The following is a 263,965-nucleotide window of genomic DNA, read 5'->3' as shown; positions in this document are numbered from 1 at the left end:
ACGAAGGAGTCCCAGGCGCTGTTGATGGAGCACGAAGCAGCCGCTGCAGAGCCGTCCAGTCTGGACCAGGCCACGGGGAGCAGCGTCTCAGAGCCGCCCATCAGCTGACGGCCCCTCCCGAGAGGACGGGAGCAGGGGCCGCGCTCGGGGTAACGTCCAGCCAGTCCGAGCCCTTGGGAGGACGTGCCTTGGCTGCCATCCGAGCCAGTCAGTCGCCTCCCACCTCCTGCGAGGCTCCGGGTTCTGTGAGCGCCGCAGTTTCAGACGCGGAGTGTTAGGTGCTTAATAAGGAACAACTGGACTCGACACCCCTGGATTGGAAGAACCACCAAAGCAGGATGTCCAGGCCGTGCCTGGCAGGATGTGGTCCCTACTTTGGCCTCCTAGGAACTTGATTTTAGCCCTTGACCCGGGAGTGAGTGGGCCCACGGCACTGGCTAGCCAGAATCAGAACCGCGAGTTGCGGCGGACTGATGGCCCCAAACCCACTTTACCAGTTCACCCGAGCAGCACTGTTCCTGGGACCCGGGACCCAGGGCACGTGTGTCAGCACCTGCCCTCCTCCTGGGGGCCCTTCCTCTCCAGGAAGCCAGGTCACCCGCAGACGGTGGCTGGTGAGTCTGTTCAAGCGGGGACGTGAGTGACCTCGAAGGACCGAGTGCCAGCAGTGGTGGGAGTGTGAGGCCCCGTCTCCACCTTGGGGGCCTGAATCCTCCCATCCAAGGATCGACGAGTCCTTTTCTCTGGGTGAGAGATGGCTCCTCTTTGGTCACCACGAGTCCCAGGACATGGTGCTGAGAAGCTATGATGCCTGTGAGCATTCGGTCGGTGGGATCCCTCAGACCCTAGTGAGCACTTCCGTTCATCCTTACTGGTTGTGGGTTCATAGGGGATCGTTGTGCATCCCTGCTTAGCCTGGAGCAAATCCCCCCAGCTCTCTCCCTCTGAGTGGTGCCCACGGGGGGCCTTGGTCTACCAGTCTCATCCCAAAGGTGGCGGCTGCCAGCCACCTGACACTACGCCCTCCCCTCAGGCCAGGGAGCTGTAGGGACAGCGCTGACTGTGGGCTTTTCGCGGCGCTCAGGTTCGTGGGTAGCCCTGGCATCACAGAGGGGCTTAGGGTGTGGGATGGAGAGAGGGAAGGACTGGGAAAGGAGGGGGTGAGGGGCGAGCCGGGCTGGGAGCGCCCGGCCGTCCCCCAGAGCTTGTCCCGCGGGTGCGGGGCGGCTGGTGTGGCCCACGGCGAGCATTTATTGAGCACAGACTGTGCCAGGCATGGCTCTGGGTGTGAGCATGGCAGGTGGGACCAGGGGGGTGCAGAGGTCTTCGCTCTCACGGAATTTCCGTTCTGGTCCGCGAGACTGATGAACGGTAAAGCAACAAGAAAACGTAAGTGAGCAGGAAGCAGCGCTTTGATGAAGGGAGAACAGGAGGATGTCTTAGAACAGGGTTTGGCCGTATCTGGCCCGCCGTCTGCTTTTGTAGAGTCTGGGAGCTAAGAATGGTTTTTATGTTTTTGAATGGTTGAAAAAAGAATCCAAAGGAGACTAGCACTGTGACCTGTGACAGTGGTCTGCGGTTCCAGTCCCAGTGTCGGTAAATCGAGTGTCATTGGAACAGGTCATGGTCACTGTGACCCAGGGTCCGTGGCAGCTTTCGAGCTACGATGCAGGGCTGGGAGGTGGCGGCAGAGACCATACTTGGCTCATGGTGGCCCTTTCCAGGAAAAGCTCCCGGACTCCTGAGTCAGGGAGTGACGGGGCGGGGGGCGGTGGGGCTTCCTCGGAGCGGGTGGCCATCGAAGGCCTCTCCGAGGTGACAGCAAGAGTAGCCACGAGACGACCCAGGGAAGCGAGCCTTCACTCTGAGGGCGCTGAGGTGGGAATAGGGGCAGGAGGGACCGGGGTGCAGCTGGGGTAACGTCCCATCCCTATCTCCTGGGCCACATCTTCATTGCTCGACCTGTGGGTGGCAGTGGTTTCAGGGACGTGGTCCTCCTCCCAGCCTGATCTGTTTCCTCTGGGTCTGTTTTGGCCTTTGTCGTTTGCGCCAGAGCCTTTGCTCAGAAGGTCACCGTCGGTCGTCCGTCTCTACTTAAGACTGGCACTGACGCTCATGGGAGACTCAGAGCGGGTGGGCAGGTTTGGGAGGCCGGCTGCATCCATGGCCACCTGGCAGGGCTCTCGTGTTAGAATGCAGATTTCTTTAGGGCAGGGCTTCCTGGCCGGGTCAGATTCCATGGAAAGGGCTCCCCCAGTTTCTTGCTGTGGAGAACAATCCGGCCACCAGCATCCTGGGAACCAAGTGGGAGAAAAGTGCCGCCCCCCCACCCCCAGTGTTCAGTACGGAACCCCTGTTCTGCACGGGGCTCTTGTGTTCCACTGGACCTGGTGTCCCCCACCCTGGGGACACTGTATCGTCCTCTCCAAGGGAAAGAACTCTCAGCTTCTGCCTGAGTAGGGAGGGACACCCCCCAGCTGCATGTGGAGTCAGGAGAGGATTTGGAGCGTCACCTCTTCTGGAGCCGCCCTCCCGTCCCCACCTCCGCTTCCAGAGACGCCCGGTGCTGTCAGCTCTTGACTCCTGGCGAGTTCGTTGGTAGAAACCATGTTTCTTTCTGGCTGTCTCTGGGGTAAGGTTCAGCTCTCTTGGTGTGCTAAGTCAGCTGGCACCCATCCTTCTGTTTTCCGAATTTTTGTTCCTATCCTCCTGTTCTCTTTGTCCTTTAGGATTTATAGCTTTAAAAAAAATCCTTATGTGGTCATCTTAGAAGGGTTTCAAGAGGGATCAAAATAGATGTATGTGTTGAATCCACCACCTTTGTCCTGACTCACTTATTTGAAATGTCGCTCTGGCTGTGATGGAAAAGAGGAGGGGCAGGGGTGAGTGGCAGCAGGGAGACCCAGTTAGGAGGTCACTGCAGAGTCAAGGAGGGAGGCGACGTGCCCTGGACACGGGTTGGTGATGGAGAGGAAAGGAAGCCAGTGACCTTGAGATATGTTTTGAAGATTGTCACTATGACTTCCTGAGGCTTTTGGGTGCAGGGAGGGCAGGAAGGTGGGGAAGCAAGATTAACTCCATGTTTCCTGGCTCAAGTCACACGTCTACTGTGGTGGGAGATGCTTGGGGAGGAGCAAGTATGTGGGTGGAGATCAGAGCTGAGTTGAGATCCCTGTTAGACCTCTGAGTGGAGGCTTCCATAGCAGCTGCCTGTGTGATTCTGGAATGAAGGGGAGAGGTCAGGGCTCGGTCTAGGATTCACTGGCGCCTGGATTGGTATTTTAAGTCCTTGAGACTAGATGAGATCACTTAGGAGGAGAGGAGGTGTCCCCAGGACTGCCCTGAGTCCTTCCAACGTTGAAGGGGAGAGGAGAGGAGAGGAGAGGGGAAACCAGGAGAGAGTGGTTTTCTTCTCAGTAGTGGAGAAGAAAGCATTTCCAGGGCAGCGGTGAAATGCTACTGGTGCGTAGATTAAGGTGAAGACAGAGAAATTACCATTTGTGACAGATACGCCCTGGTTTCCCCTTCTTCCTGAGTAATAGGATCCCCCATTTTTAGCTGGGCACATGGTCACTCAGAATAAAAGCCATATTTCCTAGTCTCCCTTGCAGCTAGACGTGGCTTTGTGACTGAGTTTGACCAATGGAGATAAACAGAGCTGCAGTTTCCAGAAGTGTCCTAATAGGGAGAGGGCAGGCTCTTCTTCACCTCTCCTTCTTTTCAGTTGACTGGGGTGTGATGTGATGGCTGGATTTCCTGCAGCCATTTTGGACTCTGAGATGACCTTAAGAATGGAAGTTACCCGTGGTAAGGCAACGAGATAAAAGGCTCTTGGGTCTTTGATTCCACAGACCACCATTACAGCTCTGGACAGATTTTATATGAGAGAGAAATAAACTATCTTCTCTAAGTCACTTGTATTTTGTGGGGTTTTTTTTGTAATGCACAGCCAAACTTACTTCTCATCGATACATCATGGGATCTGGTGATAAACACAGAGGCAGAGTGTCTGAAGCATGAACAGCTGTAACAATCCCACCCCTGACTCTTGATAGCACTGTTCAGTTTCCAGAGCACCTTCAAACCCACTGTCTTGCTTGACGTTTGCAGCTGCTCTGTGATGCTGTAGACATTTTCTTCCTAGATGAAGGAACTGAGGTGCAGAGGAGTCACTCATGTCGCCTGGTTAACCTACGTCGCAGATCGTGTACTTCGACCTGGATTCTCTGGCCCCTCGTCGGTGCTGGTGACCATAGGTGGACAGTGGGTTGTGAATGTGTAGGAGGTTCTGCCCCAGAGCTTGCCTGGTGCTGGGCAGAGAGCTGGGAGCTGGCCCCGAAGGCCCCGGGAGACACTGGCCTTCAAGGGCAGCAATGAAAGCTTTCTCACTTCTCGGGGAAAATGTGTCTATTTCCACAGGGGTGGAGACTGCTGGATAATTAGAGAAGTAAAGATCAGACAGCCACCAACACTGGAGGGAAATGTGTTTGCCAGCTGGCAGGCGAGCAATCCCATTTTGGAAGTACTTGGGTAGCAGTCAGACGTTCAGAGCAAGGGTCTGCGGAGCGTCCTCTGACTGTGGAAATGTTTGCTCGGTATCAAAGGGGATCTGCTTCTCTTTGCAGCCTCCCTTCCAGAGGCCGAGCCCAGCACTTTTGAAGTTGGGCACGTTTCTCTCCTGCTTTTCCTCTTCGGTCATTACTTTGCTGACTTCTTTCCAATTTCTCTCTCTAAATCCCCACTGATCCTGATGTAGACCCTTTGTGGCGGGTGTATGCCTCTGATCGCTTGGCGATTGTTGGGGAGATACAGACTTTAAGCTGATGGTGGGTTGCACCTTCCTAAGGGTTTGCGAAGTTGAGATGACTGAGTGACTTGCTCGAGGTTATGTAGGGAAGTGCAAGCTGGAACTTGAAGCCAGCCTGGGGACTTGTAAGACCACACGCTGCCTCCTAGAAAACCAAGAGCCCCCGGGAAATGCCGTTCTGTCCATCCCACACAGGGCCCCCTTTAATCTTTTTTTTTTTTAATTTATTTATTTTACTTATTGAATTTTCTGGCTGCGTCGGGTCTTGGTTGCTACACATGGGCTTTCTCTAGTTGCGGCGAGTGGGGGCTACTCTTCATTGCGGTGTGCGGGCTTCTCGTTGCAGTGGCTTCTCTTGTTGCGGAGCACAGGCTCTAGGCGCGCGGGCTTCAGTAGTTGTGGCGCGTGGGCTCAGTAGTTGTGGCTCGTGGGCTCTAGAGCGCAGGCCCAGTAGTTGTGGCGCACGGGCTTAGCTGCTCCGCGGCATGTGGGATCTCCCCAGACCAGGGCTCGAACCCGTGTCCCCTGCATTGGCAGGTGGATTCTTAACCACTGTGCCACCAGGGAAGTCCCTGACCCTCCCCAGCCCCACTGCTGGAGGCACATTAAAGCGAGCCTCACATGCCTGCTCCAGGGAACGGCCCGGCCCCTCCCCACGTACCACAGGCCCACTTGCCCTTCCCCTTCGTCTCACTGAGTCTTGGATTCCTGGCCGTTGTCCCTGGCTTTGATATTTGCTGCTGCTGCCTCAGACTTGGCAACTCATCACATTCCCCTTGTAGCTTTTTGGGCCTCGGGTTTTCTCGTTCACCCTGTGCTCTGTTCCTGCCTCTGGTCTGTGTCCTCTCTTGGTCTTGAGTGAGGAGCGCCCTGCCCCTGGCCTGGGCCGGAGATGGAAGCAGCCTTCAGATAGCACTGTGGCCAGGGGCCTAAGAAGACCCAAATCCTTCTCTCGGTCACAGTTCTTCCCCCTCGAGGGAGAGAGATGCCTGCAAGAGGCTCAGCCAGGCACGTACCGCTGTCTTTATCAGGTGAGACTTGGACCCCAATGTCGAATTCTAGAAGGATTGGCCTGAGCGCCTACTACCCAAACAGGCCTCATTTATCCCATAAATAATTTCTGAGCACCTAGGATGTGTCTGGCACGGTTCTGGCTCCTGGGGATGCAGCAGTGAATAGAATCAAAGTCCAGGTCCTGGGAAAGCTTACACAGTAGTGGGGGAATCACACGACAAATAAACAAAATTGCACCAGGCCTCCTGTTCTGTTTATCCCCTCTCCCACCACAGCCGTACCCAGACAGTCTAGGGTACGATCTCTGTGAATCGGGGAGTGCAAGAGTCAAGGGCAACGGAGGGCATTTGCCTCCATGTCTCCTCAGAGGAGACACTGGCTCCCCTCTCCCGCTACCGTATGACAGCAAGAGCGCTTGTCCCACCCACAGAGAGATAGACGTGGCCGAGCCGGCTGAGGGAGGAGCGTTGGCCTTTGGTAACTGGGACCCCGGAAAAGAGCCATGTCCACATGTGCTCACGTGGAGAAAGCATGCCCTTCTGGCTCAAAGCGTGGTTCCCTTGCATCCCCGGAACCCAGGGGCTCTTAGCCCACACACCTGTCCTACTGGAGTCAAAATCTGCAGGTGATTCCTATGCACAGCAAAGTGGGAGAGGCAACAGGCTAGGCTTTTTGACGAGGTGCGGAGAAAAGCTGCGCCCCCAAACTGGGACCGATCTGTGATCATTCCTCCTTCTTGGAGGTGGAGCAGGTGATGGGCTTCCTCCCCTGGCAAAGGTATGCGTTTGAGCAGCACACTCATCCTTGTTTGATTTAGTTACTATAAATAAAATAATATCAATAAAAATAGAACTTAAAAATTCACTTCAAAAAAGGGTGCTTCCTTTTCATTTGACGTAATATTTTCAACTGTCAAAATTTCAACAAATAAATATGATTCTATACCTTTGTATTAGTTTATAAACTACTAAGTCACTATCAATGGAGTTTTTAATGTCTGAGGGGAACTTTTATGCATGGAAAAGAATACTTCATGTTATTTGTGTAAGTTTTTTTTAATTGATTAAAGTTGTAAAATTTAAAGCCTGATCTTATTAAGTTCAACTTGTAAATCTTGCCGTTTGGTTCAGAAGGCTAGTCATTTTTTTGTTAAATATCTTTTTCTTTCATTAATGTTCGGTTACCTTACAAATTCTCTAAACATTTACTCTCACAAACTGGATTAATTAAATTAGCTTAGACTATTTAAACTATAATTAAGCGCTTCAAATATCTAACAAGGCAGACTTATAAATCTAACAAAATCTTAGACACTAAGCACTTAACACTAAGAACTTAAACACTATTCACGAAATGTAATGTTTCAACTTACAGATCTAATCAGATTTATTTAGGTGTTTAACCTTCACACTTAATCCACCTCAGTATTAAACCAGCACCACAAGTCGGATATATCACATACGTCTATACTTTTCCAACACCGTAAACACCAGGTAAAAATCGTTCACTTTAAAATGGTTAATGGTTAATCTCATGTTATGTGAATTTTTAAAAAGAATTTGAATTTTAAATTATATTTTTAGGGAATTCCCTGGTGCTCCGGTGGTTAAGGCTCCACGCTTTCACTGCCGAGGGCGTGGGTTCAGCCCCCGGCTGGGGAACTAAGATCCCACAAGCTGCACGGCACAGCCAACCAACCGCAACAAAAAATAAATTATATTTTTCAACTTACTCTCCAAACCCAGATAAAATATAAATTAAATTACCCTAATGGTTACAGTAATTAACTGTTACACACATCCTTAAACCTATCACAAAAGTTTTAATATATATTTGTGTCGTTTATATTTAATTTCAAGCCTCTATCTAAACAAGACAAGTAGAATCAGCCTCACAGGTGTGCTGAGGTGACTACAGTGAAGGTTTAGGACTTGGATACACTTTACACTTTGGGGATATAAGCTCCGTATTTGGAGCTGCCATACTGTTACAGATATGGAGACTCGCCCACCTGGAGACTGGGTGAGGCTGGGAGAGGGGTCTGGACGTCACCCAGCCTGGCAATTGTCTGTGGGAGTGGCTTCTTGCAGTCAAATTTTGCCTGCCACAATAACAGAATTCCTAAAACCCTCACCTCAAAAAAAAAAAAAAAAGACACCCTAGTGCCTCCTTCATCCCTGGGTGTCTCACTGCCTGGATAACAGCACAAGAAATTCACAGCTTAATTATTAACCAGCACTTGACTATGGTGTGCACATTGCTGGAATAGTTGACATTTTTGGGAACTCACATACACCTTTTTTTAGTGCAATCTGTATTCAGTATCATTAGGGACTCGGGCTTTTTGTAAGTTTTGATTCCTTTCTGATACTCAGATCGTCGGCTTTGCCTTGTTTTGCTGTGTCCCTTTTCCTTTTCACACTACCTCACGTGTCCTTTGAAATGCTGTGCTCTGGCCTCATCTGGCAGACTTAGGCCTGCTTTGACCTTTCTGCCCCGAGGCGTGGAACCCGCTCCTCTCCGGGGAGGCCCGGTTTCTTTAAGTGGTGAATGTTACAATATCTGGGCACTCGCGGCGCAGATCACGTTATCCGTGTGAGAACAGAGGGAGGACTCTCCATTCCCAGTCCACTCCAGTGAGAGAGCCGGAAAGTGAGTTCACATGGATGTGTCTAATAACCTCCAACCTTGCTCTGTCCTTTAGGAAATGTACTTTAAATGTAAGAGCTTCTCGTTTGATCCCCCCCTTTTAATTACCAGCTTTCAGCGACCAGCTGCTGCTTCTTCTTTAATGTCATGCTATACATATTTTAATTATAATATAATGAATTTTTTCATGTCACATATGGATGTGCATCAGCTTGGATCCTGGACGTCCTGGCTAGGGCTGCAGGTGCACCCCCCTTCACTTTTACAATCCTCCTGTCTTATCAGCCGCCGTCCTCTGGGCATTTTATTGACAGTCACACAATTTCATCTCTTGCAATCTTATGGAATTCTCTAGGCTGGGTTCCAATTTCAAAGCATCAGCTGGGACGCTCTCCTTTCTCCTTTGCCTTCTGGCTCTCCTCGGCCTTTTATGCTGGAGATGGGCTGTCATGTTCTTTCTCCCTGTTATCTTCAAGACTCCTCTCTCAGGTTGTGTGTGCGCCTCGACCATCTGCTTTTTAAGGAGGTCAGCCTTTGGGAGGAAATAAAAATCAATACATACTTAACAAAGTTAACCCGTTTGACACAACATATTTTTGTAGGTAAGCAGATTTCTTCTTCATAGTGCGTATGATGGAAGAAGGCAGAGAACACAATTTCCGTCAAAGTCTGAGCCCCTCTCCCCAATACCCCATCCATCCCCAGCCAGACCCTTGCCCTCCAGTGCTCGCCACTTTGCCTTCACCCAGCTGCCACCTCCATCCAGCACACTGCGTCGCAGTGCCCAGCCAACGCCCCGAATCCCCTTCCCTTCTGGGAGGACAGACCCCAAGGTGTCCCCCAATCCCTGACTCCTGGCGTTTATGCCTCCCCTTGAGCGCACGCGCCTGTGACTTGCTTCTAATGAAGAGACCAAGTTTCTGTACTTCACTTCTATAATTCCTTCCCTCCTTCTATGGAAACATCTACTAGTTGTGGTCTCTTGTCTTTCCCATAGATTCAAGTTCTTTGTCTCAACTGGATCCCCCCCGTAAGCTTTTTTTAAAAACTTATAAATTTATTTATCTATTTATTTATTTTTGGCTGAGTTGGGTCTTTTGTTGCTGCGCGCGGGCTTTTCTCTAGTTGCGGTGAGCGGGGGCTACTCTTCATTGCGGTGCACGGGCTTCTCCCTGCGGTGGCTTCTCTTGTTGGCGGAGCATGGGCTCTAGGCGCATGGGCTTCAGTAGTTGTGGCTCGCGGGCTCTAGAGTGCAGGCTCAGTAGTTGTGGCGCACAGGCTTTGTTGCTCTGCGGCATGTGGGATCTTCCCAGAGCTGGGCTCGAACCTGTGTCCCCTGCATTGTCAGACAGATTCTTAACCACTGCGCCACCAGGGAAGCCCACCTCCATACGCTTTAAAATATATATGTATATGTATTTTCTGTCCCATTTTCCCTTTCTTCTCCTGCGGGGACTCCAATTACCCATATATTAGACATTTTGATATTATCCCACAGATTCCTGTCACTCTATCATCTTTTTTCTTTCTGATTTTTTCCCCTTTCTTTCAGATTCATTACTTTCTATTGATCTATCTTCAAGTTCCTGTTCTCTTTCCCCTGGATCTTCATTTAGCCATTAAGCCCACGCAGTGAATTATTTTTATTCCAGGTATTTAGTTCTAAAATTTCCGTTTGGTTCCCTTTTATATTTTCTACTTTGGTTTTCTGCTGTGGTTTCCTATCTGTTCTTTTATTATAAATGCATTTTTCTTTATACCCTTGAACACAGTTATAATAGCTACTTTAAAATCCTTGTCTAATAATTCCAGCATCTGAGTTATCTTGGGATTGGCCTCTGTTTGTTTTTCCCTTGAGAATGGGTTACATTTCCCTGGTTCTTTGTATGCCGAGAATTTTGGGTTATATTTTGAAGGTTATTTTGAGGAGGCCCTGGATTCTGTTTTATCCCTTAGAAAAGCATTGCTGTTTTCCTTTGACAGGTAATTAACTTGGGTATAGTCAAACTACAAACATTGTCTTCCTTGTAGCAGGCAACTGCTCAAGTCTCAGTTTGGTCCTCTTATCTTTGCCGGGATTCCTTTCGTTTTTCCTGCTCAGATGTGGTTCAGGCATGAGTCGGGAGACTCGGGCAGAGTTTGTTATACAGGGAATTCTGGGTTCCTCTTCTCTGGCTCTCTCCTTCCCAGGACTCACCCCTCACTCTTCAGCAACCTTAATTGCTCTGGGCTCCATCCTCTGGTTCCTCCTGCCAGAAAGACAGTGGGTTTTCTGTTGCAACTTTATCCATCTTATGCTGCAGAGTGCCTGTGCCTAGACCACTGCTAAAGCCTCTTGCTCCCCTCCAGCCAGAGGGAAAGTCTCGAAATGCAAATCTGACCCTGTCTGAAAGGCTCCAATGATGACTTACTTATCTTCGGACATACCTGCACGTCAAAATCCTTCGCGTAACCCAGCATAGTCGGCTGCCTGTGTGATGCTTTGCCCTAACCCTGCACTGTGACCTCCACAACTCCCTTGTCCCAGACATTACATTTCCTGTGCTGTGGCCAATTCACGTTTGGGTTTAATGCTTTTAACTGGACAGTCCTTTCACATGTGATTGTGGTCTGCAGGGCAGAATTTCAAGTGTGGTTTTAAATCGTGGAATTGTCCTTGGAAAGCATACAGAACTATTCGAAGAGCATTAAGAAAGTTGATACAAATGCGGCCATACAAATGTATGGCTATTACTGTTACATTTGTTGATTCCAACAAACCAGCAAATTCCTCAGGCGCTCCTCACACTGTTCAGATAGCTGGTGTCCATGTGGCACGCGCACGCACACGCGCACACACATGCGCACACACGTACACACACGCGCGCACGCACACGCGCACACACACACGCACACACGCGCGCACACACACGCGCGCACACGCGCGCACACTGGCGGACAGTTACCATGTGCTTCTCAGTACGCCACATCAGGTGGGCAAACGCAAAGAGCTTTAGCTCACCTGAAGGCCTTCCGCAGGGGTGATCTGCTTTTCTTGGCCTCTGTACCTTCTGTCTGATTTCACAGTGTTGCCTGTGCCTTTCTGTCTTTACAGAGTGCGTGCTGACCACCAGGAATTCCAGCAGAGAAGCTGCACTTCTTCACACAGGGGCTGACCGAGACTTTGTAGAACCTAGGCAGCTCCAGACCAACCCTGCTCTAGAAGTGCATGCTTTCCGCGGGCACTGACCCACCTTGGGTCACACATGGCTGTGTGCACACCCACGCCGAGTTACGTGTCTATTTTACGCTGGTGATTTTGGTCAGTCGCTTTCAGTTTTTCATGCCTGAGAACTCGGATACAAGCCACTCTCGCCCCTACAACACATCTGAAGATAGCCGGGAGTCTGAAGGCCCTAATTTGGTCCAAGGGTTGGCAAACTATGGCCTGATGCCTGTTTTTGTAAATAAAGCTTTAGTGGGACACTGAATGCTCGCTCACTCTGTGTTGTCTACGGCTGAGTTTCGTACTACAGTGGAAGAGTTGGGTACTTGCAGCAGAGACCGTATGGCCTGCAAAGCCTAAAATATTTAGTATCTGGCCCTTTACAGAAGAAGTTCGCAGACCTCTGACTGTCTATGTTTTCTAACTGTTTCAGCAACCATCAATAACAAAGTAGAGTTGCCAGATTCAGCCGTTAAAAATACAGGACACTCAGATAAACAACGAAATTTCAGATAAGTGATGAATATTTCATTTAGAATAAGCATGTCCCAAATATCACCTGGCAACCTTCTAACAAAGGCTTGTACAAGACGCCTGTGGTCTAAGGCTCCCTCAGCCCTGCCACCCCTGCCTCACTTTAGCTTTGGAAGAGAAAGAAGTTTGAAGGAAGGAGGTGCCCTGGGGATGATCTGCATCCTTTACAAGAGAGAGCATGGAAAGGAAGCAGAAGAAAGTCGTTGGTCACTTCTTCCTTCCCCACTGTAAGAACTTTGGGAGGTTTGGGTTTGGGTCCTCTGGGGGCAGCTGGCAGGCTGCAGTGACCAGTAACCACTCTTCACATCTCATGAGCAAATGTTGTTGAAGGGGATGGGGAGGGATGGAGCTGTTTCATTTTTCATGCTGGAAAGTGTTTCTTTAAATGAGCAGCTCCATTGTGCATTTAATGGATGGTTTATACATTTTCTTGTTGTCCGGTTTAATGCCCTGATTTTAATCCCTGGTAGATGCAGAAACTACCACTCTTTCCTGGTAGATGTGGAAATAGACCTCCTGGTACACTCTGCCTCTTTTTTTTTTTTTTTTAAAGTCTTTATTGAATTTTTTACAATGTTGCTTCTGTTTTATGTTTTGGTTTTTTGGCCTCGAGGCATGTGGGATCTTAGCTCCCTGACCAGGGATCGAACCCGCACCCCCTGCATTGGAAGGCGAAGTCTTAACCACTGACTGCCAGGGAAATCCCTACACTCTGCCTCTTACTGTCCCTTTGTATCATCTCCATGTCAGAGGGGTGGTTGAAGTCATCTTAGATGGGAGATGCCTCTGAATTAGCATGTAGCTGATGGAAACTGGATGGGGAGACAGTCCTGTGCCCATTTCCTAGCTAAATGACCTGGAAGCCTTCTGAGCCTCACTTTCCTCCTCTGTAAAGTGGAAGGACGACGGCAGCTCCCACATCATGGAGCTGTTATGAGGATTCAACGAATCAGAACACGTGAAGGACTTACAACCGTGTCCAGCACACAGCACTTGGCGAATGTTAGCTGTTGTTCTTTGCTTTACCAGCTGACTTGAAGAGACCAAGGGCCAAACATGGAGTGTCCCCCAAACCCAGCCAGCAGCAGTGTGAAGTATTCCCACTAGGGGTCGTAATTCAGCAGGTCCTGCCTGTCCCTTAGCTTGACTTTTTGCTTATTATCATTTTTGATTTGATTTGGTGATTTCAAGGGGATATAAACTAACACACTATCTCTTGAAGTATCTGGGGATCCAGAAATTCCAGAAGAATTGCTGATGTCCAGGGCTGGAAGAAGCTCTTTGGAGTGCTGCCCTTGTCCAGAGTTAATGTGACACGTAATTTATTGTCCAAACCAAGGTATTTTGAGAGTGAAAGGGGGGCCATTAATAACGGTGCCAGGACAAGAGGAGTACATGGGATGTACTTCAAGATCCTGGACATGGACACCCCATCTATGGGGGGTTTTCCTCATCATTTTCAGAATCCTCAGGACAGAAACTCCTAAGGAGCCCAGTACAGTAAACTGTGACATTGTGCTTAGGGGAGTGTCTTAACTCCCACAGGTGTCTTTCTGCCCTAAGAGTGTCCTGCCTCCTTGTCAGGTCATTTGTTTGAGTTTGTCCTCGGTGGACACAGTGGGAGCGTGTCTGCCCCACAGACCTCGAGGCACCTTGCCCTCCTCTATGTTGAATATTTCCTTATCCTCTATGGCTTTTCTCCCAGCTGTAAACCCCTTCAGAGGCACAAGCCCTCCAGCTCTGGATGTGTCGAAGGAGGGTGAGCTGTGTGGCCACTTTCTGGGTTATTGCTGAGGGGATTCTTTTCTTTTTTAAAAATTTTCTTGAAATATAGTTGATGTACAGTGTTGTGTTAGTTTCAGTTCTACAGCAAAGTGATTCAGTTATACATTTACATATATCCACTCTTTTTTAGATTCTGTTCCCATATAGGTCATTACAGAGTACTGAGTAGAGTTCCCTGTGCTATCCAGTAGGTCCTTGTTGATTATCTATTTTATATATAGTAGTGTGTATATGTCAATCCCAATCTCCCAATTTATCCCTCTCCCCCCACCTTTTCCCCTGGTAACCATAAGTTTGTTTTCTACATCTGTGACTCTATTGAGGGGATTCTTTTAAGGTTTCTTCCAACCCTAAGGCTCCATTGTCCTATTATTTCAGATTTGCTTATCTCCCATTAAAGGGCAGAGAGAGGCTAATGTTTGCACCCACCATGCATCAAATGTTGTGCTTTTGCCTCAGTCATCTTGGCCATCCCATCAACCCTGTGGGATTGGTATTATGAAACCCCATTTCACAGGTGAGGAAACTGAGGCCTAGAGAGGTCACAGCCCATAAGAGGCAGAGCCAGAGTTCAGTCCCAGGTCTGGCTGGCTCCAAAGCCCTGTCCTACCACGTGAGGCTGCCTCCCAGTGTTTTTACAGTAAGATGACTCCCACAGTGGACATCACAGGCAAATCCCTTCGCCTCTCTGGGTCTCACTTTCCTCTTCTGGAAGCTGGGCAGGGTTAGTTGCATGTGGTAATGGCTCCACAGTGACTGGAGAGAATGGGGCTTAGGGGTCAGCCTGGGAAGACTTTATGGGGGGCATTGAACAAGGGTTGGAAGGAAAGAAAGAGGAGTCGGGGGGGGTGGATTATTGGGTTAAGTCTAATAGACAAAACCAAGATTGTGTGTGTATGAGAGGAGGGGGCCCAAGAGATAAGCAGAAACCGCCATCCAGCTAGGAAAGGCCAAGGGGCCCCTGGTGATCAGTCAGGTTAAAAACCTTTGTCTCAAATCATACTTAGTGCAGGATGGTGCAGGTGGGAAGCACAGAACACATTTGCATGACAGTAATGAAGCAGAGGAGAGGTGGCTGTGCAGTGGTCACTTTGGAAGGGAGTCCAGGCCCAGAAAGGAAGGCCCATAGGAAGCCCTGGGCGGGAGACGCGTAACCTGAGTTTGTCCCACGGCAGTTCAGGTCCTCCGGACGCACGGTGCCCTTTACCAGCACTTGGAGGCTGTTACTCCTGGGGAGGTGGACAGCGGGTCCTCCAATAGCCTCTCCGGGGAGGCGGTCCCTAATACACAGCCAGGGAAGGCCTGCCTAGGTGTGCGGGCAGGCGGGAGGCCACAGAGGCAAGGCTGCGACCCTGGCCGGGACCGGACGGCTTTGGGCCGGTGTCTGGTCGCCGAGAGCAGAGGCGCGAACTCCCAGGCCCTGACCACCCCAGACACTCTAGTCCTGCTGCGGCTCTAGCCCCTGGGGCAGGGGCAGGGGTCGTACCAGCGCCCGGGAGGAGCGGCCGATCCAGGCGGCGGGGAGGGAGGAAGGCTCCCGGAGGGCAGCCACATCTGGCCCGGGACGCCCGCGCCCAGCACGGCCCTGTCCTGCCCGTGGGTCCCTCCGGCTCCAACGCTGGGGATCCGGCCAGGGGGTGCTGGAGGCCCCCGGCCCCAGTCCCCGTGCTCAGCCTCGCACACCCCTTCCGTACCCGCTGTCCCGCCCGCAGTGCCCACGCCAGCTCCCGGCTTTAGTCCCCGCCCCCACCCCTCGCGCGGCGGATCGGGCCCCCACGGCCTTCCAGTTCCCGGGACGGCCCCGCCCCCTCGTCCGGCCCCGCCCCCTCGTCCGGCCCCGCCCCCTCGTCCGGCCCCGCCCCGCGGCCTCGCCCCGCCCCGCGGCCTCGCGGTCCAGGGTAGGCCCCGCCCCCTGTTTCCGCTGGCTGCTGCTGTGGCGGCGGCGGCGCGCGAGCGCGAGAGAGCTGGACCCCACATTCCTGGGAGCTCGGTGAGTGCGGCCCGGGGCGGGTGGGGCGGCGGGCCGCGAGCCGGAGGCTCGGGAGCGTGCCGGGTTACGGGCCCCGGCCGGCTGGAGGCGGGCCCACAAGCCCCCGACCCGGTCCCCGGAGGGGCGAGCGGCCCGGGGCGCCCCTGGGAGGGGTGTCGGGGGGCGGCAGTGGGCGAGCTGAGGGAGGGGTGGGGTCAGCGCCCTGTGAGGGGGCGGGAGGCCCGAAGGGGACGGTGTGCGCGGCTCCCGGTAGCTAGGCGAAGAGGAGTCTGCAAGGGGAGAGGTTTCGAGGAAGACCTTTTGGAAATGCGGCTGCGGGAGTGGACGGCGGAATCCCAGGCGAAGGGATGGGGGTCTGTAGGATGCAGCAGAAAGGGGGATCCCCGGAGCTGTCAAGGGTTTCTGACTGTGTGACCCAGTGGACCGGCTGGGGGAGGTCCATACAGCGCCCCCAGGCAGGGCCGGGGGCTCGGGCAGGGCTGGGATACTAACTGCAGCCCCCCGGCACCCCGACCACTCCTTGCGCCACCGCTGGCAGATCGGTACTCAGAGTGACAGGGCTTTGGCACGCCCCGAGGTCCGAGATGTAGTCCATCTGTGCATCCAAGTTTGGGACTTTAAAAAACTTTGTTGTGGTTAAAAAAAAAAGAAAAAGTCCAAACAAGAAACTGGCTTCTTACTGAGAGCAGTATTTGTACTCGTGTATTTCAGAACTGGAGTCTTGGATCGCCTGTTTTTGAAAAAGATACTGGTCCCTTCTCAACCTCTTTCCCCAATGCCTGTAGTGCTGGCGAGGTTTGAAGCACTGGGGTAGTGTGGGATCCCCCGGGCTGGGTAGATCTTTTCTCTCCATCCCCCAAACAAGGATAAGACTGCAGCAGTTCACCGTTCTTTGGTTCCGAGAACCAAACTCACTATGTGAGGATGCCCTTCTGACAGGCAGCTGTCCCCTTCCCTGGGGTGACTCAGGTATCCTCCTCCAGGAAGCTCTCCTGGACTAGTGGAGAAAACTGAGGACTCATGCTCTGATCCCTGTATACCAGCCAGCTTCCCTCTCTTTACTGAAAATAGCCATAGAGAATGTTTTGTATGTATGTTCTGCTATAAGGATGTGCAGTCAGCTTGTCACCCTAAGTAGTGGGAAGGGGAGGAGAGGTATTATGGACAATTTCAAATGATGGACTGGACAAATCATTTATATTTAGCTAAGGAATGCAGCCAGGGAGGCAGAGGTTCACACTGGCTTCCTACCCTCTGCCTGGTCCTGGCAGGGCTGTTGCAGCTGAGCTGTGGCTTGTGGGGTGAGGGAAGGAAGAGGGTTGAGGTGGGTAAAACTTGAAGGGTGATTCAGTCCTACACTCACTCATTGAAGACTTGCTGTGTGCAAGGCCTGGAACGGCTGAGAGTGGACCAGAATGGAGAGGGAGTTTTTTTTGGTCTGACTTATTCAGATTTTAATCTTTCAATCTATAGAGTGATAGTTAATATGAATAACAGTAACTAGTGTTTATAAAGTAATTTGTAGGGGATTTCCCGGTGGTCCAGTGGTTATGACTCCGTGCTTTCATTGCTGAGGGCACGGGTTGGATCCCTGGAGGGGGAACTAAGGTCCCACAAGCTGTGCTCTGCAGCCAAAGAGAATAAGTAAATAAAGTAATTTGTAGGTGGCCAGGTGCTTTCTCTGCACATTAGCTGTATATAATTTTCTTTGATTCGCACATAATGTTGTAAAGCGTGTTATTTTTAATCGTCTCCGTATAGTTTAGGAAAGTGAGGCTAAGAAAGAATAAATGACTTCTCTGAGGTCACAGAACTCATAAGTGGAAGAAGCAGAACTTGGGCTTCTCTGGTGGCGCAGTGGTTGAGAGTCCGGCCTGCCGATGCAGGGGACACGGGTTCGTGCCCCGGTCTGAAAGGATCCCACATGCTGTGGAGCGGCTGGGCCCGTGAGCCATGGCCACTGAGCCTGCGCCTCTGGAGCCTGTGCTCCACGACGGGAGAGGCCACAACAGTGAGAGGCCCGCGTACCACAAAAAAAAGAAGCAGAACTTGAACCCATGGCTTCTGGCCTCTTATGCTGTGTTTTCTACTACGCCCAGCTGCCTCTGCCATTCTTTACTGCTGAGCCTGGGAGACCTAGGCTCCGAACTTAGTCCTAACATCACCTAACCCTGGGCAAGTTACCTCCCCTCACCAGCTCTCTGTTTTGGAGGGTTATCGGGTTAAAATATTTCTAGGGGCTTCCCTGGTGGCACAGTGGTTGAGAGTCCGCCTGCCGATGCAGGGGACGCGGGTTCGTGCCCTGGTCTGGGAAGATCCCACATGCCGCGGAGCGGCTGGGCCCGTGAGCCATGGCCGCTGAGCCTGCGTGTCCGGAGCCTGTGCTCCACAGCGGGAGAGGCCACAACAGTGAGAGGCCTGCATACTGCAAAAAAAAAAAAAAAAAATTTCTAGAGTCTCTTTCAGCATTGGCTATCTTAACAGTGTACAATGCTATCAGCAGCCAATCAGTCAGTTAATAAGTGTGCTTTATTTATGTGTTATTTTTTAAAAATAAATTTATCTATTTATTTATTTTTTGCTGCATTAGGTCTTTGTTGCTGTGCGTGGGCTTTCTCTAGTTGCGGCGGGCGGGGGCTACTCTTCATTGTGGGGCGCGGGCTTCTCACTGTGGTGGCTTCTCTTGTTGCAGAGCATGGACTATAGGTGCACAGGTTTCAGTAGTTGTGGCACGCGGGCTCAGTAGTTGTGGCTCATGGACTCTAGAGCGCAGGCTCAGTAGTTGTGGTGCACGGGCTTAGTTGCTCTGCGGCATGTGGGATCTTCCCGGACCAGGGCTCGAACCCGTGTCCCCTGCATTGGCAAGTGGATTCTTAACCACTGCGCCACAGGGAATTCCTATTTGTTATTTTTAATTGTGGCAAAGAAACACATGACACAAATGACCATCGTAACCATTTTTAAATGTATAGTTCCGTTGCATGAAGTATATTCACATCGTTCTGCAACAGATCTCCAGAATTTTTTCGTCTGCAAAACTGAAGCTGTACACCCATTAAACAACTCCCCATTTCCCCCTCCCCTCAGCCCCTGGCAACCTCCATTCTACTTAGTGTGCTTTATTAAGCTCCTACTATGTCCTTAATTAATGTTGTCCTTGAGGAGTGAGTAAGGCGAGTCTGGGTAGCTGACCAGAGTGCCAGTCGTCATCTCTGTGAATGTAACTCCGGCACGGGCCCTCTAGCACCGGCCGTATTGTTCAGTAAAAGAGTGAGCAGGTGAGACTAGGCAGTGGTCATGAGTTGCAAACAGCAGGATGCTTTCCTTTAGATTCTGATCTCACCATTTATTAGACGCTGGCTTTGGTTAAGTTACTTCTCTACATCTCAATTTCCCAAACTGTAAAATGTACATATTGTGGTACATACTTTATAGAGAGATAAGGATTAAATTGGTTCGTATATGCAAGAAACTAACCATGGATTTTAGAAGATAATAAATGCTAATTAAAGTTTTTATTACTTAAAAAAAAAAAAAGAGTGAGCAGCTGAGGCCTGGGCAAGGGCCTTCACCTCTTTGAGCTTTCGCTTCCTGCTTGCAAAACAAGGATAACAATACTGAGCTCTCAAGGCTGTTGGAAGGAGCAGTGAGATAATGTATGTGAAGCACGTAGCTTAGGGCCTCAGGCACAGCAGGTGTTCAGTCAACGGTGCCTGTTATTTATAACCTAGCTGAGGAGGCTAGACTAACAAGAGAGGATTGGACTTCTTCTACCATTAAGGCCCAGGCTTGCTGCGGTGGGCATCCCATGGACTGAGAGAATGGATCTCATCCAGGTGCCTTAGCCTGGCACTGCACATCCTCCCTACCCATCCCGGCCGGCCTGTCTAGCCTTACCTTCCACTACCTTTCCTCCAGGGACCCCCGGTGCCAGCCAGACTCATCTCCGAGCATGCTTCGTTCGTTCCTTCCTTGTCCCGTAGTTCATACTGTTCCACCGTCCTGAAATGCTCCTCCCCACTCCCTCCTTCCCCTCTTTTGAAGATCCTACTCATGTCTGAGCTCCTTCATGGAGCCTTCCCTGGCCACCCATCCCCAAAGAACCTCCTTTTCCTTGGAACCCCTTTGGCATTTTATGTCTTCATCTCTCCTGGCTTTTCTACACTGCCTGGGGTCCAGATCCTTTCGTATGTATATCTTAGTACAAGAGTCTGCGCTGAGTTCTGATGATGCAAAAATGAAAATGGTAAATGTCCTTGTCTTCATGGGGCATAAAACGCAGTAAAGGGTTAAGAAAGGGCTTCAAAAAATGACAATTCAGGGACTTCCCTGGCGGTCCACTGGTTAAGAATCTGCGCTTCCACTGCAAGGCACACGGGTTTGATCCCTGGTCAGGGAACTAAGATCCCGCATGCCACGTGGTGTGGCCCCCCCCCCCAAAAAAAAAGACAATTAAAAATATAAGGTGAATAGCTTATGAGAGTAGAATGTAGTTTCAAACAGGGGGATCAATCACCCTGATGCTAGAGGACCACCTCGTGCAGCAGGTGGTGTTGGATGCAAACTTTGAAGTGTGGCTTGCATTTCTACAGAAGGGAAGAAAGGTCAGCCTGAGGAATGGCATTAAGAAAGTGCTGGGGTTTGGAATAATAGCTCAGTCGGGCCAATGAGTGGGTTGTATGGGAGGAACCAGAGAGACAAAAGGCTGGACAGGTAGACAGTGACCGTATTATGGGTGGCTTCAAATGTCCAGCCAAGGAATTTCCTCCGTCCATGCATGGAAATTAAGTGTCTCCCATGCGCTGCCTGCTGGTGCTGGGGGGGCTGCAGTTAACCTTGGGGGGCCTGGGAACCTTGCCGGTTTTTGAGTAGGGGTCGCAGAAGCAGGGCTAGGCCTGTGGAGGGCGAGTATGGGGTCTGTGAAGAGAGGAAATCATGGTGGGGAGAGTGGCTGGGCAGCTGTGAGGAACAAACCTGAGACATTTTGGAAGTAGGATTGAGACCATCAATGGATTGACAGGATGGGGTGGAGAGGAAACGATGCAGGGGGACTGGAGGGGATTCTGGGCTGGGTGATGGTGAGGATGCAGGGCCATTTGCTCTTTTCAGGGCGGCATCATCGCTCCTCCAACTAGATTGGAAGCCCCTCAGGGCATAGATTCTCTTTGCCCCTGTGTTCTCCTCGGCCCCTCACTCACCTCCGAGGGGCACAGAATAGGCTCAGCGTGGACCCGGATGTTCTCAAGAAACGCATCTTTTTTTTTTTTTTTTTAATTGACAATTTATTTTATTTTAAAAATTTATTTTATTTATTTATTTATCTTTGGCTGTGTTGGGTCTTTGTTGCTGCACAGGCTTCTCATTGCGGTGGCTTCTCTTGTTGTGGAGCACGGGCTCTAGGCGCGCGGGCTTCAGTAGTTGTGGCACGTGAGCTCAGTAGTTGTGGCTCGTGGGCTCTAGAGTGCAGGCTCAGTAGCTGCGGTGCACGGGCTTAGTTGCTCCACAGCATGTGGGATCTTCCTGGACCAGGGCTCGAGCCTGTGTCCCCTGCATTGGCAGGCGGATTCTCAACCACTGCGCCACCAGGGAAGCCCGCGAGAAACGCATCTTGTCATGGGGACGTAACATGCAGCGTGGTGACTGGAGTTAACAATCAGACTGTGTTATAAATTGAAAGTTGCTGAGGCCTTCCCTGGTGGCGCAGTGGTTAAGAATCTACCTGCCAATGCAGGGGACACGGGTTCGAGCCCTGGTCCGGGAAGATCCTGCATGCAGTGGAACAACTAAGCCCGCGAGCCACAACTACTGACCCTGCGCTCTAGAGCCCGCGAGCCACAACTACTGAAGCCTGCGTGCCTAGAGCCTGTGCTCTGCAACAAGAGAAGACACCGCAATGAGAAGCCGGCGCACTGCGATGAAGAGCAGCCCCCGCTCGTTGCAACTAGAGGAAGCCCGTGCACAGCAACAGAGACCCAATGCAGCCAAAAATAAATATATTAAAAAAAAAGTTGCTGAGATAGTCAGATTGTAAAAGTTCTCATCACAAGAAAGACATTTTGTAACTGTGTGGTGATGGATGTTAACTAGACTTGTTGTGATCATTTTGCAATATGTACAAATATCCAATCCTTATGTTGAAACTAATATGTGATATGCCAGTTATATCACAATTTAAAAAGTGCCCATTTGCCCCCCCCCCAAAAAAAAAAAAACACAACTGAATCTTGCACCTTCTAGAATCCCAAGTTTGCATCCACGGCAGTATTTGTACACTGGCCTGGCTGTCTCTGGAGTCATGTTTCCGCAGAGAGCCAAATGTTTCCTGTATATATCTTCACACCCCAAATTAACTACCCTTTCAACTTCTGCTACAATTTTATCTCTCACTTGATGGCCATTTCCCACCAAGTTTTTATTGTTCCTCAAGAGTAACTTTAGATGTGGCAGAGATGGAAACAAGAAAGTTGTCTATTCCTTTACCTCAGCCTCAGTTGTCTATTCCTTTGATTTGTATGAATCAAACTCACATCTCAGTAGAGTTACACACTTTTCAATATCTTGAAACTTTGTCTCACTTGTGAGTGGTCAAAATTACAAATATTAAATCCCTGGATGCCAAGGGTCTACCCCAGAGATGGCAAATACCTGGCACGGATACTCTTACTGTTAGAATGACCCGTAGCAGACATCACTAGTCGATCATGGCTGTCTTTCCCATCGAGCCAGGGCTTGGTCTCTGTCATCATGCTTTAGCACCCACCACCAGCTGAGTGGACTGGCACAGCAGCTGGAATCCGTTTGCCCTTTCTGGCCTTCTCCAGCTGTTGAATGATTGGGTTCTCGATGGGAGACTGCAGCCCAAAGAGTGGCCATTGCTGGACAGAATTCACCCTGGAGTGGCTTCACAGCGAAATGATGACCTAATGTTTCATTTATTTTCCTGCAGGAATATCCTGGGATCTTCTCTGATCTGTCAGCAGCCAAGGTGTTCGCAGGAAATTCAAGGAACACAGGTCAGTGCTGGTCTGGGTCCTCTGTGTGCTGGGACCTCTGAAAGTCTACGTGTTCTAAACTGTCTAAAAGCCAGAGTCTCTCTTGCCCTTTCACTGTGGCTTGGGGAGGGAGGATAGAGTGGGATGTTGACATTTTCTAGCTGTCTCTCTGCCCCAGCTCTCGACGTTGAATTGATGAGCTCCTTAAATGGGGCTTTGGGAGCCGGGAGAGATTTCCCTCCTCCCCACTGTTTCTGAATGGTGGCCGGCAGTATTGTTAATTTCTTTCTTGACCACCCTTATTGTAGGGAGGGAGCCTAGGGAAGCAGCAGAGGCCTGTAACTTCCTGCTTCCTGTCTCCTCCCACCAGCCGGCCAGAAAAGAATCTGTGGGAATCAGACCAATCCCACCTGTGTCTGTTCCTCTATCCTGGCTGCTGCAGGAATGCCCCTGGCCCTCCGGTGGTGGGCACCCTCTGCCAGGATGCTCACTGGGGGTCCTCGTCTCTGCTCCTGCAGGCTCCAGGGGTCTTGCTGGTAGCTTCATCGTTCCTAGCACCGTGCGTCGAGGCCCCTGCGGAGCTGGAGCTGGGCAGGAGCTACCCTGGTGTGGGTGGTGCTGATTCGGGTTCCGGGGGTGCTGCGTACAGACCTGGGTCTTTTTAAATTTATTTATTTATTTTTGGCTGTGTTGGGTCTTCGTTTCTGTGCGAGGGCTTTCTCCAGTTGCGGCGAGCAGGGGCCACTCTTCATCGCGGTGCGCGGACCTCTCACTGTCACGGCCTCTCCCGTTGTGGAGCACAGGCTCTAGAGCACAGGCTCAGTAGTTGTGGCTCATGGGCCCAGTTGCTCCGCGGCAAGTGGGATCTTCCCAGACCAGGGCTCGAACCCCTGTCCCCTGCATTGGCAGGCGGATTCTTAACCACTGCGCCACCAGAGAAGCCCAGACCTGGGTCTTTTAATGTTTTAATTGATGTGTGTTTTATCCTGTGGCTTCCTCCTGGGGGGTGATCTGTAAACCTCTTACCTTCCAAGAACCCAGCTGCGTGGTGGTGGGGTGGTGTGGTGAGAAGGAGGGTGCTGGCTGGTAGCTTTTCTTGCCAAAAGATTCCCTCCTCTTTGAGTCCCAGCAGAGATTAACTGGAGTCCCGGGAGTGGCCGCGGACCTGTGGCCGGCCTGCCCGTGCTTTGCACGTGATACCCAGATGCCGGCATTCATATTTGTCATTGTCATCATCGGCCACAGTTTCAGACTCTTTACATATGTCCACAACTAATTTAATTTAAATTGTATTAAATCTTAATTTAACTCTCATTTAGTTTTCACGAGAGTCCTGTGAGGTGGCTATCATTTTCCCCCGTTTCACAGTGGCAGCGGCTGAGGTGGAGTGCAGGTCAGAGACTTGCCTAAGACCACGTCTTTAGTGCCAGGAGGGCAGCGGCTCACACCCAGGCCGTCTGATCCCCACGGCCCCTGCCCTTCGCAGCAGACCTGCGGCAAGGAATCTGCTTCCCATCCCTCCTGGAGTCTGCTGCAGCTGGGATGCAGGGCTCCCATTTTAAGTCTTCCCCCCTCCTGCCGGGGCCTAGGGGGTGTCTGCTTTCAATCTTGCTGCCCTGGGATTTGGGGCACCGCCTACGGGAGGACTGGCTGTGCAGCCAGGCGCGAGGCCAGGACGAGGGAAACCAGTCTGCTGAGAATCAGGTGGCAGGGAGGAGGGACTTGAGGACAAGTGGGTGAGGGTCCTCGCGGCTCATGGCACATCCCACCCCGCCACAGAGGCCCACGGGGCCCGCCCTGGGGGGCCTCAAGGGAGGAGACAGGTGGACCTGCGTCACCAGCCCTTTCTAGCCAGACGACTGTCCTGTGCATTTGTTTGAAGGCAAAGTGAGGGAGACCCGCGTGAAGGCCTCTCCGGACAGGGCGTTATCCTCTCCGAAGGCCTTGGCCTTCACAGCCTTTGGTTTGGCCGTTTCTTGTTCTGCGCTTGCGCCTGTGGGATGGTGACCAGCTCCCGGTGGAGCTTCTCGTCCCACCTCTCCTGGTTAGGTCCCCTGTGACGGGCTGGTTGGTTCTTCAGGCCCGTCTCCTCCCCGCCATCGCTCAGATGCCTTCTCGCGCTGGTGAACGTGGTTTCTGAGTGGACGAAGGCCTGCCTGGGTCTCCGCTTCCAGTCTGGGGGCCTCCCCACCGCCCTCCTCTCACAAGAACCTCCTCTGCCCCTGGCCTCGAGGTGCACGGAGGAGGGAGGGGTGAGGTTCATGAGTGAACAGGTGATCTGGGTCCTGATGGAAGCCGGGCGGGGGGGTGGAGATTGTCCACAGAGACGCGCACCGGTCTGGTTAGCGGCAGGGTCTCTGCCGCCCCTTTCATTTTGCCTGCCTCCTGCCCCAGCCCCACGCACTTGGGAGTGAGAGGCCCCATCGCTGGACCCGAGCCCAACGAGTTCATAATTTCAGCTTCCGTCAGAGCCCCAGCCTGGTGAAATGAGAATATCTGCCTGGTGGAGGCCAGCTTCCACCCGCCCTCCCCTCGAACCAAAAAACACAGCCCAAACTCAGCCCGCAGTGGCCGGGCTCCCGGAAGGGGCGGCTGGAAGGAACATGTCTGGAGGGGCTCACCGGTCAGCACGGCACTGTGGGCCCCACTCGGCAGCCACGTGTAGATGGTTTTTGAGTGTCTGTTGTTTAATACTACCTGTGCTTTTGAGTTTGCCACCCGCTCCCCGCTCTGCCTTCTTCCCCACTCCCCTTCCAGCGCCTGGAAATTTATGGCACTTTGAATACTTGCTTACTTTCCAAGAGCCTCGTGATCATTTCTACACCCAGCGTCAGCATTTGTTAAAATATCTGACCTTGTGCTGGAAACAGGAAAGGATGGGGGTGGAGGACCATCCAGGGCGCCTGGAGAGTCAGGCAGCTCAGCCAGTCTCCTGGAACCTCCCCCTTGTTGGGGAGGCTTGGCTGTCACTGCAGGAAGGCCGAGGGTCCCGCAGCCTCCTGTGTAGGATCTTGGCGTGTTCCTGGCCTTGGCCTTGGCAGCTCAGGGCCACTGCCAACCCTCACAGCACCTTTGTGCGGAGTCCAAAAATGCCCTTCCTCAGGTGAACAAGAAAAATTAGAGCGAGCAAATTATTGTAAAGCCTGAACAACGTCCCACTCCGCCTGGGCCGGCCTTCTAGAGCCCTGGCGGGCGGCGGCCCAGTACCTGTGCTGCATCCCAGCACATCCTGTGCTCCTCTCACCCCCAGGGAGGAAAGGGTGTCAGGTTCAGAGTCAGGGAGAGGGCCAGGGGTAGGAACGGGCCTCTGAGAACAGTGGACAGACAGATGAGGGGAGCGGTCTTGGGGATGCTCAGAGCAAGGTTGGAACAGGGTGTGGCCATGCACTAGTGCGTGTGTGTGGCGGTGAGTATGTGTGTGCTTGTCCTAGCAAGTTTGTGTAGGGGGGAGTTCTCCCACATTGTTCTCTCAGCTAAGAGGCCCACCTGAGCCCTTTCAACGGGTCAGTATATACCTGTGTCGTGAATGCCCCCTCCTTGGAGGGGAGTGTGAAACGAACACAGAACCTGGCCGCCAGCCCCAGTGCGGAGGCTGAGGCTTCGGCCCGATGCTCTCCAGCAAGCCCCGGGGGCGTGCGGGGCAGAGAGGGTACATCCTGCCCCAGCGAGTCCCCACCCTGTAGAAGGGCTCAGAGGAGCAGCGTGCCGGGCTGGGTGGGAATGGGGGGATGGGCACACGTAGAATGACACATGTTGCTTTAGAGAAAGTGAGGTAGAGGTCTGGGCTTGCAATTTTCTACTCGTCCCATCCTGGAAGATTCTAAACAGCTTTGTTTACAATCCAGACACGCAGATTGCAGAGTCCTGTGTGAGGAAGAGCGTTGGGTCCCCCAGGAAGGCAGGTAGGTTTGAAGCCAGAGTTCAGCTCTGGATGCAGCACGTGGGACCAGAGCGGGGGGAGGGGAATCTCTCGGAGCATCCCCAGGCCAGAGTCACTCTGCATTAGCAGCCATGGCAAAGGGGCTCCCACTTGCTTGCCGCTGAGATGGGCCGGGTGGGGAGGAAGTGCCAGTCCAGGGCCACCCCCCACCATGCAGGCTGTGGACAGCAGAGAGGGAGTCGGGGTGGAACCACCGTCTGGGCTCTGCCCCTCGCCTACTGCAGACTGAGAAGCTGGAGCTGGTGGTGGCTGGCTGGCCTGTGTCCGTGAATGTCTTCTATGAGGGGCAGTCATTCCCCACAGTGCAGGGAGACTAATACAGGACACTGGCCCATCAAGGACAGGATTGGGTGGACCGCTCTCTGAGGACCGGTGGAGGAACGCAGGGGAGATGGGGCTGGGCCTTGAGGGACGGGGATGCAGGGGTGGATGGCAAGCTGGGCGTGGCCCGGTGATTGGGCTGGAAGGGGGAGGAGCAAGCTGTCAAGGCGGGGCCTCTTCACTCTGGGGTACCTGAAATGTCCCCTAGATGAGACTGACCTCAGCAGACTAGCAGTGGGGAGCTGGTGTTGGTCCCCGGACAGGGGAATGACAGGATGAAAACGGATTTTTCGGAAAAATAAGCTTGTCACGGAATCCAATTTTTTTGTGTGTGTGTGTGTTACGCGGGCCTCTCACTGTTGTGGCTTCTCCCGTTGCGGAGCACAGACTCCGGACGCGCAGGCTCAGCGGCCATGGCTCACGGGCCCAGCCGCTCTGCGGCATGTGGGATCTTCCCGGACTGGGGCACGAACCCGTGTCCCCTGCGTCGGCAGGCGGACTCTCAACCACTGTACCACCAGGGAAGCCCCAAGGTGAATTTTTTTAAAGTACTTTTTTTTTGTTGTTGTTGCAAAAATAATACAAACTCCTTATAACCGTCAAGTGTTCCAGAACTCATAGAAAAGGAGAGCCTCCTGTAATCCTGCCCCTCAGTGACAATCGCTGTTAGTACTTTGACTTATATTCCTTGTAGGTATTTTAATGATAGACTAGTATCCAACTGTCTACCTATTATCTTATCAATTTCCCTAATTAGCATTGTGTTACACTAACTGGAAACTTCTTTAGCCATCCTCCCACAGCGGTGCCCATAGCACTGGGCGGGGCTCAGCTGGTCCCATCACCTGAGCTTGTGAACGCGGTGGCAGCCACCTGGTGGCTCTGCAGGGCCTGGATGGTCCAGGAGCCCCTTGGGCACGTGTTGGGCTGGTGTTGGCCCTTGGCTGGGCCTCTCTTCCCCACATGATTTCTCACTCTCAAGGGAACTGGCCTTTTAAGTGAAAACAGAATCTCCAAGACCCCTTGAGATGCAGGCTCTGAGGTCTCACAATGTATATCCACCTGCCGCTTGGTCAGAGCAAGTCACCGCACCCACTGGAACTCCAGGGCTGGGGCAGAGACGCAGCCTCTTGATGGGAGGACTGGCAAAGGCACGTCAAGGGCAAGTGTGTGCAGCGGTGGGAGGGCAGGGGTGTGCAGCCCCTGCACGGGCCCAGAAGCAGGAGGATTAGAATGTTGGGGGCTAGACGCCGCAGACCTTTGGAAGACAGCCCAGGCTCGGTCCCTTCTCAGCCCCCTCTGACCGGATGGGTCACCCAGGGAAACTGGCAAGGCGGGATGCTTCATCCTCCTGCTGGCTTAGAGGTGTCGTTCCAGGTGGATTCTGTGTGGATGTGTGTGAGGGGCTTGTCTGGCCGGAGGTGAGGGTGAGCTAGAGTACGGGCCTCATAATGGACGGCTTCTCCGGCCCGCGGGCTGTGGAAGCAGAGCGGGAGCCTGCCTGCCCTCTGGAAGCTGCTGGCAGCTCCGCTGCTCGGTACCTGCTGCTAACTTTCATGGCATCTCCGAAGAATGTGCATCAGTGAGTGAAGCCAGCCAGTCACTCGACTCAGGCCTCTGCTGGGAACCCATTCATTCATTTGCCCAGCAAACAGGGCACCTCCTGTGCTCCAGCCTTTCTCCCCATCCCCTCCTACCCTCAGAGGTGGAGTGAGAAGACCCAGCCTGCAGGATCAGACTTCACTTCCCAGACAACTCACAATGGACTTAACATTCTGACTCCCTGTGACGTATTCGTTTGTATCGTTTTCTCATCACCTGCCATGCGTGGTAGCTCTTCTTTCCTGGGAAATGCCTCAAATGACAGAGACAGGAGGAAACACTGGGGCGGGGAGAGCCAGCTCCGGGTCATTAAGGAGTGCCACTTCCAGTTTCAAGGAGGATGCTTCCACGGAGCCGCTGGGGGAGAAGTCCTCCCTGGGACTCACATCCATCAAACTCCCCTCTCCCTGGAGCCCCCAGGCTGGCCTTGATGAACTGCACTTTCCTCACACGCCCGCCCCGTGTTCTTTTGCCTGTCAGCTGCCTGGTGGTTTGTGCATTCATCACACTAGAACAAAGGCTGAGAGGGCTTTCGCATTTGAAAACCCCTTGGTGTTTTATTTTCTCTCTGCCCCTCTTGGAAAAGAAATGTTTTGTGGCCGAAAGGTTCACTGTGAAACAGTCCACGCTGAACAGCTCAGCCTCTTGGCCATTCTCCTCCTTGGCTGTGCTGGGAGAGAATGGACCCGGCTCAGCGATGGGGCTTGGTGGGGACTGGAGGATGGGAGGCAGCCAGCAGCTGCAGCTGCCCTGATGCTTCCCTGGGTGCCGGGGGCGCCGGCGTCATGCTACCGTGGCAGGGTGCATGATATCTGATCAGCTCACGGACTTAATGTATCCCGGTGCTTAGTGTTGAGGAGAACGTGCAGAGCTGACGCTGCAGACCTCGGAGAAATCTGGCATCGCAAGCAAGACAAGAAACCTCAGCCGCTCCTTTTGGCCAAGGAATTGGAAAAACTAAACGGAGGTCCTCAGCCTGTGCCAACTGAGCGTTTGCTGCTTTGAGGCGGATGGTAGGTAAACTGTCCATCAGCGGAGACCCAAGAGGCCTGTCTCTGACTCCTGATTTCCCTGCCCATGCCTCCACCCCCCAGTTCTGGTTCCCTGTGGCTGCGAGGATAATTCTTACTTCCATATCATCAAGAGTTATAATATCACTTCATCAGCAAGTGAATGACCACTTTGTTTTATGTTTAACTCCTTGGGGGAGAAACACAGTCTAGGAAAGGAACAGGAGATTTTTTTTTTTTTTTTTTGGCATGCGGGATCTTAGTTCCTCAACCAGGAATCGAACCCATGCCCCCTGCAGTGGAAGCGCAGAGTCTTTTTTTTTTTATATATATAAATTTATTTATTTTATTTATTATTTTTGGCTGCGTTGGGTCTTCGTTGCTGCACGCGGGCTTTCTCTAGTTGTGGTGAGTGGGGGCTACTCTTCGTTGCGGTGCGCGGGCTTCTCATTGCGGTGGCTTCTCTTTGTTGTGGAGCACGGGCTCTAGGCGTCCGGGCTTCAGTAGTTGTGACACACAGGCTCAGTAGTTGTGGCTCGTGGGCTGTAGAGCTCAGGCTCAGTAGTTGTGGTGCACAGGCATCGTTGCTCCGCGGCATGTGGGATCTTCCCGGACCAGGGCTCGAACTCGCGTCCCCTGCATTGGCAGGCAGATTCTCAACCACTGCGCCACCAGGGAAGCCTGGAAGTGTGGAGTCTTAACCACTGGACCGCCAGGGAAGTCCCACTACTGGCCACTCTGACTCTGCAAGGGTCCGAGGCATCTTTGAGCCCTGGTGCTCTGTGTGGTAAGAGCTTCAGCCAATGTTGGTTTAGGTGAGTCCCACACCTCTTCTGTTCTAAGCTACCAAAGGCCTTCTCGATTTCATCGTGTTCTCCCATTTCCCCCCGAGGTTCGGCCCCGCAGCGTCCATGGCACCCGGGCATGGGCTCTGGAGGCCGAGTAGGAAGGGATGGGATTGCTGTAGCCAGAGCCCTCAATGTAGGGCTTGGAGGAGAAGCCAGCCTGACCAGCTGAAGCCTCATGCCTGACAGTCACACCTAATCTGGAATAAAAAGCGATGTTACCTCTGTTTCATCATCCACTTTCATCACTGCTTATGCAGATGGTTGATGGTGCCGTGCCTGTGAGCGAAGTGGGGGGACCTGACGCTCTGTCTGTGGGCCGGGGTGAGGGAGGATGCTAGGCTGGGGAGGTGAGCCCCACCCTGACTCTGGGGCAAAGGGGAGGTGATTCCTTAGACTGTGGGCCCTTTCTCCTTGGGACTCCCACCAGAGAGTGCTAAATCTTCAGTTTGCCAAAAATTACATTTTCATTGCAGAAAAATCCTCAAGGGCATTCACTGGAGGGATGGTACAGCTTTAAAGAAATACCTAAGAGGGTATATCTATCTTATGATGGTGGTTGTTTTAAACCAAGTCTCTTTAACATTCCTGATTCACGTCAGGAACTAAAGCATTGGGTGCTGCACATCCTAAACCCGGCGGCGCAGGGCCCGGGGCCCGGTCTCCACCGACCCCTGCAGCCTCCCCCTCCGCCAGCCCTGCACCCTGAGCAGTGCAGTGTTCGTGCAGCCAGAGGACTCAGACGACTCAGGAGTTGCGCAGCCTCTGGGCATTGGTGCTCTGCCAGGCAGGGGCACTTCTGACCACTCGCCTCAATCTCTATCTCTACTTCTGCTGAAGAGCAGAGGCCTGGACTTTCCCCTCCACTGATGCTCTGCCTGTTTTCTCATTGTCCAACACTTGGTGGGCACGCCAGTCGTTTTTGAATGCACGAATACTGCATTTGCGACGTGAAAAGAAACGTGTCCTCCATCCTACCCATTTCCCTGGACACTTGGAGCACTTGCCTGATGTAAAACCGCCCCATCTTCACAGTTGCAGGGGTGGGAGATGTCTCTGGGGAGGGCGCAGGACTCTCAAACCAGGAGCTTCTTATTAAGGCGTCTGCAGTTCAGGGAGGGGGCCTTATCGCTGCCTCTCCCGAAGGGGCGGACAGGAAGTCGTGGGCAAGAGGAGGCCGCTGCTTGGAGGTTTCACGACGAGGAAACTGAGGCTGGCTTTCCCAGGAGCTCCAGGCAGTTGAGTGGAGGAGGCTGGAGCCAGCCTTTGCAGATCGTAAGCCTGGATTCTGCCTCTCTTATCCCCCGCCCCTCCCCTCCCCTGCTCCCACCTTCCTCAGCTCCCCCAGGGGTGCCTCAGAGGTAACCTCACAGGGCCAGGGGGGCAGCTTTGTAGGAAAACATGCACCCAAAATGGCCAAATCCCTGAGGACTTGAGAGAGGCACATGTGGGGTTATTTTGGGTTTGGTGGGCCGGGCTCGGATCTCTCTGGCATTCCTGGCCGTTGGCCTCTCAGAATTGACCAGAATGGAAGGATGATAAAAATCGAGGCCCCAGGAATAGCTCAAGAATTTGCTCATTCGTGACCCCTGTAAAGAGGTGCCGCTCAGCCCAGAGCCCACAGCAAGGCTGGGGCTGAAGGAGGTGCTGGAAAGGGGAGGGGAAGAGGAGGAAGGTTTCAGACAGTTTCCTCTTCCGGGCAGGAGCAGGTGGGAGCTCAGGGCTGGTTTGGGGCCAGTCTGATAAGGAGCCAGAGGAGTGTCCCTCCCACACCAGCTCGTCCCTGCCTCTCGGGGGTCGCCTGGTAACACCCACTGGTCAGGTCAGTGCAGCCCTCTCTCTGATCTCTCTGCTCTGTTTCTCTGTCCCCCTCGGACCTAGGCAGCTCGCGGCAGCTCTGGCCTTGCATCGTGGGGAGCCTCCTCTCTCCCTCCCTTCCCCAGAGTCAGGCCCAGAGACCCTTTTGCACAGTGCGCGTGAAGGGGGCGCGTACTGAGCACCCGTCCGGTAGCAGGTCAGGAGTACAGTGATGCCAGGCATCTGCCTCTGCCCTGGAGGAGCCGGCATGGGTGTGTAGAGACCCGTGTAGTTGTGCACTGACCCATGATGCCATCCGGAGCCGTCCGTGGTGCTGGAAGGGCGCTGGGGATCATAGCAGGTGAGTGGTCAGTGGAAAGAGCGGCCCCCGGGGAGTCAGGACACCTGGCTGGCCCTGGATCAGTCACGTCACTTCTCTGGGTTTTTCGTGTGTAAAGTGAGGAGTCTGTGATCCCCAAGTCCCTTCTGGCTTGAGAGTTACCTGGTTCCAGGAGCCGCGGGGAGGAAGACCCTTCTCAGACGGGTGGGATGTTTTTGTTGCCTCCGCTCTTTGTTCCAAAGGGGGGGTCCAAGGGTGAACATCTCAGCTGAGTCATCCCCATGGGGACAGGCTGAGGGCTCAGATGTCACAGCTGGGCCTCAAACCTCTCTTTTGTTCTCTGGACCCTCCTGCTTGTGCAAAGTCAGACTTTAGGTTTAAGAAAATAGTTGCCCTTGTCCAGGTTGAGGTGGTTGCCCCTTGGCCTACAAGATGAGGTCCGAGGGGCTGAGTGAGGCTTGCAGAGTCTGCAGTGACCTGGAGCAGTGTCCAGCCTCACTGCTCCCCACTTGGGGCCACTCTGTCCCGTTTGTCTGTGTAACGCCCTCCACACGGGTTCTCATTTCCCATTGTTCTTGTCATTGTCTGCCTGGCTTGGAACTCCCCTCCTATCCTGCATGGTTTTTTCTCTTATGAGCATTGTTTTACCAAATCTGAAAGCTCAGTCAGCCATGATTTCTTCAAGAATTTTTTTTTTTTTTTGGGCCATGCTGCACGGCTTGCGGGATCTTAGTTCCCCAACCAGGGATCTAACCTGGGCCCCTGGGTGGAAGCCCAGAGTCCTAACCACTGGACTGCCAGGGAATTCCCTCTTCAAGTATTCTTCTGTTCCCCCTTCTCTCTCCTCTCTTTCTAGAACTTCCACTATGTGTACATTAGACTGTTTGATACTGTCCTGTAGGTTGCGGAAGCTCCATTAATTTTTTCCATCTTTTTTCTTTCTGTGCTTCATCTTGGATAGTTTCTAGTGTTAATATCTTCGAGTACAATTATCTTTTCTTCTGCAGTGTCTAATCCAATGTTAATAAGTCCCATCCAGTGTATTTTTCATTTCAGATATGGGATTTTTCATCTCTAGAAGTTCCATTCGAGTCTTTTTTTATATCTTTCATTTCTCTTCACACCAAGCTTATGTTTTCCTCTGCATTCTTGTGCTTATGGGACATACAATTACTGTTTCTTTTCACCCTTGTTTACTGGTTTCATCGTCTGTCATGTTTGCGTCTGTCCTATTTTTTCACCCTTGTTTACTGGTTTCATCATCTGTCATGTTTGCGTCTGTCCTATTTTTTCACCCTTGTTTACTGGTTTCATCTCTGTCATGTTTGTGTCTGTCCTATTAACTGCTTTTCCTCCTGGTTATGGCTCATATTTTTCGACTTCTGTGAATGCCTGCTAAGTTTTGATTGGATGCCAGATGTTGTCAATGGAGCGTTGCTGGATTTTGTTACATTCCTTCAAATAGTATTGGACTTTATTCTGGCATGCATCTTAACTGCTTGGGATTGGTTTAATATGTCCGAGGCTTGCTTGTAAGCTTTGTTAGGGTGCGTTCAGCCTTCAGGCTAGGGCTAATGTAGCTTCACTACTGAGGCACCACCCTCTGAGGACTCTACCCAGTGCCTTGTGTGTCGTGAGCTCTTCTGCTCCCGTTGGTGGGAATGTGGCCCTGAGTGAGCTCCGCAGATTGGCTGGCCCATTGCTTTCTGTTGGTTCTGTTCCCAGGCTTGTGGTGTTTTACCCTACACTTGTGTAGGTCAGCTGGAGATGCCGGGGGACTCTTCTCCAGAGCACCCTCTCTGTGCAGTCCCCTTCTCTCCAAAGTTCTGCCCTAAAAATTCTATCTCTATGAACTCCAATTTCTGTCTCCTCAACTTGGTGGGACCACTGGACCCCGTGTGGCTTCCTTGTCCTCAGCTGCTGTGTGGGTGCTGCCTCCGGGCAGTAAGCTTGGCCATCATGGGACTCCCTCTTGTGTTTCCTTCTCTCACGGATTACAGTCTAGTGCTGCCTGCTGTCCAGTGTCTGAAGCAGCTGTTTCGTGCCTTCTGTCCAGCTTTTTAGTCGTTTAAGGGGCAAGGGTGAAGCCAGTCCCTGTCACTTCACCGTGGCTGTAATCTGAGGCTAGCATTATTGGAATACTCACCTTGGGCATCGTTACCCTCTGGGGCAGGTGTCTCTAGTCAGCCTTCCTACGGGAAAGACCCCATTAGCCGTGTGTTCTTTCCCCCGTGTTTCATCTGGTTTTTTTTTTTTTTTTTATCTCTCCACACAGGCTGTCTCCCTGAGCACAAAGGTGATACGGTATTTCCCTTAACATCCTTTGTACCTAGCCCAGTGCCCGGCACATAGGAAACAGCTCCTGTTTGTGGACCAAATGAATAAACTGGAAGAAACTATAAGCTAATTGTGCCGTGTGGTTGCTAAGAAAAACAATGCTGCCCTGGGTATGAGGTTTACACTTTGTGCTCTGTGGAGCTTATAGCACATCTGCATCTGGGTTTTGTTAATTCTGGTTGGGATACTGGCAACTCTGAGTTCATCCAGAGGAGGGTGACTAAGATGGTGGAAACTACACCACATGGGGACTGGGTGAAGGGTTTGGGAATGTTCGTTTTGTCTGGAAGTTATTTTTATGGAGTGTTATGGGAAGGGAGGGGATGCACAGTAATGGCCTCCTGACGTGGGCAGGATTGATGTGGACAGGAGGGTTTAAACATGTCCTGTGGCTTCAAAGCCTAAATACCCAGGTGCCTAGGACCCATGGGGGAGGGGATTCGGGGAGGTCAGACGTGGGCCCAGTTCCAGGAAGAACTTCCTAACAGCTGGAGCCATCCGGCAGAGGAGGAACGGGCTACCTTGGGAGGTAGTGAGCTCCCCATCACTGCTGGGGTTTAAGCAAAGACTGATAGTGACCCGGGATTTTGTTTGGGATGAAGAGTAGGTACAGTGTTACACGAGATACTCTCTAAGATACTTTTCTACTCAACGAGGTTAAATGTTACTCCTCCTTTTGAGCCGCTGATTCATCCGCCCTCGCCACTCTGCATCCCACGCACACGTACACGCACGCACGTACGCACGTACGCACCTGTGCAAGCGTGTTCAGAAAACACACCTGAAACATGCTCCTCACTACTCTTGTGAAACTCCTTGCAGCCTCCGTCGCCGGGCCTCGTCTGGGGCCCCTGCAGAAGCGGCCTCCCGCTGCCGGTGCTGGGCCCCGTCATCCCCCTTCAGCCTGCCTGGCACCGCATGGATCCGGGCTGGCCCTGTGTCGGCGCCTCGTCCCATTGTCTCCTGTGTCTGGACACACGGTGCCTTTGAGGCAGGATGACTGTGAGCCTCCTGCACAGCGAAGCCTGGCGGCCTTGCTGCAGCCCTACCCGTGCTGGTGAACGTGGCTCTGCACAGGCACCTCCGCTCTTGACTGCTCGCTGGCTTGTTGCTCTGGGTCTTGGGTCTCTTCCTCCGCGGGGCCTCTCCTCCCTGGACTGGAAGTGCCCGGGAGGTTTCACCCCCAGGTTGAAGATGCTGGGGAGGCCTGTTTAACGGTGGTCCTGGCAGATTCTCAAGGGAATCCTCAAGCACCTGCCTTTTCCCCTTTCTAAGGATGCAGCCCAGGAAGGACGGGCGGGGCTGCGGCCCGGTGGCTTTGGGGGAGGGGAGGGGACCTCAGAAGGGGTCCTAAGCCAAGGGCCTGTCTCCTGCTTCCCCGAAGCTGTTGTCCCACCTCTGTATGGAAGGAGCCCGGTCAGGTCGCTTGTAAGCGGTCACAGCTGGGCAGGCTCTGGGGCAAGGGCTTTGCAGAAAGAGAGTTCTTAAAAGAAAGAAAGAGAGATCTTCCTGGCAGCCGAGTGCTGGGCTGTGCCCTGAGTGAGAGGCCTGAGCTCCGGGAGCCTCTCTCCTGGTGCACTGCTCCCTTCCCCCACCGGGCGAACCAGGCACCACCATGGGCATAAGGAGCGCTCTTGAACTGGGGACTTTCTGGCCCTCTTAGCCTTGGCCTCCAGACCAGTTTGACCTGCAGGAGGCTCCATTTCTTACTTTGCGAGATGGGAGGAACAGTGGCTCTCCGGGGAGCTGGAGGATGGCCCGTTTGCAGGACTTTCTTTTGTGTCCGAGGCTGCCGGGTCCCCAGAGCAGCTTTCACCAGCCCGAGCAGTGTGGGTTTGGCCTCTTCCTCAGCCAGTGCTCAGAACCCTTTGTGAATGAGCATCCTGTCTCCCTTAACGGAGAGGGAACGTTCTTTGGAGACCGGTGTACCTGGAGGGCTGGCACCTGCCTGCATTCGGGCTCACAAAGCCCGCGCGCCCTGGAAAAGGGGCCCGGGGAGAGGAGGTGCATCACTCTGTGTGCGTTCTGTCTGTCCAGTGCCCAGATGGTGTCTGGCACAAAGCAGGCACTCAGGAGCCCTTGATGACCGAATGGAGTCGTCCCTTCATCCCCGTGACTGGGCCGCGCTGCAGTCCAGAGGTGCTTCAGCGGGAAGCGGTGCGCCTGGGCCTCTCACTGTTCGATGGGGAACCTGAGTGTTCTGTCTCGTTTCCCGCTTGTTCCATTGGAGGGTGCCAAGACCATAATAAAAGCAATGGTATATAAAAAACAAAAAACAAACAAGCAATGGCATAATCACGGCTAATATCGATGGAGCGCATTCTGTCACGATCTGCAGGATTCTGGCCTAATTCTGGAAATGCACTCACTAGAAAGAAGTTTCCTGAATTTGTTCTCCACTCCCCGTGGCTTTTCGCATCAATTCCTGACTTCTGCCTTGGAACACATTTGCCTCTGCTGTGAAGATAATAAAAATATATTCAGTATTTTTGTCAGTCTTATCTGTGGTAGCTGTTGTCTACGTGCTGCTTTAGGTCAACAGATATTTTACTGAGGATTTTTGTATGGGTGATCTTTCTATTCTCTATGTGGTTATCCATGTGGGACTTTCTCATTTATGCTCTGCCAGGCGTTTACTGGGCACCTGCCGTGTGCAAGGGATTCTGTGGTGAGCAGTACCAGGCGTGCCCGCAGGTCCGAGGGCCTCAGACCGGTCCTTGGAGGCAAGGACTGTCTGTGTAAACCCCTCTCTGTGGTGTCCTGTTAGCACTCAGGGTCCCCACCCCGGGACTGAATAAGTAATTATTCAGTTGGTGCTGGATAAATAATTTTGGGGTCTTCCATTTCTATAGGGCGCCCCACTGTGAAAGCACCAAAGAATATTCCCAGAAATCATCTTACCTGTCGTTTCCTCCTGACAACGACCTTGAGAAGTGGCTAGAACGAGCGTGTTTTTTTTCTAGAGGAGGCCACTAAGCCTTAAAGGACTGGCAACCCCCGAGTGGGGCTGTCCTAAATGTCCTGAGACTCATTCATCCCACAAATGTTTGGGGGCCAGCACTGTTTAGGCTCTGGGGATGCAGGAGTGAAGAAAAATCCACGACCACAAGAGCTTATATTTTGGAGGGGGAGACAAACAAATAACTAAAATCTATAGTGACAAATGTTATGGGTCAGAGTGAGATAGGGAAGGGGGTGGGAGGAAGGGGCAGGGGGCAGGTATTGTGGGTTAAACAGTGTCCTTAGGAAAGGCGTTCCTGAGGAGATGACATTTCATCAGAGAGGGAAGAAGAGGTGGGTGAGTCCTGGAGATATCTGGGGGAGGTGCATCCCAGGGCCGAGAGAACAGGAGGTGCAAAGGCCCTGCGGCAGGAGCGTGTGAGGCTTGTTGGAGCCCAGTACAGCTGAGTGAAGGGAGCAAGGGAAAGGTCACAGGACTCAGACCCTACAGGGGCTTGAGGGCCATTCTGAGGGCTGTCGCTTTTATGGTGGGCAAGGTGGGCGCCTTTGGAGGAATTAGATCAAGGAGACGGACCTGCGTTTCATTTCGGAAGGACCACGGCGGCCGTTGTGTAGCCGGCTCAGTGTGCAGCAGGAGGAACAGCAGTAACTGTTGTCTATCAAGTGCGTGTTGTGTGCTGGGCACCAGGCAGACCCCGGGCGTGCACGTCCCATTGGATCCTTCCGACGACCGACGTTACCTGCATCTTCCTTAGGAGGAAACCAAGAGCCGGCTGCTGGAGCAGCTGCTAGCTGGGGACAGCCTGATTCCAAAGCTTGTGCTCTCGACTGTTGTCCGGTTTTCAGGGGCGAAGGGACAGATTGCTTAGGGTGACGGCACAGGCGTCTGGGGTCAGGGTCAGGCTGCCCTGTGCCTGTTCTCTGGCCGCTCTCAGCTGTTCAGCTGGCCAGCCAGCAGCGGTGTGGGGCAGGCTCTCCCCTTTACCTCAGTGTTTGCTGGAGGGTGGGACAGATTGCTTCTAGATGAGGGAAGGCAGCTTGGGGAGTGGAGTCTGTGCCCCGACTCTAGACAGCAGCCTCTCTGGGCCCGCAAGGACCCCGTGTCTTGTGTTTGGCATGTTAGATAAGCCCTGTGACTTAGAGGCCTGGGCTTTCTGCTACCGATCAGGGCTCAGCCCGAGGCTGGCGGGCGGCCACTGCAGATGGTCCCCCCTCCCTGGAGGCAGACCCTCCCTCTCTTTCTGAGTGAATCTGGGCCAAAATGCCCTGTATTTTATCCATCTCTTGTCTTCTGAGTAGTTCAGGTCACTTTCAGAATGTCACTTCCGTAATCCTCTTATTTATTGCTCCTGAAGGAAGCGAGGGGGATTTTTCCTTGTTTTTTAAAAAAATATGCTGCAGGGTGGAAAATCGGGGTCAGAGTAAAGCTGGTGTGGGAGCAGAAGAGGGAACCTAGAGGCCCAGGCCGGGTGCAGCTGGCCTCGAGGAGGGGCGAGGGCATAGGTGAGCTGGTGGGAAACGGGGGCTTCTGGACTGGGGGAAGGCCGCTCCCTTTGCGTTTACCCTGCACTTCGGTGTCTGAACCTGGGGGAGGGGGGCTGGGGTGGGACGCCCTGCCCTTACCTAGCGGCGCCTCGGGGACTCGGGGCCCGCTCTCTGCACAGGTCCCCGTGCACGCACGTCTCCTGTTCTCACACACTCACTGTCTGCACCCTCCCCCGCATGCACACTCACACGGGGCATGCACGCGCACGCTTGCACATGGCTTACGTGCTGGTTCACACTCGTGCTCTGTACGCGCCTGCATGCCTGCTCACATGCTTGCCCACAGCGCACGTCAGCGGCTGGACCCCAGCTGCAGGTGATCTGGCAGGAGAGTTTGTGACAGCAGCGGGTCCTCACAGCCCCAGCTCTTCGCCTTCTCTACTGGTGCCTCAGGTTCACCTTGGAGAGACAGAGGGGATGCCTCAGCTGGGAGGTGCTGTGTCTGTGATGAGTAACAGGCCCTGTAGAACCAGCCAGGAGGGGACTGGCCGTGGGAAGAGGGGAGCCTCTGGAAGGGGAGGAGACGGCCCCTCCGCCGGGCCCCCTGCATGCACCCCCCAGTCCCCCACCTTGAACGTATGCCTTTGGCAGAGCCAGACCTCGATGGGGCTGGGAGGAGGGCGCCCTGTTCAGCGCCCTTTCGGGGCTGGGGCTGTTTCAGGAAGGAAAGGCTCCTTGTTGGCTGCTCAGATCCCAGCGGGTTACCAGCCTCAGAAGCCAAGCAGGCAGGCCCCTGACTTTATTTCTATTTCAGAGCCACCACTGCTGCAGAGCAGGAAATCGTCAAGGGGCCGTGGGAATCCACTGAGGCTCCAGCGCCTCCTTCGGGGCGGGCATGGGGATGGGGGCCTCTCCCAAAAGCCGCCTGGAGCAGGTGCCAGGCTGCGGCTCCTCCATGGCGGCTTCTTCCCAACTGGAAATCCAGCAAGGGAACATCCTCGTGAGAACCTGTGCTTGGCCAGGCGGGACTGAAGGGGTGGGAGGGGCCTGGAGATGGGGCTTGGATTCCCAGCTGGCTTGGCTGACTAGCCAGGTGGCCGGGCCTCCGTTCCCAGTCTCTGGGCCTGGATCTTTCTGAGCCTCCGAGCTCTGGCTTTCACGGGCAGGGGTGAGGAGAGAGGGCCTCCTTGGCCCAGGGCAGCCCCCAGGCCCAGGTGCCCTCCCTCCGGGGCTTCCGTGTGCTTGTTGTAAGGTCCAGCTTCCCCTTTGTGTTTCAGACACTGGTGTCCTGGTGGCCTGTGCCCTGTGGGGCTGCCAGACTGCTCCAGGGACCCTTAGGTCACACCCGGAGCCAGACTTCTGCCTCACTGTCCCCATTCTTCATGCTCAGATTGGTTGTATCTCATCGACTCATATATCACCTTGTTCCAGAAAAGCTGATTAAAACAAACCCAGATACCTGGTAACATCACCAGCGCTACTTGCGCATGGCTTTGTTCATTCCTGGCTTGAGTTTCACCTGCCAGCTAGAACTCTTGTCTGTGGCCAACAAGTTGATGGGTTGTGACGGGTCCCCAGCCCTGGCTTGTGTTCTTGCTGCCTGGACAGCATGGTGCTGTGGGTCCTTATCCCCGAGGATTCTGTTTAGGGTCACTTCCCTTCGCTAAGTGCCCCCCACCTCCCCCTTTCTTGGGTAACCCCATAACATCTTGTGCTGAGGCTACGAGGAGGAATAAGACACAGCCTCTGGGCTCTAGTCTAGGGGACAGGCCGGTGGAAATCCAGTACCTGCACCGCAAGGGAAATGCATGCGCTGCACAGGTGCTCTGTGAACCTTCGTTGGCCTCACGGATCTGAAAAAACATTCCTTCCACGCTCGCGTGTTACTGATACTGTGGCTTGCTGTAGGGTTCTAGGCTAGGGATCTTTTTTGTGTGCAAAGCATTGCTTAAGTTCCAAGGTTACTGTCTAATGTTCCAGTTTTAATCTTTGGCAGGTAACACAGTTTTTCTCTCTGGAATCTCTAGTGTTCTGCGTGTAAAAGTCTCCGCTTTGGCTGCTGTTCTGAAACTTCAGAAGTAACACGACTCAGTGTGGATATGTTTCCATCCAGGGCTCCCTGGAACCTGTCAGTCTTGAAACACCCATTATTTAGTGCTGAGAAATTTTCTTGAATGACTTCATTGATTTGCTCCTTTCGTTTTCTCTCTTCTTTCCTCTGGAGCTCCTAGAATTTGGATATTGAATCTCCTGGATTAGTCTTACAATTTTATTGTCTTTCTCTTTCTCCTTACGTGCACTCCCCCCAACCCCTGCAAAATCTGGTAGATTGCTTTTTTTGCTTTTTGGCTGCATTGTGTCTTTGTTGCCGTGCGCGGGCTTTCTCTAGTTGCGGCGAGTGGGGGCTGCTCTTCGTTACAAGAGTATGCGTGGGCTTCTCATTGTGGGGCTTCTTTTGCTGCGGAGCATGGGCTCTAGGCATGTGGGCTTCAGTAGCTGTGGCACGTGGGCTCAGTAGTTGTAGCCCATGGGCATGGTTGCTCCATGGCTTGTGGGATCTTCCCAGACCAGGGATCGAACCCGTGTCCCCTGCCTTGGCAGGTGGCTTCTTAACCACTGCACCACCAGGGAAGTCTGGGAGATTTCTTCAGCTTTACCTTCTAGGCTTCGGTTGAGGGTTTCATGTTAATTAGTATATTTTTAATGTCTAAGAGTTCTTATATTTTCTAAATATACATTTTTTGTTTTTATAGCATCTTGTTTTGTTTTCATGGATGCGGCATCGCCTCTTACTTCTCTGAGGCTATTAATGATACTTTTATTCATTAAAACTAAATGGGAGGGCTTCCCTGGTGGTGTAGTGGTTGGGAGTCCACCTGCCGATGCAGGGGACGCGGGTTCGTGCCCCGGTCCGGGAAGATCCCGCATGCCGCGGAGCGGCTGGGCCCGTGAGCCATGGCCGCTGAGCCTGCGCGTCCGGAGCCTGTGCTCCGCAATGGGAGAGGCCACAACAGTGAGAGGCCCGCGTAACGCAAAAAAAAAAAAAAAAAAAAAAAAGACTAAATGGGAGGGTTCTTCCTCACCATTTCTTATAAAGTGTGTGTGTGCTTTTTCTGTCTTTCCTGTGACAGGCTTTCTCCTGAAGTCTGGTGATCCTTGTAGTCTGGTTACATGTGTGGGGGGCATTAAGGTGTGTGTGTGTGTGTATGTGTGTGTATGTATGTGTATGCGTACCTTAATGGGGCATTAAGGTGTGCATGCATACATGTGTATGTGTATCTATGTGTGCACGCATGTGTATGTATGCGTGCATCTGTGTGCGCACGCACGTGTGTGCGTGTATATACGTGTGTATACATGTGTGTCTGTGTGCGTGTATGTGTGTGTGTGTGTGTGTGTGTGTGTGTGTGTGTCTGTGGCAGGAGCATCCTGTGGACTCTGGGCCTCACGTAGGGTGACCTGGTTGGCCTGTTTCATTTAGGAACCCAGTAAGTTAACATCTTTGGTATTTTCTCCTGAGCTGTTAGATCCCCTAGAGGAGAATCTTCTAACCTACCTGGGAACTAATGGAAAGAGGGCAGGGGTCTCGGCCCTCTGTGCTTCAGCTGAACCCCCTGTTTTCAACGTAATGCCTTGTGCTGGGTGTCCCCAGCCCACAGACCTTCTGCCTTTGCCCCTGCAAAGAATACCCCCCCGGGGTGGGGCGGCACGGCCACGGTCACCTGCCAGACGGTGTGGGAGAGGAGATCTGGGCGGGGGGAGCTCTTTCTAAAGCAGACTTTTTTTTTGGCCATTGCACAGCTTGTGGGATCTTAGTTCCCTGACCAGGGATCGAGCCCGTGCCCCCTGCAGTAGAAGCGCAAAGTCCTAACTACTGGACTGCCAGGGAGGTCTCCTAAAGCAGACTTTTAATCAGGCCTCCTGGTTTGTTTGTTTTTTATTTATTTTTTGTTGCATTGGGTCTTCGTTGCTGCGCGTGGGCTTTCTCTAGTTGCGGCAAGCGGGAGCTACTCTTCCTTGCGGTGCGTGGGCTTCTCACTGCGGTGGCTTCTCTTGTTGCAGAGCATGGGCTTTAGACGCGTGGGCTTCAGTAGTTGTGGCTCACGAGCCCAGTAGTTGTGGCACGCAGGCTCAGTAGTCGTGGCTCGCGGGCTCTAGAGCGCAGGCTCAGTAGTTGTGGTGCATGGGCTTAGCTGCTCCGTGGCATGTGGGATCTTCCCAGACCAGGGCTTGAACCCGTGTCCCCCTACATTGGCAGGCGGATTCTTAACCACTGTGCCACCAGGGAAGTCCCGTCCCCACTTGTTTTTAACAAACCAGTGTCTTCAGCCTTCGTGGGGAAGGAATGAAAGATTATTTTATCGTGTAGGTCCATTGCAGAATCCCAGTAACTGGAACTGGGCCGGGTCTGTGTGAGACCCTCAGTAATCGCCGGCTGGGTGAATGAGTGAGCAAATGGACGAACTGCAGACAGACTTGGTAACAGAAATGGAAACAGAAGCACAGTGCACGCAGGTTCCCTTCTGTTCTGAGATGCGAGCTGATTGCTGTGGCCCTGAGCCTGTTGGATGTGAAACTGACATAGCTGTGGCTGGTGGTGGGGACACAGGGAACACTTTTCTTGTTTGGAGTGTTTCTCCGGCTGTAGTGAGCGTGTACTCCTGTGATTTTTGAAGGGAAGGAGACGAGTAGGAATAAGGATGAAGTGTCAGCGTGGGCACAGCTTTCACGGCGTCCCCAACTCACCGCGCCTTTGTTTCTCATTCTGTGAAACAAGCGGTCCGACCAGATGCATCTAAGGTTTCACCCAAGTGCCAGCCCTGTGAGTCCACCATTGTCCTCTCCTGTTTGTATTACGACAGTGGACAGTGTACGCTTCTTGTCGAAAAGAACTGCCCCCACCGCCTTTTCTGTTTTTTCGACCTAGAATGACTTTCACCCACTCTTCTGCTCATGTGCGTCCTTTTAGTCCTTCAGAACAGGGTGCTTCCTTCATGAGGGCTCCCCAGCTGCTCCAGGACATGCCGGCTCCCTTTCCCCAGCCTCCTCGGGCATTTTCACTTTGCAGCTGGGTATAGAGGAAGGGGCATAGCCCTGGAAGCCCAGTGGTGCTAGTTTGAATATTAATTCTGTGGCTTACTGTGTGACCTTGGACCGCTGACCTGGTCTCTTAGAGCTTTAGTTTCCTCATCTGTCCAGAGGGAATTTGTAATAAAAGTTATCTCATGGGGCTTATATGAGAATTAAATGAGATAGGTTTTAAAAACTCCCCCTTTAACATGTGACACGAAATAGACAAGTAACACAAGAGGATGATAATAGCAGTAATAATCAACATTTATGTGTATTACCTTATTTACCGTGAAGTAGATACCTTTATTATTTTTATTTTACAGATCAGGAGACCGAGCCATAAAGAAATAACTTGCCCAAGGTTGCAAATCAAGGACATTTAGCCCTTAAATTTTCTTTAAGTGTTTTGAGTTTGCATTTATTCTGCAAATATTTATATGAGAGCCGACTCTAGGTCAGGTCATGGTGCTGGAAATACAGCAGTGAAAAAAAAACAACAAAGTTCCTGTCCTCGTAAAGCTCGGATCCTAGTGTAAGAACTGGTTGGTGAACAAGCAAACGCATGTGTAGCAGGTAGAGTTAAGTGCCATGGAGAAAGCTAAGCCAGGTAACGGCTTAGGGAATGCCTGGGGCGTGAGGGGGCAAGGAGGGGGAGAAAGGAAGAGGCGCCAGAGGGAGAGAGGGGAGAGGAGGAGCGGGGAGGGGAGAAGGGGCGGGAGGAGATGGACCTCGTGGAGCACAGACTCTGGTGCCGCCTGCAGGCCCTGCCCTCCACTCGGCGCCCAGCCTTAGCGGCCTTCGTCTGGACCCTCAGTGGGCTGCGTGCCCCTGCCCCAGGGCCTTGCACACGCCACTTCTCCTGCTCCTCTTGGTCTCAGAGGCCAGTCCTTCCCAGGAAAGCCTGCCTGCAGCAGGCCTGGTTGGCCCCCTTGTTCTGTGCTCACCGCACACACTCAGTGTGTGGTCCTCAGAGCCCGGCTGTCTGGCTGTTGGGGCCATGGACAAACAAGAACAGAGGCCCTGACCGTGACTGCTCCTCTCTTCTCTCCCCTAAATCTCCAGCATCTAGCGCAGGGGCTGGTAAATATTGTCTGTAAAGGACCTGATTGTAAATATTTTAGGCTCTGCAGACCATCAGGTCTTTGCTGCAGCTGCTCACCTCTGCCCTTTAGCTCTGAAGTGGCCAGAGACTACACGAACACCAGTGAGAGTGGCTGCGTTCTAATAAAATTTATTTACGGACACTTAAATTTGAATTTCATATAATTTCTACCTGTTGGGAAATATTATCTGGCGTTTGATTTTTTTCCAACCTCATAAAAACGCTATAGTTGTTCTTGGTTTGCAGGCTGTACAAAAACAGGCGAAGGCTGGATTCAGCCTGTGGGCTGCAGTTTATTGACCTCACACGTAGCCTGATGCATGGCGTATAGTAGGTTCTCAATAGATGTTTGTTGAATGACTGAATGATAGATGTTTGTTGAATGACTGAATGAAATCTTGGCCATGGGCAAGAGGTAGTGAGATTGCGAGCTGTGGCCTTCCGTCAGTTAACGTCAGGATCTCTACCCCTTATCAGATTCCTTGTAATCTGTTAAAATTAAGGAAGATGGGCAACTGGTTCTTTTTTTTTTAAAAGAACAGCTTTAGGGGCTTCCCTGGTGGTCCAGTGGGTAAGACTCCACGCTCCCAGCGCAGGAGGCTCGGGTCCGATCTCCGGTCAGGGAACTAGATCCCTCACGCCGCAACTAAAAGATCCCACATGCCAGAACTAAAGATCCCGCGTGCCACAACTAAGACCCAGTGCAGCGAAATAAATAAATAAATATTTTAAAACCCTAGCTTTATTGACACATAATTCGCTACCATAAAATTCACCCATTTAAAGTGTACAGTTCAGTGGCTTTCAGCAGATTCTCAATCGTGTGACCATCATCACCATCAATCTTAGAACATTTTAACACCCCCAGAATAAACTCTGTACCCATTAGCATCTCTCCTCTTCCCCCCAGTTTCTGCCCGCTCCCCAGCCCTAGACAATCATTAATGTACTTTTTGTCTCTATAGAGTTGCCTATTCTGGACATTTCATAGAAATGGAATCGTACTCTATGTGGTCTTTTGTAACTAGCTTCTTTCACTTAGTGTGGCATTTTCAAGGTTCATCCGCGTGATGGCACGTATCAGAATTTCATTCCTTTTTGAGGCCGAATCATATTCTGTGCACGGACGTACCACATTTTGATTGTCCTTGTCTGTCATCAGTCGACAGACATTTGGGTTGTTTCCACTTTTGATGGTTATGAATAATGCTGCTATGAACATGCATATACAATTTTGTGTGTGTGTGGACATGTGTTTTCATTTCTCTTGGGAAAACACCTAGGAGTAGAATTGCTGGATCACATGGTGACTGAATGCTGAACGTCTTAAGGAACCACAAGACTGTTTTCCAAAGCAGCTGTACCAATTTACACTCCCACCAGCCATGTACGGGCGTTCCAGTTTCCCCCGTCCTCGCAGACAACTCTTTTATTTGCATTTTTTGAACACTTTTTTAACTTTCTTTTTGACTGGCCAACTAGTTCTTAAATGGACACACCGCCTTTGCTTGTGAGATTGTGGGCTGAACAGGAACATTTTGATAAGTTTTGTTATTTTCTTCTGTAAAAGCAATGCATGCTTATTAGAGCGTATTTGGGAAACAAAGCCTGATGCCTCTTAGTGATGCACTTGTCACATTTGGTCACAGCTACCAACTCTTTAAGGGTCTCTGAGGACCGAGGCGGTGGCCGCAGGGAACAGTGCGGTGACTCAGGATGCAGACCCTGGGGGCTCAGCCAGGCTTCACTGACAGCTCTGCTGCTGCCCGGCTGCTGGACCCTTGACGAGATGCTTGTCCTCTTTAGGCTCCAGTTTTCTCGTTGGGGAAAAGGATTCACTCATGCATCATTCATCAGTAGATATTTACTGGGCACCTACTGTGTGGCAGGCATAGCATCTGCCTTCAGGGTTATGGTGGAGATTAAACAGGGCGACCCACGTGCAGTGCAGAGCATAATCCCAGGCACTTAATAAATGGTAATAATAAAACCCGGGAAACAGAACCTGCCCTTCCTGAGGCCACGCAGCTCCTCAGGGTGCATGGTCGTCGCCAGGTAACCACAGGGATGCTCAGAGGAGGGAGGGTCCTCACATGTCATCCTCCCCACTCACGCCTCGCACTGGGCTCCGGTCTGGTGGATTCCAGCCTCTGCTGGGACAGGGATGAGTACCCCTCATCCCAGCCCACAGCTGGACAGTCTGGTCTTCATCCCTGCCTTTCTGGAGCCGTGCTATGGCCATGCCTCTGCCGGCAGAGCCGAGGACGAGCCTGCCGCCTCGTCCTCGTGGCAACGCGGGAGCATCGGACGACAGCTACCCTCCGTCCCCTCTCCAGTTCTACCAGCCGTCCCGCCGATAACTCCATCCCGAGACCCCACCGCCCCGTGGCCGCCTTTGGCTGCATCCCAGCTGTTTGTTGTTTCCTGGCCTGGCCCGAGCCTTCTCAGTTGGAGATCCACACACTCAGTGCCAGAATGAATTGTAAGCCTAGAGGGTGACAGATCTTCACCTTTCCCAGGAGGACGGTTTTATGGGAGGAAGTGCTTGAGCAGGAAAGATAACTTCATTATAAATTATGGAAAAAATAAAATTCTAGCCAAAGCCTGCCCGGTCTCCCCCTCCCGCTTTCCAAGCTCTGTCCAGGAAGGCAGCCCTGGCCACCTACAGCATCTGGCTCCCTGATGGGTGTCACGGGGCAGCTCGCTCTGCCCAAAGGGTTTGTGATTGGGGAGTTTGAGTTTTACCCACTGTCGCCTCTCCTGTCACCACGTCTGTCCTAACGGGGCAAAGCCATTGATACACTTCTTGGGCTTGGTTTTGTAAGCTGCTGGAGGGAGATGGTGATCAAAGCCCAATGATAAAAGCAGTTCAGCAAAAACAACACGGGAAGGGAGAGGAATCAGCGCTCCATCATTTGTCCGTCTGATTTTTGTATTCTAAGGCGTCTCTCTTCTCTTGGTGGGAGGAATCCACATGTGTCCCTCAGTCCCTCTGCTGCTGCCCGTGGGGGCACAGACCTTGCAGTTCTGTAATCAGGAGCGTCTGGAAACCCACAAGTGGCCCAGCTCTGCCCTGGGCGGCAGCAATGAGGCAGCATTTCCCACTCCCCGGGCCTGGTTGTTTGAAAGCCCATCCCTAACTATGTTCCTGGCTGAATGACATAACTGTATTCTTCTGTGGTTAGTTACTCATTCAGAAATTCCCCCGTCTGTCTTCCCCCGTCTGTGTTCTCCTGGGATTCTGAGTCAGTGGGAACAGAATATCCGGGTAGCATCCTGGCCCCTGGCTTCTCCTGGGTCTCATCCCTGCCTGGAAGCAGAGGCAGCAGGGGAGCCCATGCTGCAGGTATGAGTCCCGGCTCCTGCCGCTGGAGGGAGCAGCCTGGGGGCAGCTGCTGCAGGTACAGGAACCCCGGGGCCTGCGGGCCGGCTGCCAGTGGGGCAGCTCAGGGCTTGGGCGGTTAGTGGGGTGGGCCTGTGTGCTGAGAGGTACCACGGGAGATGGTTAGGGCTGTGTGCATCCTGGTTCACACCCTGGCTGCCCCTCCCCAGTCGTGCAACCTTGGGCAGGCTCTTTAAGACCTCTTCTCTTCTGTAAAATGGGATAATAAAGGACCTGCTTCACCAGGTTTTTATAAACATTAAGTGAGTTAACACAGGTCAAGCGTCTAGAACCTGCCAGGCGGGTGGAAGGCACTGCAGCTGTTAGGGGCGGCGATGAGGGTGCTCGCCGACCTTTCCTATGGTATTACCTGATCTCTCCTTTTTTTTTTTTTTTTCTGATAGAACAGGGCCCATCATCTGTATTTATTGACAAATATGGGAAAACTTTGGCCTCAGCTCAACCCCACCGCGTTTGCCCTCAGGTTCCTTAGTGCCCACTCACTCCCCCGTCCTGCCATCGCGGTGAGAGCCAGCCTTGGTCCGATTGCCAGGCGGCAGCAGACAATCTGGTTTCCTTGCCCCCGTTTCCTCGTCTGTAACCTGTGGGAAGACGTTTACCCCTCCCTTTCCTTGTGCCAACGCCCCCACGGTGTGAACGGTATCAGGGGGCATTTAGTAAGCGAGGCAAGCGGTTAGGAGGACAGAATCTTGGTTGACGGTGTGGGAGGGCTGGGGGCCCAGGGCCGAGCCTCGGGGGTCCGCGTGGTCTGGAAGTGGAGCTGAGCGCCCTCTGTGCGGTGCTGTGAGCAGACTCGGTGGTCTCGTCCACACTGGAGCAGGTGAGACGTTGAGAAAGTTGGTCACGGACGAATGTTCTCAGTGAGCACAAAGGCGCTCATTCTCTGCCCCAGACCGGACCATGCGTTTTGCCCTCAGGATGCTTGCAAAGGGGCGGAGGAGGGTTTGCTGTCAGGAGGAGGGTCACTGCTTTCCCTTCGTGCACCAGGCAGCTGCTGTGTGAAACGAGGAAAACAAGGCTCCGAGGGGCTCATGAGCCTCCCCCACCCCGAGGTCACACAGTGGAATATGCCAGAGAAGGGATTTAAATGCCCATCTGGGGGATTCCAAAGTCTGTGTTCTTTCCAGGTGGGGAAAGCCGGAGGTGGAGTTCCCAAATCTCTCTGACTTTCTGGACCGTCGTTGTGAAATCTCTCAACACGTGATGTTTGTGTGCTCTCTTTTCTGCCGCCCCTCCCACCCCTCACCTCGCTGGCTGGTGTTTAACCACAAGTCCCCTGCCTCCCCGCCCTCTCTCCCTGCCCCCTGAGACTTGGAGAGAAGAGGGAGCCACAGCAGGTGAGAGAGACTGAGCTGCAAGGTGCGGATGACCTTGGGCTTTGTTATGATTTTCCGGGACCCTTGGGGAGGTGAATGTGGGGTTCCCAGCTGGGAAGATGCAGGGAGTCAGGGAGCCTCCAAAGGGCACGGCCTGGTGCTGGCTGCCACGTGAGGCGTCTGTCCCGGGTGGCCCCTCAGCTCCCCTCAGCCCTCCCAGTTCCCCTCTTTGGAACCTCTGTTAGGAAGCCCGGAGCCCAGGCCCCTCCGCTCTCCTTCCCCACTGCCTCTTTAAGGCTAAGGCGTGCTTCTCTGCTGCTGATGGTTGGAAAGCTCCCGTGTGTGCCGTGGAGACGGTCCAGGACCATTCCCCTGGACATCAGGGCCGGGAAGTTTTCAACTTCAGACAGGATACCCCCAGGGCCCGGGGACAGGATGCAGCCCTGGTTCACCTCAGCGAACACAGCAAGTGCTTTGGGACCCGGCTAGTTAAAGCTGGCTGGTTACAAGCTGCCCAGTTAGTGCCCTGGTGTGGCAGAAACCCAGCTGGTCCAGAGCCCAGGCACCCACGCCATCCACTTGTCCTCTCTCCTCCCATTGCCCCGGCCCCAGCTCCGGCCCCGGGCATGCTCCTGGCCTCTGGCTGCCTTCCTCTGTGCTTAGGCCTCACCTGAGCCTCAGCCTTTCTACCTGCTGACGGCACCCCATTCTTTGGTGCCCTCCTCCCTTACCCCCCAGCTCGGGCTGGGGTGGGTCAGGGGCAGCGCCTGGCACGGGGCCAGCCCGCGGAGCCCACTCAGTGTGAGCGGGAGTGCAGGGGAGGGGAAGCAGCATGGCCACCGGTCACCTGGTCGGGTCACAGTGACCGGGCCCCTGACCTGCGTGAGGCTGAGTGCACAGCGTGCTTACCTGGGGGGAGCTGCCCATCACAGTTGGTGAGGCCACACCCGTGAGGGACAGTTATGGAGACACCTGGGACAAACCGAGTGGAGCAGGGAGAGGCTGCTGGGGTCTGTGGGACGTAGGCGAGAGCCCGAGCGTCGGGGGCCAGCCCGGCTCTTGCCGCTGGTGTGTTTGTGGATCTTGGCTCGGCCCCAGGGCCTCTGGAGGTTTCCTCTTTAGGAGACTGAGCAGATTGGGGTGGTTCTTCCTGGAGGCCTTTCCAGCTCTGGCTGCTTGACAACCGCTATTTGTCAGGTGCTTTCTGGGGGTCACGGGGCAGGGGTCAGGCCTAACCCCATCTGGTCCTCCCCACGCCGGGCTCTTGCCTCCACTTCACACACGCTAACGTTGGAGCCAAGGTTACAGTCTGGCGCCTGGGTCACATCCGGGCCGCAGATGTATTTTGTTTGCCCCGTTGATGTTGTTGTTTGTTAGAGCCAACGTTTAAACAGTGAAGAGATTTCACAATCTTAGAGATTTCTGGCTTTTTAGAGATTAGAGGAGGACTAGTTGCCTGGAGCCCACACCAGCCAGTGGGCAACCCCTGGCTGCTTGAGTGTCAGGCATCACCTTTGGGTGGGACCTGTGCATTCCCGAGCCCTCCGTCCCTCCCCCCCCCCCCCACCCCCCAGTCTTGACACAGCAGGGGACGTGCCTGTGTGTCTGGCCAGAGCTGCTCATTTACACGTCCTACCTGCCTCTGCAGGTTTGAGTTTGCAAACCTTGCTTTAAGGACGTGCTGTAACTCACACCTTGGGTCAACAGCTACGCAGTGTGAGGGGCAGGATGTAGGCTTGGCTCTCTGACTGTCAACCCTGAACCACCCAGCTGCTTTTCCCAGCTATTTCCAAACCCGGCAGGGATTCTGGGCTCCTCTGCTGGAGCCTAGAAGCCCCCCGGCCAGGCCTCTAGATGAGGAAGTTGGCAAGAATTCCCCTTTGCTGGGACGTTTGTCTCCAGCCGTGTCCTGGGCTGTGGTAGTGAGCTGGTGTCCGCTCGCTCACATTTCAGTCCGGAGAAAAGCCATCTCCCTGCCACAGGGTGTGTCCTTGTCAGATTCACGTGATTGTTGTTTGTCTACTGCCTGTCTGCCTGCACCTTGCTTTCTGTTTACTGGCAGGTTGAACCTGGGAGACCCACCTCCCCGCTCGCCCCCCCGCCCCCCCCACAAGCGTTGCCAAAATGCCACACAAAGAGCTTGTATTTTGCCCCAGGCAAGGGGGGTGGAAATAGAGATGTCTGCTCAGGCTGTGGGTGCATGAGGATTGGCCAGGGGTCCCTGGGGTGGGGTGGGGGGACAGGCAGGCAGGATGCTGGGCCTCCCAAGCAGGGCGGGGCCCCCGAGGGGAGCCCTGGTGGAGGTGGAGGTTTCCTGCACTTGGTGTCGGTCTGTCCAGCTGTTTCCTCCTGATAGAGCGGTCGGACAATGCTGCGGTGACTCAACTCCCACCGCCCTCAATGGACAATAGTAGATTTGTCAGGGTCAGCTAGGGAGCGGCCCTGTGCCGGTCGCCGGCTTCCAGGCTCCAACTTGGGAGGGAACCGTTGCCCTGCTGGCTCTTGGTGTCCCAGGATCCTGTCCGGCTTGGGGTGGCCTTAGGCTGTTGCTCTTTGGTTTCCCAGTAGCTTGTCCTCCCTTCTTCTTTGTGCACAGCTGGTGCAGAGCTTCTGTGGCTCTGTGCTGACTTTCCAAGTCCAGCTTTGCCAGACCTCCTTCACCCTTGGTTTGAGGTTCTGTGGGTTTGGTGTAGTCCCTGGGGTCCTGAGTCTCTACCCAGGCATCCAGGACCTGGATGAGCTTCAGATGAGAAAGACAGCTGTAGGATTCTTTAATCTCCTCCAGTGGGTAGAGGATTAAGCAAGTTTTTGGTGGGTTTGTTATTGTGTATTACGATTTTTTTTTAAAACAAAAGCTATCGTTTTTTTTGAGTGTTTTTTAGGTTCCTGTCATGCTTGCTTAGTAGCACTTTTCATGACTTATCCAACTTAATCCTTCCAGTGACTCTCTGAGGGAGGTATCATTACCCCCGTTTTGCAAATGAGGCATCCGAGGCACCAGAGGGTAAGGGGCTTGCCCAAGACCTCAGATCCTCCTCAGGTGAAAGTGCTGTGACGTATGACTTCCTAGGGAGGGATGTGAAAGAACAGCCTGAGAACCATTGATAGAACATTTGAAGGGAGCTCTGCAGGGAGGATGCAAAGGTGGTGACACTTCCCTGGCGGTCCAGTGGTTAGGACTTGGCACTTTCACTGCCAAGGGGGTGGGTTCAGCCCCTGGTCGGGGAACTAAGATCCTGCAAGTCGTGAGGTGCGGCCCCCCAAAAAATTCAGAGGTGAGCAGGGCCCCGTTCCTGGAGTTTACAGCAGAGTGGAGGAGCAGACATGTTAGCACCCAGTTCGGATGCGAGACACACAGTGTGATTGGTGCTAACGGTGGGGCTGCCAGAGTGATCTGGAACCACATTTCAGCTGGCATATGAGCAAGTAGCAGATGAGACACTTCAAAACCAAAGTGGGACACTCCTGGCCCATAGGACTGATTCAGCTGTCAGCACGATTGAAACTGGTCCACGTAGAAAACACTGAGATATAAGTGCCATTTATGTCTAGAGTTGCAAAAAGGCAGTGTTGCTTAGAATTATTTTTAGTAGTCATTTGTAAATTGGTATCAGTAGCCTGAGAAATATTCATTCTCTCTGACTCAGTAGTTCTGTTCCTTAGAGTTTTTTTAAATATAAATGTATCTATCTATCTATCTATTTGTTTTTGGCTACGTTGGGTCTTCACTGATGCTAGCGGACTTTCTCCAGTTGCGGCGAGTGGGGACTACTCTTCGTTGCAGTGCACGGGCTTCTCATCGCGGTGGCTTCTCTTGTTGCGGAGCACGGGCTCTAGGCATGTGGGCTTCAGTAGTTGTGGCTCCCGGGCTCTAGAGTGCAGGCTCGGTAGTTGTGGCGCACGGGCTTAGTTGCTCCGCGGCATGTGGGATCTTCCCGGACCAGGGTTCGAACCCATGTCCCCTGCATTGGCAGGTGGATTCTTAACCACTGCGCCACCAGGGAAGTCCGTGTTCCTTAGAAGTTATACTAAGAAACTAGTCATATATATGTATATATGTACAGACATAGATACATATGTGTATATACATATATATCTTCACTGTAACATTACTTACAATAGTTAAAAATTGGAAACATACCAAATGCCCAACAATAGATGATTAGTTATGTAAATTTTGATACGGTTATAGGACAGCAAACTGTATAGCCTTTAAAAAAATCATGTCTTCAAAAATTATATATAATGATTCTAGATCATGTTTATGGAAAAATGTCAAGCAAATACTGTAAGATGTAAAAGTGTATATACTCTAAATTCTAATTTTTTTGCAGTGTGAAGAAAAAAGACAAGAGGAAATATACCCCAAATGCTAATAATGGTAGTGATTATTAGTGATTTTTATTTTCTGTTTTATATTCTTCTGTGATTTCTAAAATTTCTTTAGTGACCAACAGTAACAACAATAAAAAAGTCTTGAGTGTCTGGGGACTGTGGGGTGCGTATTGCATGGATAGGACTCACCTGCCCTGTGACCCAAGATCTCCAGCAGTTTCCCGAGTACAGCGATGGGCCCCGAGGGCGGGGACTCTACCCTGGGTCCCTCTTCCTTCCTTCTCGGTCACACTCTGCCCCTCCAGTTTTCTCCCTTAATTGGCCATAAATTTATAACTGAAGAATGATTTTAAAAATATGTATTATTTTTATCAGTCGCATTTCCTGAGCACCGTGACAAGGAGGCATTTTCTACTACTCCCTCTAAAAGAAAACCCTAATTGAAGTTCCTTTCCACTCACGCGATCTGAATTGATTTTTCTTCTCTGTAGTTTAGATGGGCTTTGTCAGATAGAAGAATTTTCTGCTCCTGCCTTAAGTGGCCTCTGAAAGCCCAATTTAAAATGATGCTGCATTGCCACGGCCTGTTAGGTAGTAGCGGTCCAGCCCCGTTGCACACGGGAGTTGAGAGGGCGACGGTTGCAGTTCTGACAACGTTTTGTGGTGGATGATATGATTGAAGCTGACCCCCACGCGAGCCCAGAGAACACCTGTGACACCTGTGATCCTGACTCAGAGCAACCTTTGTGTTTGTGTTTTGTGGATATTGATCGGGACGTGGCATATCACGTGGCGCTTAAGGCCGCACCCATGTTGTTTGGATAAATACTGGCCTTCACGGCAACATTTGCTCTCAACAATGCGACTTCCTGTGAACTTGTATTCAGGTGTACAAAGAGGATGGTCTCCTGTAGCAGTTAAGAAAGTAGATTTTGGGTCAGAGAGATTCAGATCCTGGCCCACCAGCATGGTGACTTATGTCTATATATGACATATATATTTATTTATTACAAGTAGTTGGTTCACGTGATTATGGGGGCTGAGAGGTCCCACCATCTGCCATCCGCAAGCTGGAGACCCAGGTGGTGAAATTCGGTCCGAGTCCAAAGGCCTGAGAACCAAGGGAGCCGGTGGTGTAAATCCTACTCCAAGGACAGGAGAAGATGAGATGGGATGGCCCAGCTCAAATATTGAGGCAAAAAAAGAGGGGCGAATCCCTCCTTCCTCCGCGTTTTGTCCTATTCAGACCCTCAGTGGGTTGGGTGATGCCCATCCACATCGGGGAGGACCGTTTGCTTTACCAAGTCCACCAGTTCACCTGATAATCTCATTCAAAACACCCTCATGCAGAAATAGGGTTTAATCAGGGCACCTCACGGCCAATCAAGTTGACCCATAAAATTTACCTTCACCGGTGGCATTTAGTACCTCCACATTCTTGTGCAATCTTCACCACTAGCCATTTCTAGAACTTTCTCATCATTCGAAACTGGAGCTCTGTACCCCTTAAACACTAACTCCCCCTCCAGTCCCACTGTGGATTGGAGTCCCAAGGGTCAGAGGGGGAAGCCGTGCAGAACAGGGCAGAGTGGGAGCCCGCTTACTGCTGGTCCCTAACTGTCCCCTGCGTTCGGGAGGTCCCTGGTCTTCTTGGATGCCTTCCCTGCATCCCTCCCCCCAGCCCCTGGTAGCACCTTTCCACTTTCTGTTTCTATGGCTGTGACTCCTCTAGGAACCTCACATAAGTGGAATCATTGTATTTGTCCTTTTGTGACTGGCTTTGTCACTTAGCATCATGTCCTCAAGGTTCATCCTTGTCTTAGTGTGTGTCAGAGCTTCCTTTGCTTTTGTGGCTGAATAATGTATTCTGTTGTCTGGATGGACCACACTTTGTGTATCCAGTTGATCTGCTGATGGACTTTTGGGTTGTTTCCACCTTTTGGTTACTGTGCATCATGTTTTAACATTAAATTCCCGCCATCCCCCTCCCGTCATTCCAGTGGTGCTCCAGCGCATGTGCACGCAGGCTCACACACGCTCACACGCGCACACGCTCACACACGCACACGCTCACACACGCACGCTCACACGCACACATGCATATGCTCACACGCACACGCTCACACACACACGCTCACACACGCACACACACGCACATGCTCTCACACACACGCTCACACACACACGCTCACACACATACGGTCACACACACGCTCACACACGCATACGCTCACACGCACACGCTCACACACACACGCTCACACACACGCACACACACGCACTCACACACGCACATGCTCTCACACACGCTCACACGCACACACGCATACGCTCACACACGCATATGCTCACACGCACACGCTCACACACGCACACGCTCACACACGCATATGCTCACACGCACACACACGCACTCACACGCACATGCTCTCACACACACGCTCACACACACGCTCACACACACACGCTCACACACATACGGTCACACACATGCTCACACACACATGCTCTCACACAACACGCTCACACACACTCACATACGCATACGCTCACACACACACGCTCACACACACACGCTCACACACACACATGCTCACACACACACCTGCTCACACACGCACACATGGTACCGTTGGAATGATGGGTGCACATATAGTCACAGGTCATTTTCCTGTGCATTGGATCCGTTTAGCCTTTTCCCTCGTCAGCCTGGACACGCTCTGCGGCCGGGAACTAGGTTGAATGGGCCTGGGAGTCTGATTGAGGAAGTGGTAGAGGCTCGTGGTTTAGAGTGTGGGCTCTGAGGTCAGACAGCATGGCTGCATCCTGATTCCAGCCTCACTGATATGTCACTTTACCCTTCGGCATGCAGCTTGTCCACGCTGAAGTGGTGACAACGGGGTATCTGCCTCGTAGGGCCGTTAGGAAAGTTAAACGAGATAATCCATGTTGAGGGCTTAGCACCATCTCTGATGCGTTCTAAGCCCTTAAATGTTAGCTTAAGAAAACAGTATGATCTCAACACCCCTTTCAGAATTTGCCTCTTTCGTCTTCAGTTTCCTCGAGAGGTGGCTTTAGGCTGAGATGGATGGGTCCCCCGCTGAGGACCGGCATCCCAAAGGTCGGAGGGGGGAACCGTGCAGAACCAGGTAGAGCGGGAGCCCACTTTCTGCTGGTCCCTAACTGTCTCCCCACACCCGCCTCCTCCTCCACTCAGGTGGTCCCTGGTTGCCTTGGATACCTTCCCCTCAGCCTCTTTCCTGCGGGGCCGCTGGTCCTCGGGGTGGACTCGGACATGACGGGAGGCCTTGGGCACCACACCCACTCTTGGGCTCCTGCAGGATGTGCTGCCGTGGTGGCCGGAGGCTCACTTCCCCAGGCCGCCGAGGAGCACGTCAGCTGTGGGCCTGTGGCCCGCCTGGAAGCCTGAGTCCTGCTGGGCACCCACGGCGGGTGCTGAGCGCTCGGCAGCCACGTGATTCAGCCTGTGTTCTCCTAAAGCTGATGGAGCTGGTGAAAACAGAAGTTCCTCTTTTTATTTTTCCTCTCCTTAACAAAAATGCCTTAAATATTTACAGCCTCCTCTCACAATTTCTTCTTACATCAGCTTCTGGCTTCAGCTTTCTGGCCGTGGGGAGGCGGGGAGAAGGTTCTGGGCTCCTTGCTGATTTTCGACTCTGGAGGACTTCTGCTTGAAAGCAGAGGGCAGGAGCCGGCACGTGGCGTCCAAAGGCGGTCACCCCTCCGGTCAGGTGACGGGCCTCTCTGGCCCGGCTCTCAGGACTGGCCCGTGGCTCGGCGGCACCTGTGTGACCTTGAGCACGCTTCTTGACCCAAGCATCAGCTTCCTCATCAGTGAGACGAGAAGAGCGTCTGCCTGCAGAGGTGTGGGGCCTCAGTGAGATAATCTGCGTGAAACGCTTAGCGTAGCGTCTGGCACACGTGCGGGTGCTCTAAAAGAGTAAGTTACTGCTATTTTTATTGGCAAACTTTATTTTTGCTGTTCCCAGCCATTCGTTTCTCTCCACCTTTTCTTTTTGGGGCAGCCCCGATTCCCCCAAGATCCCTGCGTCCTTGAATTGTCCCCTTCTCTCCTCTGGCGGAGCCCACTCTGGGGAGGATCTCACACTGTAGCCCTGCCAGGGTTCAGGGGTGGAAGCTTCAAGGGCATCTGGGCCCGTCCCCGTCTGATACGTGTCCTGGCTGAGTGGTACCTTTGCTTTTCCTCGCCTCCTCTGACCCGGAGCTCTCTTCCTGCTGACATAGTTCCCTCTATCTTTGTAATTTTTTCCACTTTGGGGGGAAAAAGGAGATCAATTGTATGGAGTCCCCTGTGCCAGGAGCCGACCCTCGGCTTCCTTGACCCAACAGGCTTGGAGCCTGGTGATGGTGTTATGCCAGTTTTCACAGGGCAGGAAACTGAGGCACAGCCAGGCTGAGTAAATGGCCAAAGGTCACACACGAGAAGGGGACAGTGGTGCTTGATTAAGGCTGGACCCTGTGGAGCTACAGTACACTCTCTGCGTTGGTGGCCAACAGCACAGATGCCCCGCTCCCCACTCACTGTGAGGCTGGGGGCCTCAGTTTGTCCACCTGGAAATGGGGATGACGGTAACGTCGGGTGCTGGTGAAGCCGTGGGCCTGGTGTGTGGTGAATGTGCAGGGAATGTGAGCCCCTGTCGGAGGTGGACGTCCTGAGGGGCCTGACTCTGGGAACCCACAGAGCAAGCCTTATGACCACTTCTGCACAGGTCCTTGGTATTTGATATCAGGTATCCTGTCCCTCCCAAAGTCCTCTCCATTTTTTAAACCTTTTTTAAAAAATTGCAGTAAAATTTGTCATTTTAGCCGTTTTGAAGTGTACAGTTCATTGGCATTAAGGACGTTCACATCATCATGCAACCATCACCCCTACCTAGTCCCTCGACTTTTTCATTGCCCTCCAATAGACACCCTGTACCCCTTAGGCATCACCGCCTGTCCCCCCAAAACCCAGCCCCTGGCAACCACTAATCTGATTTCTGTCTATGGATTTGCCCATTCTGGACATTTTGTATAAATAAAATCATATAGTATATGGCCTTTTGTGTCTGGCTTATTTCAGTACTTAGCATAATATTTTCAAGGTTCATCCACGTGGTAGCATGTATCAGTATTTCATTCCTTTTTATGGCTTAAATAATATTCTGTGGTATGTATATACCATATTTTGTTTATCCGTTCATCTGTTGATGGACATTTGGGTTGTTTCTACCTTTTGACTATTGTGAATAGAGCTGCTATGAACATACATGCACAGTTTTTGTTTGGACACCTGCTTTCCATTCCTTTGGGTATATACCTAGGAGTGGAATTGCTGGATCATATGGTAATTCTATGTTTAACATTTTGAGGAACTGCCAAACTCTATTCCATAGAGGCTGCACCATTTTATATCCCCACCAGCAATGTATGAGGGCTCCAATTTCTCCACATCCTTGCCAACACCTGTTATTTTACATTAAAAAAAAAAAAATTCTGACCGTCCTAGTGGACGTGAGGCGGTAGTTCATTGCGCTTTCGATTTGCATTTTCCTGATGACAAGTGACATCGAACTTTCTCCTTTGGTTTTAACAGTCTCACTTTCTCTTGACCCAGTTCTCAGGTCTTCCACCATTCTATTCATGGTTTTCAAACCGTGGCCTCATTTGTCTAGGCCCTGTTCAAAATGCTTATACCCCAGGGCGGGCCTCCAGCTGGGCTGGGACGCACCTGGCGTGGTGAGCCCACTTCACTCTTTCCAGATCTGCTGCTTTCTCTCCCCGGTGTCCTCTGGACGGCGCCATCCTTTGCTCTGGCTCCTGGGGCTCCTCAGATTCTGACCCTTTCCTCCCAGGTGGTCACAGCTGTTTCAGCCTTGTGCTTCCCACTCCTGGCCCGCCGGCTCTCTCTTCCCGCCTGGTCAGGGTGAGGACAGGCGGGCCCAGAAATGCTCCGTCTCACCTGCGGGCAGCGACTAGTCACCTCCAGCCTCAGTGTCCCCGTCTCGTCCGCAGGATTATTCTGAGAGCCTCGTAAGAGAGCCTTGCTTCCTCAAGTCCGGTAACCTCGCTCCCTCCAAGTGTGACTTGAAGGCGCCATTTTGCGTCTCCGGGGTGGGTTTACGGTTTCAGGCCTATTTCTGACCGAGGAATCAAAGACTGCTCCTCAGGGATGGAATTTCAGGCATGAATGAGCAGATGGATAGGGTATTTTGGGGGGCAGAGAGTTCGTCTCTGTGCTCCAGAAACCACTCCAGCATCTGCCTCTGAGTGAGAGACCCCGCCCATCCTGGAAAAAGACTGGGCTCATTTCCTGCTCCCGGGCCCCGGCTCGTGAGACCCGGCCTGCCTCGCCGGGCACTTTCCTTGCAAGGGCAGGGTGTGGTCGTATGCAATGGATCTGTCCGCGTACGGTGTTTACTTTAAAATGATGACTCGATTATTATATGAAAATTAGGTTGCTGCAGAAAATAAAATAACATCAAAGTAATAGAGTAAATGTGAGAGACCCCGCCTCCATACCCCTCCCCTCCCCCAGTGCCCTTCCTGGGGGAAACTGCAGGTAAAACTTGCTATGGGTTCTGGATCCTTCCAGGTCTTTCATCCCGGTGCATTCATTGTTCTCATCTAAGGGCAGCTCCAAAATAAATAACACCATTAGGCTGAGTGTATCAAACAAAATGGGTTTGGATGTTCTCTAGAACGATGCTTCTTTTTTTTTTTTTTTTTTTTTTGTGGTACGCGGGCCTCTCACTGTTGTGGCCTCTCCCGTTGCGGAGCACAGGCTCCGGACGCGCAGGCTCAGCGGCCATGGCTCACGGGCGCAGCCGCTCCGCGGCACGTGGGATCCTCCCGGACCGGGGCACGAACCCGCGTCCCCTGCATCGGCAGGCGGACTCTCAGCCACTGCACCACCAGGGAAGCCCCTAGAATGATGCTTCTTAAGAGGTGGACAGCAGGTGGATTTTTCCTCCCCAGGTGGGACTTGAATGAGGATAAGAGGGAAGGAAAACCTTGCGTGAGGAGGTGGAGGATGTTGGGAGGCAGACACCCTGAAAATAGATGGACCGAGGGCAGGACAGGGACCTGCCACATATGTCGGCCACTGGTGCACAGAGTCAGCCAGACAGCTGCCTGGGGCCAGTCCTGGCTCCACACTTACTGCCTGTGTCCCTTTGGGGGAGTGTAGGTTACTGAACCTCCTTGAGCCCCAGTTTCACCAATTATAAAACAGTCAACTCCTAGCTTGTAGTGAGGGGTGAGTCCTGAAACGGGGACTGCGTAAGGTGCGGTGGGAGGGTTTGGCTGTCGGTCCCTGCTGTGTGTCAGGCTCGGGGACCGCTTTCCTTCCTCCGCTTTGCCTGTGTCAGCTCGGCATCGGCCCTTGACCTCCCTCCTCGGCCTTCCTGCCTGTGGCCAGAGCAGAGCTAAGCAGGTCGCAGAGCTAAAAATAGTGATCCCAGCCCCAGTGCGTGGGCGGCGGTCACGTATGAATGAACGGGTGGCAGGCTGAGGCTTCTGCCTCTCAGGGTGAGGGGCTCGTGGGAACAGTCACAGTTATGGCTGTTACTGGTCATTGACACGTTAGTGTGAATTAGTGTCATAGAGTTTTTTGCCCTGAAAGGGACCCAAGAGCTGATCCTTCATGATACAGATGGGGAAGGAAGAAGCCTGCCAGGAGCGTCATGCAGCCAGTTAGGGGCCAGTTGAGGCTGGAGCCCAGGTCTCCTGATTCTGTCTGGTGCTCTGCCCATCCGACGGGAACACCCAGCCCAGTATGTGGGAGGGCCTGCCCGCCTCTGTTCAGGGTTGCTGCTTCGTGGTGGAGGGTCCCCCGTGGCAGGAGGCTCATGGACAGGCCAGCAGACAGATGGGCCTTTTGGAGGGTTGGAGGGAGATCTAGGGATAGTGGCCCTGGGGCTTGGCCTGGCAGGTTTGGGGCCCTGCATCTTCCAAGAGGGAAGGCGAGAAGCATTTGGGGCTCTGAGATGTGGTTTGGCCAAGCAGCTCTATGGATGCGACCAATAGCTGGATGAGTGAACCCTACTCCTTCCCCAGTCCTTTCTGCTAGGTTCTGCCTCACATAGCTGGTCGCTCACTCTGGTCCAGGCAGGCAAGGCTGACCACTGGTCACCGAGGCCTGCTGGAGGCCTTCTGGCTCGTTGCCTGCTCTTATTTGTGTCGGCCACTAGATGGCAGCAGGAAACTTGTCAATTTCTCTTCCGCGTGGATTTTAGGTCAAGCCCTTTGCTCTGGGCTGGATCAGCGTCGCTTCTTGGATGGCACAGGGACTCTCAAATTCCAGGTCTCACTGGTTCCGGGATGGGTGTGAGGAAAGGCTGGGATGAAGCCTAGCGTCCGACTCTCCCGCAAACGTCCTTGAGAAGTGACTGTATCAGCTTGGACAGTCCTGTGCTTAGAGGTGGCTTTTCAGGAGCCCTCAGTGTGACCCAGACTCTTTCAGCACTGCTCCTGCTACTGAGAAGGTCTTACCCTATGTCCCAGGCTGAGGGTTAGTGCCTTAGAGGGACCAGAAACTGAGACCCAGCGTCCCTTAGGAAGTCCACCTGCTCCTGGCGGAGTTCCTGGCGTGGCACCTGTGCTCACATGGATGGATGCGGTGGAGGTGATGGTGGGGACACAGCACAGGCCAGGACATGTGCTACATGAACAGTGGTCCATACAGAGCGCTCCTGGAGCGGGGATTGCTCCCCTTCTCCCCGCCAGAACCCTTTCCTCACAGGCGGCTGGCAGTGTGCGGGCGTTTGGGCCAGACCGTGACTCCGAGGCTGGCTCTGGTGTGAGTCACACGCCACTGATGGTGGCCGTCCACCTTGCACATTGCTCAACAGTACGCCCTGCAGTTTACAGGTTCTTCTTCTCTCCCAGGGAGTTCTTCGCCCCCCTCGGTCTTCCCAGTGACCCTGTGTTGGGGACGGTCCCCTTTCACAGGCGAGAGGCTGAGGCCCAGAGAAAGGAAGGGTGTGTCCCACACTTCAGGGGCAGAATACTGGCCCCGTACGGTAGCTTCCAAGGCCGGGGGCCTTTTCTGTTTCTGCCCACACCGTGTTGCCTCTCTCTTGAGAGTGAAGCAGTTTGTATGCTGGTGGTGGGGGGAGGTTGGTGGGCTTGGGAGAAGCACTCGCTCCGTCCGGGATCAGGGTGACTGTTAGAACCCCTGTGCTGTAACTTTACAGTACCAGCCGGCACCCCTCTGAGAGGGAAGGGTGTGCAGGTGCCTTGGCAGCCCAGCCTCTAAAGGAACAGGGACCGGAGGAGGGAGAGGGCAGATGAGATGGGGCGGTGGCTGCCTGGCCGCTGTGCCCTGCCCCCTCCTCCCAGCATCCCCCCATCGTGTACCCCGAGCAGGGGGCGGGGTGGAGGGCAGGCTGGTCTGGGACGCTGCCCCAACTCCCACTTTGCACTGTGGAGCTGCCGGAACCTCAACTGGCCGTCGTGCCATGAAGGCCTGGGCCAGGTGGGGGTGTTCTTGCGCTGGAATCAGCTTCCGGTTGGCCTTGCGAGCTATCGGCATTGCTCTGAGCTCATCTGAAGCCGGGGGCCTTGCTGGGAGCCCCCTTCCAGTTGGACCCTCCCTGGTGCAGCACCTGCTGAACTCGGGGCCGCAGTGGGGCTCCTCCTGGGAGCTCCTCCTGGGCTCCTCGTCTTTTCCCGTCTCCAGGTTGGGTCTTCTCGCCATCCTGGTCCTCAGCCTCTCCGGGTGCGGGTGCGGGTGCGGGGCCCGTCATGGCCAGGTCGGCTTTGTCAGAACGGCAGCAGCTGAGTGATGGGCGCGGATGGGGAGATAGGCCCCTGCCCCGGGCTGCCGGGGGCCCCACTGCTCCTCCCGGGAGGACCTGAGGCGCTGTCCCGACTGTCCCTCTCTCCAGAGCTCTGCCTCCCCCCTCCCACCTGGCTTCACACCCAGCGGGTTCTGCCGGGAGACACAGCTCCCTTGATGCCTGAATTTGGGCCCCGAGGGAGCACTGCCTCCCAGATTGCCAGACCAGAGGCTTCTGCTTCCCAGCCAGACGCCCGCCGAGGACCGTGTCTTGGGCTCCAGCCTCCTGCTCGGCATGACCTCTCCGGGCCCCCGGCTCCAGCTGCAGCCTCCCTGTTGTGCTCCTGGCAGCGGCTTGCTGGGGTGGGTGGCGCTCGCCTCTCCACATTATGTCAGCTTCCAGCCAAGTACCCCTGGGGTCTGCTAAGGGAGGGCCTTGTATTAATTTTTTCCAGGGGAAGTAATTCCACCCCCTGTCACACGGATTTCTGCATTCAGTTCTTTAGGGGCTTGATTTGCCCCTTGCTTCCCATCCCACCCCCTTGATGCTCTAGAGACAGGGCCGACTGGTTTCCTTGAACTGGGGCCCAGAGGAAGGCAGTGCTGCGAGTGGGGAGAGCGTGCAGCTGGGCGTCAGGTGTCTGGGGCCTGGCTTCCCCCACTGCTGTGTGACGTGGGCTCGGCCCTCCCCCTCTCTGGGTACACCTGCCATCTGCAGCGGTGCGGGGGGCAGTGCCCGCCCTTCCCCCTCTGGAGTGCAGACTCTGTCCTGAGCGCGCAGGCTTGATAGAGTGAATTTCCCGTACTGCTGCCGCCCCGGGCCACCCCTTCCACCTGGGGCACGTGGGCTGGTGTGGCAGGAGCCTGGGAGGCCGGCACCCCTGTCAGGGTCGAGGAAGACCAGGCCCTGCCCCGGGGCGGAGGTGCAGGGCCGAGAAGGGAAGGCAGCTTTGATCCGTGGCTGGTTCCCACTCAGCGCCTCCTGCAGTCTCGGAGCTTAGAGGCAGGAGCCAGTCTAGGGGTGGATGGGCTGGAAGGCAGAGCCTGCGGCTTCGAGCCTGCACTGCGCTCCCGTGGGCCCCTCCCTGGGCTCGCCCCTCCTGGCTTCTCCTTCGGCTTTGCTCCATCTGCCTCCTTCCCTTTGCTTCGCGTTGCCCTCGGCTGTTGGCCCCGGATCCACCAGCCCTGCAGGCCCTCAGCCCTCCCTGGGCTTCTGAGCCCGTCCCCCACGCACACGTGCATTTGGGCCCCGCCCTCCCCAGGGCCCATCGCCTCCCGCTGCCCCTTGGCATCTGCTCGGGTTTCAGCTCCACGAGTCCCTTTCTTGGGGGCTCAGGGCAGAGGAGGCTCAGCTGGCCCTTCCCTCCCTACGTTGGCAGTGGAGAGACTCTTGGGCCGTGTTGTTGTCAGGGATCCTTCCATCCAAGTCTTGGTTTCTAGCAGGTGGCTGGGCAGGAACCAGTTGTAATTAGATTTCCCTTCTCTGTTCACACCTTCCCTCCTCTGCTCAGCCATCCTGCTGAGGAGGGGCTTCCTCCCCAGGGGCCTGGCTTTGGTAGTGGGACAACCTGGGGACAGTGGGACTCTCTCTGGCCTGCCCCCCTTGACACCCTCGACAGGGTCTGCAGCCTCGGGGGCCCTGGCACAGCCCCAGGTGGATTTGCTCTCCACCTGCAGGGGGTGAATCTCCAGCCTCGCAGCCGACCCGCCGGGGCTCAGACCGTTCTGCCCACATCCCCCAGAAGCAAGGGGACCGTAGCTTCTAGCTGGTCCCGTGGGCATCTGCGCCACCTGCCTCTTGGTTATCCGCACCTGGGGAAGTGACTTGTTGGGCCGTGGAAGGGCATCTCAGGGCAGTCACTGGACAGTCTAAGAGGGTTTAGGCTGGTGCTACTTAAAGTGTGGCCCGTGGGCCAGTGCTCATGATGACGAGGCGCGTACAGAAATGGAAAGTCAGCATTTAGCGATGTTTGCAGTGATTTGACTGGTGGTGACGCCTCAGGGTCAGTGTGGTGTTTCCTAGGGAAGCGCGAGGTGAGTCTTGGATTCTCGTGGCTGGAAGCATGCAAACTCTTTGGGACTTTTAGTTGAAGCTGAAGGACTTGTCTCTTTGAACAGGGTATCGGCCAGTTGGGACGCTGCTCGAATCTCCAGGCAGTTCACCCGGGGTGAAAAGCAGAATTGTCCCCCAGAGCAGGACCACCCGTGGACCCAGGATGGACTGGAAATAAAAGGCCTGGCATTTGCCACCAATTGGCTGAGAAGCGCCGCCCTCGGCATCCCAGCCCACCAAAGAGTCCCGAGAAGGAAACTTCGGGGGTTTCTTGGGAGAAGCTGCAGATTTAGACTTGGTATGGGAAGTTGAGAAAAGTTTGGGGTTTGATGATGAAGACTCAAGGAAAGTTCAGGATTTCTGGGGGGAATTTGAACGAGGAAGGTTGTAGGCATGGGAAGTTAGCGGGTAGTGTGGGGTTTGTACTGGGAGGATGTGGGGATAGTTTGGGGTCGGGGTGGGTGGGAGGGAGGATGACCATCTTGAGGTTTCATGGGTGACGACACAAGGAAATACTGGGTTCCTGGAAAGGATAGAGGGAACAATGGGTTTAGTCGTGTGGGCCTGTGGAAGTTTGGAGGTGCTTCGTGGAAGAGCGGAAGAGAAATTTGGGGTTTTATTCAGGAGACAAGAAGGAAATTTGGATGTGTGTTGGTAAGGACTGAGGGAGTTTCAGGCTGGAGAAGGCCAAAGGGAAGCGCTGGGGAGAGGGCCCTGGGGGGGTCGGGCTTCATAGGAGAGGCCGGGGGGTTTGGGATGCTGTGCGGGAGGCCGAGGGGGGCCATGCGACTCCGTTGATGGGGACCAAGGGGTCCTGGGTCCCTTGCCAAAGGCGACATCTGGGTTTTGTGTTACACGGGATGGCCCAGGCTTCCCCAGGCTCCGGCAGCTCACAAGTATCCTGTGTCATGAGAAAGTTTTGAAACTCTCTTGACGTGTCCCCTGCAAACTTGCTCCTTGGTGCCAAAAGCTTCCCTGGCCCAGCTTCTCCAGCTCTCTCAACGCAAAGGCAGCCGTGCCCACGCTGAGGGGGCTCACAGGGGGGCTTAGCTCAGAGCCCCCGCCCTGGCCCTGTTCAAATGGCTTTCCCAGCCCACCCGGCCCTCCACCACGGCGGTGACGGATGCCCTGCCTGCCCAGGGAGCGTGCTGTGCCTGTTCTGGTGTCTGTGCCAGTCTCCCCTTCTCCTGCCCCGTCTCGACTCCTTGGGGTCCCACACATCTTTCAGGGTCCAGCGGGAGCCCTGCTTCTTCGAGGAAGCCTTTGTGACCTCGCCCTCCCCAGGTGCCCGTGGCGTTTCCTCCGGTCCCCTCTCCTGCCCTTGGCCTGCCCGGCAGATGCTCTGACCTGACGTTCCCGTGTGTACGTGTTTTAGGTGCTTGGGAGACACAGGCCCCCGGTCTGAAGGTGTCTCTCTGAGTCGGGGGCCCACCCTTCACACTCCCCTCTTCCTCTCCAGCCTGGCCCAGGCCTGCTCTGCGGACCTTACAGGGCAGCTCTCGGAGGAACAGCCCCGCACACGAACAAGTCACCTGCCCAGCAGCTCGGACCCAGGGGCCCCGCCCCTGCTGCTCCGCAGGGGCTTGTGACAGTCAGCCACTTGGGGGACTCATGGCCTCTCTCCTTGGGACCAGCGGTTCCCCCCGTATTTCCCACCACGCCTGACGCCCAATTTCTCCATCTGGCCCTTGCTCTGGCCCTGGCCACGTGGCTGGCAGGTGAATAGCAAGATGCGGTGTCAGAGGTCATGCTAAGTGCTTTACGCGGGTGGCTGCTTCCAGGATCCCGTCATAGACGTGCTTCGCGGATGAGGGCGTGCCCGACAGCACACGCGTCCTGGAGGCTGAGGGCTGGTGACCGCTCTGCCCCCTGCCCCTGGGTTGACACTGCTCGGCCGTGTGCCCTTCTCGGGAGCCTGCCACCTGCTGCTCTGTCCCTTGCCCACCCTTTCATGGAGCATCCCACCCACCCTCCCGCCCACACCGTCCTCTCCTCTTAACAGCTGAGTTTCCCTTCTTCTCTGACGGGGGTCCCAACCCCCCGTTTCTTGGAAGCCAGGTGGGGTTCAGGTTGGGCTCCTCTGGGTGGGCTGGCCCCCTCCCCCACTTCTCCCTTCCCCCCTTCCCTGGGCAGGGCTGAGTGGGTCCCCAGGCTGGTCCTTGCCTAGGAGAGGGCTGCAGGGTGAGAGGTGATATCTACGTGTAAGGCGATGATTATTTGTTTGACAGGGACAGCTGCCTGCAGTAAAGAATGTAATCTAGTAATCCTTTTGTGTGAGTCAGACCCCATGCTCAGCAAGGTGCCTCAAACAGCAGGAGCCTGTTTCCCCTCCCTCCCCCTCCCTCCCCTCCCCCACCCCTGCACACTTGCTGGCACTCCTGCACCCGTGTGCCCTGGAGCGCGTACGCGTGTGGCCTACGCACACACCAACACCCTTTTTCTTTTGGTTTTTTTGGGTGGTTGTAAACATCTTACGTAACCATAGTGTACTGTGGAAACTGAGAAATTCAGATTGGTATGGTGTTATTAACTCAGCTGCAGGCTTTCTTTGGATTTTCCCACTAGCGTCCTTTTTCTGTTCCAAGCCCCCACCTTGCATTTAGTTGTCCTGTCTCTTTAGGTTCCTCCAACCTGTGAAGATTCCCTGGTTTTTCTTTGCCTTTTGTGGCCTTGACAGTGCTGAGGAGGACAAATCAGTCACTTTGTAGGATGCCAGCGTTTCTTTGTGATTGGGGTGAAGTTACGCATTTTTGGCAAGGATGCCACAGATATGGCGCTGCGTCCTCGGCGCTTGTGTCACTGGGGTAAGTGGCATCAGTATGTCAGCCTCAGTGCTTGGAGAAGGTGATGCTGGCCGGGTATCTCCTCTATGAAGTTACTCTTTTTCTCTTGGTAATGAATAGATGTCTTGGGGGGGGGTACTCTGAGACTATACAAATATCCTGTTTTCCTTCAAACTTTTTTTTCTTTTTAAAATAAATTTATTTTTTCGGCTGCGTTGGGTCTTCGCTGCTGTGCGCGAGCTTTCTCTAGTTGCGGTGAGCGGGGGCTACTCTTTGTTGCGGTGTACGCGGTGGCTTCTCTTTGTTGCAGAGCACAGGCTCTAGGCGTGCAGGCTGCAGTAGTTGTGGCTCGCGGGCTCAAGAGCGCAGGCTCAGTAGTTGTGGCGCACGGGCTTAGTGGCTCCGCGGCATGTGGGATCTTCCTGGACCAGGGCTCGAACCCGTGTTCCCTGCATTGGCAGGCGGATTCTTAACCACTGCGCCACCAGGGAAGTCCCCCTCAAACATTTACTCACTAATTTTAGAATCCATCAGTGGTTCTTTCCTGCAGTAGTTATTATTGTGGTGTTTGCCTAATGGTCATTTTCTCTTTCCCTCGTTTCCTCTACATTTGTTAATTGGAATTCTCTTGGAAGGAAGAGCTGGCCCTTCTCCTTCCTTCCTTCCTTCCTTTATTTGCTTACTTACTTAGTAACTTTTATTATGAGAGTCACAAATTTTATTTTATAAAATATATAATATATAATAAGTGCGTGGATATGTGTTATATAATAGAGGTCACGGATATGTATTCTATCCTGTGGATTAGAGTCATAATTTGACACCATTGTTTTGTTGCTGAAACTGCTCCTCTGGAAGCTCTTGCAGGTTGGCTCCTGTGCCCTTTTGCGAGGCCCTCATCTTTGTTTTTTGAGCATTTTCTTACTTTCCGGCACCACAAGATACTCCAGACTCATGTTATATTTTTCCTGTCTCAGGCCTGGAATCAGTCACTTGTCTCAGGAGCTCTGGGCCCCTTGCTGGAGAATGGTGTTTAGAGACCAAGATCTAGGCACTGAGTGTGTTTGTTGCTAGTGGAGTATCACTGCTTCTAGGTCCTTAGAGAGAGCGTAGCTGGGAAATCTATGTACATACATAACTAGGTTTATTTGTGTCTGATTTTAAAAATCATGAGTTTGTATGGATTTTCATTTGCTTTTAACTTGGCAGTTTGGGGGCTGGGGAATCACATCCAAATTCTCCCCTCGAGGACAGAGTCTTTGAGAGGGTTGGCATTCCCGCTGAGATGACCTGCCTAGTCAGAGGTGGATTTGGGGTTAGAACTCAAGACTGTTAAGTAATGTCTCCAGGTAATGTCTCTCCACTGCGACAAGCATCTCTGTTGATTAGCGCCTCCCCTCAAATGCGTGTCTACCCTAACCTGTGAACGTGACCTTGTTACGATGAGGTCATATTGGATTAGGGTGAGCCCCAGTCTGATGATGATATCCTTTAAGAAGAAGGATAAGAAGAGGGAAATTTGGATATAGAAATACAGGGAGAGCACCACGCGACAACGGGATGGGAGTGAGGCTGTCCGCAGCCGCCTGGAATCATGCAGGGGCATGGAAGGATGTTCCCCAGAGCCCTCAGAGGGATCACAGCCCTGCTCGTGCCTTGATTCAGACTTCCAGCCTCCAGGACGTGAGTCGATACACATGTGATGTTTGAAGCCACCAGTTTGTGGTACTTGGTGTTGTGCCAGCCTCGGGCACTCGTGCAGTGGATGGCTCCTTGCTTGGTCCTCCTCTCCCACCCCTGGGTGGCCCCTGTCACCCAGGTAAAAAGCGGAGGTTTCATCAGCGCGTCGGCCACAGTCAGGGCGCCCTCTTCAGTGCAGTTTGTGTTTTGGCTACATTAAGACCCAAAGCGTTTGGCTTTTGAAAAATATCTGGTGATGGTACTTGTCCTTTCCCCCTGTACCCAGAGCATTTATGTTACAAGGAGAGTCTGACTGTCAAATTGTGTTTCTTAGCGTCTAATTTGACCTAAAGTCTGTCTTGTCTTCCTTTGCTTCCTCATGTAGCTCAAGGTCACCTCCCGGGAAATGTTCCTCCTTGTTTCCTCACGTCAAGTTCATCCCGAAGGCGCCTTTACTCCCCGTCCCCGGCGTGGGTGCAGTGCACGGCAGTGGCCCTGGGCTGCCGGGGCGGATGGCATGTGTGTTCACTGCGTGGACAGCAAGGACCTGCAGGACGGACCCCGCTCACACTAGGCTCAGCAACTCCTGTCTCTTGCTTGAGGTCACACCCGTCTTTCAGTCGTGCGGTGTCTCCCCTAACTGTGCCCTTGCCCTGGGGCCTTCACCTGGCACTGTCTCATTTGGGAACTTACCTTTTTACGTGAACTTCTTTTGACTCACTGATCTTGATTGAGAGCGAACGCAGCCGGAAGGTGCCCGACTCGGGTTTGTCTTGGATTTTCTCCTTCTTTACATCTGGGGGTAGGGGAACTCCCATCTCAACACATCTTGCTGAGGTTGGGGCTGAAGATTCCCCACTGCTTATGGGGAAACTGAGTCCCAGGAAAAGAGAACCACGCCCACCACCCCACAGCCCCGGGGCACGTGTATAGCGAGATTAGGAAGGGTAGGGACCAGGTGTCTTTAGCTTCCCATCTGTCCTCTCTGCCAAGATCATCCTGTCCTGCTCTTTCCTCATTTTTGTGTCCAGATGGCTGGGGGGAGGCATGGCTGGCACCAGCCAAAGTGATGTATGACCACATGGGGCTCAGAGCAGAGAGGGCTCGGACATTAGGGGTGTCAGGCTGGGCAATCGGAAATTAAAGGCCTGGTGCTACGGCCAGCAACACCTCCCCATGGTGCAATGTTCTGAAGTCACCTGCGGTAGGTGTCATCCACACTGGCACAAGGGGAAGGAAGGCCTCTTGGCAGGCTGGAGAGACAGATGGGCCGCAGGCACCAGGCCTGGCCCCGCAGGCGAGCTGCAGGCCCTCGGGGCTTAGCGTGAGCTTCTGTTATCAAGCTCCTGCTGGCATGGGCATGAGGAACTTTCTCTACTTAGAAGCTGTGCCCCCGGGCAGGACAGTTCCCCTGCTTGGGTCTCAGTCTCTTCATCCGTAACATGATCTTTGAGGTCTCTGCGCCCAGAGAGTGGTGACAGGATTGGGGCTGATGCAGAGGGGCGGACACGGCCCAGGATAGAGGAGGACAGCTCCTCCCCACCCGAAGTCTCAGCCCTCAGAGCTGAGCTGGCCCGGCAGTCAGGAGGACTTCTTGGAGGAAGTGACCTCTGAAAAGGCAGAAAAGAGGACTTTTCTCTCTCTGTAGTCCCTGGACATTCTGTTTATCATTCCATCCACCCATCTGTCTTTCCTGCAGGTACTTATTGAGCACCTACTGTGTGCCAGGCTCTGTGCTAGTGCTGGGAATACAGCTGTGAACAAGGTGAGGCCATTGCTCTCAGGACCTGAGGTCTAACTGAGGAAGATAGTCATTAGACAAACAGTCACAGAAACAGTGACACTGGGAATAATTTCAGATGCCTCTATATGCCCTGCCTCTCTTCCTGACTTTACTTTTCTGTTCCCTCCACTTTCCTCCTTCCCCTTCCTGCTCGATAGCTTTCTTCATCTCTCCAAAGCCAAGACCTTCCAGAGATTCTGGGCTCTCTCAGGCCAGAAACTCAAGAAACCCTAGGTCTTGACCTTCGTGCTTATGTGTCTGGGGACTTCCCTGGGGGAGGAGAGTGGCGGGGCCCCCTCCTCCTGCATCTGTCGTCATGGACCCCATAACCTCTGAAGGGTAGTAGCTCATAGGCTTTGGAGTCAGACATTCTGGGTTTGTGTTCAGACTGTGACCCTTACAAACTCGCATGAGTTGCTTACCTTCTCTGAGCCTCAGCTTCCTCATCTGGAAAATGGGTTTACCAACGATTACCTTGCAGCAGTTTTGGGGGATCAAATGGGAAAATGCAAGTGAAAGTATCTCGGTGGTATCTTGGGTATAGTAGGTGCTTGATTAAAACTAGCTTTTGCCCCTTCCTTCTCCTCCGTTTGGGTTTGCAGCCAGATATTTTTGAGTCTGGGGTGGAAGCAGAGGGGCCCCAGTCCTCTGCAGCCCATTCTTCAGCTGAAGCTGGGCAGCAGGACGATGGCAGGAGGGAGCCTCTGCTCTGGGACAAGGTGCAGATCTTGAGCTAGGAAGGCCAGGGGTCCGCCAGGGCCTGGAGAGAATGACAGGCGTCCCGTGCATCTCCCAAATGAAGCGTGGGTAACAGCTGCCCATTGCCGGGTGCCGGGGCCAGGGAGACCCTTGCCGAGTTGGTGGGTCTGTTGCAACCCCATCCTGGTGGTGTCTCCAACCGAAGCAGTGGGCAACGGCCCCTCTCCCTCTAGGCTTGCCCTCCCTCGCGCTCCCTGTTTCCTTCAGGTTCAGTCTGAGCCACCTGGGGCCTGTTCTGCCCCGGAGGGGAGAACATCTTCTAGCCCAGTGCTTTGCCCAGGGCATACTCACCGGTTACACACGGCTGCTGAGCATTGGAAATGTGGCTGGTGCACCCGAGGAACTGAATTTTTACATTGATTTAGTTTTAAGTAGCTGGAATTTAAATTCAAGTGGCCACATGTTGGACAGGACGGCGCTACACCAACAGTTTCCACTTGCAATGTTGCCACCCCCTGTGGGGTCACCTTTGGTGTGTGAGATGTGCTGTGAGCGGGTGATGTGCTCTTGGTAAGAAGTTCCTGAGCCGTGTGGATGGTTTACATATGTGTGGGGGGCACAGCTTGGCAGATGATGGGTGGCCCTTGGGAGTCTGATGTGCACACCTGTGGAGATTGAGTTGTAGGGTCTGAAGGGCGGCTTGGAGGGGAAACATCTCAAAGGCCCCATTTATCTGGGAGACACAGCAGGACTAGGGAAGGTATTCTGAGCAGCCGTTCTCTTTAGAGGAAAGGGACGAAGGAGATACCTCCCAGGGTTATTGGGCAAAGGGCTGAGTGGGTTTCACAGGAGCTGGAGGAGACCCATAGACCATCAAGTCTAGCTTGCTCCTTTCGCCCATGTGGAAAGTGAGGCCCAGCATATATCAGGTGCCTATCATGGGCCACGATATGGTTCCTTTCCATCTAAGGACTACCCTATAGAGTAGATAGTATCATCCTCATTTTACAGACAGACGACCAGGAATCAGAGTCACGAAGGTTTTTGGTGGAACCGAGATGGACCCCAAGTCTGTCAGGAGTCACATGCTTCGTTTATGACAGAACCCCCGTCCACTGATCGTCAGACCAGCCCTCCGTGCCCCGGGTCATCGTGTCGCCCTCTCGCGTGCTGGGTGGGGTAGGACCCGGGCGTCTTCCTGCGGCACGGTGGCCTGTGGGGTAGCCAGTGGAGGTGGGGCCTCATGTCCCACGCGGGTGGGGCGTGCGGTAGGTTTGTAGGGAGCACGGCTGGGGCAGCGTGGGCCGCCTGACCCAGGGCCCTGGGTGTGCGACCCCACTGCTGAGCACCTCTGCTCCTGGGGGATCTGGGGACAGCTACCCACCTGGATGGTGGGGGAAGGGTTCACGGTGGGAGGGGGCCGAAGGCCTCGTTCTGCTCCTGGACGAGGCCCGTCTCTCTCCTCTCTCTCCAGCTCCGGCTGGACTCGGCCCAGGCGGGGAGGAGGGCCCTCCCTCTGTCCAGCTGCTGTTCCCCCCTGCCCCCCGCACTGCTGCAGCTGCTTCAGCTCCATCAATCTCATCCAGGGCTGGGGGAAGAGGGGGCCTCTTGGGCGTGTCCGGCCGAGGCGACTGCCCCTGCCTCTGAGCAGTGTCTCCAGCTGCTGAGGGAGGGACGGAGGGACCTGGGAGGGTATCCCCCCCCCCGCCCACTCCACTCCTGGGTAAGCTGCGGGCTGTGGGTGGCTCAGCTCTCACCCCTCCGGCAGGGCCACTCTTTAACTGAAAAGAACAGGGAAAGTTAATTCTTGCTTCATGCCCATGGGGACTCGAGCCTTCCTAACTCTCCTGCTGTACTCAGCACTTCTTACTTTGCTGTCATTTTCATGAATGAATCAGTGAATGACCCCCATCACCTCCAGGACGGGGAGATGGGTGCACGCCTGAGATGAAGGGGGCAGGTCTCCTTCCTTCTGGCCTGATGGTTTGACGTTGGTGGGACTCTGTGTTTGGGGTGTGTGAGCCGTCAAGAAACAAGTGTGCTTTGTCCTCCACGTGTGGGCAGGAGGAGGAGAGGTGTCATTCCTGACGTCAGCACCTCCTGCAGCAGCCAAACATGTGCCTGGCCTTGGTCTCTCTTTTTTTTTTTTTTTTTTTTTTGCGGTTCGCGGGCCTCTCACCGCTGTGGCCTCTCCCGTTGCGGAGCACGGGCTCCGGACGCGCAGGCTCAGCGGCCATGGCTCACGGGCCCAGCCGCTCCGCGGCATGTGGGATCTTCCCGGACCGGGGCACGAACCCGCGTCCCCTGCATCGGCAGGCGGACTCTCAACCGGTGCGCCACCAGGGAAGCCCTACCTTTTTTATGAAATTTAGCTGAGTCCCTAATACCCTAATATAGGTCTAATACCCTGCCTTCTTCAGGAGCTAAAGGCAGCGGTGAAAAGCAGAATTAGTACTCTTTCTTGGGCAGACCTCAGTTTGCCAACCTACAGAATGGGGAGAAGAATTGCCACCCTGTTTCATTCCAACAGGTAACAGCATCTTGGCATAAAACGATTTGAGCTCTTTGGAAAAACGGCTCTAGGAGAGAGTCACTTATTTTGTTTTGATTTCTTACCTTCATCTGGTCCCAGCACAGGACCGAATGGGTGTTAGCCAAGTAATATACGTCAGTGATTCTAGACCTGGCCTTGAGTTAGAGACATCTGGGGACCTTTTGAATAATTCAGACTCCTGGGCCCCCAGCCCAGAGCTTCTGGGTCTGACACTCGTCAGTGGGGCAGGAATCTGTATTTTGACAAGCTTTCCAGATGATCTCAGTGCAAAGTGAGGTTTGGGAAGGTCCAACTCTTCCGCCTTTGGGGAGAAGTCTGGTGAACAGATATTCCCAGTGCTTCCTTCCGAAGCGGGCCTGACTTTCAGGACACTTCTTCATGCGTCCATTCACGGAGCCATCCACTCGGCCCGCCGACACTGCCCCAGTGTCTGCTGTGTGCCAGAGGCTCTGGGCAGAGAGATGCAGCAGAATTCGATGGAGCTCCCTTAGTCTGGTTGGGTTCTTGGCCAGAGTTAGGGGCTTACCCACCCTTCCTGCACCTATTGAACAGGAAGGGACCTTGGTCGCCCCTGTTCTGAGGCCCCCAGGGACCAAGGGGCTTGACTGAGGCCGCCCAGTGAACTCGCCTACACGCTGGTTGTTGAAGGTGGTGTCTGGAGTGGGCCAGGTTTCCTTTAGGAGAAACTGCATCGTGCAGCCCCAGGTGGACTGTGGTCTCTCTGGACCCTGGAGATGCATGCAGACGAGGCGTCGGGCTTGGTTCCAGCCATGCGCCGAGGGTCCATCTCCAGGACTCCCAGGTTCTTGCCTGTAGTATGAGAATGACGTACCCACCTACTGCAGGTTCTTAGACCTAGAGGGGCCGTGTGCTTGGTCCATGCCAGGGGCTCAGGAGATGCTGGGGTTTCTTCTCCACCATTTTATTTGGTCTCTTGAGTGAGGACACTGTATTTTTTTGGCCTCAGTTTTCTGAGCCCTCCTTCCAGCGGGGGTGGGGTGGCCTGGAGCAAGTTCCCACTGCAGGGCGGGGTTCAGGGTGCCAAGTTCAGGCACTGCAGGGGAGCACCTGCCACCCCTTCCTCGCCCTGGGCCTGGCCCTGCCCAGGGGAGTCCAGCCCCCGGCCCCGGGCCTTTGAACCCAATACTCCCTGCACAGCCCCGTGCAAATTGCTGGAGCGCTCGGTGCCTCGTTTCCCAGGAAGGCTCCTCCATCCAAGCCTTTGTCCTTCCGCTCACATTAAACTCGGTCAACATTTTTTCCCAATGAAGTTCTTCCTGCCTGTGCACAGTCTCAGTCTCCAGTCGGCTCCTCTGGCCAGGGACACAGTTGGATTGCAATTGCTAGCATTTCCTGGAGCTCAGGTCCCCGAGGAGCTATAAGCGTCCAGGAGTGTTTCTGGCCCCTCTCGGCGTGGCCCGCGTTTCCCTCCGGGACGCCCTCAGCTGGCGTTGCCTATGTCCCTGGTCTCTGCTGCCAGTTGGAGTTTCTGAAACGGATTTGCTGATTACAGGCGCTGGGGGCCCCCTCTGTAAGTCATGGGCGCAGAGCCAAGGAGGGTGGATTTGGGTAACGGCTGGGCTGCATTCCTCCCATTCTTTTCTCACAGGAAAAAGTGCCTGGAAATAACCCCATGGGGGATTGCTTACAGAAGGGGCCGGCCGCCTGCCACCAGCCTCGCATTTGGTCCTCCGGGCCTCTCCAGTCCATCCTCACCACCTCCCCTCCGGGCAGATGCCACCAGCTGGGCAGGCACCAGGGTTGCCAGTGCCCGTCCGTGGGCTCAATGACCTGACCAGCTGGCTGCCCTTTTCCCACCCTCGCTTGTCGGGACTGTGGCCCCATCCCTGGGGACTTGCCCCGCCAACCCCAGGTGCTGGACAGAATAGGGCGGCAGTGAGGGAAGTCTCCTTCCGCCCCTCTCTCCTCCCCTCCCTCCTCCCTTCCTTCCTTCTTTCCTTTCCTTTTTTTTTTTCATTCTTCTTTTTTTAAATTTAAATGAAGCCAGTCTCAGGAATTGAGAAGTAAAAGCCCGGCAATCGAGTTTCAGTGAATTTCCCTGCACATGGGACGCCCTGCTGGATGTGGGGTGTGATTTGGGGCCCGGCTCAGCTGGGGAGGCTTTTTTCTTCTCCGGCTCTCAGTCCCATGGGGAATTCGGAGCAGGATATCTCTCCCTGGGGAGTGTGATCGTTTGGACCGTGCACGTAAGGAAATGTCTCTGTTTTCCGAGGCCCCGGCTCTCTGTCACAGTTAACAAACAATGAAGCAGCTGCCACTCCAGCCCTCAGCACCCGCCCCCCGGGCCACTGTGGGGTCAGCTCTTCTGGTGTCCACGCGGCTGGACTCTCAGCCCTGCCCTCGCCTGGCGGCTCCCCGGGGTGTCTGGCCTGTTGCCATGTTAGCCCCACCTTCTAGAAGGTGCTTGGGTGTCTCCCGTCCTCAGACAAGCAGCCCCCTCCCTAGACCTGGTTCCTGAGTCTCCAGAGAGGGACACGATGAAATGTGTATTGGAAAGAAAAGAGCGACTGACGGACAGGTCGCTGGCGTGGCCACGTCCTGCCTGGAGGCCCCAGGGCTTCTCCTTTCCTCATGTGGCATCAGAGACAGACCCTGAAGCCACTGACCAGATGGCAGAGCAGCAGAGGGCCAGCCACACAAAGGGCGGGCCCCGAGGGGTCTGCTGGGCCAGGAGAGCTGAACTCCCCTTTACCGTGCGTAGGGGCGGTCGGGGGGAGCCTCCTTTGAAGCCCCCAGCTATGCGCACCTGGACCCGGTACCTGACCCTCCCCAGAGGGACTCGCGGGCAAAGGAGCCGTGCCTGCCTGACCTCATCGCTGTCTGGTTGGGTTGCATGCACTTAATCTGGGGACAGGACCGGGCTGGGTATTAAAAAAATACTTACGGAAATACTGCTGTGCAGGAAGAAAGAGTATGAATCAAAGGAATAGCGAAAAGAAGGGCCTCACAGACCCGCCACCACGACAAATCAACTTTCCATTTTCCGCGATGCCCTCAGTCTGTACTTCCTTGCAAACATAATTTTTACGTGGTTATAGTCATAATGCAGGTAGACTTTTTTTTTTTTTCTTTTTTTTTTTTGCGGTATGCGGGCCTCTCACTGTTGTGGCCTCTCCCGTTGCGGAGCACAGGCTCCGGACGCGCAGGCTCAGCGGCCATGGCTCACGGGCCCAGCCGCCCCGCGGCATGTGGGATCTTCCCGGACCGGGGCACGAACCCGCGTCACCTGCATCGGCAGGCGGACTCTCAACCACTGCGCCACCAGGGCAGCCCCTGCAGGTAGACTTTTGCATTCTGTTTGCTTTAATATTCTCCCACAAGCTACATAATCACCACAGTTAGACTTTTAAATGGCTACACAGTAGTCATTGAGTTTTTATCAATTTTTCCATTGTTGGAAATTTAGTTTGTTCCGGTTTTAACAGATCTAAATAATAATGCATTAATACTACTTCTAAATAAAACTGCATTAATATGCATAGGTATATTAATATTGTATGTGTGTCTATGTGTGTGTGTGTCTGTGTGTGTCCTTCCTTCCTTTCTCTCTTTCTTTCTTCTCTCTGTCTCTCCTTTCCTTCTCCCTTTCTTTCTCCCCCTTTTGTATTATTTTCTCAGGATGAGTCACGCAGCCAGGCACTCTTTCCTAGAGTAATGGGAGAGCTCGTTCTGGGTTGTGAAGTGCCAACCCGAAGTCAGGTGCCCGAGGGCAGCCACAGGACTCAGATCTTCGTCTAAGTGTGTGGCCTTGGGCGGTGAGTTAGGAGGCAGAGTCCCTGTTTTAAAGGCCTGTTGTTGGAGCCACTGGCCAGGGTGCATAGGTTTCCACTGTGTGTGTTTAACTGTTTGAGTGATCCGTAAGGGCACTGCCTCACCTGACCCCATTCACAGCAAGAGAAGTAGATCCAGGGCTCACCCTCAGGGAGCTCATGGTCGAAGCGAGCACAGTGCACCTTCGATTGCGTCAACCGAGCTGGACACAGAGCTGCAGGCTCAGGTGCCTGAGACAGGCCACGCCCCGTTTGAGGATGCACCTGCTGTTCAGGGCCTGCCGACTGCTGCCACAGCAGAAATAGCCTGGTATTGCTAGAGCCTCCATTCTCCAAGGGAAGCTCGAACCCCTGATTTGGGGGTAAAACCTCCTGAGTTTTATCTGTTGGCAACTAGTTTCAAATATTTAAAACATGACGCAGACGGAACGGAATGTATCTGTGGTTAGCGTGCTGGTTTGTGGCCCCTGCTTTCTGTGTTGTGTCTGGGCCATTTGTTACACTGGGCACCTAGCAGGGGTACCAGGAGCATAAAGCTATAACATGACCACAAATCATGGGGAGGGCAGCAACTTGCACACAGAACACAACACAGGAAGCATCTTGTGATTGGTGACACGCGTGAGACAGAGACACGCCGTTCTGAAAGTGCCCGGCGGGGACGACAGTCCTGTCCTGAGGGGGTAGGCGGTCGTCCTGAGGAGGCCGCTCCTGGGGTTAGAACTAACCGAGCTGTCTTGAAGGACGTATTCTCTGTACACTGTCTGGTGTGTGATGAGACGGAGATGTCTGTCTGTCTGTCTGTCTTGAGCAAGAGACCACATCTTCACTTCCAGGCCCCTGGTCGGCCGCAGAGTGGGCACTGGGGATCGGACCAGGTGGATTCTGGGTGACCCCCGCCCCTGCATTTCCCAGCTGGGCAGGGAGGACTTGTCAGCGGGCGTTCTCTGCAGGCAGATTGCTGGCCCCAGCCCCGCTGAGAGCCTCAGGGACCACAGAGGGGGTTCTGCGTGAGGTGCTTTGAACTCCTCAGGAAGGAGAAGGGCTTGAAGACGCCGCATCGTCCCTGCTTTCCCAGATGACAGCCCTGACGTACGAGCCTAGTGATACTTAAGAAATACGACTTGCTGAGGAAATAAACACCCTGTGTTATTCATCATTTATTGAAAAAACAAAGCTTCCCTCAGCTGGGAGGTTTCAGATCACCGACAGTGTCAGGTCCAGTTTTCCTGTATTAATAGCAGGTCGGTGTCCTTCCCACTGTGTCGGGAGCTCTCGATGTGTCTGGGTGCTCCTCTGTCGGGGGTGACCCCCAGGAGGACGAGAGTCAGGCTGTGGAGTTGGTGGCTGGGCCCAGAGCCTGCTGTGGACCCAGTGCTTGGCACTGTGCCGGGACTCTGCACCCTCTCACCTGATGCCCCCCAGGATGGGGTCGGGGACAGTAGTCAGGAGTGGGTGCTGATGGAGATGCCCGCCATCTCCGGAGAGGACAGACTCCTAGAGTTTGGAATCGGGCTGAGATGGGCTTTGCTTCTAAGAGTCCCGTGGAATCCAGGGACCAAGAGCATGACGAGGACGTGACCATGGGTCAGCAGTGGAGTGAGGGCTGGACCAGCTGGGAGAGCTTTCTGGAGCCTCAGTTGAGGGGGGCTGTAGCTGATTGATGGGTTCCAGGGGATGGGTTCCAGGACCCCCAGAGATACCAAAATCTGCAGATGCTCGAGTCCCTTATACAAAATGGCGTAGTATTTGCACATAACCTATGCACATCTTCCCGTATACTTTTTTCCCCACATACTTTAAATCAGCTCTAGGTTACTTGTAACGCTTGATACAATGTCAATGTTATGTAAATCATTGCCGGCAAATTCAAGTTTTGCTTTTTGGAACTTTCTGGAGTTCTTTCTTGAATATTTTTGGCTCGCAGTTGACTGAATCCTGCAGATACTGAAGGCTGATGGTGTTGATAAAGGCTATACGCTGCAGTATTGGTGTGAGTTCTCCCCACTGAGCCTCACAGCAAGCGGGTGAGGGAGGGGAGAGCGGGGTTATTTCCACTCAATTCACATTAGTGTGGTATAGTTTAAGAATGTGGGTTTTGAAGCTGGTCGACTAGTTTTCTGACCTTGATTAACGATTTAACCTCTGGACCTCTGTTTCTCCGTCTGTGAAATGAGGAGACTAATACTTCCCTCATAGGGTGTTTTGTAGAGGCTAAACACCTAAACTCGCTCCTGGCACAGAGTAGACTCTGAATAACTAATAGTAGTTGCAGATGTCATTGGTGTGGACCAAGAAGTGGAGGCCTGGAGAGGTCTTGTCTTCTCAAGGTTGCAGAGCTGGTGAGGGAGCAGCCAGGACTTGAACCAAGGTCTTCCGACCTCTTACGCTGTGTCCTCCGGTTCTCTGAGTCCCCGGCCCTTCCTTCCCCATCCCTGATGAGATGGAGGCTTGGTAGACGTCGGCAGGCAGGCCCCGTGCCGTCCAGGCTGCCTTGATGCTGAATTGTAAGTTACGGGCTGTGTCCCTGCCTTGGCTCTGATTATAGGGTGCTGACAGAGCAGCGCACCCGGATGAAAACGATGAACAGAAACGTACCGGGGCTTTTGTTCACCAAGCAACTCCATTGTGTCTCTCTCCCCTTCCCCTCCCCTCCCTTTACCTCCTAAAAAAATAAAAGAAATGGAAAAGATGAAGGGCTGTCAGCACCGGATCACAACACAGGCTCCAGGAGTTGGCGGCTTTTCAGTGCCCGCAGAGAGTCCCCTCAACTTCTTGCTTTCCTGAGTTTAATTAAGATAAATCTGAGAGCGCCCCTAGAAGCAGGAGCGTCCCAGTTCTGGCTCCCCTTGGGTCTTTCCTTCGGCTCTCTTCGAACCCTCCTCCCCCATCCTGTGAATGCCTCATGCAAGGGCTAGTGAGGCGGGCCCCAGCCGTCCTCTGGCCGTGGGTGAGCCCCCTTCCCCTAGCCCGGCTCAGGTGATGTCCCACCCCTGCCCCAGAACCTTCCACAGCTCTGTCACCAGCTCAGGTCTGTGCTTCTGAGCATAGCGTGCAGGGCTGTCCGGAAGCTGACCTCAACATACCTTTGCTGGGTGTCCCCGCTGCTCCTGGTACAAAGCACACGCTTCCACCGCTCTGGCCAGTTGGCTGTTTCCTGAGCAGGTCTGGAAATTACCTGCCTTTGGTCACGCAGTTCCTTTGGCTGGTAAAGCCCTCAGCCCCATGGAATCAGGGCCATGTTTCAAGGATTAGCTGAAGTGCCAACTCTTCTGGAAACGACCTCTTTCTCAGGAACGTGCCCCTGTTTCACCTGGCACACAACAGACGTGGAATGAATGTCGAACTCACTCGTGGACTGTGCAGGTCTCTTCCAGGGCCTCCTCGGAGCTTTGCTGTGTGTCCCCTTTTCCCACAGCCGTGGAGCGTGTTCACTCCTTGACAGCACATGATCTAACTTCTTGGGCATTTTTCTTTTTAAGTTTAAAGTTTTCATACTTTCCCCATCGTTCAATTTACGAGTCCCGGAGGCTAGGACGGCAGGAGGGTTTGGTGGAACGAGCCCTAGACTTGGGGCAGGAGCCGTGTGTTCTGTTGCCCACTCGACCTCTGACCAGCTGGGATTCAGGGCAAGTAGCTCCCCGTCTCTGGGACCCAGTTCCCCATTTGTAAAACAAGGGGTTGGATTAGCTGGTCTCTAGGCTTTGTGGTGGGATTTTTAAAGATACTTGTATTGAGATACCATTCACGTACCATAAAATTCTCCCATTGTTTTGGACTGTGCTGTGGCCCTTCCAAGTTCATATGTCAAAGTCCTAACCTCTTGGACCGCAAAATGTGACCGTATTTGGAAATAGGATCTTTAAAGAGGTAACTAAGTTTAAGGAGGTCATGAGCCAGTACTGCTGGCGTCCTTTGAAAGGCGATCGGGACACAGACACACACAGAGGAAGGACCATGTGAAGACAGGGAGAAGACGGCCATCTACAAGCCAAGGACAGGGGCCTCAGAACGAACCCGAACCTGCCACCACCTTGGTCTTGGATTTCTAGGCTCCAGAATCAGGAGAAAATACATTTCTGTTGTTTAAGCCACCCGGCCTGTAGTACTTGGTTACAGCTGCACGAACAAAGTAATCCAACCGTTTCATGTACAGCTCAGTGGTTTAGTATGTCCACAGTTGTTTAACCATGACCACTATCTATCTTTGAGCATTTCATCACCCCCTAAAGAGAGCCCGTACCCATCATCATCCTCATTTCTCCCACCCCCAGCCCTGGGTGACCACTAATCGATGTTCTATCTCTATGGACTTGTCTATTCTGGACATTTCTCGTAAGTGGGGTCTTTGTGACTGGCTTCTTTTGCGTAGCATGATGGTCCAGGGTTCACCCACGTTGCAGCGTGCACCAGTGCTCCATTCCTCTTTATTGTTCAACAAAGCTTCATCGTACGGTATGCCGGGTATGCCCCATTTCGTCTATCCATTCATCACTTGATGGATGTTTGGGCCGTTCCATTTCTTTGGCTGTTATGAATAATGCCACAGTGAACATTTGTGTGCAAGCTCCCGTGAGGACATGTTATCATTTCTCGTGGTTATATACCTTGGAGAGGAATTGCTGGGTCATGTGGTAACTCCAGGTCTCACTTTTTTGCGGAACCACCATACTGTTATCCACAGTGGCTGCACCATTTTACATTCCCACCAGCAGTGCACAGAGGATTCTAGTTTCTCCACACTGTTGTCAACACTTGTTGTTGTCTTTTTGTAGCCCTCCTAGTGGGTGTGAAATGGTATCTCCTTGTGGTTTTGGTTTGCACTTCTCTGAGGACTAATAATGTTGAGCATCTGTTCATGTACTTATCTGCCATTCGTATAGAAATATCTATTAACATACTGTCTATTTTTAAAATGAGTTGTCTTTTAATTACTGAGTTGTAGGAGTCCTTTATATAGATCCCCTTATCAGATATATGATCTGCAAATATTTTCTCATGTTCTAAGGGTTGTCTTTTCATTTTCATTTTCTTGGTGGCGTCATCGGCATCATAAAAGTTTATAACATCGATGAAGCCCAGGTTATCTAATTGTTCTTGTATTACTTTTGCTTTTGGTGTCATATCTAAGAAACCATTGCCTAACCCAAGGTTTACTCCTATGTTTTCTTCTAAGAGTTTTATGGTTTTAGCTCCTCCGTGTATAGCCACGATGCCTCTTGAGTTAGCTTTTGTATGTGGTGTGACTGGGGAGTGTGGAGACAGGCCCAGGGAAAATGCTCTGGGCACCAGCACCCACATGCAGCCTCCAGCCCCTGCTGGACAATCTTTTTTTTTTTTTTTTTTGGCTGTGCCGCGTGGCACGCAGGATCCTAGTTCCCCGACCAGGGATTGAACCCGCGCCCCCTGCATTGGAAGCACAGAGTCTTAACCACTGGACTGCCGGGGAAGTCCTGGACCGTCTTTTGTGTTGAGGTTTTATCATTCTGTGTGTGTTTAACTTGCTCTTAACAACTTCCAGAATACTGTTGTGCACAGCTGGGTGCTAAATCATTGATTCTGTGATGGTGGAGGCTGGGGGCTGCCATCATAGCAAGGTTGTCCTTGCCTCATGAGACCCACTGGATCCAACAGCAGAGGAGTCATCAGCTTGCTTCTACCGGAGTCCAGGTGATGGGACCCTGGCAGGCCTGTCCTCAAGCTGGGGAGGAGATGACAGTGACAGCTGAGACCAGAGGTGATGGATGTTTGGTGAAAAAAAGAAAGAGGGCATTTTCAGCTCTTTGGCTCCTTTAATCCAACTCTGCATTCAGGCCAGGCAAGGACCATTTTCTTCTCCCTCAACACTTTTTTCAGCAGCTCTAATAGGTCCCCCGGGTGGATTTAAGGGGAGTTAGTGAGACAAGTTATGGTTATGCCGGACTCTAGGCTATGTGTCCCCCTTTTCTCCCCAGGCCTCCTGGGCCAAGGCTCAAAGCTCCATCTCCCCCACCGTGAGAGCTGGGCCAGACGGCCAGGTACTGGGCAGCCTGCTGGGTGGAGGGCATTGGGGCCCTCAGAGGGCTCAGGGCTTCTCCTTCCTCCCACTGTTGACAGACTGGGACGGGGAGGCGAATCTCTCCAGCAGACCCCCAACTCTCTTTCCCAGGCTCTTCCCATCCTCTTCCATGGTCCCTGCTGGGGTCACGCAGACCCCTCCCGGGCTCGTTTGTCCTGCTCACCTCGCGTCTGCGGCACGGCGAGCTGCCTGGTGCTACAGACAGTTGTTGGATGAGCAGATGGGTGAACGCGTGCTTTAACACCTGGATCGCAAGCTATCCTCTCCCTCCTTCCCCATCGTCCTTTGGCGTCTCTGTTCAGGGTCCGGGTTAAAGATCTTGTCCATAAAGCCCTGCCACCCCTTCTTGCCCCCTTGTTGAATATGATGATCTCTTCACTTCTGAGCCTTCCCTTCTTTATGTTTCTACCTCTGTTTTGCCACTTGCCGCACTCTGTCCTGTGGTAAAATATTTGCGTGTACGTCTTCACCCCGGAAGTGGAACACAGGGCGTGGCGTGGGGGCCGTGCTCTCTCATTCTGTATTTTCCCGCGTGTCCGCTCGTTCCCTTTCCGCCACACCCAGCGCGGGGTTTTGCAGACTTTGCCACTCAACAGTCTGCTCAAGCCACAGTGCCTGGGCCTCGGGTTACTGGGGCTGGGCCTTGCCCCCCAGGCTCCTGTCCTGCCTGTGGATTCATGCTGCCCCGAGGATTTTCCCGGGCCTCACATCCTGGAGGAGGAAGGATTTGCGGGAGACAGACGGCGGCATGCGTGCGTGCGTGCGTGCGTTGCGCCGTCCACTGTGTGTAATTTACATATCTCTGTGTGGAGACCATCCGGGGGCCGCATTACTGAGGTATTATACTTGACTCCTGGCAGGAAGAATTGGAGCAGATAACACATCAGTGATAATCCTTGCTCTGCCCTGGAGGATACAGAAAACCTCCGAGTGAGCTGCTGCCTTGGATGTTAGGAACTTACCTGCTGCTGCAGGCCTCCTCCCTCCCGTCGATGGGGCTGCCCTCTCTGTTCTCTCCTCTTTGTGGGAACCCCGCCTCCCCCCACAGTCCTCACCTGGAAGGTGGGGTGAGTGGGGCAAGAGGCCGCAGCAGGGATGGAGAAGCCCCTTGGGGCGCTGAGCTGAGGAGGGCCTTAGGGACGCCGGGCTGGATGGGCACCTTGTCCCTAAGAGAGAAAAGGGAGGGAGGGAGCAATCTGACCGTCGGTGCTGACGGGCTTTCTGTTTCCTAAGGGACATCCTTTCACGTGGATTTCCAGGTTTGAGTCTCACAACAATCCTGGGAGCTGTTTTTAGCTCTGTCTTCAGGCCCAGGTCTGCAGAGAGAAGGGGTAGTGGCAGGGTCAGGCGGGCTCCCATGCCTGGGATGTCGGTTGGGTAGGAAGCCACACCGTTCCTTGCACACAGTGGGTGTTTCATGCACGTTTGTCCCATAAACAAATAGCGGGCACTCGGTAATGAGGAGTCGATTTGACACACAAGCAGAGTTTTTTGGATTTGGAACACAGCGATGCCTCAGGTCCCTGAAACGCTAGTATTCCGCGGTTCCCTTACCTGGGGAGGGGGCCCTCGTCACCACGCGGCCTGGCCGTGGAGGGGTCGGATTAACCTCCGGGGTCAGCAGGCTTGCAGAGCTCAGGAAATGCCTCTCTGTGATCCGAATTTGGTCCAGAGACAGGTGGTGGAGCCCAGAGGAGGGGGAGTTTGCCGGCCGCTCCAGGGCCGGGGGAAGGGAGCCCCAGCCCAGCTGCCCTTCCTTCTGATGGACTGAAGGTCTTCAGGCCGGGTCCTCAGTGTGGTTAGATCTTGGCAGAGGAGCTGAACCCCGTGAGTTAAGTACTCGGCCCCCATCCCGTGGTTCAGCCTCGGCTGGTGGGGAAGGAGAGCTGACCGTGGTGCATTGGCTGGGGGTCCAGGCCCACCCGCCCTCTGTTCAGCGGACTTCCTCCAGGTGTAATTCCCTGGGCAGACCGGCCCTCTGAGTCTCATCGTGGCCCCAGGAAGTGACTTCCTTTGAGCTGTGTTCCCCCTGCTCCCTTGGGTGCTGAGGGAGCCCAGAAACATTGCAAGCGCATCAGTTCCTGTGTCTGCAAAGCAGGGCGAGGGGCACAGAGCGGGTGTCCCCCGTCGTGCGGAGGGCGACACCGAGGTCCTGGGGGGAGGGACCTGCAATGCTGTGGTTGTGCAGACGGTGGAGGTGGGGAGGAGCCTCGGGCGGAAGCTCTCGAGGCTGCGGACCTTCGTGGATCTGTTCGTGTACTTGCGAGGTGCCCGGGAGATTGGCCACCGTGCAGAGGTTTTATTTATGAGGACGCCTCGAATCCCCGTCCTGCTGCCTGCGTGAATCTGTGACCATCACTGGTGCTGTCCAGCTCCCGGGGGCGTCTTAAGTCTCCCAAGTAATCCGTGTTTGAAGGCAGCCTGATGCGGAGGACGGTCCTCAAGGAGGGGGTCAGCTCGGGGCTCAGACCGGGCTTGGCTTCTCCCAGGTGCGGGAGGGTCTCACGCCAGGAAGTGAAGGGCCGGGCTCGGGAGTCAGTGATGTCTGCACCTGTGTTACCCTCAGGACGCTCTGATTTGGTCACTTGTCTTACAGCAGATGCAGTCATTTGGCATTCATGCCTCCTCTCGATTAAAATGGTTGAAATAAGGATCTCACGTGAGCAAGACACAGAATTTTAATAATATTCAAGTAGTGTTAAGTCTAACGTATATTGCCATTTTTTTCATTAACTTCAATTTAGTGGACATTTTAATTTGTAATATGCTTAGTTCTTGAAAGCCGTCACCCTGTCGTCTTTAAACAAATGTTGCATATTTTTTACTTTTCATTAATTTGAGAATGATTTCTTATTACTGATTAATGAGGTTTTTTTTTACTAAGAATAGGATCAAAGCATCATACTGTCTAGAGCTGGAGGGTTCCTTAGAGATCATCTCACAGCCTTCATTTCGGAGATGGAAAAACACTAGGTTATTACATGTGGTCGCACACGATCAGCGATTCCTTTTCCATGAGCAGCTTTGTCCTTCCAATATGAAAGGGCTGCAGGCCTCATAAGTGGAGAGAAATGGGAAAATTCCTAACTTCTTATTGAAGTATAACTTACATATACAAAGAGGTAGCATTCAGAGGACCTTTATAAAGTGACCAGAGCCCAGATCAAGAAACCGAACATTACTAGCCCTCCCGAGCCCCCTTTCTGCCCCTCCAGCCACTACCCTGGTCAGTGTAACCGCTCTCCTGACATCTGATAGCACAGAATAGTTTTGAACTTGGCATCGCTGGGATCGTACAGTATGTGCTCCTTTGTGTCTGACTCCTTTTCGTCAACATTTTCCCTCCGGATTTTGGTTATTTTTAAGTCGTACTTCTATGCATCTTCTTTTCACTGAAACCCATTTCTATTGGTTTATAGCAAAGGTTGGAACTGCTGGGACGTGGAATATGGGTAAATTCCAATTCTGTAGACGTGACCACTTTTCCAAAGTGGTGGTTTCGACCTTTGCTCGCAGCAGCGGCGTGTGAGGGTTCTGGAGGGCCCGTGTCTGTGCCAGCGTGTGTTGTTCTCTGTTGTTTCTGTTTTAGCCTTCTGGTGGGTGTGTAGTGGTATCTCACTGAGGCTTTTATTTGATTTCTCTGATGACCGGTGACACTGAGCCCTAGAAATGGGGTTTTGAGCACAAACTGGGGTTTTTAGCTCTTCCATCATCAAGGAAGTTACCCTCTGCCAGCCAAGGAGGACCCAGAGAGAAGAATACGTATTTCAGGGATGATAAGTAAACATAGAGCTCCAAGTTTAGAATAGAAACGGCTGCAAGTGCCTTGAGGCCAGGGCTGTGGCTTGTGTCCTTTGGCACCTGCCTCCCCTTTGGTGGTGAGGATAATGCTCGGTGAAGACGGGGGACGGCATAGACTCAAGGTTCAGCTGGAGGGGCACGATGGGGGGGGTGCTGCGGGGGTGTGGGTTACGGAGCCCAGGTTGGGCTGGATTCAAGGTGTGTGCAGGCCTCTCAGATGCGGCTCTTGCTCTGCCAGCTGCTGGCTAAGCGCTGTGAGCACAGCCCCCCGTGGTCCCTCTGCAAGCTTGGGATGGCAGGAGCTGGGAGCTGTGGGCGACAGATGTGGACCTTCACCTGGAATGCAGGGGCCAAGGCGGTGGGTCTCCTCCAGGGTCCTTGGCCGGCACAGGGGCTGGGAATACCTTACGCTGGACCTGCAGGGTCCCTGTCTGGGGCAGTGTGCTTGCTGGGCCCATCCTCTGGCTCCTTTGGGAGCTCTAGGCCTGATTCTGCAGGGTCAGGCTGTGGGCAGATGCCCTGGGAGGGAGTAAAGTCGGCATCGGCTGCAGGTCTTTGTTGATGGAGGCGCGGCCGGGGTGATTCCCCGTGTAGGGCCCTGGGCAGCCCCCAGGCTACAGGGGAAGAGCAGCCCCGGGGCAGCCATCTGTCAGAAATAATGCACCAAAACTTACTGTAGAAGCTCAGATGCCACACACCTTTTAGCTCAGCTCCCTGCGAGGGGCCCTGCAACTGTCCTCAGCAAAAACTGTCCTCTCTTCTTTATCATCAGAAAAATCTCGTCTCTCTCTGCTACACCAACTCCTTCCACATGCTTCAAACCTTCTGGTTGATAAGGCCTTCGTGAACTTGCCTCTCTGGCCCCTCTTCTTTATGCCCCCTTCACTTCAAAACCAAGAGGGGGGGGCAGCACGCGTGCATCCCCAGTGCATGCGCGCCAGGTGCTCTGGGGGCGCCAAGTGCTCGGGGGCGCTGGGTGGGCAAACCCCCGACCCCCCCGAAGTTGCCCAGCGTGTAGCATGAAGAGCAGGGTGTGTGGACACTAGTAATGCGTGCGAGACCAGGTGTGAGAGTAACGAGAAAGGGGGGGGGGTGGTCCCGGCAGAGGCGTGTACTCACTTCCTGCCTCTTCCCCACCCCCGCCCATCCCCGTGCCTCCCGGTTTCTTTCCGTCTGGGAAGCATTATTACTCACTCATGACGCGTGCATCCCGTCTCTCTGCGGACAGATGTCTCCAGAGAGGTTGGAGGGATCGGGGAAGAACAGGGTGTGGGTGGGGAGGATTGGGTGAATCTCAGCTCCCCTCCCGGGCCCCCCATCCCTCGGGAAGCCAAGGCAACCTCCCCCCACCGCCCCCGCCATCAGCAAAGCGCCCGAGGAGCAAATGACTGGATGGGAGGTGGTGCGTGGCCACCCGCCCGCCCCCTCTCTGGCTGGCACCGGACTGGCGTGCGGATGTATAAGCTCAGGTTTGGACCTGACTCAGGAGGAAGGTAGGAGAAATTCAAGGGGGTGATCTCATGTGGCATTAAATGGAGCCAGGAACACGAGGGGTGGGTACCTGCGTCTTCCGTCATTCCGTCCTCGGCCCAGATCCGGTGACAGTACTCTGCACGGAGGCTAGTCAGCGGACGCTGGCTGCCCTGTCACCCACTCATGGGTCTCATGCCTGTTGGAGCATCGGACAGGGGCGCAGGCCCTTCACCCGCGCTGCGTTCTCTCTGTAAAGCGCTCTGCCCTCCCCATAGGGAGCAGAAGGCGCTCCGTCTGTTCCGGGGGTTTGGGATGGTCTGTCGGGAAGGCTTATTGGCCCTGGGGCTCTCTGAGGACATGGTGGAGGCACGGGGAGGACTCAACTCCAGGGCGTCGGGGCAGAGAGAGGGAGTGCGTAGGGTCTGGCCTCGAAATGAGCAGCTCTGATTTCTAGATCTGGTTCAGATATTAATTAGTTTGGTGTCCTTGGAAAGGTCCCCTGGCCCCTACGTTTTAGTTTCCGCACACGTCAAATGATGATATGCATGCCTGCCCTCCTACCACCCAGGGTCGTGAGAAGGACCATGTGTGTCAGCCATGTGACAGCCTGGGAGAAGTGCAGTGCAGAAGCCCTGTGACGTCACTGCTGATAACAAGTGCTGTTGTCGTTACACTCAGGCAGTGGGTATCTAGGTATTGATGGGGTCGTGAGCAGTTGCAGCTGGAAGGGCTGTGGATCCTCAGGCCGAGGTCAGGCAGTTCAGAGCTGGGTGTTGGTGAGGTCCTCCCAAGTCCCCGAGCTCATTGGAGGGGCTGGAGCACGGCGGTGAGCCTGGAGCCCTTGACAAAGGGGCAGCTTTGAACAGTATTTGGAGGAGGGAAGAAGACTGTGTCAGGCATCACGGTGGCAGAAGTAACGATCCTGCAAGATGCCACCTGGGGGTGGAGGGGGTGAAGAATGCAGGGAGCCCAGACCCCAGCTCCCCGAGTCAGACGGAGCCATCCCCTTGGGCCTGCGCGGGGGGCCCTTCTGCCCTCCTTTTGGGGAGCTGTGTAGCAGTGGGAGGGCTCTGATTTAGGAGAGTGTCATGGGGGGTGGTGGTGAGGCGTCCCGAATCCCCCGTCTGTCATTTTCTGGCTGCTGTGACCTTGAGCCTGTCCCTTACCTGTCTACGTTCAGCTTCCTTCATCTGGGAATCATCATACCTGTCTTACAGGGTCGCTGTGAGGATTGAGTGAAGCCATAGAACAGCCTGGAAATAGAAGGTGCTCAATAAATGTCACTTAAATCTGAATTTCTCTCCCATGCATCTCGTCTGTGGCATTTGCTGAGAATATTCCAGAGCCTTTTGACACAGGCACACCGGTCCAGGCCAGGGCCCAGTATTTTCCTTCCTTTCTGTGGAGACAGACATTGCAATTGTGCTAATTTCATACCAATAACCTATATTCTTGTGTCAGACCTGCCTGTCTGTGTCCAGTTCGCCTCCAGATATCAGGGAGCGTGGATTTTGCATGTAATATATGTTCGTAGGAAAGAAATCAGAATTCAAAAGCAACTTTATGAGAAAACTTCTAGAAGCAGAGGTCTTTCCCTTGTCATCAAAGTCACATACCTGGAAACAGAATCTAGTTTGTGGACGTGGGCGGCATAGAGAAGGGCTCACCCAGGCGGCCTCTGCTGCTGGCGGGGGTGGCCTCGGCCCCATCACTTGGCTCTACCAGCCTCAGAGTAGCTCACCTGTAGAATGAGGCGGGTGCAGAGACCAGGCCTCTCCGGTGAGCCAAGTAGCAATGCTGGGGATGCTGACATGGACCCCAGAGTGGAGCACAGGGGCCAGCATGGCCACGGCCCCTGCTGGGAGGGCTGCAGGGGAGGCTTCCTGGGCCACCAGCACGTCACTACCTGTTGGGCGAGGACTCTCAGATTGTCCTCTGTGAAGTGTCTCCTGTTTCTAAAGTTCTCTGGCTCGTAAAGTTGTGGTTTCACCTCTCTGCTTAGGTGACTGATAGACATCTTAATGTGTTGACAGCCCCCTTGGCTTCCCTACCCTATTTCCTCCTTACAGCACCAGGATCCAGCTTTCCTTACTCCCTCCACTGCTATGGCCCTGATCTGAGCCAACATCCATCATCTCTTGCTTGGATTTTGATAAAACTTCCCAAGGTGTCTCCCTACTGCTGCCCTTGCTCAAAGGTACCACGGAGACCTTCCCTGATCATTATTTAAAATAGCTGCCCACTCCGCACCCCGTATATTCATGGTCTCCCCCATCCCTCTTTATTTTCTACTTAGCTTATCAGAAACGTATTTTTTAGTTCTTTCTTAATTGTCTTTCTTTGTCACCCCTTTGCCCTCAAATCAGAATATAAGCCATATGAGGGCAGGGATTTCTTGGTGTTTTTTTCCTTCTGGTTTTGTGCGATGCCATAAACCTAGTAACTAGATTGCATGACTAATCTGTGATCTTTAGAAACTGCTGTCAGTTTGGAAATTACTGTCCACCCTCTTGTCATGTTTTCCTTGATGCCAGCGCCAATCCCTGAGGGTCCCTCGCCCTGGACATTTGGCCTCCCTGCTGTCCTGTCCCCTCCCCCTGGCAGACGCCTGTCTTTCCTGAATGGTTACTTATCCGGCCCTGTGTCCTGTATGGGTAGATCTGGTAGGTAAGATGATTGAGGACCTGGTCTTATACCCCAGCCCCTTTGCCCAACACAGCCCTAGTGTGTAATAGAAGATGCTCAATAAATTCATTCCTTTTTTTAAAAAAGAAATTATTTATTTTTGACTGCATTGGGTCTTTGCCGCTGCATGCGGGCTTTCTCTAGTCGTGGCAAGCGGGTGCGTGGGCTTCTCATTGCAGTGGCCTCTCCTGCCGCGGAGCACGGACTCCAGGTGCGCGGGCTTCAGTAGTTGTGGCTTGTGGGCTCCAGAGCGCAGGCTCAGTAGCTGTGATGCATGGGCTTAGTTGCTCTGTGGCATGTGGGATCTCCCCAGACCAGGGCTCGAACCCATGTCCCCTGCATTGGCAGGAGGATTCCCAACCACTGCGCCACCAGGGAAGCCCCCATTTTTCATTCCTTTACTGGCAAATGTTTTAATGAATTGCTGTTGACAGATGATTAAAATTCAACCCTGGAAATGATCTGGGCTTTTAGAAGGTGTGCCTTACGGGCTGGACAAGGGGCAGTGGCAGAGGGTGGTCTGCACTGGTTGGTGGGATGTGGAGGGGCGTGGATGGTGCAGCGCTTGGAGAGGTGGCTGAGGGACGGGGCTCCTGTGTCTGCTTTGAGAATGGCCACAGTCCCCAGAGGGTGAGGAGTGCATCTATTCCTTTAAACTTCCATGGAGAGTGGAAGTGCTCCTTGAGATTTTAAAATACGCTTCATGGTCCCGATGGTGTCAGGTAGCTAGTTTACAGGTCTGTCCTGGTTGTGATAACTCAGGCTAAGCTGGATAATAAATGAAAGTGGGACAGAGCCTCTGGATAAATATTGCTACAGAACATCTTGGCCGGCACAAATCACAGGGAAAAAATCTCCGGGCTGCTTTTCATTCCTCCTCTTCCTCCCTGGCCCTCTGGCAGCAGCCGGCAAAGCAGGACCCATCCATCACAGCTCCCCCATCCCCACCTGCTCTCAGCACACTGCTGTGGAAGGAGGGATGCAGACTGGTCCTGGGATGCAGGTGCCGCAGCTCTGCCTTCCTGCCCAGCTCTGCGGGTGGCCCTGGGAAGCCAGCACAGATGGGACCATGGCCGTTCTCTATTCAAAGCCGTGCACCACTGCTTAGCTCTGCAGGCCTGCTTATCTCTAAAACGAGGGGGTTAATACTTGGTGGTTCTTAGTCTGGAGCGAGCGTCTGCGTCACCTGGGAATTTAAAAGCAGCTCGTGAGTCCCGCCCTAGCGCACAGCCAGCATTGCAGGGGGCTAGTCTTGGGTGTTTCCTCTCACCTTCCTGGGCCCCTGCTGGGGCGCTCCTGGTCAGGAGCCATCGACGGGACACATGAAGAGTGAGATGGGTGATGGGTTAGGTGGTGGGATGGGCCGCTTTGTGTGACCCTCTCTGGCGCCAGATCCATCAGCACTGTCACTTAGCCCGGATTTCATCATCTTCGGAGTCACGCTTGCCTTGTAATCAACGTCTGCCTGCAGGTATTGATTGAGGCCGCGGGGAGCACGGAGCTGCCGTAGGCGTGTAGGCACCAGAGGAGACTAACCAGAGGCAGGGGAATCTATCAGCGGAGACGGATAGTCTCCTGCAGGGCGGCCCTGCCCGCCCCACCGCCCCTGCTAGTCGTTTGGGAGTCTTTCTCAGTTTTCCTCCCGACCCCTGCATCCACATTCTGTGATCTTCCTCACTCTGTCTCTCCATCCCCCTGTCCCAGTGCAGATGCTCAGGGGCTCCTGCCTGAACCCTAGAGTAGCTTCCTATCCAGCCCCCCTCAAGCCGTCTTCACTGAGCTCCGGGGCAGCCGTGCCCGCGGGCCTCGGTGCCTGTGCCTGCCGCCGGGGGAATGTGCACCGTGCCTGGGTGGATTCACTGCAGTGGTCGCCGGTCATCCTGGGGGCAGAGCCAGGCTCTGCGCGGCCTCGCGGGCCCTGAGTGGGGCTGCAGCCCTGCCCTCGAGGCTCCCACAGGCTGCAGCCCTGCCCTCCTGCTCTTCTTGTCCCGCCGTGATCCCGTCACCTTTGTCCAGCCTCTGGGTCTCGCCTGTGCCGTCAGCTCCCCCTGGGACGGGGATGCCCTTCCTCCCCCTCTGCTAGGCCGGCAGGTGCGACTCACCGCTGGGTCGGCCCAGGTGTCCCTGGCGGAGAGGCCTGACCATGGAATCAAGAGCCCTGGGGTTTGTGTTGCTTCTGTTACTGCCTTGCTGGATGACTCTGGATTCATTCATTCTTCCCTCTGGAAGCTCATTTTTTTCTGGTGTAAAGAGGGCACACACCCGAGTGATTTCTAGGTCGCCTTCCAGTTCTAACCTCCCTAGTTTTGTGTTAGAGACGCAGAGCGTGTGTCTTGAGTGCCTCGACAAGGGCCTTCCCCAGGTGCCTGGTGACAGGCCCAGCGCACAGTGCTGTGAGGCCATGTTGTCAACCTGAGCGGGACCTCAGGAGCCTCCTGATTTGGGGGTGCACACGCTGCCGGGTCTCGAGCGTCCCCCGCCCGGCCCCTCATCTTTCCTTATTTGCTGAGCAGGCGGCCGGGAGTGCTCACAAGGCCCTGCTCGCAGCTTTGCGCCCCGTGTGATGTGCGGTGTGGGACCAGCCTCTGACTTCTCGAGGGCTCTGTGGGTTCACCCTGCCGAGTGGAGTGTGTCCTCTGTGATGTGCTGGTCCTGAGGGACTTAGGAGCCAGGCGCTGGGACCCGGGGAGCAGGACAGTCCTCAGCCTGAAGACGCCCCGAGGGCGGCGTGGGAGGCGTTGGGCGCTCCTCCTTGGCCTCGAGCATGAAGGCCTCGGGTGTCCAGGCCCCTGGAGGTGTCGGGCCTGGAGAGACAGACAAGGAACCAGGAGGCCGCCCCTTGAGCTGCAGCACGGCCGCCCCGGGGAAGGTGTGCGATGGGGTGCAGCAAGTTCAGCAGCCTGGACTCAGGAACCCAGGCTCCTGTGCTCATGTCCCCTTGGGCTCTGTCCCCAGCGCTCAGAGAACTCACTCTGGAAGGCCCGGCCTACCTGGCAGTGGTCGTGGAGACCCCAGGGAAGGGCAGCGCCTTCCAGCTGGTGAGGGGCTTGGGGTCGGGGGAGCCTTTCTCGGGCTGGAACCCGCAGGGCATTCCCGGCGTCTTGTTCTTAGGCCTCAGTTTCTCCTTCGGCCCAGGTTGCCCCACCCTGTGGCCGCTGTGGGACCGGCATTGCACGGCTCTGGGGAGTCGCTTTATAAATAGAGAGATACTTAACACCCGAGCCTGGAATCAGGCAGGGAGGGTGGCTCCAGGCAGCAGTGTTTTAAAAATGAGCATTGATTTCTGGGACTCTGCACACTGCATCTTAACCAGACCCACGCTGACGCCCGGCACTCTGCTTGGCCCCGTGCCTGCTCCCTGCCTGCTTGGAAACCCCGCTGCCTATAGCCCCGCCTTCTCAGGGCTTTGGATCTGTCTACCCCACCTCTGTGGACGTTCTCTGCCGGCCGTGCGTCTGTTCGATGGGTCATTCATGCATTCGTTCGCTCATTTTCCCCTGTTAGGGGCCAGGCGCTGTGCTAGGTTCTGGGATCCCAGGATGGACAGGAACCCTCCCCGCTGCCCCTCCTCCCCGTCTGAGCACTGAGACTCGCAGAGTGGCAGGCAGAGCGAGCTTTAGTCCAGGGCTCCGAGTGTAGAAGAGAAGGTCCGGTTTTGCTTGGGATTGGGGAGGTGGGCTTCACGGAGAAAGCCGAGCGTGGCCAAGGGAGGGGGTGCGTGTAAGCGTGGCCAGGGGACAGCCCCAACCAGGTAATGCTCCACTCCTCCCTGCTAGCCCCCCACGGGTCAGAGGATGCTCTGTCAGTGTCTGCTGCTTGACTAAAGTATTTTGTCCCTTGGCCTGGTCACAATTGAAAAGTTAGTTAAAAGGAGACTAAGCCGTGACTAAACAGCTTCACCACCACTAGGGCTTCCTTCCTTTTCATCCAGTGACTTGGACCCCTTTCTGGGGCCCGGTCACAGGCGAGGGGGTGTCAGGTCACTGTCAGGGAAAATCCCAAGGAAAATGTACCCCGGGTCCCATCTTTTCATCACACCCCGGCCCACCCTCCCCTACTTGGCCATGAATTGTGTGTGTTTTAGGTCCTACTGAGTCCTGTCCAGTCTGCCCCAAGGTACCCACCAGGGCTGTTCTTCAAACACGCCTTAAAATCGTAGCCATTGAAGTGTTTCAGCAGGTGAGCGAGATGAGCGGGCCTGAGCGTTCGGAGGATGCCTGGCCGCCTCCCGGAGAGGGCCCGGGGGAGGAGGGGCACGCGAGGCTGGGAGGGACCGAGGAGGTGCACCCCACTCTGACCAGCACCGCACGGCCTTGCTTAACCGGCCGCATACGTTTTACTAACCCGGGGGGTGAACGGCGATAGCTTGGCTGGTTTAATTTGTATTTCCGTGACTTTTCGTGTTCCAAGTGTTTCTTAACAGCCAAGAAGCCAAGTAGTGAAATCCCTCGCAGCAGCAGTTGCTCACACACCGAGCCCACCTCCCCGCTTGGCTACGTGGCCGGTGGGAAGGATGGTGCGGGTGCTGCCTGGGCTGTGGGGCTCTGCGAGCTCTGCCCCGGGAAGGGGTCCGGCCCGCTGACTGGCCTCCCGTCAGACGGCGGGCTCCTCGGGGGCCGCAAGCAAGTCTGGCGCTGTGCTTGACCTCTGCGAGCGGGTTAAGACCGCGGGGTCTTCACCTCGTGCCCCAGGTCGCAGGGCAGTGTCATCCTCTCCCCACGGCAGACTCCATCGTTCTTTGTTTCTGCCCGTTTCCCTTCCTCCCCTCCTTTCCTCTCCCCTCCCTGCAGTGCTCAGCGTAATATTTCTTGCGGTCTTTTCCCTCCATTTGCATTTCCGTCTCCACCTGGTGACCCATAGGGATCGGGAGGTTTCTCACCCGAGTGCTAAACCCAGTGCCTGAGAGTGAGGCTTTCGGTGACAATCAGCAATCTTCTTCCCTTCTCCGAGGCTTGCGTTGCAGTTTTCACAAAGAGCCAGGGAGATAGATAGGTGGTGTAGAGACACGGACACTTCAGAGGCAGCATGTCCGGACCGAGGAGACAGGTGGGACCCAGGCTGCTCACAGCTGCTCTTGGCTGCTGTGACTGGAGGTGGACTAGGCCCGCGGGCAGGGGCTCTGTGGCAGGGCCTCCGAGGTCAGGGCCTCCGAGGTCAGGGGCTCCGAGGTCAGGGGCTATGTGGCAGGGGCTCTGTGGGAAGGGGCTCCATGGTCAAGGGCTCTGAGGCAGGGGCTCCGAGGCAGGGGCTCCATGGTCAGGGGCTCCATGGTCAGGGGCTCTGTGGTCAGGGGCTCCGAGGTCAGGGGCTCCAAGGTCAGGGGCTTCGTGGTCAGGGGCTCCGAGGTCAGGGGCTATGTGGCAGGGGCTCTGTGGGAAGGGGCTCCATGGTCAAGGGCTCTGAGGCAGGGGCTCCGAGGCAGGGGCTCCGTGGTCAGGGGCTCTGGCAGGTTCTCTGTTGGAAGGGGAGGGTGAGCTTTCTGGGCAGGTCTGCACCCGCTGCCGGGGAGCTGATGGGCAGGGGACACCCTGTGGCCCTCTCCCTTTGTTCCCATCACACACAGGGATCTGGTTGCTTGTCCTCTGATGTGGTTTCTCCTGGGAGGTGGAGGAATGAGAGTTATTCAGTAGCTTTTTAAGCAGAGGAATGTGTGATTTGAACAATGCTGGGCCTGGGATGCCCTGGATTCCTCAGTTGATGTTGGCATTAGACGGGAACCATTGGGGGCTGGAAATAGGCTGTGGGGCCCAGGCGGAGGGCCCATTGTTGGTGGCAACGCCATGGTCACCATCGCTCCTCATCCTGGAACCAGGGATGCCGCAGACAGGAAGGCACCTCCCAAAGTCATCTAGGAAGGAAGGGACGGGGCTGATCCCTTGCCGGGTGCATTGCATTACATGCCCGACACGACGTGGCCCAGCCGGGCTCCAGGTGGGGTGGGGTTCAGCCTGCCCAGGGTGGTGGTCAGCACCTGCTCCGGTCACCTGTCCCTGTCCTTAACAGCTCTCTTCTGGAGGCTTGCCCTTGTGTTTCAAGACCATTCCTCGCATCCTGCCTTAAGTGAAACAAGACCCTAGCCCACTGTCCTCAGCAAAGAGCCTTCGGATGCACGAGGGCCGATGTTCTCCCTCTGTTTTGGGGACCCAGGGGGAGGTGGTGTTTCCTTCAGCCACATGAGGCAGACAGCTGAGTAGATTTTGTAGCAGATAAAATATTGGCTCGGTTCAGAATTGGTTTTCTCTAGTTTAATGGGTTAGGAAGGTATAATTCTGTGCCGAGCTAACTTCATGCATTTTTTAAACCAACTTTGATTTGTTTCAGCAATCCAGAGAGGAATAAAGAGTCCATATTATCCATGGTCCGTTTGAGGTTTTGCTTCACTGTGACGTGGGCACTGATCTCCTGTTTCGCAGGCCAGCACCCTGCATCCACTTTCCCAGCCAGGGTTCTGTCCAGCAGATGATGTTGCTGGATCCCATGACTCGGGGACGCATTTTCCCTAGGATAAGACTGTCTTCTCACGGTACATGTAACTTGTTGGCATCCTTTTTAAGCACATTTCCATCTTGGAGGGTGAATCCAAGTGTACTTCCTGCAGTTGGGGTGGCCCCCTGCAGAAAGTAACTCGCTCTGAATTCCGTGCCTAGAAAGTACATCTTCTCATGGGCAGCCCTCGTGGGCCACACATGTCACCTTGAAAGATCCAGGGCTGTGTTTCTCAAACTTTATGACTCAGTGTGTGCATGTGTGTGTGTGTATATACGTGTATGCTAACCCTGAAAAAAATGTTTCGCAAAACTGTGTGAGATACGTTCTGGTGTTTTCTGTTTTGTTTTAATTTTAAAAAAATACTCTTCCTGACCCACTAAACTGATTTTATAACCCACGAATGAGAAATGACCAACCCACAGTATGAAAAGCGCTAACCTGGGAGTTCCTACAGATGACAGCAAATGGAAACAATTAGCAAATTAATTCATTTGGGTCATAGTCACACATCTATTATACCTGTTATAGCTCAGATTCTTTATTTCTCAAAATTGGATTTTTCTACTCTTTATTGTCACTGATGCCTCCAAAGTGAGTGCCTGACAACCAGGAAGCTTGAATTTCGTGCATTTTTACAAGGACCCTTGTCAGTCAGTATTTTAACATCATGTTTCTGAAGTAAATTTGATCTTAACTCAAGACACAGGTTTTTATTGAACAGAAGATTGTTTTTTATAATAAAATTATAAACAGAGCCCTGCTTTATGAATTTGCTAGTTTACTCAACCGTTTTCATTGAGCGTTTTCAAGGTGGAGTAAATTAGCAAATGAGTAAATGAGCATATCCGTGAGTTGGAGCTGGGGATTCAGAAATGCCACCTTCCTGCCCTCAAGGAGCTCACCTCCAAAAGGGAGGGGAGAGACCTGCTGAGGAAACACAGTGAAGAGCAGAGGCATTCGCGGAGGCTGAGTCATAACGACTGACTTAGGGAGGTCGGGAGGGCAGGGGCCAGACGAGGAGCAGATGGGGTTTGAGTTGGGTCTTGCAGGATGCATAGGAGTTCAAGTGGAAGGTCTGCCAGGTTGTGCTGAAGGAGCTGGTCTGCTCTTCAAAGAAATTTGGAATAGAACCAGCCAAGTTTTTAAGTTGGGGCAACGTAAGATCAGCTTATTTTAGAAAGATGATTGTGAGGACAAACGTGAAAAGTGCTCAGGAGATGGAGATGGGGAGAGAGAAACCAGGCAGAGGTGTTGGTGATAGTCTCGTGTAGGTTTCGGAAGGAGGATGAGGTTGAGGAGCCTTGCCAAGGGGACGAAGGAGAGGAAGATGGATGGGTTCGAGGCCCTGGGAGCTGGCTTGCGTCTGTGGGGTGAAGAGGTAAAGTAATAGAGTCTGAGGAATCTCTCTCTCGGTTTCTAGTTTAAGTGACCACATTGGTGGTGATGCTATTAACAGTAGAAAATGCCAAGGGAGGAACAGGTAGGTGTTGGAGAGAGAAGGTAACGAATTTAGATTTAGATCTGTGGGTTTGCGTTTCTGTCGGACGTCTGGCTGGAGATGCTCCAATGCTCAGTGACGTTGGGAGGCGGGGGCGGGTGGGGGGCGCATCTGAAGTAAGATGGAGCAGCCTCTCTTCCTTCTTTGGCCACATGCTCCTGGTCTGTGTGGTCCAGGACCTGAGCTCTCTCATCCGTCAAATGGGGAAGCAGTGTTTATCTTGCAGGGTCGTAATGAGGATTGGAGAAAACAGATATTAACATCCTGGCACAAGGCAAGCACTCCAAAGTGCTATAGCATCACTCTTAGTGATGTGGGCTGAGAGGAAGGATCCAGGGCTCACATCTCAGTTTTGCCACAAAATTACAGGTGTCCTCGGACAAGTTACATCACTTTTCTGGGCCTCAGTTTCCTCATGTGGATACGGAAGGCATTGAATTTGACCATCTCTTACGTGCATTCTAGGGCAAAAATTCTGTGATCTTCTGAACGTTGAGAGAATTTACCAATATACTGGATGTTAGAACTGGGGCTTTAAATCACTAGTGTCTGTAAGGATGGAGAAAAACTAACAAGATGAAGGATAGTGGGCAGATGTTTACAGTTGCCCCGGTAGCTCAAGTCCTTACTTGGGTTACTTAGATGTAGAAGAGGCAGGAATTTTGATCGGGGAGCTTTGGTTTGAAGCGCTTGAGGTCAGACAGCGGGCAGGCCCCGGTGCCGATCAGGGCTCTGTCTCCGATGGTCACAGTGTGAAGGGAGGTGGTGCCAGGCTGCACTGGTGGGGATGGAGCGTCCACAGCCAGCCAGCCTGTTGCCACTTGCAATGTTCAGATTCCATGGAGCAGAGTGTCCAGCTCATTCATCCAGTGCTTGGTCACCAAACGATTCCGTGCCCCTACTACGTGCCAGGGGCTCAGACGTAGCAGTTCAGGGCACTGCGTTTCAGGGAGGGCAGGAAGGCGAGTTGGGCCGGGTGGCAAAGCCCTGCAGGCTGCTGAGAAGGGGGTGTGTTGCTTGGAGAGAGAGGCTCGAGCGACTTGACACTGTCTCCCTACGTGTGACAGGCTGGCACCTGGGAGAGGAATTCGGCCTCCGCTTTACCGCTCCAGAGGGAAGAACTAAATCTTTTAGCCAGGGTAATGATGATGGTGCCAATGAAAAGAAATCTCGTCTACCCTTTATTAAGCGCAGCACGTGCTGGGCACTACATCAGGCACGGTGTGTGCGTCACGCATGGGCGCCGTGCACGGACTGTACTCATGACTCATGGAGCAGTGAGTGACACGTGAAGGGGCAGAGCTCCTGTCACCAGGCTGATTCCACGGCCAAGCCGCCCAGGTAGAAGTTAGAGGTGGGCAGGTGGGTCTCAATTAGGGAACAGCTGCCTGGTGACAGTGTTCAAGCAGCGGGTGAAGGCTGTCTGTGCGGGGGGGTCTCCCCAGGGGGTTTCTGCAGAGGGGAGGAGATTGGAGGTAAGCGAGTAACTCTTCTGGGCTCCCTGGATCCTCAGGAAGCCCTCGGGGGAGGTAGGCTCTATGTCCGTTTTGCAGACAGGCAGACTGCAGGCACCTCAAGGCGTTAAGTGGCTCGCCCAGAGTCACACAGGCCCTGAGAGACGGGACTCAAGCCTGGGTCATCTGATCCCCCCACCCTGTGTGCCCTTCCTGCCGCCCGCTCTGCCCCCCCAAACCTGCCCCGCAGTCCTGCCTTCTGGGCTTCCTTGAGCCTGTTCTCCCCTGCTCCTTTCTGGACCCCACAGACTCCCAGGCTCCAGACGGAGGCCACGGCCAGCACCCTGGCAGGTGGAGAGGTTACCACAGCCAGTGTGTGTGCACGCATGTGCGTGTCGTGGAGGCCCTGCGGACGGTGAAGTCTTGGGGCTGTGTGTGATGTGGCGTAGGCAGGCTGGAGTTCCTGGCACTGCGGGGCTGGTGGACAAGGCGGTGGGATCTTGAAGGGCAGGTGCTCTGCCCTGCCCCCTGCAGGCCCCTGCGCTGCTGTCCTTTCTGGAAGGTGGGCCCCGAGGCAGCAGATTAGGGAAGTTAATTCACCCAGATCAGACAGGCTCTCTGCTTGGGAGATGCCCTGCCGATGGAAGGAGGAAGCTGCTAATTGGGCAGTTCTGGTTCCTGACGGGGCCCTGGGGGGTTAGGGAGTGTCTGAGTGCCTGCTAAGCTCCCTGGGCCTGTGGCCGCCCCCCGCCCCCACACACCCCGAGCGATGGCCTTGGTCTTGGCCTGTAGGCGAGCTCTCCTCTTTCCTTTCCTTTTCTCTCTCTCCCTGGGCTTTTCTTCCCTCTCCTTCCCCATTTTTCTGTTGACACGAGATGCCACCAGGAGAGCCAGCTGGGCCAGATTTCCAGACATCGTTCATTCATTTGACAAGTGCTCATGGGGTCCCTGGCTCGGGACTGGGACATGGTGGAAGCTCTGAGGGGACATGGAGAGAATCCGACTGTGCTGTGCTCTGCTCTCCCGAGGCCAAGAGTCCGCTGGCCAAGACGTGTTCTGACCACGCGGCTGCTCGGGCTGAGTCAGCGAGACCACGTGATGGGGGCGGCGGGGCGGGGGGGCCTTGAGAAGGGGGATTGTAACTGGGCCATAGGCCCGAGGAGCCCCCAGGCTGGAGGGGGGAGGCTAACGGAAGCCTGGAACTGGGGCAGCTGGAGAGAGCTGAGCCAGGCCCGCAGGCCTCCCCGAGGCTGGGACAGGGTGGTGGGTTCAGGGTCAGGGTGGGTGGAGGGAGGATCGAAAGCCCTCTCTAGCGGGGTGCAGGGAACCCTGGGTGTCTGTGCTGTGCAGCTGTGTCGGGGTGAGGGCCTGTCTGAGGGTGAACAAAGGCAGAACCCGTAGCATTGACTCTACAGCACGAAGGGGAGGGGCAGCCCTGCAGTGACTTCATCCTATTGTTCTGTCCCCCCCATCCCCCTGCATTAGGCACGTCTGTGAGGATGGGCTCCGGCTGACTGAGTGGTTTTGGCAGATCTGTCCCTGCTGGAGGGGGAGATTTTGGCCAGGGTGCCTCCCCAGCTGGTGTGACTTCAGATTACGGACTGAAATGTCTCAGCGCCACTTTGGCGATCGTGTGCAGATGTCTCTTCAGGAGACACACCAAACAGGGCGGGGGGGGGTCTCATACCCCCCAGATCCTCTGGTTTTGGAAGATTTCCTAGAGGTGGTAGGACTTGAGTTGCTGCTTGGGTAGTGGATCCAGTGAACCACTTTCTCAAGGCGGGGAGGGGGGTCAGTAACAGAGGAGGTCATCGTAGCCCTGGCTTCAGAAATTCTGACTTTGGTACCCGACGCCTGAGGACTCCGAAGTGGGAGCCTGGGCGGCTCGCTGCGGGAGCATGGGACTTGATGGCGGTGTGAAGGCCTTGGTGCAGGTCATCTCATTTTCCATACGATGCTCTCTGCACCTACTTTGGGGAGAGTCACTTGTGTGAAATCCCTTTCAACAATGTACCTTTTTTTTTTTTCTGTAAACGCAGGCTGCTGTCAGTGCTTTTACAGTTATAATAGAAATGTTCAGCAGAGTCTGGAATGATGGAAGCCAGGGGAGGGGAAGGGAGGAGAGTGGACTGAATGGTCTCTGAAGACCCTCAGCTTCTGGGATCTTCCTCCAACAGGGGAGTTCAAGGAATTTCCCGCTTCCTCCCCCTAATGCAGGTGGTGGGTCTGTTTCTCTAAGGTGTGGGTGGCAGGTTCCCTCTCGAGGTGGATGGGGAGCGAGGGGATAGGTCGCAGAGCTCCCGAATTACAGCACCTTCTGGATCTCCTTCCCTCTTCCCCGGGGTGCTGAGGGTGCTTAAACGGAGCAATTAGAGCCAGAGGATGTGGCTGGGAGCCTCAGGCACGTGTGACCTGTCTGCCCTGGGCTTGCTGATGTCCTGCGGCAGGAGGCTGGCGGTGGGAATAGCTCACGCCCAGGGTTTCTGTTCTGTGCGTTGCTTCTCCAGGCAGCTCCTGGTTGCTGGAGGTCCTACGGAGGAGGGTGGGTTGGAGCAGGGCGTCCGCGTCACACGACTTCAGGGAACCGTCTTCCTGGAGAACACAGGGTAACCGTCCCCCCGGAGTTGGGGGTGGCAGCCCTCCCGGAAAGGGCTGCAGCTTGGGGCGCTCCTGTTTCGTCACTGAACTCTCTCGATTCCTTGGTTCTGTGGTCTCTCTCCTCAGGTCTGGTGCCCAGTGGGGTCAGCAGAAATGTCCGTAGTAGTGTTGATACTGATAACAGCCCTTGAGACCGAGTTGTCCCTCTACCGCTTCCGTCACATGTGGTTCAGAACACATTTAGAAACAACCATTTGGTCAACGAGGGTTTGTTGAGTGTAGCTGTGAGCCAGCACTGTGCACAGTCGCTGGGGAGACCGAGAGGGGGAAAGGCTGGGGGCGCAGTGAGTGAGCCGTTCCCAGGTCTTCTGTCCACATCGTGGTCTGTCTCGAGTTGTCAGGCCCCGGAGGGTGGGTGCAGTGGGAGCTCCAGCGTGGTTGGAATGTCTGGGGGTAGGCAGGGCGGGACCAGGACTCATTCTGATGTGGAAACTCAGGGGTCACATTCAGCAGTGGAATCTGGGCGTGCCATGGCAGCCCTTGACTCACTTTCCCATGGCTGGTGGATCTGAGGGCGTGGACGGGAGTTTCTGGTCCCTCCTAGGAGTGCTGCGGTCACAAAGGATGACCGGCCCCCTTCGGAGCTCCCAGGTCAGTGCTCCTCTGTGAGCTGGCTGCTCCTGCCTGCACCCTGGGCCACCAGCCCGCTGTGGTGACGAGCTGCAGCTGGGCCCGCAGGGCTTAAAATAGCTGGGTGAGCTGGCCGCTTTGCATGTGGGGCGCCCGCGGGGCGTGATGGGCAGCTGCCTGGAGTTGGGGCACCAGTGGCCCTGACCCAGGGGTGGACAGTGCTCTTTGGGAGTTTCTCCCGATCTCAGGGCTGGGGGACGGGGGGCGGTGTGGCTGGGGGCTCAGGTGTGGCTGGTGCAGAGGGGACGCGAAGAGCTTGTCTTTCCCAAGACCTTTTAAGGGAAGGCCTCGAACCTGACTTTGGGGCCTCCTGCTGTAGAGTCAGAGGGCTTCAGACCCGGCATCCTTTAGCCATGTAGGGTCCCGTACAGCCTAAATGAGAAGAGAAAATGAGACGCAGAGGTGGGGTGCCAGGTCACGGGCACCTGGAGCCCCAGCCAGGCGGGCACTGACCACTGGGCCCCTCGCTCCCCAGCTGCCTCCTGTTGGGTTGGGCAGAAGCCTCCTCTGGGCTTTCCTTCACTCAACAAGTATTTCCTGACTAATGACCACGTGTAGAGCTGTTCTTGGCTACGGAAACACAGCCAAAACGCTGCCCTCATGAAGCTTAGTTCTGGTGAAGAAGAGAGATCCTAAACAATCAATGAATAAAAAAGCAAATCACACCGTACACGGGGGTTAAGTGCTGTGGAAAGAGCGGAGCTGGCTGACACTGGGTGCACTGGGGGAGGTACAGAGTTCAGTGGGGCAGCCCTTGAGGAGGTAGGTGGCTTTGGGTGGAGCTGTGAAGGAGTGAGAGCTGGCAGAGCAGACACCTGGGGCAGGGGTGACCCAGAGGAGGGAGAAGCCGGCGTAAATGCTCCCACGTGAGAAACGGCAGGAAGGACCGAGGGGCCGGAGTGGAGGGATGAGTGGGGCGGACGTGTGTGTGTCAACGGTGAAAATGCTGCGAGAGCTTTGAGGGCCATTAGAGGGTTTTGTTTTTTTATTTTTTGGCCGCACAGCATGCGGGATCTTAGTTCCCTGACCAGGGATCAAACCCGTGCCCCCTGCAATGGAAGCGTGGGATCCTAACCACGGGACCGCCAGGAAGTCCCCCGCTCGAGGGTTTTGAGAAGAGCAGGGACCTGGCCTGACTTACGTTGTACGGGAGCTAATGTCAGCGGTCTTTCTCTGGTTATTAGGCCACCTGTGGGGGACCCCGGGAGACCCTCCCCATGACGTGTCCAGCCTCCATTCCTGTCCTCACCCCCAACGTGCGACTTCTCCTGGGAGGACGAGCAGGGTGCTGGGTTCTTCTCCTTGCCTTGGAGCTTCTCCTGGACCGAGGGAGCTGGGCCGATGCAGTGGTTGGCCGGAGGCTGCTTGTGCTGGCGGTCAAGAGCCTGTTAGTAAAGAATCGGGAAATTTGCCATCAGGAGCTAGAAACTGGCCACGGTGGGAGTATTTGCACCGTGGAAGGTGGCGAGCACGATGAGTCACGGCTTTTCTCCAGAGAGCTGGCTGATAAACGTGGACAGCCCACCCCTGGTTGTCATCCCCACTCTCCCTGGGCCGGGGTTTCGGGGGGCGGGGCCTCTGCCTGCTTTCACTGGCACCCACACCAGCGTTCAGGCTCTACGAGGTCGGAGTGCAGCGGATGTGTTGGCTGGGGGGTGACGTGGGGTGGTGCTGGCGTGTTCCCTCGGATTTCCGAAGCACGCCCATGGGCCGGTGACGGGGTGCTTCTCTTTTGTTCCTGGACGCGTGGTCCTGAGGGCCCTCGCACCCCACTTCTTTCCTTCCCTTTGCTCCCTCTGTGTGCGTGGGACGGCTTTGTGCCTCTGTGCATAAGAGCAGGGTCCAGCACCAGGCCCGGGCAGAACCTAGGCGTAAGGAGAGGGCTCTGTTCGGAGTGACGAGCCCCAGCTCCGCCACTAACTAGCTTAGAAGAGCCCTCTGCTCTTCGGGCCTAGTCTCCTCGTGTATGACTGGGATGACTGCCCTGCTTGTGTATCACACACGCGTGCGGTGAGAACCAGCTGAGTCCCCGTGATCACGCCTTTGCACTCGACGTGCAGCACCTGGGGCCCCTCCTCCACCCGCCTCCAGTGGGGGTGACAGCCCAACACGCTCCCACTTCCTCCAAGAAGCCTTCCCGGATAGGCCAGGCCTCCCTGCCCTCGGTTCACACCACCCACTCTGGCTCGTGCTCGAGCTGCCTTTTCAGTTTTCGGCTCTTCCCCTGCGTGGACGCAAGCTCCTCGGTCACAGCCACAGCGGCGAGCCCAGGGCGGCCCACAATGGGTACCTGGGGAGTCTTATTGACTGGTAATGATGGTCTGTGTCCTTGGTCTTTGTATGGAGCCCTTGAATGTGCTGGCTTGTTGTGTGTGTGTAGATGGAAGGTTCTGAGGTATAGACGGCCCACCTGCTAAAGCCCTTTCCCAGCAGTGCCTCTCTGCTCCCTGGAGTCCTCCCTAACCCCACTCTGCAGACGAGGAAATGGAAATAGCTCACTCCTTTGTTCATTCATTCAAAAAACGTGCACGCTGCTCCGAGAGCTGTGCGTCTCTGGTCCGGGTCACACAGGTGGCAAGTGTCAGAGCTGGGCCTGGGCCCGATTCCCTGCAGTCTGAGCGTGCGCCCTGTGCTGCTGTTAGGACGAGCGGGCACCCATGGAGGGATGCCGGGTGAGGCGAGGAGGGGCGGCGCTGGTGGTCAGGGCCTGATCCTGCTGTGTCGTCCCGCCCGGCCGAGGCTGGCATTTCCTCCGGCCACAGTGTGGGGGAGGGGGAGAGCAGGTGTACCCTGGCTCCCAGCCCGAATGGGATATGGAAGCACCCCCTGGGGCCGGAGCTTGGGGGATGAGTGACACGCAGTCACCCAGATGCGTCAGGCCTCGCGGAGCCCAGCCACATTCTCTGAGCTCCAGGCTGGACATCTGAGCCCCCCAGGGTTCAGGAGGGGACCGAGGCTGGCCGGTGACCCTAGAGGGGGCCTCCAGGGCGAGGACAAATCGTGGTGATCTGGCAAGATGCGCGCCCATCGGCAAGGCTGAGGGCGGTGTTGGGGGGCGTCCAGTGCATGGGCCGAGGTGAGTACACACAGGGGAGGCAGGGAGGCTTGGGGGCCGTGTGCACTGCGTGAGGTGAGTACACGCAGGGGAGGCAGGGAGGCTTGGGGGCCGTGTGCACTGTGTGAGGGTTCAGTTAATGGCCCTTCAGATTTTTTATGTGTCCACCACGGATCCTGCGAGAGGAAACTCGGTGGGTTCATCCCCTCAGGGGCTTCCCGTAGGAAGACATGCAAACAACCTTGATACAGGGCAGAGTGAAATCAGCGCCCCTAAGAGAGGTGGGTTAGGGACAAGAAGAGGGCCTCTCAGTTCGGGGGGTCCTTCGTGGAGGACGTGGCATCTGAGACACGCCTCAAAGCATCCACTGAAGGCAGAGGTGGCTGGGTGGTGGCGGTGGAGGGCGGCATGGAGCCCCAGACGGAGGCAGAGAAGTGGGGAGCTCCGCGTGGTGGGAGCTAGGGCACAGGTCAGGACTGACAGAGCACAGCGCCGGAGGTCACGACCCCACACTTGAGTACTTGTGTCAAATCCCTGGGGAGCCAGGGAAGGTTTTCATCTGGCGAGAGGGGCAGCATGGCACCCCCAGGGCTCTGTCTCAGAACAGTTATGTGGCAGCCGGTGGCAAGGTTAATTGTGGAGGGGACTGGAAGCAGGGACCCCGGGAGGGAGAACTGGGCCAGCAGGAGCCTCTGCTTTCAGGGTTGTGTGTGCCGCCTGCATCCTGGGAGGTTTTGAGCAAGGCTGGGTCCCCATCGTGTGTGAGCGGGTTCCACCAGCAACGACCCTCTGCTAGAGCAACCGGAGAGACACTGTGGAAAGAACTTTCCTAAGAGTTTCAGTACCGACAGCAGACTCCCTTCAGGTCTGGGGTGGCCCAGACGCTCCTCTGAGGCCCCTCAGTAGGAGGCAGCCTGAATGGCAGCCTCCTGGACGCGGGGCAGCCTGAGTGGGCACAGGGGAGGGAGCCTCACTTTACAGAGTGGCCAGTGCTTCCGAGACCACAAGGCTTCATGCACTGAGACCGCCGAGTCCTCAGACAGCCCAGTTCTACCCAACAGAGATGCGCCCACCACTCATCCCCACGCCTCTCGTTCCCTTCTGCTGGGGGGCGGGGGGGCCGTGTGCAACCTCCCCTCCCCCATGGCTTCAGAGCAGACGGGGTCCCGGCCACTGTTCTTCTCCGTCTTCTTTGGAGCATCTACAAATGCCGTGTGCCTGCTGTTCTCCCTGCAGTGGTTCCAGCCTCAGTGAAGAGGCAGGAAGAGGCAGCAGCTCCTGAATGGGCGGGAGGGCCCCAGCCGCATGGGCTGCTCGCACAGGCTGGCCACTGTGTCAGAGAGCGCTGTCCCAGCCGGCGGTCAGTGCCCTCCATGGACTGGCTGAGGAATCCTAGATTTGCTGGGTCAGGAAATTCCACTGGTGCATGACAGTTACCTTGGGGTTTCATTACACTTCCCTGGGCCCACTGCCGGGCCTTATCTCATTCTCCGCAAGCTGCCTGCCCTCCTTGATAAGCGCTAATCACGGTGCTTCATTGCTCCTGGGCATCCGGGAGCTGATGGCGTGGATGGCGCGGTGTGTGCCCACCGCACACAGCAGGCCCTTCTGGGGCATCTTACAGGGAGGCTGATTGGGCTTGGGGTGAAAGGTGGGGCTCGTTTGGGTCTTCCCTGGAAAAAAGGGCCTGTGAGCCCAGGGGGTGCCGCTCCCTGGGTGGGCCCCCAGCCTGCGCCCTGCATCCTGTAAACCTGCTCAAATAGGAGGCGTGGCAGCCCTCACTCCCCTCCCAAAGGCAAGGCCCATTCTCCTGAAGAGTGGCTGTCACCTTGCTCGAGGCTCCCACGAGGCCCGCTGTCTGCACGCGTGTGTTCGGTGGTGATCTCACAGCTCCTGTGCGCTGGGCACTGGCTCTGAGCCAAGGGCTGGGATACAAAGATGATGGACGCAGCCCTTGCCCTGAAGGGGCTCACAGTCTGGGGCCAGGATGTTGGCGAGCAGGTAGCTCCATGGTGGGACGGACTCAGGTGCCTTGGTGCTCCAAGCAGAGGCCCGAGCCGGGCTGTGGACGCTGGCAGTCAGGGTGCGGGGAGGGAGGTCCAGGCAGAGGAAGCAGCGAGTGCCACGGCTGGGGGCGAGGCAGACGTGGGAGGTCTGTTCTGGTGGGAGGTTAGCCAGGTAAGGGCAGGGGTGGGAGAGCACCTGGCATCCAGGGTCATTTGTGCTTCACCCCCGCCTCCCTTCCCGGTCCCCTTGCCGCGAAACCTCACTTTGGCTGGGTGTGTGGACGTGTCCTCCCCAGACGTCCTGGGCACTCGTCTCCCGCTGGCTTCACTCAGCCTTTTCCCATCAGGATGCTCTTCCTTCTGCTGCCCTGATCGGCCCTGCCCATCTCCCAAGAAACAAGGTAGGTCCCATTTCAGGGCTGGAAGGGGCCTTAGAGAAGCAACCAGTAGAAACTTCCTGTTCTGTAGTCGAGGAGTTGGAGGTAATTGGCGTCCTGAGGCTTCGTCCCTCAGGCGACCCAGGAAGCCCTTCTTTGGCGGTGCTGCCATCCCAGCCCCCGTGCTCCCCCTCCTTTGAGCTCCTCCTCTCTTGTTCACCCAGCATTCTCTGGGCCCGCTGCTGGTCACGCATTGTCCTGGGTTCAGCCCCTGCTGCCCTGGGGTTTATGGTCCGGTAGGAGAGCCAGACAGCAAACTGTCATTCAAGTAAGCATGTGCTTCCAAACGGACAAGTGCTGCAAGAGAAATGGAGCTCTGAGAATTTAGGCTTTAATTTAGACGGGGTGGGAGGGGAGCCACAAAACCAGAAGAGACTGTTGTGAAGCACTCACAAGAACTCAGGGGTGAGAAGAAGTACGTCAGGTGGTGGGTCGAGGAAGAGCATTCCAGGCAGAGGGAACAGCATGGGTAAAGGCTCCGAGGAGGGCAAGCTCCGCAGGTTCACTGGTTGGAGCACAGTGGGCTGGAGAGGTGGGCAGGGGCCAGTCCTTCCAGACCTCCAGGGTGGCTTAAGGAATTAGGATTGTAATAGAAGAGTAGAACAGCAAATACCACACACACACACACACACACACACACACACACACACATGCATGCACGCACGCACGCACACAGACACACACATACACATGACCATAATCTCAGCAGAATGGAAGCCACTGAGGGCGGTAAGAGAGCAGTGTGAGTGAGAAGGTGGGCCTCAGGCCGGGGCGGGAAGGAGAGCCCTGGCCGAGATGCTGCAAGAGCTGGACCAGGGCCGTGGCCGTGAGCCGGTGAGGAGAAGGAAGCTCATTGGGTGGGATTTGTGTTTGAGAGGAGGTGGGGGCCCGTGACCACGGTGAGTCAGGATGAATCTTGGGTCTCTGGCATGAGCAATGGGGTGGGTGTTTAAGCCGTTTATGGAGGAGGGTGTTGCTGCCAGGGGGGCAGGGCACGGGCAAGGTCAGTCCCTCTGGGGCACGGGAAACGGGAGCTGCCGCGAGACAGCCGCGTGGGGATGCCAAGCAGGGGTTGGGTGTGCGTGCTTGGGGCTCAGAAGACAGGTCAGGCGCAGGTAAACGTTTAGGTGTCGTCAGCATGTGGATGGCCCTGGAACAGATGGGGTGGCGAATGCAGGAGTGTTGGCAGAGGGGAGGAGGGCCCCCGAAGGAGGACCTGCCGGCACTTGCCCTCAGAATTTGAGCCACAGGACATTTTGCATCAATTGTGTGTTGTCTTGTATCTTTCTCTGTTCAATCACCCTATGATTAGATGGGCGCTGGGACCATATTTACTCTAATAAGGCTTGTTGGTGATGACCGTGCCTCTGTGTCCAGCACTGTACCTTGTGCATCACGTCCCTAACCTCCAGTCTCTGTCTGCACACTGCTCATCTCCATCTCACGGTTGGGGAAACTGGGATACAGAGCAGGCAGGGGGTCATTCCAGGTCACCCGGCACGTGGGTAGCTCACTGCAGGGGGGATCTGGACACAGATCCGTCCAGTCCCAAAGCCCGGAGTTTGCAGGACATTGTTCTCTGTGGTCGGGGCGGGTCGTGACTACGGACGGCAGTCACTGCAGGCGTCTGAGCATATGCCGTCCCTTCTCCCAGACCTGGGCCCCTCTGGCCCACGGTTAGGGGCAGGCGGAGTGTGCCGAGTGGGTTGGCTTTGGGATGGACCCTCCTCACCTCACCTGGTTCCTCGATCCAGAAGCCTCCCTGAGAGCGGGTCAGGAGTGGTACGGCTGGTCTGGAGCTGTGACTGCGATTCCTTGGAGCTCAGCTAAGCGTCCGCAGTACCGGCAGCTCGTGCCCTGACGTGCGTGCCCACCCGTCCCTCAGGGGTGTGGACACAAAGCTGAGGTCTCTTCACGGGCGTGCTCCCTCTGTAGGCAGGAGTGGCCACCACCTCTTGGGCCTGGAGATGTGATGGAATGAGGGAGTCTGCATGGGCCCACCGGGGACTCGGGGCTGGACGTGGGTGGCTCTACCAGGTTGGCTGCCCAGGGCGGGGAGGGCCTGGAGGGGTTCTGTCCTCTCCTTTTCCCACCTCCTACCTTTTCCGACTCTTCCTCTCTGCTCAGTAAGTTTGTGTGTTTACCTGTCTGCCCGTTTGTCCATCCGTCTCAGGCTGGACCACATGCTGGGGACGTGGCTGTGAGCGGCAGCTGACCACATGGTCCTCACACCAGGTCCCGATGCCCTCGATAGCCTGCTTCCCAGGAGTGGCCCCATACACGTCTGGTTTGGGTCCCTCCCTCTGGTTAGTGAACCTGGGCCCCCGGGTGATCCGTGGCGAGAACTCAGGGCCTAGGCCTGGTGGGCTTCCTGGCCCTCCACCTGCCCTGACTGAGGTGGTCACAGGGGCAGGCACCGGGGCTGAGGAAATGGTTAAGACACAGCCCCTGCCTCCTTTGAGAAGCCCAGTGACTAGAGCAGAGGCAGGTGGACAAACGAATATGTCTGGACGAAGATCTGGGGGCCTGAAGGAGGAGGGGCAAACCTCTCCCCAGGGAAGGAGGTGCCGCCCTTGGTAGAAGGTCCTGAGCAATACATCCCTCCTTCTAAGGGCACCCCTCCCACTGCAGCCAAACCCAGTTCTTTGTTTGTTTTCCTTACTGGTCTCAGAAACTAAACAAATAACAAACACAATGACCTTTAGTTCCTTTCTACCCCAGCCCTTTTACTATCATCACCGTTCTTCGTGAATCCTGGCCAAGTCTGGTGACTCGTGGCCCTGGAGCTGTTTAATTTCCACGGGCCCACCCCTGCCCCCTGCCCCAGACCCTCCTCATCTCCCCCTGCAGAGTGAACCTTCATGCCAACATCCTGGGGTGTGGCCCGTTAGGCACCGCTCCATCCTTCTCCCCCTGCCCTCTTTCTTTTTAAAATTTATTGAGGTGACATTGGTCTATAACATCATATAGGTTTCACGTGTACAACATCGTATCTTGACTTTTGTATACTCTACAGCGTGCTCACCACCAAGGGTGTGGTTTCCACCCTACAGCTGCCTCCCTCCCACCCCGATAACCACTGCTCTGTTCTCTGTATCCACGTACTTGGTTTGGTTTGGTTTGGCTTGTTTATGTATTTAATATCTGACATATGAGTGAAATCATACGGTATTTGTCTTTCTCTGTCTGACTTACTTCACTTAACCCGTGAGGTCCATCCATGTTGTCACTAATGGCAGGGTTTTGTCTGTTTCGTGGCTGAGTCGTGTTCCGTCATATATACACCACGTCTTCTTTGTCTGTATTCGTCCATCGTCCATCCTTGTTCCCTTTAGGCACCATCGGTAAATGGTTTGCTTAGCAATCAAAGCATCTTCTATGTTGCTGAAGAGGATCCCAATTTGGGAGTTTAAGAATTAAGCAGAGGTGAATAAGGCTCCCTTCTGCAATGGTGGCCCCTCTGGATGGCGAGTGCCCCTCTGTCTCACCTGAATTCTGGGGGGGCCGCCCTGCCTGAGCCTCGGAGGTCCAGGATGCCTCACGAGCTACACATGTTGTCAGATACAGAGATACTCAGTGTGGGACCGGAAGGGGATCTGTGTGGCCCGTCACCTGTGTGCAGGTTACCGAGAGCCCAAAGGCCTGGGAGACGCAGGGAGAGGCCAGGAGCTTGGCATTACTCTGAAGCTGCAGCATCTCCCCAGCTGCCAGGCAGAGATGCTGCACGTTGATTTCACGTATTCGCGTCTCCTCCTCCCCTCTGGGAATTCTGTACCTGCTTACTTTTTTTGTTGTCTAAAGAAAAGTAAAGGAAAGAAAAAGGCAGCTCTGCCTTGTTCACATGCTCTGAGATCCTCAAGGGCAGTCTGTACCTTCCGGCTCCCCTGAGCCCAGCGAGTAGATGAGGACCATCACGGGGGAGAGATGGTGTCTCACATCACCTTCTCTCTCTGATGGTTCCTTCTGTGCCCAAAGTCTAAGAAGTTGAGGCCGCACAGCAGCTGACCTTGCCTCTCCACCCTGCTGCCAGGCCTGGCTTCCTAGGGCCCCGATTCTGTCACGTGCCCCGGGATGAAGCTCAGACTCCTAGTGTCACTCGAGGCCTCACAGGTAGCTCACTGTGGCCCCCCAGGCCCCGTCTCCTCACTGCCCCCGAAGTTCCCCTAGCCGTGCTCTCCCCCCTCCTCTGTCCCTGCCACGCCCGCTCCAGCCAGCCCTTCTCCAAGGGGAGGCCGAACTCCAGCTCCGTGCCGTCCTGTCGTGGCACGTGTGCGCTCTGTCATTCTGCTGTGGGCTTCTCCAGGGATGGTCTGTTCACTGCATCTCGAGCCCCTTGGGGCCACGGCCATGTCTCACTCACCTCTGTCTCTCCCGGTGCCCCCGCTCATTGTCCCGCCGCGATGAGCTGTCTATGACGCATGAGTGGTCTCTTCATGGTGGCAGCGGAGGACGACGTTCTGGCTGAAACCGCTTGCCCGTGGCTGGTCTCCTGGCTTTGCCTGAGCTGCCTCCTATCGGGGACTCAGTTCCTGTCTTGCAAACTACCTTCTCCCCTCACCCTTCCTTCTTTCAGCCCGCTGTACGATAATGTAGGGCCATCTCCTGGGGGACTCCCCTTTGCTGACCACCAGTCCAGCGGCACTGCCCTGACCACCCCTCTCCCCTTTGCCCCTTACTCAGCTCCTTCTGCTAATGACCTCATCAGGCTCCCTGTTGTCCTTTTAGATTCTGTCTGTTAGACTGGCAGATTCCCAAGGGCAGGAACTAGGTTTAGAGCCCAAGAGAGTAAAGAACATGAGCTTTGAAATCACAGTTTCCTTATCTGTACAATGGGAATAACAACCATACCTATCCTGTGGGGCTGCCCTGAGGATTCTGTGAGTTACTGCGGGTGATGCTTGGTGCCTGGGATACACTGGGGACTTGCAAATAGGAGTTGCTCTTATGCTTCTGATCATTGGCTAAGCTGGGAGCGAGCCCTCACGGGAGTGGGACCTCAGTGCCCTTTTGATGAGCGTGGCCAGGAGGGAGCAGAGCAGAGCGCTTACACTGGGCGGCCCCTCTTCCTCTCCTACCTGCCTGTTGTCCTGCACCCCCGGCCCCCCAGGGCTTCAGCTGCTGAGGAAATAGCTATTGGCACAAATCCACGTATAGTCAGAAATGAGGGTGGAACGATCCAGGACAGTGGGGAGGCTGTTCGCACGGAACAAGGTGTGAGCTGGCGAGAAGAGAGAGATGAAAAGAAAGGAGAAGGCGGGTTGGGGAGTGGGGGCCAGCCTGGGAGGTGCTGGCTGACTCCAAGTCCACGTCGGAGACTAGTAGTGACAGCCCCTGGTACTGGCTCAGCTCTTAGGGGCCTCAGACGGTTCTCACACAGGCCGACTCCTCTGGGGCTGGGCTCTGTGAACCCCATTTTAAAGAGGAGGAGATAGCACCTCACAAAGGCGGACCACCTAGCCCTGATCACAGACCTCAGATCGAGCTCAGGGTGAAAAACAGGTGTCCTGACTGTCAGTCCAGCTGGTATGATCTCTCCCGCATCAGAGAAGTGATGTGGCAGCCACGAGCCCTCAGGAGCCGGTCCAGGCTGAAGAGGACAAGGGGCGTTCCAGTCGGGTGGCCATGGGATCTGCCAGGAGCCAGCCGGACATCTGCCCCTCATGTGTGCACAGCACCCACGGGACCGCTGTGCCCAACCAGGAGACAGCAAGGTGCCGTGTCTGTGACACACACTGGCTTTCGCTGCTGGGCTGCCATCTGAGTGGGGAAGGGGCTCAGACTAGTAGCGCCGCTGTTGGTCCTTTTAAAGAAGCTGGGCTGCCCTCAGAAAGAGCGCCCGCACCCCTGGCATGCAGGCCTGCCTCCGGCCCTGAGGTGCAGGCTTAGCAGCTTAGGGCCCCGCAGAAGGTCTGCGACAAGGGTCTGGTCCCCGCAGAAGGTCTGCGACAAGGGTCTGGTCCCCGCAGAAGGTCTGCGACAAGGGTCTGGTCCCCGCAGAAGGTCTGCGACAAGGGTCTGGTCCCCGCAGAAGGTCTGCGACGAGGGTCTGGTCCCCGCAGAAGGTCTGTGACAAGGGTCTGGTCGGAATGAGTGTCCCCCTCGGCCAGAGCGGATGTGGTAGCTCTGTTCCTGCCCATGGCCTTGGTGATTAATGTCCTTCTGTCTTCCTGGCTAGATCGTGTGTATCTGAATCCGAAGGGCAGGGAGCAGCACACCTCATACCTGTTTCCCCAGGGCCTGGTGCGCTCAGCACAGAGCAGGTGTGGAGTAAACGTCTGATGGGATCCCGGGAGGACATTTTCACACTCACACCATCCAGCCGCTCTGCCCAGCGCCTCCCGGCGGCCGAGCGCGCTGTTAGGTGTGGGATGCAGGGCCAGGGGAGACGTGGCCCTGCTCTGGGGCTCTCAGCACCCTCTTGCTGGTGGCAGAGGTGCCGCCCCCCACCTGTCTTCTGGTCTTTATTTGCCAACTGGGCAGCGCAGACCTCTGCACAAGCCCGGGACGCAGGTGGTGTTTCATGGTAGGATGAAGGGCTCCTTCTGGATGCCCCCAAGCTCCTAGCGAGAGCATTCTTGGTGTTGTGCCCTGACCAGCCCTGCCGGAGCGCCGGTATCCCAGCGCACTCCGACACCACCCTTGGCAAGGCAGGATTCGCGGGGCAAGGCAGGACCTTACCTGGGCCACCTACTCTTCTCAGCCGGGTGGGGGGGTCCCGACCGGAACGCAGGTCAGGAGTTGGGGGGGGGGGGCTTGCGCAGCTGCAGGAGCCTCCGGAGCCGCGTGCGCGCGTGCGCGGAGGGGGCGGGGCGGGCGGCGCGGGTCGCGAGGGCCTTTCCCACACCTCGCGCCTCCCCTGCGGTCCCAGCTCCCCGTGCGCCCTAGCCTGACCCACGTGTGCAGACACGCGCGCCTGTGTGTGTGTAGCCGGCAGACCTTGTGCCCGGGTCGGACAGGCCCCGTGGGCACAGGGGGCGGCGGCCAGCTGGACAGCGGCCGCGCTTCTTTCCCCTCCAGTCTTCCCCAGCACTTTCCTCTGGGGAGGTTTCCTTGGGTCGTGGTACCTCCAGCCATTCCCCTCCCCTCCCGCCCCCTTCTCTCCCCGGAAAGAGGCCAGCACCTTGCGATGAAGGTTCTGGTTCACCCGGGCTCCGGAGCCCTTGACATTTAGCGAGGCTCGCGGCGCACTGGTGTAGGCACCAGGCAGAACGCTAATCCCATTAAAGCTGTGGTGTCATCCGGGAGGGAGGCTGCCCCCCGCAGTCCTCGCGTTCATTGGCCGAATGCAAACCAGGGGGCGGTGCCGAGGGCCGGGGAGGGGGCTCCGGAGATTTCGGAGTCGGGAGTCGGGCCGGGATTTCGCAGGGGTAGCCCAGCGGTAGAAGCTGCGGCGGATCCCTCGGCACTGCCCGCCGCGCGGCCGGGCAGCCCAGGGCCGGGGGCAGCTCCGCAAAGTCGCGGGGCGAGAGGAGGCGGGCGCCCGCAAAGTGACCGGGCCGGGCCGGGCTGGGACGGGGAGAGGGGTGCCGGGGAGCCCGGAGCCGGGCGCCCGGGTGCCTCGCGTGGAGCTGCGGTGCGCCCGGGAGGCGAGCCGACGCTCGGGAACGAGCAAGCAAATCGCTGCCTCCCCAAAGACTCTAAGTTACGCAGGCCAGCCGGTTCCCGGGGAGCGCGCGTGGAGCCGCGCCGCGCCGCGCCGCAGAGCCCTCCCGGGCCGGCCGGCGAGAAGCGGGGCGCCGGCACCCCCAGCGCGGGGTCCGGCCGGCAGTGCGCCCCGGGACTGAGCGACGGCGTGCGAGGCTCCTCCGACCCGCCCGCAGCCCGCTCCCGACTCGGGCGCCCCCTCCGTGCCACTCCGGGAGCGATGCCCCCCGCCCCCCGCGCCCCCCGGGAGCGACGCGAGCATGGAGAAGTCGAGTAGCGAGGATTCTTCGATCCACCGGAGTCCATCTTTGGACAGCAAGGACTCGGACTTTGCCAAGCCGTCCACCTCGGGCCGCCCGTTCGGCCGCGGCTTCACGGCCGGCGCCTTCTACGGCACCGCGGGCTCCCGCGGCCAGAGCCGCGCCGAGGCTGGCGTGAAGACCGACAAGTACAATGCGCCCAAAGGCAGCAAGTACGTGGTGTTTTACCTGGACCTGTCCTTTGTTCTCCTCCTAGAATTTAAGAAGTGCAACATGGCCAGAGGCTGCCTCTGCTGCTTGAAGTACACGATGTTCCTCTTCAATCTGATATTCTGGGTAAGTCCTTCCCAGTATCTCTCCTTGGTCTCCTCTCTTCTTTGCTTACGCACGATACCCTCTTCCCCTTCACAGCTGCATTGCTCTGCTCTCTGCACAGCGGTAAGTGGGTTTTAAAAAACCGTTCCCCCGGCCCCCGCCCCCACTTTCATTCATCTTTCTCTTCCCTTCTCTCTCCTTGGTGGCTGAATGGAGGCTGCAACTTGCCTGTCTTCCAGGAGAGACTTGTTCTACTCCTCGGAGGCTGCTGAAGTTTGCCGCCACCTTCTCCCCCTGTAAGAAACCCGTGCCCCCAACTGGGTGATGTGTAGAAATAGGTGTGGTGTCGGAATTTTTAGCAGCTGTGACCTTGAGTTGAATTCAAGCAGAAGTGCGGACGGTTTTCCGAGTTTCTTCTTGTATTCCTCCTGAACATGCACGAACACAGTCTGCGGCACTTTATGGGCGTGAGATGGGGGGAGTGGCAGAGGTCACGCCCTCCTGATCCTTTCAGTGAATCCCAGGAAAAGGAGAAGGAGCCCCTATCCCAGGCCGAGGGGCCCGCTCGCTGGCCTGCAGCTCTGCCCCCGAGTTAGGGCTTGTGTGGAGAGGGAGGGTGTGGGAGGGATGCTGCCATCGGGTGGCGGCAGCTGCTTTTGAGGGATTGCAGTGGACTGGGCAGGGAGCGGGCTGGCCATGTGCTCCCGCCGTGGGACCCAGAGCCTGGAAGGGACAAAGGGAGTGCCCCATCCCTGGTGAGAGAGGAGGTTCTAGAGAAGGTGCCAGCGGGTGGGGCAGCTCGGAACTGTGCTCAGTCCCCTGTTATTCTGCCCCTGTGCACGAGAAATACTAGGCGAATTGGAAAACTTCTTAAATGCGTATCTAGCTCTTCCGTCATCCCAACTTCTGCCTCTGCCTTTCTTCTCTGGAGCCCAGACGCAGTCCGCACAGATGTTTGGCCCTGCCCCAGGGCTGTCCTCCTCCCTTGTGGAGGCTGTTCACTGCCCATGGTCCAGGAGGAGCATGGGGGCAGGAGAGTCACCCAGTGCGCGGGGGCGGGCTGTGTGCGGCGTGCTTTGGTGTTCAGTGCTTGTGTGAACTGACCCACTTTAACTGAAGAACGTTCATGGGTGTGTATGGGTGGGTGACTTTTCCCTGGGAAGGGGAGAGCTCAGGCCTGGGCTGGAGGAAGACGCGGCTCTGGCCTTGGCTCCGCATTAGCTCTTTGTGTGACCTTGGGCAAATCACTTTATCCCTAAGGACTGGGTTTCCTTTCCAGTCCAATGTGGGGGGTGGTCGTGATGGTCCCCCTCACAGCCTCGCCTCCTTAGTTATGGGACCTCCTGCCTCCTTACCTTCTCTCTGGGGAGGGAGCCCCCTTCCCTTTTCTTCCGAGGAGCCTGGTCTGAGATCTTTTGAGTAGGATTTCCCCAGGTCTGGGTCTGGGCCACTGCTGGTAAGATGTTACCTGTCCTGTGGTGAAGGTTTTGTGGAAATTGGGGCAGATCCACTGGAATGTCAAGAATGATCTTGTGGCTGCCTCTGGACAAGTCCTCCTGGCCCTCTGGCTCGTTTGCCAGCATCCGTGTCAGCCAAGCACTGGTGTGTGTTTGTCTGGGGCCTGCGGATTTCCATGAATGCTGCCCATTCATTGTGCACGGCTTCCCCCTCTGTCCTTGTTCACAGTCTCCTCCTACCTTTCTGCCTTTCTGCCTCGCCCCACTCTTACTAGAAAGACCCTCCTGGGATGCTCGGTGCCCTGGCCAGTACCTCCCACTCAGACGCGCTCCTCCCCGCCCCCACCCCGCCACCTGCTGGCCAGAGTAGGTATAACTGCGTGTGCCGCCTCTTTTTTTCTCCGGGCGTTTGGGGACCTCCCCACGCGCTAGCTAGTGCTGTGGTCTGTGCCCTGCACATGGAAGGCACTGGTTGTGTGTTTGTGAGTGAATGAAGGGAGGGTCAGCGCAGTAAACCCACACATGTGGTAGGGATTCCCAATCCCACCTGACAGGAAAGAGAAGTCAGTTCTCAAACTTGCCAGTGATGAAGGCTGTCCTGGCGCCTTAGCTGTGGGGTGACAAGCGACTTTCTCTCTTCCGGTGGTTAATGAACTGGTCAGTGGAATGGCCTTCCTTTTTGGTTATAGTGAGAGAACTTACTCTTCCTAATAAGAAAGTGCCTACCTGCCTCTCTCTTACCCGGCTAGGACTCGATTTCTTCTAGCCTCTGACTTTGCTGGCTACGTAATATTTTCAGAATTCCCACAACATGCTATGAGCTGGGAAAAATTTTGAGTCTCAAAGACCCAGGTCTTTCATGCTTGTAGCGTATGGGATGATGAAATAAGGCCTAGACCTTAGGAGAGATGGAAAATTCAGCAGAAGAGAAACGGATGCTTGTGTGTGGGAGTGTTGGCCACTGCGTTTCTTGGCAGGTAGACGAGCAGGTGTAGCCAGGACTTGGGCTTGCGCATCCCTGTACCCCAGTCCAGCAAAGGCTTCCTGCGGGAGGTGCTTGGGCCTGAAATAGAAGGAGCAGTGGCGGGAAGAGCCAACTCGGAAGAGAAGGAGCGAAGGCGGGTGGTGGTGTTGGTGAGGCAGGACCTCTGGAGACCCCTGCTGCTTCCCAGGGCACCAGGGAGGCAAGGACAGACGTGAGTGAGAGGGTGGGTGCGAGGAGGGTCAGCGCCAAGCCCTCTGGGACCCAGAGCAATTGTGAGGAATTATGTAGCCATGACTTTTTAGTGTCATGGCTCAGAGCCCAAAAGGAGGCTTTTCTGAGGCATTAGAGTTGAACCTGAGGCCTGTAATCAGTAGATTGAGATCTCCGCATAGATCCTGAAGCCTACCTGGTCGTTCTCCAAACCCACCGCTGTGGCCACACCGCCTGCCTCCCGGGAGCCCGCTGGGAGGAATCCCGCTGCCAGGAGAGGTGCAGCTGTCTCACACTGCAGCCCCTCGCAGGCCTGAGGGGGCCTGGCTCCTTGCCACTGGGTGGAGCTTCTAGGGTATTGGTGTTGGCGGGGGCCCGGGTGACATCACCGGGGGCAGGATGGAGGTGGAGCTGTGCGCTGGCCTCCCCCACCCCTCCTCCTTCCGAGGAAGGAAAGGGCAGGTGCCTTGCAGGCTGCTGGGTGCCTAACTGTGGGGGGGAGGGGACGGCGTCCAGGTCTGCCCCTGGCACTGCTGCCTAGAGCCAGCTGGTGCTAGCCAGGTTGGCGCCCAGGGCAGCATTTCTGAGGGCCTGACATAGACGGTGGGGTAGAGGTCAGCCTGCCTGAATGAGCCCCACCTCCTCTGTGCCCGTGCACGCCCCACCTGGATCCTCAAAGAGAATGCTGGCTTTCCAGGTGGGTGCGAAATGAGCTGGCACAGAAGTTTCCCCATGCTGAGGGGCCTGTCCACCAGCAATCCAGCTGCCCCAGCTATCTCTCCTCGTCTCAGCCCCATCTCTCAGTCCTCCCGGGACCATCTGGTGGAATACTCCAGGCAGAGATTAAGCGAAGCTAAGCCCCTCCAGGAGGGCACAAAAGGCTCAGAGCTTTCAACTCTGAGTATCGGGGTGAGCTCTGAGTACTGGGGACCTTTGTCCCTTTCTTGGGACGGCAAATCGTGATCCCATCCCACCTCCTCCCAACCCAAATTGGGCTCCTATCTGATGGGGGCACTGGTTGGGAGCAGGGCTGGCGTGGCTAGTGTAATTGCCACTCAGAATAATGGTCACTTTGCATGTTCACCAGCAGAGCTGTCCCATCACTTTAAATCATGGCTGGCAGAGCAGTGACATTCTGGCCTCACCTGGAAGTCTATTCCTTGTGGATTGGTCTCTTAAGAAAGGCCAATTAGCCAAGGAGGCAGCGTTCAGGGTGCCTGCTGGGGCAGGAGAAGGGCTGGCGCAGGGCTGCGTGCGCCGGGTGTCGGGCAGGCACCCTGATTAACTTCCCCTACGTGGGGGCAGGCATTCGCGGCCTGGCCCCTCTCGGGCTGCTCACTCTGCCTCTGGGTGCGGGCAGCTTGGTCACGGCTCTCCAGCCACCTTGGAGGCACGCGTTTGGTACTGGCTTGGCCGCCAGTGGATGCTGTAGCTGCCCTGTGTCCGTGAAGCCCAGGATAGGGTCTGGTACGATCCGGACTGGGCGGCCTGGGGTGTCCTGAGTCTGTGGGCTGCCTTCTGTCTGGGAACGGAAGTCGTGAGTGGGCTGAGGGGTCAGAACAGAGTCCCAACAGGAGATACAGGCCAAGCTGGGCAGCAAGAGCCGCGTATGTAGAGGCTTCCCAAAGGCTCCGGCCGGCTCCCAGAGGGCGGCTACACGTGGGGCCTGATCCTTGGGGTGGGTCAGGCCTGGCTCTGCTCGGGGAGGGGGGCTGATGCCCCGAGACCCGGGAATGTAGCCGTGAGGGAATGCCGGCTCTGTGTTCGCTTCCTTTCCAAAGCATTAAAAATTAAACTTCCTTGTCTTGATATCTATTTTTAAATCATGTCAGAGCCAGCATTGGTGTCAGTCAAGAGGGGGTGGGGAGGAGGAGGGCAGGGAAGAGAGAGTTCCGCTGAAACGGGGGGAGTGCTGTCACCCCTGTGGGGAAGGGGCCGCAGGCCTGCCCCCCCTCCCGCTGTCCTGAGGAGCACAGAAAAAGCCACAGGCCTCCTCCCCCGGCCTCCGCGGAGGATGGGGCCTCGCCCTCCCCTGCCTCCATGTGCCTGGCTGCCCTTGGCTGAACTTGGCGGCGGGCTGTGGGCCTCACTGGGCCGTAGGGTCCCAATCGAGCCGCTTCACTCATGCCACAAGTATTTCCTGAATGCCCGCTGCGTGCGCAGGAGCCTGCAGTGCTGAGGACCGGCTGACTGGGCTCGCACGGGGCAGATCAGCTTTCCCGGGCCAGGAAGTCGTGGATGGAGAGGTCACCTGGCCCGTCCTCCCCCAGGCACCAGAACACGGAGCCCCCCCTCCCCCTCCCCCTCCGCAGCACCCTGGGCCGGGGCGGCGGCAGGCCTGGACTCAGCGTCCGTCCTGGGGGCCTGACTTGACCTGTCCTTCCCTTCCCCCACGCCGTGTGATGGCTGTCTCGCTCCCTCTAAAATGTTCGCGTCCATCAGAAATAAAGGGGAAGAAAAAGAGCCTGTTTCTTTTAGGAGCATCTGAGTTTGGAAAAAAGAATTCGTGAGTTGTGTCTTTTCTGTTTCTTCTTACGGAAAGGGCTGAGTGGGCGCTCTGTGGCTAGTGTGCGCTAGGTGCATTTATCGAACACCTGCTGTTAGCCAGGTCCCTGGGAGCAGTCAGGTGCATAAACAGGTAGTGACACTTCGGGCAGTAAGTGCTCAGTTGAGCTTCTAAGTAGAGTAATTAATACTGCTTAATAGAGATGACAGTGACAGCTGGACTTGGAAGGACGGATAGGAGTTTGCTGGATAGATGAGGATGGGCTTCCGGGCCGGGGAGAAGGGTGATCCAGACTGAGCCTCCTGCATGTGTGCAGTGAGCCGAACATAGGGAAACAAAGGGCGGTATCAGCCTGGTGGTGCCAGGCGAGGGCGGCTTCCTGGTGAGTTTGGCCTGTGTTCCGAGGACGAGGTGCTGGGGATGCCGTTAGGTTCGTCACCGGGGCTCTGCAGAACGGGATGCTTTGCTTTTCGGGCGGTGACCCCCGAGACGGGTCTTGCGGTGCCGCTCGGGCTGCAAGCTGTCGCTGTCGCTGATGCAGCTTACGGAGACGCCCGGCCGCTCCCCTTCGGCTGCCATGTACCTGCTTCCGTGGTTCCAATTAGCAAGCTCTGAGGCGGAGGCAAACCCATCGGGCAGAGTTAAGTCTTCTGAGCCAGCTTTGTCGCTGCTCACGTTTGAAAGCTAGTTTGCCAGCAGGAGTCGGGGCGGGGGGGGGAGGGGGGCATCGGGGCAGGGACATTACAAGTGGCGCGTGGAGGGGTGAGCAGCTCGGGGTGGAGAAGGGGCTCTCACCCCCCACCCCTCGCTCTTCCTCCCCCAGCCCCAGGACCTCAGGGGGCCTGAACTCTCTTTTAACGTGGTCGGTCCGTGCTTCCATTTGGATGGGTTCTGCCGTCTCCTCCCTCGGGCCCTGGCAGGCCTCCTGAGAGGCTGCAGGAAGGCCCTGGAAGGGAAGGCCACAGGGTTTCAAATCCTCTTCCGAGCGTGGGCAGCTCACTACCACGCAGGAGGCCGGGTTAGGTGGCTGGTGCAGGGGTGACTGCCTTCAGGGAGCTTCCCATCCGTTCCGGGGCTCTTCCCTAGGGTGTAGGTTCGAATCACCCAGGCAGCTGTGTACACGGGCAGAGGCCACCGTGCCCCTTGACCTACGACCTACTGACTCGGAGCGCGCAGGAATGAGGCCTGCGTTGTGAAGCGTTCCTACCCCTCCTGGTGCCTGGGCTTCCTCACGTGTGACAGTATCACCTGCCCTGCAGGGCTGTTGCCAGGGGCCCAGGTGAGGCGGTGTGTGCATGACACAGGTCCACTTCTTAGCGGGATGCTGGCACGCAGGACTCAGTGACCAGTGGTTGCAGGTGTTGTCACCGCCCTCCTGCAGTGACAGCATGGACCCCCAGGGAGCCCCCCGCAGTGAGTCAGGTGCCCAGGGCTGGCGTGACAGTGCTGGGCAGGGCTTTGGAGCCTGGACGGAGCTCCAGATGTCTTGTTAGGCTGGGGTGAGTACCATGTCCTCTGGTCTCAGGGAAACGTGGTAGAAATGGGGAGGCGGCTCTGTGGGAACGGAGGATGGGGTGGAAGGCAGTGAGGGAGGGCCGGGGTCTCGGACGCTGGGGCCTGCAGCTGCCCTGCCACACTGCACTCTTCTCAGTTGGGCCACGCCCTCCCCTGCCTCCCTTTGTTCCTGGTGCCATGAATCGGGCCGGCTGGGCCTGTGGTCACATGGCAGGGTCCCATGGTCCTCTGCCCTGGGCGCTCCAAGGGCAGGTCACGGCGCACACTCTGGGTTGGGCTCTGCTGGGCAGCTTGGCTGTGACCTGAGCTGACAAAAGACAGGCAACTAGGGCCTCCAGGTCACTTTACTAACCAGAAAAATGGTCGCTTAAAACTTTTTTCAAATAGCAGAATATATCATAGTTAAATTCATATAAAGATGTATATAACGAACATGTGCCCACCATGTGGTTTAAGGAGTGAAACGTCATCTGCACCTGCGAAGCCTCTGTGTGGCCCTCCCTGGTCCCGCCCCAGCATCCTGCCTAGAGAGGACCATTCTCCTTACGTTTTGTGTTCAGTGTATTTCTTTACGGTGCATCCTTAAACACCACATCGTTCGGCTTGGCTTGTTTTTAAGCTTTTGGTAGTTGGAAGCATTCTGAATTTTTAAAATTCAGCGTTACGTTTATTGATTCATCCGTGTTGATATGTGTGACGATAGTGCGTTTATTTTTGCTGCTCCATGGGATTCCGTTATGTGTGTGTGTAGCAGTGTATTCTTCTGGTGATGACATTTGGGTTATTTCCTTCTTTGCAAACATGCTTCTGGAGACGTTCTTGAATAAGCCTCCTGGTGCACATATGCCAGAGCGTCTCTAGGGCCTCGCTTCTGAACGTGTCTCTGGAGGAGCAGCTCTTTCCTTTCGGTCTTCGGACAGGGCTCTGCTGTGCGTGACCGGTACCCAGCTCCAGCCAGAGGTGACCCCACTGCATCCCCGAGCTTGTTGATCACGCACTTGAATGTTCTGGCCACGTCAAACTGCTGTAGAGTTCCTCAGCGTTGAGCCAGTCCGTGGGCCACACATGGAGAGCTGCTTTAGGAAACAGCAAGGATTGACATTGATGAGTTTTAGAATACTTGCATTTCCACTTTATTGGAGAATGACAGATTATTTTCCAAACTGGAAACATCAGTTGCCATTTCCCCCAGTGGAATGGCAATTGAAAATGGAAAGTTTGGGGCATTCTCCAATACGGTGGGTGCAAAATGCTGTGTTCTGTTTTAAATTTGCATTTCTCTGATTATTAAGCAACCTCTTTTCCTAGGTTTACCAGCCATTCTTTCCTCTTCTGTGAATGCCGCTTGATGTTTTCGTCCATTTTCCTATAGAGTTGTTTGCTTTTTCTTCCTAATTTTTAGGAGTTTGATCTCTGCTCTGGATACTCATCCGTTGTCCGCCAAGTGTACCACAAACACACTTGACAGCTTCCAGTTCGTAGCTTGTCTTTTCACTTTCTTCAGAGGTCTTTTGATAAACAAATTCTTTAAATTAATGTAGTCAAACTTATCAGTCTCTTTTGTTTGTGAGATGGTACTTTTTATGTATTATTTGACATAGCGTCTCAGGGACATCTTTATGTCCCTGGTAATAGGGCAGTGCTTTTGTCACAACATAATAGACGCTCATATTCATGAGGGTCTGAATGAATGAATGCATGATCAAAGACGAGTCCCTGTATTTATTTCTGAAGGCTTTACTTTTCATATTTAAGCGCTTCGTAGCTCTGGAATGTATATCTGCGTGCGATGTGAGCAGGGCTCCGACTCCTCTCTCCCCTTGTAACATCAGCTGCCTGAGCCCCCCCAGCTGGCCAGGCCCCTTCTCCCCCACTGGTGGGTACCTTGCACCTTTCCCTGTGCTACAGTGTCTGAATTACAGCCACTTTATAACAAGTCTCCATAAGTGGTAGGGCAAGTCCGTTCATCTCATGCTTTTCAAGAATGCTTGGGCTATTCTCGGCCCTTTGTTCTTTTGTGTAAGTTTTGGAATCAGTTTGTCTAGTTTCACCAAAAACCAATCCATCAACCCCACCCCCCAGCCCTGGTGGTATTTTGATTGTCCTTTCATTGACTCTCTTGATCAACTTGGGGAGAATCGCCATCTTTGTGTTTGCATTCATGAATATAAATTGTATTCTCAACGTGCATTTCTGTTCACGGACGTGGTTTACTCCACGTATTAGGCCTCTAATGTTCTCCGTGAGGGTCTTATGCGTTTTCCGCCGAGTGCAGACTTTTGATCCTTCATCCTTTGCCACAGGTGGCTCTGGTGTGAGGGATGACGGGGCGGCGGCTATGAAAGGAACAGTGAAAGAGGGAAAGTAGGGTTAGAGTCTCCTCTGGGAGAAGAGGAGCTGAGGGAACCCCCAAACCAAACACCGCTCGGTCCCTGGTGCCTGTCCAGGGGCTCCACGTGGCCCGTGCTTGAGTCAGGCGGGGGTGTGCGTGTCTCCCTCCAGCTGCTCTCCTCCCCCCCGGGCAGGGAAGGCCCTTTCAGAAGTCTCAGAGCGCAGGACCCTGTGGTCCAGAGTAGAAGCAGAAGGGGTGGGGGCAGGGGGCAGCCGTTGTGTGTGTCTGTCTCTGTGTGAAGATGCTGTGATAGCACAGAGGGCGTGGCAAGTTCCTGAGGGTTTTTACAATGGCCCCACTGCATGGCATGCGGTTCCCGGAGCAGGGATCGAACCCACGCCCCCGGCAGTGGAAGCGTGGAGTCTTAACCACCGGACTGCCAGGGAGGTTCCCCTGAGGGTTTTTAAAATGTCCTCGTGTTCCACTGGACTGGTTCTGCGCTTGCATCTTCCCCAAGGTACCCAAATTGTACGTTCTCAGAGCTTCCCCCCATACGCACACATACACAGTTATGTATGCATATATGTGTGCACATGTGTATACAAACCTAATGCGGTATTTATGTACAAACGTGTGTGTATGCCGTGTGACTATATAAGCAGTCAAAACACATTTGTAGTAAGTATGTGCGTATATATTTATACATATATGAACATGTATATTTAGAGAGATTCCCTCCAAGTGTGTGTGACCTTGGGTATAAGCTGGCGTCTTCATCTAAGCATCTCACGTTCTAGATGGATTCTGTACAAGCTGAGGCTCCCAGATTGCAAGCACCACACACCAGGCAGGGCTAACTCAGAAGCACAGAATGTATCTCCCCGTTTATCTCTCTGTCTGTGAGCAGTTCCCAGCAGTGTCAGTTGGCATCTGGGGGCAAATCACTTGAGCAGACGCCTCTTATTTTTACCGGCCCAGCTTTCTTTTCCCTTCTCTGGGTACCCGCACCCCTGTTTTTCTCTCCGCGGGTCTTTCAGTATCTATGAAAGATACCAGGTGAGCGCACAGGCTAGGAGGGAAGGCTGAGCCGCAGGCCACACATGGGCCAGGGACCAGGGTGCTCTGGGGGTCCCGTACCAGGACGATGGTGAGCTTGACCCCGTGGACTCCGTCAGGATGTGTCAGCTCCTGCCGCTTTGGCCCGTGGATCTCACTGTTCGAGATCCAAGAGACTCAAGATCTGGGAGGGAGTCTGGCCGGTCACGAGCCCAGCCCTTGGGCAGGGGTGAGCAGAGCACCCTGCTTGGCGGGACAGGGCCATCTGCACTGGGGAGGAGGAGAATATCCTCAAGAAAAACGGGTGCTGATACCAAACGAAGGGGAGGGCAAAATGGTGGATGAAGTGTTTGCCCCCCAATGCCAGATGCTGCTGCTGCTGGGATTTGCTCATCCCCTGAGATGTACCTGCCCCACTTCCTGGAGAGAGAGGGCGGGAGCAGGTGGGGAAGCGAGACCCAGGGCGGTGGAGCAGCTGCTGCCCCGTCCAGCGGCCCTGGTTCTGTTCACATGGCCACGCCAACTGCCTCTGCTGGTGAGATGGGCAGCCTGGGTGCTCCTCTGTGTGCCCAGCGCGCCTGGCTGTGCCATCCAGGTGTGTGTGAGTCGCTCAGGGGTAGGTGTTCTGGGTTCCCCAGAGGCAGGCCACTCTTCGGGGCATCTCCCAGCAAAGCACACTCCTGGATCCTAGCCAGTCAGCCCCTTTCCACACCCCTCCCCGGTGACCACCACCGGGCAGAGGCCCGGCCAGCTGATGCTCTGGGGTGTGCCTGCCGGGCCGTGCTGTTCCTTTAGCCCTGCCCTGGGTTGTCCTGACCTTCCTCGATGCTGAGTCCCAGGATTCCCCAAAATGTGTCCTCAGTGATGGGCCCTGGTTCGCTAACCCTCAGGCTGGCCTGGAGGAGGGGGAGGCACGTGAGAAGGGGGGCCCGAGCCAGCAGGGTGCAAACCTGGAGCAGGACCCTGGGAAGGAGGGGAGCATGGAGGAGGAGGAGGTCCTCCACAGGGTGCCTGCCTGCGGGCACCCCTCGTGGGGGAGGGGACCCTGTGTTGAGTGCCTGCCGTGTCTGGGGACGGAGCTGGGTGCTCTCCTGACCCTGGTGGGTGGTGTCAGTGTGTCCGTGTCCAGCCCCTGCCGTCTGTCTTCTGAGCACAGCAGCTTGACGGAGAAAGCAGGTCTCAGGGAGTAGATGAGGGCCAGAAAGGACAGGGCTCCAGGACCCGGAGGATGGGAGGTGTACTGCTGGGGAGAAGGCAGGGCAGGAGGACAGTCACGAGAAGGTTCTGGATGAGAGGGGGCGGGGGGAGCATGGAGGACGAGGGGGCAGGAAAAAGAAGGTGGTATGGGGCTTCCCTGGTGGTGCAGTGGTTGAGAGTCTGCCTGCCGATGCAGGGGATGCGGGTTTGTGCCCCGGTCCGGGAAGATCCCACATGCCGCGGAGCGGCTGGGCCCGTGAGCCATGGCCGCTGAGCCTGCGTGTCCGGAGCCTGTGCTCTGCAACGGGAGAGGCCACAGCAGTGAGAGGCTCGTATACTGCAAAAAAAAATAGAAAGAAGGTGGTATGGAAGACGGAGAAGAGGCTAATGCGTAGGGCTTGAAGCAGAGTGTGATGGGCAAGGACTTGCTCCCTGGCACAGTCCATGGCAGCCAGTGGACGGTAGAGACTGCAGGTGGCAGGTTTGGAGAACAGGTGAATGTGGCCTGGCCCACAGACCCCAATGCCCCTTTGCAGGGGGCTCTAAGGAAAGGGCGGCTGCTGGGGGGACCTTCCCGAGCCTTCTGTGCTGGAGCGGCGGCCCCAGGGTTCTCTCTGGGGGCGGTCATGTGTGTTCCCAGGCCCAACCGTGCTCCCCGCCTGTGGGCAGGAGCTAGTGACAGCTTGTCAGGCCGATGAGCCTGGGCCCTGGGCAAGAGATCTTTGACGTCTGAGTCATTTAGGACACGAGTCCTGACTGGGCCCTGAGGCCTGGGGACCCTCAGGGGGGCTGGGGGAAGGAACGTGGATGCAGTCAGAAGAGCTGAGTGCACAAGGTGCTTGATTCATTACCATTTATGGCAGCCGAAGAGAGCGGTGCAGGCCCGCCCCCTCCCCTCCGCCTCGAGCCCCCCTCTGCCTGCCCCTTTCTCAGCCTGCCTGATGGAAGGAGGGGCGTCTGTGTGGAAAGCGCACGTTGAGCTGAAAGCTGTGGGAGGATTGACAGGATTCTCACTTCCCTCGTGGATGGAGGCTCCTCACATCTTACTGCGGTTGGGTGGGCAGGGCGGGGCAGCCCCTCCAGCAGCCTGCGAGATCCTAGTGGGCCCAGCCATCAAACCTACATTTCCTCCCCGTTCTACAACAGAAGTGCCGAGTTCCGCTTTTCATGTAAGACATGCACCAGTTAACTCTTCATGTTGCACCTGGGATCCAGGTGGGAGAGTGGGAAAGAGCAGCGTGTGGTCACAGAGCCCTGGGTTCTAGCCCCAGCAGTTGCTAACTGGCTGTGTGACCCTGGACAAGTTACTTCCCCTCTCTGGGCCTAAGTTTCCACATCTGCACAATGGTAGACTTGGACCAGCTCACCTCGAAGACCCCTTCGGGCTGTGACATCCTGTGATTTTTATTCATTTCTTTTGCTCCCTTCGTGTTTTCAAAGAGTTGGGGATTCTTGAGATGCTTTATCTTCCTCTTCCTCTTGGGTGGAGTGAGGGACTAGGGATGGAGTTCTTTACGTCTCACAAGTGGGGAAACTGAGGCCAGAGTGAGGGGGGACCCATCAGGCAGGACTGGGTGTGTCCTCCCTGTGCTGGAACTTGCTCTCTGAGCCTCATCAAACTGCCCCAGGTTCTGCTCTGCCTCGGGTCTCCCGGCCGTGAGCTGGGCCCAGGCACAGGGGCTCTGGATTCCATGGCCCACCCGAGGGCAGGAAGAGATGGGAGTCTGGCTAGGCATTCTGCCACAGCAGCCCCCGCTTCCCTGCCTGGGAGGGCTGTCACCACCAAGCAGGTAACGAGGGGCGGGCTGCTTTATTCAGCGCCCCCAGTGCCGCGTTTGACACCCAGCGCGCTGTGAGGCTCCCTTCCGGTTGTTAGAAAGACGCCTTAAAGACGACTGTTCCAACTGCACCCGCCAGCACTAGGAAGGGCTTTCTTTTCCCTCGTGCTTTCCCCAGCCCCTGCTCCTCCAGGCCTCCGTCTCTCCCTCTGCCCGCTTCTATAGCCCCGGCACCTCCCCGTCCAGCTGTACTTGCAGCCGCTGCCTTTGAGAAAACAAACAAACAAACACCCCCCCCCCCCGCCCCCCACTCACGGCTGCAGGCTGTGATGCTGTCCCTTTCTTGTGAACACAGGGACTGTCCCGCTCCCCCACTGGAAGGGACACATGCAGTTTCACTTCCCGCCGTCCACCACCGCTGGCTGCGTCTCCCCTTCCTCTCAGCCCCTCCTCTGTCCTTCCGACTTTGTCATGAGGGCTGCGGGCTCGTGTGGAAAGAGCCTTGACGGGAGTGCGGGTTCCCCTCGCAGCCCTGCCTTGGCTTTCCTGCGGGGACTTCAGCTTCTCATCTGTAAGATGGGGATAAACCTTAACTCTTGGCTGGCCAGCCGGGGAGAGTTGTCCGGAGGACACACTGAGGTGTTTGGGAAGGTCTCTGAAGTCTGTAAAGGGGGATGCTGATGTAAACTGGTATGACTGTCATGTTCTTTCCGTAACTTCCCATGGTGCTGTGCCCTTGTTTCCATTTCAGGGTGGGCCCGAAGGCCCGCAGTGGGTGTTCCCTGAGGCATTTCACCTTCCAGGCAGCCTCGCTGTGTGGTCCTGGTTCCCGCAGGCCGCCTGCCCAGGTGCCCACGGAGGCTGACACCTCAGCAGAGCCCGCTCGAGGCTGCCCGCAAAGTGGGGTGTCGGGCAGGAGCCCCCTCCGACCTCCCCGAGGCTCTGCGCTGGGTCAGAGGGGAGAAGGTGGGCCGGACTGGGAGCAGCTGCAAACACCAGAGAGAGCTGCTGTCACGCTGGTTCAGGCTCCTGGCTGCTGTCAGGGGTCCTAAGAGCACAGTGGGATACCCTGTGTGTCCCAGGATCACAGAGCATGGACCCTGTGACCCAGGGCTGCTGTTCGGGCCCCGCCCGCCTGGCTCTGTGCTGGAGGAGCCTCCCGGGCAGGCCCTTTTCTGGCGGCCCTGAGTATGCGCTGGGACTGGCGGGAGGTTGGGTGCATTTGCTTCTTGGCTTTAACTGCCCCTTGGGGATGTGCAACCCGGGCGTCTGTCCTCTGCTGGACAGAGCCACTGGCTTGTGCTTCAACCGTGGATAGTGGAGGTAGGTTTCGGGGGCAGGATGATCGCCCACATCGCTGTGGACCCACATGAGGGGACCAGGACCCTTTCCCTCCCACCCCGGGCACTCACACCAGGGCAGGTGGGTCTGGGGGCAGGGCGGGGCAGGGGGCAGCTTCTCCAAGCTCGTCCTCCCCGTTTTGTAGTGTCTTGGAGGCACCCGAAACATGTCTTCCCCTTAGAGCGTCAAAGGCCTTCTTTTGCTTTTAGGGAGGCTGAGTCGTAGGGGAGGTGTTATGTCAGGGGTCCAGGCCACACCGGGAATAAATGAAGCCCGCCTGGCAGCGCCGGAGCCACTGGCACCATACCCGAGTAGGCACGGAACCCGAGTGTATTAGGTGGGTCAGGAGGTGGCCTGGCTTCCAGGGTGGGTGGGTCCCTGAGGGGTCAGCTGCTGCCCCTTGCCTGCTTCCACTGAAGTCCACTGTGGGCCGGTCTCTCCAGGGAGCTGCGGGCGTCCTGGGGGAACGTGGACCTCCTTTGCCAAGGCCCTGACCTCCAGCCTTCAGACAGACACCCATGGCCCCTTGCTTCAGGGGGCTCTGAGGATCATTCTGGATCCTTGTGAAATTCCAGGCCAGGCCGCTACCCCAAGGGCCCACTGTCCTGGGGGGTGGCTAGGCTGCCAGAATGCGCCTCTGAACCAGGGTTGGAGGAAGGGCTAGGGAAGAAGGGGAAGGGGCAGAAGCCATCCTCTTGCCTTGCTGCTTAACTTGCTGGAGTTATTTTTCTGTGTCTTTCTGTCTGGTGTTGCCAAACTTCTATTCGTGCCTTTCTCCCTCTGGGTTTGTTTTTTGTTTTTTTTGTTTTTTTTGTTTTTTTTGCGGTACGCGAGCCTCTCACTGTTGTGGCCTCTCCCGTTGCGGAGCACAGGCTCTGGACACGCAGGCTCAGCGGCCATGGCTCACGGGCCCAGCCACTCCGCGGCATGTGGGATCTTCCCGGACCGGGGCACGAACCCGTGTCCCCTGCATCGGCAGGCGGACTCTCAACCACTGCGCCACCAGGGAAGCCCTCCCTCTGGGTTCTTATCACCTGGATATTAGGAGGTATTGGGAGGTGAGCCTCCACGCTCCCCTGGTGCCACCCCTGAGCTGGAATTCCGGGACCGAGATGAAGGCAGACCTGGAGCCTTCTGGGAAGACATCTTGGGTCCCCTGATGGAGATGCCCACTGCCCAGCTTGGGGACGACTTAGGTCTTGCATTCCCGGTGATGGAGAAGGCAGTGACCCCACCACATCCAGCGCCCATTTCTCTGGTGTCTCCCGCATCACCGAGGCAGCGGTGAGGAGCCCCATTTGGGTAGGTGGCCTGGTCTTTGGGAGGGGTGAAGGGTGACCGCCGCTCCAGACCTCACGCGCCCGTGCAGACACTTTTCTCTCCCTTTCCCTTGCCCCAGGGAATTGGGGGTGGGGAGAAAAAAGTCAGAACACACAGAGGGGGACTTGTTCTGGCCTCAGCTGTCTCCTGCCCGCATCCCTGTGCCCACCCTTCTCGCCTGCCGCCGACACCCACTTATCCCCCTCCCCTCCTTCCAGGCCTCCCTAGCTGCCCAGGTGGAGGTAAAAGGTACCGTGGTGGGAAGGGCACCGGCTTCAGAGACACACAGGTGGGTTTGATTCCTGGCATCACCACCACCTGTTTATATGAACCTGACCTCATCTGTCAAATGGCTCGGGAGTAACCGAAACACTGTCTGAAGAGTGCTCAGCCCGTTGTCCCGCACACGATGGGCGTGTTGGGTCCAGGTGGGGTGTGTGGGGGCAGCTGGCCGACGTGGGGAGCGTATGTTCAGAACTGGTTTGGGGGGCCCGGTCGCTGTTCTCGGCCACCTTCCCCAGCTGGGCCCTCCTTAACTCTAGGCTTTGCTTTGGTGCTCTCTCCAGCTGGATGAGGGGCGTCATTCTGTGCCTCCCACCCCTCCCCCAGCTCCTTCAGGGCGGGAGGACGAGGCCAGGTGAGGAGTGAGTCCAGCCGCCCAGGGCTCTGAGAGGCGGAGGAAATCGAAGGTGGGGTTCTGGGCTTTTAGGATGCTCTCCAGGGACTCAGTGTTTAAACTGGAGTTGAAACCTCTCTGAGCTCTTGAGAGGGGGGCCGGGAGGAGGCCCTGGGGCCTGCATCAGCCGGAGCAGCTGGGACCTGGGTGGGCAGGGGAGGGTCTGGGATGGGCAGCAGCTTGCCCACCTGGCTTTGACGGCGGGGCTGAAGCCTGTCTGTGGGGAGACTGGGCGCCCCACCGAGGGTCTCAGCAGAGACCGAGCGAAAGAGGAGAGCAGGGCCTGGGAAGGGAGGAGAAGGAGAGGAAAGGGAAGAAGGGCAGGACGGAGCAGGCCCGGGCCAGCCAGGGTGGGGCGGGGGACGGGGCTGGTGGGAGGGGCCATCCGGTGGGCGGGGCCTGCGGGCGGGGCCGGGCGGGGCCGGGCGGGGCAGACGCGGGCCAAGCCCGCAGGTAGGATCGCTGGGGGCCGCGTCTGCTGCCCCTTCCTCTGCGCGGTGGTGAACACGTCTTCGTCACCAGCTGCCTGTGCTCAGCGGCGCTGGCTCTCCGCTGCCAGTAACAAACGCGGGTGGCTGGATCTGGGTCATCAAGAAGACAGCCTGGCCTGCCTTGTCTTCCTTTACCTCGGGCAGCCCGTGCACTGGAGTGGAGGTGGGACCCCAAGGAGGGGCCGGAGGCACCGGCGCCACGGTGGACGTGTTGGCTGTCAGGGCCACTCAGCCAGCCTGGCAGCCGCTGTGCTGACTGTCCGAGTCGTGTGGTTGTGAAGCGAAGGCCCCAAACGGAGAGGGATGTGCTGGAGATGAGGGGTTTCCCCTCCCACTGGCGGCCGTGGTGGTGGCCCCAGCGTGGGCTCAGGGTCAGACGCTGTGATCCAGCGAGGCGACTCGGCCTCTCCAGGCTGACGCTGTTCCTCTGTGGACGACGGCAGTGCGCTCGGCCGACCCGGGGGCTGTCGGCTGGGTCTGCAGGGGGTGTCTTGGCACCGCACGGGGAACGGAGCTGCTGCGTGGTTGGTTGTCGCTATTTTGTTGTCTCTGATGAGGAGCCGCTCTGTTTGCTCAGCCTCAGGCCCTGAGCTGGGCTGAGCGCCTGACCAGGACTGAGCTCCCGGAGGCGGGCGTCGGGAGAGACGTCCTGACTTCTGCTGGGCCGGGAGCAAAGGAGCAGCCAGGCTGGCAGCCTCTTAAACGGAGGCCCCTCTTAAGGCTGTAGAGGCTGGTTTGTACATCTTGCTCTGGGGTCTAGGATTACGGCCCAGAAGGGGGAGGTGGCAGGGACGAATTCGAGGTACCCACAGCAGCTGTCACTTCTGGGAGCTCCCAACCACGCTGGACCCTGGTCTGAGCACCCACCTGTGTTGAACCTGGTCTGGCTGATTCCAAGCCTTCCATGCTCCTGACCACTGTGTTGCCCTTTACTGTCCCAGGCTGGTGACGGACCAGGGCATGTGACTTAGCGTGAAGCTCTCAGGGCTGGCAAGACCCTGGGTCTCTTCCCGGATCCCCTCCAGGGGTCTGGGTGTGCGGGCAGCCCCTGGCCGACAGGCGGCAAGTCCCACCGCCGCATACCCTCCTGGTGGGCGCTCAGGGGCTGGGCCTGGCGGCCTGTGCACGGCACAGAGCAGCTCAGCAGATGTGGGCAGAGGTGCCTCTTTGGAGCAGGCAGAGGTGGTCAGGCTGAACCTGGCCGTTTGCTGGGAGTGGGGAGTGTTGGGGGGCAGTCTGTGGAGGAATCTGATGCTGGTGTTTTCCTGGGACTGACATAGCCCCGCTGTCTTGGCCTGTGGGGTCACTGCCTCCCTGTGATGTGGGACCACTCCCTGCCCCCTGGGGACGAGCACACCAGGCTGCTGGCGGAGGGGCCCAGGTGGGAAGGGTTTTGTCCTTCAGAGGACAGGCCGTGCTCATCATAGATCTTGGATAAGGAACATGCTGGCCTTTGCCCGTGGCTCCCGACTCTGGAGCCATCCTTCACCTGTTGCTTTTTTCCGAAGATGCAGAGATATTTCAAGTTGCCTTTTATGGCTCTGGGACAGGAGAGCCCTGGGACTGGTCAGCGGGCTGACCTTTTGCAAGGTTGCTGGCTGTTGGTGGGAGGAGGGGAGACAACACGGGTCATGGGGCTGCTTCACTGAGAGCACAGGTGGGGCTTCCCAGGGCTCCCTGGTGGCAGGCCTTGGGGTCGGGGGAAGGCCTCTCATCAGGACCACTCGCTAGGTCTCTCACCCCATCCATTACTCCTCCTTCCCTCGTTCATTCGTTCATTCACGCCTTCATTCAAACACCTACTTATGCAGGGATGAGACACAGACCTTGCCTCGTCATGACCAGACTGCCTGGACATCCGGAGACATTGTTTTGTATTAAAGGGAAATATTAAAGAAGGCTGAGCAACTGATCGAAGCTTTCCCTTTTCTTTTTAGTTTTTTAAAAAATATTTATTTATTTGGTTGCGCCGGGCCTTAGTTACAGCAGGCGGGCTCCTTAGTTGTAGCATGCAGGTGGGATCTAGTTCCCTGACCAGGGATCGAACCCAGGCCCCCTGCATTGGGAGCACGGAGTCTTAACCACTGTGCCACCAGAGACGTCCCTTTTTTTTTTTAGTTTTGATAAAATTTAATTTAATAACATTATCACTAGGCCATTCAATGCACTTATTATTACATTTCCTTTAAAATTTTTATTGGAGTATAGTTGCTTTACAATGTTGTGTTCGTTTCTGTTGTACAGCAAATGAATCAGCTGTATGTATACGTATATCCCCTCTTTTTTGGATTTCCTTCCCATTTAGGTCACCACAGAACATTGAGTAGAGTTCCCTGTGCTATACAGTCGGTTCTCATTAGTTATCTATTTTATATATAGTATCAATAGTATATATATATCGATCCCAATCTCCCAATTCATCCCACTCCCCCACTTTCCCCCCTTGGTGTCCATACATTTGTTCTCTACGTCTGTGTCTCTGTTTCTCCTTTGCAAATAGGTTCATCTGTACCATTTTTCTACATTCCACATATAAGCGATATTAAACGATATTTGTTTTTCTCTTTCTGACTTACTTCAGTCTGTATGACAGTCTCCAGGTCCATCCATGTCTCTACAAATAACCCAATTTCGTTCCTTTTTACAGTTAATATTCCATTGTATATATGTACCACGTCTTTATCCATTCATTCCTCTGTTGATGGACGTTTAGACATTGTTTAGAGCAGTTTTAGGTTCGCAGCAAAACTGCGTAGAAGGTTAAAGAGAGTTCTCACATACCTTCTGCCCCCAACCCTATGAAGTCTCCCCCACTATCAGTGTACCAGAGCAGTACACTTATTACAATCAATGGACTTATTTTGACACACCTTTATCACCCAAAGTCCATCATTTACATTGGAGTTCACCCTTGTTGTTGTACATTCTGTAGGTCTGACAGCTGTACCATGAAAGGTATCCACTGTTACAGTATGATACAGAATAGCTTCACTGCCCTAAAACTCCCCTGTGTTCTACCTATACACGCGAAGCTTTCCTTCGGACGTGGTAAAACGCGTTGTTTAAGGACATCACACACCGAATGAGAGTGTGTTGGAAAGAAAGCAGCAGCGTCTCCGGTGCTCTCTTTCCTTAGAGCTGCCAGGGCCCTTTGCCATCTTCTCCTGACAGTTCTTCCAATAAACAGCTATCGAACTTCTAGGCTGCCCTAGACACAGCTCTGGGCTGTGCCCCACTGGGATGCAGGGGGCAGGGCACAGCCCTGGGAAGAGGAGGTGCGAACGGGATCCCCACTTCCTGCACACAGGGTGCTGGCTCCGGCCCAGGTGAAGCTTGCTTGGCCTTGGGTGGAACTGGTACTTCCAGAGTCAGGAACGGCCGCAGCTGGCGGGCTCGGGGGCCCTGCTGGGTTGGCCTATGACGGCGGCAGAGGGAAGGGAGCCAGGTCCAGCACATGCCTACCGGCCTGGGCCTTCCCCTTGCCAGGTTAACAGGCCCTCCCAGCACCGTGGAGCCACGTCTGGATGAGTCACAGGGGTCTTGGCTCTTGGCAGCCTTTCCCAAGCCTGGTGCCGCCCAGAGGTGATCCTGATCAGCTTGTGTGGGGCCTTGTTTGATTTATGGCTCACTTCGTGTTCTGGCTCTGTCACCCGTGTTCCTGCCAAGAGCGTGCTGAGTCCAGGGCCCTTTCTCCAGTGGGCCCTCAGGAAATAGTAATTGGCAATTGAGGACCAGAGACTCTGGTTCACCGGTGCTGGCCTCTGGGTCCTTGTTCTCCCACAATTTATACCTCTCTTTTTCTTTTTTTTAAAAATGTATTTATTTTATTTATTTATTTTTGGCTGTGTTGGGTCTTCGTTGCTGCACGCGGGCTTTCTCTAGTTGCGGTGAGCCGGGGCTACTCTTCATTGCGGTGCGCGGGCTTCTCATTGTGGTGGCTTCTCTTGTTGCGGAGCACGGGCTCTAGGCGCACGGGCTTCAGTAGTTGTGGCTCGTGGGCTGTAGAGCGCAGGCTCAGTAGTTGTGGCGCACGGGCTTAGTTGCTCCGCGGCATGTGGGATCTTCCTGGACCATGGCTCAAAGCCGTGTCCCCTGCATCGGCAGGCGGATTCTTAACCACTGCGCCACCAGGGAAGCCCTATAGCTCTCTTCTTAAATCATCCCCCAGGCCTCATGAGGGACCTCTCCTCCTCACTGCGGGTTTTGTCCTACACTGTGGGTTTCATCACAGCTCGGACCATCCAGATTCGGAGAACCGCCACCGGAAATGCACGTGGAGGCCAACGTGGACAGATGGGTGGAGCGTGGGCAGGGAGGCCCGGCCCTGGGCAGGGTTGGCCCTTCCTGGCCCGTCTATTAACTCTGCATTAGCATGTGCTGTGGCGTTATCTCTAACAGTTTGATTAATGCCACCTCGCTTCTGCTTACAAATTAGAAGCCTCTATTGTGCTAAGTCGGCTTTGAAATCAGTGTGGAGTAATTGCAGTACACGCGTAGCTGGATGACATTAACATGAGAAATGTGCCGTAGTCGTCATCCTTGGAACAAACACGACCAATTACAGTGAAATTGCACGCCCTTTCCCCGGCTAATGGGAACACAGCTCTCCACCAAGGCCTCCCTGGCACGGCCAGCCCTGGACAGAGATGTGTCTCAAATGGGTTTGTCAGGAATCGGGCTAGGAACCATCACGTTGACGTCCCTTGGAGGTGTCGGGCCAGACCGAGTTTGTTTCACTGCCTGTTCCAGACCCCTGGCTTTTGAAGTGTGGTTTGCTGTCGTGGACACTTGGGGCCTGGTGTGACGGCCCTGAGAGCCTCAGAGTGTGGTGCTCTGTGTGAGTGCCCGTGTGTGCGTCTCTGTGTGCACACCCACGTGCGTGTGTCCCTCTTGCTTAGAGTAAAAGCAGTACCCCTGAGGCCAGGCCATCCTCGTGCGTCCTGCCCTTCCCCAGCAGTTCCTGTCATCAGCGCCCCCGTTTCCTCGCTGCTCACCCTCTGGTGTAGGTGCTGGGCAGGGCACGGGAGTCCAGGTGTCTGGACGCTGGAGCGTGAACTGGAGGCAGCAGCAGGAGACTGTTAGAAGAGCGATCAGCCCAGGGCCGACAGGCGGCCAGGCAGCAGGACAGCTGTCACCCTTCTCTGCACAGTGGGGTCGCAAGTAGATTTAAGACGAAATCCTGATGCTGGGCTCCATCCTTCGAAATCCTGCTTTAATTGGTCTGGGGTGTGTCCTGGGCATCTGGATGTTAAAAGCCCCCTGCCTGCCCCCCCGGGCCAGGGATTCACATACACGTGTTACCAGGGCTAAGAACTGCCATCTGGTCCATGTCTCTGACTTCAGATGGGTCTGTGCTTCTCTAGGTGGGACCCATACTAACTGATGTTAAAGATCTCCGAAAAAAAAAAAAAAAAAGGCGGGACCTGATAGGCCTCCATCTAACCAGACTCCCTGCTGCTTCAAATCCTCCCTTGGCTGGACGTGAGTGGCTGGCCCCGCCTCTGTATGGAAGTGGCAGGCAGCATGTCATCACTGGGAGCACGGAGGCCTTGCCGACTCATAAACGGGACAGTAAGGCTTTCGCTGGAGAGCAGTGCAGCCCCCCGGGGATTGTGCTATGTGCTACACGGCCTGCCGGCACCTTCCCCGGCCGCTGCAGTGGAGTTGAGGGCCCTCGGGGATCTGCAGGTTGTTGGGGGGAGGGGCACAAGGGGTCCGGCCCTCTCATTTTATACAGGAGGGACCCCACATAGGAGAGGACTCTGCCAGCAAATCACAGTGATTTGGTGGCAGAGGTCAGGCTGGAAGGCCAGGCCTGCTCCCATCAGGGCCGTTTCCCACACGTGGCAGCCCCAGCTGGGAGAAGCAGGCCCTGGACCCCATCTCTGGGGAGGCTGAGCCCGGGGGCAGGACCCCCGCGAGCGAAGACCCTGAGCTGCCCGCGTCTCGGCGAGGCTCCCAGACGCACGCATTGCGCCAGGCTGGCCGCTTGCCGGGCTGGGGGAACGACAGCTGTCAGGTCTGCTTTGACGCCAGTGCGGGCCCCTGACAGATCCCCCAGTTCTGTCAGCTCGGCTGCCACAGCTGCGTACTTCTTGCTGGGGGAAAGCAGGTCTGCCTCAGATGGATCAGCCCCCCGGGGAGGGGGAGCAGAGCGAGGGTCGGGGTGACCAGGTGGCCATGGGGGCCGGTGCCCGTCCCCATGCGGTGGTCAGACCATCACTCGGCCACTGCACCGGGAGCGTTACCTTTGACCTGGCTCTGGGCGGGGCACAGCCCCCTGCTCGGAGAGCTCCGTTCTGGTGAAGAGACGGGCTCCATATCATCCTGGCACGCTAAGAGCTGTGATGCGGTGAACACAGAAGCTGTGCGCACGCCTGAAGCCAGGGCCTGGGGAAGGCTTTCTTCTGCGCCCACAGTGAGCGGAAGTGAGGGGCTTCAGGCCAGGCAGGGCTTTGCCTCCTGGTGTCCCTCCGCCTGCCCCCAGCCTACAGGCCTGTCCACCAGGAGCCCAGCAGTGAGGCCGGTAACAGTTTCTGCACCTTCCATGGAAGGGGGCACGGTGGTGGGGAGGCTTCATGCCCAGGGCCGGGTGGGAGGCACAGGGCTCTTGGGGGGGCGGGTGTCCGAGCACAGCAGGAGCCACGTGCACGCTGGTGCTACTCGGGGGCAGTTCGCAGGCAGCTGCAAGCAGGCAGGTCCCCGTGGGATGCTGGCCCGATGTCGCATCCTCACGGGAAGATGAGCAACGCATCCCTGTACACTGCCTGACTCACGCTTGCCTCCGGAGCCTAAAAAGGTGGGAAAGCAGCTCGCCCCGCCACACTAACAGGAAGAAGGGGCAGAGTCATTGGCTTAGTCTGGGGAGCAGAAGGGATGCTTTCCAAATAGATGATGCTCATCCGAGGGGCATGACCATGGCCACCCCGTAGCCCCGAGCCTCCAGGCTGATTCCCAAGAAAGCCGGGCGGGGTCTTGCTTAGCTGGAAGAATGGGCTTGTGCCAGGAGGACCCAGAGGGACCGTTCTTTTGCGCTCACTCTGCCTGCTGGGCCAAGCTGGGACCCACTTGGAGACCGTTTTGCCTTTCTTCTGACCACAGTCGAGCTCACAGGGCCCATCAACGTCCCAGGCCTGACACGAGGTGGGAGAGGGGTCAGGGCCGCTGTTCTGCCGTCTCTCCCACCGGTCAGGATTGCGGAGGGACAGAGTGCCCAGGCCTGACACGAGGTGGGAGAGGGGTCATGGCCGCTGTTCTGCCGTCTCTCCCACCGGTCAGGATTGCGTGGGGACAGAGTGCCCAGGCCTGGCACGAGGTGGGAGAGGGGTCAGGGCCGCTGTTCTGCCGTCTCTCCCACCGGTCAGGATTGAGTGGGGACAGAGTGCCCAGGCCTGGCACGAGGTGGGAGAGGGGTCAGGGCCACTGTTCTGCCGCCTCTCCACAGGTCAGGATTGCGGAGGGACAGAGTGCCCAGGCCTGGCACGAGGTGGGAGAGGGGTCAGGGCCGCTGTTCTGCCGTCTCTCCCACCGGTCAGGATTGCGGAGGGACAGAGTGCCCAGGCCTGACACGAGGTGGGAGAGGGGTCATGGCCGCTGTTCTGCCGTCTCTCCCACCGGTCAGGATTGCGTGGGGACAGAGTGCCCAGGCCTGGCACGAGGTGGGAGAGGGGTCAGGGCCGCTGTTCTGCCGTCTCTCCCACCGGTCAGGATTGAGTGGGGACAGAGTGCCCAGGCCTGGCACGAGGTGGGAGAGGGGTCAGGGCCACTGTTCTGCCGCCTCTCCACAGGTCAGGATTGCGGAGGGACAGAGTGCCCAGGCCTGGCACGAGGTGGGAGAGGGGTCAGGGCCACTGTTCTGCCGTCTCTCCACCGGTCAGAATTGCGGGGGCGACAGAGTGGAGACTGGGGGGATGGAGGCCTGGGAGGTTGCCCTGGCTGAGTGCTGGAGCTGGGGAGTGCGTGTGTGATGAGGGGAGCAGGGGAGGGGCAGGGCAGGGCTGGAAAGGAAGGTTCTTTCTTTCTTTCTTTCTTTTTTTTTTTTTAATGTTGAGCCTTCTTTTTATTTATTTTTATTTTTGGCTGTGTTGGGTCTTCGTTTCTGTGTGAGGGCTTTCTCTAGTTGTGGCAAGCGGGGGCCACTCTTCATTGCAGTGTACGGGCCTCTCACTGTCGTGGCCTCTTGTTGCGGAGCACAGGCTCCAGACGTGCAGGCTCAGTAGTTATGGCTCACGGGCCTAGTTGCTCCGCGGCGTGTGGGATCTTCCCAGACCAGGGCTCGAACCCGTGTCCCCTGCATCGACAGGCGGACTCTCAACCACTGCGCCACCAGGGAAGCCCGGAAGGTTATTTCTTATTCTCAGAATTGCACATAGAGGGAGAAGCTTCTTTCAAGACCACAGAAGATAACCTTCCATTCTTGGTTTTGGGTTTTTGAAAGGAGAAACATTCCTAATTGGCCCACAAGTTCAAGAAGACTGGCTGGAATATTTCCTAGGGGATGTTCAGCTCCGGAAGGGCCAGATGACATCTCAGCAGCCTTAGGAGGGCCCGTCCCCAAATCCTCCGGCCGTGAGGATCCTAGGGGCCGTCTGGTCTCTTTCCCTCTGTCTGGGTGGAACGCTAACTCTTTTCCTAGGGATGGAGAGTCCAGGCCTCCCCAGGGGTGTTCAGATTTCAGGGCTCCCTCCTCACACGTGACCCGAGTCCTTTCCATGCAGTAGCCTTGACGGCAGAGAGGGCCTGAGCCCATTGCTTAGTGAGATACTGAGGTGCAGACGGGAGACCCAAGTGCTTACCAGGCATGTCTGGAGCGGGGCGCGGAGGCCAGAATGGAGCCCTTGTCCCCATGCCTCTGCCTGTGGACGCACCGAGTCCTGTAGCATCTTCTGTCCGTGCACCAGCGACAAGCATCTCAGTGGGCAAATCCAAACAAGTGTTTAGTGGTGAAGAATTAAATGCAAGAGCTGAAGCCAGCAGTAATTTCAACCAGCACAGGGAGACCGAGAGCCCCAGAGCAGCCTTAGGAGCTGTCTGCCCCACATGTCCCTGGTTTTGTCGGGGCCTGAGTGTGTCCCCAGTTTTCTCGGGGCCTGAGTGTGTCCCCCAGGGTTGTGCATTCTGGCTTGTTGGTGCTGCTGGCACAGGCTTCAGGGAGCTGCTGCGGCCTCCTGACGAGGGCTGGCCTCTGTGGGGAGCTCTGGGCAGCCCGTCTTGTGGGTGGTTCCGTGGCCTGTACACCCCTGGACTCCGTCAGCCACCAAGGTCAGATGCCCGGAGGGACAGAGCTGTTTCTGGTGGGCAGGGAGGAAGGGTGTGGCGAGAGACTGTGCAAACCCCAGGTCCCCTCCTCGCCCCCTTGCATGGCTTTTCTGATCGCCCCTTTGCTCCGCTGGGCAGGGCCCTCCCTGCCCAGACCTGTGTGAGGTGGGGGGCCTGGTGCCCTTGGGGTCCTTGTAAGGGGAGGTGGGGAGATGCTTCATAAACAGGGGTGATCGGTCCCCCTCACGTGGGCTGGGGTGACGAAAGTCTTGACTTCTGTGAGTTATCATGACTAAGGACCACTGACACCTGTGTGATGCCGTGCTGTTTCGCCAGTGCCTTCATAAACATTTCTAGTCTGCTCCCCATGGCCCCTTCAAGGACATAACAACAGCAGCTAATATTTGTTGAGCAATTACTATGTGCCAGGCACTGCACTAAATGCTTTATGTGCGTTTAAAAAATTTTCTCCTAAAGGGACCCCTCCTACACTGTTGGTGGGAAAGTAGGTTGGTGCAGCCACTATGGAGAGCAGTATGGAGGTTCCTTAAAAAACGAAAAATAGGGCTTCCCTGGTGGCGCAGTGGTTGAGAGTCCGCCTGCCGATGCAGGGGACACGGGTTCGTGCCCCGGTCTGGGAAGGTCCCACGTGCCGCGGAGCGGCTGGGCCCGTGAGCCATGGCCGCTGAGCCTGCGCGTCCGGAGCCTGTCCTCCGCAGCGGGAGAGGCCACAACAGTGAGAAGCCCGCGTAACGCATAAAAAAAAAAAAAACGAAAAATAGAATTACCATATGACCCAGCAGTCCCACTCCTGGACGTATATCTGGAGAAAACCATACTTTGAAAAGATACGTGCACCCCAATGTTCATTGCGTCTCTATTTACAATAGCCAAAGCATGGAAACAACCTAAGTGTCCATCAACAGATGAATGGATAAAGCAGATGTGGTGCATATATACAATGGAATGTTACACTCAGCCATAAAAAAATGAGCAGCAGAAACAGACTCCCAGACTTAGAAAACACAGTTACGGTCACCAAAGGGGAAAGGTACGGGGGAGCGATAGCATGAACACGCTACTGTATGTAAAAGAGGTAACCAGCAAGGACCTGCTGTAGAGCACAGGGAATACTCAGTATTCTGAAATAGTCTATATGGGAAGAGAGTCTGAAAAATAATAGATACATGTATACGTATAACCGAATCACTGTGCACCTGTACACCTGAAACTAACACAATATTGTAAATCAGCTAGACTCCAGGATAAGATAAAAATTAAAAAAAAGAATTCTCTCCTCACCATCACCTCGGGACACAGTACCAACGTGATCTCATTTTACCCATCATGAGACTGAAGCTCGGAGGGGTTGGCTAGCAAGGTCACAAAGGTACTCCCCAAGCAGATGGGTTCCAGAGGCCAAGCTCTCACCCCAACCCTCTGGGCCCCGCATCGGCAGCAGGCCCGGAAGGGCGCGGTTCTGTCCCAGCACCAGCAATGGCTGTCAGCAGAGCAACGCCCCGTCCCCAGCCCGGGGCACGAGCTGATGCCCAAGCGGGTTTCTCGGTGGAGATTCACTGCAGCTCACTTCCAGGCTGCTTCGTTTCCAGTGGCTGCTCTAAGAAATCACCACGAATTTGGTGGCTTAAATAACAGGAATGTGTTCTCCATAGTTCTGGTGGTCAGAAGTCCAACACCAAGGTGTCGGCAGGGCCGTGCTCCCTCCGGAGGCTCTGGAGGGGGATCCTTCCTGCCTCTTCCAGATCCTGGTGGCTGCCAGCGCTCCTCGGCTGCTGGCCCCTTCACTCCCATCTCTGCATCCACCTTCGGTCACACTCTGCTCTGTGTGTCTGCCTCTCTCTTATAAGGACACTCGTCATGGCATTTAGGGGTAATCCAAGAGACCCTTAACTTAATCACACATGCATATAAGGTCACACTCACAGGTTCCAGGGATTAGGGTGTGGGTGGGCACGTCAGCCCACGACGCCGGGCGTCCTCTTCAGGCGGCAGGAGTCGGTCCCAGTTCAGACCCAGGGGGCGGTGGGGGCCAGGGATGTGTGCCAGCCCTCCCAGCAAGGGGCAGCCAGCGGAACCAGCATGGTGACGCCCCGCCTTGGACCTTTCTCCCCTCTCCTCTGTCTGTAGACTCTGAGCCTCGGGACGGGGAGGCACCTTGCGTTGTTTTGCTCTTCTCTTGGCCTCCTGCCTCGCCTTCTCCCGACAAATCCCCCGGGCGCCCCCTCTGCTGATTATATACTTTCTCCTGACTTCTGACCACAGTGCCTCTGCAGCGTTCCCGCCTGGAGCTTGCTGGCAAGGGCCTCTCACCAGGACCTGTCTACGCAGGGAGGGCTGCTGCCAGATCGAAAGCCCGGTGCGCTGTGCTGGATGGGGGTGGGCGCTTCGGGGGATTGCCCAGAGATGGAGCTGTGGGCTGTCTCCCTGCTGGGTTTTGCTGAACTCGAGAGAGAGGGGAAGTGGGCCTGTGCTGGCATCGCTGTCCTGCCAGGTGCCACCCGGGCTGAATGCAGATGGAGCCCCTTGCGGCCCCACAGGTCCGGCCAGCAGCCTCCTCCCTGGCGGGCAGGCGGGCACTGCTGCCCCAGCCTCTATTGCGAAGACATTTCAGGAACCTGCTGCTGTGTGGCTGCACGAGCTTGCCTCTCGTGGTCACTGAGCGGGAGACAAGGGTCTCCTGTCCTTTCAGCACATTCCCCACATTTCCCACCCCTCCCACACATCCCAGCACTGCCCTTGGGGCCCTGCATCCCCTTACAGAAGCCACCCCACCTGCCCCCCAGATTGCCCGAGCCTCCCTGGGCTGTGCTTGGAGCTGCCTGGGACCTGGGCAGAGGTGGTGGGCATCATGGATTATCCGAGGGGATGAAGGGGCGTGAAGGTCAGGAGGCAGGGTCAGTTCCAGAAGACATCTGCTTCAGGTGGGAAAGCAAATGTCTTCCCTGGTGCCTGGTCCTGGGCCCCAGCTTTTTTCTCCCCATCCTTGTCTCACCATCTCCCCCGCCTTGTCTCACCATCTCCCCCCATCCCCACCCCGAGCCCTTGTCCCTCCACCGACCGGGTGGTCTCCTCTGTTGCAGAGCAGTGCCCACCGGGGACTTGCCCTCCCTGCCCTGGGACTGAGCGTTTCCAGCGATGAGTAAAGCACTCACTTTGCACCCACCTCTGCAAACAGGTGGTGCCTACTGAATGTTCTTCAACACTGTGGGGCATAGCCTTCTAAAATAAGGGTGGAACAGAGGTTTCTCAGCCCTTGGAGACTGTCTCACACCCCAGGGGTTTTCCCGGCTCCTTTGGGGACAAGCAGGGGCATGTCCTCCTGGCTGTTCCCGACTCTCCCCCCGTGTCCCGAGCTGCCCCTGGTCCTCTGCTCCCTGAGGAAGTGCCGATTTGTTGGAGGCTTGTCCAATCCTCAGTCACCCTGGAGACCCCTTAAGGATGCCACGGGGCTTCCCTGACCCCCGTCTGGAGCCCCAGCCAGTAGGATCTCTGTGCAGCCCTCCCCGCCTGGAGTGATGGGGTGGGCGGGGGGCTGGCTGCTCTCAGGGCCCAGCATGACATACATCAGCCTGCTGCCCGGGAGGGAAGGACGCCACACACTGGGGACAGTGCTTGGTCAAGAGAGTGCGCGCCTGGGTGTGCAAGGATTGTGGGCTTTTAAAAGTGATTTTAACTTCTTGCCAAGAATGCCACACATTCTTTCTCTCTCTGCCCTCTTATCCTACAGGAGGCAGGGGGATAGCAGGTGCAGCCATGCGAGAGGCAGGCGGGGGTAGAGGGGCAGGAATGTCCCAGGTTCCCCGGCTCCTTGACCGGGGCCGGGCACCTCCCCCATCTGGACCTTGGGATTCCTGTCGGTGCACTCACCCTCCGGGTCCCTTCAGGTGGAAGATCCCGGTTCTGCTGCCCCGACTGCGGACACCAGCGGGCTCTGAGATGGGGACTCAGGATGGCGCTCCCAGGCCGGGCCTCGCGCTGGCCTCGGCCGGGACTAGGACCCTGGTCTCGCCCCACTTCCCCAGGGAGAGGTGCTGTGGGCAAGGGCTTGGGGGGAGCTCTCTAGATCCACGCATGACGACCTGCCCTGCCTGTGCCCGTGCTAGGCCCACCCTAAGGAGGTCAGCAAAGAGTGGAGCTGGCAGGGGCGGGGCGGGTGGAAATTCACGTGGAATTGGCCGGCCTGGGTGCCAGGGCAACACATGTTGGCTTTGGAGCCTGGATGGGGTTTGCTCCAGGCCGTGGGCGGGCGGCAGCTTCAGATGAGCTCCCGGGTCAGGTTTCTTGTTGGCTCTGGGCAGGGCCTTTCACTTTCCTCCCATCTTTTCACCCGCTCTTGCAGGCAGGCCCAGCCAGTGTCGGCCGCTCCGCCCGGTGCTGCGAGCTCCCTGAGCCCGGGGCTGGCTCTCCGACGGCCGGGTCGGCCAGGGTAGCTTCTCCCCTCTCCCTGGGAGCATCTTGTGCGTCTTGGGTGCAGCTGCCCAGTTGCATGTGCCCCTGCAGGGAACCGGGACCTCAGCCCCTGCTTCTCCCGAAGTCGCTTCTGTCCTGTCGCGGGGTGCACCCCTGGATCTTCTTTTTGGTACAGTTGTTATGGGACAGAGGAAGGTGAGCCTTGGAAGTGAGGCGGGCACAGGCTTCCCAGCTACCAGGGTTCCCTGTGTCAACAGGTACGCTCCCCCCGCCACGGCACACGTGACAGCAAATCAAATCCTGGGAAACGCGTGCAGTCTCCTCCCACAACATTTTCTCTCCCCGAGTTCCAGCTTCCTTGGTCAGCTCGTTTCTCTTTTACTGTGAGCTTTACTTATTTATTTACTTTTAAATCCTTCCGATAAGCAGAGGATATGAAGCCACTTTCAGTTTTTTTCAATAAGAGATGAGGGAGAGGAAGTGGGGTGAGAACTTGGCTAACAGGATCTAGGCTGGGTCTTCAGAGCCCTGGGAACCCGAAGCCCGTCCCCTGCCCTCATGTGTTCCCTCTCCCTGCCATTGGTGCCCGGAATCTTGAACTCAGAGAACACTCAGAGGACGTTAAATCTGGCGGTTTGAGCCTGGCTGTGCATCAAAGTCAGTGGGAAGCTTGTAGCTCCCACCCCGGGACAGGAGCGGGGATTGGGGTTCGGTTTGGTTAATAAGTGCCCGGGTGATGCCAACACGTCCAGCCCCTGCGCCCCCGGTCCTGTGGCTGGTGTTTGGTCCATGTGCCCTCGTGCGGTGCCGGCCCTCTCCCCTCTCAGCTGAGGCCACCGAGCTCCTGCTTCTCCAGGTGGCCATCTGAAGTGGCTACTCACGCCTCCTGGGCTGCCCGCTCCGCTGGGGGTGCTAAACTGTGGGAAGTTCCTTCTCGTGGGCCCTCGTCTGTCCCCCGGAGCTGCACAGAAGGCTTGTGCCTGCCCTTCTCCAGGGTCCCGCCCGTCCTGTCCTCCCCGGTCTACGCACCCCTGCCCCTTCTCAGGCTTGTTAGCTGCCTTCTCCTTGCTGCAGAGCATGAGGGGGGCAGGGGGGAGGGGCCAGGAGTGGGGTGGGGCACCCCAAGCTCGCTGGCTGGGCCAGGGGTGAGCTCTTCCCCCGACGGCACCACCGCCTCATCCCTTTCAGTCTCTTCCAATAACCCTCAGCAGGTTGTCCTCATGGAGTGCTTCAGCCCCCTCAGCCATGCCTGATTACTGATTGTTAATCGTTAGTTTGGCAAGCACCTTAAATTGTTTCATTAAGTAGTATTTGATAGGTACGGAAGATGCATGCAAGGCATCAAGGATAATAGAAGGGACCCCACTGAACCCACCGCCCACCCTAAGGCTGGGCCCTGCCCAGCACGTTGCCTGTGGCCATCCCTGTGCACCCCGGCCTCCTCCGGCAGAGGGGCCCCCCTCCTGGTTGTGTTCTGTCCCTCTTTCCCCTTGGTTTTGCGATGCTGCCGCTCATACGTGGCCCTCAACTGTGCGCTCTGGAGCCGTGCCTGCTTTGAGCCACACGCAGCGGCGTGTGCTCTGTGTAGCTTTGCGTAGTTTGCGCTTCTCGGGCGTTCATCCGCGTGGCGTCTGTAGCTGTGGTTCACGCATCTTCCCTGCTTCACGTTCTCTCATGATGTGAGTGCAGTGCACGCATCTGCCCTTCGCTGCCCGTCTTTACCTGTCGTGGACAAAGCCTCTGTGGGCGTCTGGACCATCTCGTCCCTCCAGGGCATTCCCCAGGGTGGAATTGCTGGGCCGTGGGGCAAAGGCGGTTTCATCTTTTGAGAAATACATCAGATCTCAGAGCGAGAAGAGCCGTGCTCCTGGCCCGGCCGGGGCCGGTGTGTGGTTTCCTCTGACTGGCCCGGGGAGCAGCCAGGTCTCCGCGGGGGGAGATTCTCAAGCTGAGCGGCAGCCCCAGGCCTGAGCCCACGCGGGCTGTGGAGAGCGGCGGGGCCACCTCACGGCAGAGGAGGGATGAGTGGAGGGTGTGAGCGCGCATCTGGGGCTGAGATGCGCTCACAGATCTAATTTACTGCCCTGCTTTCCCGTCCTGGAGCCTCTGCCGTGTGCCTATAAAAAAGATGAATATTTAGCTAAGATCAGGGAAGGAAGGACCAAAAGGCAGGCTTTTGTGTTAGCCGTGGTACGCGTCCCGGATTTAAGTCTGGCCACATCTGCCCCACATCCCACAGTCGGGATGAGATCTCTCCTCCCCGGAGCAGGTACCTTGCCTTCCTCTGAATTTCTCGGCAGCATTTAGGGTCTGTGCGGTAGCCGAGACGCGGTGCTTCCTGCCTGCCCAGACAGTTCTCTTTCCAGATGTGTCTCTTCCCCTCAACCAGACCGTCAGCCCCTTGAGGGCAGGGCCTGTGTTCGTCCTCCACAGTGCCCCCTGGGGCCCCAGGCCTGGTAGAGGCCACTCAGTCAGTACCGTCGTTAACTGACTACTTAATTGGCTGGGTCCACGCCAGCCACGTGCCCCTGCATGTGAGCTGGGGGACAGGCTACTTTGTCCTTCCCATTCCTAACCGCGTGTCCCCTCCAAAAAGAACATTCCCAGAACCGTATTCCTGGGCGGTTCAGACGTTTTCTACGAGGATTTTAGCTTCATTGTGCAGTGGAGGGGCAATTCTAGGCCAGGGCTGCATTCCGGGCAGGAGCGTGGCATGGGCTGTGCTCTGGGATCTGTTGCTGGTCACCGTGTCCACTCTGCTGGGAGGGCCTGGAGAGGTGCTCTCCCGGCAGTTCTGCAGGAAAGAAAAACGCCGTCTTGGTCTCCCAGGCTTTCTCAGGGGCAGCAGGAGGCAAGCGACCCAGAGGGCAGCGAACTACAGCTGTTTAGGGAAAAATGTAGTGACTGAATGAAGGGATGAGTGGAGGGTGAATGAACGAATGGATGAATGAGAGGGCAAACAGCCAGTGGCTGCACCAGAGAGAACCCTGGCCGGGAGCCCCAAGGCGTGGGGTTTGCAGCGAGCGTTTTCCTGTTTGTATGACGTTGGAAAAATCGCCTAATGTTTTCTTAGGTCCCTCATCTGTAAAATGGGGCAGAAGCATGTCCTTCCCCAGGGTGGCCAAGGAGACCAAAGGAGATGACCTTTGGGAAGGTGCCTGCTCCCCTCACGTCTGATGTAACCGGATCTCAGTGGATGGAAGACTGGCTGTGATGGGCACGTGTGTGTTTCCCCATCGAGTGGGTTATGATTTGAACAGTGCCCACGGATCCTCTCTGCCAGCCTTGGTGACTGCTGGTTCTTTGCCGATGGAGAAGGTGGTTCCCCTGCAAGCTGGGTTTGCACTGCAGCCAGAACGTCGCAAATGGTTGCTTTCCCATCGCGCTAGAGCGTGTGAGGCCTGCCGGCTGCTTCCAGCCAGTGGCACCTTCCCGGTTTGCCTGCGTGGGGAGAGCAGGTGCCAGTCCGATTAGCTTTGGGGGCGGGGGTTGGCCTCGCTGCTGCAACGGCATTTAATTTGGGGACACCAGCCAGTCCTCTCAAACAGAGACTTGCTAAGGCCATGCCTCATCTTCCAGATTCCCCGGGAGCTGCTGACGTCGAGGAGGGGGGCAGTCATCTGACCCAGGGTCCCACAGCTCCTTGGTCCGCGTGACTTGAGGCTTCCCCAGGGTTGAGGGCACACCCTGCCGCCTCTATCCTTTTACGTCCTCTGCAAGCCCCCGCAGTCGCAAGAACAGTGCCCCTAAGGTCAGAAGACCTGGGCTCCAACCCCCATCTCTGTCTCCTTAGCAGCAGCTGTGTGACTCTGAACCAGTTGCCTGACGTCTCTGAGCTTCACCTCCTGCGTGGTAGCGAGAAGACAGTGATACTTACCTTGAGGGCTTGATGCAGTCATGTGACACTAATGACCGTTTACTGAGTGCTTTCCAAGAGTGTCAACACATTACAGATATCATTTCAGCAACACCCCCGAGAAAGAGGTGGTGTGGACCTCCGTTTTATGGAGGGGCAGCTGCAGATCAGAGAGGTTAGGTAACTTGCCCAGGTTGCACAGCTGGTGGTCGCAGGGCCGGTTGGCACCCGGTGGGCGCCTGTGCTCTCCACCACCGCCGTGCCGCTCCTCTCGGTAAATGAGATGACACGTGAAGAGCATCTGGCACGCGGTTGGCTGGATCCGAGTCTGACACGGCCTGTGGTATTCCTGAGAGATTAGCTGGGGCTTTCTGGGGACCGGAAAGAATAGGGGTGGGGATAGAGACTGGTAAGCTCGGTCTGTGCTCCCCACCTTCGTCGCGAGCCCTCTGAGCGCGCAGGCGTTGTCGTATTTCTGGTGGCAGCCTGATGACTCTCCTCCGAGCTCAGCAGGAGGCGTAGGGCGGGTAATGATGCACGGGACTCAGCTCGTTCCGCGGGTTTGTGGAAGTTCTGCGGGCCCAGGCCCAGTCGTGGACGTCGTCTTGGGGTGCCCTCTGCGTCCCTGGGACGGCGGGGGACACCTGAGAACTGTCATGCAGATGGGCCTGCCCAGAGGGAGCACCTGGCCATCCCACAGCCTCAGGGCACGCACGGGGGTGGGGGTGTAACCGGAGCAGCCGCTGAGGCATGTGCGCTGCACTGCGGAGGGGCTGCTCCCTCAGATGTGATGTGCTGTGGGTGACTCAGCAGGGGGGCTTCCTGGAGCGGAGGGGCCGCTGAAGCAGGGGCAGAGTGTGGCCAGGAGGGGGAAGGGCATCTTGACCTGGGGCCACGAGCTCGGTGTATTATCCTGATCAGTGTTGTCCCCTTTGTCGCGTTGTTAGAGCATCCTATGTGGGCTGCCCTGCTGGGAGCTGATGACACGCCCGGTCCTGGACCTGTCTCCTGGCGGCTCGCTGGCAAAGGCAGGTGGGCCGATGCCACTTGGGTGAACGTGACCTACAGGCTGTGCGGGGCCGTGAGCGGCAGAGAAGGCTCCGGTCCCTGTGTTTCCCACCTCATCTCCTCATACCAGGGAGAGACCTCAGATCTGCTGACTCTTTCTCCTCCCTCACCAAGGACACTCCAGGGCTGGTCCCCTGCAAGGCAGGCTCAGCCCACTCCTCTCTCTCTGGGTCTGGCCTGCCCTCCTGGTGGGGCTGAAATCGAAAACCTGATCGATTGATGTCTCTGGAACGAATGGCTGTTTTATGGCTCAGGGTCTCCCTGTCCCCAGTCGCAGAGAGGGCAGGTCGGCATGGCCCTCGGGCTCCCCTGCAGCGGCCCTGAGTCCACACGGCCAGCTGTTCCTGCTGTGGAGGGCACCCCCGCCAGCATCTGTAGCTCATCCCACTGTATGAATTTTGCAAACAGCTTCTTCATCATGTTTATGAGCTCGGTGTACGTTGGCTGCAGGTCAGCGTCCCTGTGATGATGGAGGGCTTGCCTGGAAAGCCAGCAGGTTGCATTTCAGAATCTCAGCCTCTTTGGGGATGCTTCCTCCTACTTCCTCTGCCTTCCCACCTCCCGTCCCCTCCCTTCCCTTCTCGTCCTCCAGAGGAAGACTAGAATATTCCCTCGTTTCTGCATGCTGCTTGCAGGTCACACAGCACTTTTACCTCTCCTGTAGAGAAGATGCGTTATTCGCACTTTACAGGTAAGGAATGGAGGGTCAGAGAGACCCAGGCCAGAGGTTGATGGTTCCAGGCCGCTGAGCTGAGCCCTGGCCCCTAGTCCTGACTCTGTGTCCTTTGCTGTTCTCAACTGGCTTTGCTCCCTCGATCTGGCCGGCGTGACACATGCCTTCCCTGGGCCCTGAGCAGAGTCCCCGCCGGCCCCACTGGAGATGTTGGGTTGAGCAGAGTCTGAAGCTGCCAGGGGCCAGCCTGCCTTGTGCTGAATGTGGTTTGTGGCTTTTGTTTGTTCCCACGGTGCCCTTCGTGAATGTCATGGAGTTATGACGGGGCTGGCCTCTTCTGAGCTGGCAGCAAAGCCCAACTCCCCGAAGTCCTCTTCCCCAGAAAACTGTGTCAACCCTGCCATGTCTCGTGGGAGGGCCCTGGCTGGGAGGGGGACTCCTGGGTCTATTAGACCCCAAAGGCAGCTGTCCCTTCCCCCCGCTCTGGGCCAAGTCGAATGCCCTCATTTGCCCGCTCAGGAGATGGGGCGAAGATTGCTACCGCTTCAAACCCCCGTCCCTAGTGGATCACTGGGTGGACCAGTTAGTGCTCAGCTGCTGGCCAACTTGGGCCACTGACGGCCACTGGCCCTGGGCGTGCGGGCTGCCCTGTGCCAGGGGCACTTTCATCCCCAGGGAGTTTCCTGCTGCGTTTTCTCCTGGTTCCCCAGAGAGGGTTAGGTAGCCGCTGCTGTGCCCTGAGTGGTGGTTTCTTCACAGTCACTGCAGGGTAGGGCAGGGCTGGAGTCAGACAGGGGCTCAACGATTCGTCCCTGGATCTTAGGAGCCCACTGCCAGCCCTTCGAGAAGGGAAGGGAGAGGCCGTGTTTTGGGGTTACTTTGATGATTTTCCTCTCTCAGCAGCTGTGGCTGGAGCCAGCCCCGGCCTCTACCACAGCCCCGGCCTCCACCACAGCCCTGGCCTTTCCCCTGGCGGGCGGTTGAGGCCCCCCTCCCCAGGCATGTCTCCTGCCTGCTGCTCTGTCCCAGAGGACTGAACCCTCCACACCGGGGCTGGAACCCCCTCGGCAGGAGAGAGCTTACCTGTTTCACGTCCTGCCGCCTTTTGAAGCTTACGGTGACTCTGAGCTCTTTTCTTGTCTCCTGGGGAGGAAAGCCAGGGTCATGGAGTCCGTTCCCACGATGATGTCATAGCAATGCAGTCCCCCTCCTTCCTCCCACCTCTCAGGACCGGGGCTTTGCCTAGCAGCCATTTGGTAGCCTCCGTGTGGTCATTGTTGCTTCTTGTTGAGCTCCACAGGGGTGTGGCCCTACACTGAGTGCCTCACCTGGTTCTCATGGGGGCCCTGCAATGTAGTTACTGTCCTTCCATTTTATAATTAATTCCACGGCAGGTGAAACTGAGGCTAAGAGAGGTTAAGTAACTTCCCCACCGACACCCAGCTGATACGTGAGGGTATAAGCCCAGGGCTGCCAGGATTCAGATCTGGTGCTCCTCACAGTACCCCGTGCCAAGGCGCTGTGCTGCTCTATTAAACACAAGCATACTATCAGCTCCTGTGGGTTCACGTGTGCTCGACATATTATAACAATAACACTAATGGCACAGACGTTTGAGAGCTGTGGCTTGCCAGCTGCTGTGGTAACTAGATTTGTGTAAGAAGGAATATCAGTGATCAGTAAACACGAGAAGGAGTGCATAACATTACTAGTAATGAAAGTAACCCAGGTTATGACGGTAATAGTGTGCTGTCTTCCAGCCTCACGGTGTGCGCAGATTTTTAAGCTGTTAATTGCCAAGACGATGGAGTCCTCTGATACAGCTCTGGGGGGGGGAAGGAAACAGTGTCACAACCTTCGCACTAAACAACTTTGCACAGGGTATCGAGAGCCCAAAAAACGGCCTTGTCCTCTCACCTGGGGCGGCCCTTGCAAGAATCCATCCTGAGAAAATAACCTGAAATGCTGTCCAGTGTGTTATCTGTCAGAGTGCTCACCAAAGAGCAGTTTGCAACAGAGGAGAATTAAGAGCAACTTGCATGTCCTCCAGGAGGGGAAGCGTTAAATAACGTGCGATATGTCTGTGGGTGAGTGAGTTTGGGAAATTATTACATGACGTGGGGGAAAATGTTGGCAATAGAGTCTACTTTACATACAAGAGTAAAATTTACTCTTTTTGCTGTGCAGTTCTGAGTTTTGACAAATACAGGCAGTCACGTAACTACCACTACCGTATAATTTTAAGAGAGAAAAAATAGTTTACCGCGGTGTGTACACAGTAAGTTCCTAAATTTAAAACATATGTATGCATACGTGTATGACTGCGTATGACAGGAGGGACATCCCAAAAAGGCGAACCAAGGAAGTGGCTCAGGAGAAGTGGGCTGCGTGAGTTTTGAACAATTTTTTTTTTAATTTTTAATTTTTGGCTGTGTTGGGTCTTCGTTGCAGTGAACGGGCTTCTCATTGCGGTGGCTGCTCTTGTTGCGGAGCACGGGCTCTAGGCATGCAGGCTTCAGTAGTTGTGGCACGCGGGCTCAGTACCTGTGGCTCGCGGGCTCAGTACTTGTGGCTCGTGGGCTCTGGAGCGCAGGCTCAGTAGTTGCGGCGCACGGGCTTAGTTGCTCTGCAGCGTGTGGGATCTTCCTGGACCAGGGCTCGAACCCGTGTCCCCTGCATTGGCAGGCGGATCCTTAACCACTGCGCCATCAGGGCCTGGGTTTCTTCCTTGTAGGTGGGAGGCCGGGCGCCGGGGCTCTGACCTTACACCAGTGATCTCACCCGGTCCTGGCCCGCGTGGAAGGGCTGGCCCGGCCAGTGTGCTCAGCAGGGCTGGGAGGCAGTTGGCACTGCCAGCCTGGGGCCCTGCTGTGTCACTCACTCAGGATAGAATGGAATGCTGCTGGCCGGGCTGTGGAGGGCAGAGTCCCGTCCCCTGCCCCCTCCTCACCGTAGCCACCGCGCAGCTGCTGAGTCGGGGCCCTGGCAGGCTGGGGGCTGTGCCTGGGGCAGGAGGGGCTCTCCATTCTAGACCCGGACACCTCCCTCTTCCTCTGGGCAGGGAGTAGCCCTGATCCAGGGAGAGAGCGTTTTGCTGTCCTGCCCTCTTGCCTCCCTGCCCCTCTGGTGTCCCCAGGCCAGCTTCAGGGGTCTCCCTCTCAGGCCTCCTTGGTCCCCTGGGGATGGAACCACTTGGGAGCAGGCAGGGAGGGGCCCCATCAAGAGCCCCTCTTACCCAGCCCTGAGCCAGGGTTGGGGGCAGCCTGGGAGGGACTCTTCCCCGTGGCCTGGTTGGGGTGGGTGTGGCCGAGGCCCGAGGCCTGGGTGTGCCTCCTGCCTGGTGGCCTGGCACTTCGGGGTTGCCACCCCCCTGCCCCTCTGTGCTGAGCCCCCTGCCCAGCCCCTACACCGTGCGTTCCCAGCCCCCAGAACGGGGACATGGCTGCTCGGCTCCCACGGTCAGCTCTGGGCGGAGCCTGGACGGCCAGGTGTCTTCTCCTCCTTTGCCCACCAGGTCCCAAGGACGGGGCTGTCCCTGCCCTTCTCTGTGCTCAGCTGACGGCACAGGACAAACAAGGGGCTCTAGTGGTCAGCAGGGTTGAGGGGCAGGCTGCGGCGGGGGTGCCCTGGTCACCCTGAAGGTGCCACAAGGGCACGGGGGCCCTCGTTGAGTATACGTGTGATCTTCTGCGCTGGTCCTTTGCGCTGCTTCTTCCCTCCCGGAATATCCAGCAACACTGACAGCTGGGCATCCCGTGTCCCTCCGCGGTGGCTGCTCCCTGAACCCTGCCCGCGTTCCTGGGGCAGTGGGAGGGTGTCCTTAGAGGCGGGACCATGGCGGGAACAGTGCAGGGGGCAGAGAGTCCCTGGGCTCCGGGCCCCACCTCCGAGTCAGCCAGAGGGCGCTGGGCTGTGGGTGGACCGGTGTGCCGGGGGATGAGGGCTCAGGATGGGCCTTAACACCCAAAGTAGAGAAGATCACCCAATACAGAGTCATCCCTCAAGCGTGTCCTAGGGATGCTCTAGTTTTCCATGAGTTTTTCCACCTTTTTCCTGCCTAAGTTACTGCATAGTGGCTGAGCTCTGCACCTTGTTTTCTGCTGGTCTAACCCGCGGTGCTTCCACGCCACTGTCACGGGCCCCTGCGTGGAGGTCTCCTGTGGGCCAGGCACGGAGCTGGCCCCACCGAATCCCCGTCACAACCAGGAGGCAGGGCTGCCCTTGTCCTTCTTTAGGAGGCTCAGAGGAGCTGAGGGACCGGCTTGGCTTCACTGATGGTCGCACCGGCTCTGTTTGGCTGAGGCCGCCCTGCTCCCGCATCCTTAGACGCCAGTCCTGAGCTGAGGAGATAGGGCCCTTGGCTAAGCCGCTTAGTGCCGCACTGGGTCACAGCCAGCCGGGGGTGGGGGGGCACGGCAGTGAGGGGAGCAGCAGGCTTCAGGCCCTGCCTCTGCCACCCTCCTCCACTCCCTCCCCTTGGCCACCTTGCCCAGGCCTGGCTGAGGAGGGACACGAAGGCCCCACTGATTTCCTGTCTCCTCTGATACAGGCTCTCAGGCCCCGTGGCCTCTAATGGGTGGTAGGGCGGCAGGAGGTGACTGAGCTCAAGACCGCTGCCTCTGGGAAGCCTTCTGTGATTGAGCTACCCTCGTCGGCTGTCCTGGGGCCCCGCTGTCCCCGCATGCCCTCTGGTTCTGCCCTCCTGGGAGCCGAAGCCTTGCTGGCCAGGCCTGGCTGGTCGGTCACAAGTACCTGGCGACGTCCACTTTGGGAGACCCTGCTCTCGTGCCGCGCCAGCCCTGCTGTCCCCGGTGCAGCAGGCACACGGCATCGGTCCCACCAGACGGTGAGCCCCCAGCTGCTCCCTGAAGGGGACCATCTGGCTGATGGGCTCTTTAGTCATGGGTGTGAGAGCTTGGGTAATGGAGGGGAAAGGGGTAGCAGGAGCCAGATCTTGCTGTTGGACAGCAGAGAAGGCTCTGGAACCTTCTCCCTGTGTGTGTGGCTGGGCTCTTCCTCCCTTCCCCCTCCTGAGGTCAGCCGACCCAGCTCTGTCTCTCGGCATCCGGCCACACTCCTGGGACCAGGCCTCCCCCTCCCTGGGCCTTCACTTCCCAACTGCATGGGCATCCAGTCTTTCCAGGCTTCTGGAGAAGACAGGTCTGTGCACGGCAGCCCAGCTCACCTGGGTGTGAGTTCCTGGGATGGAGGCAGAACAGACCTCCCCGAGTCCCCCTCCAGCCGGGCAGGCTCTGCTCCTCTGCCTTTCGCTGGCAGCGCCCGGTTCTGGAACTCGGCACCGCTCTGACCGGACCATCCCGGGGCGGCCAAGCCAGCGAGCAGGTGCCTGGACCAAGGCACGTTTCTCGCACCTGCCAGCCAGCGGGACAGCCCCGGAAGGTGCCAGGCCCGTTTCTCGTTCTCGGGACACTGCCAGAGGGAGGCGCCCAGAGGTGCGGCAGAGACAGACGGATGTTCTCAAAGCTGCTCCACCCTGAAAACGGGGAGGCAAGGTGGACTCTTGCCAAGAGAGAGAAACGCTTTCCAGTTTTCTTTCTCTCAGACCTCTTTTGAATGTCCCTAAGGAGGGAAGCACGTAGAGCGGGAGCCTAGCTGTGTGGGAGGCGAAGGGAGTAAGGTGAGGGCCGGCGAAGGGAGTAAGGTGGGGCCCGGTGACCGTGGACCACCTGTAACCGGGAAGGAAGGGCTGGCTGTCGCCTGTCTGCTCCACGTTTCTTCCTTGCGCTGTGTTGGTGGAACCTGCGCTCCTGGAACAGTCGTAAGGGGTGATGGAGGCCTAGGCTGCTTCTCCCAACCCCCAAACGTCCTTTGCTCACGGTGCAGGGGATGCGACCATGGCGTGCAGCCGGCACGGGCAGTTCTGTGTCTGTGGGTGCACTCCTGTGATGGGGGGAGGTCACCCGGGTCGTGGGCTGCAGTCCCTGCTGGGCAGACCTGGGCAGTCTCCTCAAAGGCCAGGGAGGACCAGGGCTGCTCACCCTGCCCTGACGTCCCCTCTTTCTCCCAGCTCCAGTGCCTCCCTCCCTAGGGCCCTTGGGGCAGGGGGACTGCAGCTCTTCAGGCAGAAGGGCTTGAGCCCCGTTTACTCCGAGGATGTGCCCTGCAGGGGAGACGAAAGGCAGATGGACATCTGGCAGAATTTCCCACCTGAGAAGTTTGCGATTCCAAGCCCGTGCCTTTCTCGGCGCCAGGGAACAGTAGCCCAATCGTTCCAGACCCGTGTTATCTTGGTCACAGCACCCGCGTCCTTCTGGACCACCACCCTCCAATTCCTGGGCCTAGTAATGGCCTTGTTCCGGGCAGGGTTGAGCAAAGCCCTGTTGGTGGCTGTTCAGAGCAGCCCTGGCGACTCTCCCAGCTCCCCCTCCGTGCGCCACCCGGCCGTCCTGGCAGCCCAGCCCTCAGGGAGGCTCACAAAGGCGGCGCTGGGCTGGCAGTGAGTGGGGCTCTGCTCCTAGGGGCACAGGGAGGCCGAGCACGGTCAGTGGGCAGTGGAGGCCTGGGTGAAGTGCGGGCAGTCTCCAGTCTGTGGTGTGTTTATAGCTCCTGGACTGAGGGTAGAGCGCGGTCCCAGGTGGATGGAAGGAAGGGGTGGGTGGACAGGCTGTGGGTTTGTCCAGGGCAGAGAGGAGGAGTGTCTTGCATGCTGGACTCATGGAAGTTGATTGTAAACGTACCGTGTTGAAGCCGTGAGGTCGTAGGGAAAGTGTCTTGGGATGCCCGTGAGCCTCTCCGAGGCCTGGCAGGAGCCATCAAAGTTACAGCAGAAGTGGCTTGACAGAGACCCGTGAAATGTGCTCAGGGCAGAGTCGGAGAGGAGGTTTGCTGACTCTTGCTACGGCTGATGGAATTTGCTGGCCTGGAAAAAAAAGAGTTGTGGTCGCCAGGCATCTGTGATGCCGGAGTGTGGCCCGCGTGGAGCCGGGGGACGGCACAGAAGCCCCCGGCAGGCCTTCCTGCTTCGGGGTCTCTGTCTGCAGAGCAGGACAAAGTACAGGAAGGCCTGAGAGGTGTCAGGCCAAAATGACAGCGAGGTCTGGGAGCCGCCCCAGGGCAGGCAGGCTGGGGAAGAGCCCTTGGGGGGCTGCGTGTTCCGCCCACAGAGAGACACCCCAGAGGGCACCCGCTGAGCGGCCGTGGCCAGCTTCCGCCTCTACCCCGCTGTGCTGGTGTCTGCCCTGGCCCCCTCCACTGCTCTCCCTCTGGGCTCTTCCTACTGATGGGCCCCCCCCACCCTCCGACCCCGCCAGAGCAGGGCGGTGTGCACTGTAGCACGTGCCAGTGGGCAGGCGTGGTGGGCCCGGAGGCGGACGGCTTAGAAGACTGCCTCTTGGTCTCAGGTGGTCGGCCTGTCTTCCTACCCGTCTCCCCTGGATCTGCGCAACCTCTGCATGTCAGAGCAACAGGCTCTTCGTTCTTAAAAATTTTTATTTATTCATTTAGCCTGTGCCGTGCGGCTTGCGGGATCTTAGTTCCCCGACCTGCACCCTCGGCAGTGAAAGCCCCGAGTCCTAACCGCTGGACCAGGGGAGTCCCTAACAGGCTCTTCATTTTCATCAGGGCGCAAATGGCTCCTGAATGCCTCCTTCCTGGCCATGTCTGCCCCCGGGGACTTTGATGAGTCCCCAGCACAGGGATGCTCACAGCCTCTGGTGACTTCTGCAGTAGTTACTTCCTTACCTCTGAAACTGTCCTCCTCTTCGGGGAGGGGAAGAGGAGTCATCCCTGTGGGACGCCGGGCGGTGTCGGCCGGGCTGGCAGCCTGGGGCGAGAGTGGCTGCAGAGGACTCCGTGCAGCTCCTCTCTGAAGGCACCGCTCTCCGCCTTTGACTCTGGAGGTGGCGTGCTCTCCTGGTCTGTCCTTCTGCTTCTCTGCTTTCTCCACGGCTGCTTCTCGCCTTGAGCTGATGGCCTTGGAAGTGACACCTCTGGTCCTTCCCCCTCTCTTCTCCTCTCTCTCCCTTGGCAAACCTGTCTGGCCTCTTGGTTTCAGCTACGAGCTCTGATCACAGCATCTCAGGTGTATCAGGTGCCTTTGTAGTTTGCAGGGCGTCTTTACAAGCAATCGGCCTGCGAAGTGGAAGAGTTCGTCCACTTTTTGGATGATACAACTCAGGCACGGGAGGACTGAGCCACAGCTGGGTTACATCTCACTCCCCAAATGCACGTCCGACATGCCTGTGGGCAAACCACGTCTGAGTCACCCCCGCGGTGAACGCGGACCCTCGTGAGGGACCCCTGGTGCACCTCCCTCACGCCAGGCCCTGTCCTCGGGGTTCACGTGTTACATGCTTTAGTCCTCATGTCGTTCCTGCACGGGAGATATCCTAATCTGTGTTTTACAAATAAAGGAATGGCCCAGTGAGGTGTGTTATTTACTCAAAGCCTCCGAGCGAGTGACGGAGCTGGGATCTGACAGCAGACCTTGCGTGCTTTCTGCTCACCCACACCTGTTGACGAGGCGTGTGACCACCACCCGTGTTGGCCACAGGGCTGGCCGTCGGTGAGGGCCACGCCCCCCAACACCCCTGCTTCCTGAACGGCCCCCTGTGGTTCTGTCGTCATGAGGTTCTCTGAGCTGTTCTGTCTCGGGCTCTGTTGGACTGGTCTGTGCTGCCTTCTCGTTGTCCTTAGTGATTTTGCAAACTTTGGTCTAATCCCCCTCAACTTTGTTTTTCCAGAATGAGGAGGTCTCAGCTTCTTAGGAATCTCCCCTCATGTCTCAAGTTCTCACTTGCTTCCTGTGTATCTGGTGTGTTTATGTGGGGACGAGTCTCCCCCTTGGAGCAGGGCCACCCCTCCCCAGATCCTCCCACAGCTGGCATGCACAGGACACCTCCCCGCTGCACAGACACACCACGAGAAGCCCTGTCTCTACTCCCACTCCAGGCCCAGCCGCCCATGCTGAGGTCAGCTGAGCGGTGGCCGCAGATACAGCCCGTCCCAGGCCTGCTGGCTCACTGCATCGTGTCTGTGACAGGAGAGCCTTTCCTGGTGCTGTGATGGAGTGCCGGAGGCACGCAGAGCTGGGCTCCTGGCCTCCTGTGCTAATCACGGGTGCCAGGCTTGGGGACGGCCAGGTTAGTGGCAATGATGGGCATGACCTGCTGGGAGGAGGGGGCTCGGGGCCGGGAGGGGTCGCAGGCGGACCGAGGTGGACTTGGTGGCACCGTGCTCTGGCCCAGGCACTCTCTCATCTCCTTGTGGCCTCCCCTTCTTGGTCAGCTCCCTTTCTTCCTCATTTTCCTTACCCCCTATGTTTTGGGAGTCACCACGGGGATGGGCGTGGGTGGTACCATCCCAGCCCGAGATTAGAGCTCTGAAGATCTCCTGCTTTGGGGCTTCATGCCAGCCTGGGTTTCTTAAAGAGGTCGCAGGCATATTAAAGATCCAAGGCCGGGGCTTCCCTGGTGGTGCAGTGGTTGAGAGTCCGCCTGCCGATGCAGGGGACACGGGTTCGTGCCCCGGTCCGGGAAGATCCCGCGTGCCGTGGAGCGGCTGGGCCCGTGAGCCATGGCCGCTGAGCCTGCGCGTCCGGAGCCTGTGCTCCACAACGGGAGAGGCCACAGCGGTGAGAGGCCCGCGTACCGCAAAAAAAAAAAAAAAAAAAAAAAAAAGATCCAAGGCTGTCTTCGGAGGTGGTGAGGGAGCCTTGGGAACAGCAGAGACCACTTCCGCGACAGGAAGGAAAATCGCACCCCGCGTGCACCTGCTGGGTACGCCTGCTGTCACACAGGCGTCTAGCACCTGAAATGCAGGGAAGTCGCAGCTGTGACCTTCCCAGCAACGAGTTGTCACTTGCATGTGACACTCTCCCCTGGTGTGTGTGAATGTGCCAGAGGGTACGGGAAAGAGGAGGATAGAGTTTTCCAGGTGGTCCATCTTCGCTACTGATGGGGGTGTCTGAGGGGAGAAGGAAGTGGGTTCTTCTTTAAAAGAAGTTTATTGCTGATGATGACATGTGTGTGTGGTCACTGGAGAGCATTGGAAAGGATAGGGAGGTAGGAAAGTGGCATAAATTAAAGTTCTAGCTTCACCGCGCTGCCATGCCGAGCTAACCTCGGCTCACCTTCAATGAGTTTCCAGATGTGTATGTGGGAGGAGAGACTTTTGTTGCCAAGGATGCCTTGGGTTTAAAGGAATAGAAGGACAGGATAGTGGGTCCCCAGCCCTCCTACCCTGGGCTGCCTGGGGCCTCCCACTTTGACTGTCAGCCCTAGCTGGCTGACCCTGGGAACCGGGCAGCCACTCTGCCCAGGCTTGGGTGCCCCCTGGAAGGAGGACCCTGCTCCCGGGACTTCCTGCAGAGTGGCTGGGACCCCAGTAGCTCGTGGGACAGCCGCTGCACCAAAGCAGAGGCTCCTGGCAGGTGGCCGTGGGGTCTGGTCCCAGACTTCTAGTGGCAGCTTCCGTGTTGGTGAGCTCCGGGTCTCTGGGTGAGTGAGGCTGTCGGATCGTTTTTCACCTGTAGGTTCCGACCCTGGTCCCCGCTCTGCCCTCCAGAGCCTCGTGGGATAAGTCCAGTCACCGTGAGCCACGGCAGGGCTGCCCGTACTTCAAACCTGCAGCCGTGCACCTCCCCGCTCCCCCCTCCCCTGCCCCCAGCCCCCTCTAGTTCCCACCCGTTCCTCATGGGCAGCGTGGAGGGAGGCAGAGCCTCTGGCTAGGCTTCCGGGAGCACGTGAGAGGGGATGGTGATGGCAGCGGGATGGGGAAGCCCATTCCAGGCCAGGGAATGGCACGCAGGAATGTTTATCCGTGGCAGGTGTGCACAGGCCCGCGTGAGTGTGAGCTGCTGCCGGGGCCAGAGGACTCCCCGCCCCCTGGGCTCCCTTATATAGCCGCCGCCCTGCTCCCAGAGCTCGGGTGGGGATGACCCCCCCCCCCCCGCTGGACACACTCGGGGAGCCTCTGCTGGCTGGGCCCCAGCCAACTCTCAGGATCGTCTTGTCATCGCAGCCCGAGTCAGCTGTTGGTTTGGGAAGCCTTCCCTGGTGTTTCACGGTGCACGGCCAGAAATATAACCCTCCTGTTTGCCAGGAGCGCACTGGGTCTTGGCACGCGTCCTCAAGGCCTATTTTAAACTGGAGGGAGCAGTGAGAAGTGCCTCTTGCGCTGAGCCTGGGACCCTTCCCTTCCCTCGCGGGGCTGCTGGGGGCTGGTTGCTTTTCCCTCCTTGGGGCCATGGACACGTGTCCTGGGGGGAGGACACGGGGGTGGGAGGCGGGGCTGTTTCGGGGCCATCTGGAAGAGGGTTTGCATGACTACACGGTGGGTGAGCCCCGGGCCGGCAGCAGGAGTCGGATTTTTCCGCCCTCCCTCCCTCGGTGGTGCTGGCGCCGCGTTTGAGCAGACGGCTTGGCCACCCTCTTTTCCTTGCCGCCTGGGAAATGGGGACCCACGTGGCTCTGCCCTGCCTCTCAAAGCGTTCCCGTGACCTCAGAGAATTGTTATGAGCTCCTCTGGGATCTGCCGACCCCTGTCCTCCCGCTTAATTTGCCAAAGTCAGTCTCCCCACCAGGCAAAGCCTCTCTAAGTAGACACACGTTTCCAAGAAAACCAAATAAAGAGATGATGGAAACAGGCAGCAAAGGCTGTTCAGTGCCTTAGGAGGCGGCTGGCGGCCCAGTGAATGAAATAATAACCAGCACCTCGTGAAGGACCCAACGTGGCCTGTGCTTCACATCCTGGGTTCTGGGTCTGGCTTGCCGAGCCTCTCACAGGGCAAGTTCCTCAACCTCTCTGAGCCTCGGTTTCTCATCGGTAAAGGGGTGATGATGACGTCCACCTCGTAGGTGTAGTGGACATGCACCAAGATGATGGTCTGTAGGGCAGGTGCGTGCTGCAAGTCAGTGCTGAGTGGCTCGGCCACTGAGGTGGCCGCTGCTGTGAGCTTCCCAGAACCCCATCACAGACAGAAGGTACCTGCCGTGATGCCGATCGGCCCAGGACCAGCTTTGGTGGAAAACTAGTCCCTCCCCGTCAGGGTCCACAGCGTGCCAGGCAGGGATCAGATGGAGTCTGGTTACTGCCCCCAGGAGCCCTGCCTTAGGGGGTGGGATGCCAGGGTGGTGGTGACAGGGTGTTCATTCTCCAGGGGATGTGGGGAGGGGTCACAGCATGTCTGGCCTCAAGGGGCAACATGTCCCTGGGGATATTTCTTTTTTTTTTTTACAAAATAAATTTATTTATTTATTTATTTTTGGCTGCGTTGGGTCTTCGTGGCTGCGCGCGGGCTTTCTCTAGTTGCAGTGAGTGGGGGCTACTCTTCGTCGCGGTGCGCGGGCTTCTCATTGCGGTGGCTTCTCTAGTTGCGGAGCACAGGCTCTAGGCACGCGGGCTTCAGTAGTTGTGGCGCGTGGGCTCAGTAGTTGTGGCTCGCGGGCTCTAGAGCGCAGGCTCAGTAGTTGTGACGCAAGGGCTTAGTTGCTCCGCAGCATGTGGGATCTTCCCCGACCAGGGCTCGAACCCGTGTCCCCTGCATCGGCAGGAGGATTCTTAACCACTGCGCCACCAGGGAAGTCCCTCCCTGGGGATATTTCTGTCCGCTGGACCTCAGCCCAGCGGAGCCCACTCCTGGCTGGGAAGCTGGCTGGTTACAGCTCTGGAGATTCTGATGCTCAGCAGGTCTGGGGTGGGGGCCTGGGCAGCTGCAATGCCAAAGTCCTTCCCGGTGATTCTGACACCCAGCAGGGGAGTGGGGTAAGGGCTGTGGAGGCAGACAGAGCTGGGCACTCAGCCTGGCCCTGCTGCTTAGTCTCGGACAACAGTGCCCACCTTCTTGGACTGGTGTGAGGTTACATGGAACAGTGGGTCTGGAACACCCGGCCCAGAGCCTAGCGCACAGGCCCCACTCCCTGCGTGGTGGCAGTGACGGTGAACTTGGAAACACCGGCTGGGCGGGGGCCGCTCCTCTGCTGGGCCAGGGGCTGGCTGCCTTCAGGGTCTCAAGCTTCTTCTCCAGACCTTTTCCGGGCTTGAGGGCCATCTTCCTTGCCCTCACCCCTCCCCTCCCCACGTCCCCAGATTGGAGGCCTAAATGCAGGAGTGGTGGTTCCCGTTTCAGAGGCTGCGGGGAGAACCGTCTGCAGGTCCATGGAGAATTGGACATTGGTGCTTGACTTGGGCTGCCCCTGGGTCAGGTTCGCAGGCGCCTCCTAACCCAGCCTGGGCCCGAGTTCCAGGCCCCAGACCAGTGCTCAGGGCATTTCTCCATAAAGAGGACTAAGGTGAAGGACTTGGGTCTGTCTTGTCCATCCTGATGATGATGGAGGCACTGTCCAGCGCCTGTAGAACACTTACTCAGTACCAGGCACTGTTTCAGGTGCTTTTCGTACTTGCACTTATTTTAGCTTCATGACAGCTCCGAAGGAGGTACTATTCGTAAACCCATTTCACGGATATGGAAGATGAGTCACAGATGGACCACGTGTTGCTAAGCGCTGTGTTTTCAGGCATGCCGTCCCCTAATCCTGTCCTTTTAATATTGATTCCGAATCGGTTTCCATTAATAGCTCATCCATGGCGACAAGCGCGTAGCACACATTTTCCCGTGGACGCTTCCCTCTGTGGTCTGTAGCTGCCGCGCAGGGTGGATGCTCCGTGCACACGTGTGTTGACTGTCGGGTGTATTTATTTGTTGGTTTCCAGGGGACGGGAGAGGCTGGACAGAGGGCAGCAGATGCCCCATTGCCGGGAGAGCTGCTCTGACGCCAGCCTGCCCGCCATGTGGGCTTCCTGCTGTGGTCACCAGCTCCCCTTTGCCCCCCAGAGCCCAGAATAGCAGTCTGTGGTCAAGAGGGGCAATGGGGAGCAGGGCGCATGGCTGGGCTGCAGGGCTGGTGGGTGCAGGATGGTCAACCTCGAGGCTCGCGGCCTGGCCCTGTCTGTCCCGCCAGCTCCAGGCTTTATATAGCGAAGCTGCGCTAGGTGAGCCCTGCAAGTGTGTGTGTGGCCCTCATCTGACTGCGGCATGTGGACCCTTCACCGGGGTGGCCTGAGGAGACGTGGCCCCCGGGCTGACCTGGGTTTGAGTCTCAGCAGCAGCTGACGGGCTCTGCCCACAAGCCACATCGCGTAATGGGAGCAGTCCGCCAGGGAGCTGAAAAAGGAAACGGGCCGTGCCCAACCCAGCTATTATTAAACTTTTCTCTAGCACTTTCTCCCCACTCAGCCCTTTGCCACCGTACTTGGGAGACTGTCCCTGCGCCACCCCAAAGGGATGTGGCCGCTGTGACCTGTATAGGGAGGATGGCAGGGGGGCCTGTTTTAGTGGCGTGGAGCTGCCAGCAGGATTCCTACCACCTTCAGCGGTAGAAGAATGCCTGGCTTTCAGAAAGGACTTCTTGGGACATCTCACCTGTAGCCCAGAAGCCAGAGAACCTTTCTCTTTGGGTGACCCTTAGAATGAAGCAGCATCTTTTAGATGAAGTCCTTGTGCAAACAAGTAAACGGACTCTCGACCGTATGGCAGTGCTGGGAAGGGTTGGCATCTCTCAGGTCCGGAGATGAGCCTGTGGTTCAGGCCTCTCCTTTATGGGAACAAAGCTGGACCCCCTTCGTGTCTCTGAGGGACAGGCACCTGCTTTTGTTAGCGTCCTTGAGTGGAAGAGCCTTTCTTTTGCTAGTTACATCCTTGTAGGGCTGTTTGCTGTCACCTACCATTTTTTTTCTTTAAAAGAGTTTTTTTTTTTTTTTCCTTAAGAGCACTTTTAGGTTTACAACATAATTGAGAGGAAGGTACAGGAGATGTCCCATACACCCCACACATGGACAGCCTCCCCCATTATCAACATCCCCACCAGATGCAACACTGGTTACCAAGGATGAACCTACATCGACAAGTCATGGTCACCCAAAGTCTGTAGTTTACGTGAGGCTTCACTCTTGGTGGTGTACATCCTATGGATCTGGCAAATGTATAAGGATCTGTTCCCACCAGTATAGTATCATACAGGGTATTTTCACTGCCCTAAAGATCCTCCGGGCTCTACCAGTGATTAGTGCTCTGTCTCCATCGTTTTGCCTTTTTTGGTATATGTTATATCGTTGGAATCCTACAGTGTGTTGCCTTTTCAGGGGGGTTTCTTTCACTTAGTAATATGCGTGGAAGGTCCGTCCATGTCTTTTCACGGCGTGATGGCTCATTTCTGTTCAGCACGGAATACTGTTCCACCGTCTGGATGGACCACAGAATGATGAAGGGATGAGGAAGAGGGAGGGGCCCCTGGGGGAGCCAGCAGCTGGAGGGGCCTGGGCGGTGAGCTGGGGAGAGCCGCATCTGGTGCTCAGCCTGGAGTCTGCACAAGGAAGTGGCAGAGGTGCACTCAGTCCATGCAGCAGAGAAGACAGGGCAGGGCCGCTCGGAACCTGGGAGAGGTGCCTCCTGCAGGGTCCGGGGCAGCATCGGCCCCGGCGGCCGAGTCCCTCGGTGCCTCGCTGTGACGGGAGGTGTCTGGTTCCTCCCAGAAGGCGAGCGGGTTATAAATAGCAGATGACAGGCTGTGGTGAGAGCTGCCTCTAGCGTAATCGCCGATTTTGAGAGTGCCCTGGCGAGGGTGGGAGGATGGCTGAGGTCAAATTTGGCCCTGTTGGCTGATTGGCATTTCTTGAGCTGGGTGCTAATCCCTTCAGGAGGTCAGATAAGCTCCACGGCGGCGCCAGGTTAACGCGCCAGGTTTGAGGCCAGGTTAACTCTTTTGGGGGAACTGCAGAAGACCCCCAAAGTTGTGACGACTCCACATTGTCCAAAGCAGAGCCCGAGCTGTCGTGGAGCTGGACTTCAAGAGGGTCCATCCAGGGGAGGGCCGGTGCCTAAAGTGCAAAGCGGACTCTGCTGTGTGACTGTCTTTCTGACGAGGCCGTCCCGTGGGAGGATGTCCTGGGGCAGCCCTGTGGCACAGAGACGGTGCACTTCCCCCTGGGAAGTAGCTCAGGCCCAGGGACCTGCCTTGCTGAGGATCGGGGTGAGTGGGTAGCACCACTGAAGGTCAGGGGTTCCCCCTCCTGGTCCTGTCACCTCCCCCCATGGCCTGATGTGTTAGGACCCACTTTCCAATGGCTCGCATAAGAGCAGGAAGCTCTCCCACTACAGTTCTAGGCTTTGGGGGTTTCCTGCTCCCTCCCCGTCTGCTGCAGGCGTTAACCCTCACCCTTTTGCAGAGGGAGGGTAGGTTTGTAGCCTGCCTGCCCCTCCGGGGTCTGTGGGGGGCGGCGGGTGGGCAGTTCTCGGCCGCCAGCCTCGTGGGAGGTGTGCACTGCTTCCCCCGCAAGTGCCGCTTCCAGCCTGGCTTTCTCCTCCAGCCTGACCCCTTCCTCCTGGGGCTGGGGGTCCCGCTCCATCTCCTGCTGCTGTGGCTGGGCCGTGCTTCTGAGCTTCTCGGAACCTCCTCTTTCCAGGACCATGAGACTGGTCCCCGTGGAGTGTCGCACCCCCCATTGGCCGTCCTCTGCTTTATGGCCACTGTCGCTCTGCGCTCACTCCCCTCACAGCCGAGGCGTCCGAGAACAACGGCGCTCGCTGCTTGTTCCATCTCAGCTCACCCAGCCGAAGCCTGCAGAGGCGCCACGGGAATAGATTATCCCCAACAAGCTCTCCGGGCCCGTCTGCTGTGGCCCCAGCCCCCCACTTGCCAGCATCTCAGCGGGGATTCTGGAACCTCCCACCTCTGTCGTCCTCCACACGTCCCTTCCACCTGGGGCGACATCTTCTCTCTAACTGGCCGCTGCGTGTGCCGAGTCGGGAACTTCGCGCAGAGCGCTGATGCCGCAGGGGCACAGACGTGGAGAGGATAGGCCTTCATCCCTCGGATTCTTCATGCTCTTTGCCAGAGAACCATGCCCTGTGGGAGGAGCTCTTAGCTGCCCTTCGGGGTGAGCTAGGAGAAGGAGGGCCCTCCTTTCACGAACAGGGGCTATTCGGATGACGACGAAGCTGGCCTCTCCGTTTTGCCGGAGTCATATGGTTCCCAGCAGGCACGCTGGGCGGGGAGCCGCGGCCGGCTCCTGAGGAACTTGACTGCCAGGCGGGGGGGCGTGGGCACCTCGCAGGGCAGGGAGGAGAGGGGTGCTGGGGTGCTGCTGGCTAGCTGAGGGTTGAGCCCCCTGCAGGCAGGCTTGCTCTGTCCCGGGCTGAATCTGCACCCTGGTGGTCCAGCCCACGGGCTTTGGGGGTTCAGCAAAGGAGAGCCTTGGCAAGGTTCGTTTTGGGTCTGAGTGCTATGGGCCTGGGACGTGTCCTCCCATCCATGGGTATATTTTGGGGCTCGAAATCTCCCTGGTGTCCTGTCCGCTGGGATGGGGGAGGAGAGCACAGGCCCTTGACTTCTGAAGGAGGGACTCCACTGTGAGCATCTCTGGCCTGGGCCGTGTGGCTTGTCTCCTTCAGGGAGCGGCTAAGGGCAGAGGGAGCCTTCCCCCCCTTCCCTGGGTTTGGAGCTGCTCTTTGGCATTTGATACCAAGACGTCAGGTGAGCTGGTTCTTTTTCTCGTCTCCCCCTCCCATCAAGGCTGCAAGGAGCTGGGGGTGACCCTAGAACCAAGCGGTATTGAACGGCACCGTGCCATGTCCCCACCCCCCGCCCAACCCCACCACTGTACCTGCTCCCAGGGTCTTGTCCCCAAGCCACGGTCAAAAATGATGGCTTGGTTGGGAGCAGACGTTCCTTGCTGACGCCCAACAGAGATTCACTGGAATTGAATGCACGTGCCCGCGTGTCCGTGATCTTGGCAGACAGCATGGTGTATGCCCAGCTTCACCCTGTCCCCCTTCACCGCCCCTTGTCCCTTAGGTGAGACCCTGTGATGAGGTGGCTGATACATGAGTGGTGGTGACACCAAGCAGCCCGGCATCCGGGAAGCAGGAGGACGACCTCATTTAATTAGAAAGAGTGTGTGTCCTGAGCCCCCAGCATCCTTGGAAAAAAAGACTTTTTTCTGTGAGCATCACTCTGTACCAGGCACCGTGCTTATGCAACCTTGTGAGTTTGGTGGTGTTGTCTCCGTCTTGTAAATGAGGAATTAAGGCCCAGAGAGGTCAAGTTGCTTTTCTAACGTTGCACAGCAGGGGCAGGGAATTGAACTCCCTCGAGTCCATGAACTTCATAGCCCGTGCTCCTTCTTGTTCTTTTTCACCAGAGCTTTTCACATCCTGCAGCATTGTCTCTGTGCGGAGCTCCACCACCCTTCTGCCACTCCCAGGCTCTCGGTGACGCCCGAGAAGTTTACTCCACGTATGCTGACGGCGTACGTTCCCCAGGACAGGAGGCTCCCGAGTCCTGGTCTCCCCCCCTCTGTTCCTCCCTCCACAGAGATTCATTGAGCCTTTACCATGAACCTGGCACCCGAGGGACACACAAGGGACAAGTCAGGAATCTCTGACCTCATGGAGCTCACATTCTAGCAGGGAAGATGGACAAGAGTAAATAAACACTTAAAGTCATAATAGGTTTTCATACAAGATGGGGAGCAAAGGAAGCTTAAAGGAGAAGAATGAAACCACGAGTCTCTAAGGAAGAACATTCTGGACAAGGGACACCCGAGTGCGGAATAACATGGTGTGCCTGGGAGCTAGCAGAGGCCGGCGAACGGGACCAGGGCACGGAGGAGGTGGGCAAGGCAGAGGCTGGATCGTGCAGGGTCCCGGAGAACACGGGAGGGGATTTGGGATTTGTTCTACATACGAGGGGAACCTCTGGAAATTTGCTGCTCTGTGGAGAGTGAGGAGTGGAGGGGCAGGGGTGGCAGCTGGGAAAACAGAAAATGATCGCAGAAGTTCAAGGAGGAGGCTGGGGTAGCAGTGGAGTCGGGGAGAGATGGGTGGGCTGGGGTCAAAAATCGGAGGTAGAACCGGCAGGAGTTGCTGGTGACGGGTTCCCCGTGGCTTGCGCATCAAGCTTCCCGTGTGACCCTGTTAAGCTTGAGTTGCCTGTAAGGCGTCCGAGGGGAGGTCACGGTCGGCAAGTGGGCGCGCAAGTCTGAGCCCAGGGAGGGGCCGCTCACTTCTGCCTGGCAGTAGTCAGGTGGAGCAGTCCCTCAGGACACTCTGAGAGCCTGTGGGGGGCCCAGCTCTGCGGGGCGTGTTCTTGATGTAGTGTGTGCTTAATAATGGCCTTTGGAAACGAAGCAAGTTGACGGCATGACTGAGTCACACAGAGGAAGCGGGGATGGGGGTGTGGCTGCATCAGATACAACAGCACTTCTGTGCCACCGAGGGGTTTGCGTATACTTGGTATTCATGGAAAGGCTTGACCCTCGTGGTCTTTGACAGTGTAAGGGCAGGTACCCTTTCCCCCAGGGGACCAGCTGGGGGCTGCACAGTTGTACCGTCTCAGTCTCATGCTGCCGGGAGCTTGCCTTTGCGAAAACTTGAAAAATACCTCTTGGGAGCCTACTATATGCGAGGCACTGTAGGAGATGGCAAATGAGAGTCGACTTAGGCAAAACCAACAAGGAATGAACCTTGTAGGGCGAAGGGTGTTGGGTGCTGGGAGGGAAGTGGGAGGTGCTTCTAGCGCACAGAGGGGGCATGGGGAGGGTGGAGCTCATGGGCCCTTCACGGGAAGGATGGCACTGCTGACTGGTTGGGGTGCAGGAGGGGCAGGGCTGGCGGGGAAGAGCCGGCAGGGAGGCGCACAGGCAAAGTCTTGGGGTGCATCACAGAGGGACCAGTGCCCTGGACTGTGGGGATACTGGCAGGCTAATAATGAAAAGATGAGTCTGCAGGAGGTCTCAAATGGACGCCGTGCTGAGAAGCTTCAGCCGCATCCTGCAGGCTGCAGGAGCCCTCCGGGGCCTGGAAGATGAGGCGTGATGTACCCCAGGTGGAGTGTTCAGATGGTGGGGGGAGGTGGGGTGACCAACAGGGGTGCTTCTCAGTGTTCTGGCCGAAGGGATGAGACCAGGACCTGGGCCGTGGGAGTGGAGAGGACCAGGTGGATGCAGGAGAGTTGCAGGGGTGTGGCTGGAGGATTTGGAATGGGCGAGATGCAGAAGGGTAACAGCGGTGGTGCCCATCGTTTATGATATTACACCGTGTTCTTGTTCTCAGGGCTTTAGAAGTTTTCTCCTTTTTTTTGGCGGGGGGGGGGGTGGTGCGGTACGCGGGCCTCTCTCACTGTTGTGGCCTCTCCCGTTGCGGAGCACAGGCTCCGGACGCGCAGGCTCAGCGGCCATGGCTCACGGGCCCAGCCGCTCCACGGCATGTGGGATCTTCCCGGACCGGGGCACGAACCCGTGTCCCCTGCATCGGCAGGCGGACTCCCAACCACTGCGCCACCAGGGAAGCCCAGTTTCCTCCTTTTTAATCTCCACAACAAACCTTGTAGGTACTACATGTAGTTTGGGGGAGTTAGCATTATTATCCCCATTTTACAGATGAGGAATCAGAGTCACAGAGGTCAACTGGCATGAGGCTACATTGGGGAAGCGGCAGAGCTGGGATTCAGAACCCAGGCGTTCACTCCAGAGCCTGTGCTCTTAACTGCTGGCCCCAGATCCAAGTTTTGATTCCTGGATGGAGGAAGAAATGGGGACACGGGTGGAGGGGCATGTTTTCCAGAGACTGGGACAGACACCCTGATTCAGAAGACGTCATTCAGAGAGCATATGACACCACGGAGATGAAATACTGACGGTCAGAGCAAGCAAAGGGCCCCGGGCCCTTTGCGACCCGAGAGGCAGTGTGGTACCTGCACGGTCAGTGTGACCCCCATCCTGATGCAGGCGGCAGGGTCCTCGCCCAAGTCCTGTGTGTCCAGTGTCCATAGCATCAGGCCCACAGGCGGATGACACACGGTTCTGCAGGCCTGTCGTGCCCCTTCCCCAGCACTCGTCCCCGCCTTTCTGGGCCTCGGTGACCCGCTTTCTGTAGGACTGCCTTAGGTTTTCCTGTGCAAAAGAAGTCAGAGTTTTCCTGAGACGAAGCCAGGCTCTGGCTCCCCTGAGCGGCTGGTGCCATGAACCTGGAAGCTTCCACCTCCAAGGAAAATCTTTTTATTTCTTTTTGGTAACGTCTACTTCCCGAGATGCAAACCTGCCAAGTGGACGGGAGCGGCCCCTCTCCGTGGTGATTTGACGGTGTCTGTTTCGTGGGTGCCCTGGAGGCAGCACCCTAAAGTCTCTCCACTTACAATGTTATTTCTTCTATTTCTTCTGACTCCCGGGTCAGCCTGCATCTCAAAAAACACTCTTTTGAGAGCTTCGGGGAAACGTGGAGCCACAAAATGCAAGCGTCTGCATTTTGCTGGGTCCTCATCCCTCTCCGGCTACTGCTCGTTTTTTTCTGTCGAATAAGCAAAAGCCAGAGCACATTTATTCCTGGGGATGGGATCTCGTATGAAAATGCGTGGTAATTGTTTCCTTTTGCTGTTGTCAGTACGTTTCTGTTCCGTTCATTGAACTTTGTGCTCGGCTCCTACCATCTCACATGTCAACATCTAAGTTATTTTTCTGTTTGCCGTTTATGAAGTGGCATCCTTTCCCCTCCAGGTCTTGATGCGGGGAGCGTTTGTGCGCCCGCTCTTGCGTGCGCGCGCGCCTGTGTGTGTGTGTGTATGCGTGCGCACGCTGCAGAAGAGGGGGCTGGGAGGAGAGAGGGAGAGCCATTTGGGATCTGCTTGGAGGGAGGCCTCCCCGCTGCCTGGACTTGGTCAAAGAACGCACACTCCTCTACTTCCGCTTTTGGGAAGTGCCTGGACTCAGAAGTGATCGATTCTAGTGTACATCCAGGGTGGGGTATAATTAGCCGTCTTGATCTCACGTCGTTATGGCCTGAAGCCCTGCCAGTGCTGACACTTTTCCTTCCTGCTGTCTTCCCCGAGGGACAGGGGCTCACCCTGGCGAGGCAGGGGGTGGGTTCCAGCCTCCCAGCTCCGGGGCAGATCACTCAACCTCAGAGACGCCACCTCCTCACCTGAACAGTGGATGTAGCCATCTTCCTTGTTGCTCAGCCAGGCTGAGGGGAGAGCAGAGGTGAGAGCCCAGGACCTCAGGGCTGGAGGAGTTGGGATATTGTGAGGTTCGGCCTTTTCTCTGGAAGCGGGGGGCCGAGGCTCAGAGGAGGGAGGGGCTTGCCGGGGGTTGCCGCCGCTGGCGGCGCGTGGCCAGTTCGCTGTGCCATTTGGGGTTCACCCTGCCGCTCTGCCCGAGGGCTCACCTGTCCGTTAGGTCCTGAACATACGTGGTGTCGCGCCTCCCCGCGTGTGGTGCTGGATGGACAGATGGCCCTTCTCCTGCCATATGCTCTGGCCTGTTTCGGTGTCATGGCGCCAGGGCTAGGGAGGAGCTCTGTTGCGGAGCTGGGCACTCGCCTTGCTTCCACGTCCCCGCACTCCTCCCTGCCTGTGCTTGCTCCGTCCATACCTGGCCCAACGCTCAGCTTGATGCCAGGGATGCACACAGAGAGGTATGAGGGGAGGCGCCCCGCCCCGCCCTGCCCCGCCCCGCCCCGCCCCGGGCGGCCATTGCGCTGGAGCATCACCGGCCAGGGCAGCGCTGGCGGGTGGGAGAAGGGTCCAAGGCTGGTGAGTGGTCAGACGGTCAGAGCCGCTGCAGAGTGTTAGGTGGGGGTCAGGGCGGGGCTGGCCAGCCTGGAGGAGGAGGTGGGCGTCAGCGGGGACCCGAGGGCCCTGGGTGGGACTGAGAATGGTGCAAAGGGGGAAGAGGAAGTTTTCTTGGGTGGGTGGGGTGCCGTGAGACAGGCATGGAGACGGTGGTGTGGAAGGTGCAGTGAGGGACCCGAGGGCTCCCGCCGAGGAGTGGGGAGGCTCTGGCCAAACACGTTTTCTTTTCAGGGCTGGGTCTCAGTGTCAGTGATTGGGCGGCACGTGTCTGATTAGATTTAGCTCGTCTGACGCAGCGGTCGCGACCGTTATTTTGGCTCAGAGCATTGCTGAGAGCCTGACTCTACCTGTCACGGACACTTGCTCACCTGCCGGAGGATGGAAGGGACTGGAGGGAGGCGGGGGACTTCCCGAGCCTCCCGTCGCCAGGAGCCCGGTGGAAGGGGGCCCTTGGGATCCAAGGACAGGAGGCAGGGAGCCCAGTCCTGCTTTGGATTCACTCCGACCCCTTCTGGGTCACAGAGCCACCTCCCGCCCGCCGCCGACTGCCTGCCTTGGCCCACCTCCTCTTGAGCTGGCTTTCCGCTTATCTTAATTTATTGATGAAAACTTGTTACGGTCCAGAGCACAGACGGCAGCAGCTCCCTGCCAAAAGAAAGCATGCTCGCCAATCGGGAAAGCGAGCTGCCTCCGGGAGATGGGTGGCTGGGGAAGGGAGGGTGGGGCGGCAGAGTGAGGGACGCGCATCTGGCCTGACTGTGCGGCGGCCTGGGTGGGTGGGGGGGCCCCGCGGGGCTGGGGGCTGGGAGCTGGGGGCGCGGGGCTGCCGCCTCGGCGGGAACCCTGGCTAACAGCCGCTCTGCCGGGTCTTAGCAGTCAGGGTGAATGAGGACCGCAGGCCATAAGTACTAATAATGACCCTCGTTTGTAGCTTTGTAAAGGCGCCACGCTGGGAAGTTTATTTTCGTGCATCTCATTCAGTCCCAACTACAACTCTGTGTGGTAGGAACCATGAATTCCCCGTTTAAAAAACAAGCCCTGGAAAGTCGTTTTCTGAGATTCCCGCCCCGCCCCTGCTGGTACATGAGGGCTCTGTGAACTTGAACCAAGGCCAGAGCCGTCTGTAGCCCCGACCCAGACCTCCCACTGGCCCTGTGTTCTTCCGCGTCGCGTCGTGGCTGCCTGTCTGGCTGGTCTGGCTGGTCCAGCTGGGTGTCCTGCTCCTGGGTGGCCGTGGTCAGCAGGGTGCCCGGCTCAGGGCAGGTACTGAGGCCCCTGCGGAGGGACTGGGCTGAGGGGTGTCAGGAGTGGGGGTCAGGCCTCCCTGTCGCTCCTTTCTAAAGACAGGAAGTTCTCCGAGTCACTTCTGAGCGTTCCTCTGAAGCTCCGTTTCCTGGTGGGTCAGAAGTGGATGTCCCCATGAGGCTGCTGACCACGCTGGGCGGGGACGGGCCTTCGAAAGATGGGGCCTGGGCCCCCGCGAGCTGCAGCGGCCTCATCTGTAACGTGGGGTAGTGAGTCCAGGGGTCTGTGGGGAGCGTGTGGGATGGCGCGTGTGAAAGCCCCCTCTAGAAAAACGCAGCACGGGGGTGGGAGGGCGGGGAATCGTTTCCACCAGCTCCTCTGGTTGTGGGAATAGAGGCACAGTAAGAAGGCCCACTGAGCCCCGAAGTGTTTTATTGTGTTCCTCTTTGCTTCTTCATGCAGAGGTATGGCCAACGATTTCCGCAACTCTGGTGAAATCAGCAAAGTGGGCAGTGCAGGTTGGTTGGACGTCTGCCCCCAACACATGTGCACTCCGTGCACCCCTCCCTGCGGGGGGCACCCCTAACGATTGGTCCTCGCCTCTACCCGCCCAGCCGGCACGCAGGACAGACCACCTGCCGCTCCTTCCAGCTGCGTCTGCTGTGGCTCGCCACCCTCTGCTGGGGTGTGTCCCGGACCCCTGCACTTATCCCCGCCTCCCCTGACTCAGACTGGGCTACGGTGGAGAATGTTAATAAAATGAAGTTTGGGGTTTTTGTTTGTTTGTTTGTTTGTCTGAGGCATGGAGAGGCTTCAGTCAAAGGATTGGAGTCGCATCAGACTGGATTAAAATCCAGCTCAGATGAGATACTTAACCTCTGATCCTTGGTTTTCTCATTTGCAAAGTTGGGGGAAACAGTAGGAACTACCTTGTCTGTTTTTTTTTAATTATTAAAAATTTTTTTATTGTAGTATAGTTGCTTTACAATGTTGTGTTAGTTTCTACTGTACAGCAAAGTGAATCAGTTATACGAGTATATATATGTAGATCCCCTCTTTTTTAGATTTCCTTCCCATTTAGGTCACAGAGCACTGAGTGGAGTTCCCTGTGCTCTACAGTAGGTTCTCATTAGTTATCTATTTTATACATAGTATCAATAGTGTGTATATATCAATCCCAATCTCCCAGTTTATCCCACCTTAGTATCCATAAGTTTGTTCTCTACATCTGTGTCTCTATTTCTGCTTTGCAAATAAGTTCATCTGTACCATTTTTCTAGATTCCACATATAAGCGATATTATACGATATTTGTTTTTCTCTTTCTGACTTACTTCACTCTGTATGACAGTCTCTGGGTCTATCCACATCTCTGCAAATGGCACTATTTCATTCCTTTTTATGTCTGAGTAATATTCCATTGTATATATGTACCACATCTTCTTTATCCACTCATCTGTTGATGGACGTTTAGCTTGCTTCCGTGTCCTGGCTCTTGTAAATAGTGCTGCAGTGAACACTGGGGTGCATATGTCTTTTGGAATTATGGTTTTCTCAGGGTATATGTAGGCCCAGTAGTGGGATTGCTGGGTCACATGGTAATTCTATTTGTAGTTTTTTAAGGAACCTGCATACTGTTCTCCATAGTGGCTGTACTGATTTACATTCCCACCAACAGTGCAGGAGGGTTCCCTTTTCTCCACACCCTCTGCAGCTTTTACTGTTTGCAGGTACCTTGTCTGGTTTTTGTGGAAAGGGGTTGATACAGTTCCGGGCGTGGATTAGCGGTCCGTAGATGCTAGCTTCCTCATCGGTGTTCTTAGCGTCATCATTGTCATCGTCACCACCCTCGTCACCACCATCACTGTCACCATCCCTGCATTTTCCCCACCCTCTTAGCCTACAGGTGGGTCCCAGGCACGCTGTACGCAGCGGCTGGCCTTCCCCTCTCCAAGCATGGACGTGTCCAGGGACTCCTTTCTGATGTATTTGGGACGCCCTAGGTCTAAGCAGTGGGGTCTGGTGGGTGAGAACATGGTTTCCAGAGGCAGATTACCTGGGTTCCTTCACCACCTAACCTCTCTGTGCCCTCACCCTTCCAGGTGTAGAACGGGAGGACGAATGACCTCCCCCTGTCCCCACCATTGGGTTGGGAGGATTAAGTGAGGCAGGTGGGGCAAAGCACTCAGAACCACGGGCACATGGTTGGGGCCCCTGGCAACACAGCTTCGGGGGGGTAGTGAAGACAGGGAAGGCGCCGGGTGGGTGAGGGCAAGGCATGAAGCTCCTCCCTGAATGAGCTCCGTGACCTTGGGCGCGCTCGCCTGCCAGGCCGTGGCCCGGCTGCTTTCAGCAAGTGACCTGAATGGCAGTGGGCACATCAAGGACTAGAGGCGGGCCAGGGTCTCCTGTTCTGCCAGATGGCAGAGTCGGCCCAGGGCCGGGGCGAGGAGGGGGTCTCAGGCTGACACGTAAAGTTGGTGCAGAGACCATCTCTGGTAGAGGAACCTGAACTTAACCAGCCTGTGTCCCCCATAGAACGTGTCAGAAATGTCAAATCCCGACGTGGGTGGGCACGGCTCCCGGCTGGCAGTATGAATAACCCGGCTCTGGGCAGAGCATCCCTGGAGAGAGGACCAATCATGTCGGCCACGTCCAAGGCTTATAGCCAGAGTGTGTGTGGGCGGCTGTCCTGGGGCCAGAGCTGGAGCTGGTTGTCCACCACGATCCTTCCCGATATCTACACACGTAATCAGGGAGTGTTATTTGCTGAGCTCAAGCCAGGGAAGACTGTGCCCTTTACATTATTAGAGGGCCTCCGTTCTGTGACAGGCTGAATGGAGGCAGCCCTGACGAGTGAGAGGCACCCAGAAGTGGACGTATTTTCATGGCGTGACTCTTCTTCCTCTCTAGGGGGGCTGGGGGCACCTTTCCTCAAACAGGGAGAATGATCCCCACGCCCTCCCCATTCTGCAGGGTGAGTTATAGTCTCCCAGATCATTTGAGCTCTTTGCCAGAAAGATGTGATGTGAATTCAAGGTATTCCCTGCATTTTCCAAGGAGTCTGAATAATAGCACAGTACCTCGTACCATATTTATATGCCGAGGAACACAAAGGGCTCGGCAGGCATAAGCCTATCCATCCTCTGTGTCCCCGAGTGCTGGGGAGGTGTTTTTTTCTCCCTCAGTCTTTCAGCGGAGAGACGTCCCAGAAAGGCGGCTGGACCATTACTGTCCCCTGGGGCTCCATGTCCAGAGATGCGGGCTGTGGACGGTTCTGCTTTCTCAGGGAAGCCCAGGTGGCCCCAGTTTCAACATGAACCTTGAAGATAGGTTTCTGAAACCCGTCCCTGACTCCCAAGGCAGCCCCAGCTTCATGTATTATTCTGTGCTTTGGTGCCATCAAGAGTGCCTTTCTCCCCAGGTGCACAAAATAAAACAAATGCAGGAAGGGAAAAAATGTGCCTGTGGTGGGAAAATCCTTTCTCCAGACTCCTCTGACAAGTACTCTGAGTCCTTGGCGCTTTTCCCTCCCAGCTTACCGTGACCTTGGGAGTTCCGACAGTGCCTCTTGCTGTGGTCCAGGCTGTCTCCCCGCGGCTCCTTCCCGGCTCCAGAGCCGTGGCGCTTGGGGAGCAGGTGATGAGGGCTCCGTGCACACCCCTGCCCCAGCACAGGGCACCCATTCTTGCAGTAGCACCTGCCCAAGAGTTGCTGGTCTTGGGTGGCCCGAGGCTCCAAGCTGCGTCCTGTTGAGTGCTGACAAGTTCTGGAGTTCGGGGTCACCTTCCCCGACTCTCCCAGCGAAGGGCAGTCCTCCCACTGGCTCAGGGAACAGAAGCGTCCAGTGGAGCCAGGACAACTGACTGTCTCCTCCATCTGAGAAGCTCTTCCCGAGCCTGCCCCCTGCTGTTTTAGCCCATCTCCTCTCCTTTATAGAGCAGGGGTGGAAAACAGCTGTGTGCTCTCCCGAGGGGAGCAGAACCCCGCCATCCAGGGGCTCCATCCTCGTGGAGCGAGCTTGGGAACCCTGGGTTACAGTGCTCCCCTCGTGTCCCTTCTCCCCTGCAGCCACCCCACCCCACCCCAGCTTGAACAGGAAGCACGTGCAGCTCTGCCAGCCTGGTGGGCCCACCCTGGAAGGGCCGCCACTTAGCCTGGGTCAGTGTGGACAGACTGGTGAGTGGTCACGCCCCCTTTACAAGGCTGGCAGGGGCTTTGTAGCACCCGCTGCTCCTTGGCGTCCTGACCACACATCAGTCTGTGGTCCATCTGGGCCTGTTCCTTGGGCCCCCTTGGGGGCTCTGAGCTGCTTTCCACCTCCTTTTCTTTCCATCTCCCCACCGAGTGAGCAGGCCTGTGGTCAGTCCGAGACTGAGGTGCCGTGGCTGGCACCCGAGAAGGTCGATTTGGGCCCCGCTGTCCGATTTGAGGAGCCCAGATGGCCTGGGAACTGGGGTGCAGGTGCAGGTAGGGGAGGTGAGCCCTGTTGCCCTGCAAGCCTTTCTCCCAGACAGGAACGGTGTGGAAGTCCAGAGTTTTAAAGGGGCCATGTTGGGAGAGCCCAAGGTAGACCCCCTTCCCCAGTTCTAGTCCTTGCCCTTTGCTCCCTGGGCATCAGCTGACTCGTAGACTGGGCCTGCTGTTGGCACCCCTGCCCTGGCCTTTGAGGCCCAGGGACAGACACAGGGCTTGCCACGCTGCAGTCCCACAGATGCCTTGGCTGGTGTGAGCCCCTAGGCAGGGCAGGTGCCCTCCATACTGAGGCCAGGCCAGGAAGCCCACACAGGTGGGCAGTGCTTCAGCAATGCCAGTCTCCTCCCTTGCCTCCAGTGGGGTCAGAGGATGCCAGGCCCTTTGTGCAGCCAGCTTGGGGCCAAGGCTGCGGTACCTGCATTTACCCCTACCCAGGACCCTAACTGACTGGAGGGAGGAAGGGCTGGCCTCAGGGTCTCAAGAGGGGTCTCCCCCCGTCTCAGCTCTTTCATCCCCACCACTTTTAAGAGTCTTAGATAGCAAGAGGTATTGTAGCAGGAGTCCCTCTCAACCGATAGGGTATGCCAGTGAATTGGGGGCGTGGTTCCCATGTTCCCGATGTCCCTGCAAAGCTCGCTGGAGAGAAGTGGGCTCGGGAAGCATGTAACTTAAGAGCTTTGTTAACGTCAGAGACTCAGCAGCTCCCAAATACAGCATCCCCGAAGTTTGGCCGCATTTAAATGCTCCCCACTAGAACCATTTTAGATAGCCAAATAACCACATTGTGCCATAATCAAAATGTAACTGGGTTTTAGATATGCAAATGCTTTATGTCGTGTTTATTCGGAGGAAAATTCGGCTCGGAAATATGGGTGTGATCTCCCTATCACCTCTGCAAGCTGGTGATATTGGAGGCTGTGAAGTTGTGAAGATATTGGAGGCTTTGAGAGAGAAAGTGTGGGGTTAAAAATAGAATGGCCGAGGAACCATGCTGTTTGGCTTTGAGTCATGCGCAAGCTCAATGTGAACCACACCTGTGCTGTGGCTCCCAGCCAAGCCAGGGGTGGCACAGGCTGGATTACTAGAGGTATAGAGCTCAGAGTGCGGGAGGGGAGAGTGGTGTCTTGCCCTCTGCGCTGGTCCCTCTGGAGCTGGAACCTAACTTTTGGTAGTGGAGGGTGACTCAGAGGTGAGAGCCCTAAAAGCCCTTTTATGGGCCAGGAGAAGGTTGGGAATGGATTTTGTTAGATACAGGCCTTCAAGAACCTCAGGTCCTGCCACACTGGATCTCGGTCGGCTTCGCGGGCAAAACTAGGACTGACGCACGTTAGCCCTGGGGAAGCGGATTCCTGAGTTAATAAGGAAGAATTCTTGACCAATTAGAGCTGTGCAAAAAAGGAACAGAGTGTGTTATTGGCTGGTGAGCACCAGGACCCTGGGGTGCTCAAGCGGAGGCTGGACCCCTGGGGCCAGGCACAGAGGAGCCCTCTCACGGGCGCCCACCCCTCTCTGTGCCCTGGTCCTTCTGTCTCCGGGTGGCTTTGGCAAAGGTGTCCCTGTGACGTTGTCCCTTCTGTGTGGAATTGGAAGCACTGTCCGGAGGCCCCCATCTCCCTTTATGGCCGTGACATTGAATGAGCTGCAGCCCACCTCCCCGCCAAGAGGCAAGGGTGGCTGAAACATGATGTAGCCGCCCCCTCAGTCCTCGCGCTGACACCTTTCCCCCTTCTCCGCGTGATGAAGTTCCTAGCAGCCGGCTTCTCCCAGGGCCAGGCAGGATCGTTACCAGCCAGCACACTGGCTGTGAAATTATAGTCGTTTCTGTTTGCTGTTTTATTCTCCACATCCACTAATTTATTAAATGCTGTTAAACGTTGCACTTGGCCCTGACTCATAGAGAACACGGGGGCATGCTGAGGCCAAGGATTTGAGGGGCTCCTGCAAAGCGAAGAGAGCGTGGGGGGCAGGGGCGCTGCAGAGACACAGAGGCCTCGGGGATGAAAGTAGCCGGAGGGTGTGCTGAGCTCTGAGGGGATGGGGCAGGTAGAGAAGGCGACTTAAACAGGCGAACAGGGGCTACAGGGGAGTTGTGGGGGAACTTGGCATGGGGGTGGTGAAGAGGGTGCAAAGGGGGCCTTCTTTTTCAGGTGGGTTTGTGTGTCTGGCTATGGTCCTGTTCCCAACCCCTCCCACCCCCCCCCCCCTCCCTCCCTCCCTCCCTCCCTCCATCCCTCCCTCCATCCATACCTCTCTCCATCCATCCCTCCATCCATCCCTCCATCCATCCCTCCATCCCTCCCTCCAAATCTCCATCCATCCCTCCCTCCATCCCTCCCTCGATCCATCCCTCCATCTCTCCCTCCCTCCCTCCATCTCTCCATCCCTCCCTCCCTCCCTCCATCCTTCCCTCCACCCATCCCTCCATCCATCCATCCATGGAACAAATATTTCTGCAGTATCCAGGCATGTTCTGGGCCCCACCATGGTAGAGAAGGGGCTGAGACGTGAACCTGGCCTGGGAGCATTGGTGTTTCTGTGGAGATGGGCAGCGCGTCTACACAGAGGGCCAGGTAGGGATGTCCAGCCCTGGAACAGGAGGTCACCCCAGGGAGGGCCTCCCTACACGTTGGGGAGATGGTGGCAGCTGTGGGGGACACAGGCAGTGGCTACCCTTTGGCTCTAAGCAAGTGAGGGAGGAAGCTCAGGGGGGAGGTTTGTTCAGGGGAGGTTATGGTTCCCCTCCCGGAGAACTGGGGTGCTGTGTGAAAAATACATAAGGACACACGGCAGGAACATGTATTAAAGCCACAGATCAGTGTGGTTGCAGCTGAAGATGGGGAAATGCCCTGGGGGTATTGGCTAATTACAGCAGACTTGATAAACGAGGCCATAGCCTGCGGGCCTCAGTCTGCATGCTGTGCGTCTGTTGGATGGACCCAGGGTGACGAGGAAGATGCTGAGACCCTGAAGGGTCCTGCACCTTCTCCCTTCTGAAGAGAGAGCCTGGAGGAGGGAGACCCATGGGCATTGCCAAGGGGAGGCGCTGTTCTAGGCCCTGGGGATTTAGTAATGGACAATACAGAGCAGGTCCTGGTCCCTGTAGAGAGCAGGGAACGGACAAATGCCAAGGGTTTGCTCACCTTTGGATGGGGGTTCATTTGGAGCCCGAGTGGAAAATACTTGGAAGTGCCCTTGGTTGGGGGAGGGGCAAGGGGCAGGGAGGCTCGGTGGTCAGGGTGGCCCCTGGGCCTGCCTCTGCTTAGAGAGGAGTGCCAGCCAGGCCCGGACCGCAGCAGGGTGGCTGGTGCCTTTGGGTCGGTCGGTTGGCTGGGTCCTGGTGCTTGAGTCACCCCGCCTCGCCCCTGGGTTTCTTCCTGCCGGGGGGCTTGAATCTAGTTGGTTGTGTCTGAGACAGCCCTCTGCTTTGGGAAGCCAGTTTCCCCGAATGCCACCAGCTGAGCTCTCCAGCCCTGAGCTCTGGCTGTGCCCCTGCAGGCCCCGCCTCCTTCCTGTGCCGGGCGCCCCCCCCCCCACCCCGTGTGGGGTGGTTTCCCCCTGTCCCTCCCATCCCTCCCTCGCCCTCCCTGCCCCTTCTGTGGCTTCAGAGGTGGCTTCCTGTCCTCTTGCCCTGCCGCCCAGCAAACCCTGTCTGCTGCCATTGCCCCCACCCCGAGACATCAGCCTCCTAACCGCCCTCCCCGGCCCTCACCAGCGCTGTCCTCCTCCGTGCGTGTCCCTCTCAGAGCTAGGACGCACCCCACCCTGGAGGGACACACCAGTTCTTCCTCGGGTGTCTGTCTTCTCTGTGAGTTGGTAGCTGGGGGGTGGACACCTGGCTTGGGCAGGGGGCTAGGGCAGCGGTTCTCAATCTCTATTGGCATTTGGGGCCAGATGTCTCTTTGTTGCGTGAAGGCTGCCCTGTGCCCTGTAGGACAGTTAGCAGCGTCCCTGGCCTCTGCCCACTCAGGTGCCAGTAGCACCCTCGCCCCAAGTTGTGACAACAGAAAAGACTTGACATTGCCGGATGTCCCCTGGGAGTAAAGTTGCTCTGGTGGGACCACCGGACTGGGGTGAGAACAGCATGTCTCAGGCTTGGCTGAGCTGGGAAATTCTCTAGTCCAGATGCCACATCTTAAAGGGCTTTGGGCCGCAGAGAGGGAAAGAACCTTAGGGTCACACGGGAGCAGCATAATGAAGGAGGCATTTTAGGGAAAGGATTCAGGCAGGTCTTTGCAGGCTGGGCTGAAAAACGGAGACCAGAGGAAGGCAGGGGCGCGTGGCCGGGACCTGGGCTTGGGACTGAGGCAGCGGCCTGGCGCCTCTCACCCGTCGGGGGCTCAGCGGGGGTGGCGCCGGGGCTCTGCGTCAAATGCCGGGAAGCCAGGTCCCGGGCTGGGCCTGGCAGTGTGATGTCCTAGTCTGTGAACTTAGGGTCTGGGGGCTCTGCTGGTTTGGGGTCAGAGACGGGAGCAGAGGGTCCCTGCATCTCAGCAGGAGGCTGAGGATGTGGGGTGAGCAGGGCCTCTCGTTGCCTGCAGGGCCTCATTCATTCAGCAGTGGCCTTTTGGGGACGGGGGCGCGTGTGTGGCTCTGAGAGGAAGGTGCGGGACTTGGGTCCAGGCTGCCGGTGGAGGCTGCCCTGCTGTCCGCAGCAGGCCTTACCTGAGACTTACCCGGGGCAGGGTGACCTCAGACAGGAAGTGAGAGGGAAGCAGAGGTGTGGGGAGCAGCTTGTCCTCCCCGGTGGGCTGTGAGGAGCTGGCACAGCAGGTCAGAGGTTGGGGAGCCTGAAGTCACCGAGGTGACTGGCTCCTGGAGGTTCTGAGCTGTTGGGATTTCCCACTTGGGGCCCCTGTCCATGAGGCACACGGGGAGGGGAGGCACAAGGGGACCCTCCCGGGCCCACTCCTGGTGGGAACCGGCTGCTGGGAGGGAGCCGGACAGTCGTCCCTTGGTATCCGTGGATGCTGAGGTCCCTTATATAAAGTGGTGCGAGTACCCTGAGGACTTTCCCGGGCCCGGGGATGGTCCCGAGGGGCCCGATGTCTCCAGTGCAGGGTGGGAGGGCGTCCTGTGGCTCCAGGGTCCCAAGGCCAGGCTCCCTACCTGTAGCGAGCGACCCAGCCTGTAGCAAGTGACCTGGCAGCAGTGGGGTCTCCTCTTTTTCTTTTTTTTTTTGCGGTACGCGGGCCTCTCACTGTTGTGGCCTCTCCCGTTGCGGAGCACAGGCTCCGGACGCGCAGGCTCAGCGGCCATGGCTCACGGGCCCAGCCGCTCCGCGGCACGTGGGATCTTCCCGGACCGGGGCACGAACCCATGTCCCCTGCATCGGCAGGCGGGCTCTCAACCACTGCGCCACCAGGGAAGCCCGGGGTCTCCTCTTTTTCATTCCAGGGTCTGGCTTTTAGAGCCATAGATCTTCAGCATGGAGAGCATGAATTTCCATGGTGTGATGAATCTAAGAAAAATTGAGCCGGCAGCACAGATAATGCCCGGATTGAGCAGGGTCAGCGACAGGTTGGATAAGTCTCTGAGCCTCCCTGCAAACCCAGAGCTCTGACCCGGCTTGGGGCGCCACCTGGTGGTTGCGGGTGTGGGTGGCACCCAGTCCCTGGCTGAGCTGGGGGGATGCCCCGTTGGGTGGGGGGCCGCTCTGGGCCTGGTGTGCCCACACCGCGGACTCGGCCCCCTTCCAGCAGGGCTGCCGCAGGGCACGGGGCGAGGGCGGCTGTCCACGGCGTGGGGCCCCAGCAGCTGCTCCGCTCGGCCGGCTCCATCTCTGCAGCCCTGGGAGCTGTCGCCGGTTTAGTGACGCGCGGGAATAGCCCCGCTTCTTTCGGCATGCCCCGTCTGGACTGCCTTTCCGTCTCCTCATTTATCAAAATCTACTCATGAGTCGAAGCCGAGCAAGCCCTTCCAAATACATCTCGAATTGGACCGTCTCTCGGCACTCCTGCACAACCTCCCGCTGGAGGTCCCTCCAGCCCCGCCTGGTCCCCTGGTCACGGCAGTGGCGTCCTGATGGCTCGCCCATCGCACTTCACCCTCCGATGCCCTATTCTCCACACAGCAGCCAGAGTGACCTACTGAAACCACAGATCACATCCCTGTCCTGCTCCCGGGCTTCCCATCCCATCAAGAACACCACCATTTTCGTTCCCGGTGCCTGCGAGGTCCCACCCGCCGGTCCCCCACCACTGTCACTCTGTCACCTCTGGTCCCCGGCTGGCCAGGCTCCCCCCACCCAGGGCTTTGCACTGCTGTTTCCTCTAGAACATTCTTCCCCCGCTTATTGCGTGCATATTTACTTCCCCTCTTGTGGGTTTCTCCTCAAGTGCCACCTTCCCAAGGGGCCTTCCCTGCCCCCTGCCCCCGCACTCCTTCTCATCCTGACTGTTCTTCTTCTCGGCACCTGGAAGCCTGTCGTGTGCTTGCTTGTGTGTCCCCTCTTCCCCAGGACGGGTCTCTGCCGGCGCCATTGCCACCGTTGCCCCGTGCTTAGAGCAGGGCCCGGCTTTAATGAGTAGGAGCTCCATTCCAGTTCGTGGAGCAGATGAGAGAGGAAGTCGTCTCCTGGGCAGCTCTGCCGATACCTGGCTTTCCCGCTGTCCGCCTGCGTGTGGCCGCCTGGCCCTCGCTGCCACGTGTCCGCTCCCCGGAGCGGGGGCAGCTCGAGAGCAGAGACGGGCTTGCATCCTGGGGGCCGCAGCACGGCGCCCGGCTCGGGACCTGTCTCCCGGAGGCCGGCGCCTGGCCCTGGTCACCCTCTTCACGGGCCTTCTTTCTTTCCAAGTCTCACAACGGTCCAGAAGTGGGGTGGTAGTGTCTCATTCCCCACCTGCCCCGTGCACGTGCCTGAGGGGCTGCCCCCTCCCCCTGCCCCCTGAACTCTGTGCCACTTACTTGGCCCCCATGCATACGGCCTGGGGTGGATGCTGCCCTCCCCTGGCTCCTGTCTGGTCCGAGCCAAGGCCCTGGGAAGGCAGGTCCCTAACGTGGCTGTGGCTCCTCTGTGCTGTAGGTTCTCGGTAAATACCTGTCGACCGACTGACTAGCTCCTGAGACCCCGCAGACATCCTTGAGCCCCTGGAGGGAGCGGGGGGGTGTCAGCTTATGGAGTGTAAAACAAGGCTGCTGTGGAGACGTGCAGCCCTGGGAATGGGAAACTGCAGCTGCGGGCATCGCAGCCCCAGGGGTGCCGTGGAGCGGAGTGGGTTCCAGCCGGGGCGGCTGCTGCTCCTTGGGGTGGATGGTGAGGTCATGGCGGACCCGTGCCCTGCGCGTCGGCCAGCCCCTCAGCCAGGCCAGGGAGCCCCTTTCTGTTTCCATATGCGTGAAATGTGTTCTTCCAGCTCCTGAGGACCGTGGACAGGTGGCCCTTCCAGTCAGGGCAGCAGGACCCAGTCACCGCAGGGTCTGGCTCTGAGAAACTGGCTCGGCGGTTCCCTCCTAAACGCCTCACTTGCTTCCATGACCATGTGGCCCCTCCCCGCCTCCTTCTGGAGCGCCAGGCCCTCCTCTGCTGAGTGGGACCCCCATGGCCACGCACGTGCAGCTAGGACCTTCCGTACTTGTTACGTGCTTTCCCTGTGCCTTGTTTAATTTGTCCTCATTGACGTGACCCTCTGAGCTTCGAGAAGCTGGTGCCATCCCGTTTGACGCGGAGAGGCTGGGGGCTTTGTGCAGGTCACACCACCCGCTACACCCTGTCCGTGTCTCACGGTTGGGGCCGGGGGAAGTGGGGGCCGTGGAGGGACGCGCAGTCCTTTGAGTCTTGTGGAGACGGGTACCAGGGCAGTGCCGGGCTAACAGGCCTCCCTCTCTCTCCAGCTCTGTGGCTGTGGACTGCTTGGAGTGGGCGTTTGGCTCTCCGTGTCCCAAGGCAATTTCGCCACCTTCTCCCCCAGCTTCCCATCGCTGTCTGCAGCCAACCTCGTCATTGCCATAGGCACCATCGTCATGGTGACGGGCTTCCTCGGCTGCCTGGGCGCCATCAAAGAGAACAGGTGCCTCCTTCTGAGTGTAAGTTGGACCCCAGACCCCCCAGCCCTCTGAACGCTGGATCGCCCTGCGTTTGAGCCCCTGAGCCCCCTGGGTGCCCACTGAGCCCGGAGAAGTAGCTCCTAGAATGGTCTTTGCCTGACCCCACCCCTCTTCCTCATGATTGGCTGCCCTGCCCTAGGTGCCCCTCCCACTCCTTGACTGGTGTCTGCCTCCTCTCCCTGCCCTCCCCATCTGGGAGTCCTCAGGAGCCGTGGCCTCTCCCGTACCTGGGAAGTCCTGTCTAGGTGTTACCTGTCCCCGGCCACCCCGTTTGCACCCCATCCCCGGCCGGGACCGCTGCCACGTGCCCACGCCTGCACCTTCTCTTTGCAGTTTTTCATCGTCTTGTTGATCACGCTACTGGCGGAGCTGATCTTAATTATCCTCTTCTTTGTCTACACGGACAAGGTAAGCCTTCCAGGAGGGGAGGGGGCGTATGGAACTTCCTTGCCTCTGGGGTTGGGTCTGGGAAGCCGGAGGAAAAGCGGTGACAGTTCATACTTGTGAGGAGAGGAGAGCTAAGAAGGGCCCGGAGGAGAGGTTTTGGTGGGGGCTCATTACCTAGTGTAGTCTTAGGAAGTGGAGTCCTCTACAGACCACGGGATGCCACGGACGGCCTCTGGCACAGAGAGCTCCCCGTCACTGGGAGTATTCAAACACAGTTGTGGGGAATGGATGCAGAGCTCACTAGGTGCCTGGGCTGGGTGATAGGAGGGTAACCTATTGGTAACACAGGGGAACCTTCCAGGTGACAGTGCATAGGGCTCACAGTGGAGGCAGCTGTGAGTCCACGTCCAGAGACCTTTGGGGACAGACAGCTGCTCCCAGGCTGCCCCGGGGGTTTAGGAGGGTGGAGCGGGGACCCCTGGCGACCCCGCCAGGCTGGACGGTTCCCTGCAAAGTTGGGGAACTTCTTCTGGGACCACCAGGAACGATTGGCCAAGCGCGGGCTTCGGGCTCGGTGGGCCCTTTGGGTGCGTTGTACCAGAACCGTGTTACCATCTTCTCCTTGGGTTCTGAAGGAGGCACCCAGGCCATGCTGAGAGGGAGAGGCACTCTTAGGATTTGTAACAGTAGTTCCTTTGCATCTCTGAAAAGGAGGCACGAATAATACTGCAAGATCCCTGCGGGCCAGCCTTGTTCTCAGCTCTTTATAGGAGTCCTTTCCTTTAGCTCTCACAATCCCAGAGGTAGAGGTTATTTTCCAACTTCACAGACAAAGCAGAGGTGGGCCCACGCTTGGGATGGCTGATCCGCACCCTGCGGTTCCCAGGGTGTGTCCCGACAGGGGCAGCATTGGGGGGTGTCGTGGCCTGGAGGCAGGGTGGCCTGTGCGGGACTGGTCCTGGGACCAGGGCAGCTGAGGTGCTTGGGCTGTCCCCACCTCTGTGTCACAGCTCTGGCCCAAAGAGCTAGGCTCTCCAGGGTCACCGCCCGGCCCCTGGCGGGCCTCCCCCGCCCGGGAGAGCTGTGGCCAGCTGTCCCGGCCGACCTGGGAGAGCTGGGGAGCGGGGCGGCCTCCTGCTCTCGCCCGACCTGAGTCTGCCCTCACCTGCCAGGTGAACGAGAACGCCAGGAAGGACCTGAAGGAAGGCCTGCTGCTGTACAACTCGGAGAACAACGTGGGCCTTAAGAATGCCTGGAACATCATTCAGGCCGAGGTGCGGGGCCGTGCTGGGCGCAGGGGCGTGCTGGGTGCGGGGGCGGGGCCTGGCCTCAGACTCTGGGACCCGGTTGGGCACCCCGGCCTTCTGGGTCAGACACCGTGTGGCAGCCGCAGAGGGGTGAGGGGGTCGGGGAGGACGGCAAGCAGGGCCTGGACGTGGCCTGCAGCTGCGGGGCCCGGGGAGCTGGGAAGGACAGATGATCGAGAGGGCACCTCGTCCAAGCCCTTCCTTTCTGAAGCTTTGGCACGAACGACAGCTTATTTTAGCAGCAGGGTTGCCTCCCTTGTCATGACTCAAGAGGTTCTGTTCTAAGAGGAAACGAGTTAGCACAGCGCGAGGGGGCAGGGTGCTACAGCCAGCTTGGGACGATCCACAGAGCCAAGAGCCAGGGGGCTGGTGGGCGAGCGGAGGGCTGAGCGGCCTGCCCAGCGCCCAGCGCCCAGCTCAGAGGGCAGGCGACATTGCCTTCTCCCCATCCAGCCTCCAGGAAGGAGCGATCACTTCCTCCCCTGGGCCCGGCTGAGGCCCAAAGAAGGGACGAGAAGGCTGAACCCCATGCGGCAGCTCCCCTGGGGGCCCAGTGACAGGGGAAGCCCAACGGGGACGCCGGGTGTGGCCCCTCTGACCCTGGGCCCCTCCCCCTGCAGATGCGGTGCTGTGGTGTCACCGACTACACAGACTGGTACCCGGTGCTGGGGGAGAACACGGTTCCCGACCGCTGCTGCATGGAGAACTCCCAGGGCTGTGGGCGCAACAGCAGCGCCCCCGTGTGGAGGACGGTAAGGCTGCACCCCACCCCACCACAGGGGTCCGTGCGGTGGACAGCCTGGGGACGGTGGCCCGGGCCACCAACGAGGTGGCTTAATGTGGGACGGGCGGGGATGCACAGGCCTGAAGCCAGAAGGCAGGTGGGCAGTGGGGGATCTGGGCCCACATCTGGGGGCGTCGGAGGTCGGGGGGGAATGGGGTCTGGGGCTGTGCGGTGGGGCCTTGTAGGCGGAACCCCTGGGGGAGATGCTCTAAGGCAAGAGGACCGGGGCCGGGGGCAGGGGCAGAGGCGCAGAGGGGGTCACGCCAGCGCCTGAAGCTGTGTGGTCCTCGCTCCCCAGGGCTGCTACGAGAAGGTGAAGACGTGGTTTGATGACAATAAACACGTGCTCGGCACGGTGGGGATGTGCATCCTGATTGTGCAGGTAAGGGGGCCGTCCAGCCTCGGGCAGCCCAGCCCCAAGGCCCGAGGGAGAGAGGACCGACGGGGGCCCTGCCCCTCCCCGCCCGGGCTGCGCCCCCGGGGCCTGTGCCGGCACCGCAGGAGGCCCCCATGGGTCTGCCTGTGACACGCCTGTCCCCACAGCACAGGACGTTTACCCTGTGACTGAACTGAACGGTGGGGAGTCCTCAGGCATCAGCTGTGAGCAAGGCCTACAGGCGGCCTCCGCGGGGTCCGCCCCATCCCGTGGGATACGTGCGACCTGGCAAGTGGCTTAGCCGCTGTGCCTTCGTTTACACATCCGTGTAGTGGGCGTGATCAGGTGCCGCTTCTTAGCGTTATGTGAGTTTAATACCCGACACGTCGCACAGGGGAGGTGCTCGGGAAGGGCTCGCTGCCCTCAGCCAGCGTTTCGCAGGCGGCCGTGCTGTGCGAGGCCCAGCGTGGGTGACAGAGGGGGACTCGCAGGGGCCCCCGGCTCCCTCCTTGAAGAGAAGGCTGACGTGGTGAGAGCAGGAGCCCCCGGCCTTTCTGAGGGAGCATTATGGGCTCCCCCTTGCCCACTTGTGTGTAACTCCTACCCTTGGTGACCACCTGACCCTGACTGGTCCGTCCACGGGGAGATGAGCTCCTGCACGAGGTCCTCTTTCTTCCCTAAACCCCACGGGCCGGACCATGTCTGGTCATCTGCAAGCCTCCGAGCTTAGCAGACAAGCCACTGTCCCTGCTCAGGGCTCTGACGGAAGACGGGCTCACGGGAGCAAGGGTCTCTCTGGTGCCGAGAGTGGGGCTCGGCTCGGGGCTGCCTGCAGCCCGGACTGGACCAGGACGCAGGGGCCAGGCTGGGCCCCTCGGTCTCCAAGGTCACGGGCAGACCTTGAGTGTGAGTGCCACGGCGAGTGCTGGTGCCTGGGAGGCCGCAGGCTAGCTTCCTGCATGTTCTGTTCCGCTCGGGATCGGGGGGCTGAGGGGACCCAGATGAGTGGTAACGTCCTCCCAACGGAGCAGCGGTCAGACGCCATGCCATGTACCCCAGGACCCCGTGGAAGTGAGGCGGGGGGCTGTCAACGTCCTGCCGCTACCCCCACGCCCCCAGCTCCCCGTCGGCTGCCACTTAGGGTCAGGTCCTGCCCTCACCGCAGCGCTCTGAAACAGCAGGTTTCTGGGCCTCGAAGCTCGGTGACGTCCCGCACGGACAGTCCGAGCGGCCGAGGTCCCCACGTGAGGCCTCCCCTTTTCTGCATCGTCCTCACTCCGCCAGCATCTGCATCCTGCAGGGGGCTGCCTCACGCGCTCTGGGTGCCCGTGGCCCCCTTCTGAGGCCTTCCCCGTGTCTTTCAGATTCTGGGCATGGCCTTCTCCATGACCCTCTTCCAGCACATCCACCGGACTGGGAAAAAATACGACGCCTGAGCGGGCCGGCCGAACGCCCCGGCCCCGTGGACACTGCGCCAGGGAAGAGGCCTTCAGCTTGTGTCGCCTGCCCGCACCCTCCAGACTGCTGACCCCTGCGCCCGCCGCCCCGGCCCGCCTTCCCCGCCGCCCGCTGCAGCCTTCTCGGCGGGCGGAGGCCAGGGAGGAGGTGCAGAGACCTCGGGGTGCCGGGGTGCCCGGATTCCTGTGTATTTGCCAAAGAAGACAGGGTGGGCGGGGGGTGTGCTCTGGGAGCCCCCCGGCACCAGTGCGCTTCTGCCCTGTCCTTCCTCCGCTGACACTTTGTCCCTGCGTGGCGTGGGGCGGGAGGCGCAGGGCTCCCTCCCGGTGGAGAGACTGCGCGGCGGAGGCCCCGGTGCCCCTGGCCACCCGGAGAGCGGGTGCGCGGACGCGGGCGGGGCTGACCGTCTCCCGGCCGGGCCCCTGGAAACATCTCGCCCAGGCTTTTTATACCTTATAGTGTAACTTTTCTATTTTATTTTACTCTGATTATGATTATTCAGGAATACTATCTCTTGGATAAGTTTAGGGTTAGCTTTCTGATTTATAACTTTTTACTGCGTTGATTTCTGTAACGGTTTGATTTTCTTTCTGAGGGTGGGGACAGGCAGGGACAGGGCGTGTCCACCCGGTTTCTGTCAGGACAGACCGCTGTGCACACTCAGGAGGCTCTCGCCAGGATGCACTGAGGGTGGGGGAGCAGGGAGCCTGGGAGGGGCAGGGGAGACGGAGGCACTGAAGGGTGCAGCGTCTGCTGAGGCCCAGGCCGCGTGAGAGGCCTGGGCCGGGGGTCCTCTGGGGGCTGTGGGTGCTTTGCTTGGGAGCGAGGTCGAGCGCTCGTGGGTCCTTATGCGTCACTGATGAGCAGTTCCTTTTCCCTTCTTCCTCCTTCCTGCCCTCTGTGGGCCCGGGAGGCTCCCCTTCCACCCCTGCGGGCATTCCCGCGACAGGTTCTGCAAACACGTTATTTCACAGACATTCCTGCTAGAAACTCTTGGACAAATACCTCTCTAGTTCAGACGCTGCTTACTCTCTCACATTGCTTCTGGAAGGGGAAGCGGTCCTTCCGTGGAGCTGCTCAGACAGCGGCAGAGGACCCACGACCACCAGAGGGGAGGGCGGAGCCGTGATCGGTCCAGCCAGAGTCACTCGGCTGCTGACTCCCTGCTGGGAGGGAGGGAGAGATGTCCACCCGGGTCCCAGGACCCTCATCTCCTTCCCTGGGGTTCATTGATGCTGAGGTGACTGGGGATCACGTCCTCTGCGACCCCAAGGAAGAGTCCTGAGACCCAAGAGAGGTCGGACGGGATCCTGTTACGGTAGCCCCAGGACAAAGCAGCCTGAGTCAGGGCCTGGAGATGGACAGTTGAGGGGCATCTGACTGCAGCGGGGTGCCCCGACTAGGGTTCACGCTGGTCTAAGCAAGTTGTGCAGTTAATGAAATAAGTCAAGAGTCCATGGGGCTGAGGTTGGAAAGGTTTCCCCACCAGCTGGTACTTCCCCAGGTGGGCCTCACCTGGGCGCTGCCTTTGCTCTGCACTGTTTGGATGGGGGGCCCTGTCTCCTCCCCAGCCTCCACCTGTCTGTTCCGAGAGCTGAGAGCTGGCCACCCAGCCAGCAGCCCCCTTCTCCCTTAAGTACAAGACGGTTGGGACCAGTACAGAGCTTTCGGTGCACTCAGGCCTCGAGCTTCTGGGTGCGGGACAGCAGAGACCACCTCCTGAGACGGGAGTGGGGTGCTCACGGGAAAGCCTGTGGGCAGGGCCGTGGGTGGAGGCCACAGGGGACGGGCCTTCCCCGCCCTCTGGCCCTGCCTTCCCGGGAGCCCAGGTCTGCAGAGCCCAGAGAGGACGTACCGCCGTTCTGCCGCAAGGGACCCTCCACAAACAAGCATTCGAGTGGCGCGGTGGCACTGCTGCATGGTGGGTTTATCTTGGGGGGGGGTTGTTCACGCCTATCAATGCAATGTAAAATTTTTGTTGAAATCAACAGCGAAAGCCTAGCACCTTGGTGGTGTATGGCCTCGCTGGCATCTTATGTTTCTGGGGCTTCAAGGGGCGTCCTCCGGCCCCCTCCTCCCGCCAGCCCCTGCCCCGTCCGTCTGTCCACAGAGCCTTGTCCACAGTTCCCCAAACTGCCTTCTCGCCTGACCCTGTGCTTGGCTGTTCCGTCATTCGGCCGAGTCCGCGCACGGGGGCGGGGGGGGCTCCTTCCAGGCCCTCGCCCATCGTGCAGAGCGGTCCCCACTGCGCCGTGTGATGTCAGTGATGGGGCCCAGCACCTGCTCGGTTTCTCCCGACCCTGCTCTCGAGGGCAGCACTACGTGAGGGAAACCCCTCCTTGGCGACTCCCCTGCCAAGGTCACAGTTAGCTCAGTGGGGTCTGATGCAGGCGGTTTACGGAGTTGACTCCCAAGGCCAAGGTCCTGCAGACGTCAGGGGAGTGCCTGTCTCCACTCGGCCTCTCTCTGCAGCCGTCTCGCAAGGGAGGTGAGCCAGCAGGGCTGAGCACGGCCCCTGGGGACCCCAGCAGGTGCCGACCCCTGTTCCCCCGCTGGAGGCCCTCTCCTCTCTCCCCTCCAGCGTGGGCCTGCGTCGTGGCCCCTCACCCTGGAAAGGTTGCTGACCCACCCCAGGCCCTCATGCAGGTGTTCTGGTTTGACTTGGACCAGATGGCCGTCCGTCCTTGCTTTGGTGGCCAAAGAGTGGTCCAGGTGGATGGAAAGGATGTCCCCGCCTCTCCGGCCCCTGCCCACCACTGGTGGAGGTGCTAACAGCAGCGACCCAGCCAGGACGGAGCGGGAGCCGGGTGCCTGAGGTTCCCCCGCCCCTCGGCCCTTCAGGGCCGGCCTCTTGCGTTCCTGTTCTCCCATCCCCCCGCTCCGCCGCCACGAGGCCAAGTCCAGGCCGCGTCCTTGCCTCGCCACGCGGACCGGGCCCCTCGAGGGCCAGGCCTGGGGCTTGTGCCCACACGCTGCCCACTGGGGCAGCATGGCCGAGCGGGGGGACGCGCGTGCTGGTTTCAATGCACTTTTCTGCTTGCGATGCCGTATCTGTGCGCTTCCTTCCTCCTGGTCCTGGCTTACGGAACGCCATGTTTTTAGCATGTTTTTAAATAAAAACTGATAACGTGTCAAAAGCACACGCAGCCTGTCTCTTTGTGGTGTTTGTGTCCACTGAGCCACGACTGTGGCTTTTTCACGAGGTGTTGCTGTGAGGGGCCAGCCTGCCTTGTCCACGCACAGCCCACAGCAAGGACCTCTCCCCACCTCCTCGGGCCCAGGCTACAGATCTGCTGGGTGGGGAGGGGTCTCTGGGGTCAGGGGCCTGTCCCGGCGGCCTGGCCGCACGAGAGGCCAGCTCCCACCTCAGTGTCTGCTACCCGCCACAGATGGCCAGTCCTGGGGTCCTGTAAGTGTGGGAGGGCGGGGCCAGGAGCAAGTTATCAGAGGCCCCCAGTGGGGCGGGGCTGTCAGCTTTAGGTACAGCCTCTCCCCGGTCCCTGCGAGGTTCCTGGGGTTCGTGTGGGCCTGGCGTCTCTCCCAGGACGGAGGGGACCTCACCGTGTGACTTGGTCTGGGCCGCACCCGCTGAGGGTGGCCCTGGGACGGCCTTGAGAGGGCAGGAAGCACCCATCAGCAAGAGATGGTCGGCGGGGATGGAGGGTGGCATTGGAGCCACGAGAGCCCTGATCTGCCGGCCAGCTGCGGCGGGAGGCTCCCAGCTCCCTCAGCTGGGGTTCTGGCTTGTGGGTTTTCCTCTGCTGTCATCGTCACAGTGACAAGGAACAGGAGAGGGGTGGGTGGACGGGCTGGGCGGGAAGGAAGGGTAGGTACAGCACGGGGTCTCCCTGAGCCCCTCCACACGTGGAGATCTGCCCCCTCCTCGGGGAGGCCAGGCTGGCACGAACTGTGCTGAGTACCCCCCTTGGCACCCCTTCCCACGGCTGCTGTGCCCCGCAGCCCCCGGGGGTTCGCTGAGGACCGAGGAGTCTGAGGCGACCCTCTCGAAGGTCCAGTGGAGTGGGGTCCCTGGGAGCCTCCCCAAGGACAGTTACCGGGGGACCTTGGGGCCGAGGGCAGGTGACCCTCTGTCATCTGCTGAGGACCAACCAAGTCACAGGAGCGCGGGTGGCGCCGCTGCCCCTGCCCATCCTGCTCTTACTCCTGCCCCAGCCCGTGGGCGCCCCACAGCGATGCCACCTGGCCCCTGTGCTGTCTGCTCCTGGAGCATCCCGGCCGCACTGTGAGCGCTGGGTTCCTTCCAGGTGTGCTGTGAGAGGCAGCTGCCCTGGCTGGGCAGGGGTCACAGCCTGTGAGCCGGTGGGTGAGTTTGAACTTTAAGCTAAGAGCAGTGGGCGCCCGCTGAGAGGCTTGAAGCCCGTGGAACCGGCTCAGCTCTGCCCTTGGGTGCCATGCCTCTGGCTACGGCGTGAGAACGAAGGGAGTTACCAGCGGGATGGGGGAACATCCAGGGCTTCCCTGGTGGCACAGTGGTTAAGAATCCGCCTGCCAATACAGGGGACACGGGTTCAAGCCCTGGTCCAGGAAGATCCCACATGCCGCGGAGCAACTAAGCCCGTGGGCCACAACTACTGAGTCTGCACCCTAGAGCCCGCGAGCCACAACTACTGAGCCCACAAGCCACAACTGCTGAGCCCACGTGCTGCAAGTACTGAAGCCCGTGCGCCTAGAGCCCGTGCTCCACAACAAGAGAAGCCACCGCAATGAGAAGCCCGCGCACTGCAACAAAGAGTAGCCCCCGCTCGCCGGAACTAGAGAAAACCCGCGCGCAGCAACAAAGACACAACACAGCCAAAAATAAATAAATTAAAATAAATAAATTAAAAAAAAGAGAAGACATCCAGCTTGTTCTGAACCAGAGTAGGTGCTTGGCAAGAAACTGGTCAAATCTGGGGCCTCAGGAGTCCCCAAACAAGAGGTGGGACCCCAAAGAAGAGCATCCCCCTGGCTGGAAACTGGAGTTGCAAGAGCGTGATCTGGGGGGCGGAGCTGGATGGAGTGTAGAGCGGGGATAGAGCTCGGGAGATGTGCGGGCTCAGTGGGCAAGCTTCCCCCCCTCCCCCGGGGGGCTTGTTCTGCTCTGCTGGTCCAGTAGCAGCATTCAACAAACCCACACAAGTCAGATTAAGTCAATGTCATTTTGGACACAAACGTATCGGCATTGCAATGGTTCCTTCTTAAAGTGTTCGGCAAAGATTGGAGGCTATTGATTTAGCCATCTTGTTTTTGCTGAGTGTAGCGCAGCCATGGAGACAGACTAGTGTGTCTCCTTAAACTAACAAAAGGGATAACAACCCTCCACAGGGCGTGCCCGGGCCTGGCTCTCCGGTTGAAGCTGCTGCTGGGCTCTCCCTCTCGAGGCACTTGGATGGCAGCTGGGGCACCCCTGAGCACTGCCCAGCTGCCCTCAGTGCCCCTTGATGCTGAGCAGAGGGGGGACTGGTGTAGCCAGGCCCCAGTGTGCTCTGTGGGTCTGGCGGGTAGAGCCTGCTGCCACCCAGAGATTTTTCTTCGGGTGGCTGCAGAGCTCAGGGAACCAGCCTCGCCCAACGTCTGCAGCAAGGCTGATCCAGCATGTGGACAGGTGAGGCCATCTCACTGGTCTATGGCCTCAGGAAGCTCCTGGTCTTTTGCCTCCCTCTCCCAGCACTGAATTCCTGCAGGGCCAATAAAGTCTCAATAGATATTTTCTCTGGGTCAACAGACCCAGTTCCCGAAAGGACTCAGCCTTCTTATTGGTTGGCAGCTCAGGGAAAGCATGTGAAATTTGATCTGTGGTCCCCAACCTGGGGTTCCCTAAACACCAGATAAGGACTTTCAGGGACACTTACAGCTTTTGAAGTGTCTGGTGGAAACCGTTCCCACCTCGTGAAACGGCGCCAATGGGACCATTAGCCCTCTTGGCTCCGGCTGGCCTGGCTGACGACAAAGTGCAAGGACAGAGTCTGGACCTTGCTGACGGACAGGGCTGGGTTCGTGCTTTACTGACCGCCCTCTTCACCCCCTGGCCTGACCCAGAGGCCCCCCCAGGCCCCCCTGCCGGCCGTCAGGCACTGCGTCACCATCTTCAGCCACTGCGTCATCTTCAGCCAGTGATGGATGCAGGGGGAGAGCGGGAGCGGGGCTTCCCGTGCCCCCACTGACAGCCTGTCCGTTCTCAGCTGGGGGACAGAGGGAAGCAGGGCCCAGCTCGCGGCAGCCCACCCACTGCAGCCTGACAGCCCGGCCCTCGGAGCTGGCACGGAGCGGCAGGCGATGGGCCCGCCGGCGGGCACCGAGGCGCACAGCTTCGCAAAGGTTTCGTGCTGCCCACCCACCTGACCGGGGCCCCGCTGACTGCCAGCCTGTGTAGACAGCAGTGCCCACCACCCCCAGCGCTGCTTGTATGCAGCGGGGAGGGGCCGCAGGTGTGCCGGCCCCCCGGGCACACTTGAGCGTTTGTGCGGACACGCGTGCATGGTCAGGCTCACGGTGATGGTGCAGGTGAGCAGACATGCCGGCCCAACAGGACCGATGTGCTGAGACGTGCCTAGACCGGGTCCAGCCCCTGCCTGATACCCAGGCCATCGGAGGGCGGCCCCGTGGTTGTTCAGAGAATAATCTCGACCAAGATGCGGGCGTGACACAGGAGGAGGGCAGGGCTGTGGACTCCCCTGCAAGGTGGGTTCCCCCCAGGGACATCCCTGGTGGATGGAGGGCTCACATAGTGAACGGGACCGTCGGGTTCACACCAGGCGAGGGGCTCGTGCCCAGCCTGAAGACCCCCGCACCACCCCGTACCCCCGTCTTGGGTCCCCCAAAGCCCAGCTGGCCCAGGTGCTCCCATGGACCCCAGCCCCGCCCACCTCAAGCAAGTTTTCTAGACAGAAGAGTGAATGAAGTAGAATGAGCGCGTCCTGTCACAAAAGATGAAGCGTTTACTTCCTTCTGGCTTCACACTGGGCAACCTGGGGCCCCCAGCTTCTCTGAATTATGATGGACGTCGCTTTGCTTTGGGGTGAAAAGTGCCCCCCCCCCGCATCTGGGGACGGGGACAAATGAACTGGTCCCCTTGGAGAAACGCTGCCACTCTGGAGTGAGGCGGCCCGGGGTCCCGGTACCGGCGGGAGAGTGTGACGTCAGCCTGGCCTCTAGCCCTGCAGAGAACTTGGGACTTATGGTTATTTTTTGATTATATGCACAAATCTCAGGAAGTTGGAGGGCAGCAAAAATAATCGCAGCACCGTGGTTTTTGGCTTTGGTGCAATCTGGGATTGCTGGAAAGCTGGCCTCCCTTTTAATGAACTGGCATCGGTGACCCCAGGGCCCTCTAACAGCGCCCGGAGAATCCCAGGGCAGGAGAGGCGATCCGCCCCGGGGAGGCTGCCGTGCCTCTGCTCGTGTGGGTGACCCCTGTGCGGGGGGTGTGTAGTTTTGGTACAGTTGGGGCTGTGTTGGGGACGGCAGTGACCCCGAATGGGAAAGAAAACACCCTTCACCAGGGACTGAGCTGGGCCCGCAAGAGACTGGGGAGGCGACATGTGACCTTTCCCGGCCTTGGCCTCAGCATCACGGCGGTGGGAAGTAGGAGGGGAATCCAGGACCCTGGACACGAGGGCCGGCGTGGGGATCTCTGCCCGCTCATAACGGCCACGTGGAGGGGGATGGGCTATGGGGGTCTCATGAGTTGATGCGTGTTCTTTGGGAAACTACCAGCACCTGTGCTCTGCACTTCCTAGGATTTTCTTTCAGTTCTCCCTCCATATCTGGGAAAGTTCTTCCTGAAAATTCCCTGATCCACCCCCAGTATGACAAGCTAAGGAAGGGGCTATATTCTCTCTGGGAAGCAGTGGGGCTCCTGCAGGCCATGTGGTGACGGCCCGGTGGTCTGGGAGTGTGGGCCCAGGAGAAGTAAGTTCCGGGCAGAGAATCCCCTCTGCTCAGAGTTGCACCTTCTCAGCGGCTCCAACTTTGCAGGGTCTGTGATTTGGTTTAATCAGGAAGGATTTTACTCCCACCATTAAGAGCTGAAGATGGTTTTAAAAACCTGGGCTTCCTGAGATTCAAGCCATGGACAGGAGACCCCCGAGGGGCATATGGCTAGAGACGGGACTTGGGGCCAAGGTCCCCCCAGGGGGACCTCTCCCGGGGAGGGGCCCAAGGCAGGACCCTGCTCCCGGCCCTGGCGGCTCCACCCCGCCTGCGCCGCCCAACCCCAGCCCTGCAGGAAGGAACCGGGCCACCTGACACTCCTTTCCAGGTGAGAAGGTGTGGTGGTAGGCAGAAGGCTGGGTCTTCTGGGGGCAGAGCCAACCCTACCTGCCCACCCGATGCATTTCCCGGGCCGGGGGGAGAAAAGCGCACCCAGCAGAGGCACGAGGAAGGATGCTGTGCACAGGTGGGAGGGTCACGGGGCCCAACGTAAGCATCGCAGAGGGGCCAAGCTTTCTAGCCTGGTTCAGGGTTCAGGAGCAGGGTGGGGCACAGCCTGAGCCCAGCCCCCTGCGGCTCTCAGGAGCCCAGGCCTGGAGAGGCTCTGGCTGTGGTCTCCCAGCAGCCTCCGTCCCCGGCCTGGGGGTTCCGGTGGTGAGCCCACAGAAGTGCAGGGAGGGGGCTGAGGGTCCCCGGCCTGGGTTGGGGGCTGCAGGAGCCATGGTCTCAGGCACCTGTGGGTCCCAAGGGGCTGGGCACAGAGTGGGGGTTGTTTCCGGGAGCTTCTAGGCCAGCTGATGCTGACGTCGCAGGCCTGGCCAATGGGATTTGGGCCCCTGAACTTGCGAGGGGCAGTGGGACGGGGACAAGGTTGGCCGTTAGTATAAATGCAGCTGGACCCTCCGGTGCAAACAGCAGGTGAGAATCATTCCGCAGATCTGCCGGGTGGAAAGAGCAGAGGGACAGAGCAATCAGTGCCCGCCAGTGTGCCGGCCAAGGGCGCCCTGGAGCTGGGCTTCCCACCCCAAGTGCCCCCTGGGGACCTGGTCAGGGGCCTGGGACTCTGCATTTCTAACAGGCTCCCACGTGATGCTGGGGGTGGAGGTGGGGACCACTTTGGGAACCACACCCAAGAGCGGTATTTCTCACACTTGAATGGTCACGGATCCCCGGGGACCTTGTCAGCTGCAGACTGCAATTCTGTGGCCTGGGTGAGGGCCTGCACGTCGAACCAGCTTCCCGTCCACACGGCGGCTCTGTGGTCCCAGATCTTCTCTGGAGATGGCCTGGTTTTATTAGATTCCGAACGGTGACACCGCCACTCCCTCGTTGCTGGCTGAAGCCGTCTTTCCTGAGGGAAGTCTGTCTACGTCTTGCTGCTCTCAGATACCAGAGAAAAACAAGGCCCCGGAGTCGATTCTCTGGCTGACGTGCAGGAGGGGAAACTGAAGCCCTCAGTGGAGCGCCCAGGACCGTCACCAGCTCATCTTGTAAATCAGCTCGGGACACGGCACCAGCCCCAGGCCCGGGGAGCCTGCCTGCCAGCCCCTCTGTCCCATCTCCGAGCTGCCCGGGGCCGGGCAGTGCTGGGCAGTCGCCTCCCACGTCTCACTTGCCCATCTCTAAACGCAGAGGATGAGGACCTTTGTTCCCCAACCTGTTCTTTGTTTGCTTCTTCCTCTTCCTCTCCTCCCTCACGCGCGAGGATGCACTGAGAACGCGGCGGTGAGGCCGAGTCAGACCAAGGAGGCCCAGGGCTGGGACGGTGGCCCTGATGAAGATGGCGCCGCTGGCTTCCGGCTCCTGGTCCGCAGGAGGGGACACTGGGAGGGCAGCCCGTGACTGTGCCGTGGACAGGGGTCCAGGTGGGTTTCCCAAATATAGGAAACAGTACCCCATCTTTCCCAGCGGCTGCTGCTGACCTCATCTTTCCAGGGTACCTCCGGATGCACACGGAGGAGGACAGGCTGATGAGGACGACGTGGGGCTGGCAGACCCTAGTTTCTCTTTGAGAGACTCAAGGAGGGAGCAGAGGTCGAGCCCTTCTGTGCCCCCTTCCTCCCTCCCCTCTGTCCCCACGCGGGAGTTTCACCCCCTGGGAACACAGCTTTCAGCTTTCAGACTTGGTGCTAAGAGCAGCACTAATCCACCTCTGGGATTCAGAGCCATGGGCTCAAAGGGGGCTTAAGAGGTTATCTCATCTCCTGCTGGCTTTAAGCGGGTGGCGGTCACAGTCATTCCAGCCAGGTGGCGTGCAGGCCCTCTGCCCTGTCCCACCTCATGGTTTGATGACTTGTCCTGGGGGATCATCTTGTCAGGGGGAGGCCAGATGGGGGCAGCTGGACCAGCACAGACTCGTGGCTGCATCCCCTACGGCACACCTCTCACGCCGGGGAGGGCCCGGAGGGCTGAGCGTCCAGCACGCGCACTCCGTACATGACATGTGTCCCCAGGGTGCCCCCGGGGAAGGCACGGCGAGGTGGACGTCAGCGCCAGTCCAAACACACACACACACACACACACACACACACACACACACACACCCCAGCCTGATGCATGCAGAGGGGCAGACCATGTGCTCGACACGTGGGCACATGTACACACACGTGTATACAAACACAAACATGTGCACACACACCACTTTGATGCATGCAGAGGGGCCGAGGATGTGCACACACGTTCACACACGCACGCACGCACGGACGCGCACACACACCACCCTGATGCGTGCAGATGGGGAACGGGCCCAAACTATCCAGTCCCTGAGGGACCCCCAGCGTCCCGTTCCTGACAGAGGACATGGGGGACTCAGCACAGACGGCTGTGAGCAGGGAACACACAGGCCAAGGGGGCTGCAGGAGCAGGAGATGGCAGAGGGTGGGCTGGACAGGCTGCTGGGCTCAGCCTGTGTGGGGCACGGGTGAGAGGTGCCCTGTCCTGGCAGCCTGCCTGGAGGCGGTGTTTGCCGCGTGCAGGATTTTTAACACGGAGGCCGGCATGCTTTTAGCCTCTTGTGAGGTTTTTGGGACGGCAGCCGGCTGTCATTACAAGCATCAAGGATGGGCCAGGGAGGTCCAAGAAGCCTTTCCAATAAGATCTTTCAGTTCCCCTTTAAATGACCTACAGACCCCAATCTCGCTGTCCTGTAGGTTTCTGGGCTCAGGTTTCCATCCTACATTGTGGGAATGTCAGGGTGGGAGTGGGTTAGCTTCTATTTGGGGCTCTGTGACCTTGGGTTCAGTCGTAACCTCTGAGCCCCAAGTTCCCCTCTATCAATAGGAAAACATCCAGACCGTTCACAGGTCCAGAGCCTTCCCAGTGAGATTCTTTGAAACTCAGTATGACAAGACCAACACCATGGCACCCAGCCCCTTCTGCACCCTGAGCCTGTGAGAGGCTCCCCAGGGCCCTCAGGACAAACCTCCCCCACCCCCCAGCCAGCCAGGGCTTTGCACATGTAGTCCCCTCACCCTGGCGTGCTTCCCCCTTCTGCTTCTGTCAAACTCCTTCAAGGCTCAATTATATATCACTTCCTCCAGGAAGCCTTCCCTGACTGCCCATGATGGTTCAGGCCTCCTATGTGCTCCCCAAACCCCAGGGCTCACACTGTGACTGTGCGTGGCTCCTGTGTTCTGTGTGTCTCCTCCCCTTGAGTGAGAGCCCCTAGGAGAGGGGACCACGTGCTGCTGGCTGGTGTGGCCTGGCACTGGGCAGGGCGCCTGGCACACAGCAGTTCCCGTTACAAAGCTGACAAAGAGTGCTCGCCCTCCCCCTCCTCCGCCCACCCTGCCCCTGAGAGGGAGGCTCCCGGATTCTGTGTGTGAAGAGGATGGTCGGAAAAGGGGCTGAGCCACTATGTCCTTTTCAGATAGAAGCTTCCTGGCCAGAATACGCTGACAATTAGCTTCCAAAGTGACCTCAGCGTGGACAGCCTCCAAAGCGCACCCACAGAAGGGGACGTGAGGGTGCAGCTGGGTCCTGGCCTGGTGCCCCAGATGTGCGTGAATAGGTGGGGCCGTGTTCTCAGCCCCGAGCACACACATGAATCACCTGGAGGGATTTAAAAAACACCAGTGCGCAGGTCTCACCCCAGACCAACAGTCAGGATGTGTGGGGATGGGGCCTGAGCAGTGGTAGTTTTTAAACCTGATTCTACTGCGTGTCCAGGGCTGACACACCCGCCTAGAGAATCTTCGAGTTTTTCCCGGACTACAAGCGTACGATTTGGGGCACCTTGCGGGTCTGGAAATCCAGTGTATGGAGTCACACAAGACGGGAGGGTGGAGGGGTCCTGCCAGCTCTTGCTGAAAGCGACAGGTGCACAGCCTGGCAGGTGCGGGACCTCTGTCCTTCAGTGTCCCCACCAGCCCCCAACCGCTGTCCCAACCTACAGCCAGGAGCGCTTTGCACTCTTCAGGGACGCTGCTGGCTGGCTCCAGTTCTTTGAAAGTTCTCCAGTCGGGCTCCCTGTAAATTCCCCTTCCTGTTTCTGTCTGTCCTCCGGCCCCTGCCCCGCCCTCAGGACTGTCTGGGGGGTTAAGGACCCAGAGGGTGCAGTCCTGTCCCCCAGCTCCTGATACCTCCCACTGCTGACTTCCAGGCCCCCAGGGCTCCTTCTCACGTTTCTCCTCCTGGCTGCACGCTGGACCCACCAGGGAGCTTTGCAAGCACACAGCTGCCCGGCTGCCAGCCCCAGATGGCGTTATTTAATTGTTCTGGGGGTACAGCCCAGGCCCGGGGCGTTTTAAAGCTTGCCAGGTGACCTCAACGTGCAGCCCTCAGAGGCTCCAGGAGGCCCGTCCCTCTCTCGCATCCTGGCCATCCAGCCTGCCAGCATCTCTGCAGGCAGACCAGTGCCTGCCTGGTCCACGCGCCCTGGAGGCACACGCGACGTCTGGCTGGAATCAGGTTTGCTACCTTCGTCGTTTGCCGTTGCTTCCTGCTGGGTCTTCAGAGTATACGTGAGATATCTACCTAACGTCCCAAGAAGCGGCAGCACCTCCGTCTCACTGAGGCGGGAGCCTTCCCAGAAAGTCGGAAAATCGTGGGGGGCCAAATGCTTCCTGAGGGCGCTCACGCCAGGCTCATCTCCCGACTCCTCCATCGGATCAGCTCTGGCTTCATGCTGAATAACGGCTCCTGTGCAAGACTTCCAGGATGAGAGATCGCTGCTGCTTAAAAAGGGCTTGCAGACGTCAGACGCCTCCACTTCACAGGCAAAGAAACTGAGGCTCAGGAGGGAGGGTGGCTCCCCCAGATCACGCAGAAGGGGGGGCCCCGTCTACCACGGGGGCCCTCTGACTCCAGGCAAGACTTCCCCCTGTTCCTGAGGACAGGGGGGCATGGCATCTTGGCCTTGTATCTCCAGGGCCTGGGGGGGTCTCCGAAGCGCCAGGCTGGGCGAGTGTGGGGAAGGTGCTAGGTGCCTGGTGGAGGATGGCAGCCCCGGGGGGCTGGCCTGGTTTGAGCCCCTCCTCGAGGCTGGGTGGTAGCTCCAGAGCCAGCCGGCAGGGGGCGCTGGAGCCCCGAGGCTCGGCCGCCGCAGCGGAACGGACGGAGGAAATGGGCCAGGGATGGGGACCCAGCGGTGGCCCGGTGACACTCTCTCCGGGGCATGAGCACAGTCCCGTAGGGCGCTGTGGAGGATGAGCCGCCCTTGGTGGGGATCAACGGGGGACTGCGGGCACCTGCCCTCGACCTGGTGACCCGGCCTCCTCCGCGTTACTCCTACAGCTGGACGTGTCCCACCCTGACCTCAGGCTCAGCGGTCAGCCCGCTCCCTGCCCTTGGCCTCACTGCTTCATCTTCAGCTTCACGCTTTTGAGAACAGAGGTCGGGAGGAAACGGACGGAGAGTGCGGCCCAGGTCCGGTCAGCGTCCGCAGAGCACGCCCCCAACACCTGTAGTCGGCAACAGGTGTCCGGGAAGCTCGGCAGAGTAGGAGCCGCAGTGCAGAGCATCCCTCCCCCGGCTCCGGCTTGCGGCCCCCCGGGGGTCAGCGCACGGAGCGGAAGGCCTGCCTGGGCGGTGCGAAAGGGCCGTGTGAGTGCCCCCCACCTGCCGCCCCCGGCTCGCTGCGCCCGCACCTGAGTGCGGGTGAGGGGGGCAGGAGACAACTCGGCTCTTTTGAGAGACGCTGTGCCCACGTGGAAACGATGAAACGGTGGTGGGTACCATTTTCTGAGTGTCTGCTGTCTGCTCAGCGATGAGCTGAGTGACGTATGTGCACGATGCCCAGCCCCTCTAGTCACCCATCAGCTCCTTTTTACAAATGAGGAACTGAGGCTGCGCCCGCAGCGAGACTCCTGGGTGGTGGCCGGGGGAGGGGTGTGGAGTGGTGAAACGGAGCAAAAGGCATCGCTCGTCCTCAGAGCACAGAGCTGGGTGTACATACCTCCAGGGGCACGCACACGTGCATCACACACGCGCACACACAGAGGAATGAGCGCGTGTCCATGCATGAGAATATACACATATGCACAGCCCGCCTAAACACATATGTGCATCCGGCCCCGACCACGTACACCCAGGTGCATGCAGACACACCCATGGACCCACTCGGACCACAGCAGGCTGTGCACACTCCCCCGCGTGCACACACAGAGTGCATGCACGTACCTGAGCCCACACTCCCACTCCTCCCAGGTCTCTGACAAGTTCAAGGTGGCCCCAAGGCCCAGGTATTTTCCTTCATGTTTTCTTGGCTGCAGAGGGAAGAGGAGGGGATGGGGGAGGAGGGGGCAGGCAGGGCAAGGGTGGGCAGAGGGCCAGGATCTGCGACCTCAGCTAGCGAGAGAGGGCTTCAGAGTTCCAGACACTGCCCCCCCGCACCCGAATCCCTGCTCCAGCTCACCTGCAGGCAAGCCACCCCGATGCCCACTGCCCCCATGAGCAGCAGGTGATCGGCCAGGAACTGCTCCAGCTTGGTGATACAGCCTCCCTGGAAGGTGGTAAGGCAGGTCACACACCCCTTGGCCCAGAAGTGTGTGAGGATGGGGAGGGAGGGCTGGCTGGGGGGCTACACCCACCCAGCTCAGGGAGGCCAGACACTTAAAGGGCCGGGTCCAGCCTTTCAAGTGCCCGTGGGCTTCTCAGGTGGCCCAGGGGCGTGCCACGATGTCCCCGAATCTCCCAGGAGCGGCTGCCACCCCTGGGCTTCGTGGGGACCTTGGAAGGCCCACCGCCGTGTCGTGGCCAGTGAGTGGGTATGATCCCCACCCGGCCCATCTCGAGCCTTTCCGGGCCGCCTGCCTGCCCCAGCAGGACGGGCACTTACCTCCACCTTGTAGATGTTGGAGGGGTGTGCCCGCCGGCCGCAGCGCGCCACCACGGTCTTGCAGCAGCTGTCGGGCACCCGGCGGCCCTCGGCCTCTGGAGACAGGATGTACGTGCTGTGTTGCCAGTCGGCCGAGCTGTTGCTTCCGCAGCACCTGAACTGGAGCGAGAGACGGGGCTGGAGGTGAGGACCCGCCGGCCCTCCAGCCCCTCGCTTACGGGGCTGCAGGACAGTCTTCAGATCTTAATCCAATCCCTCTTTGCTTCCGAGATTTCTTCCCTTCCCCTCTTTTGAGCGGGAGGCTGGCTCTGCGGGGCCCTTCTCTTTGGGCAGGTGGAGAGCCGGTGGCAGGAACACCGATCACCCCCTTTTTTGTTCACCCACGTCCTTTAAGGAGATTGCGCTGGGTGTCCCTGGGGCAGGGAACGTCTGGGAGAAGATGTGGGGAGGTGGATGCCAGCAGGTCCCCCAGGGAGTGGGGCTGTGTACCACTGCATGCAGGCCCAGGGCAGCACCAAACCACCAGGGAGTGCTTTCCTGGTCATCCAGGGAGGTAGGACACCCCCCCACCGGCACAGGGTCGCAGCCTTCCCAGAGGCTCAGATGCCCCCCATCCAGGCCTCGAAGCCTCAGATCCCCTAGACCTGCAGGACACAGAGGTGTCCCAGAGGCCACACACAGCCAGCTCAGTGCCGAGCAGAGGGGCCGGCGTGAGTGCTGAACAAGACCAGGGTCTTCCACACGGCTCCGGGGCGTGGGGAGCACCAGCCCGGGCCTTAGGGGAGCCGGACAGCTGGACACGGTTTATCTCCTGCACCCCGAGTTAGGGGACTGAGACTCAAGTCCCTGTAGGGGCCACAGAACACGGCTGTTGTGAGGCTCTCTGGTGTGTGGGGTGGAGGTACATTTAGTCCAGTTAACAAGCATTTATTAGGCACCTGCTGTGTGCCAAGAGTGAAGCTAGGCCCTGGGCCTGAACTTGAGTAAGAAGCTCCTGGCTTTCCCAGGCTTGTCACTGACTATCGCTTAGTAGGAGGGACAGAGGTGCTCACGTGGGCAAAGGGCCAAGGAGGCCCCGCAGGGCAGCAGTGGAGCCCGAGGACCAGGCAGAAGGGAACAGCACGGACAGCAGGGAACAGCATGGCGTGCGCTGGGAATCCCGTGGGACTGTCATCGTGTACCACCTGCACAGGTCGCTTAGCCCCCCTGGCTTCAGTTTTGCCCCCGGTAACATGGGGATGGCCAGGTACCTCCACGAGGGCTGCTGTGAGGCCTGAAAGCGGCGGGTCACGTAAAGCACTTGGCCACGAGCCCAGTACAGAGGAGGCAGTTAGCGAGGGGCCCCTGTGGTCACCATACGTGCGTGAACACAGGCCCGTGGTGCGGCCCGGAGCCCAGACGCTGCCTCTCAGGGTTTAGTGTCCTTAGGCCCAAGATGCGGGCTGGGCCCAGTGTCCCTCAGGTCCCTGTGAGGGTGTTCGAGGTGTTCCTGGCAGGTGTGGGAACCCGAGTCCATGTGCTCTGGTGCCCGCGGGGCAGCACTGCAGAGCTGGCTCCCTCTGCTTAGACTGTGTCCTCCTGTCCTCTCCCCCCGGCAAGCCCAGCTGGCCTCCCCGGCCCCGCTCTCCATGTAAGGGTCCCCCAGCCTCACCTGGACCACGGTGGCCTGTGGGGTGTCGGGCTTCCTGAGAGAGGCCCCAGGGCAGCGACCCAGCACACTTCCTATGTGGGAGGCCTGCCAAGTGCAGACGGAGCTGGACGGGGCTGCCCAGCCGGGTGTGTGTGCACCTTGGGGACAGGGCTGCCCTTCGCCACTACATTGGAGGACAAGAGAGCTCCTGGGAGCTGGGCCAGTCTTGGGGAAACGGGGCAGGTGCCTCCCCCTACTGAACTAAGACACAATCAGAGCTCAGGGTCCCCCAGCCTCTTCCCCCTCTACTTGCCTGGGGTCCCGGCAAAAAGGCCACGGCCCCAGGCCCAGGGTGGGACTGCAGACGCAGGATGGCACAGAGCCCACATGGTGAGGGTGGCATGGGTGGCAGGGAGCAGGGGCACCAGGGCAGGCGGGGAGCATTGTCTCAAATTCTCCAACATGAAACCCCCAAGATTCCAAGCTGCACCATCCAACAGAGTTTTCTGGAACGTGGAGATGCCCTGTACCTGTGCTGTCCACCTGGGTGGCCACTAGACACGTGTGGCCACCGGGCAGTGAGATGTGGTGAGTGTGACCGAGGGCCTGAGGTTTACGTTTAGGTGTAAGGAGCCACGTGTGGCCAGTGGCTGCCGTGTCGGTCTGAGGTCCACTTGCCCCCCCAGCCTCTGGCAGGACTGTGGGCCTCACTGCGGGGACCTGCTGAGCCTCTTCTTGGAAAGGAGAGACGGCTTTTCTGTGCCCCTAGTTCTGCCCGATGGCTGCAGCTGGGAAATTCTTAGAGCGGCTCTGCTGAGGTTCCTCTGCCTGTCACAGTTCACTCTTCTGGGGCCTCAGCCGGATCCTGGTACCGCCAGCTTCCTGCCCACCAGGCACCCAGAGGGGAGGGCAGAAGGGGAGGAAAGAAGGAACCAGGATTCGGGAAGTACTTTCGTGCTGGGAGGGACTTCTACCTATGGGCGTAGTTAATGCTCCCACGCCCTATGAGGCTCAGAGAAGCTGAGTGACTCGCCCAGGGTCACACAGACGGGAAGGGACAGAGTCAGGATGGGAACCCATGTCTGCGTGGCCTTCAGGCCCGCAGGGCAGGTGCTCACGTCCTGCTGTAGACGGTCTACGGAGGCTGTGATCTCCGCAGCGCCGGGCTGCCTGTAGTTCTGGGCCAGGGTCCGGGTCAAGTGCTGCCTCAGCTCCTCGCTCAGCTGAGGAGGGTGGAGAGGAAAGGTACGTCAGCAGAACCACCCACGGACCCGCCCCCAGCACTCTAGAGCTCCCTGAACTTGAATGTTGCTATGGCCGAGGCCTCCCACACAGTGAACTGGGACCCCGGGTGGGAGGCGGGGTCCCTAGAGATGGTGCCGCGAAGGCTGGGGCCCTGCGTTAGGTGGAGTGTGACGGGCTGAGCTGGGAGACAGGTGGGGCCCCAGAGCTCAAGGCTGGTGGGGGCACGGGTGAGGCTAGGCACTGGGTGCCTTTAAATACAGTCGTCCCTCGGTACCTGGGGGGTGGTTCCAGGACTAGCACTGATCTTCTGCGGATGCTCAAGTCCCTTGTATATAATAAGATGGCGCAGTGTTTGCATATAACCTATGCGCATCCTTCCGTATACTTTAAGTCACCTCTAGGTTACTGACAACACGCTGCGTAAATAGTTGTAAATACAGTGTAAATGTTACGTAAATAGTGCTCGGTGCTTTCACTGCCGTGGGCCAGGGTTCAATGCCTGGTCGGGCGGGGAACTAAGATCCCGCAAGCCACGCGGCACAGCCCCCCTCCCACCACCCCCGCCCCCCCCAAAAAAAGTTGTGCACGGCAGAGTCAAGTTTTTCCTTTTAGAACTTTCTGGAATTTTTTCCCAAATATGCTTGATCTATGATTGGTTGAATCTGTGCACCCGGAACCCCTGAATATGGAGGGCTGTATCTGTTGATTTTCATTTTGAGGTGATATTAAAAATATTTACAATCGTTATCTTGAGGACATCCATCAGTCGTATGGGCGCTGGCGTGAAAGGACAGCGCAGTCATCTGTCTCTACCGGCCGAATATTACCCTTGAGTCACTGAGCACCCAGTGGGAGGGGACCTGACCGTGGCATCCTTGGCCAAGGCAGGCGGGCGAGGCCCAGGACCACCTGCATGTCGCTGCCTCCCCAGCCCCATGCACCCCTCCCCGTGCTGTCCCTCCTGGGGGAGCCGACGGGGAAAGTACGAGGAGGACGCTTCACTCACCCTCTGGTAGTACACGTGGGCCAGGACCCCCGCCACCAGCTCAACAAGGAAGATCGCCAGCAACAGGCAGAAATACTAGGAGCGAGGAGAGAAGGTGGTCACGGTCGGGTCAAGCCTGGGCAGGCAGCCGGCCCTTCAGGACCTCTGACAAATGCTTCCCCAAAGCTGAGGGGGGCTCCCATCACTCACAGCTTCTTCCTCCTCTTCCCAGCAGCCCTGGACGGGGGTCCGGACACCCGCCTCTCCCGGCTGCTGGCCTGGAGTTTCCCCCCTCCACCCTTCATGCACCGGTCTGCTGTCAGTTCATTAATCCGTCCACCCACCCAATGTTTATTAAACACCTACTGTATGCCAGGTATCGTTAAGTAAGGCAATTATTGGCCTCAGTTATTGGTGGAAGGGACAGATAAATAAGTGCCTACAATGTTGTGTCATAAATGCTATTATGGGGCAGACCCTAGAAACTATAGGAGGCCCCGGGTTGGGGAGGGCAGTCAGAGAGGGCTTCCTGGAGGAGGTGGCACCTGAGTGGCATCTCTAAGGATGAGATGCCAGGTGAAGGAAGTGGGAAGCACATGCCAGGTGGAGGGGAGAGCGTGGGAAGCCTGGAGGGTGCAGAGAGCTCCGGGGGCGGGGGGGGGGCTGCAGTTCAGGGAGCGGGGAGAGCCGGTGACGCTTAGCGTGTTGATGCTGGGGAACAGCAAAGCACAGATCCTGGGAAAGGCCCAGCCCTTCAAAGCCCTGCAGGGGCTCTAAAGTCCCCTCACCACCGCTCCGCACATGTGTCTTCCAGGCTGTGCACCCGGCTGTGACCGGCAGGAGGATGGGCCTGCATCCCTCTCCCACTCCCACCTGGTGTCACTGCTTGGTCCTGGGGTGCTCTTACAGGAGCCAAGGGGTCGGAAGTGCATGCCAGGCCCACGTGGCTGGGAGGGGACAGGGAGAGGGAGCTGAGGGAGGATGGAGATGAGGGCGGGGGAGAGGAAGAAGGGGAGGAAGAGGAGGGAGGTACTGTTGGCTGCAAGCGGGCCCTCTGGGGCCGCTCAGCCCCTCCCCCTGAGCACTGGCTGGTGCCGCCTCCTTCCCCCCAGGGCCGCCCACCTGGCTGGCCGCGCCAGGGCCGCAGCCCCTGGTCACTGGATCACTGGGTTCCAGGGAAGGCTCAGCCTGGGGGCGAGCTCTGAAACTTCAGGGCCTATCAGGTAGGGAAAGGAAGGAGGGCAGGAGGGGATACAGATGGAAGGAGACAGTGGCAGGGCGGGGATTGTGGGGCCAGTTGCGAGGGATGCCTGTCCATGGGTCTGCAGGCTTGGCCTGGACACCTCCCAGCCCACGGGGGAGCTGGCACAGAGAAGGAACTTTCCACCCAAGAGCCAGGCTTCCTCTCAAGTTAAGTGAATCCCGTGCCCCCCCATCTTACTGGGCCCCATCCCTCCCAGCATCAGAGCTGCCAGTGGTGTGGAAGCGGGGATGTGGGGAAGTATTCCCAGTCTCTGCAGGAGTGGAGACCGCCGGCCCTAATCATCTGTCGGGCCTGAGGCAAGAGCACAGTGGAGGTCCGTGGTCCCCTTCCCTCCAAGCCCAGGCTCAGCGCTGCACCAGGGGAACCTGCGTGCCCGAGCTCTGTCCGCCCCCACCCAGGGGCACATGCCCGCTCTGCAGCTCCTCTGACACGGCGGCCCCTCCACTTCCCCTGCCCGCCCGGCACCGAGGCCGCTCTCCTCCCTACGCGCAGTGACCGCCAGTTGCTCCCCTGGCTTCCTGGGTGCGCGCCGCACGCCCACGCCGGCCGCGCCGGGGGAGGGCAGCGGGGGCCGAGGCTCCTCTCCATCACCCCTCCAGCTGCGGGTCACGTGGGAGGGCGGTCCTGGAGACGTGGCAGTGTCGCGCTGCTCCGGGGACGTTGCTGCCACAGGTGCTGTCGAAGCCAGGCTGGGGAAGAGGGTGGATGGGAACGGAGGGCGACCCAGCCACATCCTGACATGATGGCAGGCTAAATGAATACCTGCCAGCCCCTCAAAACTGTTCTGACGCTCAGCAGGCATCAAACAGACTACCCGACCTGCCGGAGGCGTCAGGAGGGGAAGGGCGGTCCCGAGAGGCTGTGACGCCCCCTCCCACCCAGGAGCTCCGGCCGGCCGGCCGGCCGTAAAGATGCCCCTGTGAGGGGGGTCAGGGCCAAGCTGGGCTCCGCAGGACGGAGGTCGGGTGCCAGGGACAGGACGGCTGGGTGATCGGTGGGCACAGGCACTGGTTCCAGGCAGTAGCTCCAGCGGCAGGAGGGCTGCAGGTGTGTGACTCACCTGCGCGTGGGAGGCCCTGAATCATAGCTCGGGGTGACAGTCCCCACTCCCTGGGATCCTGCTGCACCGGGATCCTGGAGGCATGGCTTCTGGAGCTGGCCGGCTGGAGCCTGGGCACCGGGGCCGGGCTGGAGGGCTCTGCCATGTGGCGCCCTGAGCTCTGACACGCCTCTCCTCTGCCCTCCGCCTTGCCCTCCACCAAGCCTCCCCTGACGCCCCGGGTCCAGCCAAATCATCTCCCCCCACGGTGCAGGGGGCTGTCTGAATGCAGGCCCAGCCCCCCACCTCCGCGCCTCTGCCCTGTCCCCCTGCCTGGAGTTCCACACACAGCTCAGCCACGGCCTCCACGAGCCCGCTCTCAGGTCCCAGCCACATGCCTGCAGCGCTTCACCCGCCTCGTGTCCCGACAAGAACTCCAGCTCTTCTCCTTCTCCCCTGGGCTAGACCCGGGGCCCACCCTGCCTGCCTTCTGCCCCTCATCCGCAGCCGCGGGCGTGGGCGTGGCCTCCGCGGGGTGAGGGACGTAACTCCACCCACTGCTCCCAGGAGCCTGCTTCTGGTGCTACCGTGCTGTCTCTCCAGGATGACCATGAGCTTCTGGGGAACAGGCACCCTGTCTCAGGATCCTCCGGCTCTTCCGCGGGGCCCGGTGCGCAGCTGGGTCTAGATGCTCGGACAGCAGCCCTGGATTAAGATCTGCAAGTGCGCGTCTTACTAAGCGTGCCTGTGAGACGGGGGACTGGCCAGAGCTCGCAGCCCACGCCTGGGGGCAGCAGCTTAATCCTTTGCTGATCCGTGGGTGGCGCGGAATTGTTACTTCCATTTAATTTATACCAGTGGTTCTCCGCCTGGCACGATTTTGACCCCAGGGCACGTCTGGCAATGTCTGGAGCCATTTTTTGTTGTCATAAGTCGGGGAAGGAGTGCTACCGGCACCTAGTGGGTGCACGGCCAAGCCTCCCACCGTCACAGGGCAGGCCCCGTGGCAAAGACGATCCGGCCTAAATGTCAAGGCCAGTGCCAAGGCCGCCGAGAAACTCTGACTTACACATTTACCTTCAGGCTCTAAGGCGGATGCTGGGGCTTGATTTGCATATGTGCCCGTATGCACTATTGGAGACATGACAGAAAAGATCTCAGGAAGGTTCTGTGGTTCCTGAGAGGCCTGAAAGAACACGGACAGAAGCAGGTGAGGGGCTTTACCCTGTACCTGCCTTGGAGGGCGACTTTGGGGCAGGAAGTTGCTCACCCCGACTCAAGGAAGGATCAGGGAGGCCTACGAGGCTTCAGCTGTGGGCACGCTAGCACCCGGGGTGCAGAGAGAAAGCTGCTAGCCTGGCTGTGCCCTGGGGTCCCCGGGCAGGTCCCTGGGCAGAGGTGGGCTGTTGAAGTCTGTAGATAACGGTTGATTCTGGGAAGGCTGAAGAGGTTCTGGAGCGACAGTCCACCCCCTTTAAACTCGGTCTGGTGTGGGTTTGGAATTCTTGAACAAAAGTCAATAAAAAGTTCTCAGATCCCCTGTGAGTAATTTGGAGAAGTCATGTTTCAGTATAAGTCTGGACGTACTGGACCCTGAGCCCACCATTCCCAAGAGACCACCAGAATTCCTGGCCTGTGGCTTAGCAGGTGATAACCCAACTCAGGGGGTGCTGCCTTCTGAGGAACAGAGGAAAGGCAGGTCTTCTACAAGTGGGAGCAGTGGACAGCATCCCTTCCACCGAAATACTCCCGAAAGCCCCAAATCAGCCCTCCTGGGCAGAATCAGTGCCTTACCCACCTGGGTGCTCCCTGCATGGCCCTCCTCGTCCCAGTGCTCTGCGGGCGCCAGCATCACACATGTGTGTGGAGAGGCTGCAGCCTGGCCGAGGCCACGTGGCCGGCACATGGTTGCGTCTGGAACTGAACCCAGGGATTCTGGCTGCAGAGCTGTGTGCCCACACGCCGGATCACCCTGATGGCTGATGGGTGGGCTGGCTGAGCTCACAGCATGGCTGGGGGGCAGGGTTGGGTGGATGCCGGGTGTCAGGTGGGGACAAGAGACAGAGGGGAAACCCGGGCACAAGAGGGTCTCTCTCCGGCCCCCGTGCAGCCTCCAGCCCTCAGCACCAGCCAGGCAGGTTCCCCGGCCCCCAGCAAAGGGCCCTGTGCCTTCACGCCTGTGCTGGGGTCACAGCCGCAGCTCTAACGCCCACGTCTGTCCCCATCGCTTTACTCAGCCCGGCCTGACCATCTGAGAGTCTGGGGGCCACACAGCTGGGCTACACCCCGAGAGGGCACACAGGGCTGCACCTTGGTCTCTGCGGGCCCTCCCGGTGTTCACTGCTCTGAGCACGTCTGTGCTGTGTAGCTGACAGCCGTCAAGTGTGAGCTTGGTCAAGGCCTCCACAAAGCCCTCCTGGAGCCAAGAGGTCCTGACTGCGACCCTGTGGCCCTCACCCTTCTTTCTGACTCCCGTCTGACTCACGGGCCTCACGCCTGTCCCGCTCCTGGGAGTGTATAGGCTTTGATCCTCGTGCGCCCACCTGCTCTGCCCTGCCCCTGTGTACCGCGGGGCGAAAGGAGCCCACCCCACGCCAACACCCCCCTGACCCTCAAGCCCCCTCTGAGCTTTGCGAGCAGCCGGCCTCACACTCAGCCCCACCCCCAGTCCTTCCAGAATCGACCACCGGAATCCTGGTCGGATAGAAACCAGGAGTGAGAATTCCAAAGAAACCTCTTGTAGCCTCTGCCCCCAGAGCCCTCCATAAGGACACGTCACTTCGAAATACACCAGACTGGACCCCAGACACAGAAGGGACCAGCCTGGTAAGCACAGAACGGGACCCAAACATTCACCCCCACCCCTGTACCACCTACCAAAGTTTTTTTATTTCCCCCTTTATTTCTCTAATGGAACAGTTTGAACTGGAAGCAAAGTTGGATATTTTCTAAAGCTACAGATCCCAAACGAAGCGGAAACAGCCCAGGACTCTCTGAACCAAACCGACACTTTCTTTAATCAGAGGCTCTGCGGGACGTGTGCAGAAATGTTCCCCATTGTGACATTACGGTGATGAATTAGAAGGTGAGTCTTCAGATGGATTTACTCTGCATGGGGCCAAGCCGAGACATGGTTTCTGGGGCCCACAAGACCAGACAGCTTGGCCCAGCTGGTGCCATCCTTGAGGTAACTTTTAAGAACTTTATACCACTGGACTTCCGGAATTTCTCCACAGGATTGATTCTATCACAAAGAAGGGAGCTTGGCCGAAGCTCTTCTCCTCTGTCCGCTCTGCATTCTGCATGATTAGCGATGGAAACCAGGCTGTGTCCAGCAGGCGGGGCTGGGGCGGGGGGCGGGGGAGCCGGCCTACTCTCAGGGAGGTAGTGAGACAGGAGAGTCGGGCTGCAGCCGAGACTGAGTCACGGGGAGAAGACCAGCCTGCAGCCCCCCGCTTGGCTGTGTGAGCTGATCACAGCCGCGGGAGGGTCCGGGAGCTCGGAGCAGCCAGAGTCCGGACCGGAAAAGGCGGAGCCAGATGCTTAAACGGCAGTGACCTCAGGGCGCGTGATTTTCTGGTAATTAACCGCCGGCTGGAGGCTGTCAGGGCTCAGGGCGCAGCTGCCAGACCGTTCGTGCAGAAAAGAGCTTTGGAGCCTTGAGCCATTCCAGTAACAAGATGTCACTGCTGGAAGGATGAAGGTGACCTCTATCCTCCTGGCCCAGCCCAGGGCTCCCGGCCCAGGCCGTCCAGCCACGGCGACTTCAGCTCTGGGCTGCTCTAAAGGATGCCAGGGTGTGCTCTGGCCCGTGTCTGATGCTAATACAGTATTGTGTGCTGGCCCAAGGGGCTGGGAGCGGAGAAGACGACCGGGGCTGGGGAGAGGAGAGCCGGTCCACAGAGGGAGGGGCAGTTGGGAGAGGGCAGAGGAGGGAGCAGATTGGCCGTGCGGGGGCAGGAGGCTTTCGAGGGACACATCTAGAGGATGCAGCTGAGGCCGTCCAATGCCCGAGCCAAAATGTTGGGGGTCCCAAGGTCATACTGTGGGGGTCACAGGAGGAGAACACATTTCCAGAACCACAAACCAAAGCCAGGCATCCACTGGATTTCGGGCTAGGACTGCTAAGAGTTCAGCTGTGTGGGCGGAGAGAGCAGGGTCCACAGCGGGTGGCAGCGCCTGGCTGGGGGCAGAGGAGCAGGCTCCCCTGGACGTAAGGGGCCTAGGGACTTGGGGGATGCCACCGCCTGATGGATTTGGGCTCGGGAGGGGGGAAGTCACCCACTGCTGCCTCCGGCGAGTCCCCTGAAAGGCCTGGGTGTTCCTTGGGGCTGACTTCTCACGGGCCCTGGAGAGATGTCATATAGCCTGCGGGCAGCTGTGCTCACGCCGGCACAGATGAGATTGTGCAAAGGGCTGGGGTAGCACGAAGCAGGTGGCAGGGACCCAAGGGTGGGATGGGTGCCGGGGTCCCCAGCAGTGGTCGTTCTAGGACAGAGTTGGCTACTGGGGGAAAGGGAGGCTGAGTAGGGTTTCTGCCGAGCCTGGAGGTTAGGAAAAGTCTGGGGGCTCAGAGAGGCTGGGGGCTCTGATCAAGCCAAACGGGAAGGTCAACCACCCGCACGGTCCTCTGTCCTTTCATACAGGTGTCTCGTATTCCCCACTAGCCTCCAAGCCAAGACAGGGTTTTAGTCCCTTCCGCGTCCTCTCCCCTGCCCACCCTGCCCGCCCTGCCTTGTGCCCAGAAGGGCAGGAAGTCTGGAATGTGCTGGAAATGCTTGTTGAGGCGGATGAATTAGGCAGGCCCATCAGCGTAACTTGGAGCGTGAGCTGCGGAAAACTGGAGAGGAGAAGGCGGAAGGTAGCTGGCTGTAAAAACCGCCCCTTGTGGAAGATTTGCTCCTACAAGCAGGCAGGGATCAGTTACATCGGCTGCAGCCCAGGAAAAGGTGGGTCTTGAGCCCTGAAGGGTGCGGGTCAGAGAAGAGAGTGATGTCACACAAGGCGCCCTGGCCTGGGAGTCTGGCCTCTGGGACAAGATGCTGTGTGACCCTGGGGGAGTCCCTCACCCTCTCTGGGCCGTCTGCATAAAATGTGGGGCTAAGATGGGAAGAATGTCTTGGTGCCGCAGCTGCATCGGTCTGTGCAGTCAGGACCAAGCCTCCTCTGTCCTGGCCTCCCGCCTCCCTGCAGGGACATCTAGAAGGACACCCGGATTCTCCCCCCACCCTTACTCACGGCTACTCCAATCTGCTTGGCTAGCGGGCCTCCCTCCCTCCCCCTGGGGCCAGCCTGTCCTCCGGATGCCACATTCTCTGCTCGCCACCACACCGTGGGTTGAGTGATACCCTTCGTAGGCGTGTACGCATGTCTCCCCAGAGCGGGAGTTGCTAAGGCTTCTGGACACAGGTGTAAAGCCACACACTCCCATCAGCTTCACTAAGAATAAAGATGACATCTCTCTGTTTCCTGCTCTTATGCTCCATTGATTCTAAGCACCCCTAAAGCCCCCGTGTGAAGTACGGTGAGATGGAAGAGGGCACCCCGTGTCCCAAGGCCAGTGCCGGGACCCGACATGAGAGCAGTATGTCCAGACAGCTGTCCAGCCACCGCTCCCGTCCTGGTCCCAGTGGCGGAGGGGGCCTGCAGCCCCGAGTCTGTGATGCGCTGCTACCACTGCCGAGAGGTTCGGATCAGCCGGCGCACTGACCTCACTGATAGGAAGGAAGGTGGGTCCCGCCCCCTGCCTGCACCCGTGGCTCATGCTGGCGGACAGGAGCTGAGGCCGGCTCTGCAGGGCCAAAGCAAAGCGGGGGAGGTGCCCACCTGCCCCCACCAGCCACGTCCTTCCAGGAGTCCCGTCAGAGTAGAGCGGCGACACTCACTGCTCTCAACCACCTTGCCAGCTGCCTACACGGGGGCCGGGAGGGCAGCCTCTCCTCTCCGGGTCAGCTCTCCCCAGCTGCCAGCCCTCGCCAGGCCTTCCTTGCTGGGTGCGTGCCTGTGGCATAGGGTTTGTTTTAACGTTAACGTAAAAAGGAGTGAAATGATACTGGGAAGGAAAAACGTCTGCATACACCCGGGGCCTCTAAATATCTGTTGAAGGACTATGTGCTGTCCAGATCTCCTGCTCTGAGGGTCTCCTCCGCTGAAGGGCTCAGTGGTCAGGGTACTGACTGTGCCCAGCTAGGTGACGGGGACCAGAGCACGTCCCCTCCCGGTGACGTGGTTAAACCCAGACTCTGCTGAGGAAAGGAAGCAGGAAGCTGAATGATGGAAAGGTAGAGGATACTCCCTCAATCAACTCCGGGGTTTGGGACGCAAATAGATGCTGTTTACCAACCATCCCTGCCCTCCTGCAACGCACCGTACAGACACAGGCGCCCACACACACGCTGTCTCTCCGAGGTCAGTCTGCTCCGAGACCTGCTCGGCCCCCACTGCGGGGTGATCACCCACTCACACATAGCTGAGTTAGACGCGTCTCCAACCCAGCCGAAGCACTTCCTCGGTACACAGCCGACCCCTGCACCCCGCAGCGCCCTGCAGCCTGCCCTCCACTTCCCAGTGGACCAGGTGGCAGGCAGCTGGGTAACTTGTCCCCAATTCTCACCTCCCTGCTTCCCTTTTCACCTGGGATGCCAACGACGGGCCCCGAGTCACGAGAAGGTGCGTGCCCACTCCCTGTGATGGAGGTGTCCAGGAAGAGGGGACCGTGCCTCCTGGGATAGCGGAAGGGCCTGGACCAAGCCGGGGTGAGGGCCACGTGACCTCAGGCAAGTCTGTTTCTCTACGGCTGAGAAGAGGGTGGGGAGTTCACTCATCAGCCACCTGGCAGCCCTTTCTGCGCAGCCCCTGAACCAAGTAAGGCCAGCAAGAAGGCGGCTGAGGGGAAGGATCTGCGGGGCCTTGAGAGGAAGGGGCCACATCCACCAGGCAGCCGCGTGCGGCCCAGGGCCTCTCCCGCCTAGGTGCGCCAGGCGCCTGCTGGGAGAGCGGGCTGCGTGACTGCGGGGGCTCTCGTGCAGCATCTCCAGGACGGCTCTTGAGGTTATCTGTACCTGCTTCCCCAGGACCCTGGTGAGGGTCCTCCTGCCCACGCCAAGCGGATGAGGAGAGGCCCTCTCCTTCCGATGGGGCGGAGCTGGGGTTCCCCAGGCCTTGGCTGCAGGACCCATTCCTTTGACGCACGTGGGCAGTGACTCAAAGGTCAGAGTACCACCAACAGACGAGGATGTGACCAGCCGGCTGGGTGGCTGGTAGGGCCCTGGCAAAGTAACATGTGGGTGAGGAACCAGCCCGGGGAGGACACGGTCCAAGGCCTGGGCGAGGGGACCCGGGCACCCTCCACGCCGCCTGCATCCCCTGCCTCTACACAGTGTCCCAGCAAGTTGTGAGGACCCTGGGAGTCACGGGCCTAAGAATAACTCCGTTTATTTAAGCTTCTTCTCAAAGGAGCTGGTGACGGTGATGCAAGTACTAATTATAGCCACACTTTATGATCTTTATATAATGTGGTGACTCGTCTCCTAAGAGCTAAAATACTGCCTCGTTCCCCTCCGCACTCCTCGCCCCTGAATGGGGATGGGGATACCACGGTGGCCGGGCGTGGCCGGGTGACTTCCCAGAGGTCCCGGAGCAGGCCAGGCAGGATGCACTACGAACCGCTTTTCAGCCGCAGTCCTTCCTCCTTTGGTTATCCAAGTCTGGATGTATCTGATGGAAGTGTTGCAACTTGGGGGCCCCTCATTTTCAGAAACTGTTTCTACAACTCCCTCCTTTGAGTCCATCCCCTAAATAGAAAAGAACCCCTGACAAAGACCAGTGGAGCCTGAACCATCTATCCTAATCTTCATTTGGCTGAAGATACAAAAGTGTTCAGAGCCCATATTCCGAACGCTACAAATATCCCTTTCTTTGGATCAGGGTGACATCTGTGCTGGTCATCGGCCTTGGGCTGAGATGGCCTGAATTATCTGGCTCTCTCATGCAGCCTCGGCTAAAAAAGAAGATCTGGTGTGAATAATTTAAACCCTGTTCCCTTTCCCCCTTGCAGATTTCTGGCTCCGCGCTGGTCATCATTTCAGCACCGGCGAGGATGTGCTATTCCTGTCCCCGATGAACATTTGCTTCTTGAGAAAGTGAGTCTGAGGGGCTGCAGATGTGCTGGGGGAGGGGCTCGGGCCAGGATGGACTCGCCCCGGGCCGAGGGAGCTGGACCGCCCTCACCAGGCAGGGAACTTTTGATGTCAAGCCCCTCCCTCCTCCTAATCCAAGGTGGACGCCCATCATTCAGATGCCTGGTCTTTCGTCGTCCCCTTTCCTCTTTAGGGAGAGTTTTGTATAGAGCTACCCTCACTGCATTTGTCCATTTAGCTGATTAAAGATTTCAAAAGGAAGTTAGACACGAAGGGGGAAGAAAGAAACGAGACCAGGAAGGAAGAAGCTCCAGGAACCACAGAACACTTTTAGACTGACTTAAGTATCCCTTTTGCCTGTAAATGGGAGCATGGGTTTTAAAATTCCTACTTTGTGTTAACCCAAGAGAAGTCTTCCAGCCGTCTTCCTGGCTTAAACATTCGAATACTCAGTAATTCAGAGGCCAATGGGCCAGGGTGTGGGTTCCTCAGGACCCGCCCCCTCACCTGTGCTCTGTCCTTGGACCTGGTCTGTCTGGTTCTTTCAGGGGTCGGGCGGGGAAAAGCAAAGGAAGAAGATGCGAGGCTTCGAGGTTTGCTGTCTGTCAGCTCTCATCCCCACGCTGCTGGCGGTGGGTGGCTGTATGTGTGTGTCCACACACGCACTTTTTCCTGACCTCACTTTCAAGTTGGCGCCTCTCTGATGTGTCTGTTAGTGATGTCGGGGCAGAGAACTCACCAGTTCTGGGCGGGATAGAAGTGAACGCGGGCAGGAGGGTCAAGTGGGGCTGGGAAGAAGGGCGGCATCTCACACCTGCCTGTCCAGCAGCCCCTGCGCCCCCCAGCCCTGCCTCCAGGCCCAGGGAGACAAGCAGGCCCACCTGTTTGTTGACCCTCTGAAGTTCAGAAGCCTGGAGCAAGAGGTGTGCTCCGGGCCCACAGGCCAGACCGAGCCCCTGGGCTTCCTAAGTCTTCGCACGGTCTCTGCCCGGCCCCGGGCACAGGGGTGGTCCCCAGGCCAAGTGACGGTCAGGCTGCGACTGCGGACGCTGGAGACGTGTTTTCATAATGGCTTGGCCTGGATGGCGCGACATGTCTCGCGGATGGATCGTGTAGGAAGGGGAGGCTGGGCGGGCAGACAGCGGCCAATTACAGACCCCTCGGCTCTCCTCTGGTCTCCGAGACGCCAAGGGGAAAAGAGCTTATGGTTTGACAGCCTCCAAAACGGCCACTGACGCTGAGTGCCCCCATTAACATCTGGGTGACCCCCACTCTCCCCGGGGTCCTGCAGCCCCTTGGATGGAGTGTTGGACTCGATGGCCCTTGGGTTCCCTTCTAGCCTGGATGAGTTCTGACCGTGCACAGTTATTTCTGCACTGTAATGAGGGCAAGGGCTTCTAGGGTTCCACCCCACCCCGTCTCCTGCCCTGGGGCCTAGCTGGGCCCCGCGGGAGTCACTCTTGCACCCCCAGACTTCTGAGGACAGCTGCTCTGCGCAGGTGTCCACAGACTCGGGAGACGGTGTCTCTGCACTCGCTGTCCCGCTCGGCTTCCCTCCATCACGCTTGGGCTACCCAGGTGACGCGGAGGTGATTCTAACAGCAGCATCACTAGGCAGCCGCGGCCCTCGCTGGCCCCGTGTCTCCCAGGCCAGCTTTCTCACCTGGGGGTGAATGGCACCTTCTAGAGGCTGTGCTGAGCGGCGGGTGGGAGCAGGGGCCCGGGGACGGCCACCCGCCAGCAGTGTGACCCAGACCTGATGGCTTAACCTCTCTAACCCCACCTTCCTCGCCTCCAAAACGTGGGGCTGGCATGAGGATCAAAGGAACTAAGACGCCTGAGCGTTTAGAAGGGCCTGGCACACAGAGGTTACGACGCTTGTGACTCTGCAGGGCTGCTTTTAGAGGAAGGGGGCGCTCCGTGATCCAAGCCCATTGTGTTCTAATTGCACCCCGGTGGAAAGCAGGGGGCTGTCTCCCAGGCTGCAGGGGACCACGGGCCACAGGACTCCTTTAGAACCAAGAGGGAGGGCTCTGGGTGGGAAGGAGGGCCGGCAGCTTGCCTCCCAGGCCAGAGGGCTCAGCCCGAGACCAGAGGCCAAGGCGAAGGCCCTGCTTCCCGCAAGACCAGGGCTGAGCAGGGCAAAGGGGGTCATGGATGATGCAGGGGACGGGCTCTCTCTGGGCCCAGGAGCCCCGGTCCCTGTAAGCCTCAGTCCCAGAGGACTGGACCTCTCTGCCCCTCACCACCAGCTATACCACAGGCCCGGTCCCTCAGTCATGTCTCGTGTCCTCATCCAGCTCACACGGGTCCGATCAAGGGTGCCAGCAGGCTCACCAGGACTCAGGAGTTGGGGACGGTTGGCAGGGACAGGCTGGCTCAGGGCACCCCTGTCCCACGGCTGGAAGGACAGCTCAAGTCAAAGCCACGCTCTGGTGGCTGGTCCCCGTGGGCCTTCACCCCCCCACCATCCACGCGGCCCGCACCCTGCTCTGGGCGACCCTCAGCAGAGCTAAGGACTTTTGCTAGGCAGGGGAGGGCTGTCCCGCTGAGCCTGGGCGCAGGTGCTGCTGCCTCCAGAGCGAAAAGCTAGGTCACGGCTGGCGCAAGAGGCGGCGGGGCTCGGACCCTCCTCTCTCTGGTCAGACGCGGGGGGCCGAGGCTGCCACGTCAGTGACGGGCACGGGAAGCGGGGCAGGGAGGGCATAGCCCTCAAGGCTTCTTCCTGCAGCCTTTTCAGGCTCAGGCTGATTGACTCCAGCCCCGGCCCTTCCTTTCTGAGTCCAGATGTTTTGTAGCCTACCCTGACCGCACTGGGCTTGTCGCTGGGGAGATGAAGGGGGAGATGCCACCCGGGCCCCAGGGAGCCTGCCCTGGCAACAGGTGCCCAGGAGGGAGGGAGGGTCTGGGAGTCCTGAGCGGGATTCCGGCTTCTGCCCCCTCGAGTGCAGCCCTTCCTTTCCTGACACTTGGAGCCAGAGGTGGGGTGCAGGTGTCCTCTCAGCTTTCCAGGGGGGCATCCGACACGGAGCCTGGGCTGCCCACCTCACCCATGAAACCCCTGCCCAAACGATCACACCTGAGTCTGATCGAGCTTCTACACCCAACTACGAGCACATCATCAGCAAGGCATCAGAAAGCCCAGACTGGGAGAGAGTAAAGCACAAATGACCTGGTTCCTTCAACAGGTAAATTGCAAGGAAAAAAAACAGAGAGAGATTGATGGGGAGCTTAGAGACCAGAAGTGACTTGGGAGACAAATCAACCAACTCTAACACACAGACCTTACAAATTTAGATTCTGATTCAAATAAACTGCAAAAAAAAAAAAAAAAAAGAACAGCTTATGGGTCAATTGGGGAAATTTGGAATTGCCTGGTTATTTCATGATATCAAGGAATGACTGTTAATTGTTTTTAGGTGTGATAATGGTCTTGTCATTACCTCTTCTAAAAAAAGGATCCTTATGTCTTTGAGGTACACCCTGAAATTTTTACAGGTGACATGATATCTGGGGTCTTGGGTGGGGCGGGGAGCAGGGGAGGGTGCAGATGGACAGGATCGGCTCTGAGATGGTGGCAGTGAGTCTGGGTGATGACCTGGAGCTTCATTGTAACATTCTTTTCATTTTTGCCTATTTTTGAAAATCACCATGATAAAATCTGGACAGAGGAAGAGGAGGAAGGGGGGAGGAGGAGAAAAAAGGGGAGGAGCAGTGCTGCCGCCACCTCCAAGGTGCCCTCCTGGCTTAGGTCCCAAGCACCTGGAGACCATGGCAGCCTTCCCGAGGCCTCCAAGACCAAGGCCAGTGTCACTGGGTGGGGCTCTCAGAGTGGAGCCTGGTCAGGGGGCCAGGCTCTCAGAAGCCCGGGGCAGGTGGCCCTCCCTCTACCCACGGCGCTGGGCAGGGCCGGGCAGACACTCACCGCAGAGAGGCAGCTCCTGTCCTCGCGGATGACGGCACCGAAGCCCAGGAAGCCGGTCACCATGACGAGCGTGCCCGCGAAGATGAGGATGTAGGCGGACGCGGCAAAGGTGCTGGAGGCCAGGACGCCGAGGTAGCCGCTCTTCTCCACCAGGGTCCAGACGCCCACGGCCATGACCGCGGCACCCCCCATCTGCGGAACACCGGGTCTGAGCACCCAACGCCTACGAGGCCCTTCTCGTGCATCATCTCATTTGGTCCTTTGAGAAGCCTGTGGGAAGGTCTGGCTGCCCATTTTGTAGATGGGGAAACAGAGGCTTACCCATGGTCGAGGGGAGAGGCAGGGACAGAGTTTGGGTCCAGGTCTGACTCCCGGTCCCGTGCTTCCCACCACGATGCCCGTGCGTCGCCGTCATGAGGCAGGGACACTCCAGTTGTGGGGACCCCCTCCCGCCGTCCCCGCCCCCAACCCCGAGCGCTCCTCCCCGGCTTGCATCCCTGGCGGGCCACTTTCACAAGCCCCCTTCTCATCGCCTGTGGGGGAAGCGCGACTGGGCTTCTCATCTCTGCTCTACAGACAGAGGACGAGGCCAACAGAGGAAGGGGAGCTGCCCGAGGGCCGCCTCTGTGGGGCGACACAGGGCAGGGCCAGCCCCAGCTCAGAGCCCGGGTCTGCAGCTCAGCCGAGCTGCCCCCCCAAAGGAAGGGACACACGCTCCACAGGCTGGAGTCGCTCTGGGACGGCAGGACACTGAGCGGGGGGCTGACCGTCTGATCTTTGCTGACCGTCTGATCCCTTTCGGCCCTGATCCCCCTTAGCACCTCTAGCGGGTAAGGGAACCAGGTGGAAGGACGTCGCACGGCTCCAAATGGGATCCACCTCCTTTGATTCCACGGCACATACATTTTTCCTCCCGTTTTAACATCTCCAAACAGACACATCTTATGGTTGATGGCATCTTACAACCACGCTTGGCCGCACTCTTGCCTTGCGGTACAGAAAACAATGGTGTATCTTACAAGTGATGGTATCTTAGGCTGGATGAAATCCTGGACTACAACAGGCTTTCTAATTCTCAGAAGCGTGGGCTACCTCTGGCCACATAACCTCCAGGACCAGTGAGGAATTTCCTCCGTCTGGGTCAACAGGATTGTGTCAAGTGAGGGTTTCCAGCAAAATATTCTGCACATAATCTTTCTGCCCCTACAGCATGCCCGGGAGGCTTGAGAGAGGGTCTCAGCTGTGCATAACTGGCTGTGTGACCTAAAGATGGTCCCTTAACCTCTCTGGGCCTCAGTTTCTTCATCTCTCAAACAAGGTGGACGTGTTAGGCCAGTGGTTCCCAACCTATAACCACCAAGGGCCCCTTTGATTACTTTTTCCCACGGGTCTTACGTTTTGAAGGGTTTCTGCCTATCAAACACAGTGCATTAAGTAATAGTTCATTTCTCATTTTTTATTAATCAAAGGCACGTGGTAGTACCAAGAAGAGATTCTGAGCGGCATGAAATAGTCAACGTGACCACACTGAGTGTATCTAACTTTTGACGCGTGTAGTGTCTTTACAGAAATAGGCACGTCATCCATTAGGCTTGTCAACCCCACAGGCTTAGCATCGGATCTGGAACCACCAAAGGGGTACGTGTGGACAGCACTGGGGACACCTAATCTGCTGGGGGACATGGAACCCACTGAGAATCTGATAAAAAGCTTGGGATGCTTTGCCCAGAGAAACGTCATCCACGTAAAATAATGCGCTCAGCTTCGGGGGCTGAGGCCTCATCTTGCATCTCACAATGACCCCGGTGTAGACGTCTCTGGGGCCCCCCCACCTTGCACCCTCTAAGGCAGTGCTTCTCTGCCGGGCCGCACCACCACCCAGAGACCTCCGCACATCACCAAGGTGACTGGATCTGTGGGGGTGGGATCAGGCCTGGATCCTTTACTAAGTTCCCAGGTGGTTCCAGTTGAGAACCACCGTGTAGTTTCCTAGTCAACAGGGGTCAGTCCTGTCCCCTCCCCCAGCAGGGTCCCAAGAACATCCTCCCCTGAGGCCGTGGCCTGGAGGCCCTTGGCCCAGCTCAGGACTGCCCCTCCCACCACTTCCCTGTCTGCATCAGGGTATTTGCCTTTTTTTTTTTTTTTTTTTTTTTTTTGCGGTACGCGGGCCTCTCACTGTTGTGGCCTCTCCCATTGCGGAGCACAGGCTCCGGACGCGCAGGCTCAGCGGCCATGGCTCACGGGCCCAGCCGCTCCGCGGCACGTGGGATCCTCCCGGACCCAGGCACGAACCTGTGTCCCCTGCATCGGCAGGCGGACTCTCAACCACTGCGCCACGAGGGAAGCCCAGGGTGTTTGCTTTGACAGGAGCTTTGGGGGAGAAGGGGGGTGACGAGGGGCAGTATTTTCAGTCCAAATGGAGGAAAGTTAAATTACGCAAGAAAGGAAGAAACTATGTGCTCCCAGGGGAGGGAGGGGTGCTGTGAGCAATGCACACTGACCCCCTAAGAGAGGAGCGTGTCCCGGTCACAGAAACGGCTGGGATCTGCAGAGCAGGCAGGGCTGCAGCTCAGCCAGGGTGGCAGCAGGGCCCTCGCCCACAGGGGAGGGTCTGGGCGGACACGCCGTCCTGATTAAGGTCTGGAAAGCAACAAATTCACACTGGTCCTGATGTGCAGAAGAAATCAGGAGGCGAGTCCGAGTCAGTGGGGCCCCCAGACCTCCCCTGGGGTGTCACATAGCGTCTGCTGGGGACACCCAATGGGATTTGCCATCCGGGGCAAGAGAGTTTCAAGTCCTTCAGGGGGTGTCCTGCTTGGGACCCGGCTGGCTCTTTAGAAAACGATCTTTCCTGTGGACAGGAGAAGTCAAAGCTGCCCAACGTCGGCACGGATCGCCAGAGGGCGTCTTGGGAGGGAAGGGGTCAGTGGGCTTGGGTCCCAGCCCTGGCCGTGCCCCTGACTAAGTGTGTGACTGTGCAGACATTTCACCTCTGGAAGCCTCAGTTTCTTCATCTGTAAAATGGCCGGATGACAAGCTCGGAGGTCTTCCGCATGGGTGACGTGTCCCCACGACCATCTGCCAATACAGATGCTCGTGGCTTTCGTCAAGCGGTTCAGAGATGCCGGGTCAGCAGAAAGAGCGGTGGAAGAGGCCCTGCGGAAGACCGACTGGGGCCGGAGCCAAATGACCCTGCTGAGCTCTGCACCGGCCATTTGCGTAGAGTTGACTCAACAGTATCTGGCTCCTGACAGAAACTGGGTTGGATTTCTTTGGAATATTAAGTACATTTTTCAAAACCATAGCCTGTAGCCAGTCAGGCAGAAAGCCCTGCAGAGGGTGAAGCTGGCCTTCTTACCAACCAGGACACGGGCAGGCCGGGAGGGGCGGGCAGGTCACCCAGGCCGTGTAATTTTAGGAACGGCCCATTTATAGAGAAGAAACATGGCCAAAACGTTTCCTGTCAGACCCAGCGGAAAGCAGGAGGGGTGCAAAAGTCATTGCAGGGTTTTCCTCTCCTCGTCAGCAGCTGAATGGCTTCTGGGCTGGGGTCGGGGAGGGGACCGGCCGGAGCAGCAGGCCCAGGACGCTGGGGCTGCCAACACGGGAGGACCCCGGGGCAGGAGTGCTCTCTGTCCGCAGTGCCGGGGCGCCCGTGGCACGGGGAGGGGGCGGAGGTCGCACAGGTGGTGGTGTAGTCCACTCCCCTAAGTGTTTGCTGGGGGCCTCCAGGTGCCAAGCACCACCTGGACTGGGAAGGACCGGGGGCTGGATGAGTGTTCACCCAGTTAGACCCACCCCTGTCCTCCGCGCCCCCCCCCCCCCAGTCTCATCAACGGCACCACCATGGCCCAGATCAGGACCCCCGTGGTCGCCACTCTGGACTTCTCACTCTCTTGTAGGGACAGCAAGGGCCAGTCTCCTCATCACACGGGCACATCTCATGGGACTTACTGAGGGTCGGGGCTGGGAGGGGACTCACATCACCTGTTCTCTTCCACACGCAGCTCAGAACCCGGAGGGATGCTGCCTGGCGCTGTCCCCGCCCCCCTCCCAGCAAATCAGCCTGTCCGCCCTACTCGTCCCCGCCCGCACGGGTTTCTGCAGTTACAGGCGTCGCGGCGTGCTTGCTGCACTCGGTACCTCGTCTGCCTCCCCCTCTGGATTCTTGGTTAAACCTCACTCATCTTAGCATCTGCGCAGAGCCCTCCACGTATGACAGATGCCCCGTAACTCCCCACGGAAGCAGGAGGGACAGAGGAAGGGGGCAGAGGAAAGAGTCAGGTCTAACCCTTTTATATTCCGGATGAAGAAACTGAGGCCCAGAGAACAGTGACTTTTCCAAGGACCCGTGACCGGCCGGGAGCCTAGAACTCAAGAAATCTGATGTCCACTTCATGCCCTCTTCACCCACTGGGCTGCGGGCACTCCCAGGCAAGCTGAGGGGTGTCTGGGCCGCAGCGGCGACGGCTCAGCGTGGCCGCCACAGGCTTCCTCCTGGACCCGTCTCCCCACCGTGGCCCTGGGCAGACCAGATGTGCATTCCCCCCGAGTAGGGGCCTGTCCCCCAGCAGAAGCTGAAGCACAGAGAGGCAGGATGCCCGGACACCACGGGGTCCTGCGACTTCACAGCACCTTGAGAAGGGACGCAGCAGAAACGCCAGCCACGGGGCCCCTCAGCTGTCCTTCCTCAGATGGTCTGTCCCAGGAGGTGGGCAGAGGCCACCATCAGTGGGATGGGGATGAACAGAGTGAAGGCTTCTCCCCTCGGCAGGGGGGTGAGCTGAGGCTATTCCCCACCAGGCCCTCCCCGGGGACCCTGGAGGGATGCTCTCAAGCCACTTCGCTGCCCTGGTCGGGCGAGTCCTGCGTCACCGCTGCCTCCTGTCTTGGTCCGTGTCCCCCTAAGGGACCCCAGGGATCCCCTGGAGTCTGAGCCCCACTGGCCCCTGAGGGAGGTGCTGACACTGCAGCCAGCGCCCCGGGCAGGACAGAGCTTCCGGAGGCAAGGCAACCCCAGGCAAGGGAGCCGCTGCTTCCCTGGCTCTCCCACAGCCTGCGTAGCTCCTGGGAGGTTGGAAAAGTTTTGATTATTAACACTGCCGAGGAGCTAATTAAAATAATACATTAGAGAACAACATTGCAGGGGTGATGGGAGCTGTAGGGACCCGTGTAGGAAATGGGAGGGGGAGGTAAAGCATTTCCTAGGCGGCTGCATAGGAAGCTTGGGTCACACTTTCTATTTTAGGGTCATGAAAGCTCTGGCATTTTTGGTTCCTGACCCAGAGCTGTATCCAAGGGAGCCGCCCCTGCCCAGTGAGATGGTCATGTTCAACTCTGCATTAGGCGAACTGCATGGTGGGGGTGGGGTGGGAGTCAGGGGCAGGGCGATGGTGAAAGATGGGGGGCAGGCATAGGCTGAGTAGGGGTTAGGGGTCCAGAGGTGGGGCAGAGCTTAGATACAGGATGCGGGCGTGTATTGCGATGCTGTACTTCAGTTCTGCTTATAATCTTCATGCGCTGTGTGTCTGAACTGTCCACACCATCAAAACGTCCTAATCCAGGTTCAACCCTGACTCCTGGAGAAATTTTGGAGTCCAAGTAGGCATCAGAGTGGGGGGTCTAAGGCTGTGGTTACGAGTCAGTGGTCTATGGAGATGGGAAGGGCAGCAGACGCAGAGTCAGAAAACCCAGACTTGACCTAGAACTCTGCCAGTCACCTCAGCTGAAGTTTTATCATCTACAGAATGGGAGTGAAGATAATGACAGAGTGCTCGTAGAATCATTTTGGATTGTAAGGTGGTTTATAACCCTCACACAGTGCTATGGTGGCAGCTGGTGGAGACTTGGTTTAAAGTCTCACCGAGACCTTGCACTGCATGACCGGCACCTGAATCCTGCCCACCTGGGGGTGGAGGGGCTGCTGTTTCCCCCCATCTCACTGCTCTGGGTGTTTCAAACTTTGGGATGTAACCATTTAGGGCTGTGAGCTAAACTCGGTGTGTGGTAACCTGTGCTAAAAAACAAAACAAAACAAAACCACCACGCTATAGAGGAGAAAGCATCGGAGGGCACTGCACACGGTAAGGGTAAGCTTAGCCTCGTGAATGGTGCTTCACGAGCAATTCTTATGCTTCCATGAATTTCTTATATGGGTCACGTGATCCCCAACGCCGCCGAGCCAGAGCTATGGACGTAGGAAGCGGTTAGAGATGAGGTGTGCCCCTCAGTCTAATCGTGATAGCATAGCTATGCGTAACAGCTAAGCACCAGGTAGGTGTGTGCCAGACGCTGTGCGAAATGTTTCCCTCAATATTCATCTTTAATTCTTACAGGCGCTGATATTCCCGTTTAACGTAGGAAAAACGTGAAACTCAGTGAGATTAAGTGAGCTGCCTAATGCTTTAGTCTGCTCAAGGTTGCCCTAATAAAACGCCATAGCAGAGCTTAAACAACAGAAATTTATTTCTATTTCTCACGGTTCTGGAGGCTGGAAGTCCTCCAAATAAGGTGCTGGCTGATTCAGTTTTGGTGAGGACCTTCTTTGCTTACAGAAGACGGCTGTCTCCTCACTGTGTCCTCATGGCCTTTCCTCTGGGCAGGCTTAGAGAGACAGCTCTCTTCCTCTACTTGTAAGGCCGATCCCATCGGATTAGGACCTCACCCTTGTGACTTCATTTAACCTTAATTACCTTCTCAACGCCCTGTCTCCAAATACAGTCACATTGAGGGTTAGGGCTTCAATCCCTATGGGTCACAGTTCAGTCCGCAGCACCTAATCTTCCATGGCAAATAGACAATGGGGTCCCAATTTGAGCCTGAACTTGAGCCCAAGTTTTCCCGGCACCCGGGACACTGGGAAAACGCAGGACTCAGAGCTGGAGGCAGCAGGTAACGTCAGAGCTGACGGCCAGGCACACCGGCTTAGGGGTCAGAGAGAGGGGCCCCCAGCTCCGGGGCTTCGGGCAGACTGCTTCCACCTTGGTAACACAGGGCTCTCGCAGAGCCGCTCACAGCCTCGGGGCGCTGGGAGGATGCGCGTGGACGCACAGCCCAGGGAAGGCCTACAACAGAAGCTCTGTGGATGCTGGGAGCTTTGTCCACGGACGGATTCCAAGCGTCCACAACAGGGCTTGGCACTTAGCACGTGCTTAATAAATGCCATGGAATAGATTTTCCATTATCACTGACCAGAGTACCTGGATGTTAGCACCAGCTTTCCTTATCACCACGACAAGACCTTGGGCAGGATTCTGAACTGGGTGTACCTGCTCCCTGTCTGTAACATGAGGGTAACAGTGATACAGCCGCCAGGGCTGACCTGCGGATCACAGGGGATAATCCACGGAAGGTCGTTATCCAGCAGTACCTCTCAGATGCTAGGCATCGTAACCCCAGTCTCTCCTGGTTTAGACAGGGTAAACGGGGACACTGCGGACCCTGGACGCACCCCTGATATCTGGGACTCCCGCATCTCTCTCTTGCCTGAATTCTCAGCCCCCATGCTCTCCCTGGGATTCTCACCCAGTCCCGTGGCTGCAACCACCATGGGGGTGGAGACGATGCCCATCTGAGACCCAGACCCCTGACCTGACTTCTCTCACTGGGCATCTCTGCTCAGACGGTCTCCTGGCAACTCAAACGCACCACGCCAACGTCTGACCTCGCCATCTGACCCCACGCTGCTTGCCTTCCTGGGCTCCCGCTGCGGGGATGGACTTACGTATCCTAGACACCTCTGCCCTCTCAACAGCATCTGATTAATGACCAAATCTTGTCAATTTTGTTTCCTAAAACCCTTGACTCTCCCCAAGTATTTGATGCTCGCTGTCACCCCCTCGATGCAGGTCACCACCATCTGTTGTCCTGATCAGGGCAAAGCCTAGAAGGGATGTCCACAGTGGTCATTTCTGGGTAGACAGTATTATGGGTTGAACTGTATCCCCAGGAAGATTTGTTAAAGTCCTAACCCCAGTACCTGTGAATGTGACCTTATTTGGAAATAGGATCTTTGCAGATGTAAGTAATTAGGGTATAGACATTAGGATGGGCCCTAATCCTGTATGAGTGGGTCCTTACAAGAAGAAAATACTGTGTAAGGACAGAGACACACAGGAAGGACAGCACGTGATGACTGAGGCAGGGCCTGGAAAGATGCAGTCGAAAGCCAAGGACTCCACGATGCCCGCCCCCACCAGGCGCTTGCAAGAGGCAAGGAAGGTCCTACCTAGAGTCTCAGAGGGAGCACGGCCCTGCTGACACTCATTTCGGACTTGACTTTGGCCTCCAGAGCTGTGAGACAATCAATTTCTGTTGTCTTAAGCAACTCAATTTATGCTCCTTTGTTACAGCCCCCCAGGAGCCTAATACCCTGAGATATGGGCCATTTTTTTCCTTACTTATAGTTTTTAGTATTTTATCGATTATTAGTGGATACATAAGACTTTATGAGCTGGAAAAGCACACTTATTACAGTAAGTCCCCGACATATAAACCTTCCAGGTGCAAGCTTTCAAAGATGCAAACGTGCATCTGGTTCCAGCAAAGGAACCAGAACCTGCGCCGTCAGCGTCAGGCGTGAGTGACACTGCAGCTTCCTCCGTCTCCTGTTGCTGGCGACCCTTCAGCTCTACCATCTCCCACCTCCTTTCCCTCCTCCAGTCAGTAACTCTTCCTGCCTGTTCACTCGATGGCAGCCCCCGTGTGCCAGTTGTTGTACTGGTGCTACTGTACTTTTCAAGGTACCGTACCGTAAGATTAAAAATGTTTTTTTTATTTTCTGTGTTTGTTTTTTATGTATTACTTGTGTGAAAAGTGTTATAAACCTATCACAATACAGTACTATAGAGCGGATTGTGTTGGGCACCTAGGCTAACTCTGTTGGACTTACGAACAAACTGGACTTATGAATGCACTCTCGGAACGGAACTCGTTCGTATGTAAGGGACATACTGTATTTTTTAAAAAAATCCTCACTCAGCGAGAATCTTAAACACCCCACCGGATTTCTCTCTGAGAATCAAAACTATCTACGCCCACACAATGACCTGATCATATCACTGTGGCTTTATTATTCCACTGTCTTCGTCCACACAACTTCCCTGTTCCAGGAAACGCTCGCCCAGGAAGGGAAAAGTTGCAAATAAAACAAGTTCATTGTTCGTTTCGGGAACTTCGCAAAAAGCATTTAAGCAAACGGCAGATTGTTTAACTTCTGAATAGATGGCATTGTGTGTCCCCTCTCCAAGACGCTTCTAAACCCTTGCCTTGCTGTATGTACCAATCCTTAACTACTATACCATGATCCTTCCCAGTATTAAGCAATTTCATTAATCTTAGTGGAAGACTCCGGAAAGGCCCAGCTTTGCCTCTGCCTTTCTGAGAGGCTTCCGAGAGCGCATCCTTTGCCATGGCAACAAGGAGACTCAGCCCTGCCTTACGAGCAGGTTGACCTGCTGGCTTTTTCGGGCCTTCTACAGCTAATATACCCAAAAGACTGCATTTATTGAATGCCTTCTGTGTGCAGAGACGGAATTAAGCGTTTCACATACACCATTTCAGGGCGTCTGTGAAATACACTACTAACAGATAAACTGAGGGACTTCCCCGGTGTCGCAGTGGTTAAGAATCCACCTGCCAATGCAGGGGACATGGGTTCGAGCCCCGGTCCGGGAAGATCCCACATGCCGCGGAGCAACTAAACCCGTGCGCCATAACTACTGAGCCTGCGCTCTAGAGCCCGTGAGCCACGACTGCTGAGCCCGCAAACCACAGCTACTGAAGCCCGCGCACCTAGAGCCCGTGCTCCGCAGCAAGAGAAGCCACCGCGATGAGAAGCCCGTGCACCGCAACGAAGAGTAACCCACGCTCGCCGCGACTAGAGAAAGCCCGCACGCACCAACGAAGACCCGACGCGGCCATAAATAATTAATTAATAAAAAAATAAAAGATAAACTGAGGTACATTAAAAATGTTAAGTTGATTTGAACAAAACTCGATTTGAATCAGACAGCATCCCATCTAGCGGATGCAAAGGAGCTCCGAGAGCCACATACAGAACGAAAGACTTCTAGGCAGAAGGGCTGGGAACAAGGAAGTTATAGTAGGCAAAACAGCGGGTTGGTCATTGCCAAATAGCTTTCGTTTAACTGGAGACACAGGCTCAGCCAGCGTAGGTGAGTTGCCTACGGCACAGCCTGTCTGCTGACGGCAACGCCTGCACCGTTAGCCCCCTTCCGCCTCTGCTGACGGCAACGCCTGCACCGTTAGCCCCCTTCCGCCTCTCCAGACACATTCCAGTGTCTGGCTCTTTTGGGACCTGGTGGTATTCTGCTACAATTATCCGGATAATTGCCTCAAGTGGACAGACTCCTTTCTTCCTGGATGACCTATAGCCCGGGTGGTTTCCCCGGCGGGGAGTCGCTACAGAGACCATTCCCAATGCACAGACGCAGCCCTGGGCCCCCCAGGACTTATGTTTCTCTGCCTCGGGCCTGGAGAATGCGAATCATGAAAGGCAAATGGGCTTCGGAGGAAAACAAGCAGTATTTGAGGCCGTCATATTTCCCACCAGGCACTGGAGCCGCAAGTTAGCAGGGGAGGGAGAGCCAGACCTTGCGGACTGAGGCCGGGACGCAAGCTCATTGCGATGCCCGGTTGCTGTGCGGTACGGACTCCACGCCAACCTGCAAGCCGAGTCTTAGGTTCCCCCTCAGTAGCAAATGTACACGTTTGCTTTCAAGTAGGCAGAATTAGCCCATGGGTGGTCTTTGATTTGGAATAAATCAGCTCCAGAGCGATGACTCAAAAAAAGCAAAGACGGCTTGACTCACGCGGTGCTGGAGAAGTGGGTGGCATGTGCCGGGTTCACTTACCCAGAAGAAGAAGTTAAAGACAGCGAGTAAATACTTCAAGTAGACGGTCAGCCAGTCGTCCTGATCGACCTTGTAATGGGCCATGGTTGCTGGGCCTGCAAAGAAGACACACGTGTGACCAGGGATCCACGGAGGCGGCCTCGCCCGCCCAGAGCCAGGCGAGGTTCCCTTCAAAGGGCATCCTAGCCTGTCTGGCCGGGGACTCTCAGACTGGGGGTGTGCAGCCCCAAGCAAAGAGTAGAGAAACGCCAAGGTCATTGGACACAAAATGGAGGTGAACCACGCAGAATTTTCTAGCGCTGTGGATCTTGGTTTGGCCCTTCTGATGCAGGACTAACCTTCAAGTCTTCCTACAGACTTTGCACTGTGCTGTGTTCTTATTCTCCCCCCGTCTTAGCAGGATGGCAGGACACAAGTTCACCTGTCCTGCACACACACACACACACACACACACACACACACACACACACACACTCGGCGTGCCTGCCTTGCGGTGGAATCCTGTATCATTCGAACAGGACCTCTGCATGCGCAGGTGAGGCACGAGCCCCAAATCAGAGCATCTGTGCTGGAAAGGACCTCGATGATCCCCAGGCCACCCCAGCACCTCGACTTTCTGAAGGAGGAAGCAGGTCGGTAGACCGAGTGGTTTGGCAGTAGGATGACAAGATCTGGAGTCTGGCTCCCTGGGTTTAAACCCTGATCTGTCACAAGGTATGTGAGAATGTGGGTAGTTACGTAACCTCTCGTCCTCGTGTCCTCCTCTGTACTGGAGAGAATAATGATGCCCATGTGGCAGGGTTGTCTTGCGGATGAAATGGGATGATCTACGTGAGGTGTTGACCACAGTCCCTGGCACGGAGTAAGTGCTCTGTACTGTCGGCTATTAATATTACATGTGGCAAGCCCTAAAATTCCTAGCCTTTGCCCCAGAACCATGCTCCTTCCCCTTGTCCCGATGCCCGCTGGTGGGCTCTCTGGGAACCGTGGCGTCAGTGGGATGAGAAGATGGGGGTTCGTGTGCCCGGTGATCCTGTTTGCATCTAAATCCCAAAGCAGCCTCCGAGATCTCTCCTTGGGCTTCTCTCATTCCCTGGGCTCCCACACACACACACTCTGACACTCAGAGCGTAGCTGCTCCTTGAGGAACCGTCCCCTTTAGGGGGACCTCTTTTATTCCAGACCCAGAGCAAGCAGGCCTTGGTTCTGCCCACCTCCATCTCCCTCTCCTTCATTCCCACCAGTGTCTGCTTGGGCCCCCCCCGCACTGCCCTGCCCCGCCTCTCCACGGCTGGTGCCGGCCGGGCCCAGATTACTTCCCCTGGAGCCACCGTGCTGAGTTTTATTTCAAGCTCATGGGCTCCTGAGACAGGGCGAGAGGAAGACAGAAAAGAAGAGGTGGCTGTCTTATTTGGGATTTCTATTTGCAGACCTTGAAGAAGGTAATTTAAGACTTTGTCTTCTTGGTAAAAAAAGACAAAACCCATTTTTCTCCGATTTAGTCTGAGAGGTAGGGTGGTGGAAAAAATACAGAAGGAGAAAAAAGGAAGCCCTATAAAAAAGTGTAAAAAGTGGTGCTAGATGGGGTCAGCTAGGCGACTGGACCGGGAGCTATTACACGGTCACTGTGCACGAGGTCCTGACGAGGGACCCTCTGGGCCACCAGGGCCATTGGTAAACTGACCGCCTGTTTGGGGCCCAGCCCCTCCTGTCTGCATTCTCTTCTCCCTTTGCCTGGCCCTCCCCTCCAGCCGGGGCCCACTGGACTCATGCACTAGAACCTTCTCTAGACCTGCAGACCAAGGGGTCAGGACCCTCTGAAGGAAACTGTATTTTTAAAAGAGTTCAGGCAGATGACAGGATTTAACAAAAGAAACATATTTCTAATGGTAAAGTTTCGGCCCTGAGGGGTAGAGAAGACAGAAGCCCACGGTGCTGTGGAATGTCAGGATCAGCAAAAACCTCTGGACTCACTTAATCCAACCTTCTGCAGAAGGAATGAGGAAATTAATACATGTCTGAGTTAAGACTCATTTTCAAATGACCTCTCTCAAGTCACATGGCTAATGGTTGCCTAAGCCCCTGTTCTGTGCTCCTTACACAGGACCCTACCAAACGTGGGGCCCTATGCTAGGGCTGGCAGAGGCCCCCAAAGAAGTGTCAGAACCAGCTTGGAGCCAGATGCCTGGATGTGAAACCCAGCCTTGTCATTTCCCGGCTGTGTGACCTTGGGCAAGTTACTTAATTTCTCTGTGCAGCTAACTTACTGAGCACTTATTATGTGCCAAGCCCAGGATTAAGTGCTTTACACGGGCGGGCGATCTTGTTCCAGCTTCCCAACAGCCCTATGAAGTAGGGTTATTCCCATTCCTTTTGCAAGATAAGGAAACTGAGGCTCCGACAGGTTAAATAAGCTGTCCAAGTCACAGAGCAAGTACGTGGCAAAGCCCGAACAGAACAAGGAGCTTCTGACTCAGCCCAAGCTCTTACCCACCATGCAGTGCTCTCAGGACCAGAGCTGGCAGGCGGAGGGAGCAAGGAGGACCGAGGTTGCTGACTTCCTTAATACCTGTTCTCCCCTCTAGATTAGGACAAGAATCCCCCATTTTAGTTGGGTACTTGGCCCCCTGGAGCAGACGACACTTCCCAGCCTCTCTTCCTACTGGGTACAGCCAGGATTAACTGCTCGCAAAAGGCACGGAAGCAGAAGCAGTGCATGCAACTTAAGTTATCAGTTTTGGGTGTATGTTTCCTGTGCGTTTGAGAAGGTGAATCCTGTCACCGTAGGGAGCAGAGTTCTATGGGCGTCAATGAGGTTAAATTTGGTAACTGCACTTTTCACAGCTACATCCTCGCTGATTTCATGTCTGCTTGTTCTACTGTCTATTGAAAAAAGTATATCAGACTTCCACTAGGACCATGAATTTGTATATCCATCCTTGAACTGTTCATTTTTTTCTTTTAAAAAAATTTTTATTGAAATACAGTTGATTTACAATGTTGTGTTAGTTTCAGGTGTACAGCAAAGTGATTCCGTTATATATATATTCTTTTTCAGATTCTTTTCCATTACAGGCTATTACAAGATATGGAGTATAGTTCTCTGTGCTATACTGTTGGTTAACTCTTCATTTTTGCTGCATATATCTTGCAGCTATTTTATGTAGTACATATAGATTTGGAGTTGTGATATCATCCTGGTGGATCCATCTCTTTATCATTAGTAAATGTCATTCTCTGTCTCTAATAATCAGAAATATCCTTAAAGTGAGGAGAGGCAAGTCTCTCTTCACCCTTTCCTTCTTCTAGTCGGTTGGAATGCTGATGTAATGGCTGGAGCTCCAGCAGCCATTTTGAGGCATGAGCTGGAAAGCATGATTTGAAAAGTGTAGAGCAATAAGTTCAAAGAGCCTGGATCTCAGGTGATTTTGGAGCTGCCGCACCATCCATGGGCTGCTCACCTCCAGAATTAGTTTATATGAGAGAACAAAAAAACTTGTAGCTTCTTTAAGGTACATGGTTGAATATTCTATTACCCATAGCTAACTTCACCCTGATGTGGTAGATGGAGTGGTGGGTACAAAGGTCTGCCAGAGCACGCGAGCAGGGGCACTGAGGATGGGGCAGTAAGACGGGTGGTGATGTTGGGCAGTGGCCACAAGCTCTTTTAACTTTACACTCCATCACTAAAATGTTTTGAGCACATCCCATAAATATGTACATTTATTTATAAATTTTATTCATGTACTATTATAGATCTATATGGTAAACATCATCAAATTAACCAAAAAGCTTAATTTTGCTTTTTTTTTTAAGATGAAAATAATTAGGAAGAGGAATTCTAAGTAGATAGTCTGTCTCCACTTTGGGGCCAACTGATGCAGGTTTTAAAATGGAGGGGTGAGAAGTGTACAGGTAGGTAGGGGTCAGTTCGTGAGCAGCTAAGCCCCAGAAGTTGGACTCATGTCCTAAAGTGATGAGAACCACAGGAAAGCACGCAGAGAGGCAGTCCCTTGATGAGACCTGCATTTCAGAAAGAGTTCCCTGGCAGGGGCAGAACAGGGCTGGGGCCAACTGGGTGCTTGGGGACCAGTTAAGCAGTTGGTACAGTTGGTGCTGATGTCCAAGAAGGGGACAGGGGGGTCTGAACCAGGCCCGGGGCAGCGGGATGGAGAGCAGGGGACAGACATGGACAGGCAGGCCATGTGTACAGCTAGGAGGAGAAGCAGGAAAGACCTCATCAGCCTTGGGGAGACGGATCCGCGTGGGAGCGGGCCGGAGGAGAACAGGCGAGGGCGGGGTCGGCCACAGCACCACGTGCTGCTGAGAGAGCCAATCACAGACGTGGCAGGGCTCACCTTTCCCAGAGCAGCATCAGCGGAGGGTGACTGGGGTCAGGAATTCAGGAGTGGGGGCGGGGGGGGGGGGGGGGGACTGGAGACCCAAGGTAGATATCTTCAAATGAGAAGGCGAGGGAAGCAGCTAGAAGGCCTAGTTGAGGTTGAGAAGTGTCTTTGCATTGTAAAGAAGGGAGACATGCATGTTCATTTCACTGGGAAAGATTCCCAGCCACCACTAAACCCTCCTGCCTAGTGACTGGGGATGGGTGGACCGGCTGAAGGTGGGGGGAGCAGAGGAGCCCGTTTCTCCCAAGTGGTTCCAGATGGGGCCTGGCAGGCAGCCGTCCTCATGTATTCTCCTCCCCTGGCCCTTCTTTCACTCCAGTTTTCCTCAGCCCTTCCCTGTGATTATGAGCAGGGGCGGGGGGAGGGGGGGTGGGGGTAGGAGGGAGGGAATGGCCACGGCAGCCCCTGGAGAGGGGAAAGGGAACCCACACTGCCTGACTGGCCTTATCGCTCCCCACCTCCATCTCCCCCAGCAAGGGACTGGAGGAACCAGGGCTTCGGATCACCCTCCAGGACCACTTTCCCTGAGCTCTGAGGAGTGTCATGAGCCCCATTTCAGCCAAGGATGTCTCTTCTTTGGCCTTGTAACTGGCCTGCTGCCCCCGCCCCCGCCCGCCCCTTCCATGGGCCCGCCCCTGAATCTGGATCCTTGCCCACTGACCACAGCAGTTTGTCTAGGTCCTTATTAGTACCTTTTTGTGCTGCGAACAGGCTGATTGACTTTGGACACTTCCTGGCTCTGTCCCTTCACTGTCTCCCAGGCTCAGGCAAGCAGCTCCCCTCCCCCTGGGTGTCTGTTTTCCCATCTGTGGGGCGGGGCAGCCGTTCTCAGGAGCATCAGAATCTGGAGGGCTGGTCGACAGGGACAGCTCAGCCCAGGGTGTCCGATTCATCAGGACTGGGGTGGGACCCTGGAGAACAGACTCCCGGGCAGGACGACCAGCTATTTGATTTGCCTAGGACTGAGGGATTGCTCGGAACGCTGGACTTTCAGGGCTGAACCTGGACCACCCGGAGTGAAGTTGGGGGGTGGTCACCCGACTCCCAGATGCTGCCACTGGTCTGGGGACCACACTCCGAGTCAGTGTTCTCCAAGTCCATGGTCTGCACCGTGTAATTACCCTGTAATTACCCTTTACATCTGAACAGACATAACTGAGCGGGTGGGGCGGAGCCCCAGGGTGGGTGCACCCTCTCACACAAAGTCCACATTTAGGACGAAGATCTCCCGGACAGCCTGGTGATGCAGCCTCAGGGTGCTGGGTCTCCAGGCCAAAGCTCTGACTGCAGAACAAAGCTGGGATTCAGGGAGAGCCAGCAGGCCTGGGGGCCTGTGCTGTAGGACATCTCAGAAAGCCTGCCTCAAATGCCTTGATGGTGAAGGACGGATCTGGGGACCGCGTCAGGCCGGATATGTAAAATTACGGGCCCTGAGACCTGGGGGGCATCGTCTCTTCTACGGCTTCTTGCCACCCCGCTCTCCCCCAGAGAGGATGAGTCTCTAAGTGCAGAGAAGATGAGGGACACGTAGGCAGAACCCCGTCGGTTGGCCGGATGTGCCAGAGTCCTGGTGGGCAGGGCAGGGCTCAGCCAGAGGGAGAGACCAGAGCAGAGTGGACCACGCTGGGCGCTGGGGGAGGGCAGCAGAGGGCAGGCGGGTGCCTGGGACCTGACCGTATAGATACGAGGCTCTGTCGGCCCCCGGGCCAGCTGCATCCTTTGCTCATTCAACAGACACGCATCGAGTCCCCACCGTGTGCCAGGAGCTGTACTTAGAACCCCTGGAGTTCGCCCTTAAGGAGCTGACAGCAGCCATGGCGCTGGGGCGCAGGCACACATATAACCTCCAGACCCTGCCAGTGGCCCAGAGGAAGTGGCACGTGGATCCTGCCAGATTGCGATGGGGGCGGAGTGGGGGGCATTAAACCTGGTCCTTGAGGGCAGGCAGGGTTTCTGCATGGGGAGGCTGCTCAGCCAGAGGAGGACAGCATGAGCAGAGGCTGGACACTGCGGCTGCAGAAAAGCCTAGAAAGTCTGGTCAGGGGCCAGGGGTCAGCCCTGTTGGCCGCACTTGGTGTGACTTTCCTCTCCCCGCTCCCCACACGCTCTCTACTCCTGGGCTCTCACCAACCTCTTATTCTCTGCCTGCTCCGGTTAGCACAAGCTCAGGCTGCGGGTGCCCTGCCTCTTCATTCCCTGAGGGCGGACTGCCCCATACTCAGGGGTGGAGGGGGGAGCTTGGTGTTTCTAAAATAAAAACAAAGCCAGTATATTTGCTGTGGAAAAACTAGCTCCACCCTCCCCCTCAGTTAAATAAATGTCACTTTCCTCCTCTGGGTTCTTGGTCAACAAGAAGCCAGGCCTGTGTGATGGTCAAAGAGGTAGACAGGAAAAAACAGTCGAAGTGGTTTAAGCTGTAACTGAATTTAGGCTTCAAGTGAACCCTGGTTGCAATCCCCGCATGTGTGCCCCTTCTTTACCCTCCTGCCCCTCTGTTTAATTTCCACGTGCCTGAGACCCTATTCCTGGTGGGTGGAGAGTCCCTCTGCAGGGGTCAGAGAAGTGAGGCTTCCTCGGGCCTCTGAATGGGACAGCTGAAGGGGAAGCATCTCTGGCTCGGCCCTGAGGAAGCCGGGCTCTGGGGGTGGGGTAGGGGTGACACACTGGGGCCAAAGTCACACTGCAGATTAGTGGCAGGACAGGGAGCTGGCCTTCTGTCTCCGTGGCCACCAGTAGGATTTTGAGGGGCTTCCCTGGTGGCGCAGTGGTTGGGAGTCCGCCTGCCGACGCAGGGGACACGGGTTCGTGCCCCGGTCCGGGAAGATCCCACATGCCACGGAGCGGCTGGGCCCGTGAGCCATGGCCGCTGAGCCTGCGCGTCTGGAGCCTGTGCTCCGCAACGGGAGAGGCCGCAACAGTGAGAGGCCCGCGTACCGCAAAAAAAATAAAAAATAAAAAAACCCCTCAGCACCAAGAACTCTTAGTCTTTATCCCCAGAGACTCATGTTTTCCTAAGTACGGGACTATTTTTTGCTTCATTTGCAGGTGCCAACGTGAATACAGTGAATTAGTCAGGGCTGTGTTCAGAACCTGAGGCAGGTGGTTTCGCTGCCTTCTGGCTCTCTACATTTATACATACACAGAGTCTTTGGAAGTTCTGCCTGTAGGCGAGTATCACCCTCTGCTGTTTTTCCTGGGTCCTTTTATAAAAATCTCAGTGTGACCCATGAAATGAGGGCTTCCCCAGTGCTTATGAAAAGAATGAGTGAACAAACAAAAACAGTTCTAGTCAGTGGGTCAGAAGATCCTGGTGTGAATACCAGCTGTCACCTACAGCAGCGTGACCCTGGGCAAGTCACAGGATCTCTGGGCCTCAGCTTCCTCCTCTGTGAAATGGAGCTGATGCTGGTCCAACTTTGCCTCCCTTGCAGGTTGGTTGTGAGGATCAAATGGGCTGAAGAATTTGCAAGAACCGTGTGTACTGGTTTTTACAGCCTCAGTGCCGTGCCAGGGTCAAGGCATTATTACAACCAACCCCCAAGAGGTCCTTGAATGAAGAACAAGGTGTGGGTAACTCTGTAGAATACATCAGCCAGAGGCCATGTATCCGATCGTTGGGGATACAGTCTCAAAGCCTCTGTATCTAAGCCCACTTGCCTACTCGTGGACTCCACTTAGATGGCCATGACAGGAGACCTTGTCCCCAGGTGACCAGGAAAAATTCAACTGCAGAAGATCAAGACCTTACTTTAAAAAAGTAGATTGGTTCAGACAGGAGAGTCATTTTAAAAGAAGGGCGGATACAAATATTAATAATATTTAACTAAGGCTAATCTTGAGATTAGCCTCAAAATCATGAGAACCTATCAACTAACCAGTTGTGGAAGAAGGCAAGGTAAGAATGATAAAGAATTATGCTCTGTATAGAATTACAGGGAAATCAATTTGAGATTATACATCAGAAGGCAACTGAGAGCTGCAGGGGACCTTTACCAAGGGTTATCCTAGAGACAGTGCAGTTGACACCATGTAGGTGTCTATTTACCATGTTTAAGTATAAAACTGTAAAACATGTATTTGGACATTATTTTCCCTAGTCTTCTCTTTCTTTTTATCATTCATCAATACCTCCCTTTCTAAGTTCTGTTTCACCCAAATGTGTCCCTAAAATGCAATTTTTGTACAACCTTCTGCTACATGGGTTGGTCTAAGTTTCATTTGAAAGTCTTCTAAACTCTCCTACATTGGTCATCTGAAATTTTCCAGTTTGTACTGGCATTTCACTTGAAAGTATGGCAAAAATCATTTTTTCTATACTTTTTTCTTAAAAGGTAGAAATAGATGAATGTTATCACTCATTTGTTGTATTTTAGTGTGAATTTGTTAAATCGGATGATTTCCTATTTTTCTAAATTTTTAATATTGAAGTTTAATAAATATATAGTAAAGCACAGAGGTTTTACGTGTATAGCTTGATGATCTTTGTCAAAGTGAATATGTGCATTTAAGGCTATGTATTTCCCCCTGAGTACTGCTTTGGCTGCTTTCTGCACATTTTAATTTGTCATATTTTCACTATTCAAAGTATTTTCTAATCCTCACTGCAGTTTCTTTTTTGATCCAAGATTATATGTATGTTGCTTGATTTTTCAAACATTTGGAGAATGTTTTAGTTGTGTTTTTCTTGTTGATTTCTGGCTTATTCTACTGTGGCTGGAGAATATGCTCTGTATAACTTCAGCCCTTTGAAATTTGTTGAGAATTGCTTTATGGCCCAGAAAATCGTTTCTTTCAGTGAATGTTCCATGTGCGTTGAAAAGAGTGTATACTCTCCAGTTTTGTTAATTATGTCGTTAAAACATATATTCCTACTGGAAAAAAAAGAAGGGGGAAAAAGGAAAGGGTTTTGCTGAACATTAAGTACCTCATCTCAGTTCTCAACACGGCAAGATGCTGTGAAAGAAACATCCTCTGTGGGGTGGGAGAAGGGGCTCCAGGGGAGGGCTGCTGCCTAGGGGGCCTGTGGGTGGGGCTCCATGGGATAGCATGGCTAGCCCTCTGCCATCAAAGCAGGGCTAATGAGGTCATTAAGCCCAGAGAGTGAAGGATGTCGCCCCTACCCATTCCCTCCCTTCTCATAACCCCTCTGCCCCTATGCAGGATTTAAGGAGGACTGGGCTTGGCATCCAGAGACCTGGGTTCTTGTCCCATTTCTGTTTCCTAAGTTGCTCTGTGACTTTGGGCCTCAGTTTTTCTCATCTATAAAACGGCAATGACTCTATCTCCCTTACTGAGATGGGTAAAGTTGCAACTCCATTGCAGGATTTACTGCTGTCATGTAATTTCTGCATCACCTGAGGCTCCATGTGTATGATCGTGTGCCTACAAATAACAAGGGCCAATACTTATTGATCATGTACCACATGTCAGCTATGGTCCTAAGCCCTTTGGAAGGGTCCCCTCCTTTAATTCTCCTCGTAACCCCATGAGCAGACATGAGCATCACCCTACGTGACAGATGAGGAAAGGGAGACAAAGGTTATAGAGCCTGCCTGGGCCAGGCTGTCAGTAAGGAGGGGGTGGGATTCAGAGTCATGCAGACTGGTTTCAAAGTGGACTCTTCTCAGGGGGCCCATATGCTCCACTTTGCCCACCCAATGCCAGTTTCTCTGGACAGCCCCGGTTCACACCTATTGTCTTGGCATGATTATTTGCAGGGGCCTTTTCACTTAAAAAAATATCCCGGGGCTTCCCTGGTGGCGCAGTGGTTGAGAGTCCGCCTGCCGATGCAGGGGACACGGGTTCGTGCCCCGGTCTGGGAAGATCCCACATGCCGTGGAGCGGCTGGGCCCGTGAGCCATGGCCGCTGAGCCTGCGCGTCCTGAGCCTGTGCTCCGCAACGGGAGAGGCCACAGCAGTGAGAGGCCCGCGTACCGCAAAAAAAAAAAAAAAAAATCCCGGTTTGGATGTTCATTCAGTCCTGGCTCTTCACCGCTATCTTAAATTGGGTGTCAACAGTATTCAATATTTCTCGAGCCCCTGACCCTTTCTGCCCCGATCCCCTCCACACACTATAGGTTTCTCCAACCCACATGCTCCGACACTCAGGGTCACCAACCCTACTGAGAAGCAGAAGGTGTTTCCCTTAACCACAGCATCTGCTAAGACCTGAGCTCAGCCTGTATCCTAAGCACGCCCCTCGGCACCTGACCTGAGGGTGTCATGGGATAGGGAAGGAATGAATGAATGGATGAACATATGCACCAAAGAGCCATGTAAAAGCCCCTGCACGCTCTAAGAGTTATAGAAATATTTCTCACAAGTTCCCCAGGACACCTGGGTCAGAGGTGATGAAAAGGAGAGAAGCAAAACTTACACCATCCTTTCTACGGCCCGATGCATGCGAGTGTGGAGGACGTTTCGCGTGGATGGTTCATCACAGGCTCAGCACCTCCCAACAGGCCTCCTGGGACATCCTGCCCAAGCCACCCACGGACCTTCTCTGTCCTCTCCACGCCACCCTCTTCTTCCCCTCATCTTTCAAGGCCAGCCCCGGGTGAGAAACACAGACCTATGTCCATGGTACATCAAAGTAGAAAAACCCTTCTGAAAATAATACAAATGAGGCACAAATGGGACCAGGACAGTTCCACTGGGGGGAAACACCTGGACATACAGGTGCTCCCTAGAGAAGCCCGACCTCAGAAGAAACCACAGGCTTTGAAAATGAACGAGCATCAGCCCCTTCTCCGACCCCCATGCGCCCTGTGCTGGCTCCAGCCCTTAGGGATGGCTCTCCAGCTGAGGCTGGGAAAGCCCACAGCCCCTAAGGGCCGCCCCAGTGGGATCTCAGGGCCGAAAAATACACTGGCTCCCTCCCCCTCCTCCTACAGAAGGCTCAGCGTGGCGGTGGCATGTGTACATGCTGGGTCTGAAAGTAGCTCATTAAATAAACAAACCCCAGACCTGAGGGAGGCAGGTCATTCTGCTCTGCACCAGAAACGTATGCTTTCCCACTCATGGAGACAAGACGTTTGAGAGCACAGAGGAGCCATCTCCGGCCCTGGCGCCTCGCCCAGATTCTGGCCGGCAGTCCCCAAAGCCCAGCCCCCTGTAACTTCGGCCAGTGAATAGCGGTGGGCCCCTCACTGGGGCCTCTTTAACTGTCTCAACGGCTCAGCGAAGCCGGTGCTATCACCTCTATTTTATAAACAAGGAGGCTGAGGCTCCCCTGGCACACCGCAAAGTCAGGTCGTGGTGTCAGGGGTCAAGGTCAGGGCCTCTTAGGTCTGAGCTCTCCGTAGGCTTAGAGCGGAGGAGAGAAGTCGCCTCCGTCCAGAGTTGACTTTCCTGTCCAAGTTTGGTCCTCGGAGCATGGACACACCTCCCGAGAAGCCTTGCACAGCAAGGATGGAGGTTCAGAGGTGGCCCATTCAGGGCGAGCTCAGGATCTGTAAGGCAAGGAACAGTAGCAGCAGGAAGTCCCCAGAGCCCAGGCTGCTGGGACGCAGCAGAGGGTGGGACGTGGGGGTGAGACATAGACAGAGCTTCACCCAACTTCCAGGGGAGCCGCACACATCAGAGTCCCCATGAGCGGCTGCCCTGGGACCGAGCAGGTGTGCACGGCTGCTCACTTAACAAGCTGCTTACCTGCCTTCTCTCTCTCCCTTCCAGTAAACCAGGCTCCTTACCACCCATCCTTCCCCGCCAAGCCTGGGTGCCCTCCTTCTCAAGGGACCAGCTGGGTGAAACCCTGACTTTTACTGGAAGTTGCCAAGCAGGGACTGGGAAGCACAATATAGAGTGGGTGGGCAGGTGGGGTGGGTGTCTCAGGGTTGGGCTGCCCAAGCCCCGTGAGGGTGGGCAGTGAGGGTGGGAAGACATTTGGGGGCTGGTACACCTGACAACTCCCCACCCCATGGATCCTTTTAAACATACACACTAAACTGTGACCTGTAGTCACACTTTTCTAGTTTTTCTAGAGAAGGAGGGGTGCATGGAAACTTACTTTAGTTTGATTCACCAGGTAGTCAAGATGGCTCGTGTCTGACCAAAAGCTGTCCTCCCCTCCTTCCATTATAATGGAGTTGGAGCTGGTTTCGTGATCACTGAACCAGTGGCTACATTTCCCAACCGTCTAAGTGGCTGTATCTGGCTGTGTGGTAGTTTTTGACGAAGGAACGTGAGTAGAGATGCTACGTCCAAGCCTGAGCCTTAAAATATTGCCCCTGCACATCTCCACCATCTTCCCCCGTCCCAAGAGCTGGGCCACAGATGTGCCTGAAACCCAGTTTCAACCACACAGACACGGACAGCCCCTCAGGGCAATGGTTCTTGAACTGTAGAGTCTATTAGAATCCCCTGGAAGGCTTTTACAAACGCAGGTTTCTGGGCCCACCCCCGGGGCCCCACCCCGCTCATTTGCTTTTCCAGCAAGCTTCCAGGGGAGCTGATTCTGCCAGTCTGGGGACCATACACTGCACTTGGGGATGGTTGAGAGAGAAGATCCCTGCAGGACCTCGTGGAGCAGTACAGCCTGCCTACCCTGGACCGTTCCAAGAGAGAAAAAGACATCTCGTTCTTTAAGCCACTGTCAGGTGTCTGATACACCCATTCAGCCTTGCCTCTAACTGAATTGTATCCTAGGGGTCACGCTCTTCTCTGTATGACATCCCATTGAAAAAGAAGAAAAAAATTCTGTTCCAAGTCTACCTCTAGGGGCCGCAAATTCTTCCTTGATGGGACACACACAGAGCCAGGATGCAATCTCAGGTGTACGATTCCCAAACTAGACCAAATCGCTATGCATACTCTCTCCCAGGTCTCCCATGTTCCCCTGAATCAAATTATCGCCAGATCCCCTTCTCTTCACCACAAAGGTCTGAAGCCTCACGTCCTCACCCAGTCCTTCTGCAGCCACCACGGCCCGCACAGGTGGACCAGGCTAGGGGGGCAGCGGAGGCTGAGGATGAGACGTGAGACCCTAAACCCACCAAGGAAAATCACCGCCGCTCTGAACTAAGACCGCAGGGTTTTAATTCTGATACACTGGGTCTCAAAAGTACCTTTAAAAAGAACAACGCACTGCTGTCAGATGTACTTACCGCTCCCACTAAAACCAGCTTAATTATAGCGAAGAACACAGTCTATAATTTTTCCCACACTCAGAGATGGATCTATATTATAATTTCCCTGATCTTTTTGAATGAATGGATTAAGCTTTCCACCGAGAAAGAGCTGCTCTTTTCATCACCCACGTGGAGACACACGCGTGAGGCCCTGTGCAGGGGCGGGGGGCTGCTTGGCCACGACCCTCAGGGAAGGCTGGTGCTCAGCACGAGGGGGATTGGGTTGGGGAAAGCATGTGTCCTGGACCCCAGGCGAGGGACAGGCGCCGAGGGCTGTCCTCCCTTCCCGTGATTCGCAGACAGTGATGCTAGGAATGTCTGCAAATGGACACGGTGTGGTGTTTACAGAGGCATCGGCAGACGGGGGAGGGCAGGGCCCAGGGGATCTAATTCAGGGTGTCCCTTGCTATGCACCAGCACTTTGGGCAGGTCACTGCCCCTCTGTGTGCCTCAGTGTCTTTATCTACACAATGAGGACGCTGGTGTTCTAACAGGACATTCTTTTAAGTAAATTTTCTGGTAGAACCTCAACATATAAAACAGATAAACTGCAGCTTCTCTGGCAGAAGGGGTGTGTTAAGCCCCTTCCCCATTCAAGCTCACTTGATCACTGTCTCCCCTCCCCACTCCCCCAAAGCCCGAACCACAAAGAAACCTGTTCTAGTGCTGAGACCATGCAGGCGTGAGCTTCTTTATTCTTTAATTCCATAGCCACCCTGCACTGTCCATGGTCAGATGAGCCAGGGGAGAGCTGGCGGGGGAGGTCTAAATCCCAGGAATCTGTATCATAGACCCAGAAGATATTTTTAGAACTGAAAGTGACCTCCGAGATCATCTGAGAAGTCTTTCACTTGACAGATGGTTCGGCTTGTGATGGTCCCCGTTGGCCTCAACCCCACCCTACTTTTTCTCTTTCTTTTTTTATTGTGGCAAAATACACATAACATAAACTTTACCACTGTCACCATCTTAGGTCACTTGCACAGATATATAATAAGGCCAGTGGGTGAGCAGCTCTCAGCAGGACAAAGAGGCCAGTGCTTTTAGCGTCCCTAGTTTCAGACTGGAGGGCACGCCAGCCAGTCTGAAATACAAATCCACCCCCTCATCCACTCCCTGTGCTGCTCCCCCGCCTCCCAGACAGCGTGGCAGGTCGTCCTGCCCAGGCTCCTAGTGCCGGGCCCCCCAGGAGCACGTCCTACTTTGGGTCCTGCCGGGCCGGTTCACTATGTGGGCTGCTCTCCAGTTTTGGCCGTGGCATCAGGCTTCGCTGATTCGTGCCCAGCTCCCAGCTGATGGTGAGAGCATCTCCGCCAGGAGGCTTCTGCTCTGCTCTGCTCTGTGCCCTCGGCTTGGGCCTGGGGGCCCCGGGTCAGGAGGACTGGCCCTTTCTCTCCCCCCGAGGCGGCTCCCAGTGCGTCTGACTCACACTGTCCAGGCCCTGGACTCAGCCAGGGAGCCTGAGCCTGGGCTGGGTCTTTGGAAGCTGCACCGGGACCTTGGGGGCTGAGGCCATGTGACCAGGGCTGGGCAACAAGGCTGCCAACCACACACAGGCCCAGAGGAGGCGGTGGCCAGAGATGCCAGCCAGGCGGTTCTGCTCCAGCCCCCCGGCACAGGGTTAGGCTGGAAGCATCGGAAGCAGGTCTTCCCATCACTCCGCCATCCACCCATCGGTGGTCCAGCCGACACCCGGGTGCTAGTGCCTTGTAGAAATCATAGAAGGTTGGAAGGGCTGGGTGAACATGACCCTGAGAGTGGAGGGAACCCACCCACACCCACAGCCCTCCAGTGAGCCTGGCAGAAGCGGGGGACAGCCTGGGCCTGTCGGCCTCCCAAGCTTGGATTCGGGGCTCACAATGGAGCTGGAGGAACTGGGGGTGATGCTGTTCTTAGAGACCAGAGTGCACTTCCTCTGTTGTGGGTACTGAGCAGGGAAGGGGGTAAGACACGCTCCTCGTAGTCTAGGGCAGGGGTCCTCAACCCCCCCGGGGCCGTGGCCTGTTAGGAACCGGGCCGCACAGCGGGAGGTGAGCGGCGGGCGGGCGGGCGAGCGAAGCGTCACCTGCCGCTCCCCACCGCTCGCATCACCGGCTGAACCGTCCACCTGCTGCTCCCCACCGCTCGCATCACCGCCTGAACCATCCACCAGCCCTCCGACCCCCACCCGACCATGGAAAAACTGCCTTCCATGAAACCAGTCCCTGGTGCCAAAAAGGTTGGGGATCACCGGTCCAGATGCTGCAGGAAACAATCGGGGCCCATTAACAATGGTCCCAGCCCTCAGACTCAACAAGGACTTGTCACCAGGCTTGACTCGGGGACCCAAGTCCCCGGACACGGATGCCCTGACGACAGTGCTACCCCCGCCCCCAGCATGGTTCTCTGATGTTTGGTTTGGGCTTTCACATACACGGGGGGAAAATTAACGTCACCCGTACCAGCTGTGGGACCTTGGGTAGGTCACCCAAGTACCTGAGCCAGTCTCCCCCTCCGCCCTCCAGGGGTAAGAGGGTGCGGACCTCCGAGAGAGTGACCGTGAAGGCCAGGAAGTGTGGGTGAAGCGCAGCTTGCCCCTCCCCCCATCACACCAGCAGCAGCAGTGCCTCCATCGAGGGGATGATCGATGGCGTTTCTGAAGGCTTTGTGGCTCTAAGGGACTAGCCAGGCTGCAGGGGGGATGCTCTGGCGGGCAGGAGGGGCCCTGTAGAAGCCTATATCACGGTGCACGTGACTTTGGCTTACGGACATTCACAACCTGCTCCTGGGAGTCAGAAAGGCACAGACACTCCTTTCCAGGCATCGGGAAATTAAAAAAAAAAAAAAAAAAAAAGCCCAAATGACACAATAACTCATCTCTGTTCCCAGAGATGATCGGTACAATTTCTCATTTGCTTTCAAAACAGTGCCTGTCTTGTCTCTGGAGCAGGACACTGTAGCTGAGAAGTAAACCTGAAAGACCATTCCTTCCAAGGAGCTATAACGTGGAGGCCCCTGAAACTGTATGGAAAAATGTTACTATTTACGTGCTGGGGTCCTATAGGTTTTAGCACATCCCCAAAGGGGTTTATGACTTTGCTCCACAAAAAGGTTAAGGTTCCTTCTTTGGGTAGGTACAGATAAGACCTGAACTATGAACTACGGGAAGGGCTGTGTCTTAGACACAGGCTCAGAGACCCCGTTGGCCCCAAGGATGCAGCAGAGGCCAAGCTGGGGAGGAAGCCAGGTGTCCCAGGGTATCCAGACCCCACTTCAACTTGCTTTCTGCCAGACACACGGATGGTGTATCTATGTGCGTGTGTGTGCAAGGCTGCGGGAGAGGGCGTCCATGCATCCAATTCTAAACTCCAATTTTCACTTTGGGTCTTGGATGTAAATCTGCTAGGTCTTAAGTCCAGGAGATGGTGTAATTTATCAAAGAGAGTTTGGAAGCTGCTAAGCTCCATGATAAATAAGCCATGTTTCTTCATCCCAGGTCTGTGAAAACATATTTTCTATGGACTTAGAAACCTCCCCCCACCTTGGAAAGTATTAGAATCTTCCCCCTGCAGGAGAGCCAAGCATACAGAAACTTGTCTTTTTAGAGATACTTGACCTTTCTGGGCAAGGAAATAATGTACTCACATGGCAACTAACCAGCAATCCCCGCACTGTTACCCTAATTCTTTCAAAAAAAGAACTGTAGTTCCATGAGTTCCAGAGGGAGGATGTTATAGAAACGGACTTGGCATCAGAACATCCTAGCTATTGCCCACATCGGCTCCCTAATCGGGTACCAATTACATCATCACCAGCAGCATCACTACCCATTGTTCCCAAGGTTTGGAAAGCTGCCTGCATGTCCCAGGTCTGGAAGGTGGAGAAGAGACTTCTTAGACACCAGTTCACCCTCACGTGTTGGCCAGGGAGGCCCAGAGGGTGGAGGCCATTTCTCCACTCTCACCAGGTAAGAGCTGGGACTCAAACGCGTATCTCTGGTCCTCAGTCCTAGTTTGAGGGTTGTGGGGAGCTGCAGACTCACAGCGCTGCCCCACGGTCATGATCTCTGAGCTCTTGCTGCCTCTGGTCATAACCAAGGCCACCAACACCAGGACAGCAGGAGCTAAGGAGCGTATAGTGCCCTGGAGACGCGAAAACTCTAAAAGGGTGCCTTGTTACTACTGATAGCGATGATAGTATGTAATATGTAAAATCTGTCTATCAATTTAGCTGCTAATTTTCCAAATGAGGAAGGAGGAATTTAAGAACCCAGCCAGCTCTGTGGGTAGCAACTGCATTTTTGACAGCCCAGATGGAATCTTTATCCTGGTCCTTGAATTCTTTCTAAGATGGCACATCGGCAACCCAGCCTTTGGGTGGACTCACACCCTTCCAAGGACACCCAGGACACTGGGCAAGGCTTGGGAGAACTGGGAATAACTGCTTTACATGTTCACAGGCCCACCAGCTTAGATTTACTGAAATGCCACATCATGCCTGATTGTGGGCAAGCTTCCCCTCCACTTCCACCGACCTTGGGGCCAGACATCCCCGGGTTTGTTAGCTGCGGGATTTGGGGAAAGTCTTTAACCTCTCTGTGCCTCAACATTCACAACTATAAAATGGGGATAAGAGCCCTGCGATGATGGTAGGAGATAATGTAGGTTAAAACCTCACACAGCGCCTGGCACATAGCAGGACATCAGCAGGTTCTAATCCCTGTGACATTTTTATAAATGCTCCATGGGCTACATTGTTGGAGGGCCAGCAGTTGGGGCGAAGTATCCTGGGGGGATCTGCCTTCCCTTGAGGGAGTGGTTGGGAGAACAGAATTCACCCTCAGTTATGAGGTGATGGTCAGCACTACAGCCTTCCGACTTCCCAGGCGTGTATAATGTTTATTTAAATGATTTCAAGATACCTCAGAAGTGTGCTTAAATCCCTGCATTTACCAAATGGGCACCTTCTGTAAGTTAATGTACTAAAAGACAATCATATATGTAGTAATGGAAAATAGAGCCCAAAGCTAAAATCGCTATTTATGGTATTTGTTAAGGATAACATGATTGCTGTAGGTGGTAGTGTTATTCTAGTCCCAAGCTCTGCTTCCTGCAACCATTTCACCTCCCAGGGCCTTGGTTGTGTATAAAATAACAACTACAGTTATGTCCAGCCTTGAAATAACCTTCGAGGCCTTGCTATCCCCTCCTGCTGGCTTCCTCCTGTCTTGCCTTCTCCACCTAACCATCTCTGACGTTCGCCTGCAAACAGGAAGGTTTAGGTTTGAAAGGCCAAGCCGAAGAGCAGTGGTCTCAAACTTGAGGTGCATCAGAATCCCCTGGGGGGCTGGTTAAAACACAGTTTGCTCCCCGCCTCCCCCCAGGGGTTCCTGACTGGGCAGGTCAGGTGAGGTCCAGAATTTTGCATTTCCAACCAGCTGGGGGATGTTGACACCGCAGACACCGCAGGTCGAAGACCTCGCTTTGAGAATTACTGCCTTAGGGCAGTGATTTTCAACGTTAGCTGCACTAGGACACCCTCCCCACCCCTCCCGCCAAGGAATGTAAAAATACCCCATTCCCAGGCTTCACCCCAGGTGAACTCGGTGGGGATCTCAGAGGGGAGCAGCCCAGAGACCCTGGTTCAGAGGCTAAGCTTCCCTCCAGCCGCGGTGCCCACATCCAGAGCCCTGGGTGCGCTGAGCTGTCCATGATCACAGCCTGGGGCTGATGGCTATGGCCCAGCAAACCGTTTTTTGCACGGGACCAGTTCAAATGTTTCAGGCTTTGCGGGCCTCTGGCCTCTGCTGTATGTTCTTCTTTGTTTGTTGTTTGTTTCAGCCCTTTAAAAAGATAAAAATCAGGGCTTCCCTGGTGGCGCAGTGGTTGGGAGTCCGCCTGCCGATGCAGGGGACGCGGGTTCGTGCCCCGGTCCGGGAAGATCCCACATGCCGCGGAGCGGCTGGGCCCGTGAGCCATGGCCGCTGAGCCTGCGCGTCCGGAGTCTGTGCTCCGCAACGGGAGAGGCCACAACAGTGAGAGGCCCGCGTACAGAAAAAAAAAAAAAAAAAAGGTAAAAATCATCCTCAGCTTGCAGGTCATCCAAAAACTGTTTGCAGAGCCCTGGAGAACAGCCCGTTATGCAATTATTAAATCTAATGATGGAAACAGGAACTCACAGTCAGCATTAATCATACGGTAAATTAAAACCAAGGTAGAAGGCAGACCGATTCAAAGGAACTAAAGGTACGATGCAAACATGGTTTCTCCCGCTAATCTTTTACTTGTTATCATCACTGTTTCTTTCTAGCCCAGTTTTCCTTTCTGCATTAAAAAGGGAGGGAGGGTGGTAGAGGCAGGACAGGAATAAAGATGCAGACGTAGAGAATGGACTTGAGGACATGGGGAGGGGGAAGGGTAAGCTGGGACGAAGTGAGAGAGTGGCATGGACTTATATACACTACCAAATGTAAAATAGATAGCTAGTGGGAAGCAGCCGCATAGCACAGGGAGATCAGCTCGGTGCTTTGTGACCGCCTAGAGGGGTGGGATAGGGAGGGTGGGAGGGAGGGAGACGCAAGAGGGAGGGGATATGGGGATATATGTATGTGTACAGCTGATTCACTTTGTGATAAAGCAGCAACTAACACACCATTGTAAAGCAAAGATACTCCAAAAAAGATGTTAAAAAAAGGGGTGCGGGTGGGCTTCCTTCCACCCTCCTCCAGTTCACGGTACCAGTACCTGCTTCCTAGAACTTGCTTGGAACTTTCGGTTTCCAGCAACTTAAAAGCCCTCAGCGACGTGCTCAGAGCTGTCAGAAAGTGCAAACTGCTTTCTGAGTATTTCATTCTCTCCCAGGGCTCCTAGTTCTAACTTCCTGTCTCACCCTCTCTGCCCACAGACAGAGGAGTTTCTTTCTTCTGGAATAAAATTCCTGGCTTCCCTAAGCCTCTGTGTGTGCAAAACCCACTCCAAACTGTGGAGTCACGTGGCACCTGCACGTGGCCCCTTCTCCCCCTCCCCCTCCTCTCCAACCCTGAGAGCCCTGGGTCCCTGGTCACTAGGCCACTCCCTCCTCTGTCCCAACCTATCTGCTCGGTTTGGGCATAAAAATAATCGTACCGGCGCAGCTGGTGAGCGTCTCTAAACGGGCCTCAGAACTCCTAGAGGCTTTGTGCTTTCCAATCTGTTCCAGACCTCAGACGAAATGGACAACACCCACCTCTACTCCTTTCCTTTGTTCTTTTCTTCTGAACCTTTAAAAACCCCTAGAACCTGTTAGTGAATGACCTAAGCTGACTTTTAAAAAATGTAAATGATTTGAAGCAGGAGGGTGGAGGCCTGGAAAGGAAACGGTAGCCTCCAGCATTTTCCAAAGATATAAATCACAAACAGGGATCCGAGAGCACTTAACCAGCCCACTTGTTTAAAGGATTAGTTCTGCCCTAACTGGGCCACCGTCCACAACTGTGACCCACATGAGGGTCCTCGCTGGCTTCCTGGGCCAAAAACAAGTCTAGCCTCACAGGGCCCCGTGCCTGGTTTAATGCTCGGCTGTTTCATCTCAGAATTCTTTTTTTTTTTATTTTTGCAGTACGCGGGCCTCTCCCATTGCGGAGCACAGGCTCCGGACGCGCAGGCCCAGCGGCCATGGCTCACGGGCCCAGCTGCTCCGCGGCACGTGGGATCCTCCCGGACCGGGGCACGAACCCGCGTCCCCTGCATCGGCAGGCGGACTCCCAACCACTGTGCCACCAGGGAAGCCCCATCTCAGAATTCTTAATAATTTATCTTTGAACTTGTGTTTTGTAAGTGAAGTCTCATGGGACGGTGGGCATGAATGTGAGCTGGGGAGATACACACAGTACATGGACCCACTGTTCCTTGATGCCGCATTTGACCTGGTGTTCCTGATGCCCCAGGAGCACAGAATCCCAGGGCATCCTTGATGCGCGGGGTTCAGAAAGCCTCAGAGAGAGTGCAGGTAAGGAGTCACATCCACGACAGAGCAGCCCGGGAGGCCAGGCTCCCTGCTGGAACCAGAGCTTGAATCAAAGCCGACAGAAAGCTGTGCATTCTGAGAAACGCCAACAACCCAGGGCCATCCTGGGATAGCCTGTCTTTCCCGATTTCTGCTACCTCCTGCATTACTCACCCACTTACACTGAAAATGATGACACAGGAGGAAAAGAAGGACAGACTTTTCCTTTTCCCTTCTGTTCCTCCTTTACCACTAGGCCAAAGGTGGTGTGTGTATCAAGAAGTGAAACAAAAACACCTGAGTTAGTTTCGTGCCCCGTGTCTACTGTCCTGGTAGGAACAAAATACACGTGCACATACGAGCTGTGAAATGGGAATCGTGTCCGTATGAGTGAAATGCGCATCTATTTACATTTAAAACAGGCGTTGCACATATAAAGGCGAATGTAAAAGTCATGCAAGACATTCAAAATTTTAATTTTTCTTTACTTACAATGTCATTAAAAAGCAAGTAAAAAAACCACATCATGACAAGTCAATAAAGAGGCCATGGAAGAAAGGAAAAAGCTTTGTATTTTAGGACCTGTAGGCACTTTTTCCTGCTTTTTGAGTTAAGGGCGCGGGCGTAGGGATTTCTCTTTCAGGCACAGACTTAGGCATGGCTGAGGAGTGTTTCTGAAATATCCGCCCAGTGGACATTTACTGAACCCCTACTGCTCGCCCAGCTTCCTGCTGGTTGCCAGGAAAAGAAAGTCAATTTCCATCCTCCAGTAGGGGTGAGGTATATCATTCTGAAACCCGGGTATGGGACATTGTTTTCCAAACGTCAGAACCCTCGTACGTGTCTAGTAAAGGGGCTTCTGAGAGGGAAATCTCTTTACGATATTTCATGAAACTTGGGCTTTT

At 56.6% G+C, this 263,965-nt stretch overlaps 2 protein-coding genes across 2 annotated transcripts; one reads left to right on the top strand and one right to left on the bottom strand.

The window, feature by feature from the left end:
• The first annotated feature begins 120,136 nt into the window (after positions 1 to 120,136).
• On the top strand, positions 120,137 to 197,234 carry TSPAN9 (tetraspanin 9). The gene is made up of 7 exons (XM_065887337.1): positions 120,137 to 120,472; positions 192,732 to 192,923; positions 193,278 to 193,352; positions 194,504 to 194,605; positions 195,259 to 195,390; positions 195,721 to 195,804; positions 197,163 to 197,234. The coding sequence occupies exons 1-7, from the start codon at positions 120,137 to 120,139 to the stop codon at positions 197,232 to 197,234; spliced, it is 993 nt and encodes a 330-aa protein (XP_065743409.1).
• Positions 197,235 to 206,066: 8,832 nt separating this feature from the next.
• TSPAN11 (tetraspanin 11) lies at positions 206,067 to 241,648 on the bottom strand. Its single transcript, XM_065887601.1, has 7 exons — positions 241,565 to 241,648; positions 230,691 to 230,882; positions 216,346 to 216,420; positions 215,213 to 215,317; positions 212,465 to 212,623; positions 212,042 to 212,128; positions 206,067 to 206,126 (listed from the first exon to the last, which is right to left on the bottom strand). Exons 1-7 carry the CDS (start codon positions 241,646 to 241,648, stop codon positions 206,067 to 206,069), a joined length of 762 nt encoding a protein of 253 aa, XP_065743673.1.
• Positions 241,649 to 263,965: the final 22,317 nt, after the last annotated feature.

The sequence above is a fragment of the Phocoena phocoena genome, chromosome 11, assembly GCF_963924675.1.
Source record: "Phocoena phocoena chromosome 11, mPhoPho1.1, whole genome shotgun sequence".
In the NCBI taxonomy this organism is placed as follows: Eukaryota; Metazoa; Chordata; class Mammalia; order Artiodactyla; family Phocoenidae; genus Phocoena; species Phocoena phocoena.
Note: the sequence above shows the minus strand (reverse complement) of the source record. Positions and strands in the feature narration are given on the sequence as shown.

What these genes read in the sequence shown, in the direction of transcription:
- TSPAN9 (XM_065887337.1), top strand. Translation starts at nt 120,137, where the DNA reads ATGGAGAAGTCGAGTAGCGAGGATTCTTCGATCCACCGGAGTCCATCT. An exon ending in ACAGGTGCCTCCTTCTGAGT is followed by an intron (nt 192,924 to 193,277) that starts GTAAGTTGGACC and finishes TTCTCTTTGCAG; the next exon opens with TTTTTCATCGTCTTGTTGAT. An exon ending in GCGCCCCCGTGTGGAGGACG is followed by an intron (nt 195,391 to 195,720) that starts GTAAGGCTGCAC and finishes CTCGCTCCCCAG; the next exon opens with GGCTGCTACGAGAAGGTGAA.
- TSPAN11 (XM_065887601.1), bottom strand. Translation starts at nt 241,648, where the DNA reads ATGGCCCATTACAAGGTCGATCAGGACGACTGGCTGACCGTCTACTTG. An exon ending in TCTTTAACTTCTTCTTCTGG is followed by an intron (nt 230,883 to 241,564) that starts GTAAGTGAACCC and finishes GGTGTTCCGCAG; the next exon opens with ATGGGGGGTGCCGCGGTCAT. An exon ending in TCGGGGTGGCTTGCCTGCAG is followed by an intron (nt 206,127 to 212,041) that starts GTGAGCTGGAGC and finishes TCCACCCGGCAG; the next exon opens with ATCTGCGGAATGATTCTCAC.